Source organism: Chanodichthys erythropterus, chromosome 12, assembly GCF_024489055.1.
Source record: "Chanodichthys erythropterus isolate Z2021 chromosome 12, ASM2448905v1, whole genome shotgun sequence".
Taxonomy (NCBI): Eukaryota; Metazoa; Chordata; class Actinopteri; order Cypriniformes; family Xenocyprididae; genus Chanodichthys; species Chanodichthys erythropterus.
The window spans coordinates 27,332,026-27,588,074 of record NC_090232.1 but is presented as its reverse complement, the minus strand read 5'-3'; the positions used below and the strand labels follow the sequence as shown (position 1 = coordinate 27,588,074).

Genomic DNA, 256,049 nt, shown 5'->3' with positions numbered 1-256,049 from the left:
TATTGTAATTCTGTTATATGTTATATCGGGATTGCGCTGCCTGAGGCGTCTTTGTGCGAGCGCTTTGGATCTGTCAGTCAACGCAAGTACACTCTAAAAAATGCTGGGTTAAAAAAAAAATGCTGGGTTGTTTTAACCCAGCGGTAGGGTTAAATGTTTGCCCAACCTGCTGGGTAGTTTTGTTTAACTCAACTATTGTTTAAAAATTACTGTATTGCTTAATTAAAATTAACCCAAAGTATGTTGGAAATGAACATTTATTAATGTTCAATGAATAATTATTAAACAATAAACATTTATTAAATTGCTTATTAATACATTTATATTAATAAACTATTAAACTATTAAATTTATATTAATAAAATATGAAAGCTTATTAATAAACATTCACCTTGTTGTCTCTAATTGCATCTGGTTTTTAATTTCCCAACTATTTTGGGTTCATTTTAAGCTAGCCATATAGCAATTTTTAAATAATAGTTGGTTTAAATAAAACTACCCAGCAGGTTGGGCAAACATTTAACCCAACCGCTGGGTTAAAACAACCCAATCACTGGGTTAAAACAACCCAATCACTGGGTTTGTCCATTTTCAACCCAACTTGGGTTGTTTTTAACCCAGCATTTTTTAGAGTGTAAGATTGTGTTGTTTACATCAGCATGAGTTTGAAAATCAATTTTTTTTTTATGGTTCAGACTCATGCCATCAAAATTTGCTACGAATATTCACAAAGTTGGAATGCTGCGCTTTAAAATGATAGCAAACTTGGACTAATGAGAAAGTTGTTGAGGGGAAGTGCGAGTGGTGAAGAAGGCAGAGAAAAACAGCATTTTTCATGGACAAAGGAAAGGTACTCCTCTCAGAAAAAAAAATAAGATACTTTCAGATGTTTAACTGCTATTTGAAGCATTTGGATCAGCAGATGAGGGCTTAATGTTAGGCTATTTTTGTTTTGTTTTTTTTGTTTTTTTTTGTGAAAACCTCAAATTCAACCAAAATCAAAATTTTTTTACTTGTTTTGCTTGTAGGCTAGCTTGTAATTAGCGCCTGCGCATTCCGACTCATTTTGTAAAACTCAAAAAACTTAATTACATAAACAATTCACTGCAGTTTTAAGCTGAAATTAATACTAGTGGCAGTAAAAGAGCAACAACTTTTATTCCTTTGCAACACAAATTCTGAATACAGGGCAGATTTGTATGTGGTTCCTTGCTAAATACTATGCTATGACCTCAAAACAAATTTATAATAGTGCAAGATTACATATCAGCTCCATATGAATGGCTTTTCTGATGTAGTAAACTTGCTCGGTAGCTCACCCGGAACAGTGTTGCACTTGCGATGCTCAATGCGAGTACCGTGAAACCAACCCTATTTCATGTATTTTACGGGATGGCTAATTCGTACAAATTCGTATGAAGGACCTACCCCTAACCCCGCCCCTAAACCTACCCGTCACTGGGGTTTAGACAAATCGTATGGATTCGTACGAGTGAGGTCATACGAATTTGTACGAATTAGCCACCACGCAAAATACATGCGAACTGGTCATGAGATACCGTTGCGTGAAACAACAAAGAGCTCAAAAATTTGTAGAAGCAGCTAAAATGGCATGGTTGCTTCAGTAAATGTGTTTTTATCTCATGTTTGCTTTTGTTAACACTGATGGTTAAGTTTAGAGTATGGTTTAGTGTAGGTGGTATGTTATTTTTAAATGAGAGTAGATGTGGGCAACATTGGCCTTCAAGATCCACTTTCCTGCAGAGCTTAGCTCCAACCCTAATCAAACACACCTGAACAAGGTAATCAAAGGTCTTCAGGATTACTAGAAAGCTACAGGTGGATTAGCTTGATCAAGGTTGGAGCTAAACTCTGCAGGAAAGTGGACCTCAAAGGCCAGAGTTGCCCAGCCCTGTGATAGAGCATTGACCTTTGAGCACCACTCACCATACATTTTATTTCTGAACTGCTGCAACCAGCATAATAAACACTGATGTATAATTTAACACATTTTTAGTGCCACTCACTGGACATTTCTCTTTAAGAGTGTTGTGAAATGTGCATGAAGCAACATAATATGATTTTGCAGAAATGTCGCCAAAGGCACGTTTTTTTTTTTTTCCCAATGAGCCTGGGTTGGTGATTAATGTATCACCGGTTGAATATAACAAGACGTTTCCATGGGAACTGCCTTGGGAACATAAATAATTCAAAATGTGAATGAAAACATTCCAGTTAATTTGCTGTGATGAGATAATCCTCAAAGAGATGTAGAGAAACACAAGTGCTAATCTGGTACTTTGTCATAGTGGATCTCTTAAATGACTGTGTAAATTCACTCAGTCAGCTGTATTTTTGCTTCAGGCTATCAAATGGGTAGAACTGTATTGTTAAAAGAATTATGCAGTGCCCTGTTTTGCTGTCAGCTCTACTAGCACTCGTCCAGTCAGCCACCTTTTCAATATCACAAATCAGCTATTTAACTGACATAGACTGCATGCGGTGCCTATAATGCAGGAGACAAAAATATCCTGTTTTGCCGCTATTTTGTTATGGAACTCATCCCCAGTAATCCCAGTGCAGACGACATGCATAATCCATATTAAACAGGATTTGGATGGACGGGAAAAAAGCCTCAAAGGAACCTGACAAACAAAAGCAGCCGCGATGCAGCGCTGTGCTCCACAAAAACAAAGTTTCAAAACACTAATCCACATGGAAAAGAAGAAATCAAGGCCTCCAGATGTCCATATGGGGCTATAATCTTTTTATCTCAGGAGGCTTCCCTTAAACATTGCCTGTAACATCGCCTTTTGTAGGATCTGATTTAATGGAGTGAACATTTCTTCAAAATAAAATCCTCTGTGACTGATATGGGATAGTATCAAATATACAGCGCTGAAGTAATAGCTTCCTGTACTAGGTACTGATGGGAGAAACCAGCATTAGCCATGTGCCATAAAATTTAGAGCAATAACTGCACATCTGCTCACTATTCTCACCGACACAAAACACATGCATTTTTTTGCACACTCAAGTAATCTAAATAGATGCTTACTATAGCGAACATATGCATAGAATGTAGGAAATCCATGTAGGACACTCACTATCTAAGATGTTTTCTCATTTGTCTATGTCCTGCTTTCTCATTGGTCCCCATTACTGGACAAAAACAACATTGCAGTAATGGCAAAAAAAGGTCTCTCCCTAGAGTACAGCAAGACCCACTTTACAATCCAGAGCACATCCTATTAGATTAGACTGGACAATCGCATTACTTTGAATTCATTACCATTCCAGCAATTTTTATTAAATCTTATTTAAAGGTCCTGTTCAAAGGTCCTGTTACTACAAAAGTGTACTGAATGCAGAAGACTCATTTTCATTTCAAATGCAGAGAATACAAGAAGTATTATACTTTGAACCCTGTATTTTAATAATGATTTATTCTGACAGCACTCACCTGTAAGTCTATAATCCTCTGAAACGAAAGGAGTATATTGTGACGTTTGGAGGAACACATTGAACCTTTAAAAATGTGCACTTTGAAATGTTGCCAAAGTGAATCAAAAAAGAAAAACATCAAGCTTTCAAACCGGAATGGAATTCTGTTTCATCTGTGATGATGTGCAGCCACATTTCTCACACATTTAGAGTTTAAACGCTTACGAACGCCAAATTCTCAATGCCCTTGAGGGAAGTCACTCAATTAATCCATGAGCTGTATGTGCCTTCTTTTCAGTGCAATGTGCAAAATAGCTCTTGCTCTGAGAAATGACTGTCATTCAACTCCATGAGCCTTTCTTCTTCTTGTGGGTCCCAGAGATTTTCAGCTCAAATTGTAATAAATATTGAGTAATCAAAGCAGCTCTTTGCAAACAAACAAGCTATAAAATGTCTCCCTCCTCTGCACTGTGAAATGTGTAGATTCGTTTGAGCATAAACTGATTATGAAACATATTGTAGGGATTTTGAAATCAATATAAAGAGGTTGGATTAAATTAAACACCTAATAAATCTGTCATGCCTGAATAAAACAGTATCCGAGAGATCAGGGAGACTCAAAACGGTCTGTGGTATAGAATTGGTGAGAATTTGCTAAATAAAAAAGAATGGAACATTTACGTGACTCTCATACTTGTCAAAAATGTGCAAACAAACATTGAAAACATGTTAAAACAATGTTTAACACTAAATGATAGTTAAAAGGGTATGTAATGTTGTAAGTGAGTACACAGGCCAGAGTACAATCATTTTTGAAAATGTTTCTTATGGGATTGGCTAGTTGTGAGGCAACTCATCTGGGAGGCTCATGGGAAAGTGGGAGGAGGAAATATCATATCTCCCTCTGGCTTAAAAAGTGTGAAGTATTTTGATACATATTTCATCTGCTCACACTTTCAGTCCCTGAAGTCATCTATTCTCTCCTTTCATTGTCCCTCTTTTGCTTCTTCTCCCCTTTGGTTCCTTTGCTTCTCTCCCCTCTAGGTTTCCATCTTCCTGATGCTGCTTCCCTTTTAGTCTCCCTTTCTCTCACAGTCTCTCTGCACCATTCTCCGGCCATTCTCAGGAGCATCATAAATGTGTTGCAAGCGGATCGAGTCTTCCCAAACTCTCCAGCCCCCACCATTCCTTCTCTCTGTTTCTTCTAAATCCCTGTCTCTGGGTCACCAGAGTCCAGGAGCACTCATAAATCCTGAGGCACAGTTCAACACTTCAGCAAGGAAGCAAGAAGACACTTCCAACCAGGCCGTTTCGATCTCTAATGTTCTCTCTGCACTCCAGATGCAACATGCAGAGCTCCATCGATTTATTCAGACAGCCTTTATATCAGTCATACTAACATTAGGCATGGATCCAAACATCTAGCAATATTTTCTACGTAACTGAATCCATTGAGGCATCATTGACAAGAGAATGATTACTTTAAACAACAAGGTTGATACTTATGTGTCTCATTATCAGACAGTGTTACAAAACAACAACTTTTCAGACACTCCTTTAGGGAGTTCAGACAGATAAGATTTTTTTATAATGAACTAAGTCTAACCATAAAACGATCTCAGCTTAAACCAGGCACACACACATACACACGTATGTCATGCAAGGTACTGCATATGGAAGTCATACCCCACCATCCAAACAAGCCACAAGTGATATCCATCACACACTGTGTAAATCCCTGCTGAAAAAATTATCTTAGACCAATATGAATTTCCATGCTGGTCAAGAGTTGGATTATGCTGGTTTTATGGTAAAGCTGGTTTATACCATCTACTTTAATGGTAAACCTGGTTGACCCAGTTAAGAGCCTCACATGTCAGTGACAATCCAAACACATTATAGGCTAAGAACATTTACAGTCGCTCAAATTTGACTGGCTGAGAGACATTCCAAGAGTGATAATACAGAGTATAAACCCATAAGACTTTTAAACATTTGAATCAGTTCTGTTTTTTGTTTTTTTTTGTTTTTTTGTGACTCTTTCTACCAACTGCATCGTTATGTCAGCAGCAACACTGACACAACTAATTCATTAAAGACACGTTTAAATTACACCCAGCTTGAAAGTTTTTGGGACATATCCTAATGACAATGATGAATTAATAATATTAAGAAGAGGATCTATGACTTCTGGAAGCATCTCTTTCAGTAGCTTAGTATAGGGTCTAACATACATATTTGATTTTGACGATTCAACAAGTTCAACAAGTTTAACTATTCTTCCTCTCCTATAGCAAAGAATGAATGGAATTGTTGCTCAGGGGTCTATAGCGCGACGTCTGATGTGATACTGTAGCAGACAGTTACATGGTTATAATTTCCCCTGTGATATTATAAATCTTGCAAGTAAAGAAATTCATAAAGTCATTACTGCTGTGCTGTTTGGAAACATCTGAACTCTTTAAAGCTTTATTTGTTGTTAATTTAGCCTCTGTATCAAATAAATACATTGGGTTGTGTTTGTTCTAAGAAATTGAAAAGTAAACAGATCTAGCAGTTTCTAAGGCCTTTCTATATGCAATGACACCGTCTTTCCACGCAATGCGAAATACCTCTTGTTTTGTTTTCTTCTAGCTGCGCTGCATTTTCCGAACCATTCTCTTGAAGGCATGAGTGTGCTTGTTATACCATTGCATTGGACTTGTTCCTTAATCTTCATTAAGCATAAAGGAGCAAATGAGTCTAAAGTGCTGGAAAAGATTGTTTCTGATTGAGATCTGCTAAATTATCTGATATGCTGAGGAGTTTAAACCAATCAGGAAGATCATTTTTAAAGCAATTTTTAGTGGTAGAAGTTATAGTTCTATCATATTTGTAACAAGGGGCCCTATAAACACCCGGCGCAATGCGACGCAATGGCGTTTTCCCGTTCAGCGCCACGTCCTTAAATTAGTAAATGCAGTTAGTGCGTGCTGGTCTAAAAAAGAGGTGTGTTCAGGCACACTGCCGGCGCATTGCTATTTTAAGGAGCTGAAAATAGACTTCACCATAGACCAACTCAAACCTGGTCTAAAGTCTAAAGTCAATGCCGCAATATTTTTTTGTTACACTCAAAAAAATGATTCTAGCTGCTTGTTCAGTTTATTTAAATAAAATAAGCTGAACCAACACAAATCTTTAGTTTTTTACTTAATTGGCATTCGCACTCAATTGTATTATGTTAAATAAAATTAAATTTGCAAAATGTTAGGTAAACCTAAACCATTTGTGTTGGGACTACATGAATCATTTATGTTGCATTGATTGAACCTGGGCAGTGGATTTCTAGTTCCCAGCATGCTTTGCGTAGGGAAAGATTGGGACAGTAAACGTTGAACTTAAGTGCTGTTTAATGTGTTTTTTAGTAAAGGGAAATACCTTTTAAAGTTTGAAGTTCAGTTATATTTGACATTTAAAAGAGTTTATGTTATGTCGATTTTTTGAGGTTACCATTATGCTGAAGTGTAGACCTTGTGGTTAGGCTCTAGGTGGCTATGTAAAACAAATTTATATTGTTCTCAATGAGCATTAACTGTGTTCAAGCCAGTGATGAGAAGTTCTTTATCTGATCATTACTTGCATGCTATAAATGTTACTTAGCATATGAATAAGTGTTATTTTAGTTTAGTTTTTATAGAAATATAAATAAATTAGTTTGAGGGCCAGCACAAAATTTACACAGTCTACATATGGTCATCAGCTTTTCCCCTCTCAATGGTAATGAAACATGTATGTCTGTGTACAACAGCTACTCAAAACCTAAGCACAAGCGCACATCTTCACCATGATGGTAACAAAAAAAAACAAAAAAAGCACTGGTTGGATCAACAAGAATGAATTATGTTCAGGAAACATACACAGAATACGTCAAATGAAACTGGTGTGATCTCATTCAATTAGGATGAATTTCACTCATTAGTACAATTAACCTAGCTTAAGTTCAAATAAATCAGTTCAACTGTGTGGAAATAGGTGTCATAATTGAATTAAGTTAGACCAACAAGTTATTTTTTTGAGTGTAGAGCGCGTTGGTAGAAACTGCGCCTCTGTGCGCGTCCACAGTGCGCGTTGACTTTGCTTATTACACACAGGGATGCGCATCACACAAACATGCCAAATATTAAAAACAAAAGGTTTACAGTGTAAAAGAATATTATTGTGTAGGCTACATAAATATAAAAATGTAATGATGAATAGTTAATGCGTGTATTAAAATTAGGCTACCTGTTTTCAATTCAGCCTATTACTACTTATAATGATGAACGAAATTGGATAATTAATTCTGATGCCATAAAATGAGGACACAATCACTGCTAATTCATCCCACGCCTTCTGCACCTCGGGAAGCTTTGGTGGATTCCTGGTTGTCCCGTAGATGATCTGCTCGCACCCTTTAACTTCGCGCACAAGCAGATCGGTTTCTTTGCTTGAAAAGCGTTCAGCTTTTCCGCCAACAAATTCCGCCATGTAAATAGCAATCCGCCATGGCGCGAGCGCATCTCGCTCTTAAAGGGAATAAGAGATGACACTCTGATTGGTTTATTGAACGTTATGCCCATTACTCATTAAGAGAATAGGGACAACCCATTTCAAAAATGTGCCCCGGCGCACGGACCGTTTTTCCGTCGTTAAAATAGCAAAAGTGGATTTGGACACGCCCTGAGTGCACCTGCGCCGTGCGCTTTACACTTTGCATTTAGATCGTTAAAATAGGGCCCAAGGAGTTGGTTTTACAACTTGGCTAAGTATACACAAGTATACATGAGACTAGATAATGATATAGAGATTTCAATGCTCTGCTGCAGAATTTCAATGTCATCAACATTGATTTGTCAGTATTAAATCAAAAGTATGATTATGACAAGAGTGGGTCCTGACATGTGTTGTCTAACTAGAGTTCAGAATGTCTTTAAATGCCAATCCCAATGGATCTTTTTAATTATTATATTAAATATTATAAGATATTAAAAACACCAACTATTATGACTTTATCTGTAGTCAGTATGGATTCTGACAAAAAAATCAGCAAATTCTTTAAAAAGTCTTTATGGTACCCTGGTGGCCTGTATACAGTAGCCCCTACAAAATGTCAAATAGAATTAGTTGTTTATACTATGCTATAATGTTATATAAAGCACCATCATTTTAAAATAATTATACTTGAAACCAGACCTCTGAGTAATACTGAAAATATTACTATACTTTGTGCCAACACCTACCCCTTTTCCCTTCAGACGAGGCTCATGTTTATAACAGTAATCTAGGGGGGTTGACTCATTTGTTTCTGTCAAACACAGCACATCTAGGTTATGATCTGTGATAAGTTCTTTTGTAGAAAGGGATATGATATTCAGCAAGTTGATCATTTGTTTATCTGTATTATATCAGTTTTTTTATTATTATTATTTATTTAGTTAGTTTTTGTTTTGTTGAACATCAATTAAATTATTACCCTTAAATAAGTTCTGGAGTTTTTTGTAGTTACTAGACCAGGAAACAGACACACTCTATATTATGATATCTAGGTGAAAGAATCTCTATGTGCTTATATTTATCTGACTTCTGTGACCTGAGGCGGCAAGCAGGCTGTCAGTTTAGCCAGTCTGTCTGCTTCCTGACCTACTGTAGGCCTCAGTTAGTCAAGCTTAAATATATTACTAGTGAGAAGACTGGGGTAGGCACTGAGGCGAGCTCCACAGCCTGAGAGTCAAGCATTACATCACAAATGTGTGGACTTGGAGGAAGTCATAAATGGCTTAACATTGTCATGAAATGGAAGTTGTGATGGTTTATATATATATATATATATATATATATATATATATATATATATATATATATATATATATATATATATATATATATATATATATACACACACATATATATTTAAACTAGCAAAATCAGTCTTGCAGTTGTGCTTTTTGTCTGGGCGACACTTACATAAATAAATAAATAAGTATACAAGTTCATTTTATTAAGTATACTTGATAGAAAGTTGAAGTAAAGCTGAAGTACTTTACAAGTATACTAATATCAATGTGCTAATAATATACTTGTGTATGTGTACTATTTCACATGGGACAAAATTGGCCCACTTTTTAGTGTATAAAAGTATATTTTTACTTTGTGTAACAGTAGTAAACTTTGAGTACACTAGTTTACAACTGTTTTTTCGTTTGTACTGCAACTACACTACAAATGAACCTATAGGTATACGGATAGTTAACTAGTTAAATACTTGTATCACATTTTTTAGTTCATGAAAGTACACTTTGAAGTATACTCTCAGTAAACTACTAGTTTAAAAGATTTATACTGCAAGTATACTTATTAGTTTTATCAAGGACTACATCCGGATCAAATTTTCTTCATGGGTCGACATTTCATTCTTTAACTTTATGCAGTTTTGTGTCCACTTTATGTCATTTTACATGTACATAAGCAATGCTTCTCTCACTTGTTTCTGCTTCTTTTTCACCTGTGTTTTGATCCAGAGATTCTGTATTCTTACAGAAGATGTGTAATAGTGCCCCTACCATATAAAAGTGAGAACATGGATTGCTTGAAAATTCTGTCAATGGCGGGGAAGTGTTGTGTCATAAATTATGGAAAATTCCGTCAAAGTCATGGGAAGTAGATTTGAACTAAATTCTTACATACACTACCAGTGTACTACACAAAAAAGAAAAAAATCTCATACTCAGAATTAGGAACATATCTGACTTTTCTGTCAGTATGGGTATACTTAAATGTAATTTGAAGTTTCTGGGAAGTGCATTAAAAACTAGACTGAAAGCATACTTTCTTTTTTTTTTTAGTGCAAAAGAAGTATACTCATAGCACATTTGAATAAACTTCTTTTTTGTAAGGGAATACAAGGCAATAACAGACCTGTTTGTTTGATACTGTTTGAACATTTGCTGGTGGTGCATTGTATTGTATGACATCTGCAATATGCACAAAGCTAATGAATATTGTTATCTCATGTACACGTTGTCTCCTGTCCTTTTGCTTAGACATTTTCTGAAGGGGTAATGACAACAGGGCACATCAATATTCCATATAACAAACAGGCGTACACACACACGCATGCACGCACACACGCACTTCTGTTGTGACATGAGGGCCAGATGTGGAGTTGAATTCTAATGAAAGTGACTACAGAGCTACAAGGGTAGAGTTGCCTGCATGCATATGTGTATGTTTGAGTAACCACACACTTGTCCCTTGAGCTTAGGGCTTCATGAATGCTTTGTTTGCACACACACACACATTGAACCACAACAGAAATAGAAGCAGAACCCAATAGCTGCATCAACAGAATGTCTCATTACTCTCAATCTGGATGTTTGTTTTTGTTTTTTTCAACATAGTGTGTACATTTGCATCGAAATGAAAAATAAACACAATTATATATGTATACTGTATATTGTTATTGTCAAGGGGTGGAAATGTAATAGTGTTTTAGTAGTAAATTGAGCATTGATGAAATTTATGTGTGAATATTTTTATTGATTTGTGTGTGTGTGTATTTTAAATATACATGATTTGAGTGAATATTGCTTGTGTGGCATTGTTACAGATCACACAACCAGTAAGGTAAAGGGAAAACAAGGGTTTAACATCTTTATTATTCATATAAAATATGTACATTAATATTCATTATCCATGGGAATTTACAAATATATTTATACAAAATCTCCTTGCAAGGGTTTGTCAGTTTGTGAATGATGCTGGGGGAACCCGCACACACACATACACACGTTCATGCACTCACACGCACAGACAGTTACAAATCCACATAACACATTTGTATTGCATACATAAATAAATAAAAACATACAGTATATACAGGAATTACATGACTGCAAACAAATATCTCTACAGCATATTGTGCACACACCACACAAAACCCTCATAAACTTAAATGCCTTTTTTTTTTTTTAAAGAGCTGGGATATTTTTCATTGATTCCTCATTTGTTGCTATTGACACAATGGGGATACAAACAGTAAAATTCCATGTTTAACGAACACATGCAAAACCACAAACAATTGTACTGAGTCAGGCTTATTTACAAGTTAAACCAAATTAGTCATCACATGCAATATTGGATTAAAGAGGCTCCATTTGCAGCGCTTAGGGTCAGTGTAACCAAAGGGTGCAATTCAAAGCATGTCTTTTAGGCATATAACCACAAAGTTACAGTTTAAAATCCTTTTTTGTTGTTGTTGTTTTTTTCATATTTGCACTTGTTTTGTTTTCATCCTATGACTTGTGCTTTTGATGCCCAAGTCTTTGTTGCAAATTCAATACTAATTAGTTTGTGGAAGCCGATCCCCACCCCCACCCCCACAGGAAATTACTGGGTCTTTAAATATCATAACGTCAATCACAATTTGATCTTCAGATTAAAGCAGGTCCCCATGTTGAGTTATGAGGCAGCTGACTGACTCAGGCTGAAACACGATTTGAAACAGTGTTCTTTGGTTCTTCTGATACTCTGTGTTCCTGAGGAGTCAGTTATGGTCCAGGATGATTCATTGCAGTGTGGTCTTCAGTGCCGTTCTATCACCGACCTTAGATGGTGTTTCTTAATCCTGGGTTCTGCGGAGTTAAATATACACTAGAGTCAGGAGAGGAAAAGCAATTCATCTCAATTACATGATTTATTGGTTGACCTCCACATCAAGAGCTGGGGCCACTTGCACAAGACTTTTGACCTCTCATAAACCCCCTGACCTTTTCCTTCCGATGAACAAGAATGTCTTTTCAGCTCTCCTTTATTACGATTTAAGGGTTGGGCTGCAGTATTTTTGCACTAGAGTGCTCAGTGCCAAATAGATACCCCAAAAGATATCCAATAATAAATTGTGAAACAAGTAAGTTTAGCGATTTCACTATTTATTTATTTTTTAAATAGTATGTGACGTGGTACTAAAATGTTGTAAAAGGTCTTGTAAGTTTAAAGAGCTTACTGTAGTGCAGGACTGGCCTGCTGTGAGCTGGTGTCTGGAAGGTTCTGGAGGTTGCTGGGCCTTGTCCTCCTGTAGTGATCACCTGCACCTCAAGCCTGTAGAGAGATGCCAACTGAAGACCAGAAACTACCAGGATATTACGCTCCTGTTTGTGAGGAAAGAAAAGTGTGTTGTTTTTTTAGTTAATTAAGATCATTTGAGTCTGAGAAATAAATAAAATCGGGCCGATACCAACAACAAACATCTAACCAATCAGTATGACTGTTGTGGAGACAGAGCGAGCAAGAGGGAGACTGCAGAATGAGAAATGGGACACAATACAAAACAGCTCAAAAGAATATCACTGGAATAAAGGTTTATGACTGGGCAAGGGCGTTAGGACCCGTGTTTATATTAGCAAAGCTTTCCAACGCTGGAGATAGCTAAGTGGGAAGTCCTGAAAACAGACGCAGAGGCTGCTTTGATTCCTTCTCATGTAAGTAACGCTGGGTTTTGATTCTCTGGAGCTGCTGTGCTGTTGGCGACTAACAACAAAGACTTGTTTGTATTTACTCTTGTGTACTGTACGTTAATTTTTTGTGCTTGCTTGATGTACACTGACTTCCACACTATGGAAAAAAATACTATGGAAGTAAATGGGGCCTGTTTGGTTACCAACATTACATATCATATTTTGTGTTAAAATAACTGTTTTATATATATATATATATATATATATATATATATATATATATATATATATATATATATATATATATATATATATATATATATAAGTATTAATTCTATTCTGATTTGGTGATTTAGCTGCTGGACCTGCACACTAGTGCCCAAAACAAAACATATCCTGGTCGACCAGGTTCCCATGCCAGGGAACAGAGTTCAAAACACAACATACTGTATGCTTGTGACCAGCAATCATTATAAACGTGACTTACTGGAGGCAGGATCTGAGACTGGGATATGAGGCTGTTGGGCAGATTATTTCTGCGGCTCTCTGTGATGACCTCTGCCCATGTGACCTGATACCCTGTGACCTGCTGTGACGGTTGAGGCATGGCCACCACCCATGAGAACAGGCCTGTCACATTCCCCATGTAGACCGAGAACGCTGCCGTCAGGTTCTCTGCCCTGACCAGGATCTTCGGAAGAACCACTGCAGATTTCAGAAAATAGAATCATATAAGAAACATGTAAGAAACATGAAACCATATACAAATACAAGTGATGCTATTTTTGTTCTGTTTTAAAAATTCATTTTGATATAGTTTTGGGTGCATAAAGTGAAATATGTTACAGTGACATAATGTAAGTGACATAACATAAGTAGTTTATGATTTTATGATATAATCTTTTTTTTTTTTTTAGAAAAATAAAATATTTTAACAAAACTGCCTCACTGCTTCTTAATAATAAAATAAAATAATGTAGTCCAACCACCATATGCAGATTAATATATATATATATATATATATATATATATATATATATATATATATATATATATATATATATATATATATATATAACCTTTGTAGATTACACTAATGAAATGTAGCAATACAGTCATAATATTCTTTCATATCTCAGATTCACCTGAGGCTGTGGAGCAGGGAATGGGTTTTGGACTCTTGCTCTGAATGGTAGCACAGGAGGGGGTGTAGAAGGTTGTGCTTTCCGCCTGGGCTCGACCCTTTGTTCCTATAGGCTGGATGATCACCTTATACTTGCAAGAGAACTGAAGACCAGGAAGGCTAGCAAAATTCTCCTGTTCAGTGATATGGGAAAAAAGAAAAAAAAAAAAGTAAGACTTTATTCCAACTCCACTGAAAAGAATTCAAGGAGAAATATGATGACTGATCACCTATCACCACATCCAGCATTGCTGTGGGCCACAATGGGAAAATCTATAGTTCATGTTTTGTATATGTCAAGAAAGATTAATTTTCATGCTGATAAATATATTTCCCCCCTTGTCAATGTGTCATAGATTTTAACACAATCTCTTACTTTGTAAAGAGCATAATTGCATACAGTTTAAAAGATTATTTTGTCTCATATTTCTCTGCAGTTTAGTAAAGAAATCTTTCTGGAATTGGGATGTGCCTCCAAATGGTGAGTTATGTGCCATGAATGATCAATGAACACCACACGAACACTCTCCTTGGAAATTTGTCTTATGTATGAGCTGTCAGAATGTGGCCTTGCACCTGTAGGGAGGATAGAAGATACATTCCTGACTGGTTACCTGGGTGATGAGCTTCTCCTGGGTTCTGGATCCATTGTGACTGCAAAATTCCGGAGACCACTGCACACGGTAACGATTCACAGTGGGATCTGAAAGGGAAAGACAGCTAAATATGAAATGCCAGATTCCAAAATGTGATTATAGAGCACTCTGAATGGGGGACGGGAAGTTTCTGTCGCTTCGCTCAACTCACATATGTTGTTCCAGACAGGCTTCCAGTCAGTACGTTGCTTGGCGATCTTAATTTACTAAAACCTTAATGATTTCCTTTCATTTGGAACTATTTCTATGGGTTGGCTGAGAAGGATTATCTGAAATAACTAGCCAAATTTTGTCTGAAAAAATAAGTTATTTGATATTATTTAGTCGTTTATAGAACTGTTACTGTTATCTCAGCAAATTCACAAAGCCAATTGTTCTGGTGTACTGAATATCAGCGCTCTTTCTTGTATGGTACTGTTGTTCACTCAAAAGTAAAAATTCTGTCATTTACTAATCCCCATGTAATTCCAAAAATGTATGCATTCCTTTCTATTGTTAAGCACAAAAGAAAATGTCTCTCTTTTTTGTTTGTCTGTTGTATTGTCAAAGGTTTTTCGCCCCCCTTAAACCTAACCAAACCACTAAACCTGTCCCTAACCTTAAGTGTTTCTCAATACAACATGAACATAATAACTACATTGTACTTTTTCTTTTTTTTTCTTTTTTGATGTAAGTACATAATAGTTAAATACACCTATAATAACGTGTAACCCAACATAACTGTAAGTAAATAATGACAGAATTTTTGGTATTTTAGTGTCATTGTTACATATGTTACATGTACTGTAGTTTCTACCGTAATAAGATGTTACAAGTAATCAGTGCTCAGTAATTGCATCCAGAAAATATGAAAAACCAAGCAAAATATGCAAAGCAAAGCAATTTTGATAATGTGCCTGACAGATCAGTATTAGATAAATATGTGGGACATCCATTAGAGAGATTAAGGGATTTGACATGTGGCCAGTGTGAGTCTTAAGTTATTGAAATTACGAAGAAAAAAAAAAAAAAACATCCTTGCAGAGGTCAATGAAAAGATTTCAAGCACTATTTTGCATGGCTTGGTATGAATGAAATGTTTTCATTTCCATGACAGTTTTCATTTGTGAGTTTAATGTAGGATTAACTCATCACTCACTGACAAACCGAAACAGTTTAAATATAATTTGCAGCAGGCGAAGTTAGGCTGAGACATGCCTCATCAGCTCATGTTAGCACACAAACAGGTCCACACTTACTTCAATAGTAGTTCTTATCTCTTCTCAAATAAAGAGCTATTGTTCTTCATTTAATTACACATATTCTGATTCTGAACTCTTTAATAAGCACAATGTTTACATAATTACAAAGCATAGCTGTGAGGAAGAAAGACATCCAGCAAAGTAACAGAACAGGACTGTTCCCCACATGAAAGACGTGGTCTATTGCATCTGTCATACCTTTCTTTTTCCAGTAAACCCGGACCTGAAGCTGTCCATCTTGATAGAACGGAGTGCCCACGTCTAATAGATCTGACTGGGGTTTTATAAAGACAGGGCTGACTGTGGGTTCCATATCTGAATGACATGAAATATGGGGGAAAAGTATAAAGTTACAAATTCAAAACATTTACAGCTGTTTTCACTGTATTTCACAACACCCAAATGAGTGCTGTTATATATCAAGCAAAAATGTACAGCAATTAAATAGTTTTGTACCAGATTGTCTTTGGCTTGTAGTAAACTGAAGAATGGCCTTGGAGCTCTTGAGGGGGACCTGACCCCAGTATGAAACTGCCTGCAACTCCACAGTGTAACTCCTGTTCTCTCTCAAGTCATCCAGCTCTGCGTAAGTAGAGTCCTACACACACACACAAAACCCACAGGGATGCATTAGAAAAGTCACAGCAATACAAATCCCAACACCAAAAAATGTACCTAGAAGGTAAACCCCCTGAAGCTTCGAAGCTTTACGAATCTTTTGTTTCAAATCAATGGTTCGGAGAGCGTATCAAACTGCTCAAGTCACGCCCCCCCCCCCCCTCCTCCCCCCCGCCCCCCCCCAGTGGTGAACCACTGAAATTTCGAAACACTTATCACATAATGAAGCCTCATTTACTGAAATCACATGACTTTGGCAGTTTGATACGCACTGATTCGAAACAAAAGTTTCTTAAAGCTTCGAAGCTTCATGAAGCAGTGTTTTAAAATCTAGATATTGTTGAATAAAGTCGTTATTTTGTTGTTTTTGGCACACAAAAATTATTCTTGTTGCTTCATAACATTAAGGTTGAACCACTGTAGTCACATGAACTGTTTTAAATACATCTTTAGTAGCTTTCTGGGCATTGAAAGTGTTAATTGTCTTGTTGGCAATGCAGGCCTCACTGAGCCATCGGATTTTATCAAAAATATCTTAATTTATGTTCAGAGATGAACAAAGGTCTTATGGGTGTAGAACGACATGAGGGTGAGTAATTAATGACAAAAGTTTCATTTTGGGTAAACTAACCCTTTAAAGGTTAGATGTCAATAAAGAACTTTTATTTTGGGCTAATTTCAGTTTACAGGCCTGCAGCGCAGTCTGACAGCATCAAATCAGTAGTACATTACATTTATCGTGTAATTTTTCAGTGGAAACTTTCCTTATATATTGTCCATCTTGTCATTGTTGCTGACAATAAATTGATCAAAAGTGACAGTAAAGACTGGTACATTGATACACAAAATCACAATAATACTGTTAATAATAATGTTTATACTGTTTGCTTTTTTTTTGATAAATAAATGCAGCCTTGGTGAATATCCTCTCCTTGCAGAAAAAAAATGTTTCTATCCCAAAGTGTATAAAATACAACTTGCTGTAGATAATACAATATTATAGAAATATCATACCAATAAAATAAATTAATACAAAATGTTTTCAGTATATTTTAGTTGCAAGTTTTCTCCAAAATATCCCACAGGCCATATTAGAGTCCCCTGCTTTAATTCAATAACATGAGATCTGATACTGTAGCTGAGTCACATGTTAATATTAATACTACTAGTAATCACATAAATCATAGCAATAGAGTACACCAAATGCAATGTTATCAGAGTTTTATGCAGATTGCGTTATAATCTTATAATCATTGTTCACTAAAGTAATCTGTTTAAAATCAATCTGAATTTTTTTCTCCTATCATCTTACAGAGCCCAAAAGTGAAAGAAGTGTTGTTTGCATTGGTCTGCATTCACTCAGCAACCATTTAAAAATGTAGTTTTCTGAGGAAATTGTCCCTCAGCTGACAAAGCCCTCAAAAATATAACATGCAAATATAAATCAAGCAGCGCAACTGCCATCTCTTGGATTCTTAAAGGAGGAAAAAATAAACTCTTCAACATGATCTCATTCAAAGAAAAACAATTCAGCTGTTATTGAGAGATTTCCTTTTCTCAAGAACAACTAGAATTGATATGCTGTTTTTGGCTGTATATCAAATGGCGCCCAGAAATGTTTGCATTTGCCAAGAGCTGTGATGCAATGCTGTACCACCCTAGTTTAGTGTCTGAAGCCCTTGAATTTAGGGCTTGGTGCGATCAAAGGCCCAATCCTGAGTTGTTTATCTTGCACTTATTTGCACTAAGATATCTAATTTGTTGTGGCTTGCTGAAAGAAGGGGCTGGGGAGCTTAACCCTTGAGGGGTTTTGGGAACAATCCAGTATATGAGAAAATGAAATAGTGAAAGGCTGAGAGAAAAAGTGAAAGGGCAGAGGCACGGGCAAGTCATAAGACTTACCCCATTTGCAGTCTGTCTCCTTTTGAGTTTGGGTGGCATTGTGTGGTCAGACAAGCTCCAAGAGAGTTTGTAATGGTTAACAGGAATGTCTAAATCTGCAGACATGCTCCAGCTGAGGCGGACAGACACAGAGCGTTCTGCACCAAAGGTCATTTCGCTGACATGAAGTTCAGATGGAACCGGAGGAGGGGCAGGATCTGAGAGGGGGAGAAATAAAAAAACTTACAGTACAATACTTACGGTACAGTACAGACGTTTCATCTTATTGTTATTCTCCTAAAATGGAGCCTAATAGAATCCCCATTAGATCTACAGTTTCTTGATCTCACCTTTAGAGGATCTGAAGTGTCTGCTGGGGGTTGTGTATCCTCTTGTTCCATGAACATTGACTGCTGCCACTCTGAACTGGTACCAGCGGCCGGGTCGAATGTCTGTCAACCACACACGCTCTTCTGATGTCTACAGTACAGAACCACAGATTAATGAGTGTAGGAGTGAGCATATAAATCACTGAAGGGAGTCAATAAAGAATGACTGACTGAACATATAGTTCAAGGATCCCAAGTGAAGTTAAGCATTTAATTTTATGCCTGGCCAATACCATGTTAATGTATTTACAAACTTTGTTGTGATGTTTACATTTAAAATGATTATATTATATTGTATTATATTATATTACACATACTTTCACACTTACCCGTGCCACCACTTGCCACTCAGTGGCTCCATCCTCACTGGGGTGGATGCCATAGTTCCACCTCCTCTGCAGAACATTTAACACTGGCTCTGCTGACACATTGAACTTGGAGGACCAGCGCACTTCCAGAACACCAGACTCCAGCTCCTGAAAGACCAGCTCCTTCCTGGGCTTCAGAGGAGCACCTGAATATCAAGGTAATAGAATAGAATAGAATAGAATAGAATAGAATAGAATAGAATAGAATAGAATAGAATAGAATAGAATAGAATAGAATAGAATAGAATAGAAATTTAAACTTAAGAGAGAACAATCTGGATATGCCTTTGTTCTATAGTAGTCTATCAGTAATATATAATGTATTCATACACTGTAAAAAATAAATCCGTAAAATAACGGAAAAAGTACTGGCAACTCATTACCTCTATATTATCCAGTAATTTTATGGACATTTCTGTTAACCCTAAAACACAACTCAATGAAGTGCAAAATTCTAATTACTGGTAAAACACCTGTAAAAAATAAAAAATAAATACCGAAAATTACGTTAAATTAATACAGTACATTATCTGCTTTCCAAGGATAAGCCTATATGACACATAAGTATCTATGGAAGCTTATTTCCGCCACTGAATAAAAAATAACTTTTTATCTCACAATTCTGATTTTTTTCTCGCAATTGCGAGTTTATATCTCATAATTCTGAGAAAAAAAGGCATAAGTGTGAGAAATAATCTTGCAAAGTCAGAATTGCGAGTTTATATCTTGCAATTCTGACATTGTAACTCGCTATTGCAAGTTTATATCTCATAATTCTGTGAAAAATGTCAGAATTGTGAGATAAATGAATAATTAACGTCCCACACCTGTAGGTGATAGATAGGTGCGTAGGAAAGAAGACCAGTATAGTCAAAATATGAAAAAACTAAAAAAAATGAATCCCGCACACTATCAACTTGCAAAACAATAAAAAAGACACTTTTTTAGCAACGTTTCGATCGTAAGATCTTCATCAGGCAACATGCACATGCCTGATGAAGATCTTACGATCGAAACGTTGCTAATAAAGTGTCTTTTTATTGTTTTGCAAGTTGATAGTGTACGGGATTCTTTTTTTTTTTTTTTTTTTTTTCAGAATTGTGAGATAAAAAGTATTTGTGCATGCACAGTTTTGAGCATTCTCTCGCCATGAGTTACAACAGATGTAAATATCTTTGTATTCTTTCATGCTAGATGCCATGTCTAGTCTTGGTTTTGTTTCATGTTCATGTTTGATATTTATTTTGAAGATTAGTCATGTCTTATTGTTATGTTTTCATTGCTTTGTTTCCATGTTTGCCATGTGCTCCCTGTTGTCATGTGTTTCCCATGTCCCCATGTGATCATGTCATGTGATTCCCTTGTTCTCATGTGTTATGTTATCATTAGGTGTGTTTGACATCGGCTGAGGCTGGATGCAACCGATCGGCGAGAGTAGCCACTTGAAGGAGCTGAAAACAGAGACGTAATGTCAGACACTTTCTGCTTCCCGGTGTGACACTCACACTGCGTTTGCATACTTTGCCACTGCTGAAGTGAAATAAATGCAATATTTGACTAATACACCAACGTTTCAAAGACATTTTCATTCAATACTTTATGTACTGCTTACAGCGTCTGTCTGTACAAGAGTAAAGTTCAACATAAGCATATACTATACCACTGTAGTGGAGTTTTATTTTGATAAACATGACACAATATAACATCGGGACTACATGAAAAGAGCTTTAAATGTTATAAAAATGGAACTGAAGTGGAACTGAAGGTGGGAACAAACACGTGATCATTGTCATGTGGTGAATTTGGCCAATCGTGAAACAGCCATGTCGTCATCAGATCTCTTGCAGCCACTCTTGAGATGCGGCACAGAATGAACCAGCCGGCTACTCTCGAATCACTCTCCCAGTATTTTGATGCCATACGTCACAGTCACATTGCATTGGTACTGTCTCAAGTCGAACAAAAGTTCTAACCGGCATGCAGTGCTTCAAGTCAGACGCCGATCGGTCTGTGCAGCGCTGCATGAAGTCGAACAAGCCTATTGGTTCATTGGTTTAATCATTGCTTTCAGGTGTGTCTAGTTATATCATGAGTCTGTGTGTATTTAAGCCCTCATGTTTGCCATTGTTCTTTGTTGAGTATTGTCATGTTGAACCGCTGTTTGTGAGTTTTCTGTTTTAGTTCTTGTTTTGCCAAGCCATGCCATGCCAAGTCAAGACAAGTCTTTGTTTTTGTATTTAGTTCACAGTTATGTTAAATGAACTGCACTTGGGTTCTAAGCAACTTGCCTTCAGTGGATCCATTACACTAGAGTTGTACAAATGAGGGCACATTCTAACCTCTTCGCACAATCTAACATCTACGTAGTCCTCCATTGTAGCTGTAGAACACGCGGTTACAAAAATCTGTCAGTGCGTGTATTCTTCTGATGATAAAATTCTAAATTATTCTGGTTCGAAATTAAATTTCAAGTCTAACTTCTAAGATTTTTAACTATTTGAGTTGTTTTTAATTCAGTTAGCCATTCCAGTTGAAAGAGTTAAATGCAAAAAGGTACAGTTATCAGTTATTAGCATCGACCACAGCTGGTTAAAGATAATTTAAAAATAACTGTTAACTGGGTTAAACCAGCTGTTTACCATCAGGTTCAGTAAGGTCTTACCCCTGTAGAGGTTCTTAGGTGACTGGCATGTGTGTCCGCAGCCGTTTGGGCAACATTTCTTCTGGGCTGAGCACTCTCCGTCTTCCTCACATCCTTCCACACAGGCGGCTGCAAACCCGCTGGCTCTTTCTGGCGGCGGACAGTCACCCTGTTTCACCACCATCACTGATCGCAGGAACTCACAGCTTGTCACACACTCCCCGTGACGCTTGAGAAACACATGCTGAGGAGATGCCATAGTGTACAGTTTAACACATGTATCTCAAACCTTATAGATTCTAGCAATTCATTTATGTGACATTAATTTGTCTATGGATTTTTAAAACACACTTTTTTCCTCTAAGTGAGTGTATGCATGTATTTGTACATAATACAATTATAATATAATATAATATAATATGAAACATAATATAATATAATATAATATAATTGTTAAATAAATAATGCAAAAATTATAATTAATATAATATAATATAATATAATATAATATAATATAATATAATATAATATAATATAATATAATATAATATAATATAATATAATATAATATAATATAATATAATATAAAAGTTCATCCATCCATCCAAACCCCTTGCCCTTTGTAGGGCAGAGATTTGTAATTATTCAAAATTATATTACAGAAAATTGAATAATTATGTTACCCTATAATACGTCTTATTTATTTCAGAGAAATAATAGAAAAAATGTATATGTTCATGTGTAGTTTAGGCCTATATGAAATGTGTATATTGTTTTTCAGCTGGCTTAGAGAATGGCTTTTCTTCCTTTTTTTTTTTTTCTTTTTTTGGCACTGTTCAAAACAGGATGATTATAACATTTTACATTTACATGTTGTGAATGAATTTATGCTGCTTGCTCATACAATTCTAAAATGATGGATGAAGGTCCTGATCAATGCTGGCAAATAAAATAACTAATATTCATTGGTTTAAGTCCCCATTTCCCTCAACAGTGCATTTATAGCCAAAGAAACAGGAAAAGCTATAGATGTTACTAGGCCAAAAGTTTTAAAATGTAGAGAAACACCACAATAATAGGATTCGAGACCAAAGGGAAATGTTCAAAGAGATTCTCAGACTGTTTAAAAAGAAGATCAGAGCAGAACATTATCATTTTGAACAATAGGAGACCACTTATATGGTAGCCAAGTCTGTCAAGAAAAACAATGGAGGATTAATATTTGAAAAACCAGAACATCAAGGTCAGCCATTTTGTATCAGATTTTTTTCTTATTGAGAGCACATCCCAGAAACTACTAGATCTGTTAAGAATGCTGCGGTCTGTACCTCACATAAATCTCGACAAGGTCCATCTTTCAACTCCCAGGAGTCTTTGCATGGCTCCAGGCACTGTGAACAGACAGCAGAGGTTTGAGTATCAGGAAGCAGTCTCAAATGACTCTGGTATCATTCTTTTTCATACAATCACAGGCGAATATGTTAAAGTCAGAAGCATTTGTTTTGAGTAGAGATGTTACAGTATACAGATATTAATGATAACCATTGTATTTAAAAAAAAATAATCAAATATTGATATCATGTTAAATGTACACATTGTAATTTTTTAGTTCAAAATTAACAAAATTGAAATAATGAATGAATACATCACAAAAACATCTTACAAACCGTGATTTTGTCTTAACCTACACTCTAATGAAAAATGGTTCTAAACAGTACCAAATTAGGGTTATTTGGCCTGTAACAATGGCAGAACCGTTTTTGTTGCTAAATAGAACCATTTTTATAAGGATTCATAAAGAACCATGCTTTGAAAGTACTAGAACTCAATAGTGTGATAAAAGTGATTGGTAGGAAACCAGTTACAATTTGAAACTTAAAATTTGTAGACATTTTAAGAAAGAAATAATTTACCAGCTGAGAGTGTGTTGACAGTCTATGTAATTGAATGGCTAAGCTCCAGAAAACCAGTACTGATGTGGCTTTGACAGTTACAGATTTGAAAAACAAAAAGGCGGGAAAAAAGAACCCTAAACTCTAACACAAAGAAACATTTCAGCATGTAAATGGTTCTTCAGGGTCTAAATAGAACTGTTACTTCGTGTAAAGAACCTTCAAAGAACCATCTTTTTTTATAGTGTAAATTACTATGGTACTAAAATACTACTACTAAAATACTATGGCTACTTAACTGCTCATAAGACATTTTTTAGATATCCACCATTCGTTACAGGGAGAGTAGTTAGTGATGTAGTTAGTGACGTTCACACTGATAAGGCGAACATCTGTAACCATGGGCACAGCTGTGCGCTTCAAACCATGGGATTCATCTGTGCAGAATAACAAATCACAGCTCACATAATGATCAAAACAATGTTCCTCTGCAAGTAACTTGTAGTTTTTTGCTTCAACCATTAGAGGGCAAAAAGTTACCTAATGTATCTTTAAAACTACGCATACAATATCATTGTAAATAATCCAGCCCTGCTAACTATCTGATTGACAATCCAACATAGTAGGTGAATTGCATCTTAACAGTGGTTGCCACCTGTCATAAAATGGGGAAAAAAGAAAAAGACACAGCATGTAGCTACTACTGAGACTTTGCCCACACTTGAAAAAATGTTAGCCAGAATGGGAAATTTTGGGATTCTTTTGGATTTTGGAAAAGGTGGGGTGTTAGACACCCCATTCTGCAATAAGTGCAGATAAAGAGTATGATCTTTTTGTATACTTTTGTACGTCTTTGAGTATTAAAGTACGTATGTGAAGGACTCTCTCTTCACTTCCCTAAAATCGTAATTAAAGTGATTCAAAAAGTGAAAACTGAAACTAAACAAAGTTAAGCATGTATTTGACATAGCATTTTTTCCACATTTCTATAGCTAGTGTATCTCGATAGTATCGTTATTGTAAATACTTTATGACATAATACTTGTTTAGTGAAAATCTGATGTATTTTGAATAGTTTCTGCTGATGTGAAGAGCTACAATGAATTGTAATCTAGCAGTTTTCTAGTTGTCAAATCGTTCAGACAAAGGCACTTTTGTCATTTTGATCACACATAGGTGTTTGGAGTCTGTCATTAACTTCTCTGCAACTTGGAAGTGTCAGCGGAGAGATCCCTGAATGTATTCTGATCACTGACATTTGCATTCAGCACTTAAATCACATGCCAAAAATCTTTCATTTCAATGTCTACACCTGACTCTCTCCCTGGCTCTTTCTCCTTCTCCTTCACTCGCTCTCTCATCTTCTATTCTCCTTTCCTTAAAATTGACACTTCAATTCCTTGCATGAGTGAGCGTGGCTGCCTCTGGGGAATTCACATTTCCAATTTCATGCCACGGTGAGACACAGCGGTCACTATGGTGCTGGAGCTAAACGCTGCTCTGCAGGAGCATGCTGGGGAGAGATGTGAACATTACACATTATGCTGATCTAGGAGCTGTCTTTACTCCAATGGTCACATTTCAGAACAGCATGAATGGACCTTTACCACCACCTTGGGAAAAACGTACACTTCCTTCCGAGGGAAAGATTCTGCAGACGTCAGTTAGAAAGTTTCGCATTAAAATGCTTGTTAATCCAGGGATTTAGTATCAGGAGGAAACGATAAGGTTGAGGCGCATTTCCGTTAGTGTGTGTGTGTCTGTGCAAATTGTTAATATATGTGTGTTTGTGCTGGGGGAACTGAGGTTTTCCTTGGGGCGATGTTTCTGAGTGAGAATGAGAGTGGGAAACACATTTATCTGGGAGGGCAGTAAAAACGCACACCTTTTAAAGACGGCGCGGGCTTGGGGTGGTGCAGTCGTCGGAAACTATGAATAATGGGAGAGGCACGGGGGCAGTTAGAGGCGGCAGAGGAGGCAGTTTTATGGAATTCAGAGCGGCCAGAGCCCTGCTGAGATTGCCTGAAGCTTGTGTGCTCTAACACACGAAACGTTGTCTCAGAGTCGCCTGTGCAGCTGAGAGAATTCCGCTTTGCTTGCTTCTGTTTCCCATGCATGTAAATATCCACTCATCATGCACACCACATTATGCAACATTAAATAATACAAGCATTGCATAATTGAAGATTCATTTACTTACAATACAATTTGTACAGTACTAATGTTTACTGCATGTTAATCATTTGCACTAGGTGAAATACATACAGAATAAAGAGTATTAAATGACTGGTGAATAAACTGCATTTTTGTGTCCAGGTCTACTCATTTATCTTTTCATGTTCTTTTAATTAATTAATATTCATAAATTGAAACAATTTGGCTGTATACTTTACACTATTGAATGAGATCACAGAATAAGTGAATTGAGTTGACATCAAATAATGACACCATACTGTCTCCTGTTAAGCTGCTTTATTGAAATTAAAGTTTTAATTAAAACCAAATTTGTTGTGTCCTAACTGGAGAAATTTGCAGTATTGACAGTTTTTCCCTGTTGACTGTAAAGCTTCTATGAAACAATATGTATTATATAAAGCGCTATGTAAATACATGTGACTTTTTATTTATTTATTTAATTACTTACCTACTTACTGTACTTATATATTTATGTATTCATTTATTCCTAATATATCATAATGTAGCATATTAAGAAAATGTTATTAAGTAGTATAGCATAATGTTTTATTATTACTGTTTTAGAAGCTTTTGCTGCTTAATATTTGAAAGACTTTTGTCTGCCAAATCAAGGTCATGTGGAGCGACCAACAAAGTCATGGTGCAACCAGTTTGCAAGGGGAAAAAACATAAAATTTTATAATTGATCAGACATTATTCATATCTTATATGACAAGTAGATTCATTGGCCTCTTTTTAAACTACATTTTTATTCGGCCTCACCCTTAAACCTCAACCATTGTAAACAATAGCTTGTTCTGAGGAACGCCGCATTCACAACCATAGTCTCATTTATCAGTCTCTCAAATACAGCACTCAATGGCCCTTTGTGTAACGGCCCTTTATGATGCATTGCATGTTGGTGGAAAAAGAACAGCATAGATCTAAGCTATAAATCACTTAAAGTATTCCAATCCAATCGCTTTCACCTTTCTAAAGCCACCTTTTGGCTTGTGCCAAACCCACTCCACTTTTGTCCGTAAGGCACCTGTAATCTCCACGAAAGCGTTCGCTCCCAGTGTCTTTATTGTACCCCAGCGCCAGTTAGTTTTACGCCCCATTTCAGACTCAAATCAAGCATTCCCTTCCACCATACAAAATGAAGGTTATTTAAGAGCTGCGGACATGGAGATTGAGCTAAGAAGAAGCCTTGGGTGAGTTCCAGTTCAGCTAAGACGCATTGCCGTTGAACAAACAACAAAACCCCCCCAAAAAAGTAATGCAAGTTTTGTACTTTTCAGCATTACATAAAAAAGGCCTGTTTCTTTTGAATAAAATGGTAAAAACTGAGTCGCTCCCTCCACAACACTCTTAAAAAAAAGTTTCTTTAGTAGCATTGATGGTTCCACAGAGAACCTTTAACGTCCATATTTCCATTGCACAGAAGGTTCTTTATAGTGGAAAAGAGTTCTTCGGATTATTAAAATGTTCTTTACACTAAGAAAAATATGGTTCTTGTAAGAAATGAACACGATAAGGTTCTTTGGGGAACCAAAAATGGTTCTTCTATGGCATTGCTGCAAAAAAAAAAAAAAAAAATCTTTTCAAATCTTTATTAGTGTAAGTGAGTCTGAATAATGCTGGCTTTGGGTGTTTAATGCTGGGAGGAATGCAAGAATCCCACCCATGTCTGGACCCAACATTTGGACAAATTGCATTTTCTTTAAGAAGGTTCCAAGCGTTGTTTAATCTACCACTGAGACGCTCACTTTGCCAGTCTCAGCAAATTATGTACAGCAACTGTAATTGAAATCTTGCTCATGCCATGAAAATTGCTGGCACTCTTGGTTTTCCAATTGCATTGGTGCCACAGCAATACTTGAACCAGCAATTAAACTGGAGGCTAAAAGAACTGTCAAGGCACACTAATTATTTTGCTGACATTTGAATATCAAATGCCTAAAAGCCACGTGCTGCAGAAGCATAACAATATTCAAGAGCAGATCTTTGATTTGAGGGCCGACTGTGTACTTTAACATTTGTAGACGTTGTTCAAAAATTGAGGAATTGTTGTATGTAGTTCTAGTACACTAATCGCTTTGAAGAGTACTTCAGTGAAGAGCTTTCCAAGTGCTGTCTGAGTATAGTTATTATGAATCAAAAAGAGCCGATGAGAGGAGGCCATTAGGTTAACAGTCAATTCGAGGCAAGCAGCCTAAACAAGAAGCAACAGACTAAACAGAAAGTTAACAGACTATTTTGGAAGCTACTAGCTTCTGAGCAGGAACACATTTTAAGTTCCAATATGGCATTTTCAATAACAAATCTAGTTTGTAAACACTCTGTTAGGAGTATTAATGGATGTTTGTGTATTCACACTGAATGCAAATGCTAGTTCTGGAATGTAGCGGTAAACAAGGTCAGAAAAACAAAAGCTGCAGTCTGCTTTGTGCATGTACTGTATGCAATGACATGATATGATACAGTTCTTTAATTAGTAGTGAGATTGAAGGATTAATTACGTTTAGAAGCCTGTTCACCTGAATGTGGCATGAAAGCCAACAGGAGTGAACGAAGTCTGTATTTCCAGCGCAAACCACCAATGTTATGCAAGGAACTCCATCTTCTCCTCAGAGATCCAGGACAGAGACTGATAAACAAGTTTAGCTTTATCAAAGCCATGATTCCCATAGGTCATATTACAATGAGAGATTACTGATAACCAAACAATTTTTTAAGTAAACAATTTTTTAATTAGAAACAAAAAGCTTTTTTTTTTTTTTTTAATCAAAGAATCAATAAATTTAGGGACTCATTTTAAGCATAGGTCCCGATAGTCAGCAAGAGACTAGTCAATTAGTGAGGCTAACCTTTTTTTCATGTTTAATATTTTTAGCTGTGATGCTTTCAATGGGATGGATTAAATGTTTTCTTTTTTTGGGAAATGATTTCAGAGTTTTGAAAGTGTGTTGCTCTTGTAATTGAACATGCTATTTAAACATCGCATGCGGCACCTGTGGAGTGTGGAAAGTTACTGGAGCGCGCAGCCACGCTCGTCTCTCACAAGGAACGTCACGGCAGTGATTGACAAGACAGAGGGCCAATTGGCTGATGTTTTTAAGGCCCTACCTCGTGCACAGATGATGTATATTAATATCATTCCTTTCAGTGCACCTAATAAATAGTCTTTTATCAGTTAGTAAAGACAGTTTCAAGTAATATTGCAAAAATGTATAAAACAAAACATCCTCTTTAGCACCTTTAAAGGGTTAGTTCACCAGACTTTTGTTCATCTTCAGAACACAAATTAACATCTTTTTGATGAAATCTGACAGCATTCTGTCCCTCCATAGACAGCCTTCACAATTGGAACTTTGACACTTCAAAAAGTTCATAAAGAGATCGTAAAACTAATCCATATGAATCGAGTAGTTTAGTCCAAATTTTCTGAAGAGACACGATCAGTTTATATGTTGAACAGATTGAATTTAGGCTTATATTTACATGTAAATGTTCCTCAACTGACATATCAGTTGTGGGAAGCGCAAGCATGATTGCTTGATGCATGTGAGAACCAAAGAGGTTCATTCTCACGTGGTACGTAGCACGTCTGTGTTTCTGCACGAACCAATGAGGTTTGTTCTTGTGTGTTACGCAAGAGGTTTGTTGTTGAGCATCTGTTTATGTTCACTGTTCAATGATTATATGTAAGCAAAAGCCTAAATTTAATCTGTTCTAGGGCTGCACGATTTATCGCACGATACAAAAAATAACATTGAACTTAAACGCGATTAACGCTTAAACACGATTCTTAGTGCGATTATGAAATCGCAAAGGCTGCGATTATTTTTTTAAGTGCAGCTTGTCAAGTATGGCTCCAAATGCTAATCCATCTAAAAGCACTGCAAGTTTGAGTCGCTTATAATGTACATTTGAAAAAGCAGCACGCGTCACACATCTTTCCAGACATAAGAAGCATTTATTAACATCTTGTCCAACAAAAGAAAACATTAAATAACATGTTTTTACTCAAAACTCACTACATAGTGACCTTCTGTGAGAGCATTTATACATTTTGAAGCCTAAATAAAGTCGTCAGATATAAAAAGCTAACAGTAGGCTATAAACGGACTACAGCACACCATGGTCGCAGATCAACGTCGTCACCACCAAGCTTCCTCAAACTGTATTTAAAAAACAACTCTATTTAAAAACTGATTATGATCTGCGCTGTGTATGAATACTTATCCACTTTTTCATGAGCAATACTGTCCAAATGTCCTGTTTGTCATGATGACGTCTAAAGTCCCAGCCAAAGGAAGTAGTCCATTTAGCATTTTGTTAGCAACTGCCGCTGACACAATAAAGGTTTAAAAAATCACAAGCGGGTTATAACTGGTGTGTTTTATGTCATAGATCAAAACGTGAAAATATTTAGAGGCTTTGTTAATCACAGACCTTATTTCAGGCGTTTTAGTAAAAACCCATAGACTTTTTACGTTGGAACCGGAAGCCCTAAAATGCTAACTCGCTTCCGGGTTTTGCCTATAAAATGCGTCATCCCTGAGGTACTCTATAAGGCAGTCGTTTGTTTATTAGTCATGTTTAATCAAAGCCTTTCAATCTTCTGTTCTTTCAGCTACAGCAATATGATGCATGTTATCTACTTCTGCGGCAGTGCATATTTAGAGTTTCTGCACAAGAGCGCCCTCTGGCTTTCAGATGGAGAAGCATTTACTACTGATCACAGAGCCATAGTGCATAAAATAATCGCAGCCTTTGCCAAATCGCATGCGCGATAAATCATGCATCCCTAATCTGTTCATCGTATAAACCGATCGTGTCTCTTCAGAAAATTTGGACTATAGCCTGCTAAATTCATATGGATTAGTTCTCTTTATGAAGCGTCAAAGTTCCAGCTGTGAAGGCTGTCTATGGAGGGACTGAATGCTGTCAGATTCTGTCAAAAAAATCTTTATTTGTGTTCCGAATATAAACGAAAGTCTTACAGGTTTGGAACGACAGAATTTTCATTTTTGGGTAAACTAACCCTTTAAAGATTGGTACAAAATATGTGAGTTATCCTACTGAAAACTAAAAGCTGCACATTCAGAAAACCCACACACTAACTGATAATGACAATATGTAATTTTGCACATTCCTGCTACATGATGACAAAACTAAACACATTATTTAGTTACAGTATTCCTAAATGCATTATTACTGACACAGGGTTTCAAAAGCACATTGTCCTGAAGCTTTTGGACTTTAACTGAATGTGGATCCTGTATAATGAGCAGAAAAAGTTTAAAAGGCATTGTCCTCGTTTAAAGCCAATGGAGGAAACTCTCTGGAGAATGCAGTAAAAATCCATGAACCAGTTGGCCAAATGTTTTCATGGATCGTAGAAGGGAGGTCAAAACCCTGGCTGTTCCAGTGAACTTACCCCGAGGGTGATATGAAAACACGTGCTGCACTCTTTCCAACCATATGCACACATACATCAATGCATTAAAGATCTCAAATCCTTAAAGCCGCCCCTCCAGCCATGAAAAGTCTGCTCAGGCGCTTAACTGTAACATGCACAATCATGAACTGTTTTGAAATATTTCAAAACGTCCAGATGTGCATTCAAGAAAGTTTTCTGCGGACTGTCATTGTGAGGACTGCAATAGCTGGTTGATATGTAAAGGAATGCAAGCACAGAGCATTGAAAGGAAAGCAGCCCTCATCTTGAACAATACATCAAAGGGAGCTTTACATAATACCACAGTGAAATGTGTGGAAAATCTGCATTGGCAACATGTCAGCTCTATTCCCCCTGTGCTACCGGCATATTATTGTTATTTAATGACTAGGCTGCTAGAGCATGTTAATGTCCTCATTAAGAAAAGTGGGTTGAGTTCTTTACTGAAATTAGCATTTTGCCTTGAAGTGAAAAGGAAAAATAACACCGGCTGTATAATATAATGTGAATCAAAACACATAGCCTTTCAACTCCATTTGTATCAGTCTCATTACAGATTTGACCTCTAGCTTTGCTAGTGAATCATAATCTCATTTCTGTACGACAACCAGCTAGCGCGGATATAATAGTCCAAGGCGATAGCTGACAAATACAGTAGCTTTTACGATGATGTATGATGTCATTACAGGAGGTGCAGAGGCATACCAATGTTTTACAGTGATAGATCTGTGTTGGCTTTTATGTCAAGCTGCTGTGAAATGCTGTGTAATTTTGACAGAAATTACCTTTGCACACTGTTTATGGCTCTGACACCATCCAAGGGATCCATTACTCTGCGGACAGAAGAGACAGATGGAATTGCGTGTCAGAATGCTGTAATCACCAGTCACATCAGACAGGCTCATTTGAATCGTGTTATTTTTATGTGCCCCTGCTGAGCAGAGAGGCTTTAAAAAGGAAATTTCCTATTATGAACGCATTATTCTTGTTTAAAAACACAGCCCTGACTACGGCGATGTAAAATTGCTCATAAACCAGAACAGTCAGTCTACATTCCCTCCCTTCAAAAAAAAGACTAACCTGAGCACAGAAACACCAGAAATCACTCATCAGCACCTGTTTGCGTTGCAGATCTTGGAATGTTCCGTAGCGTGTCAGGAATCGTCAAAGGGTTTTGTTTATCTGAATAACAACTAGTTGTTTTAAGCTTATGTGCAGCATATTTGATTGGCAGACCACAGGAATAACGCCCTTGGCCAGCCATCAGAATAATGGTTATTGAATAGCACAATAACAAAGAAAGGATAAAATCTTTAAGATGCACTGTATATTTTATTGCACATGGAGGGGACTCTAAAGTAACCACAGTATTATCACTGCCAGATCTTGCGACTACGCCACTATGGGGAATTGAGCTAAACAAATCTATTTTGGCCTGTGGTGGGATCAATGGATCAAGCCGGCAGCATAAGCATGGTTAGTTCACTTAGACGTTATGCATGTGCTCACATCAGAGCTACACAAACCTATTCTCATTACTAAAGGTACTGTATATGGGACATATTTTAACTGTTATTGGGTCAATCACGTATAAGAGCGTACATGATAATCTTAGAAATGTATTACTTTGTGTTCATGTTGGTTTTGTATGTTTTTTTTACTATACATTTATAACATTTTCAAGAAATTTTACATTTAATGACTCTAAAATGTCATGCAGTGTAACCATCAATTAAAAACTAATTGTCACATTGAATATGGACACATTAAAAAAAGTTTTTTTTTTTTTTTCAACTACTATGAATCACTTCATAAATATTACATTTTTGGAAGTTGCATAACACTTCACAACCTTGTCATAAAACAACAAAGACAAATTGACTGATATTTTACGAGACTTTTTTGAAATATTTATGATATAATTTCCAAAGTTTCTTTTTCCTGTGTGTTTCTTCAAATTGGTTGGACCACAAGACTTGGTCGCTCCACATGACTACATGACTTTAACCAAAGTCCCTTTAAGACAAGTCATTTCACTCGGCGGCCATCTTTGAAACGCCTCTCGGACATCCTGGGCATCATGCAGCTCCTATCTCTTTGAATGGGGAAACATCAGATTCTCCAAAACTGTTCGTCAACCTTACGATTAAATTTGATATTTGAAATCACCAATGAAATCTAACAATAACCGACTCATAAATTTAGTTTCTAAACGCTCGAATCATGACAAAAAAACTCTATTTTGTTTCAGGCTGGATCAAGCTACTGCGCATGCGCAGACCTAAATGCGCGTTGGCTCTTGGCTTTAGAAGGCAGGACTTATTCCGCCATATTGCGCGTTACACTTTCTCCCATTCAAAACAATACGAGTGACACGTCTTGTGTTATTCTATAGTCTTTGCTTTAACAAATATTAATGTTTTGTCCTTCTGTTAATTAGTGACATTTTTGATTTTATGCATTTTAAAATGAATTTTAATACAAAAAAAAAATTAAAAATGTATTAATTTATTTGTTTGTATTGTTTATTTGAATAAATTAATGGGACAGAAAAAAGCGTCACATCATTGACCCATTTTTTATGTGTATGAAATAATTGTATGCTATACTTTATAATGAAGTACTAAAACCAGCCCCCCATTATTTTGATATTCTTGATGCTGTTCTGCTGTTATACTCTGTTTGTTATTAGGATGACAGAAAGTTTTAAAAGTTCTATTTTTAGGCTGATCTGCCTCCATGGTCTAACAGAGCTCATCAATGTCAAAATGATTGAGACGGCCAATCAAATCAAATAAGACGTTCACAGAAGATGAGTGCTAATTCAAAGGCGATGCTTTAGTTTTAATGGTGAAAGAGTGTGAGGTAAGATGTCGCTGAACATTTAATATTTGACAACTGTGTTATGATAGAAATATCCAGTGATGCAAAAACACCCCCGCCCCCTCAGAAAAAAATGGTCTCCCCAAAATTCAAGACATGGTTACGGCCTTGACTAAAACTATACTTCTAAATAACTATTGGTTCCTGGAAAAACTTATAATATAGTTAAGCAAAGACTGATGATCAAATAAAACAATGGCAGTCAAACAGGATATTGAGACAGCTGAAAGATCTGCGTATTTCCACGTGCAAAACGCTGACAGATAAGACGTTCTCTGAACCACATCAAATGCTCTCTAATTTCCCATAATCATTAATCATCAGCGATAGCTCCTCATAGCTCGATGTTATGTCTTGCCACAGCATAACTTGACATTCAGCTCAGTCCGTTCAAATTAACCCATGACCCCGGTCTCCATTTGATACTAGAGGAAGGGGGATAATTGCCAAAATGGCCTCCCCCCTCGGGAGACGGCGTAAGTGGGCTTTAGGGATGTGGACACGAAGACAATGATCAGCAGATATGAAAAGCATTCATTCTGGTTTAGTTCCTGCTCGGACAGCAGAATGAAGGCAGCTGTTGAAGTCGGAGAGTTCTGGAACGCTTTGAACGCATTGTGGAATCGGTGCTGAGACAATGAGGAGCTTCTAGACCAGTGTCTAATTTGATAGCATCTCCAGATGGACAGCTTGCTGTAGAATAAAGCATTTGATAAAAGAGACTGATGTGCATAGCTTCCCTCTGCACTGATGTCTGGCTCAGATAACAACAAGGCCGTCACTGTGATGAGCAGACAGGGCATTTGAAGATAGGAGATGATTTAATTAGAATGGATATATAGATTTTTAATGGATATAACACTTTTTAATTGTTTGCATTGGTTGAGCACATGTTTGCTCATGTTGATGTATATAGTAAAAAAAAAAAAAAAAAAAAACCTTTAAGTTATTATTGTGGAATAGAATAGCTTATTCATGAAAGGGAAAAATACTTGTTTGACACTTACTAAATCATCCTTTTTAAATATATTCTAAATTGAACAAAAGAATTTCTCTTTCATTCGTACTAAAGGTTTGCAAAAGAACTGTAAATGAATTTGACTAGCTGTCTATTTCTGGGTCGGATGTGGGTACAAACTCATGATAAAGATCAGGAAGGACATGAGGATGAATATAATCACTGTAACAAGGGAGTTTGTTGACAGCAGACAAAAAGTGCAGACACACGCACAAAGATTCCCCTCCACATGCCTTTGTGCAGATACAAACACACATAAACATATAAGGCATGCACACACACACACACACATATACACAGAGGAAGTCTCACACTCTCCTCTTCTACCCCCACCCCAAATCCTCCCACGGTCTGTCATAACCAACATAAACAAAGAAGCAAGTAACTTTAAACTTCTAATGAAAACCCCAACCGCAGTGTTGAGACTGAGGCTGGCAGAGATTTGTACAGTTGTGTCTCCATTTTTCCAATTCTATGCATCTGTTTGTTTATAGTAGAACTCCTCTGGGTGAATGGTTAGGAATTCAAACGGATGAGCTTCATGAGTGAGCTTGCTTGTGTTCACTGGTTAAGGTATAGCACTAAAAATAACTGTCATTTGACTAACAAAAGTATAGTTCATCTGATAAGGTGCAGAGTGATCGTACATTTCTTTATCAAATTGAAATGCGACAACAAGCCACTGAATGATCTATCTGGAGTTTTAAATATTAAAATGAATCAATTATTATTATTATTAGATCAACCAATAATCAGTTTGATGATATTTTTACAGAAAAACAAAATGTCACCCAACAACAAAGGTTCAGAGGTAAAGTAACTTATTTAATATATGATTTGTATCATTTCTGTACTTTTACAATCATTCGATCTCTACTCTTCCTGGCCATTTAGATGAATTTGAGATTATATAGATCCAAAATCAACTTTATATTGCCTAAATATTATGGCAATTATAATAATGCATATTATGTTTTTATTAAATTTAGTCTGGCTGGTTATTTAGTTAAGTCAAAACAGTAATATCACTACTAACATATGAATAACAGCAATACAAAAGGCTAAACAATCTGTATCTGTTGTGAAAAAAAAACATAAGTTGATCATTAGTAGTAATGAAGTATACTATTTTATAAATAAAGGCAGGGGAAAAGGCACTTATTCATTTCTAAGTGACTGTCTTATTCAGTACATTTGACTCAATAAACATTTACTTGTCAACTCTTTCTTTACTTACCTGGAAATGTTTTGGAGAGAGAGCGATGCGCGTGCTGTGAAGGCTCAGGCACCTGGCGGCGCACCTCGTACGGAAAATACTGCCAAGAGCTGAAGACGAGTCCTGCCTCCTCATTACTACAAACCCGCTGTTTATTAACAGTATAATCCCAATGCACATAACGATGAGAGCGTCACGCATCTTGACGAACAGAAAGTGCTATGTTGGACCGTCTGCCGAAGAGCTTGAAAGTAAAAGTGGATGTGCGGGCGCTTGATGCAAATAATGAAAGTTCAATGAGCGCGTGTGGGCGGGGCCTCCGCAGAGACGCGCGCTGCTATTGGACAGAGATTGCGCCCGTGAGACGCGCGGGATCAGGTGCACCGACCGCACGCAGCAGCTGTTCAGTGAAGATACACAGCTTAATGCTCTCTGTGGATTGCTCACTTCATGGCTGCTCACTTCATGGTTGTGACATTAACGTTTAGAAAACGTTGAGTGTAGCAATAGTGAAATTAGTATGTAATTTTGACAAATAAAACATATCAACCTTGTATCAAACCTGTTTGTTTATGTTGATTTGTCCATCTCAAACTAATAAGCATTATAAGTTCGAGACATTTGGCATTGCTGCCATCTTTTGGTGACAGATTACAAGTAGATCACACTTACACGTTTTACATTGTACTTATACTCAAAATAATACCTACATCTGTAATTAATTTTTGTAATTACAGCTATAATTACACTATTGACCAGTCCCTTACCCTCTAACCCACCCTTAAACCTACCCATACCTCTCCCTAACCTTACCTGTATTATACCTTAGTAGCCGCAAATGTGTTTCACAATACAAAATGAACACAATAAGTACCGATCAATTTTATTATTATTATTAAAACATAGTACAGACACCTTATATGAAGTCTGACCATTTAGGTCATCATGAATGGAAGATTTTTTTCACCCTTGACTTTCTCACCCAAAGCACTAGACTCACTTTTACCAGGGCTTTTAAAATCTCAGCCAACTTGTCATCCAATGCACACATTTTCCACTCAGTCTGTGTTGTTGAAATGCAGCTGTGCACGTGTGTGTCCGATAGAAACCCCACAGCATCATGGGCCAAACCCTGGGCCCATCTGGAGGGGAGCAGGAAGCATCCAGGGAACCCCACAACTATTAAAAGGTTTCACTGGTAGCTGAGAACAACAACATTTTTATATGCGGAGCGTTTAAATCAACCACTAACATATACCACAAGGTATCTCTAAACATTCTGGCACGGGTCCCTCGCCCAAGGAATGGAGAAAATATGACGTGTTGGAAATATTGAACAAAATGATGTGCTTTTTCACTCTGTCATGCGAGTTGCTGTAATGGATTGGGCTTCACAAGGGAGATCCCAGGGTGTTAACGAGACGCCCGTCCTCCTCCCTACTGGGTTTTATGAAGTAGCGAAGCTTCCTGGTGTTGTGGCAGCTGTGCTGTCAGCAATTTGGAGGACGTTTTGTTTTTGTTTTTTTACAGGTGAATCACAATGGCTTCCTTTAGCAGGCTGAGCTGACATCAAGTTTGTGGTAATTATCAACATCTGATTACTAATCTCATGCTGTGTAAGTGTGTGTGTGCGTCACAATCAGCTTACCAGGTCATGAATCAGTACACTGTGTAGATGAATTCGGACCCTGACTCACTACACATTGGGTCTTTCCCAACACCCACACTTTCATTCTTTGAATCTGACAACTTGTCTACTGACATGACGTTTTTCTGTATTTAGCCCAACATGAAGACTGGAAGTGTGCATAGTGTTGTAAAAATTCAAGTAAAGTTTTATTGAGCTTTATTTATACATTTTGATTTTCAGTACTTTGCACTTTTTTTTCCTCTAAATTTTGCAATTTTGGAGTTTCTGAGCAAGATGAATGTTGTCATTTTTTTTAGAATTGGCATTTTTCAGACCTGGGACAGTCTTGCACACTTCCTGTCATATGTAAGACTTTGTTGTATTGGGACAGCTTGCGTTGTAAAACGTCACCATTGTATTTATCCAGAACAGGAAGGACAGATATATTTCTGACCTTATTATTTTTAATTATGCTGTTTGAAGGGTTAGTTCACCGAAAAAAAGAAAATAATGTCATTAATTACTCACCCTCATGCTGTTCCACACCCGTAAGACCTTCATTCATCTTTGGAACACAAATTAAATTATTTTGATTAAATCTGATGGCTCAGTGAGGCCTGCACTGCCAGCAATGACATTTCCTCTCTCAAGATCCATTAATGTACTAAAAACATATTTAAAACAGTTCATGTGAGTACAGTGGTTCTACCTTAATATTTATAAACCGACAAAAAAACAAAATAACGACTTTTCAACAATATAGTGATGAGCCGATTTCAAACACTGCTTCGGAGCTTTACGAATTGAATCAGTGATTCGGATCTCCTATCACATGGCTAAACAGCTGAAATCACGTGACTTTGGCACTCCGAATCACGGATTTTATTCGTAAAGCTCCGAAGTAGTGTTTTGAAATCGGCCCATCACGATATTGTTGAAAAGTCATTATTTTGTTTTTGTTTGTTTTGTTTTTTTGGTGCACAAAAAGTATTCTTGTCCTTTATAATATTAAGGTAGAACCACTGAATTTGCATGAACTGATTTAAATATGTTTTTAGTACGTTTATGGATCTTGAGAGAGGAAGTACCATCGCTGTCTATGCAGGTCTCGCTGAGCCATCGGATTTAATCAAAAATATCTTCATTTGTGTTCTAAAGATGAGCAAAGGTCTTACGGGTGTAGAAAAACATGAGGGTGAGTAATAAATGACAGAATTTAAATTTTTGGGTGAACTAACCCTTTAAAGTACATTATGAAACATACTTTGATTGTTCTGTTACATATTCCTGCAACATAATATAAATACAAAAAATATAACTTTTAAAAATAACTTTTTTTTTTTTCAAATCACATCACATGTTTTGTGCTTCAGAATTTTTGTAAAAGGAACTGATCATTTATACTCTGGTTTTTGTGATGCATTGTGGGATTTTCTGTGGAGCGGACATACCAGTGCACTGGAATAATTTTGTGATTGAGACAACCCATAAAATGCCTGACTTCCTGTTTAGTGCCTTGACTATTGAACTTGGGAGCTGATTGAAAAACACCCTGAGGGGTTCTTCTTTTAAATATGTACTTACTTTGCATCTATTTAAAAATGTGTTCTGTGTGAATGTGTGTATTATTAATGTAATCCGGACATACTTTATTTGTCATGTTGTCATGTTTTCATGTTACCTACTAGTGTCAGTTGTGTCTCTTGACTCTCTTTTGTGGCCTTATAGGATAATAAAGTGTCTACTGGATGTGACCTTCAGAATCCAATCTAAAAAAAGATGGTTCTTTGAAGGTTCTTTACACGTAGAAACAGTTCTATTTAGAACCGCATGACCCTGAACAACCATTTACATGCTGAAAAGGTTCTTTGGTTCTCTTTTCCCGCCCTTTTGTTTTTCAAATCTGTAACTGTCAAAGCCACATCAGTACTGGTTTTTCTGGAGCTTAGCCATTCAATTACTGTCAACACACTCTCAACAGGTAAATGATTTCTTTCTTAAAATGTCTACAAAATTTAACTTTCAAATTGTCACACTATTAATATAGTACTTTCAAAGCATGGTTCTTTATGGAACCTTATAAAAATGGTTCTATTTAGCACCAAAAAGAGTTCTGCTATTGTTACAAGCCAAATAACCCTAATTCGGTACTGTTTAGAACCATTTTTGTAGCCAGAGTGTTTTGCCTACTGATTTATTAATACTGTAATACGCTTTTTTAACACATACTGCTTTTTGCCCACTGTATGTATTTGGATACAGCCGGTGACTCCATACTTACATGCGAGTATTCTCTGAATAGAAGAAACATTTCACTTGGCCAGGTTGGTGTTCCTGGTGGTCGAACCACACACCATAACATTTAGGAGGTGAGGTGTCACTCAGTCCTCCTAAAAATGTCTTTATGCATCAGTCTATTTTACTTACACATAAAAACAGCTGTCTGTGACGTGTTTGTGGTTTCCTTACAGCTGTGATTTTCTATGTAAGCGTCTATACAAGTGTGTGTACTTCAGCAGGATAGTGTGTAGCATTGGTGGTTTGTGTGTGTGTAGGCTACACATGGAAAACATGTTGGTGTGGGGTCCTCTTTTCTCCTGCAGCCTTACTGAATGGTATTTCCCATACCCCCTTCTGCTTCCAGGGAAATGCTTTGGCCGTTGGGGAGCCCAGCTCGTAAATATGCAGTACAGGGAGATCCTCGCAGTTTATTTGGGCTTAGTAGGGGAGCATGAGGTAGGTTGATTTTGTCATTTCCCTCTTTTTCCTCAGCGTTAGGAAACAACCTGCTAATACTTTTTATTGTGTTATTTTGGGGAAACCAAATTAACACATGTTGATGTCAGCCTACAAATGAGTCACATTTACCAAAAAGCAAACAATCTGTGTACAGTTAACCAACACTAATTTTAAGTAGATAATGAAAATGAACTGCTTTTCAAATATGAATGTACAGTTCATAAACTGATCAGAATGATAACCATCTGGGAAGCAAAAACTATGATACAATCAAAATGGAATAAACCAGGGGAGGTAGGGAGAGATTTCATCATAGCCACTTTGATTTATTTATATTCTGATCATGCATAAATGGAATCTTGGCAGTGGCACAAGGAAACTCATTTTTGTTAAAGCGAGACATTTTGAGGTCTGTCAGTTCAGAATGGGTTATTAGGCTTGACAGAGGATCCTGGTCGTCGTTGTTTAATAACTCTGCTGACATCTGGTGGGCATTAATGCCATTACATTGCCAGTACATTTGGAGACCAGTTGCTGTCAGTGAAACAAAATCAGTTAAATGAAAGCAAAACCCTCAACGCACTCTGATACTGTCACAAATGTATGCAGTATTAACCATAATATCTATAGTTTTCATTATCCAAGTCATCACAAATATCTGTAGATCGCTGCGACAATGAAGTCTAGACTTTATTTTAAAACATATTTTCGAAAACATACAACAAAGAATTTAAAATAATTTGAAGGATTGGAAGATCTCCATTTCAAATACATGGAACAACATCTCCTTTGTATAAACTTCCAGCCTATTTTTGACAAATTAACTGAAAGATATGAATGTCATATTGTTGTTCGGACTAGTTTTTTAAAATACAATACAAAAAGAAAATAACTGTATTACATTTTTATTTAAATCAGTTAACATGGCACCATGTTAAATGCCATGTTGTTGTTGTTGTTTTGTTTTTTGTTTTTGTTTTGTTTGTTTGTTTGTTTTTTTGGGGGGGGGGGGGGGGGCTGATGTTGGGAGAAGCTAAAGTAATTCAATAAGAAACAATACATATGTATTGCAAAATGAAATAGCACCATTTGTTATGCTGTGTATATGAAACTGCACTTTCATTCTAGTTTATTAAACCCTCATCTGACTTCAGGGCCACAACCAACATAGATAATGATCTGTGTATTCACATTCTTTGTATATCAAAAGTTGTGGCTGTTTACAAAAATATGTGAGAAAGCTACCTATTTTTATGTGATCCTCTGGGACCGTCATGATTGAGCTCCATGTCCCTCATCTATCCAAAGAGTAATATCTTTATCACAGTCAGGAAGGAGCATTTAATACCTTAACTTTATCACACTGTTTTCAATTCAGTTAATTGTCTGATAATCTATTAATCAATTCACGGAAATGATAATTGATTTAATGGAAACAATTGACTGCAGAGACAGTTCTAAATGAAGGGCTGATATTCAGAACAACAGTACTCTTGTATCTGTGATTATTTCTTGGTATTTATTTACACCTTCAAAATTTCAAATAAGCGCCCTTGGCGCTACGTTTTGCGACATGTAATAGCCCAATACCTATGAAAAAAAGTCACTGGGTGCAAAATCTGTAAACCCAACAGGAAGTGAGATATTTTGAATTTTCTTTGCAAATTTGTTGCAGTTTTTGCCATTTCCAGACGTTGTATTTTAACAAACTCCTCCTAGAGCTTTATTCAGATCAAAATGATATTTGGTCAGTCTAATCTAAAGGCCTTTGCAATGTTAAATTGTGAAGATCTAGAGTTTTCACTGAAGGGTGTGTCTGTGGCAGCCTGACAAAGTCTAATGTTTCTTCATGAAGTTGTTGTTGTAATTTGGGCATACAATGTCTGATCTGCCCCAAACTTCACATGTGTAACACGGTTAGTAGTTGTGGGAAGAAGGAGGCGGGAACCGGCGAACGTTCAACAAAACTTTAATTCAAAATAAACAAAGAACAAAACGAAAGTAATGCCGGCAGACCATAGACTGTAAAAAAAGATGGACGACGCGACGTCGCTTCCTTCCATTGTATTGAACTGAAGCCAAAATGGGCTGATGAATGGGCGCTGACACGTTACGCAATACGTCAAAAAAAAAAAAAAAAAAAGGTTTGGAGCCTGGGCATGCGCAGAAGGAATCGTCATTTGAGGCGGAGTCGCGATATCAAACTTCCGCCCAGACGACTGCGTCATCATTCTAGTATTTTAAATATACTATAAAAATTATACACAATTTAAAAGTCTACCTATAAAATAATAGGCTATTCTGTTTCTAGAGCAATAATATTTTTGAAACAGCAAATTCAGTAGATAAAATCAATATAATATGCCACTAGAAACAACTCTAAATCGTCAGAAACGGTCCTGCCATTTTAAATCAAGTTCAACTAACGTTACAGGAGATCGATTGCTGTAATTAGAGTAAGCTATCATTAGTTTTGTCCTGCTAATTATTATTTTATACCCATAAAAATAATAAGTAACTGCCAGATAACGATCACCTGCTTTTTCCCGACATGGTTAACATTAGGTGTGTTATCTTAACTAATAACATTTATTAATTAGCTTATAACGCCCACATTTGATGTTACAGAAAAAAAGTTCAGTGATCCGATCCTGTAGGTCGGTTAGTACAGTTTACTGCTGAACAACTCATTTTGTTGGTGTTAATGACAAAGAAATCGAAAATTAACAGTTAGTTACATCTTCAATCTCCCCTCGAAGCTCCGACAGTCCTCAGACAAGCTGTCAATCAACTTCGAATCATGACGACACGCCCCGTTTTTATAGCATCAAATTGCTAGCTAAAATCTAAATCATCACAAAAACGAACAATTGAATATATTATATTATATATCAATTATATATCAGTGTGATAACAACTACCTTAAATGACCAAAACCATCTTTCAGAAAGTTTTATTTGAAGCAGAATTTATTTTTAAGTTTTCACTGAAGTCTCATTCGACTGCATTGAGAGGGCGGGGTTTATGACCTGTACTGCATCCAGCCTCCAGGGGGCGATCAAAGAGCCCGTGGCTTCACTTTTCAGAACGTATGAGACACACCCGCGGCAGACCCTCGTGGACGTCTGCCGGCCACACAAACATAATAAAACATAACATAAAGTCCAGGCCTGGTCCTCTCTCATCCTTCACTGTAGTCGCTCCTCCTTTTATGCCTCCGGAGCTCCTCCGTGAGAGACTCGAAGCCGGCACGCCTCGCGCCGTTCCCTCGCGGCTCTCGCCTGCCCTGCTCGTCACAACATGTTTTATTAGAGTCCTGGCCTGAAGACATATACATGCAAATATTCAGTTACAGTCATAGCGCCACCTGCAGGCAACAGGAAATTACATGTTTTACACAGTGATTAACGCCTCATAGAGATTAAACCAGAACAACATCATATTTGGTCAGACTAATCTTAAGACAGCATAAAACAGCGAAATTCCTAATATTACTTCCAATATTTCCGAATTATGTTCATTTTCATAGAGCGGGCCAATATCGTGACGATTATTTAAAATCAATCGAGAGAAGCAGATATCGTTATCGTGATAAAATACGATTAATCGTGCAGCCCTAATTTAATTTAATTTGACTTGACATTTGATATTCAACAGTATCCTTGACATTTATTCAACAGTGCTTTTAATCTGCCTGCATTGACACTATTATTTAAAAGGAAAATATACCAATTATCAATGTAAAGCTGCTTTGACACAATCTGCATTGTAAAAAGTGCTATATAAATGAAGGTGACTTGACTTGACTTAAGGCCTTAACGATGTTAAATTGAGAGGATCTTGAGTTTTCGTTGAAACAGGGAAGTTGTTGTAACTCAGACATACAATGTCCAATATGCTCCAAACTTCACGTTTGATAATAGTTCTGGCCTCAAGACATCTACATGGCAATATTCAGTTACAGTCAAAGCGCCACCTGTTGGCAGCAGGAAGTGTGGCACTGCCATATTTCTCCTGAATTTACTCGCTTACATGCACTATTCACTATTCACTGTTGTTCTAAGGCCACCGGGTGGCGGTGGCCCCGGGAGCAAAGGCCCTTTCATCGCTGCTTGCAGCTTTAATTCACATATGTATTTCTGGACAGTGTTTTTTTATTTATTTATTTGTCTTTATTTGTACTTATTGTACATTGTTCTGCAGGTAGCCTACATTATATGTTTACGTTCAAAACAAACAAAAATAAATAAACTGTTATGACTCTGTGCAAAATTTAAGCAGAACCATATAACCTCCAATCCTATGTTTCTGGATATGGATATGGAAGCTTGCTCTGCAAATTCTTCTGATCAAATGGAGATTTATTTCTAAAAAACAACATTGCTGTCATGTCGGTTCTGGAAGCCTACTCTGTGGATGCTTCTGACTTGGCTGAGAACATATTATGTGCCGTCTCTAGTTCTGAGAAAGTAGATGTGAAGAGAGATTTGAGGCATCCGTCTCCTCTGCAGCCCTGCATATAAGTCTGAGAGACTTTCATTCCTCTCAGATCTCCATACTGAGGTGTCAAGGTAATGGCAGAATCTGTATTCGGCTCACATATCGTCTCCCACACAGTCTAAGTATTTGCGTGTGGAGGGGCTGTGTGAGCAGGGATATGTGAGGATGCCCGGGTTGAAGAGTTCCTTGCTCGTTATCTCTCCCCTGGCGCTGCATACTCTTTTGAAGGCTACCACCTTGCCAATGTGAGCGAGCTCATGAGGGAGCTGAATGAACTCACTGTTATGGACACAGTGAGGGAGCTCTGCTCTCACTTCACACTTTCCTAGAGGGATGAAAATCAAGTGTTCCCTGAAGCTGTGTGGTGGTTTCGATTGAGGGCCTGTCGAGTCCTTCAATGCTTAAACCTGACAAGCTGCTTGGTGACCTTCACAGCGCACATAGGCATTGATCAGCATGGTGTAGTGGATATTAACGTCCCCATAGCATCAGCAACTGACACAGCATTGAGTGCCCTCAAAAGGGAACATATGTGACCTGATCCAGCAAAATGAGTCACAGTGACCCAAATTTCAAAATTGAGATTTTGGTATCAATGGAAATATGAGACAATAAGCTTTAAAATGATATCCTAGTCAAAGTCCTTGAATGGTTTTAAAGATATAACCATTTTAATTATGGTCGTCTGCCCTCTTTTTCAAATTGAAAACCTGAGAAAATCGCTTTTAAAGTTTTTTTGCCCGTTTTTTTGTTGATATCTTTCAAAATCCATTGCATTTAAAGGGATAAACTATTTATTTTACAGCTTAATTTGACCAAAGACATTTTTATATATATATAAATGCTATTAAACCAGGCTGAAGCTCAAATTATTTTAAAGTATTTATTTGAATTAACCCTTTAAGACCTGAAGGCTTTTTTTAGAGTTATTTTTTTTTTTTTTTTTTTTTTCTGAGCGACACACACAAAAGTAAAGACTCATAACTCCAAAACTTTAGCAAGGAGAGTCAAAAGGTAGGTATCAGTTGATAGAAAACATTTTAAATTTTAAGAAAATATAAATTACATTACATTTGGACATTTTCTTGCTGAGAAACAGCTGATAAAAGACAAAAAATATATATAATTTTTTTTAAAATAATTTTTCTTTTTTTATTTGACATGGAATAACCCAGGAACACAATAAGATCGCTAAAAAAATCTTTTTTGGTGATGCTCTCCTATATATGAGCTGCATCTGGTTCAAATTTCGTGGTGATATTATAAAGAATAGTTTGAAAAATTTTTAATTTTTTCCGTTTTTAGCCAAGTATGTTAAATCATTTCGTGAGTAGCCTAATATCTTGTGATCAACGCAATATATTATATTGATTTGAGAATCTGCTTTAAATATTGATGTGCGATTTTTATGATCTGTGCATTTTTCATGAAGTTATGAGCACGTGAAATATACTTGTATTCAGTTAGCGGCTGTGCTGTTTTTGTTGTAAACGCATATTACTCAGACTCATTAGAGGGTGAAAACAATGCAACAGAAGCATGTTGGAGGCTTGATATGAAAGCTTAAAGTCTTTGCTTTTGTATGCAAAAAGAATTTTTGTGCTTCCTATATGGATTACATTTTTATTGGCTTTTAAAGAGAGACACGCAAATGGGAGTTTTATTTTATAAGGCGCGCTAGTCTGACAGGAGGATGGCTGGACCGATCGCGTGCCTGTCAGTCGAAACGGGGCTTCCCATTGTTAAAAATCAGCGTTTAGGTCAGTGTGTTTACATTTCTAAGCTTTTTGATTGGTTCTGTACAACGTGTAACACCATATTTGTAGAGCAGAGATAATGACGTTTCAGGGGATACCGGGAAATGCTCATAAGTGACGAGAGGAGTTGTGAAGTTAATTTCCAGCGAATTTAGTAAAACCATGTCAAATTTAATAGCCATTTAAATACCTTTACTCAACTATCTGGACTACGAAACTTTGGGAGATTATTTTTGAAAGTCTGTACTTTGAATTTAGCTTTAAAAAAAAATCGTTTTTTTCATTGTTTTTCCACATTATTGGCCCATATCTTAAAATAGAACGTTGCGACTTCCGACTCATTTCGCCCGATAGGGTCACATATAGGGTTAAGTATATAACCCGGTTCCTTGAGAAGGGAACGAGACGCTGAATCACGTTGCCAGGCTTCGGACATGCCTATGCGGACATGCCTTTACTCCCTTCAGATAATTCAAATCTGATGACTTGTAATGCAGGCACCCTACACTCGGGCATTCCACGTGCTTCAGGTTCCGCGGGACGCATCCTCATTACCTTGTTAACTTCTCAGGGAACATTTATTACTGTGAAGCTACTTTGAAACAGTCTGTATCATATAAAGCACTACATAAATAAAGGGAATTTCTTAGCCAACATGTCCATGTGGGCTCCACATGGGTTTTATCTGGTTTATAAGGTCGTTGCCAGGCTATGGTTATATGGTTTGGGATAAATATGGTGTTTATATTTCATTTTATATTAAAGGGTTAGTTCACCCAAAAATGAAATTTTTGTCATTAATTATTCACCCTCATGTCGTTCCAAACCCGCAAGACCTTCGTTCATCTTTAGAACACAAGATAAGATTTTTTTTGATGAAATCAGAGAGTTTTTTTTTTTTTTATCTCACATAGAGAGCAACGAAATTACCACATTCAAGGCTTTATTCAACAGTTTCCTCTCTACCCTGTCATTCTCATACGCAGTTTACGTTGAAGACACATTGCAGAGCTTCCGTATTCTATACGTCAGAACGCTGACTCTGTATTGGTCGGCTCCTGTGTCAGCATCACACATGGTCCTCACGTGAACAGCGTCGGGCAATACTGAATCGCGTTCTGACGTAAACACAGAAGCGCTGCACTGCATCAACTGCATAGGAGACTGACAGGGTGGAGACAAAATTGTTGAATAAAGTCGTTATTTTTGTTTTGTTTTTGTGCACAAAATGTATTCTGGAAGCTACATAACTGCTGCAGTCACATCCACTATTTCCAATGACTATTATCAATGTCTTTACTACTTCTCTGGACCTTGAATGTGGTCATTACGTTGCTTCTGGGAGATTAAAAAACCTCTCAGATTTCATCAAAAATATCTTAATTTGTGTTCTGAAGATGAACAAAGGTCTTGCGGGTTTGGAACGACATGAGGGTGAGTAATTAATGACAGAAATTTCATTTTTGGGTGAACTAAGCCATTAACCAAGTTTTGCTGTTCCTTTTATTTAATTGGATCATTTTGAAAGATTTTGGAATTCAGTAACGGCAAACTCAAGAACTAACAAACTTAAGTTAACCGAACTACCACAGCGAAAACAGTTATGTAAAGAATGAAAATGATCATATTGACAGTTAACTAGTAAGGTTTGTATGTCTCCCTTATCTGACACACTAAATTGAGTTCATAGAGCTCTCTTCTAAGAAGCCAATGATCTGAATCAGGTGTGTTAAAGGGATAGTTCACCCAAAAATTATCCCATGATTTAGTCACCCTCAAGCCATCCTAGTGTGTGTGACTATCTTCCATTTGTTCTCTTTAGTGACAACTATTCCTTTAAGTTGACAGTTTTGTCAGCTGGGCAGAAATATGATGCTTTTGTGTGGCCTAATTATAATCATGCATGCCTTTTAAGAGCTGTTCCTGTGAATGTTTTAGTAGAATTGATTAAACTTTGGCAAGTGTGCTTCCATATGGGATGGTAGATCTTGCAAAGCTATCAGGTGCAGTAGAAAATAGGAATGAGTTTCTATTGAGATCACAACCTCTGCTATCACTAGAGCTCTTAACCTAATGCATTGTAAGCTTTTCTGGATAAAGTCAGGTTAGGCGAGAATGGCACATTACAGTATTATTCTAGTTTAACCCAGTCATTTAACCAAAATTAATTAAATTAATTAACATCAGTAACAATTACACAAAAGAACTAAACAAGTAAATTACCACCAAAAAAAAAAAAAAACCTTGATGAGATTGCTTGTTTCTAACTGATCAACAGATGGCGTAGTAGTTCAGTTATTGCAGTTGAATGCTAAGACAAAAATTGTACTGGGCCAATAAAGTGTGTTAAAAAACATTTAATTAAAAAACATTTAATTTTATATGTTATTTATTTTTATTCAATTGTATTATTATCAACCCAGAAATGTAATTGCAAATTGAGTACATATTTGGCAAATGTCAAATTATTATAATTTTTTTCCAATAATATCTACCTAACCTATAGAAAAAAAATCTATAAATGTGACACATACTATATCATTATAGCATTAAGTTATGACAGTATACCAATCCATTTAGAAATAATATTGAGTGCATCAGATGAGTGAATAACGCTTCAGCATTTGGGAAGGTTTATGTAAAAGAGATCATATAGCCAAATGCTTTTGTCATTAAGGCTGAACGTGAATTAAGCAATAAAACTATCATTTTAATTATGTCTCACAGACACAATGATCAGCCCAAATCTGTTATACATGCAATTGCAATTCTTAATTTAAGGATGAGAGCTGCAGCAGAGTTTAATGAGATGATGGGAGAACAGTGAACAGTTAAAGGAGAAAGAGGAGCTGAATGATGAAAGTCATGTATGAGGTGTGTTGTAAAGAGTCACTCACTGGCGGTGCATTACATAATAACTGCAGTGCTGAGTGTGAGGAAGAAAGAGCAGGCAAACGGTGCAGTCTGACATCAGGGTGTGGTCATGCATGGATTTTTACCATGCACATTCAGTGTGTGTGTGTGTGTGTGTTTGTGTGTGTGTGTATGTGGGGGAGGGGGGTGTCAGTACTCTCAACTGTTTCCTTGGGGATGGACATTTCATTGTTTACACCCATATTTATTAAACTTATTATGATATAAGTCCTGATAATATATCCTTAACTATTTCAATAGGATACTATTAAAATGTTAACTTCAAATTTTTATTTTTATTTCTAGTGATTTCAGTCCTTTGGACCCCAGTAGGAGTGCCTGTGCATGGGTTTGAGCTGACCATAGACCTTAGGTTATTGGTTTTAGACCACTTACTGTGTTTTGCTTTTTGATCAATTGCAATCAAAAGAAACAGTCAGCCTATGGCGATCTGCATTCATTACTGCTGCATCTTCCACCTGCCCTTTGTCTATTGCTGACCTGAGATCAGTACAAAATATCTCCCTTGCAATACTTCAAACTGCCCTCTCTAGCTTAATTAATGTGTGTTTTAATCAAATGCTGTGGAAACATGCATTGGAAAGCATTTTATTAAGTACTGAATTATTATTAAGGTTCAGACATAAGCAGAAAGAAAGTGTTGAAAGGAATGATGATGTGAAGAATGCTTTATTTAGCTCTTTACAAACTTGTGGTGCAATACTGTGTACTTGTGTATGTAGGTTGGGAGAGTTTGCATTCTTTGCATTTTGGGACTTGCGTCTAGGTTTTTTGTTTATCCCCTCTCTGGGTTATGATGTTTTCTCTGTAGGTATCAGGGCAAACATCCTCCACTCTCTGTCTTTGTCCTCCTGTGAGCAGAGACCTCCTGCTGAGCTGGCAGGGTGTGGCTCCCAGCAGCTCTGAATAATTTTGCTTGACACCACTGGCACAAGCTTACTCCACAGACAGATCTTCCTGCAGCACAAGCTTCCCTCCCCCCTTTTATTTAAATTATTGCAATTTGATCATATCTAACTAATTTTGAGCACAGCCATTTTTAACTGCAAAGTGTGCAAGGCTTTCAGTTATTTAAGCCGTACAAAAACTGTCAATTGTGCTGCTTGATATTGCAAACTCTATTTGTTAGCATAATATATGTTATTTTAATAATCATGGCGCCTCATTGTGAAGGAAGCCACTCTCCAAAACCTTCAACTGTCTCTGCTCCTCACTGTTGGAATGAGCTGAACCTCCACCTGAACAGCTGAGAATGAAACATTAACATTTATGTATTTATCAGACGCTTTTATCCAAAGTTACAAGAGGAGAACAAAAGCAATTTGTCATGGAGCCAACAATATTCATAATATACAACATCAGGTTTATTTAACAACTCGTTTAGGAAGCAAGCTAGAGAAGAGTAGAAATGCAGAGAAGAATATATATATATATATATATATATATATATATATATATATATATATATATATATATATATATATATATATATATATATATATATATATATATATTTTTTTTTTAATTTATTTATTTATTTATTTTTTGTGTAGTGCATTGGTTTAAAGAGATGTGTCTTTGGTTTTGGCAGTTTGGGTGGAGGTTGGCAGCTCATTCCACCAGAAGGTGAACATTTATTGAGTGACTTTTTGTCTCATTGTGAAGGAACACACAACGCCCATTCATTCAGTGACCTTAACTGCTGGGAGGAAGCATAAGCTTGAGGTAGGGAGGTAGAAGAGAGACTAGTCTGCAGTTTTCAACTGTTGTAGGACTGAGTTTGGGCTTTCTGAGCAGTGGGGTTAAATGGTTAAATGCTTAAATGCGGTGGGACATTTGCTGGTAGTAAGGGATGTGTTGATGATGTGAGTTAGAGCAAGCTGAAGGTCCACATATAGTAAATATAGTGAATAACGGTAAGTCTGAATTGAATCAATGTTCTGTAAGGAAGTACATGAAACTCAGGTTATGTAGTAGCACATTCAATGTCTTTACTTTAAAGGGATGCTCCAACTCTCTTTATTTCCAAACGTGTGTGCATTTCATTCTTCTGTGGAACACAAAATATTTTGATATTTTGTGTTGGAAATCAACTGTGCACACTGACTTCCATATCTTTTCATGTTCCATTAAAGAAAGAAAATCACACAGTTTTGAAACGACATGAGAGTGATAAAATGAAGACAGGATTTTCATTTTTGGGTGGAGCATCCCTTTAAACATTAGCTAACTTAATCTTTGTCAACATTAATGTAGTGGAGTTGTCAAGTCAGATGGACTGGCTGATGATAACATTTTCGATGAAAAGCATTTTAAATCTAACAACGTTAAAGCTGCTCTTAATCCTGTTCCTGCAGTTTCATTATCAGGAAGTGTTATGGCTTCATTCCATGCAGTGATCTGACATGTGCCGGGACATTTTATGACTCTGTATGTGCTAAAACTGTTATGGTGGCAGTTTTATTTGTGAAAATAAATTGGACTGCTGGTGGAAGCTAGGGGTTTTGGTGTGTGTGTGTGTGTGTGTATGTGTGTGTGTGTGTGTGTGTGCTTTTGTTTATATTACATTGTGGGGACCAAATGTCCCCATGATGTAATATAAACCTGAGTTCACCTACATCGTGGGGACCAGCCAGCGGTCCCCACAATGTAAATGGGTTTATAAATCATATAGAATGAGTTTTTGTGAAAAAGTAAAAGTTTGCACAGTTTCCTGTGAGGGTTAGGTTTAGGGGTAGGGGCAGGGTAGGGGGATAGAATGTACAGTTTGTTCAGTGTAAAATGCATTGAAGTCTATGGAAAGTCCCCACAATTCACAAAAACAAACATGTGTGTGTGTGTGTGTGTGTGTGTGTGTGTGTGTGTGTGTGTGTGTGTGTGTGTGTGTGTGTGTGTGTGTGTGTGTGTGTGTGTGTGTGTGTGTGTGTGTGTGTGTGTGTGAGTTTGTTTATATTACATTGTGGGGACCAAATGTCCCCAAGATGTAATATAAACCTGAGTTCACCTACATCGTGGGGACCAGCCACCGGACCCCACAATGTAAATTATTTAATAAAAATACTAAATGATGTTTTTGTGAGAAAATAAAGGTGTGCACAGTTTCCTGTGATGGTTAGGTTTAGGGTTAGGGTAGGGGGATAGAAAGTACGGTTTGTACAGTATAAAATGCATTGCGGCCTATGGAAAGTCCCCACAATTGACAAAAACAAACGTGTGTGTGTGTGTGTGTGTGTGTGTGTGTATGTACTTTTCAGTAACTAGAATGTGTTTGTATGCATGTTCTCGTCTAGTAATGAAGGCAACAGCAGAGCTGACAGAGTTTAATTACTGTCAGTCTGAACATCCATTAATCTTTTGTCAGATCAATAGTGCTTCCTCTACCAATCAAATATAGCCCCTTTAGCACAATTCACTAGTTTTTTTTTGTTGTTGTTGCCATGTGCACTCTAAGAAAAGTCTAGAGCCAAAAAAAAAATAAAAAAAATTGAGCCAAATATACTGTAATTATGAATAAATTTTGCATATTGATTTTTCACAGGGGTTTTAGCTGTATTTCAAATTATGCATTGCATTGTGTTGTGTCTTTTTAAGGTAAGACAAGCCTTTTTAGGGTAACACATAGTGTCCTGTAAATGATCAGTACCTTTTTCATTTTGTTTGTTTGAGAGATTTGTGTTCTATAGAATGACAAAATCAAATTAAAAGTGTAAGAATTTCTTATAAAAAAAAAGACATACAGTTATGTCTAAACTGAATTATGAGTGAGTTGTGGTTTGGGTGTTTTCAATTACCCTGACACATTAAGATAACAAATAGATCCTACTTCTAACATGGATGCATAATTCATTACCTCTATATAAAGGTCTTATGCTGACCTGCCTCAAGCTGTATTGGACCACAAGTAAAGCCATGCAGATATCATCAAAATATAACCAAAGAAATCGTTTAAATGTGTTACTTTTCTGATGCTAGTATATTCAGAACAGTTTTCACAAATAGGGCAACATCATGCTTCATCTGAGGTTTCTTGGAATATATGTGCAGTTCACTTCAAAAGCCTTGAGCTTTAATGTTTCCCCTCCAGAATCATTTCTGCAACATCTATATTTTGCAACAAACAATTTTAGAATGTTTGGAAATTTGAACAACAATAAAAAAAACATCTCTCACTGGAGGTGTTTTCAGCTTCATCTGCATGTTCTACCCAGCAACTTTATCATTCAGATTTGCATAACTACAAAGTGAAACAGTCAAGTACTGTTCCACCAGTGTGAGAAAAGAGAGAGAGAGATAATGTGGCACTTGAGAAAGATTTTACGTGGCAATAACCAGTCTAATAAACAAAGTGATATGAAATAATGAATAAATAAAAAAAGTATGTGAAAACAGGCCTTGAGGGAAATTGAGGTACACAATCCTATTTCATCCAATGTTAAGTACCAGACAAAAATAATTTTTTGATTTCACTGGTTCCCACTCTCTAATGAGGCACATTAATCTGACAGATTCAACACTGTATAAAATGAAACAATATAGAGGCACAATTTTGGTTCCCACAGGTTCTTTATTGGCATGTGTGGTCTATAAAGATCTTTAACATTAATGGAGCCTTTCCATTGTACAAAATGCTCTTTTTTTACTGGAAAGAGGTTCTTTAGATGATTATTATGTTCTTCACACAAAGAAAAAAAAAAGTTATTTTACAAATGTTCACTAAAAGGTTCTTTGGGAAACCCAAAATAGTTCTTTTAGAACCCTTGAGCTATACCCTGAGCAGTTATTTGAAGAACTTGTTAAAAATTGAATTTATAATTTCTTGCAAGAACTCTAAACACTGTCAATGGTTCATTTGAGGCTGTCTGAAGAACCCCAAAAGGTGCCTCAAGTGTCTTTTCATTCTAACAGTCAATACTGAACCTTGTGTACTTGTAATGTTGTGTTATTAATAATTTATTACATTGGTATTACATAGGTTTTGACTGAAATCATTGTACTGCATCAATTTCTGGGTTGAAGTAACTTTTGAGATAAACATTTCTGTTTCCTGTTGACACATGATTATTTTCTGACTTTATTATTTATCAATACAGTAGCAAAGATCATCAAAATAAGCAGAATCATGAGGACTAATAATATTGACAGCATATTTCTGATGTTTCCATGTTTAGGCAATGCTTACCCAATTGTATATTTTGCTTTTCATGTTATAATTACATATCTTTATACAGTATGTAATTATGTGGGATTATTAGTTTGGTTATGATTTTTTGCACATGTAATCATTGCTGAGGAAATATGTATAAGACAGGGTGGGGTGCGTTTTAATACACTGTGAAAGGCCTGAGTGCCAAAATGTCTGTTTTATAACATATATATGATATTACTGACATTATGATTATAAAAAACAACCTTAAACACTCAAATGGGCCTCATTCTTTTCTGCTACACTCCCACATCCACTTCAAACATACAGCTGAAGTTTTCAGTTGAGGGGGTGGTGGATTTTCAGCAATGATGGGAGTCATTCTCTCTCTATTTCCCTCACTCTTTCTCTCTAGTGAGTTGGGGGGTTGGATGCTTGTTACCTTTAGTCCAGCGAGGCGTAATAATGGCAAGCTGATGCTTGCTGGTGCACTGGGATCCTGAATCACCGTGCTCTGAAGAAATGTTAGTCTGAATTATTGAACAAGGCCTTGCCGAAATTACAGAGAAGAGCATCACGCAAGCTCAGTATAACAACTTTCTTTCCCGGAATGAAGAGGGAGACAGCATGACTGTGTAAAAATGAATCAAAGCACCTACAAAAAGCTTCAAAGTGTGACACTATGGTCACAATTTATCAACTAGCCAATAGAGTTCAGTTAAATCAATTGCATTTGTTATTTTTATTTATACCATTTATTTATACAAACCATTAGTGAGCCTGCAGTTTAAGTTGATAATGTTTATGTATATTCTTCAAACCCTACTGACTGTGTATATTCTTCAAACCCTATGGACCGTTTCACTGCACGTTTGTAAGTGTTACTGAGTTAGAAGGATAATCATGTGCTCGTAATCTGCTGGCATATCGTACACAAAAAAATCGGAGATGTTCAATGTCTTTAGTACATTTCTGGACCTTGACAGTGGTTTTTAAATTGCTGTCTAATGATGAGTCATTGTGCTCTAGGATTTCATCAACAATATCTTAATTTGTGTTCCAAAGATGAACGAAGGTCTTACGGGTGTGGAATGACATGAGGGGGAGTAAATAATGACTTTTCATTTTTGGGTGAACTAACCCTTTAAGAATCCCAATGTGAACATGTCCACCGGTCTATACAATCCACAGTCCAATAAAGTGTGATGTGGTTTTCTGGAAAGGTAAGTGCACTACTCCACAGTCCAGCCAGTGGGTTATGACGAGTTGGTAGTTTTGTTTGTGACCCCCGTTTGACTGCCATCTTACATCCTTTATGCAGTCTACTTCCTGTTTCCTGTCATGTGATCACTCACATGGTAGGCAGACTCAGTATAATTTAAAGACAAACATTAAAACAGATAAAAGGAATAAATAGACTAAGACAACATGTACACCGATTAAAACTGCAATATACATAAAACTATTTAAATATATTGAACAGGGTAAAACGTGTTATATGTGTCAGTGACATTACGGACTATTGGATTTTATTGCTTTTTTTATTTATTATTATTATTTTTTTTTTTTACTAATATATGAAATATGTCACATTACTGGAGTGGCTTGCGAACAGCAGTTCACATTGATTTAAAATTTTAAATATATTCCTAAATGAATATATTGGAGAAGAGTGGTGAGGCCAAATAAATAATATGAGAAAAAAGTAAGTTTTGTAGTGTTATTCTGATTGAATGATCATGAAAACCTGTTCATAAAAAAATCACATTAGTCAGCTTCTGTCAGCTGCAGAAGTAATGTGGGTCATGCGGACACGGTCACTGCGTAATTGATGGGCGGGAGGGATCTGACAGAGATTGATTGATGTATAATGGATGGTTAAGACTAAACACAGGCTACATTAACACCAGTGACCTGTGATGGACAAGTCTTTTCTCACTAAAGGATCTGTGGATGTTTATATAGCCAATATATTTTATTTTTATATATATATAATACAATTTATATTTTTTATTTAATTTATGCACCCGATTCTTCATTAGAATAAAAGAAAAAAGAAAAGATATATAAAAATCACTTTTAATTTATCCCAAAACATCTCAATTACAGACTGTAGGTGTTGATTTATGTTGTGAAAGGCAGCAGCTGAACTCTTTGGAGTATCATTTTACTTGTATGTCAGCAAAGACCTACTGCAGGGAGTGTTTTCCAGGGACGCCTGCCAGACCTCAACTTTATGGGTCTGGCATTGATCCACTATGGTTCATTTGGTGCAGAACCAACTAGGGTATCCCGAAGTATATTATAAAAACGTCATTCTCTATATATCCAATACACTTAAAGGTTTAGATGAATCTGTAGTAACCTCATTTGATCCTTTATTGTAAATTTAATTGAATTCATTTATCTGTTTAGTTGAATTCATTTAACATTTCATTGAATACATTTAGCCATTTCATCTGATTTGTCATGACTGTGAGGGTAAAGCTCAGCTGTGGACTCAGGTGTATTGGATAAAAGAGCTCTGGGGTATATGACAGGGAAGTCCACCCCTGAGACTGTTTGTCAAAGACAGCTCTGAGCACCCTCTGCTTTCTAGACTACTAATGATCACCAGCTTCCTGTAGGACACAATAGCATAGAAATGGCTTCATTTTAGAAAAACATGAGCGCAGAAAGTGAGTACAATTGCTTGTTATATTAATAGTTGAGGTAATTTGGGAATAAAGGAACAGATCTGTCAAATTCTATCATTATTTACTCACACTCATGTTGTTCCAAACCTGTATGCAATGTTTTTCATAGCAACACAAAATAAGTGCTTAGGCAGAAATCATTTGACAGATTTGTATGAAACAGAGAAACAGATTGAAAAACATTATTGCCTGCACTGTAAGAAAACAATTGCTATCAGGACCGCCACGCCATAACCTCCAGCCATTCAAAAAATGCAGAGAGTTTTCTGTGATGGGTAGGTTTAGGGGTAGGGGTAGTTTAGGGGGATAGAATATACAGTTTGTACAGTATATAAACAATTACGTCTATGGAGAGTCCCCGTAAACCACATATACAAGTGTGTGTGTGTGTGTGTGTGTGTGTGTGTGTGTGTGTGTGTGTGTGTGTGTGTGTGTGTGTGTGTGTGTGTGTGTGTGTGTGTGTGTGTGTGTGTGCTTGTGGACTGAATTGGCAATTTAATCATAGCAGTCCTTGACATGTCATTAAGAAAACAGGGCAGGTGGCCCAGACTAGAGACAGGCTTCTAAAAAGCTATGTGTGTGTGTGTGTGTGTTTGAAGATAGCTTTACAAATCACACCCCCACCATTAAGCTCCAGAGGTCTGGCTTTAAGCCAGACCATCTGACCTATGTACACTTATTAAAACAGGGGTCAGCTTAAACAATGAAAAGATCACCAGTATAGAGAAAACATCAGTACACCCAGGAAAGAATTGATTAATGTATTTGCTGAACCAACATTTTTAGTCTTTGCATTTATGTTGTGTTTTTATCTTTGGGGAAATATTGAATGTTATAATATATTTAACAGAATAAAATGCATTGCATTAACAAACATATGCATCATCATTATGTTGGGTTTGCCATATATTTTCATGTAAACTAAATAACACTTTATAATAAGTTTCCATGTGTTAACATTAGTTATCAAACTAACTATGAAAAATACGCCTAAAGCATTTATTAATTTTAGTTAGTATATGTTGAAATCAACATTAACTAATACTGTTAATGTTTTACTTAATAAATACTGTAACAAAAGTAGTGCTCATTGTTAGTTAATGCTAATTCATGTATTAACTAATGTTACCTTGAACTTCACTGTAAAGTGTATCCTAAGTGTATTTTAACTAAATAGCTTTAAAGGGGACCTATTATGCAAATTCACGTTTGCATGGTGGGTTGGTTATAAATGTGTGTTGGCAGTGTGTATACACAACCACCCTATAATGATAAAAATCCAACCATAAATCCCCATAAATCATAAGATCATATGATGGGGAGTATAGTACTGACAAAAAACACCGTACTTCGGATGAGACGTTAAACCGAGGTCCTGACTCTCTGTGGTCATTAAAAATTCCAGGATGTCCTTTGAAAAGAGTAGGGGTGTAACCCCGACATCCTGGCCAAACTTGCCCATTGGCCTCTGTCCATCATGGCCTCCTAATCATCCCTATACACTGATTGGCTTCCTCACTCTGTCTCCTCTCTACCAATAAGCTGGTGTGTGGTGGGCGTACTGGCGCAATATGGCTGCCGTCGCATCATCCAGGTGGATGCTGCACATTGGTGGTGGTTGAGGAGATTCCCCCTTCAATATGTAAAGCGCTTTGAGTGCCCAGAAAAGCGCTATATAAATGTAAGGATTATTATTATTATTATTATTATTATAAGCAATGTCTCAGAACAAGCCATTTGCAGGTTCCTGGCAGTGTGACGTCACTTTAGCCACAGGCCCCGCCCACGAATGTTGACAGACACTGCCGTTTTAACATAGAACCGCTCTGAGCATGTTCACAGCGAGTTGTACACAGTCCGCCACTACTGCACTGACGAGAATGTCTCCCCAGCATTTTATGTGTTCTGTAGCTGGATGGATTAATCCACATAGCTCTCTCCATTTAATCTGAGCCGCTGAAGATGAGGTGGATTAATTTTGTTTTCGAAGAAAATGCTCCCTCAATTCTAACGAAATTCGTTTATGTCTGCGCGAATCATTTCACACCGGACTGCTTTGTGAACGAATGTCAATACAAAGGGACAATACAAAACAGAGGTTGTGTTAATCAGTACTGTTTGTGATCCAGCTTACAAACTCTAGAGTGATACGGGATACGGCAGTACACTTTATTACAGTTCATCGGAGTTGATTTACGGGTATAAAGTTTACCAGTTTAGGTCTTCTTTATATATTTGTTTACTGTTAGTTGAAATAAGTGTTTCTGTGTAGACTACTTCGCTGTGTATGTTGATGATAATGCAAGGGAGAGAGAGAGAGAGAGTTTATGGATAATATTTTAATGCACACTTGCACTGTGTTTTATTAAGCTCTTACAGAGATTTTCTAGAGTGAATACAGACGCTTCATATTTTGTGTGAAGTACAATAAACGTTATAAATCTCATCAGTAAACTGCCTCGTACTGATATAGTGGATAAAATCAAGATGGCAATTTAAGTTATAACTGTAATTAAACTAAACTATACCTGTTCTATCTCCATGCAACATATATTCGCAGTTTCTGACATTATAGTGCGTCCTGACTCCTGACTGAATCCTGACACCGGAGAATCAGCTCTTGAAGCTCCGCCCTCTTAAGCAGAGTGCAGCAGCTCATTTGCATTTAAAGAGCTCACACTGAAAAAGCGCGTTTTTGCTCACCCCCAAAAAGTGGCAATTATAACACGCTATATAAAAAATTATCTGTGGGGTATTTTGAGCTAAAACTTCACATACACACTCTGGGGACATCAGAGACTTATTTTACATATTGTAAAAGGGGGGCATAATAGGTCCCCTTTAAATCGTGCCATAATTTCATGTAAATACGTCACAATGAAACATAACATAAATATTTATGAAAATCTCCTTAAATGTCATCTTATAGACTTTAGAAGCATCATTTACATAGTGTCAGAGATATTTGATTTGTTAAATGCCATGAAATCTCTTTTTCCTTTCTCTGTGAAAATTTCAAATTGAGATAATGTGTCAATTTTATATGTGCTTTTTGAAATAAATTCTATAAGCCTTGAAAAGGATAAAATCTTCTTTTAGATCTCAATGATGAATATGATGAATACACTCAATTTCACCAAAAGAATGCAGATCCTATCTGAAAATGAGAAATGTGTGGTTAGAACTTAAATATAAAATTAACATCTGTTTGAAAATCTGAATATTCAAGAAAATGTATTTAAGTAATGGATTGTTTGATATCTGGGTTTCGCTCTAAATGTTCCTAGTCGCTGTCAATATCATGTAATTTGCATTAACCAATCAAGTCAGAGGTGGAAATGTAATGTCTCTATGGAAACAATCAAAGAGAGTTTAGTGAAAATTCTGCCCACCACTTTAAAGACTCCTTCTGTGAAGAACTGGATGTGGTCTCTGATTTCATTGGAATTTTCTTAAGTTCTTAGAAAAGGTTATAAGCAGACACATAACCTCACTTATACAAATGAGATGATTAACATGCAATTAAAATGCACTGTACTGATGAAGTGAAAGCATTCCTTTTATGGCAGAGAAACGTTTGCATTTGAATAGGCAAGTCAATTAGCTAATATGGAACAAAGTTCCACTGACCTGTAATTGACAATGCCATTATAGGTGCAGGTCCACCATCTAATCTGGTTACGGACCGGATACGGCTGACTATAACCTCAGGATAAACAGAGAGACTAATGTCAGTATGGACATCATTCTTGGTATGTAAGGGTGTTATGGGAAGTGTCCCCTGTTCTGGTTTAACATAATGTGAAATATAGAAATGTGAGAGTGTTATGTGTATGCCAGTTTAAAGAGAGTGTTTCTACTTCCAGAGCAAAGCTAGGAAGACTGTTCCAGTGTTTAGGTGCTAAACAGGAAAATGGTCTTCCACTTGCAGTTGATTTGGATATTCTAGGTATTATCAGCTGGCCAGAATTTAGAGATTGCAATAGACATGAAGGACTGTAATGTGTTAAGAACTTGCTCAAGTACTGAAGAGCTAAATCATTTAGTGCTTTTTAAATAATTAGCAAGATTTTAAAATGTATGCAATGTTTAATATGGAGCCAATGTAGTGTTGACAGAATCGGGCTAATATGGTCATACTTCCTGGAGTAAGAACTCTAGCTGCTGCATTTTGGACCAGCTGGAGTTTATTAAGCATACAGGGAAACCACTGAGTAAAGCTTTACAATAATCTTGCCTTAAGGCCATGAATGCATTAACTAATTTTTCAGCATTTGTTCATATGTCGTAATTTAGCTATATTTTTAAGATGGAGAAATGTGATTTTACAGATACTATAATTTTTTTTTTTTTTTTTTTTTTTTTTTTTTGATAGGGACAGTGCTTATCAATCAATAGGCAGACACTGTAAATACACCAGAGTTAGCCCAACAGGCTAATTTTCATCTGTTGCATCTTGACAGATTTTAAAATGGCAACCTAAAATAATAATAATAATAATAATAATAATAATAATAAAAACATGGTAAATTATCACAAATAAAAATCATTATCCAATAATGATAAAACATGTGTCAGTAAACATAGCAAAAGTCAAACAAAACATCTCCATCATTAAGTAATGTTTAAAAAAAAAAAAAAAAAAAAAAGCATGACATTTTTTTTAAAAATAAACCCTGATTCCTACACTCAAAAAAATGATTCTAGCTGCTTGTTCAGTTTATTTAAATAAAATAAGCTGAACCAACACAAATCTTTAGTTTTTTACTTAATTGGCATTCGCACTCAATTGTATTATGTTAAATGAAATTAAATTTGCAAAATGTTACGTCAACCTAAACCATTTGTGTTGGGACTACATGAATCATTTATGTTGCATTGATTGAACCTGGGCAGTGGATTTCTAGTTCCCAGCATGCTTTGCGTAGGGAAAGATTGGGACAGTAAACGTTGAACTTAAGTGCTGTTTAATGTGTTTTTTAGTAAAGGGAAATACCTTTTAAAGTTTGAAGTTCAGTTATATTTGACATTTAAAAGAGTTTATGTTATGTCGATTTTTTGAGGTTACCATTATGCTGAAGTGTAGACCTTGTGGTTAGGCTCTAGGTGGCTACTTAAAACAAATTTATATTGTTCTCAACGAGCATTAACTGTGCTCAAGCCAGTAATGAGAAGTTCTTTATCTGATCATTGCTTGCATGCTATAAATGTTACTTAGCATATGAATAAGTGTTATTTTAGTTTAGTTTTTATAGAAATATAAATAAATTAGTTTAAGGCCAGCACAAAATTTACACAGTCTACATATGGTTATCAGCTTTTCCCCTCTCAATGGTAATGAAACATGTATGTCTGTGTACAACAGCTACTCAAAACCTAAGCACAAGCGCACATCTTCACCATGATGGTAACAAAAAAAAAACAAAAAAAGCACTGGTTGGATCAACAAGAATGAATTATGTTCAGGAAACATACACAGAATACGTCAAATGAAACTGGTGTGATCTCATTCAATTAGGATGAATTTCACTCATTAGTACAATTAACCTAGCTTAAGTTCAAATAAATCAGTTCAACTGTGTGGAAATAGGTGTCATAATTGAATTAAGTTAGACCAACAAGTTATTTTTTTGAGTGTAACTGACGATGAAGACCTAACAGAGCAGGGGTGCGTTTCTCAAAGCGAACTATGGTCGCAAGTTCTGTAGTTACCAATAGAGTTCAATGGGACTTACGACCTTAGTTGGCTAACGATGCTTTCGGGAAACTCACCCCAGTTAGTGTTAGAGTTAGTGTTAACTAGCTCTCTAGGATCCAGTTGTGGTTTTTCCACAAGAGGTTTTAGCTTAATGTGAGGTTTCCAGCTTAAAGGTTTTCGGTATGTATCCTAATGACAATGATTAATTGTTAATATTAAGAAGAGGATCTATGACTTCTGGAAGCATCTCTTTCAGTAGCTTAGTCAGTATAGGGTCTATCATACATGTTGTTGATTTTGATGATTTAACAAGTTTAGACAATTCTTCCTCTCCTATAACAAAGAATGAATGGAATTGTTCCTCAGGAGTTATGTAGCACGACATCTGTGATACTGTAGTAAATGGTTGCATGGTTATAATTTTGTCTCTAATAGTATCAATCTTGCAAGTAAAGAAATTCATAAAGTCATTATTACTGTGATGTTTATAAACTTCTGAAGTTAAAGCTTTATTTCTCGTTAATTTAGCCACTGTATCAAATAAATATCCAGGGTTGTGTTTGTTCTATTCCAAGAGAGTCGAAATTTAAGCAGATCTAGCAGATTTAAGGCCTTTCTGTATGCAATAACATTGTCCTTCCACAAAATGCAAAATACCTCTAGTTCCCTTTCGTGGGAACTGTCGACGCTGCGTGGTAACACATTGGGAACCTTCTGCGTGATGTCGTCACTGAAGCACTCATGTATCTAACCAATCGCGTAGCGAGACGTCAGAGACAGGTGACGTCACGGACCAGGAAACTATAAAGCATACCCGGATGCAGAGCACGCTAGCTTCTGTGTCTTCAACAAAGCGCTCTATGTTATCTTGTCTGTCTTATTTGGTGTTGTTTGTCCCGTATTTATTGACAAAATATCTCTTCGTCTGAGGACAAGAGTTGCACTAACACCACATTCAGGAAGTGTGTGCATCCCTGTCCCAGATATATTCTTGATGGGGACACACACGATATGTGTGTCGTTTGTCTGGGGGTTGAGCATGCCCAGGCAGCTCTCGAGGGAGCTGTCTGCGTGCATTGCGAGAGACCCGCCATCCTCTTCCCCAGCATGTGAGGAGCTCCTGGAGGTAGTGACCAGGGCTGTTGCTAAGTCAAAAATCGATTGGCCAGCAGAGCCAGCGTCGGGGTTTGCCGTTTTTCACGGACCTCCACACTGAGGTGTCGAGGTCGTGGAAAAGGCCCGTGCAACACCGCGTATTCAGCCCCCAAACATCTGTATATAGCAATATAGTGGGGTTGAAACGGCACGGTTATGCGGCGATGCCCCGGGTTGAAGAGACGCTCGGGCTCGGACATAAGGGAGCGAGACAAAGCTGCCCTTATGGACGCGCCGCTGTCCCCTGCGGGCCTCTGTAAATACAGTCATCGAGAGGTTCCAGGAGGCGAAAAAACAGTCAGCGGCGTTCTAGAGGTTCATCCCCCGCCGCTCTATTCCCCCCGAGGCTGCTGAGCGGGAGCAGCCTCGGCCGTCCACGAGCTCCTCAGCGCACCACAGAGCGCAACAGAAAGTGAGCGTGGCCACCCGAGCTCCCCTGCAAACAGCTTGGGGATCGGGTCGGTCCGCTCACAAGAAGCCTTCCAAGGGCAAAACGGACCTGCGGGCCGTTATTATCGCCAGGAAGGCTTCGAAGCGGTCCTGACATCTGTGGGTCAGGACCCAATGAGGGTGGTCCCCTCCGGAGGAAGCTGGGAAAAAATACATCTAATCCCCGTTCCCCTTCGGCACCCTCAGGGGATCAGTCCGTCAACCCTGCCACCCAGTGTGTGTCAGGGCACAGCGGTCCCCGCCGGTCCTTCGAGGAGGGCCGGCCACTTGATTCGGTTGTCATCTGCCGGCGCGCCGCGTCAGAGCACCGAGCCAAGTGCTCAAAAAACACCAGAGACCAGTCTCGAGAGACTGGTTCCCTTAGTAGATTTTTTGGCAGAGTGGAAACTACTTCCAAATATATCAAATTGGGTGCTGCTCATGATAGAAAAGGGTTACAGAATACAGTTCGGGTCTCGCCCGCCCATATTCAACGGGGTCCTTCCCACAGTGGTGACCCCCGAGCAGTCTCTGGTGATGGAACAAGAGGTTATGACACTCTTGCAAAAAGGAGCTATAGAAAGGGTCCCTCCTCCCAGCAAGCTGTCAGGCTTCTACAGCCGTTACTTCATTGTTCCGAAGAAGGATGGAGGACTACGTCTTATCATAGATTTACGCGTGTTAAATCGCTCAATCCAGAAGCTCAAGTTCAAGATGCTTACACTCAAACAGATTATCCCACAGATCAGGTCCGAGGACTGGTTTGTGGCGATAGACCTGAAAGATGCATACTTTCATGTGTCCATCCATCCTTCTCACAGGAAGTTCCTCAGGTTTGCTTTCGGGGGCGAAGCTTACCAGTACAAGGTTCTTCCGTTTGGCCTATCGTTATCACCCCGCACATTCACGAAGTGCGTGGATGCGGCTCTGGCCCCGCTGAGGCTTCAGGGCATCCGCGTACTGAATTACATAGACGATTGGTTGATTTTAGCTCAGTCAGAGCAACTGGCAGTCCAGCATCGAGATGTTGTTCTGCGTCACATGGAGAGGCTTGGGTTGAGGCTCAACGCCAAAAAGAGTGTGCTAGTTCCGGTTCAAACTATCACTTATCTGGGTGTAGTTTGGGACTCCACCACGATGCGGGCACATCTGTCTCCCGCTCGTGTGAGTGCCATTTCAGCAGCCGTGAAAAGGGTGAAACTAGGTCAGTCACTCACTGTAAAACAGTTCCAGAGACTGTTGGGTCTGATGGCAGCTGCGTCCAACGTGATACCTTTTGGCCTTCTGCTCATGAGACCCTTACAGTGGTGGCTCAGGACTAGGGGATTCTCCCCGAGGGGAAATCCTTTTCGCATGATCAAAGTCTCACGACGATGCCTTCGTGCTCTGGTCATGTGGAAAGATCCCTGGTTCCTGTCCCAGGGACCCGTGCTGGGGACTTCTGGTCGTCGCGTAATGCTTACGACAGATGCTTCCCTCACGGGCTGGGGGGCGATCATGAGTGGCCGTCCAGCTCAGGGCTCATGGGAGGTCCATCAGCTCTCCTGGCACATAAATCGGCTGGAGATGATGGCGGTGTTTCTGGCATTAAAACACTTTCTCCCAGACCTGAGAGGCCATCATGTGTTGGTCCGCACGGACAACACTGCTGTGGTCGCCTATATAAATCATCAGGGGGGTTTGCGGTCTCGCCAACTTTATTACTTGGCCCGTCAGATCCTCCTGTGGGCCCAAGGGAAGCTGCTCTCCCTGAGAGCAGCTTACATCCCGGGGCGCCAAAATATGGGAGCGGATGCCCTGTCGAGGCAGGGCCCGAGGCCCGGGGAGTGGAGACTTCACCCAGAAGTGGTGGATCTCCTATGGAAAAATTTCGGTCGTGCAGAAGTCGACCTCTTTGCCTCGGGGGAGTCAACCCAGTGTCCACTCTGGTACTCCCTCACCCATCCAGCACCTCTGGGGCTGGATGCCATGGTACAGACGTGGCCGAGGCGGCGTCTGTACGCATTTCCCTGATCGCCTTGCTCCCGGGAGTTCTGGAGAAAGTACGCCGGGAGGGGGTCAGCCTAATATTGGTGGCCCCCTTTTGGCCAACCAGAATATGGTTCTCGGACCTAATGTCCCTATTAGACGGCTCCCCAATGGAGCTTCCTCTCAGACAGGACCTCCTGTCACAAGCGGGCGGTCGGATAATACATCCCCGCCCAGAATTATGGAAACTATGGGCCTGGCCTCTGAGGGGGCCAGGTTCGTAGATGCTGGTCTCCCAACCGTGGTTGTGGAAACCATATTAAACTCCAGAGCTCCCGCCATGAGGAAGCTTTATTCATACAAGTGGAATCTGTTTTCTGCCTGGTGCAGACGCATTAATGTGGACCCTGTCCACGCCTCTGTTAGCCACGTGCTTACATTTCTCCAAGAAAAGTTCTCGGAGGGCTTATCCCCTTCAACGTTGAAGGTTTACGTTGCGGCTATATCTGCCTTTCATATTCCCCTTGTAGGTGGCCTCTCGGTGGGGTTGAGGCCTCCAGTGCGCACAAGGGTTCCAGCCTGGGACCTGGCCATGGTTTTACAAGGGTTGGCTGAGGCGCCCTTTGAACCACTGGAGGAGGTCCCTGAGAGGTTCCTCACTCTAAAGACTATCTTTTTACTTGCTATCACTTCTTTGAAAAGGATAGGAGATTTACAAGCACTGTCAGTTGATCCTTCATACCTCGAATTTGCTCCAGGAATGATGAAAGCATTCCTGCATCCTAGACCCACGTTCCAGGTCCCATTGTGCTCCAGGCTTTCTATCCTCCTCCCTTTAAATCCTTGGATCAGGAAAGACTGAATCTGCTCTGCCCTGTAAGGTCTTTGGATACTTACGTCTACAGAGCTGCCCTGTGGCGTAAGTCTGATCAGCTTTTTGTCTGTTATGGGTCCCCTAAGAAAGGGGACCCTGCTTCTAAGCAGAGGATGAGCAAGTGGGTGATCGAGGCCATCACACTTGCATATGATGTGGCCGGACAGCCTTCTCCCTTAAATGTTTGTGCCCATTCTACGCGGGGTATGGAGGCATCAAAAGCTTTGATGTCAGGTGTCTCCATCAGTGACATCTGTGACGCGGCTGGCTGGTCATGCCAGCACATGTTTGTAAGGTTTTATAACCTTGATGTCGGCTCCACTCCGGGGTCATCAGTTCTGTCAAGATAACTTGGCAAGTATTTGCCGCTACGGCACAGTTGGGATAGCGTTCCCAATGCGTTACCACGCAGCGTCGACAGTTCCCACGAAAGGGAACGTCTCAGGTTACAGATGTAACCCTGGTTCCCTGAGTAGGGAACGAGACGCTGCGTCTCCTGCCGTACCCCTTGCATACTTGCGAGCATGTGTCTCAGACTTATCCAGAAGCTAGCGTGCTCTGCATCCGGGTATGCTTTATAGTTTCCTGGTCCGTGACGTCACCCGTCTCTGACGTCTCGCTACGCGATTGGTTAGATACATGAGTGCTTCAGTGACGACATCACGCAGAAGGTTCCCAATGCGTTACCACGCAGCATCTCGTTCCCTACTCAGGGAACCAGGGTTACATCTGTAACCTGAGACGTTTTGTTTTCTTTAAGCTGCGCTTGTTTTTCAGGCTGCTGTCTTGATGACACAGGTGGATGTAATCACACAACAATGTGTCTAGGCAAAGGTTTATGGGAAATATAGTTTGTGATGGAATGTCCTGAAAAGGCTCAGTGTGGCTGGTACAGCAGGAATGTTGCGTTCCTCCTCTGCGACCTTCACAGTAAAAATGTAGAGTCGCTCAGTCACAGTGTCAAGTCAATGTAAAATTCTAAAGTCCAATGAGTGTTGTGCAGTGGCTTGACTGAACTGAATGGCTCAGATAGCCCCCCTCTAAAAAAAATATCATGAGACATACCATGTCCAACGTGGTGAGATGAGCCAGTTCAATAAAGTATTGAACATAGTCCTCGATCGGGAGGTCTTTCTGACGGAGACGTGGTATTTGTGCTGCTGGATTCATGGTTGGTCAGTCTTTCTGTAAGACGAGCAGGCATAAGACAGGGCGAGAATCCAAATGCAAGCACACAAGTTTAAAAAAAAAAAAACACTATCACACATAATCCAATTCAAGAACAAAAGTACAATAAACATAAGGGAATCAGGAACATAATCCACACAGAGAAGGCATGAGAGCATCATCTAGGAACACACACACACAGGAACAATGACTGACAAACAACACCTGAAGTACAGACCTAATATACACAGACATTAACAAATTAATGACACACAGGTGGATGTAATCACACAACAATGAGTCCAGGCAAAGGTTTAAGGAACAAGTGAGGAGTGACCTCTGGTGTAGATCGAGCTGGTGGATGTGACAATACCGTGGCGTCAGACTACTTTCCTTAATCTTTTTTAAGTGTAAAGAAGCAACCATATCTAAAGTGCTGGAAAAGAGAGAGTCAATAGTTTCTGTTGCAACATCAAGCTATATCATATGCTGAAGAGTTGAAACTGATCAGTAAGATTATTTTTAAAGCAATTTTTAGTGGTAGAAGTGTTTGTTCTACCTTATTTGTAACAGGGAGTTGGTTTTGCTAAATGGAGTATATACAAGTTGAGGCCAAAATTATTAGCCCCCCAGGAATTTTGGAACTTTTTTCTAAAGATCTTTCCAATGTTTGCAGCATTGATAAAACTTGATATAATCAAACATTCATCAGTGCTATTTAGTAGCTTTTTTTTGGAATATAAAATACATTTTTAGGCTTGCAGCTTGCTATATATCAAATATAGTGAAAATGAGGTGGTCAGAAATATTAGCCCCCATGAGAATTTTTGCTTTCAAAACACACCTAATTAATCAAACAGCTTTCAAACCACACCTGTGCAGTTAACTGTCTTCCTAACAACACCTGAGCATTCAATCAGCATAAAAGGACTCCAAGGAACAGGGCACTTCAACACATTATTGGGAGGGACCACTTTTACTCACCATGCCAAAGACAAAGGAAATCAGTCTTCAGCTCAGAAAGAAGATAGTGGAGGCTCATGATAAGGGGGAAGGCTATACTGCCATTTCCAAGCATTTCAGAGTGTCTAGAACCGCTGTACGTTGCCAAGTACAAGAAGACAAATTCTGTAAGAAACAAACCTGGGCGTGGTCGTAAGCGCAAGATTTCAAGAACTCTGGAGAGGAAAATAGTCAGAGATGTCAGCAAGATGCCCCGGACATCTGCCAAGATGATTGCTGCTGACCTGGCCTCTTCTGGAGTTGATGTTTCAAGGAACACAGTTGTGAGGGCTCTTCATTGTGGTGGGCTTCGTCCCAGAAGAACCCCTTCACTCAAACAGCGGCACATCACAACCAGACAGAGGTTTGCCCGCGAACATTTGAAAGGTAAAGACATGTTTTGGGAGTCTTTGCTTTGGTCTGATGAGACTAAACTGGAACTGTTTGGGCACATGGATGTTGCTTATGTTTGGCGAAGAAAGGGTGAGGCCTTCAACCCTAAGAACACAGTTCCCACAGTTAAACATGGTGGTGGGAGCATCATGCTGTGGGGCTGTTTTGCAGCCTCAGGCACAGGGAGCCTTGTTCGGGTGTATGGCATCATGAAAAAGGAAAATTATGTTGACATTTTGAGGGATAATATACAGAAATTTGCTCGTAGTCTAGCCTTAGGTCGTCGCTGGGTCTTCTAACAAGACAATGACCCAAAGCATACATCAAAATTGGTCCAACAGTTCCTGAAGGATACCAAAACCAAGGTCCTGGAGTGGCCCGCACAGAGCCCAGACCTCAATCCTATTGAGAATCTGTGGCGAGTGCTCAAAGTGAATGTCCATGCTTGGAAACCACGTAATTTGGACCAGCTGGAGCAATTTGCAATGGAAAAATGGGTCAAAATCCCTCAGGACACCTGTGCCAACCTAGTAAAGAACTACTCAAAAAGGTTGTTGTCAGTTGTGGCTCAGAAAGGGTACACTATTGACTATTAATGACCAGGGGGCTAATAATTTTGGACGTTTCATTTTTGCCCTTTCTTGTTTCAACTCACTATTTTATTTAAATATCCTAATCAAACTTAGTGGACATTTTGTCTTTGTTATTTTGGAAACAAATACACTATAAAACACTTGTTGTTAATGGTCATTTCCATGGAGAAATCAAGAGTTTTATCTCATTTCATAAGGGGGGCTAATAATTTTGGCCTCAACTGTAGATAATGATCTGAGATTTCAATGCTCTGCTGTAGAATTTCAGCCCCATCAACATGGATTCCATGTGGTAATATTAGATCTAAAGTATGATTACGACAATGAGTGGGTCCTAACATGTGTTGTGTAACTCCAAATCCCAATGCGTCTTTTTTATTATCTACATGGATATTAAAATAATCAACAATTAAGACTTTATCTGCAGCCAGTACTAACTCTGCACAGACTTTTATAAAGTCTGTATGGTGCCCTGTTGGCCTGTATGCAGTAGCCAGTACAAATGTCAAAACGGAATTTATCACTTACACTAGATAGTATTACATAAAGCACCCTCACTTCAAAGGAACTATACTTGAAACCAGTGCTCTGAGTAATACTATAATTTATACTATAAATTGCAGCAACACCTCTTCCTTTGCCTTTCAGATGAGGCTCAAGACAGCAAATGTCAAATATTTATAACATCTGACAGCTGTAAGATGCAAAAATATATCATAATATATTATTATTCATCATATCTCATAAAAAAATCACAAGTCAGTGTGCATCACATTTATGATCTTTAATTACCAATGTTGTGTTGTTTTATAAAAGTAGTTACTGTGCAACTATATAGCCATTAGTAAAACAAACTCATTTGCTATGTGTTTAAGCATTATGGGATGTGTCTGTATGCTTCCACAGTGCACCACAGAGAATGTTCAAGAGGGAATGTTTTTACTATGCAAATTAAAAAATTCATATTGTGACATGACTGATATTGAATAATTAAAATGCACAGTGTCATACATGATACTGTAACAATAAACATTTATCAGATTTTTCCCTATTAGTTTAAATATGGTATGATGGGTCTGTCTCATATCAACATAATATACTGCCCACATGTCCACTGCAGCAAATAATGTGTGTCCACACACCTGCGATGAAGGGCAGTGCAGCATTAGCCCTCTCCCCTCCTCCTCTGCAGTATGACATGTATGCAACATGGGTGGGATGTGCCTGTGTGTGCTAACAACCCTGCACCCTTCACGCATCACATCCCCCCATCACACACACACACACACACACACACACATACACTTACATTTCACAGGGTGTGACACTCTGACACTTTTATCTCCCCATTACCATCTTAATCCTGTTCCTTGGTTTTCCCAACCTTATCTTTTTCTCTGTTATTCTTTTCTCACCCTCTCAACATCCAGAAATAGCCCTCACATCAAAAAAAAAAAATAATAATATATATATATATATATATATATATATATATATATATATATATATATATATATATATATATATATATATATATATATATATATATATATTAATGCATACAATGTATACAAATGGTCCTCTCCTTCATTTGTATGTCTCCATAGTTTTATACACTGCTCAAAAAAATTTAAAGGAACACTTTTTAATCAGAGAATAGCATCAAGTCAGTTAAACTCCTGGGATAATGATCTGGTCAGTTAAGTAGCAGAGGGGGTTATTAATCAGTTTCAGCTGCTTTAGTGTTAATGAAATTAACAACAGGTGCACTAGATGGGCGACAATGAGACGACCCCCAAAACAGAAATAGTTTTACAGGTGGAGGCCACTGACATTTTTTCCGCTACTCACCTTTTCTGAGTGTTTTTCACTAGTTTTGCATTTGGCTAGGGTCAGTGTCACTACTGGTAGCATGAGGTGAAACCTGGACCCTACAGAGGTTGCACAGGCAGTCCAACTCCTCTAGGATGGCACATCAATACGTGCCATTACCAGTAGGTTTGCGGTGTCTCCCAGCACAGTCTCAAGAGCATGGAGGAGATTCCAGGAGACAGGTAGTTACTCTGGGAGAGCTGGACAGGGCCGTACAAGGTCCTTAACCCATCAGCAGGACTGGTATCTGCTCCTCTGTGTAAGGAGGAACAGGATGAGCACTGCCAGAGCCCTACAAAATGACCTCCAGCAGGCCACTGGTGTGAATGTCTCTGACCAAACAATCAGAAACAGACTTCATGAGGGTGGCCTGAGGGCCTGACGTCCTCTAGTGGGCCCTGTGCTCACTGCCCGGCACAGTGGAGCTTGATTGGTATTTGCCATTGAACACCAGAACTGGCAGGTCCGCCATTGGCACCCTGTGCTTTTCAGATGAGAGCAGGTTCACTCTGAGCACATGTGACAGACATGAAAGGGTCTGGAGAAGCCATGGAACCAGCTGCGTGGTGGGTCAGTGATGGTCTGGGGAGGCATATCCATGGAAGGACACACAGACCTCTACAGGCTAGACAATGGCACCCTGACTGCCATTAGGTATCAGGATGAAATCCTTGGACCCACTGTCAGACCCTACGCTGGTGCAGTGGGTCCTGAGTTCCTGGAGGATGAGGGAATCACACATTGTCAGAAAAAAAAGATACGGTGCTTGTCACTGGGGCAGTACCCTAAGGTACAAAGGTAAAAAGGTACTAATATGTACTTTTACAGTACTAATATGTACCTTTAAGGTACAAATATGCACTTTTAAAGTACTAATATGCACCATTTAGGGGTAAGTAAGGTACAAAGATGTACCTTTTTACTTTTGTACCTTAGGGTACTGCCCCAGTGACAGCGCCATACCTTTTTTTCTTACAGTGCACCATCTGTCGTCTCATTAGGAGCATGCCCCGACGTTGTCAGGCATGCATACAAGCATGCGGGGGCCATACAAACTACTGAGTACCATTTTGAGTTGCTACAATGAAATTTCAGCCTGTTGCATCATTTATTCAAGGGGTGTCTTTGAATTCAGTCCTCTGTAGTTGATAATTTTCATTTCCATCAAACGATGTGGCATCCTTTCGTTCCTAACACATTACCCAGTCCATATCAGTATAGATATCCAGTATGATTTTCCCCAATGAGATCTGATGTGTTTTCAAATTTAATTTTTTTTAGCAGTGTATAAATATTAGGCAGTTTGCTAAATAGTTAACACTTCATAATAACAATAACAATTATTTATTTAAAAAAATACGGTTACACTTTATTTTAGTTGGCCTTAATTACTATGTACGAACATTAATTACCAACAAGACTATGTATTTACTGTGTAACTACATGTTTGTCTTGAAAATTCCCACATTCATTGCTAATGAGCTGTATGGTTATTGGGTTAAGGGTAAGGGAAGGGCTAGGGTTAGGGGTTAGATTTAGAGTTAGATTTCTGGGGTAAGGATTTGGTTTGTAACAAATGTTAACTAAATCCAAGTACATACAATGCACTGATACATATTTATAAAGTATATAAAGTATAAGGATGGTATATGGTTAAGACACAAGGCCACCTGATATAAAGTGTGACCAACAATAACACAATATTTTTTATTTCAGTTTTAGTATTCGTTTAGTTTTAGTTTTTATTGTTTCCAGTTAGTAATTGTAATGCTTATATATATATATATAATTTTAGTTTAAGTTGCATTGGAAGTCTGTCTGAAACCAGTTTCCTTTAGCAGAGCTTTTTTAGACTATAGTCTCATTTACTGACTGGGCAGTGAGTGAGTGCATTAGGTTTTGGACACAGTCTTTGAGGACAACACAAAATGACTTTTGCAGTGTGACATGTCAGATTGAATTAGTGTCGGTGTTTTTACTGCACTATATTTACTCTACATTTCTGATGTTACTATTGTTTTCTCTGGATCAGTTGTGCCCACCAAGTCATGTTTTGTCACCTACTTGTAAGATCTTGTTAGAAGAAGTAAATGTGAAAACTCTCTTATATAGCTTAAAATATATGCAGCCTGAGGAAATGGAGGCCATCTGTTGTGAACAAATTTTCTGTAGAATGTTCACACTAAAGGAAACACCCATCAACCAGAGTGCATTTGAGGAAATGTCTCAAAGGGAAGGGTTGTTGTCTGTTGCCACTGCAGCCAAAATAATGAGCCTCCTCTGAATAGAAACATACCTTTTGAAAGCCATTATCTAAAAGGCTTGTTTCAACACAACACAACACAACACAAAGCTGGGATATTTTGGAGAGAGAGGAGAAAACTTGTTGTGGAGAGAGAGAAGAAAACTTGTTGTAAATCTCTCTAAAATTGCAGTTGGATGTAAAATACAATTTCTTTTGGATGAAAATATTGTTTTCCTCAGGGAATGTGTAAGGAGGATTTAGGCCAAGTGGATTCCATAAGCGGGTCTTTATTAAAGGATCTGAGCAGAAAATCCAAACAATAGTCACAACAACTCAGGTCACAGGCTTTGGTCGAAACACAGGCAAAACAATCCAATGACAGACAAATCCAAAAACAGTAATTCAAAAAAAAGAGCAAAAGCAATGGTCATAACAATAATCAATAACAGAGGCATGGAAGAACGTTTAGTAATGCAATGAACTGGCAATACTTCGCAATGTGGCAGTGGAAACACATGGCGTAGGTCATGAGTGGAAAGCCACACCTTTTGACCTGGCTGATACTCAGGATGAGGACGTCTGCATTGATCAGCTTGGATCTTTTGAGATCGAATAGCCCATTGGCGATGGACATGAGCATTGTCCCAGACCTGTTCACTTCTTCTAATCCAATCATCCACAGCAGGTACTTCAAATGGCTCCCCAGACCAGAGGAACAGAGGAGGCTGATAGCCTAGGACACATTGGAAGGGGTAAGACCAGTTGAAGAGTGTGTGAGGGAGTTTTGGGCATACTCTGCCCATGGGAGGAATATTCTCCATTTTTCTTGTTCCTGGCTACAGTGTCATCTCAAGTATCTACCAATTTACTGATTACGGTTCTCCATTTTTCCATTAGCTTGAGGATGATAGCCAGATGTGAGACTGACATTGATGTTTAAATGTTTGCAAAAGGCTCTCTAAACTCGTGATGTGAACTGTGGCCATTGATCAGTAAAAATATCATCGGGTAGTCCATAAATCTTAAATACCTGATTGAACAAAACTTGGGCAGTTTCCATGGTAGTAGGTATACCTTTCAATGGAATGAGTTGACAAGACTTAGAGAAGCAGTCGATGGAGACCATGATGGTTGTGAATCCTTGAGAGTTAGGCAGATCAGTGACAAAATCAATGGACAGGTGTGACCAGGATCGTTGGGGAATTGGTGGTGGTTCTGCAGGCAATTGTCGAGGTGTTCATGACTGAGCACAGATCTGACAAGCAGTTACATATTTATGCAGATAATGTCTGCTACCCAAATGAATTTCTGACAAAAGCGGAAAATTAAATCCAGGCTGTCCAGAAGCAGGGGTTGTGTGGACCCACTGAATTATTCTGTTGCGAAGACCGGATGAAACGTAGATTTTTCCAGCTGGGTACTCTGAAGGGGATGGCTCTTTGTGTTGGATGTGTTGAATTTCTTCCATAATATACCACTGGGTGGGTGTGATGATGATGGAGGGTAGTAAGAGGGTAGATGGAGAGTGGTCTCATCTGTGAATCACCAGAGTCATGGATACGTGACAATGCATCTGCCTTACTATTTTTGCTCCCTGGATGGTATGTGACTGCGAAATTGAAACGAGTAAAAAAAAAGTGAAAGTGCCCATCTTGCCTGGCAAGGATTCAAACGCTTGGCATCCTTGATATACTCTAGGTTTTTGTGGTCTGTAATGACTTGAAAGGGATGAAGGACACCTTCTAGCCAGTGTCTCCATTCTTCAAGAGCGGCCTTGATAGATAATTCCTTGTTACCAATATCGTAATTGCTTTCTGCTGGAGTTAACTTTCATGAGAAGAATGCACAAGGGTGTAACTTGCCTGGTGTTCCATGACACTGAGAGAGGACAGCACCAGTTCCACATTTGGAGGCATCAACCTCTCAGATGAAGGTTTTGGATCTGGATGCTTAAGAATTGGAACTGGGGTGAAACTGGACTTGAGCCTGTTGAATGCTGATGTAGCTGCCTCCGTCCATACTAACCTTTTGGGTTTTGTGACAGGTTCAGCTATTGTACTGAAGTCACAGATTAATCTACGGTAGAAGTTAGCAAAGCCTAGAAATCATTGTAACTCCTTGACAGTGCTGGGTATAGGCCGGTCCGTGACAGCTTTTACTTTTGTGTCATCCATCTCAACTCCTGAATGGCTAATATTGTAATCCAGGAATTTGGTTGATGTAACATGAAACTCACACTTTTCGGCCTTGACAAAAACATTGTTCTGGAGCAGGCGTGACAAGACAGTTCTTACATGAGAGATATGTTCTTCTATGGAGCATGAGTAGATCAGGATATTGTCGATGTAGACAATCACATACTGGTTCAAGAGGTCTTTGAAAACTTCATTAACGAAGGACTGGAAAACTGAAGGTGCATTGGCCAACCCATATGGCATAACCAAATACCCGTAGTGCCTCCTGCTGGTGAGAAAAGCCGTCTTCCATTCATCACTCTGATGAGACTGTAGGCAGATTTGAGGTCCAATTTAGTGAGATAGCGGGCCTCTTGTAATTGCTCCAGAGAAAAAGGAATAAGAGACAAGGGATGGCGTTTCTTAACAATGATTGCTTTTAGTGCTCAATAGTCAATACAAGGTCTTAAACCACCATCTTTCTTGTCAACAAAAAGTAACCCAGATGCTGCAGGAGAGGTGGATAGTCTAATAAAATCCCTAAGATAAGGCTCCTTAAATGTATTCTTCCATGGCCTTGGTTTCAGGAATGGACAGTGGGTAAACACGGCTCTTAGGTGGAGAGGTGTTAGGAAGGAAGTCGATGGCACAGTCCCAGGCTCGATGAGGTGGCAACTTGGTGGCCTTGTCTTTATTAAATACCTCGGCTAAGTCAACATACTCATTGGGGTCATTATTTGGTAATGAAAAGGGATTCTTGGCTAGATGGATAGTGCAGACTGTAAGTTTGGTGGGCAGTTCCAGACAGTGAGTGTGACAATGAGGTGACCAATTCATTTTCCCTCAATGAAAACTGTGGGTCATGTGTAGACAACCAAGTATACCCTAGGATAACTAGGTTTTGTGGTGATGATATAACATAGAGAGTGATTTTTTTTCAATGTGAAGAAGGCCAACTCTGAGTTTTATGGGGAGTGTTTGATGAGTGATATAACCTTTACCGATGGGACCATCAGGGGTTGGCAGCAGGTTTAGCAGGACAGTTGCAACAGCGATGACCAGATTCACCACAGTAGAAGCTGATTGAGTAATCTTCTCCCTTCATCAGGCAGTAATTGAGTTTGTCCTATTTGCATGGCTTCAATAGGACTAGACTGACATGGTATTTGAGCAGTAGTAATAAGCACATGATAAGCTAAGTTAGACTTGGGTCTTGGTTGTGTTCATAAGAAATTGTCAATTTTGATAGCAAGGGTAACAAACTGGGAGAAGTCAAGTGAGTCACCTTTGCATAGTAATTCTGCTTGTAACTTACAGTAGCAGAGAGACTTGAATGAAAAATGTGCTTCAACGCAACGTCATTAAACTTTGTGCTGCAAGAGTGCGAAACTGGAAAGCATAGTCAGAAGCAGATCTGTTGCCTTGACGTAACTGAGTTAATTGAGTTGCCTCCAGCAGGATATCGAAAGACATCATAAAACAACTGAGTGAAGTAACTGTATGACTGCTGGATATGTGTGTTGTGATCCCAAACAGCTGTAGCCCACTCTAATGCCTTCCCAGTATAGCAAAGTTATGATAAAAGAACACTTTTTATGGTCTTGGCGAAAAATTTCAGGTTGGTTTAAAAAAAATAGAACACTGTCGTAGGAAACCGATGCAGTTGTCAGGAGAGCCATCAAACTTAACAGGTAAAACGAATCTTACCGGATCAGGACATGGGGCAAGGAAAGACTGAATGTACTGTGTCAAATGCTCGTTGGTGGCTTGCAGCATCAAAAACTGGTGTTGAAAACCATTCAGCAGATCCTTTTGATACTCAATTGTAGAGAGGAGTTGAGAGACTTCCGCTGGATCCGCGCCAGGCAAAGTATTTTGTAAAGAGGATTTAGGCCAAGTGGATTCCAAAAGCGGGTCTTTATTAGTGATGGGACGGTTGATACTGGGGCTCCGATGCTCTGATGCAGTTTTCAAAGCACAATTGTACCGATGCTTATATCGAAATGACAATACCACGTGATTGATGACGTTTGAAGCTTTGAATGTCATGTAGTATCGGAAAGTCAAGACAGCTGGTTTGCAAAAATTGCCGCTTCAGCTGATACATAAAGGAAAATGCATTTAATCATGTTTTATTTCTGGGGTCTCAGAGACCCTGAACAGAACATAAGGGTTAAAGAGCTCACCCAAAATATTTTTTTAATTGCTCACGTCAGTTATGATCACATCATATATTTTATATTATTGATCAATAGCTATGTGAATCCTTTGACCACGTTACAAATGACACAAGTGGTGGTCTCATTGTCACAAATTAATTTAGATGAGATTAAATTAGATTAGATAGAACTGATTTAAGACAAGAGTGATTCTGTCACGGACTTCCGAAGCTATGGTCACATGCTTTTTCAAACCGTAGATCTGCTCCGCGATGATTTAGCTATGGTGGAGAAGTCTGACTACCAGATGTCGCTAATGTGCACTGTGTTAAAAGCTTTGAGTAATGAACCGTTTTTCGGCACAATTTGATGAAAGCCTCAAATGCTTCAGAAAGCCTCAGTTTCACATCACTAGTCTTTATTAAAGGATCTGAGCATAAAACCCAAACAATAGTCACAACGCTTAGTCAGGTCACAGGCTTTGGTTGAAACACAGGAAAAACAATCCAATCGCAGACAAATCCAAAACAGTAATGTGGCAGTAACAGGAAGTGGCAGAGTTCAATATTCAGGTGAGGGATCCCCCTGGTGGACTGGAGCCTGATCAAACGTTACAGATTATATATATTATTTCGAGGTTGATCATAATCAGGATTATCAGGTTTATATGGTATATGAGATCAATTAATATGTTTTTCAGATTAATTAATTGATTAATGTGGTAGTCAAATTTTGTTTGTTTTCTTTTTCTTCAATGAACATCAATTGCTCCAATAGGAATATTCCTTGTTACAGAATTTGTGTACGGGTTAGGGGTATAGTTAATTATTATTATTACAAACCTGATTCCAAAAAAGTTGGGACACTGTACAAATTGTGAATAAAAAAGGAATGCAATAATTTACAAATCTCATAAACTTATATTTTATTCACAATAGAATATAGATAACATATCAAATGTTGAATGTGAGACATTTTGAAATGTCATGCCAAAGATTGGCTCATTTTGGATTTCATGAGAGCTACACATTCCAAAAAAGTTGGGACAGGTAGCAATAAGAGGCCGGAAAAGTTAAATGTACATATAAGGAACAGCTGGAGGACCAATTTGCAACTTATTAGGTCAATTGGCAACATGATTGAGTATAAAAAGAGCCTTTCAGAGTGTCAGTGTCTCTCAGAAGTCAAGATGGGCAGAGGATCACCAATTCTCCCAATGCTGCGGCGAAAAATAGTGGAGCAATATCAGAAAGGAGTTTCTCAGAGAAAAATTGCAAAGAGTTTGAAGTTATCATCATCTACAGTGCATAATATCTTCCAAAGATTCAGAGAATCTGGAACAATCTCTGTGCATAAGGGTCAAGGCCGGAAAACCATACTGGATGCCCGTGATCTTCGGGCCCTTAGACGGCACTGCATCACATACAGGAATGCTACTGTAATGGAAATCACAACATGGGTTCAGGAATACTTCCAGAAAACATTGTTGGTGAACACAATCCACCGTGCCATTCGCCGTTGCCGGCTAAAACTCTATAGGTCAAAAAAGAAGCCATATCTAAACATGATCCAGAAGCGCAGGCATTTTCTCTGGGCCAATGGACTGGCTCATTTAAAATGGACTGTGGCAAAGTGGAAAACTGTTTTGTGGTCAGACAAAATTTGAAGTTCTTTTCACCATCCGGACTAAAGAGGACAAGGACAACCCAAGTTGTTATCAGCGCTCAGTTCAGAAGCCTGCATCTCTGATGGTATGGGGTTGCATGAGTGCTTGTGGCATGGACAGCTTACACATCTGGAAAGGCACCATCAATGCTCCCATCCAGACATCGTCTCTTTCAGGGAAGACCTTGCATTTTCCAACATGACAATGCCAGACCACATACTGCATCAATTACAACATCATGGCTGCGTAGAAGAAGGATCCGGGTACTGAAATGGCCAGCCTGCAGTCCAGATCTTTCATCCACGGAAAACATTTGGCGCATCATAAAGAGGAAGATGCGACAAAGAAGACTTAAGACATTTGAGCAACTAGAAGCCTTTATTAGACAAGAATGGGACAACATTCCTATTCCTAAACTTGAGCAACTTGTCTCCTCAGTCCCCAGATGTTTGCAGACTGTTATAAAAAGAAGAGCGGATGCCACACAGTGGTAAACATGACCTTGTCCCAACTTTTTTGAGATGTGTTGATGCCATGAAATTTAAAATCAACTTATTTTTCCCCTTAAAGGTGCTAAAGAGGATATTTTGTTTTATACATTTTTGAGATATTACTTGAAACTGTCTTTACTAACTGATAAAAGACTATTTATTAGGTGCACTGAAAGGAATAATTTTAATATACATCATCTGTGCACGAAGTAGGGCATTAAAAACATCAGCCAATCGTTTACATGATCATCGCGTAAACGATTGGCCCTCTGGCTTGTCAATCACTGCCATGACGTTCCTTATGAGAGACGAGCGCGGCTGCGCGCTCCAGTAACTTTTCACACTCTACAAGTGCCGCATGCAATGTTTTTGTCAGGAGACAGGAGTAACAACTGCAGATTATGAGTTACCTGCGGTGAGTCCGACATAATGAATCCACTAACATGACACAGCGAATGCCGGGGTTAAACACTCATGTTCCAATACTCGTGCACAAGTTTTGGGAGGCGTTCCCTCGAAATTATCTGTGAAGGAGGGGGGTTGTTCTTACGCATGCGCTCATTTCAAAAACTCACTAACAGTCTTTGGTTTCTTAGTCAAGGAAAAGATCCTCTTTAGCGCCTTTAAAATAATACATTTTCTCAGTTTAAACATTTGATATGTCATCTATGTTGTATTCTGAATAAAATATTGAAAATTGAAACTTCCACATCATTGCATTCTGTTTTTATTCACAATTTGTACAGTGTCCCAACTTTTTTGGAATCAGGTTTGTAATAACCATTGGTTAGGATTTTTCTTTTAGTTTAGATTTTTCTTTTAGTTTTCATAATTAATGCAAATGACCCTAATCATAATATATATTTAAATGCTGTATTATAAAATGACCTACTTTTAAAATACCTACTGTATGATGAAACATGATTAAAGTAATGAATAAAATCCCATAGACATTAACACTCACATAATAAAGGTTAACATCTATTGTGAGCATTCTTTTGTATTTGGATATATGTGTGTTTAAGGGTGGTGTACAGTAGATTGTGAGGCATCAAGTAGAATTGTGACAGTGTCTCTCTGTATACAGAGCTTAATCACAATGTCTGTCTCGCTCTGTTGTGTCTGTTTGTGCTATTTTTAGCTTTCTCTCTCACACTCACACACACATACGGACATTACAGAAAAAAAGAGAGCATCCTCATGTGCATTCTTGAGAAACACACAACAGATAGGATCACATTGCCAACACATTTCTTTTGTCAGTCCCAGTATCAATGAACTATAGCTTTGCTTCTTAATTTCCTCTGCGTTTTAGCATACATCAGATATATCTGTTCAAGAACTCTTTCTCATTCACTCTCTCCCCAGGATACCCATAAACTGATGACTCATGGTTGACTCTATACAGTCTCATCATTACACAGTATCTAGTGATTTCCCTCAGGAAAGCCCTGCAGGTTACTAATGTGGATGGGAACTCAATTCAGCTGCATCATGGGGGCTGTATTATTTACCATGTGCATGGAAGTACCGTCTAATCTATACTCCAAAAAAAGATGGTTTTTAAAGGTTCTTTATATGTAGTAACAGTTCTATTTAGAACCGTATCATCCTGAAGAACACTTTATGTGCTGAAATGGTTCTTTGAGTTAGAGTTTTGGGTTTGCCTTTTTGTTTTTCAAATCTTTAACTGTCAAAGTCACCTCATTACTGATTTTGTGGAGGTCAGCCATTCAATTACACAGACTGTCAGCACACTCTCAACAGGTAAATGATTTATTTCTTAAAGGGTTAGTTCTCTTAAAAATCACAAAACTCTGGACTTCTGGTTGTACCTAGGATAGTTAAGTCCCAGTGGCGGCTGGTGCAAAAAAAATTTGGTGGGGCACAATTAAGAAATAGAATTAATAGAAATGCAGGAATTAATAGGCTAATTGTTAAATAATCATTTAACAAGTGATATAATAATGTATCATTACTAATCTAAAACATGGAAAATTCTGTATTTAAGGCATGCATAGGAATGGGATCTAAAAAAAAAAAAAATCTGTATTTAATCAAAAAAAAAAATGTATTTCATATCCTGCCCAATATTGTCCTAGAAACAATGTTCATATTGGAGGCTATAAAAACAAACATGAACTGTGTAGTATGGATCGAATAACATTTGGCCTAGGCTATATTCTAAAATTGTAACTTTACAATGTAAAATCAAAATGTTTTTTAAAGCAGAAGTTAAATACACTCAACTAAAAAATGAAAATAAATAAAAACAAAAGAACAGACCAATTATTATTATTTTGAATACCCTACAACAGTCACTTTACACAGTTACTGCTATAGTACAAATACACTTAGTTGTATTTTCGAAATTGTACATATGGCATAATTATGTTCGCCAATAAAAACAAATTTTCAACTACAAATATTTTTAGCAAAATGTATTTTACTCAGATTGAACTCCGTCTGTTTGGCGCGCATGCGCGCGGCCGCGCTCGTTCACGGAAGTTTGTGCTTGCTGAAGACTCGTCCACGCCTGACTGCAAAATGGAAATATTTTCTCGACTTTCTAACATTTGCAGATGGAGAATATATCTGTGAAATGTAAATAATGGACTGAGAAAATTATTGGATGTCACTTCATCTTAAAGAAAAATATTAATGGAGGTATGTTTGTTTTCACCAATCGATACACAAGTTAAGGTTACGTATGATGACGAAAGCACGTTAGTGCGAGCCCTCCCGGTTCGAAAAAAAAGTTCTTTGAATGGAAGTCTATGGGAGTAGTCGGGGTAAATCTGAGATGGTCCTCACTGCAGAACATGAGATCCAGGAGGCGGAGTTGGATCTAGATCCAACTCCTCCCACTTTATATAGCGCGCTACTCCAGAAGAATCGGCATATTTGTGAAGTTGCTGGGAGTGGTCGCCGGCGCCAACGTTTACGCTAATCAATGTAAGTTCACATTTGATTATTAATATAGTCGAGATAGATTCATGATTTAGTTTACGACTGTAAGTAATTATCATGATTAAATATATGTTAAAGTTTTGAAAGTGTCCATACTTTTTGATTGTGCCAAGATGTGTTTATATAGTTAGTTATTCATTAACGGTAGGCCGTTTAATAGCGCTAATCACAGCTAGCATGTACGTGTATAACTCTGCAGAGGTGATCTATCTAATTATCTAGCTCTTTATCTTTCTTTATCGACCGAAGAAAGACGGACATTTACATCTTGGATGACATGGGGGTGAGTAAATTATCAGACTAAGCCATGGTGGTTTATTTAGAAATATGACAATTTTCAAATTCCATTTTGAAATTCCATCTAACGTTACTATGCCCAAATCTGTTGAAATTCAGTAGTTAGCACTAGGCAGGTTATATAATAATTTGGTTTAGGCCTAGTAAACCAATGAAAGAATGACATGTTCTTTGACATCTTCTTTTAAGAATGACCATAGCTTTTTTATTTATGATTTTAAAAATATATATTGTGTTTACTTTCTGCATGTATATGTTTTCCCTCTGTAACAACAGACAGCTCAAAGTACATATCAAACCTAATTACCAGGTGGTTAGAATCTGACCTAGAAGTGGATCATAATTTTATAACTGTTTTCAACTTTTAAGAAGTTTTAACTGTTTATCTGTTCTCTTTTAAAGGTAAGAAACAGATTTGCAAAACAATGCTGTCTTTCCAAACTTTTTTTGTTTTATTTCTGACACCATTTACTGTGGTATAGGGACGCCTCAAGCCTCCAGATCAACATGCAAATTTTACCTCACAGCATACTGGTGTTTATATTTCTTGTACAGGGAGTATGTGGTTTTTATACGACCCTGACTTCACCTGTGTACCAATCACCATGTTAGATTTTACTTCACAATAAAAACAGGCAGGCCGTTATCCCTTACATTTTACCCACTACATTTATACAGTATCTCACAGAAATGAGTACACCCCTCACATTTTTGTCAATATTTTATTATATCTTTTCATGTGACAACACTGAAGAAATGATGACCAGCTTCATGGAGCAGTGGAAGAGGACTCCAGTGGTAACCTGTGAAGCTCTGGTGAACTCATGCCCAAGAGGGTTAAGGCAGTGCTGGAAAATAATGGTGGCCACACAAAATATTGAAACTTTGGGCTCAATTTGTGCATTTTCACTTAGGGGTGTGCTCACTTTTGTGGCCAGCGGTTTAGACATTAATGGCTGTGTGTTAAGTTATTTTGAGGGGACAGCAAATTTACACTGTTATACAAGCTGTACACTCACTACTTTACATTGTAGCTAGCAAAGTGTAATTTCTTCAGTGTTGTCACATGAAAAGACAGAATAAAATATTTACAAAAATGTGAGGGGTGTACTCACTTTTGTGAGATACTGTTATACCAAGAACAAAGACAAATACATAATTTCAAGAACTGGGCATTGGGGCCATTATCTTTTCTTTCATATTTCTCATTTTTGTTAATTTGCTTACAGTTGCCATCATCTGTTCTGGAGGACATTTTCATTGATGTGGTTCTCCAGGAAGGCGACAAGGCAATTCTGACGCTGGCCCTTGTGTGCACTTGCTTCAGAGACCTTGTGACACAGGAAGCCTTCAGGAGACAAGCCTATATTCTTTGGCTTGACAGTAAGTGTTAATTGCATTTCAATGCACACAACCATGCATGCAATATACTACTGAATGGTAACTATTTCAGTAGGGGTTCAATTTTAAGCTGGCTGGCAGGAGCAGCCACTTACAGCTTCCCTATCACTCTTGCTGCATGGAAATACATAATTTTATTATTATGCATATAATATTATGACTATATTCTTTTGTATGATTGATGTTTTATGTGAGTTTATCTCAATTAAAGCAGTCAAATGACCGTGATCTCAACTGGTTGAAACTGACATTCAGCCCATCCAGCCGTGGTCAATCTGCGAGTATAAAATATCTCTATCACACTCGCTGCATGGAAATACAGTATTTTATTGTTATAAACATGCTATGACCCTAATCTTTTGTATAATTGATGTTTTAATTTTCAATTAAAGCAGTCAAATACTGGTGGCTTACTGACGGTCAGTCCAGCCAGCCACGGTGAAGCTGCGAGTATAACATGTTCTCTATCGCTATTGCTGCATGGAAATACATTATTTTATTATTAAAAATATATTCTTATGACTCTATTCTTTTGATGAAATTGTCTAGCTTTAATGATAATTAAAATAATTTTATGATTACATAGGCTATGATTTACAGTACAGTCCAAAAGTTTGGAACCACTAAGATTTTTAATGTTTTTAAAGGAAGTTTCGTCTGCTCACCAAGGCTACATTTATTTAATTAAAAATACAGTAAAAACAGTAATATTGTGAAATATTATTACTATTTAAAATAACTGTTTTCTATTTGAATATATTTCACAAAGTAATTTATTCCTGTGATCAAAGCTGAATTTTCAGCATCATTACTCCAGTCTTCAGTGTCACATGGTCCTTCAGAAATCATTCTAATATGCTGATCTGCTGCTCAAGAAACATTTAATGTGTACAACTGTACAAAATATTTGTGTACAATATTTTTTTTTCAGGATTATTTGATGAATAGAAAGTTCAAAAGAACAGTGTTTATCTGAAATCTAATCTTTTGTAACATTATAAATGTCTTTACTGCCACTTTTGATTGATTTAATGCATCCTTGCTGAATAAAAGTATCAATTTCTTTCATTTCTTTTCAAAAAAATAAAAATAAAAATTCTTACTGACCCCAAACTTTTGAACGGTAGTGTATAATGCTACAGAAGCTTTTGTATTTCAGATAAATGCTGTTCTTTTGAACTTTCTATTCATCAAGGAATCCAGAAAAAAAAGTACACAACTGTTTTCAACATTGAAAATAATCATAAATGTTTATTGAGCAGCAAATCAGCATATTAGAATGATTTCTGAAGGATCATGTGACACTGAAGACTGGAGTAACGATGCTGAAAATTCAGCTTTACATCACAGGAATAAATCACTTTGTCAAATATATTTAAACAGTACACAGTTATTTTAAATTGTAATAATATTTCACATTACTGTTTTTACTGTATGTTTAATTAAATAAATGTAGCCATGGTGAGCAGACGAAACTTCTTTTAAAAACATTAAAAATCTTAGTGGTTCCAAACTTTTGGACTGTACTGTATATACAGTCAAACCAAAAGTTATTCAGCAGTGGCTGACTGGTTAAGGTCCAGAAAAGCATCAGTAAGCAACCAGTTGAGATCACAGTCATTTGACTGCTTTAATTGAGATAAACCCACCTAAAACGTCCATCATACAAAAGAATAGAGTCATAATATTCATAATAATAAAATTGTATATTTACATGCAGAGAGAGTGATGGGGAACACGTTATACTGGCATCTCAGGAGTGACTGGCTGGACTGAGCATCAATAGCAACCAGTGAGATCACAGTCATGTGACTGCTTTAATTGCGATTAACCCATCTAAAACGTCAATCATATAAAATAATAGAGTCTTAATATTATATTCATAATAATAAAATTATGTATTTCTGTGCAGCAAGAGTAATGGGGAATGCGTTACACTCTGCCAGCCACCAGCCCACCACCTACAGACCTGCCAGAATCAGACTGGCAGCTGCCACCAGGTCATGTGACCTGCCAGCCAGTTGAAGATTGAACCCCCACTCAATTATTTTCCACTCTGTCCAGATCACCAGTTCACTTTTGTAAATAAACTTCTTGGAAAATGCTCTACTTGTCCCCCCTTTTTTTTCTGTTGGCAGCAAGGCCAAACATACTTCCTTGTATAGCAACTCTGACTGCATCTAATTGCTCCCCCTTAAGCTCATAAGATCTTGATTCAGGCAATTGTGTGAACTATTCATCAGTTTCTGATAACTGTTCCCTTATTTTATTTATTTTTTTTATTTTTTTATTTTGCTTGAATGGCTGGTTAATGAATTCCAGCATTGTGTATTTTTTAATCTGTGTGATTTTACATGTGTACAGGTGTCACAAATTGGACTGTGTTCTCCACATCCTACAAGGCAGAGTACTATAAAATGTACAGACAGGCAATGTGGAGACATTTTCAAAAACTGCACTCCAGGTATGCATTCATTGTTGGTTGTTTCCATGGGGTGTTTTGCTTTCAATGATGAATTAAAACACAACAAAAACAATGAACATTGAAATATTTCCTTTCTTTGTTTGCTTTCTTTGTTTCCTTTCTTTGCTAACCTGTAGGTTATGTAGGTAGAGGAAGAAGGGGAGAACTTCTGGGAATTTTTAGTGAGGACACCCACCCATATTCTGCCAAATCTGTGCTGACCTGATTTGAGTGTTTTGATTGTGTTGTGAGCATGATGTAATGCAGTGCAGTGTAAAAAAAAAAATAATAATAAAAAAAGAATGCATGATTGATCATTTAATTCTGTGTGGAAGTTTTAATTTTGAGTCTCCTGTTGTTTATTTTGTTAGCGATTAGTCAGTGTGCTTACGATATGCTCCCAATTTGGTTTTCCTTATGTTTCGTGTTCAAAGTTTCCCTACTTTATTCAGTGTCTGTTTTACCTTGTGTTAATAAATGTTTTTTTTTTTTTTTTTCATTGTGCTGGTAATGCATTTTGCCTGCATTTAAGTGATATGTTCTTATTATGTTATGTAAATGTTATGTGAAGTCATATGTCCTTGTGAAGTAATATACAAGTATAAAATTACAAAGACAACCTGACAGTGAGTGCTGCTATACTTTAGTCACACAGTTTTATTGTAATATGCATACTAAGTGGTGGGAAAAGCACACATTTTCTACTTCAAGCATAGAGAACTTGATTTAATATTCCTACTAAAAGTAGATTGGTCTACTTATTAATTTACTTAAATATTTGAAGTCAAAGTGCATGTGTGGACTACTGAGAGAGGAAAAGGATCATTGGCCAAAGAATACACTTTTAACGAAATAGTTATTCTTATGTGTAACAATGAACTACAGGCTTTTCAGGGAAGGTGAAATATTCTCTTTCATATACAGTATGTAATATATGGAAAAAATTAAGAGACCACTTAACATTGATTTCTGAACTTGGAGTGGTCTCTGAATTTTTTCCATAGCTGTATATATATATATATGAGAAAGAACATTTCGCCTTTCCTGAAAAGTCTAGTTCCTTGTTACATGTAAGAATAACTATTTCGTAAAAAGTGTTATCTATCTATCTATCATAAACTAATGGAGTAAAAGCAAACGTTTCTCCAAATATTCTAATAAAATACTTGGTTGTTGCCCACCACAGTACAGGATTATAGGTACACATTCAGACAATAAAGTGTTATACAATGTATACAGTGTACCATTTAAAACGTATATAAAGTTTGTTTTCAGCAAGTTTGTTTTTCCATTAAAAGAATAACTTGTTACGACTCCATGCGGAAACGGTAGCGCAACACAACAGGTATGACGTGACACACTGCCATAGGAATCTTGACCAATCAGAATCCAGCTAATCTCGACCAATCAAAATTCAGCTCCGCCCCCTGGATCTAGATCCGACTCCGCCCTCTGGATCTCGTGTTCTGCAATGAGGGGCTACTGCAAAAAGAGGCGGTACTCCACAGAGCGTGACTCGATGCTGATTGGACTATATCCTGAAGCAGAACAAACAGCCTAGCAGTGACAGCTAGCGTAACTTTGGTTGATGTGATTGAAAAATTCGTCCCTTTCTCACTTTGGTGGTGCGTTGCCCTATTGCCCTAATGAAGAAACCGCCCCTGTTAAGTCCACTAAAGGAGGGAGAGCATTTTCACATTTGGCTCCTAAACTCTGGGATAGCCTTCCTGATAATGTTCGGTGCTCAGACTCTCTCACCCAGTTTAAATCTAGATTAAAGATGCATCTCTTTAGCCAAGCATTCACAATAATGCATTTCATGTCAGATCAATTGCACGTATCTTTGCTTAATGTTATGAACAGCAGCTACACTAATTATTCTCTTTTTGCTTTTCTGTCCCGAGGTGACTAGAGAGGACATCAGCTTCAGTTTGGATCCAGCCTCTTAAGAAGACCTCAGATGACCAACACCTGTGAAGAGACAGCATCAACTCCTGCGAGGACCTCAGAAGATGCAACATGCACATTCCCAAATTTCTATATATCCTAATTATTGTTGATATGTAATTCATTGAATAATGCTAACAGTGATTTTAAATTAATTGCCCAAATTATTACATTATTTGCTAACTGCATTCTTCTTAAATTGTAATTTTGACATGCATTCTCTGTAAAGCTGCTTTGAAACGATATGTATTGTGAAAAGTGCTATATATAAGCAAATAAATGTGAATTGAATTGAAGTTCACCCAAAAATGAAAATTCTGTCATTAATTACTCAACCTCTTGCCGTTCCACACCCGTAAGTCCTTTGTTAATCTTTGGAACACAAATTAACCCTCTACCGCATGCATTATGATAAATCTATAGAAAAAATATATATATATTTGACTCTTTTTCTTTTCTTAGAATGGCTTAACTCAAAGCGCTGTAAAAATAATTTTAGGAAAAAAATATTATTTTAAGGTACTTTATGATATGTTGCCATATGGCAACAACGTACAATAGTGGAAATAACTTAAAATAAGTGTAAAATAATAAGTGTAAGTGTATATAGTTGATATTTTTCCTCAGAAATGTTGTTTGTATTGAATCAATTGGTGCTATTATAAGCTTTAGCAGTAATTATAAACAATACCTTATACTTATTTTCCAACATCTTGTGCTTTTATTTATTCCATTCTCTTTTGCTGAATAATGCTTTATATTCTTTAAATTTCATTATATTTTTCGTGAATATTATTTAAATTGCAAATGTTACAGTTAAAAACAAATCTAATACTGTTCATCATGTATCATAAAACATTGACATAAAACCAAAAACATTGCAGTTCATGAAAATTCAACATTACGCAATCTTATGAGAGGAAGGTTATGAACATGAACCCCCCCATAATCCTTGAAAGTTCACCTTTTTTTCTGTACAAAACTTCAAAAAGCACTTTTTTTCAGAGGTGAGACACATGTACACATTACATTTGGTGCACTTCACCCTAACAATACACTTACATTCACTTGCATCTGCCTTTTTGAGACACCATGGTAGGCCAGTGGTTGGTCTGGGCAGTAGTACTGGCTGTGATGGCAGATCTCTGATGTTGATTTAATCCATAATATAAATGTCATGGCAGTCCTTAACATATGACTAATCAACATTATATCACTAGCATTAATGTTTTTATTGTTATAGCTTAACAGACTGCAGCTAACTTTTGCTAGCTAGCTAACCTATTATAATAATGTCATTCCATTACTGCGCAGTATTGCCATATGGCAACACAGACATTTTCTCGATTTACCAAAAAACTAATTTCATAAAAACTTTTTTGACTGGTGAATATGTCATCATACCTTACCAGAGGTGATGTTAACATTTTTTTTTGTGAATATGACATGGGCGGGTCCTTGTTTGTTTGCTTTCAGCAACTACCGACAAGAGACAGCAGTCTGTCAGAAATCGCGTCGCAGAAAAAAATTGCATGTGATGTGACTTAACCAAAGCACATCATTGGCTAAACTAAGGTTTTCTCTTACCAACAAAAAAAAACTAGAATGTTCTCTCAAAGAGACGGTGGCAAGGAAATGAACACAAAAAGTATGTTGCCATATGGCAACACTATGCGGTAGAGGGTTAAGATATTTTTTGTTGAAATCCGATGGCTCAGTGAGGCCTCCATAGCCAGCAATGACATTTCCTCTCTCAAGATCCATTAATATACAAAAAAAATATATTTAAATCAGTTCATGTGAGTACAGTGGTTCAATATTAATATTATAAAGCAACGAGAATATTTTTGGTGCACCAAAGAAAAAAAAAAAAAAAAAACTTATATAGTGATGGCCAATTTCAAAACACTGCTTCAGGAAGCTTCGGAGCGTAATGAATCAGCATATCGAATCATGATTCGGATCGCGTGTCAAACCGCCAAACTGCTGAAATCATCCACTCTGTTGGTCTATACAGATTGGATTCAAGTGGCTTGAGAAACAAGTAAATTTCTCTCGTCCTATTTTTAACATCTGGAAAAACATTTCCAACCACATTTGAAACAGTTTTTGATGGGGTGACGTTGTGAAACACATAGAAAGAAGCACAATACATGAGACTATGATGTACTTATTGAGGACTTTCAAATTCTTTTTTTTTTTTTTTCTGCAGAACTTCAGGCTGTTCTTTCATCTGTCTTTTTATAAATCCATTTTCTCTTGATTACTCACCGTCTGGAGGGTGAAGTGTGCGTGCAGCTTCCCACAAGCATCTCTCAGTGCTGCAAGGGCACAGCGGGTTGGGGCTTGGCAACAGTATCCACGGCAACAGTTGCTGCAGCAGGCCGGTTAACACTTTGCTGACAGGTAACTCAACAGCCCTGTGCTCTTAATGACTTTCAGTTTCAAATTGATTGGCTCATTGTGCCTGGGGCATGACTGAAGAACTGATAAAGTCAGCGTTTGTTAATGACTGATGTTTTAGATTGTGTCTTATATTGATAGTTTATATTAAATGACATCAGCTGAATTAGCAGTATTACAACCCTTTTAAAAAGGTTGCCATTTTGTGCATAAATGTACAGTAATAATAAAATATCTTTTGTTTTTAGAAAATGACTGTCATCATCCCCCCGCACCTCTTCTATCCATGTGCAAATTGACCGCTGTCTGAGAGGAGAAGGTCAGGGTGAGGACACTTTGAGGTGAGATTTTCCCTCTGTTGCCTCATCCAGTCATTGTCCTTCGACCAGCTCAAACACACCAGGAGAAAAACATGAATAATTCAGCGTAGCTTCTGTGTGCATATGCATGTTTGATTGTGTTAAAGGGGTAGTTCACCCAAAAATGAACTATATATAACTATATCATATTTCTTCTGCAGAACACAAAAGATATGTTGAATAATGTTGATAACTAAACTGCTTAATTTCCCATTGACTTCAGCTGTATTTTTGTCCACACAATGGAAGTCAATGGGAACTGAAACTCCATGTCATTCCAAACCTGCTTTTTATTTTCTGTGGAACATAAACATTTTTAGGGCCTGAGCACCAATGGTGTGAGGACCCTATTGTAATTGCTCAGTCAATTCTTCTTCTTCACTACAATGAATTGCATTTTTGAGGTCCTCATGAAACTTTGCGTCAGAAGTGGTAAAAATGTACGTCTGATATGAGGTTCAGAATTAGGTGTGGAAAAATGTCTCGATAGCACCTCCTACAAAATTTCAATTAAGCGTCCTTCACGCTACATTTCACATAGAGGTATGAAATGCGGTAGACAAATGTAACAGCCCAGTACCTACAAAAAAGGACATGGGTGCAAAATCTGTTAACCCAACAGGAAGTGAGATATTTAGTTTTCTCTGCAAAATTTTTGCAGTTTTTGCCATTTCCAGATGTTGTACTTTAACAAACTCCTCCTAGAGCTTTAATCATATTGACATCATATTTGGTCAGTCTAATCTAAAGGCCCTTTGCGACATTTAAGGTGCCCTAGAACTTTTTTTTAAAAAAGATATAAGTCTATAAGTCTAAGGTGTCCCCTGAATGTGTCTGGGACGTTTCAGCTCAAAATACCACATAGATTTTTTTTAATTCATTTTTTAACTGCCTATTTTGCGGCATAATTAGAAATGAGCCGATTCAGGGTGTGTGGCCTTTTAAGTCTCGTGCTCCACGCCCAAGAGCTCGCACTTGCCTTAAACAATATAAAAAAAAAGTTCAAACAGCTAATATAACCCTCAAAATGGATCTTTACAAAGTGTTCGTCATGCAGCATGTCTAATTGCGTAAGTACAGTGTTTATTTGGATGTTTACATTTGATTCTGAATGAGTTTGATAGTGCTCCATGGCTAACGGCTAATGCTACACTGTTGGAGAGATTTATAAAGAATGAAGTTGTGTTTATGAATTATACAGACTGCAAGTGTTTAAAAATGAAAATAGCGACGGCTCGTCTCCGTGAATACAGTAATAAACAATGGTAACTTTAACCACATTTAACAGTACATTAGCAACATGCTAACGAAACATTTAGAAAGACAATTTACAAATATCACTAAAAATATCATGTAATCATGTATCATGTCAGTTATTATTGCTCCATCTGCCATTTTTTGCTATTGTTCTTGCTTACCTAGTCTGATGATTCAGCTGTGCACATCCAGATGTTCTGCCCTTGTCTAATGCTTTTTATAATGTTGGGAACATGGGCTGGCATATGCAAATATTGGGGGCGTACACCCCGACTGTTATGTAACAGTCAGTGTTATGTTGAGATTCGCCTGTTCTTCGGAGCTCTTTTAAACAAATGAGATTTATATAAGAAGGAGGAAACAATGGCGTTTGAGACTCACTGTGTCTTTTCCATGTACTGAACTCTTGTTCAACTATGCAAAGGTAAATTCAATTTTTGAATCTAGGGCACCTTTAAATTGTGATGATCTTGAGTTTTCGCTGAAGGGCGTGTCCGTGGTGGCCTGACAAAATTCGATGTTTCGCCATGAAGCAGGAAGTTGTTGTAACTCGGGCATTAAATGTACGATCTGCCCCAAACTTCACATGTTTTATTAGATTCCTGGCCCGAAGACATCTACATGTCAATATTCAGTTACAATCATAGCACCAGCTGCGGGCAACAGGAAATTACATTTTACACTGTGATTTACTCCTCATAGAGATTAAACCAGATAAGCACCATATTTGGTCAGTCTAATTTTAAGGTCTTAGCGATGTTAAATTGCAAAGATCTTGAGTTTTTATTGAACGGCGTGTCCGTGATGGACTAACAAAGTCTGATGTTTCGCCATGAAACAGGAAGCTGGTCTAACTCAGGCATACAGTGTGCAATCTGCCCCAAACTTCACATGTGATAAGAGTCCTGACCTAAAGACATCTATATGCCAATATTCAGTTAGTCATAACGCCACCTGCTGGCAACAGGAAATGTCATACACTGTAATTCACTCCCAGAAACACATTTAAACATGCCATGAAGTACCAAACATGTAAGAAACATGTAAAATCATGCAACACTTGGCTAAGTGCTAATGTATGCGATTAACGCCACGAAACAGGAAGTTGTTGTAACTCAGGCATACAATGTCCGATCTGCCCAAAACTTCACATGTTTGATAGTCCTGGCCTAAAGACATCTACATGGCAATATGCAGTAATAGTCAAAGCACCACCTGTTGGCAGCAGGAAGTGTGGCACGTCGAAATTACTTTGCCATATTTCGCCTGTATTTACTCGCTAACATGCATGTCACCCACTGTTCACTGTTTTCCTAAGGCCACCAGGTGGTGATGGCCTCAGATGCGAGGGCCCTTTCATTGCTGCTTGCAGCTTTAATTATTTTTATATTGCATGCTCAGTAGTGAAAATTAGTTCTTCGCTTTGTTGGTTTGCAGTAGCGTTTTTTTTTTGTTTTGTTTTGTTTTTTTTAAATAGTGTCTTATTAATTTTCCTGGGTGGGATTTTAGCTAGGATAAATGCAGTTTGTTTGTTGAGTTAATTAAACCTGATCTAAAGCTACGCTGTAAAAATAAATAAATAAATAAATAAAATTTACAGTAAAAAAACAGCAGCTGTGGTTGCCAGAACTTTACCGTAAAAAATATGGTAGCAACATTTTAGGTTTCACAGGACAGCACAAAGGTCAGGCCTAAGTTTAATTTAAAGATTTATATTGTAATAACTACAGTTCATAACTGTTTATTTTACACACTGTAAAAAAAAAAAAAATAAATACATTAGATTTACATATAAAAACCTGGCAGCTGTGGCTGCCAGAAATTTACTGTAAAAAATATGGTAGCAACATTTTACAGTAAATTATTTTTTTAAATTACAGTAAAAAACGTGTTTCATTAACTGATATAATGCTAATTTATCAACCTATTGAAGTACTAATGTCTGTTTTGTACCTTTGTAATACACTGACAACCACCAAACACAGTGGTGATGAGAGTCACATGATGAATCAAATTTCATCATAAGCAGCTTTTCCAAAAGCTCAGAAGGACAATACTAATATATAAAAGCTGCACACAGAGTTATTCACAAACACTAAACACGGTCATGGTAACACACATGATATTTTTAAAAAATGCAACAAACATTCATTTAACAACATTAGATGGAACATACCTAGATGTAATAAAGTACATAAAAGTACATAAAATGTGAAGTGTCACGCAGGAAATTGTGGGAATGTCAATTTAAGTTTTCCACAGTAAATTTATACAATTACTTGTTTTTTTCCATTTCCAAAAACTGTACATTTAACAGTACTTTACTGTAAAATTACATTAAATGTATGGTTAGATCGATTACAGTTATATATAATTATTATTATTATTATTTTTTTTCCATTAAAGTCACAATCTTTTTTTTTTTTTTTACAGTGCGTTTAAAGGGTTAGTTCACCCCAAAATGAAAATTCTCTACTCACCCTCATGTCATTCCAAACCAGTAAGACCTTCATTCATCTTTGATAGACAGTAACGGTCGGCCCTATTTTTTTTAGTTTATATGAATTAAAAATGGGGTCAGATTAAACTGTGTGAGGGCTTGGAGTGTTTAAAAGATGAGACATACAACGGAAATAAAGTGAATAAATAAAGTATATTTACAACTTTCACATGGAACACAATAAAACATAGGTTGTTAAAAACTTAGGCTGTTAAAAGCATATAGTCCATTGGTTCCATACCATAAAACAGTCCATAAGAGTCCTACAGTGCTGCAAGTCCCAATGCAAGTGTCCCAAAGTGTATATACAATCCAAGTGAAAGTCCAAATGCTTTAGTCTGGAAAGGTAAGTCAAAGTGAAACTCACTGATGCATTTGTAGTGAGAGATTGTTTGATTGCCATGCTGCCTCCTTTGTACTGGTGTACTTCCTGATTCCTGTCATGTGACTGATCACATGATCCATATACATTTAAAGACATACACACATTAAAACAATTAAGAGGAATAAAATGGCTAAGACAACAAAACCAATTAAAACTCAAATATACATAAAACCATCATGTTATATATATTAAGCGGTAACACGTGTCTTGTGTGACAGTGTCACAAGACAAATTAAGATTTTTTGATGACTGAATGCTGTCAGATTTCCTTCCATAGATTACCTTTTGCAACTTCCACTTTGATGCTTCAAAAACTTCATAAAGAAAAATAATCAAGAGGTTTAGTCAAATTTTTCTGAAGAGAATCAATTGCTTGTTATGATGAACAGATTTAATTTAGGCTTTTACCTGCATGTGAACAATGATCAGCGAACATAAGCAGAACCTCAACCGAACGTAAATACATTAAACAACAACAAACCTCTTCCGGAAGCTGAAACGTGCTGCATAACCAATGAGGTTCATTCTCGTGTGTTACGCAGCACGTTTCAGCTTCCGGAAGAGGTTTATTCTTGTGTGTTATTAGGTAAAAAAAAAAAAAAAATCAGTTTTCATTCTGGGGTGAATTAACCCTTTAACACATTCTTGTGCATTTACGCAATGTCTATCATTCTGATTTTAGGGTACATCTCTAAACTCTCATTTCTCTTGAAATGCCTGGCTGCTCATATCAGACTGGTCTCTAAAGAGCTGAAGAGGTCATTTAGAGTCTAGGTGCACTGAGGTGCGGATAACACATCCAAGTAAGTCAATTTCTACACTGTCACAGGAAGGGGAAAAGATACAGAGAGAGAGAAAGATCTGTGTACAAGATAAACAAATATACATTGTATGTGTATGTCTGTCCATACTACAGAGAAATGCTGACACTGTACAGTAGGAAATTAGTCATCAATGTACAAATTACACAGTCTTTGATTGGAAACAGATGTACCATATGATACAGAGAATGGCAATGGAAAATGAGTAAAATAAGGCGTCTGTTTAGGCCTGGGGTGTGCGAGGTGGGTGTCAGTGAGCATTTGTCACAATGGGACATTCATAGCTTGTTGGCAGCATTGCAGGGATATAAATCTTTGAAGAACTGCAGCGTATGTTAGAGCCCACACAGCTCTCTACGTCAGCTAACAGTGCAGAGGTGCATTCATGAGTGTGTTACCACACCATATGTGGGATTGATAAAGGTAAAGGTTGTGTTTGCTGTGTATGTGTTCACATATAGAGATGTAGCTTGAGTCCTTTGTACAATAAATGTTTAATAATGTATTTCATACAACATTTCCATTGCTATTTACTGAGAGAAAAAAACCTACAATGGATTTGTCCTTATCCCCTTCACTCCTGATCTCTAAAGAGTAGACTCACATAAACTAGAACATGATGGATTATGGGGTCGCTGGATCACAACAGGCACAAAGGTGAAGGTGGGTTTCTTATGAGTTCTTACGCTCCATCCAATCAACATTATTGGTGGAAAAAGGCACATTTTTTAGATATTTAATTCAATTGCATTTGTTTAGTAATGAACAATTTTGAGATTTTTAATTGCTTTCACATAGATTGGCAATTTTACATATACAGTAGGCATGTATATGTCAGGGTTATTACAGTTAACTAAAACTAAAACCATTACATTTTCGTTACTTGAAATAAAATAAACTTTAACTTTAAAAAATAAACTGCTTAGTTTGCCTTTAACAATGCCAAATCTTTAAATATGATCAACATTGACATTTAATTCCCAGAGTTCTACTGCACAGCAAAATCTCCAAAGTTAAATCAGCTCTGCTCAGAGTACATATGGTCCCTCTCTAAATAGTGCTAAAATAACACTGAAGCAGAGATGAGATAATTAAACAATTAATTAAGTGGTGATTGTGCATAAGTGATGAACACCTGCTGTTAACAAGCAGAATCACTGAAGAAAAGAGAAACACAAGAACTACAACTGACTTCAGCCACAGCCTTATTAATTGTTTAATTATCTCATTAACTTTAACTCTGCTTCATAATAATAATAATAATAATAATAATAATAATAATAATAATAATAATAATAATGTAATTAATAATTACAATGCTTGATACAAAATAAAACAACTGTATTTGCAGTAGGATGTAACAGTTTATAGTATTATCAGAGCTTTCAGAAATCACATTAAATTAACAACAACCGACACACTATGGGCTTTATAATGTCAAGTCTTTATTGGTCATGTGCCATACAGCAGTAGATAATGATTAAATAGAGACATCAACTACATTCAGCTCCTAAAGTTTTCAGTCATCCAGTACACAGTGGGCCCCTACACACTAAATAGCAAACAAGGTCACATTCTTAGCAGAAAGAAAATATTAATGCACACTCTGCCAGATTCAGAAAGCTGCTGGTGGCTTAAGGCATTTTTATAACCTAGAGCATTCATACATAAACAGTAGCATTTTAGATGGATTGTTATGTATTGGTGTAAAAGTGGGTTGCCTTTATGGAGGAATGTTGATCGCACATGCATTACAAAAGTTTGGCAGTGCAGGTTTGAAATTCTCCTTCTTCAAACTGCATTGTCGCTATGCTTTCTGCAATCACCTTTGGCCCTCCCAAAAGTAATGGAGCAATTCCCAAAACGTTCAGATTGGATGCAGATTTTTTAGTTGAGCATCTGTAAGAATGGGAAGACAAATTTCCAGATTTGCCTGACATTCCCTCGCAGCTAAGCATGCCAATGTCACAGTGTTTATCGAAAAAATGAATTCCCGACAGAGAAAGAAATCCATTTACTTGCTTCCTATAATACAGTTCTTAAAGTAAGTTAAGTCCAACTATATCAATCCGTTCAAACTAAACTTTGAAAGAGTGCAGCAAGTCAGGCTTCATAAAGCCATGACATAGAGGCAAGAGGCAAGTGGTATCAAAACCTGGCAGTGTAGCAGACGTTTTATGAGGATATTTCACTAGCATTTACATCTAATTTATGTTTACCAAAGGGATTCATTGCTGACCCATGGTTTATAGAGGTTCACTATGACAGTGGCTTCTTTGCATGAGAGTACACTGAGTGTATACAACTGGATTCAAGTATGAAGTTTAGGTGTTTGAGACACATTGTGATAAGTTGTGTTAGTGACTGCGTTTCCACACTGTCAATGTGCTTCAGGCATCCATAAGTATACAAGGAGAATGTTGAGATGTTTATGTATATTCGAACTTCTAGTTTTCTTAACAGTTTCAAAACACGTGTTTTATCCGCCCAAACACAGCCAATTCTAGACAAACTCAGAAGCGGCAGGGTACACTGAACTTAAAACTGTCTCAAAAACTCCATTTCTTGTTTCTCGTTCAAACTCACACTTTATTTTTAAAATACACATCTCCCTATTTCCCCAATCATTCTAACCTTTCCCTTATGTTCTGACAGTTGATATGGATGAAATGCTGTTTACATACATTTAAGTGCCCTGGCTTGATACAGTATTTGTCAAAATTTGTATTGATCACAGGCATTTAGCAGCATGTGAAAGGCTTCAGCAGTATTGTGTAACATTCTCATTCCCAGGCTTGCAATTGGCTGGTGAATTAATGCAGCCTTTAAGTACTGAGAGGGATGGCAGGCACGCTGCTATGAAAGTATTGGACCTACATACAGTCACCATGCAAACTGCACACACACCTCATGCAGTGAGGACTTGCTATTAGGCTCAAATCCTGGGTGGGTGGGTGGGTGGTGGGTGGGTGGGTATTGGAAGAAGATGCTTAAAGAGCAGTCTTGGAGAGGAATTTGGCTGAGTTGAGTTTTTTGAAGCTATGTATATCTAGTTCTGAGTTGTTTTTTTCAGGAATGTATGAGCATGCCATAAAGGTTAACTGGAGTCAAGAAACAGATGCAGACGTTACAAAGGCTGGCAACAATAATTGCTTTGTCATTGCATTCAGCTTACTTTATAAGACAGGAAACATTATTGCAAGTCAAGTTTTGTGCTGGCTTTTGGAAAAACTACCTTCACCAAAGCTAAACACTTAAACATTACCTTAACGAATGTGCCAAGAGAAGCTTATTATAGTGCAGTTAACGGGCGACATGACTCTGGAAATATATGCATCGATCAATGTGACACCTCGGGTGTCTTGAGTAGTAAGTGGTTTGCTACAGAAGGACTGCTGCCCTGTGACTGAGTGGGAGGTTAATTAGTGGAGAATAAGTTGAAATACATTAAATTCCTCTCTGAGACCCCCTTTGTGGAAGGGAATTTAATTGGGAAAAGGAAAGAGAGTAATGGAGAAGGCAGAGGGAGGAGAGGGTGAAAGTAAGAGGGCTGAGACATTTAGTTTTTCTGGTTGGTGGGATTCACGTCTCCAGAGTCGATCTTGTCACCCTTCTTGGAGTCGTCAGACTGGGAGGAGCCTTTGACGGATTTGCTGCTCTGCTGATGTTTGTCATCATCATCCTTGCTTTCTTTCTTTCCACTCACGCTAGAGCTGCTGTACATACGGGACTGGTAGCTGTAGCTGGACATCGAGCTAGGGGTGGGGTAGTTGATCCCAGTGCTAATACGTGTCTCCTCCCCTTCCAACAATTTCCTGAGATGGACAATAAAGGAGAAGGTGAACAAAGAGAAGGTGGTGAGGCAGGGTGTGGTGGAAAAGGTGGGATGACAGACAGTGCAATACATTTCTGTATGAAAATCACATCACAGATTGCATAAGGGTAATTCTCACATTTTAGGAATGTTGAATGGACATTTGACTAGCATTACACATGTCAATAGCAAACGTTGTTTTTACCTGTAAGCAGCAATTTCTATGTCAAGCGCCATCTTGACATTCAGCAAGTCTTGATACTCCCTAAGGTGACGGGCCATCTCGTTCTTAGTGGTCCTCAGCTCATTCTCCAGCTGCCCAATTGTATCCTAGGTGATGTTACATGATAATGTTACAAAAAAATTCTGCACTTAAACTTCATTTGATTTTGATTTGATGATATTTACACATTAAAAAAGAGGTTTCGCAGTGATTCCATTGAAGAACAAATTTTGAGTTCCTCAAAGAACCTTTCAGTGAACATCTCTTGAAAAAAAAAAAACTTAAAAAAAAAAAGAAAAAAAAATGTGAAGAGTATTTTAATAATCTAAAGAATCCTTTGTCCTTTTGAATGTTTTGTGCAATGGAAAGTTTCCATGAATTTCAAAGGATCTTTGCGGAACCTTCAATTTGAAAGAAAGAAAGAAAGAAAGAAAGAAAGAAAGAAAGAAAGAAAGAAAGAAAGAAAGAAAGAAAGAAAGAAAGAAAGAAAGAAAGAAAGAAAGAAAGAAAGATTTTACAGGCTACTTTTACCTACATGCAGATTTGATGCTTGTGGAAAAGTTTTTATATTTTGTCATGTTCTTAAGCACTTACATTCATTATTTAATGGCACTTTGTTATCATTATTTTATGATAACTGTTATATTAAAAGGTTTGGAGAACCTTATAAATAAATATTTAATGCAGACTGTTTATTTAGCTTTGTCTGGTAAGTAACTGAAGTTATTTTAGCACCATGGACAGAGCAGTAACATTAACAGTCAGTTGCTGGTCACGCCCATTTCACAAGGATCTTTTGTCTGCTGTTTGGTTAACAGAAGCACACGTTTCAAATGCTAATATTTTAATTTTAACAAAAATATTTGTGTGGTTATTTGTTTTTGTTGTTTTAAGAAAACGCCAATATCCTCGGTACTATTTTAATTATTAAAAAAAAAAAGTAAAACTCTTTACCGTCTAATCAAAACTGAGGAAACCAACCTGGTAACCCATGATCTCAGCGTTGTTCCTTTCCTCCATCTCATGAAGCTGCCTTTCCAAGGATTCGTTGGTTCCCTTTAAACTCTCGATTTCAATGGTCTTGGACTGCAGCTGCCTCCTGAACTCGTTGAGCTCTTCCCTACTGGCGCGAATGACCTCCTGGCTCTTGTTGGCCTGATCGCTGAGATCGGCGAACTTGGACTTGTACCACTCTTCAGCGGACTGCAAGTTCTTACTCGCAATCACCTCGTACTGACCGCGAATCTCCTTGAGAGCTGAGGTAAGGTCGGGTTTAGCCACTTCCATCTCAACGGACACCTGGGCAGCCTGGATCATGCTCATGAGTTCAGCCACCTCCTCCTCGTGCAACTTTCTCGTGAAGTTGATCTCATCCAGAAGGGATTCGACCTTTTTCTCCAGGTCTAGGCGCACCATGGTGGCGTTGTCCACGTCCTTCTTGAAAGCTCTTAGCGTTTGCTCAGCTTCCTCGCGCATTCTCATCTCCTCCTCGAACTTCTCCTGGAGTTTCTGAAACTCATCCTCAATGTTGTCGCGCTCGAACATTATCTGATTCTTCTCCGCGTTGAGTTCCTCGAGTTGGGAGCGCAGTTCCCGGATCTCCTGCTGGTAGAGTTCAGCCAAACGGGACGGTTCTGTCTGGCGCTGGCGCAGGGTCACGAGTTCGGCTTCCAACACTTTGTTGTGCTGCTCCAAATTGCGAACTTTCTCAATGAACATCGCGAAACGGTCATTGAGCCCTTGCATCTGCTCCTTCTCGTTGGTACGGATGATTTTGAACTCATTATTAACTGCTGTGCTCTGGGTGAAGTCGAAGCTTTCCAGAGACAAAGATGGAAAGGCAGATCGGGTGGAGCGCTTGTAGGAGCTTGGGATGTTGGTGCGGGTCACGGACTGGGATTTAAAACCGCTCCGGGAGCTGCCCAGCCGGGATGGAGAGGCTGAGAAGCGGGTGGAGTCCCCGAAGATCTTCCGGTAGGAAGAAGCAGAGTAGATGTCGGATCCGTAGCTCATCTTGGCGTTTGAAGACAAGAGCAGAACCCAGGCGGCGTCTCCTTTTATAGCAGGACCGTCCCAATCAATAATTTACCCGTGCTGCTCTTTGCATTCAACCTTCCTCACTGCAGATGTTTCTGATGGACACACCCCGAAGAAATACGACAAATTAGCTGATTTATACGTTATTTTTGACTTTTAAAGGTGCAAAGAGTGCTTTTTTCCCCCCGTGTTCCGCTCAGTCCTTCACTGAAACTCAGTTCGGCAGCAGCGAGCGGATGGAACTGTCCGTTTTGGCGCAGTGCTGATGTCAGCAAAACATTTGATCGTTTATTTACTCACACACCATCACGACACATCTGTGAAAAATACATACTGCCACCCCATCTCTAAAAATAAGACACATGTCAAGAACACACACCATATGTCACATCATTGTGGTAAATCAGAGCACTAACTTTATTATTATTATTATTATTATTTATCAAGTAAAAAAAAAATAGAAAAAAAATTACGAACAGCTGTTAAGAACTGTATGTAAAATCTGTTTGTATGGAAGCTCAAATACGTCTAATGATGACGAGTTCATTGAGTTCAACTTCTCCTATCCTACTGCCATGGTTAGTCCAGAGACTTCTGCGAATCCCATCTCTAGCCTATATAGTTGAAGTATAAAACAATGTTTTATTTCCTATGAAAACCATTATTTTTGAATGGCCATTGATCTTTCTCTATAAATTTGTAGGTAAGCTTAGCTAATATTGTAGCCTATTTTTTATTTATTTATTTTTTACTGTGGAATTTTTATTTTTAAATTAATTTAACAAAATTATTAACATTTGTACAGTGCAATTATGTTAAAAAAATTCAATTAATTTATAAAAATATTAATGCAACAGGAACTTCTATCTTCTACACATGTGACTGTGATTTATTGGTTGATAGGCTATGTGAGGAACCTAGTTCCTCCAATAAATCACGGATAGCCTGTCACAGATTTAACCTGTCTATAGTTTGTGAATGTAATACAGCCATAATAATATGTTAAACTCGACACGACTGTAAGCGTAAGCTAGGGCTACAAAGCCACCTCATAGCAGTTAGGCCTATACTCTGCTGCCATCTGTTGGCTGCTTCGAGATCTCAACAGATTGAAGGCAAACGAACAAACTTGCATGTCTTAGGCCTATTTTGCTTTCATATTCAGATGCTATTTGTGATTTTTTTTTTTTTTTTTGCGTAAAAAACGCACCACATGAACAAATGAACAGTATCCACAGTAAGAGTATGATGGGGCATAGGGCTCTACAATAAAATAAAATGTATTAAATAACACCATATGAGATACATTTTAGGTTATTTAAGTTAAAGATGATAAGAAAGTTAACTCAATTAACCACCAAGACACTAATTATATAGTGATAACCCTGGCTGCTCCATGGGGTTATCACTATATAATTGTCTTTGGATAAAATAGTCAGCTAAACATTATACAGTGCTATTAATTAGATACATAGATAGATAGTTAGATGTAGGGCCTCCTTTATTGATCCCTGAAGGGAAGTTGCCTAACAACAACAACAATGAACAGCCAGCGACATCACAGTATAATTCAATTCAATTTTATTTTGCCAGACTCATGTCCAAAAGCCACACAAGACAGGACAGATAAAAACAAACAAAACAAACAAACAACAGTAAGAAAAAAGCAAATAAAATAATTAAAATACATACAGACATTTCAGCCAATGCACTTTCAGTCTGGATGTGTACCTCTAGCAACTCACTAAGGGATTTGAGAGTGCCACCATGATAAACATACAATGTCATCATATACAATACACAGGAGACCGTGTGGGAAAACATCTGTCAGGTGCTGTGTGAGGATAATAATATATATATATATATATATATATATATATATATATAATGGACAGGGCAGATGGCAAACTGTGGCATTCTGTGAATGTTTTATGATCAGAGGAAGAGACATTGCAGCAGCAGGCAGAAATGAAAAGATGAACCTCTTGGAAACACCTTAAACTGATCGTTAGAGATACTGGAAAGTGTGGGGAGGGGATCGAGTTTTTATTACATTCCTTTGTTGAAATAAAATAAACATGATCTGAAATAAAGTAAAATACAAATAAATAAACAAACCTAAAGGATCCTTAATGTTTCCCATTTCGCCAGCGCAGGTGGCCAGGGCTGAGATGCTGAAGTCCACCACAGCAGAGCAGATGACCACCACAGTAGGGAAAATGGGACTGAAGAACCCCATGGAACCCCACAAAGATCTCCATGGCAGAGCAGAAGACCACCACAGCTGGCAGGAAGTTCAGGGGCGACCTCTGTGGTCAAGTCAGGGCAGGCAACCAGTTCAAGGACGACATCCATGATTGCGTCAGAATAGACAGGCAACGCTGGGATGGCCTCCATGGCTGCATCTGAGAGAACAGGCTGCTCTGGGACAGCCTCCATGACCACACACAAAACAGCCATAGTCATGATGATCTGCACTGTATTTTCTGGGTTGAGTTCTGGGGCTGGTGCAGACTCAGGGGCTGGAGCCGACCCTGGAGCGGACTCAAAAAAGAAAAACATTTCGGCGACAGGTCCTCCTCCATTTCGCCCACAGTGAAGGGGGACTCAAATGAAGGCCATAGTCCAAAAACTCAAAAAGTGATCCTCGAGGACAACTTAAAGAGTTGTGTTTTTTTAGTGGTTCATTAAAGGTGGCATCAAACGTTTTTTTTACAATGTAATATAAGTCTAAGGTGTCCCCTGAATGTGTCTGTGAAGTTTCAGCTCAAAATACCCCATAGATTTTTTTTTTATTAATATTTTTAACTGCCTGTTTTGGGGCATAATTAGAAATGTGCCGATTCAGGCTGCTGCCCCTTTAATTGCTTGCGCTCTCCGCCCCCTCCCGAGCTCTAAACTCTATCATTGTATAAACAAAGTTCACACAGCTAACATAACCATCAAAATGGATCTTTACAAAGTGTTCGTCATGCATGCATACATCGGATTATGTGAGTATTGTATTTATTTGGATGCTTACATTTGATTCTGAATGAGTTTGATGGTGCTCTGTGGCTAATGGGCTAACAATACACACTGTTGGAGAGATTTATAAAGAATGAAGTTGTGTTTATGAATTATACAGACTGCCAGTGTTTAATAATGAAAATAACATGTTATCATGGATCATGTCAGTTATTATCGCTCCATCTGCCATTTTTCGCTATTGTTCTTGCTTGCTTACCTAGTCTGTTGATTCAGCTCTGCACAGATCCAGACGTTAATACTGGCTGCCCTTGTGTAATGCCTTGAACATGGGCTGGCATATGCAAATATTGGGGCGTACATATTAATGGTCCCGACTGTTACGTAACAGTGTGTTATGTTGAGATTCGCCTGTTCTTTGGAGGTCTTTTAAACAAATGAGATTTACATAAGAAGGATGAAACGATGGTGTTTGATACTCACTGTATGTCTTTTCCATGTACTGAACTCCTGTTATTTAACTATGCCAAGGTAAATTCAATTTCCTAAAAATTCAATTTTAAATTAAATTCACCTTTAATTCCAGAGCAAAAGAAAGAAATCAAGTTATGCTCCGGGAAGTGAGTGTGGTATGCAAGGTCCTAAAACTTGCGAATATAGTCCTAGAGGGAATACTGGCCCTGGTGGAGGAGGAGAAGACGTATTCCTGCATGACCCATTAGTTTGTCAGTTGATCTGTCACATTAGGAGTGAGCAGGCAAATGTGAGGATCTAAGTGCAGTAGAGTATGTTTAATAAAGAAACTGAAACAAGTTCGAAACAGGGAAAACACAAGGAATACCAAACACAGGAACGTCCAAGCACACGAAACCCCAAACATCGACTGACCAATTACAAGAGAAACACAAGGGCTATATATACACAGGGGGAAACAAGCTTAACAAATGAAATGGTCCTCACTGCAGAACACGAGATCTAGGGGCCGAGACTGGACCCTGATCCAACTCCTCCCACTTTACAAATCCCTAAACCTACCCATCTCCACCCCCTGGATCCAGATCCAACTCCTCCCACTTTATATATCGCTAAACCTACCCATCTCCGCCCCTTGGATCTCATGTTCTGCTGTCAGTGAGGGGCTACTGTAACAAGGGAGACTAATCAACATGAAAAACTACAATGAACTACAAACATGGCACTAGCACAGGAAACACAACTAAAGTCAAGACATGGGGAACATTGCTGCATTCACGCCACCTCGTATTTACCGGAATCTTGAGATGACAACACGTGAAGTCATATTCTGAGCTATTCATGTCCTTGGACTGGGAATTATGTGTTTATATGGCACCACTATCAACGCCTAAATGAATCTACAGCGGTCAGGTGGTATAGGCTGTAATTACGAGCTCTAAGAGGACGTGAACGCTTTTTACAAGCTAGAATCTTGTAATTACAGGAATTACGAGGTGGTGTAAACGCACCTTATATGACACAAAAACAAAAATGTAAAATATTTTTAAAAGTATTAAAATTAATAAAAACTATAATAGTATCTTTATTATAATTAAAATAGCATTTACAAACACTTTACAGTAATGTCACATTTGTTAGCATTAGTTAAGATTAGATTACAGGAACTAACAATGAACAATTCTGCAAGCAGTATTTATTAGTCTAAGTTAATCGCCACCTTGAAATGTACGTTTTTGCATTCCACACTCCTTTGTAAATAGAACTTTTTTGTTTTCTAAAAAAGAAAGGAGGGGGTCAAATTGAAACTGAGGTGGCACAAATCAGATCTGATGGGTCCCCCTCAGTTGAAATCGCGTTCAGGGGTGGAGGTATGGGTCCTTCAGAGCAAGAGGGAGACTTCAAGAAAGACTGTAGAAAGAGAGATGGCTGAGAGACATTACAAAAAAGAAAAAGGTCAAAGGAATATCACTGGGAAAAGAAGGGTTATGATCAGGCAAGAGGTTTAGGACCCACTTTAAAATTAGAAAATCTTTCCAGCACTGGAGAGACCTAAGTAGGAAGGCCTGAAAACAGGTGCTGAGGTTGTGTTCTTTCTGCTCCATATGTGAGTAACAATGGTTTTGCTATGTTTCCCAGAACCACAAAAGATGTTGATATAATGCTAGCTAAAGTAACAGGACAGTTTTGAGTGTCATTGTTTGTCTGGTGCTGGCAACTAACAACAAACTCCATGCTTGTATAGGCCTACTCTTGTGTACTGTGTTTTGTGCTTCCTTGTTGTTCGTTTGTCATATTCGCTTTATTTTTCACGAAGCATTTTGCTTCACTTCAGCTATGATAAAGAGACATCACACAGCATTGTGTGTTTGTGCATTTTGGGGGCGACCCAATGAGGCGTTTGTTTGGGTTGATTTTAAATATCAACATTGTTCAACAAAGATTCTCAGAAATCACATGCACTTTTACTTCTAAGAATAGTTGTGTTAGTGCATTAACAATGAACAATACAATTTATTAATCTTAGTTAATGAAAATGATAAATTCATTGTTAGTTCATAATAGTTCATGCTAACATTTAATATAAAATAATTAATGTTACACTGGGTCTTTAAGATGCGGAAGATGCTTTTTAGATAAAATATGATAATCCTGTTGCATGGGTCCTCCATCCTAAAATTTAAAAGACTGCTTTACATTTTCATGTAAAAATGCCCATTATTGCAATGTGAAAATGATAGTTTCAGTTTGAATTATTATTATTGAAAGTGGTAAATTATGTTTTTTGTGCAAACAAAGCACTCACGTCACTTCATAAAACTGAGTTTAAGCCTCTGTAGTCACATGCAGGGTCGGCCAAAAATACATCAAAATGTATTTTAAAATAAAATACCAAATACCTTAATTTTAAGTGTATCAAAATAAACTACAAAATACAGCAGCCATAAAATGTATCAAAATAAACTACTGTATTTTTGTATTTTAAATATACTACAAAATACTTTTACAAGGTAGCATGAAATTTCTTTGCAAACCTTCCATCAGCTGGCCTATTTGATCGATTTCTTCACCATTACACTGACTCAGTTGATTAAGTAAATAATGTTTGATAGCACCAGCTTTTCTCTGCCCGAGTCAATCAATAAATCTGACATATGCAACCAGTTAAAGGCACAATATGTAGGATTTTTTGATTAAAATATCAAAAAAACACTAGAACAATGTTATATATTTTGTTGACTTGTGTACTTACATTATCCCAAATGTTTCCAAGAATGTTTAAATCCAGAGAAATAAGCAATTTTAACCAGGACATGGACAGTGTCTGTGTGTCACCTATCAATAACATAGTAACCTCTGAGTGAACGCACAGAGTTGCACTATAACAACTTTCAACACATAAATATGTCTAACATGATAAACTGTGCTACTTTACCCCAAGTACGAATGACCAGAAGAAGCGGAAGCAGTGACTGTGGCATAATTAAAGTTCAAAGCTGCTGTTGAGACGTGTGTCGTGCTCGTCTCTAGCAATCAGCGATTAGCAACCGTTCCAGCGGCCTCGTTAATGCTCTCACAGCACTCGGCCATGCTTTGCTTACAGTAACGTTAATAATCTCATAAATGAACATGACTTCTGCCTGAGTCCCCGTCCCAATTCTTTTCCACCAGCTGTAGACGTGAAAACAACACCTCCCATTAACTCCCATTAAATCAAGGTGTCATCAATCTGCGCATTTGTTTTGAATAAGCAACCTCTAACATACAAAAATGTACATATTGTGGCTTTAACTGATCAAATATTCACAAATCCCTGTGATGAAAGTTAGTTTTAAAGTAACCAACAGTTTAATGTTTGCGAATGACTCATAATTGTATCCTAATTTAGTTACTTGGTGTTGGGTAATGAAGGGCCTACTTTGCATCAGCAACACTAACACTAACTCAATGACAGACAAGTAATTCATAAGAAGACAACTGATGGCACCTGTATTCATAGCAACTACTGTAGTTAATCATTTGATTGTTAATCCTAAATATAGGGGGCTGCTGTTCATTATAATAGTTTTCAAGAACATTATGTAAATTGGTCAACTAATTAGACTAGGCTACCAAAACTAACACTAAAACTTAACATGAACCATTAAAAATTATAGCAATTTATGCTAAAAATTGATTGAAAGCTGGCAGCCTGCATGTTTCTTACCTTCACCACCTTCTTCCATATGGATCAGTTTTCTGTTCTCATCTCAACAAGTCTCAGAGGCCGCAATTTTATGATGTCATCATGTAGACTTTTTACAAAGTATTTTACAGTATTTTAAAAATACAAAAAAATACAAAACACTAAAGTATATTGATACAGAATACAAAGCCATTTTCATCAACCCTATCAAATACAAATTATAAAATACTATTTTGTATTTGAAATATGTGTTTGAAATACATGTACTGTATCATAAATACTGCCCATCCCTGGTCACATGGAGTACTTTAATGATGTCTTTTTCCTACCTTTCTGGACCTTGGAGTGGTATTAGTTGCATTGGATCTTTATGGAGGGACAGAAACCTCTCAGATTTCATCAAAAAGATCTTAATTTGTGTTCCGAAGATGAACGAAGGTCTTACAGATCTGGAACAACATGAAGGCGAGTAATAAATGACTGAATTTTCATTTTTGGGTGAACTAACTCCTTAATATTATATACGTGTAAAATATTATTTGGGAATTATTTCATTTCTACTATAGTAGAAACTAAATATTTTAAAAAATATATTTAATTATATGTAACATTTTATAATTAAATAAGAATGTTTTTTTTTTCTACTCAATAGTAGCCTAGTATAGTACTGTTAGATTAATATTTAGGCTATTTAAATCCATAAATGTAATCATTTTTGTATTTTTAAAATTATTTATTTAGTTAGTTCAATCTTACTTATGTGTATGTATTATTTATTTATTTATTTTTACACGGTTTTTCTCTTGACTAGCTATTATCTGGGAATTATTTAGTTTCTAGTAGAAACTAAATATTTTATAATTATATTTAATTATGTAATATTTTATAAGAATGTGTTTTTTTTCTACTCAGTAGTAGCCTAGTATAGTACTGTTAAATTATTATTTATTTAAATCCATAAATGTAATCTTTTTTTGTATTTATTTTCAAATGATTTATTTAGTCAGTTACTTGTGCAATATTTATTTATTTATTTTTTTAAAGTGGTTTTCTCTTAACTTTTACACTTACCCCCAGCACTCCTTTTTGTGGCCTCCTCTGAAAACACCTTATATTTACTACATATACCAAGAAAATGAGTTATCTCATTTAAACTATTGCGTTAACACCTTACTGTAAAGTACTGGCGTAAAGCAATCATGCTAAAAATCCTGTAAACAATGATCAGACTGTAGACCAACCATCTTCAAGAGTCTGACGGTACCGCCTTCACATTTCACCGTCTCTGATGTGTTGACAGGTTTTGCTCCTCCTCTTCTGGATGTAGCACAGCGCAAGCACCGCCTCGTCCTGCCTCTCAACAACTGCTTACAACACGGTTATGAAAAGACGAGCTTTTGATTCACATTAACAGTAGACTTCCAGCTTCACTCGAGTAGCTACTGCAGCGATTTTCTGTCTTACTGATATTTCCTGAAGCGATCGCGGTTTCCAGCGCTGCCTGTGCACTTGAGCTTTTGTGCGTTGACGGAAGGTGAGTGAGCGGATCGGGTTGAACTTACAGTTGTTCGTGTCAACGGTTTGCGTGGTCTGCGTGAATGTCTCTTCGCTTGTGTTCTGCTCGCATGAAAAGATCGGTGATGTTTGATGTTCTGCGCGAAGCTCAAAATGCTGTTTATCAGTGCGCTGTGCTGAACTCCATTGAACTCCATTCAAGATGTGTTCTACCAGAGCGTAAATAAACAATATACCTGACGCTATACCGACTATTATGAATGCTTAACGTTAATACATCCTTTACTTATCAAAACTGGGAGATTGTCAAGCTCTGTTTCAGCCATTTTCGTGGGAAATTCTATAGCTGCTTAGCCTTAGCCAGCCCTAATGTCCTCGGGGGCTTTGTCCTTGTTTTTCAGCTGCTAAATGTAACTTGTTGTGGTTATGACTTGCAAAAAAGCATCTAAATAGTGCAAGCAACAAATTGGTTCAGGTTAGTTGTCTGTATGAGTAAGCTTTCATCCCCAGTGTCTAACTGCTACTGTTTTGTACGGAGGTAATGATTTGGCATAACATTTCGAAGCTAAATTTGGGTCAAACTGTTAGTTATTTGTGAATACCTAACCTACTATTTGTGAAATAGATAGAGTTAAATATTGCGAAATAAAGAGCTACCCGATATAAGGTTACCAAAACCCATCAACCTTCAAATACTCCCATGACAGCTGAACATCCTGCCAATATAAACAACTCTCAGAAAAGAAAGGTTTTTCTTTTTTGTGCATCTATTTGGTGTTCAAGGACCAAAGGCACTCAAAAGAAGAAAAACCTTCTTTCTTTTTCAGGTTTTCCCAAAAATTTAGATGCAAATCCGCCTGATAGACCACAGTGAGCCATTATAGCTACCCGCTTGGGGTAAATTTTTGCTTATTAAATGAAAGAGTTTTAACCTACTTTTTTTGGAAGGAGGCCTGTTTTCTGTTGTATGTCCTAAAGGAGCATGTCTAAATATTTGAAAAAAAGAGAAAGAATGATAAAATGCTTTTCTAAGAAGCAAGCTATTCTATTACAGAAGGAGAAAAATGATGTCAGCACCGCCTGAAGTTCTTTTTAAACCCTACTCTCTCACATCCCCCTTCCCCTCAACATTACGATTATAAAATAGACGCGACTGGTGGGAAAATCTCCTTTCTTTGCCCTTAAGGTCTCCAGCTTGTTTGTGCAAGTCAGCCTTTGTGAAGGCCACTGGCCCCAGAATGCTGACTCTAGCTTCTATGCTGCATGTCATTCATCTTGCGTCAATAGTTTGGATGGTGCTTACATTTTTTATGAGGTGTAATTTAACTTCTTTCAAGAGAAAGAGAGTAGAAAATATCAGGTTGTCTAGTTGCTTTCTTGCATTTTGCTCATTTACTTGGAACTCTTTCCATACCAAAAATGAATTGTTCAGACACAGAGGTTGTTTATGTTGACAAACTAATTTTGGAAGCATAGTATATTTACTAGAAGTTGTGAAAATGCAATACAAGATGTAATGCATGTCAAACATTTCTGTCAGCAGTGAGAAATGGATTTCACAATGACTCCCTTGGGACTCTCTTGTGTGAAACAACCAGACAAAGTGTTTCAAGGCTTAATGCTTTCTATTTAAATGACTCAGAAAATCAAATCAGTCCCTTGTTATTCTTGACTTTCTTGATTCTGATGCAATTAGATTAGAAGTTGGCACATAAACAGGCCAAGGAGTTGTGTATTGGCTTGCTTAGGTGATAAAATCTATAGATAAAAACTAATCCAATCTAATAAATCTAAGTGCATTCATTCTTTAATGGGATCTTTTGAAGCCTAAGATAGATAAGAAGGAAGAATCACCTAAAATGCATTGCTTGAGGTTTTTTCTCTCTCTCTTTTTTTCTCTTAAAGTATTTAATAGGTCATTTAAATCTTTTTACAGACCCAGAACCGACACATTTAATGATGACTACATCATGGAGTGATCGACTTCAGGACTATGCAGATCTCCCAGCAAACATGGATGGCCTGGCAATGAAGAAATACAGGAGAGAGGCCTACCATAGGTATATCAGAAGAATAGACTGACTATATAATGACTGTCTAAAATTGGGTCGCTAGGCTTAGAACACAGAGACATCATCTCCTCAGAAGGAAATAGCATTTTGAATATTTAAACATATTTCAATTCTTTCTATTTAGATAAAGTGTCACTTGTTTGCAATCCACTCATTTTAGAAGAGCCTATTGAGTCTCAGAGTGTGTAATACTTTTCACTGAGCATTCCATTAGCACATACTCCATGATTTTTGCATTTTATGTGCTACATTAAGAATGTAAGCAACTCTGTCAAGAAAGGATACTAGTGGTTAGACAGCAGCTGCTCTGGTAAATTGGGATTGTCGGCTCACGATGGAACGTTTGCAGTAAAGTCAAAAAATAGGTTGAATGTCATTTTTTGGTCAAAATTGGGTTTTCTTTAAATTATTATTCTATGACATCTTGTCTATCATCTCTGAAAATATATTGGCAAAATTGTCCTGTTAAGTGCAGAAAAATAGCGATTCATAGTGGCAAACCGAAAAGACGGTCTTTCTCTAACGTTACTGTTTAAGAATACACCCGGCGGAGGTGAAAAAAATCGACCATAGCTTTCCCTCACTTAACACTACAAAGACAGTTCACCTATAAAAATAAACCACATAACATGTAGAATGAAGGTGTATTAATGCAAATTTCCCACCAGTCCTGTGTAAACTACGGCATGCAAAGATTTTTTTTTCTAATACAACGTATAGTGAGAAGGCAGAGCACAAGAGAACAACTGAGCTATAATGCACATACTTGTTCTAATTATGTGTTCATTAGAGGTTGAATTCAAATCAAATACTGCCAAACTGCTCAAACTACTTCTGAAGAGGATGTCTACTTCATAAAATGTATGAAAATATTGAAATGTATGGATCAGATCACTCAAATAAATGGAGGCGCCCTTAAATGGTCAGATATGGAGCTTGGGTGTCATCTAGTGGAAAAAGGTTGCTACTGTGCCTAAACAAAATCTTACTGAAAGCTAATTTTTTAAATATATCAACCTAAAATGTGGAATGTGGACATTTTTTTGTTTTGATTTTCTTGCAGTTTAAGAGTAAAACATGTTTTGTAATATATTATTATAAAATATAAACAATTATATGTATAATTGTTTTATAAAAAAAGGGGGTGACAGTTATTTAAACCTGTTTTTACAAAGTGATAGGTAAAAATTCCTCATGTGATGGGTTTTCGCAGATCACAAATATAGATTGAAGTTACCTAATTAAAGGCAAAACCCTGCAGCTATGGTTCAAACTACATACTGGAAACGGGCATGGCGGAACACGTGACTGAGAAGCAAAGAGGAGCTTGTGCAACCCCACAAATATGGAGTTTGTGTGGTGAACTATCATGCAGTGGAGTTATGCAATCTGCAATAGATAAAAGGAGTGCCATTCGGTTCTTCGCAAAAATCTGTCCCTTTTAATACACAGCGTCACATTTGTGGCATTAATCCAACCAAAGGTGATGTCTGTAAAGGTAGTTTTCTCTCTCTACTTTATATGAACTTTGACTTTAGATTTCTCTGAGCTAAAGCCAAAAGTTCACTGTCTTTTTCCATTACCCAGATAAGTGGGTTGAGATAAGGAAAAGTAAATGTGAGTGTCAAGGCAAGGATTCCACTGTCCGTACAGTCTATTTGAGGTACAAAGGCAGCAGTGTTATCTGGTGTGTGTGATGTGCAGTGAAAATTGTGTCAACTCTGTGGAACTTAGTTGTGGAGCTGTAGAATATACAAAATAGAAACAAGATTACAGTCCATGTATATTAATGACTAAAACTGTAATCCTTAGTACAGTTAAATCTTTTTAAGGTAAGTCAGTTTGTGTGGCGACCGTCTTTGTAACACCCCCTATTTATATAGGTAATAAACATACAATAACCTGAAACCAAACCAGGGCGGATTAAGGTCTACACAGGCCTAGATTTCTAGAAAGGTTGCTGAAATTTTGGTGTATCACTAGTGATAGAGATATTAGGGGCTTTCGCACCGAATAGTTCTAGGAACTCTGTTATAGGAATTAGCCACTAGGATAGTTCCCCAGTAACTAATTTCTCCCCCAGGCCATGTTCCTGGTGCATTCGCATCAGGAATAGGAACTCTGAAGCGGCTTCTTTAAGTGCAGCATTTACAAATGCTAAAAAACGGTGGATGAAAGAAGCCGTGATCAGAGCTGTGTTTGTTGTTTGTCGATAACAATGATAACCGAGATGGAATGTGAAAACGCATAATCTATGCGACTGAAAGAGCAAAAAGTGGGGCTAAGAGACAAAATCTCCTACAACTTTTAGTATTACATATCATCGGGGTGGAGGAAAGAACACAACCCTGCAGACAACAAGTAAATGCCGTTATCACTGTTTTCCATGTTCGTGAAGTAAATATGTTTACACGGTATTTTAAAAATGCCAGGTACCAGTGTTTGACATGCGTTTGACGTATCAGCATACACTTACGTCGCTGATAGTTTCTATAGTGCTGGTTAATGCTGCCTTCACATGCTCTCGGAATTATCGTAAATATGAGTTTCCTAGGTCAAAATTACACATGAACACCCTCACATTTCTCATAATCACGACTCCAGAAGTGGGAATTATCAAATTTCCGATAGCATGTGAAGGCAGCATTACCTTACTCTGAGGTAGGAGCTAATTTAGTTCCCCCAAAATGAGTTCCTAGAACTAAAATCAAAATCGGGGTACTTCAGCCAATGGTTCTAGGAACTATGAAAAGGTTCCTCTGGTGCCAAAGCCCCTATTAGTATTGGAGGGCCCAAATCATTGACCAAAACTGTTTGTTTCTCCAGTAACGCATTTTTGCATTTTCAGTGTCTGTTTCATGCACACAACATGGATAAGCTATAAATATGTCCAAAAATGATGCTAAAGCAGCAATATGTAAAATTTGTTCAGCTGAAATATCAAGAGACAACTTGTTTCTAAAGAACTTAACTACGACTGGTTTAGTTTATCGCCTGAAAACACCCTGAAAAGCATACCAAGTTCAATTACTCAATTTCCTAATTATCCAAATTTTAATTTTGGTTTTGTAAACTTGAATTTTGGTTTTTGTAAAAACAATGGTTATGTTGCATCACTAATTATAACAAAATATTACTAAACAGAAAAACAAAAATCTGCCAACAATGCTCAAATCACTCTAAAAGCTATAATTTTCACATTCACATTGGCGAGTAAACAAACTCAAAAAGGCGAAAAGGTGGGACTTCCCTTTTTACAAGTGCCATATTTCTTCCATTCATTTTTATACAAGTAATCCCCCCCCCTTCGTTAAAATGTCTGTGGTACAGTATAAGTAGCCTATTACAGAACAGGGCAACAATGAGGATCCATTTGAGATACAAGAGTAATCTGTTTACCAGCTGTCTGTAAACAGTGATGCACACTCTGTTGACTGAGCCGCTGCGCCCGCCTGGTTCTTCATGCTGTTGTTGATTGTTCTAGATGTCTTTGAAGGGAAGCAAACAACCCCTAACTCAACAATTGGCACAACAACAGAGAATGCTATAGAACTGGCACAAACATTTTTGCAACAAGTCAGAAATTCAATGACAAGAAAGCAGAGAGAGGGGGCTATTGTTTGAACTGTGGGGGTAACAGGGTGAACAGGGAAATGGGCTTGACAGACCAGATAGAGCAGTGACATCCACTCAGAATGCAGCACACAGGTCCTACTTGGAAAAGAGAATCATGGGATGTAGTCCAATGTTGTGCCACCACAAGGTAGGTTTGATCAAAGTAATTTTTTTTTTTTTGGTAGTAATGATTCTTTTTTTTTTTTTTGTAGAATTTCTCCTTTTTTTTTAATTGGGTACATTTTTATCAGGTCGAAAAAGTGCTTGGCACGAGTCTGTTTTTTGTTGTTGTTTTTTTAAAAATATACTACTTAACACATATTTAGCTGCTGTGACAATTTTGAATTTGTTATTTCATGTCATTGAAATGGTTTCTTAATGCAATATATAACTTTAAAGTGTTTGTAAAATTATGGCAGTGCATACACAAATATCCATCTGTTGTTTTCTGTGATTTATCTGTGTCACTATCAGATTATATGCATGCACAGAGAGTGATTCAGACTTTCATTTGTGTTCATATCTTGGCATTAAATATCAAGGCTTATGGACTAAAGCATAGAGCTGTCAGTGTGCAAAATAAATGCAGATCACTCTTAGCATGTTGGCCCTGTCACAGGGAACGGGAGTTTATTTATTGCCTAGAATGCCATACTGTAGTGATTTTTGATATTATTTTCTGAAAGGTATCCCTTTGAAAGTATCTTTAGATATCTTTAGAAATGATCCCTGTTTTTTATTTTTTTATTACGAAATTGAGAAATGATTTAGCATCTGACTGGAGTTTGCAGAGTTTGATAGATTGATAAAATTCCTTCACTTCAAGAATGTTTGAATAAGCTCCTTAGGTGCTAAATCGTTTGTTTTATAGACCTGAATTATTATGAAAATCTATGAAATGACATTTTGTTTGTAGACTATTTTAACTGATTCCTAATTCTGGCACAATATTGCAAAAGACACACCTCTGACTGTTTCACCTTCTTCTCCAGAGTGTTTGTGAACAGAAGTCTGGCCATGGAAAAGATTAAATGCTTCGGCTTCGACATGGACTACACTTTAGCAGGTGAGGTGTTTCCTACTTTACTTGATGATTACACTTAATTGTTTACAGTCAAACATCTCTTTTCCATCTACAACATTAGGAATGCACCGATTTATAAAAACCTCAATAGATCTGTCCCTGTGTTTATGTCTCTCAAATGGAGCCAGTAACACTCTTGCTTAGAATCTCTGGGTAAACATACAGTAGGATTCTTGGGTATATTTAGCTGTTACTCGTCTGTTTTTGGAATCTGAAAAAACTGAGGTGATGTCTCTTAAACACAGAGTGCTCTATTTTATGTGATCTGATCCCTGGAGTTTGTCTTGTTGGCTAGGGGCTTAGTTTGTTGAACTGACCATCAACATAAACAAGCAACCTTATTTACAGCTTAATATATTTTGTCGTTTAGGTCAGCCAAGTACCTGAAATAAGAGAGGGTTTGGTTCTTATGCTTTAACAGTTTAACATGGATCAGATGCATTGGGTTTCTGAAATCCCTTTGCTTTCGGCTATTGGTCCCAGGGACTCAGCTGCTGGTGGAGGATAAAGTCCTCTCTAAATCCGGGCTGTGGGCCATGAGAGAGGAGATCAGTTCTTTGACAGTTTGAATTGATGGCTCTTAAGAGGTGGATAGTGTGTATCGTAGCCAGCCGGCTAATGTGGCCTAAGCTAAAGGCTGCTCAGCTGTTGACATCCTCCACATTACAGCTGGCTGTAACCAAAAGCAAATGTTTGCAAGTACAAACCCTATATTGTTTCTTATCCTCTGATCAGGTTGCAACCACAGTTCAGAGGTCCTCAAAAATCAATATCCATCAATAAAATAAAAGGACACAGACACAAATTCTTTGACAAACATACTGTTGTCTTTAGCCAACTAACTTATAATACATCACTCTTGATAGGTAACAAAAAAAAGAGAATTCTTTCATCATTTACTCACCCTGATGTCATTCAAAACTTGTATGACTAGATTTATTCTGCAGAACATAAAAGAAGATATTTAAAAGAATGTTTTAATGGTTTTGTCCATACAGTGAAAGTGCTTGGGTTCAAAACAACAATGGGCCACGTTGACTGTTTGTATGGACATAAAAAAAATAAATAAAAAAACACATTGAGACATTTTTCGAAATATATTCATGTTAAACAGAATGATGATGACAGAATTTTCAATTTTTTGGGTCATCTTTAACTTATAATAAATTCAATAAAATGCTTGAACTACCAATCTATCTTTTATTTATTCAGTGAATATGTTGTACTCTCTCAAAGAAATAAAAATCCTTTTCACTCTTGGTGGTGACAAATTTTCTTTTGGCACTACGATGGAATATTAGTAGATGTTAGTATTCATTGTTGATCTCAAATCCAGGCTACAAAGAAGCATTAAACCAAGCCATACAGGGGTTTAGGACCACTTTCCAACACAATGCTAGATTCAAGCCCTGATTAATATTTCCTGTTGCTTATTGAGTCCATTGCCCGACCAAATCCCCTTTGTGATTGGGACCAGCGTGCAAGATAATACCCTGCACGTGTACAGAGCTGTGGAACAAACTCTCCATCTAAGCTTGGTGTTGACAGCTCTTCAACCTGACAGTCCATGAAATCATAGAGGAAACCTGCCACCTTTGCATTCTTTGTATAGACTAAGTGCTTTTTCACAGGACAGAGAACTAAAGCCCTGATTAAATAACAGGATCATTTTTACTTAAGAATGTTTTTTAATCAATTTAGTAAATGAAAGACACATTCAGTACAGCATATATGCTGTTGTTTAAAAAACTGACAGCAGTCCAAAGTCAGCCAGAGGTTTAATGCAGCTAGAACATGTTAGTCAGGGAGAGCTTGATGGACAGACTGAGGGGTTGGTGGAGTTTGTTTACCCTGTACAGCGAAAATAAATTACATTTTCTTACTGAAGGTAACATGAGCTATGAACTTCGGCCTGACATCATACCTTCATGCTGATCACGTATGCATGTGTAATAATCTCTCCAGGAGTGTATTCGGTGTACAGAAGAAGAAACATGAATCTTAATGGCCTGAGTGGCCCTGTAACATAGGTCATTGCAAACAAGTTTGGAAAATACAAAAAATATTTTGAATTTCTTGTTTACTGTCAACTGCAGTGCTAATAATCAATTTAAAAGTAATAGAGTGGACTTATGTGTCATAGTACAGAAGTCTAAAGCATAATTTAGCTGGAATCATCTTACTGCCGTCAGTAATGGAGGTGAAAGCTCTCTGGCGTCAGCTTAAATTAGTTATGATGAAGATTTGATCTTGCCCATTAAAACTCACATCCCCACTGAAGAGGGGGCTTACTGGTCTTTACTGGGTTTGCTGACCAGTAATCTAACTCCATCTCTGCAAGCGCTGTGAGTTTAACATCATTTGGGAATGCATTGTGCACTAGGTTCACTTTATTTGCATTCACATTTGCTTAACTGCCAACATTTATGTAGACAGAAGTTTACAGCATTACCAATATTCCTCCAAAATAAAAGCTTGAGGATTTGACATGTTAAAGGGTTAGTTCACACAAAAATGAAAATTCTGTCATTAATTACTCACCCTCATGTCGTTCCAAACCCGTAAGACCTACTTTCATCTTCAGAACACAAATTAATATACTTTTGATTAAATCCAAGAGCTCTCTTACTCCACCATTTCAAGCTTTCTATAGACCTATTTCTCATGTCTGTGAGGCAAGTAGATTATACGCTGGGTTCGGGGAGACCAAGACAGCAGAAAGTGCATCCTGTTTTTTATTTATTTTTATTATTTTTTTTTACAAAGGCACAAAGTTTTCTTGTTATTGTGAGTTTACATGCATAAAAGTAAACCCTTTACAGTTTCTAACAATGTATTACTCCAAAAATGAATTTTTTTTAAAGTTGTTTTCGCTGTTATCAGTTAGGGGTGGGAATCGGAGGGTACCTCACGATACGATACGATCACGATAATATCGCGAGTCAGCGATTCTGCGATAATCGATATATCGCTAGACAATCCTATAATGATACATCGCGATATTGGTCTTAACATGAAAACAAAATGCACGTGAAAAGGTTAAGTGCAGGTTAACGGATAAATCCGATCTTATATGTATATTTAATAGAGTTCACGTCACCAAAAGCAAGAAATATGAGGTGCATTTTATTGACCATCAGTTAATTTCAAAATCAAAGACTGCAATAGGAGAGAGCGGCAACAGCACTGGTATAAGGTATCATTACTTTTAATGAAGATAATTGTGTGTTATGCGTCTGCGACTTACTTTCACTTTCATATGCGGCAGTTTGCGCGTCAGCTTGCTGAAGAGATCTGCGGCGATTAGTGATGCAGTAGCGTTGTCATATCTGACTCTCACATGTTTCAGTTTTAGTATTTTTGGGAGAAGTAAAATTTACATATGTAGTTTCAACAACCAGATGCATTTAGACTGAGCATAGACAGTTTTGACTGGAATGCGTCCCAGACCATCTCCTGAAGTGGTTTGAGCGATCGGATTTAAATCCGTCTCAAATGCGTTTATAGGCATTTAGGCATTTAGACCTGGTCTTTTCACGATCAGATAGCTATCCGATCAGAGAAAATGCATGAAGTCACCAGGTGCAAACAGACCCTTTGACGTTCTTCAAGCGCTTAGATATACACGGGAGCGTTCGAAAGCAGGCGTCTATCAGAGGATCCCTAATATATGCTTTCGAATGCTCCCGTGTATATCTAAGCACTCGGTGAAGAACGTCAAAGATGTCTACGACTGTCACATCAATAGTATAAAAGTGCGTCAAGACTTTGAACTTAAACGTGGCTGGGGCATCTATTTTACTCACACTGCTGTCCGCCATCCTGTTAATAACCTCTTTTTCTTAGGCTAGTTAACTTAAGTTCACGTTTCCCTCATTCATGTGTCGAGCGCCGCCTTGAAGTAGGACGTTTTGAGCAAAGAAATCTATATATAGCGCTTTATTTTTTTAAATTAAAATATCGATATTTGGCGCAGCGATACGAATCGCATCGCACAGAGAAGGATGACGATATATCGCCATATCGATATTTTGTCCCACCCCTATTATCAGTAAAAATGCAAGTGATCGCGCTGGCGCCTCCATGTCTTGCAGTAAGTGTGCTATACTTTAGCTTACACTCACCACACAAACACTTGGATATGCACCTAATAATAGCGCACATTTGTATAGGTTAATGTTAAAGGGAGTGGCCATCTAAAGTTGCTATTACTTACATGTTTCAAATGATGCCATATTTGAGGTTGATGGATGATTTCCTACCCAACATACTGTTGTTACCACAAGGAACCGCCATTAACAATCTGTCCCTCACGAACTGCGTGACTTCGCCACAAGATTTTTTTTTCGTTTCTGCGCCAATTTTGGTCAACTAAGCCTCTTCTAGTCGACTAGAAGCCATCATCTCAGCTCAAATCTCAAGTTGCAGTGCACACACACCAAGCAAGTGAAGTCAAGTCAGTGGCTCACTTGAAGCAAGTCAAGTCAAGTTTTATAGTAACTGATTGAATACTTTATTGAACACCAACAATCAACACGAAGTGTTCAAAAGGATAAAAACACAAAAAGCCCATAGGCTTATTTCCATTGTGGTCCTTAAGAAGGAAGATGAGTAACATTACATGTACTAACAACATTGAGGACAATGAATTCATATGTTTATCTTATATATTTATATATTTTTTATGATTTATCACCTATAGACAGTGACAGGAAGTTACTTTCCCATTAAAGGCCAATATTTGCCCCTTAAATTGATTTCCAACCTATTAAAATGTATGTATCATCGAGTTCCTGCGAAAAAGTGATCTCGTAAGTTTAGGTGAGAGCAGACGCATATCGCGGCTGGGCAACTAACTCAAGCTCCTCTTTTATCGAAATCCTCCAACATTTCTCTTTAAAAATTCTCGTTTTAGACTTATAATTCACGACCAGTGTTTTGTTTTGCTCTATCCTCTGCGCTTCCGCGTTTGTCAGTACGTCATGCGTCGGGTCAGAGGTCACTCTTCCACTGGAACTCGATGATGCATACATATTAAAACACATGTACGGCCATTGCAAGAAGCCAGTGATTATAGTTTATCAAGTTTTAAATATGGATATTTTTCTTACAAACCCCATCAATTACCTTCAGAAGGCATTTATTAACCCACTTGGGTTGTATAGATTACTTTGATGGATAGATTCGCTTTTTGGATCTTCAAAAACTCGGGCACCATTCAATCCCATTACAAAGCTGGGAAGAGCCAGAGTAATATAACTCAGATTGTGTTCGGCTGAAAGAAGAAAGTCATATATACCTATGGCTTGAGGGTGAGTAAATTATAGGATAATTTTCATTTTTGGGTGAACTATTACCTTTATGTAGGCCACATTTAATGAGGTATAGATATTCTGTCTGCAGGCCTCAGTAAACCTGTCAAAAATGTTTGACTTTCACCCTAGCAGTAGTATGCTAGCTCAGGGACAAAATTGTCCAAGGTCAACACTGGTATGCAGTTAAGCAAGGAGTGATGATGGGAATGGTGACTGAGGAAAAAAAAAGAGGCTCAAAATAGGTTTCGCTGTAGCTTCGTGGAACATAGTGAAGAGGAGAGAGAAAAACAGAAAGGGAAGGGGCAGTTGGGTTTATGTACAGCTGCTATCTGGGTGGAAGAATCTGGCCTGAGTTAGTGACTCTGTTGGGGTTTGATTGCCTATGTGCGCCAGTACTTCTGCTGTGGCTCTGTGGGGGATTCAGTTCTATCCACCTCCCCCTCAATAGCCTGTCTGTCATACATCTGTAAAGATACAATGCCTGGAACAGACCTGAATCTCACCAGATGTAATTCTACAAATATCTCATTGAACTCACAGGTTGGTAAATTGTGGTTGGTTAAGTCAGTTTGGCAGAACTGGGGGAAAAAAATAAAATAAATATATATATATAACAGTATGACAGTATGTATAGTTTAGGAAAATTACAAAGTAATTAGTAGCTATGGAAAAAAATTAGAAAATGTCAATTAGATCGCCATAGCTTGTTAATAGCATAGTAAATCTTTTTAAACAACACAGTGTTTCTGTCAGAGCTCAACAAAGGTCCACGGCAGTGTATAGAACCTTTTCAGTCTATGTCTGTCTAAGTTGAATGTATGTATTTGTTTGTTGAGAATAATAGCTTTGAAGGAAAAAAATGCACATAAAAGAACAGCTGCATAAATAAAGGTGTTCTCAGGTAGAATAAGGCTTCATCTCCAGACATGCACAAACATAAGCCTATTGTAGAAAAAAAGAATTCTGTCAAAAAACAAGCAGGTTGTTGTGGTCAAACGTCTTCATTATCAATAGACCTAGGAATTCACCCTGAGGCACTCTACCCTTTGACCTGCCGCCTCGTCAATAACAAGCCTAACACATTTCCAGCTCTTCCATGACAACATGTAACACGAACTGTCTGTGTACAGTACAGTAACCCACAGATTTGCTGAAGCTGTTGTTGTACACGTCTTTTTTATTTTAATTTCTCCTTCATTTGGGTGTGAGGGTGGAACAACAAATATAGGAATTAGTCACGCAAAATGCCTTCTGTTGCTGAAATACCACCCAAATCCCTCTGCACAGGCTTTGGGTCTAATTGGGTTTAAAACGTTTAGGGTAAGTGGGTCCGGTTTCATACTGGATTAGATCACAGAGCATACATGGCCCTGCTAAGCCTTTGTAATGTGAATGTTCTGGTACCCTTCTCTTGCTCTGCGGAAGGACAAGGTTAGGGTCGACACGTATCACAGGTGCTGTTCTAAAGAGCGCTCCCAGAGAGCGTCTTTAAATACAACACTTGCGCTGCCATGCATGCATCTTTCTGTTTTATTTTTGGTCAGTGGTTATTGAGCACCTTGCCTTCCCTTTAGCGTCGAGGGAATTTACAGAAATTTCAGCCAAAAATCTTCAAAAATGTTAATTTGGTGAAGTGACGGTGGTTGTAAGGCATCATATTAAAAGGCATAGTTCCCCTAAAAGTGAAAATTCTGTCATCATTTACTCACTATGTCAATGAAAAATTGTATGACATTCTTTCTACCGTGGAACACACACACACAAAAAAAAAAAAAACGTGTTCGACAGCAAAAAGAAAGTTATGCAAGTTTTGAACAACATGAGGGTGAGTAAATAAAGAATTTTCATTTTTGAATGAACTATTCTTCACTGGTTATTACATATTACAGGACTGTACTGAATGTAACAGATGGACTTATATATTAGCCTGTTAATTTTATTGATGCTGTCCAATGTGTCTCACTGAACACCTCTCTATCTGTAGTATATAAATCACCTGAATATGAATCTTTGGGCTTTGATCTGACTGTGGAGCGGCTGGTCTCCATTGGCTACCCACAGGAACTGCTCGGTTTTGTTTACGACCCCACTTTCCCTACAAGGTAAAGAACTCTCATTGGCAGATCATATTTGAGAAAGTTATCAGTACCAAGATTATCTTGTGCTAATTTTCCTATAAATATAAAATCACATCTAACCCTTTATTGTACTTTCTTACAGAGGTCTTGTGTTTGACACCATGTATGGCAACCTCCTGAAGGTGGATGCTTATGGAAACATCCTGGTCTGTGTCCATGGCTTTAACTTCCTGCGAGGGTGAGTAATCCCGGCCCCCGATGGATGGGCTTGGTTACTGATCTCTGATAAAACCAGTGGAGTATGTGCTCAATGTTCCTGTGTTCCCTGCCAGCCCTGACATCCGAGAGCTCTATCCCAACAAGTTTATCCAGCGTGATGACACAGAACGCTTTTACATCCTCAACACACTTTTTAACCTTCCAGGTAGGCACTTCATCACTGTCCTACATATCCCTGTCACTGGCTGCCATTCAGAGATACATTAACAGTGGATTTTTTTTTTTTTTAACTCTTTTAATACTTGTCTTTGTGAGGAGTGTGTATATGAAATTTCCTTAATTGCAAAGTGTTTGAACAATCTGATCTTTGTTCTGACTGACTAACTGCTGCCATATTTGGATAAAATAATAAGGTGCAGTTTTTTTCTCTGGAATTTCGTTGTATAGTAGTACAGAGTGAGTAATGAATTGAATTTTTATCAAAATGCAAGCTTGTTTTTTTATTTTAAAGTCACAATTGTATTTCCAATTACATTTAAAGCAGGTAATTGTTGTTATGGACTAGTATAATTAATTTTTTACAGCTTCTTTTTAAATAAACCAAGCAAAGTTGCTACTGAACTTAAAGGGTTAGTTCACCCAATAATGAAAATTATATCATTTATTGCTCACCCTCATGTCGTTCCACACCTGTAAGACCTTCGTTCATCTTCGGAATGCAAAATAAGATATTTTTGATAAAATCCGATGGCTCAGTGAGGCCTGCATCGCCAGCAATAACACTCTCTTTTTCAATGCCCAGAAAACTACTAAAAACATATTTAAAACAGTTCATGTGACTACAGTGGTTCAACCTTAATATTATAAAGCGACGAGAATACTTTTTGTGTACCAAAAATAACAAAATAGCGACTTTATTCAACAGTATCTAGTGATGGAGTGAAGCAGTGTCAAAACACTGCTTCATGAAGCTCCAAAGCTTTACGAATTATTTGTTTCGAATCAGTGGTTTGGAGCGTGTATCAAACTGCCAAAGTCACGTGAACTATTGAAATTTCAAAACACGACGTAACAAAGCCTTGTTTACTGAAATCAAGTGATTTTTGGCACTTTGAACCACTGGCTTTGAAGCTTCATGAAGCAATGTTTTGAAATCACCCATCACTCGATATTGTGGAATAAAGTTGCTATTTTGTTACTTTCGGATTTCCTTGTACTTAGGCACATTCAAAATTTAATTCGTAGGACAAAATATAGAACCTTTTCTATGCACTGTTGATAAATGAGGGCCCTGGTACCAGTGAGGTGAAACTGCGGGTGGACATCTAACTCTGTAACAGTGTTTCCGACCAGAAATTAAATTTATTAGTGATGGATGAGATTGCAATGTTTGCTGGCTAAATATGCCATTTCATTCCACACTAAAAATGAGTACCCGTGTCAGGAAGACTGTGGTGTCACAGGATGCGTCCTAATTAGTTGCTGATGCATTTAAGCTTGACAAAATTTTGCTTGGTAACCTTCATTAGTCAGCATGGCGTAGAGGGTATTAACGTCCCCATAGTGTCAGCAACTGACGCAGCGTTCCCTATGAAAGAGAACATTTCTGGTTATGTTTGTAACCCTGGTTCCCTACACATACAGTTTAATGGCTGATAAAAATTATTTATGGCTGGTAAATTTTCTCAAGTCACCAGCCATTGGCAGGTGTGGCAAAATGTTATTTTTACGCTCACTGCCATTCAAAAGTTTGGGGTCAGTAAGAGTTTTTAATATTAAAGTCTCCTATTCTCATCAAGGCTACATTTATTTGATCAAATATACAGTACAAACAGTAATATTGTGAAATATTATTGCATTTTAATATATTTTTAAAATGTAATTTATTCCTTTGATGGAAAAGCTGTAATTTCAGCAGCCATTACTCCAGTCTTCAGTGTCACATGATCCTTCAGTGTTGAAAACGGTTACGCTGCTTAATATTTCTATGGGAACTGTTCAATATATATTTTTTTATTTGTTTGTAACATTATAAATGTCTTAACTGTAACCTTTGATCAATTTAATGCATTCTCACTGAATAAAAGTAAATTCTTAAAAAAAAAAATCTTACTGACTCCAAACGTTTAAAGGGGGAATCAGTAGTATTTCAGAAACACTGTTTGGAAGTTAGTTGGGCCGATACCAACAAAAAACGTCTAACCAATCAGCATTAGGGGCGTATGATGGTCGAGGAGAGAGAACAAGCAAGAGTGAGATTTGAAAATAATAATAAAAAAAAAACTGCAGAACGAGAGATGTGACACAATACAAAAGAGCTCAAAAGAATATCACTGGAATGAAGGTTTATGACTGGGCAAGCGCTTTAGGACCCGTGTTTGTATTAGAAAAGCTTTCCAGTGCTGGAGAGAGGGAAGACCTGAAAACAGATGCGGAGGCTGCTTTGATCCTGCTACTCATGTAAGTAACGCTGGGTTTTGATTCTCTGGAGCTGCTATACTGTTGGCGACTAACAACGAACACTTTGTATTTACTCTTGTGTACTGTACGTTCATTTTTTGTGCTTTCTTGTCATTCGTTCATCAACTGCGCTTTATTTTTCATGAAGTATTTTGTTGTGTTGTCAGCTGTGATAAACAGACATGCATTCTCACATTGCGTAACAGTGACCAGATAGTGAGAGTTGTACGGTTAAACTACTGCACACCGATGACCTCTAGAGAATGAGGTTTGAATAGAGAATTGATAGTGCACTCGCCTCGCATGCCAGCAGCAATCGGGCCGGGGTTCGAGACCGACTCGAAACAGGGTGGTTAGGATTGGAGTGTGAGTTTTGGTGGCGGAGCAATGAAGAGAGGGGTGGGTTTGTTTGGGTTGATTTCAAATATCAACAATGTCCAACAGCATTGGTCAAATAATACTTACAGCACCTTTAAACGGTAGTGTATAATTTAAATGATGTGCAAAAAATTTTAGAACTTTGAGAACAACTTTCACATTCTCTGTCTTTCTATATCTGTTTTTCTCTCTCCGCACAGAAACATACCTCTTAGCCTGCCTGGTTGACTTCTTCTCAAACTGTGACCGATATTCCAGGTAAGAGTTCCAGTGACTATGATTCTATTACTCTGTTGCCTTGGACACTGCATACAGCCATACCAGTGATTGATAATCAGTATCATTTACTGTGGGTGAGGACTATTTGATATTCTATATCAGTCCACCAGAAAGCACGTTACGACTTGATAAGAAAATCTTAATACAGCATAAACATTTTACAACTATGCTATAAAACAGGATGACACAAGCAGATTGTTGTCTGTGATTCAACTATGGTTCATGCATGACATAATTTATCATCAGTTTACTGTAACTTGCTAATGACTAATCACAGTGCATGTAAATAGACAGTTTAAAAATATAACTTTTTAAACAGCATGGAAAAAACTTTATTCATGCTCTGGAAAAAAAAAAAAAAGCAGCCAGACCTATTTAGTGTAGATAAAGTCTTGTTAAAACGTAATAGTCTGTGATTTGTGTTTTGGTATGGATGCATGTCCTCTGAAACACCTGTTGGTCCTTTTAGGGGGAGAGAGCTTTCCTGTTTGGCTCGGACAACCTCAAACAAGGGAAGACTGTCCCATTTAAACATGTCTGACTGTGGATAAAATGTGTCATAGCTGGCGCTCGGCCTCTTACTCTGCTGTCCCTTTGTTCTTCTAAACCTTTAGCTGTGAAACAGGCTTTAAGGATGGAGATCTCTTCATGTCCTTCAAGAGCATGTTCCAAGATGTCCGAGATGCTGTAGACTGGGTACATTTTAAGGTAACAAGATTCTCTGTTTGTCTTTCTTTCTTTCTTTCTGAAGTCAAGCCACCTTTATTCATATAGCACTTAGAAAAATACACAGATAAAAAAAATAAGGATCAGTGATGCACACGGATAGGGCTGTCAAACTATTAATCACAATTAATCGCATACAAAATAAAGGTTTGAGTTTGCCTAATATATGTGAGTGTACTGTGTGTAATTATTATGTATATTTAAATACAAACACATTCATGTATATATTTGAGAAATATTTACAAGTATATGTATTTATTTATATTTTTATATAATTTATATTATATATAAATAAAAATATTTTGCACATAAATAACAGTTCTCTTAAATATACAGTACAGTCCAAAAGTTTGGAACTACTAAGATTTTTAATGTTTTTAAAAGAAGTTTCATCTGCTCACCAAGGCTACATTTATTTAATTAAAAATACAGTAAAAAACAGTAATATTGTGAAATATTATTACAATTTAAAATAACTGTGTACTATTTAAATATATTTGACAAAGTAATTTATTCCTGTGATGCAAAGCTGAATTTTCAGCATCGTTACTCCAGTCTTCAGTGTCACATGATCCTTCAGAAATCATTCTAATATGCTGATTTTCTGCTCAATAAACATTTATGATTATTTTCAATGTTGAAAACAGTTGTGTACTTTTTTTTTTTTTTAGGATTCCTTGATGAATAGAAAGTTCAAAAGAACAGCATTTATCTGAAATACAAAGCTTCTGTAGCATTATACACTACCGTTCAAAATTTTGGGGTCAGTAAGAATTTTTATTTTTATTTTTTTTTAAAGAAATTAAAGAAATTAATAATTTTATTCAGCAAGGATGCATTAAATCAATCAAAAGTGGCAGTAAAGACATTTATAATGTTACAAAAGCTTAGATTTCAGATAAACACTGTTCTTTTGAACTTTCTATTCATCAAATAATCCTGAAAAAAATATTGTACACAAATATTTTGTACAATTGTACACATTAAATGTTTCTTGAGCAGCAGATCAGCATATTAGAATGATTTCTGAAGGATCATGTGACACTGAAGACTGGAGTAACGATGATGAAAATTCAGCTTTGCATCACAGGAATAAATTACTTTGTCAAATATATTTAAATGGTACACAGTTATTTTAAATTGTAATAATATTTCACAATATTAATGTTTTTTTACTGTATTTTTAATTAAATAAATGTAGCCTTGGTGAGCAGACGAAACTTCTTTTAAAAACATTAAAAATCTTAGTGGTTCCAAACTTTTGGACTGTACTGTATATACATTAATTTGTGTGTATTTCTATATACATAATAATTACACACAGTACACCCACATATATTATGCAAACTCAAACTTTTATTTTGTATGTGATTAATCACGATTAATCGTTTGACAGCCCTACACACAGAGTTCAATTCTGCTGTAAAGCAGCTCTAAAAAGACAATAGTGTTATTCAGCTGAAGTCAATTCAGTTTAAGAACTGTGTAAAGTTCATAAATTATGAAATGAGTTCAATTCAGCTATAAGCAGCTCTACAGAAAACAGTGATGTCATTATTCAGCTAAGCTGAGTTCTCATCCAGTAGTGTGTGTGCAGTCAAATCAGTAATATTGTTCATTTTAAGTTGTCACAGTAAGTCAGAGTAATCTGCCAAAGTAACATTAATGTGGTCATTAATATCAAGCATCTATGATTAATAGTAAAATGGACAGTAGCTGTTTATTGGATTCATAAACAAGTGTTTTAGATGCATGTCATAAACTTGCTCCGTTGCTGATTTACTCAGGGAACACTGAAGGAGAAAACAGTGGAAAACCTGGAGAAATATGTTGTGAAAGATGTAAGTTTGTCTTTTTTTTTTTTTTTAAGTTACTAATTTGCCTTTTCATGTTAGTTTTTGCAAGGGAAATATAATATATATATATTTTTTTTTCATCTAAAGGCAAAGTTGCCATTGCTGCTGAGCCGCATGACTGAAGTCGCCAAAGTTTTCTTAGCCACCAACAGTGACTACAAATACACAGAAGTGAGTTTACTGATGCTAACACATTCATAAGCTCTCTTTCAGAATCTAGTGAGCTGCCTAGCTGCATACGCGCAACACAGCCACCTACTGTATGGCAGCATGCTTACTATAAGGACAGATTTGGAATGCTTTAGATTGGCAGCTTTATGTAAGCTAACAGCTCAATACTCCAATAACATAGCGCGCACAAATGTTGGCTAAAAAAAAAATCCATTTTAAAAGACCTTCGTCAGGGTAGATGCCATATTGAATTTTACTTGTATAAAAGTCCTACATCACATGTCATTTTCACAACTCGCAACTTTCAGAACTGTTTAAAAGAGTTTTTGTGTACTGAAAGGCTTTTGGAAAGATTTCATTAACTGAACAATTGTTATGTTGTTAAACAACAGTACAGGCCATTGAACACACTGTATTTTAGCCTATACCTCACAGCCACGTTTTCATTCCTCTTAAAAAGTAAATATGGCATTGCTGCTACCCTCACTAAAGTCTATTACATTTAACCATTTTTTCAGTACTTTTTAGTATTATCAACACTATCACTATCAGTATTATTACTCTTTGTTTTTCTGAACGTTTCTGCCTTAGATCTGCCTATTTTTTTATGCATGAATAATCTTTCAGCAGGGACCCTCTCAAAAATTAGATGTTTCATCTCAAGGGCCTATCCTTTCAATAAATTCAAAATTAAATATTTTAGAGCTTTACATAACTAGAAAAAAAAAATATATTAAACAATTTCATTACTTAAAAAATAAAAAATCCATGACTTTCTGGTCTAATAAAGACACTTTCCCTCATATTTGAGACCATGAGAACCCTGGTTGATTAAAAAAAAAAAAAAAAGAAAAAAAAAAAAAAGCTTTTCAAACAGCTTTTCGTCAGAACTGTACCTATGATTCCTTAAAAATTCCTCTGTATGCAGCTCTTTAGGTTTTGGATCAGAGCAACAGACAACCACACATGCAACTGGTTTGTTTCATACTATCTATGAAGCTATTTGTTCAAGCCATCATCATCTTTTAACAAATCCAGCTTTTGTTTCGATTTGTTTTACAGAAAATTATGACATACTTGTTTGACTTCCCACATGGCCCAAAGGTATTAATATTTTTTCAACCTCTATTCAGCCTCTTGAGTTTCCTGCCATATATTGTTGCTCATAGTAATGTTTTTTCTGTTGTAGCATGGCACTCCACACCGTCCGTGGCAGTCGTACTTTGACCTCATCCTAGTGGATGCTCGAAAGCCTTTATTTTTTGGAGAGGGAACAGTTCTGAGACAGGTGGATACAGTGAGTATATCACACCAAAACCCCTACAAAAACAGAAGCCAACTCTCCAAGTCAGCAGGTGTAGTATTGCACATCCTGGAACATTTTATCCTGCTGAATGCAGTCACAAAGAGGGTTAGTCAGCAATGAGTACGTTTATACTTGAAGTCTGCTGAGAGGAAAATTCCCTGTCCTGTCTTCCCTTTGCAATATTAAGGGGCTAAACAGTTCACAGCACGAATAGCTTGCTGGCAAGAGCCAATCTGAGCAGTGCAAAATGCTAAATTGATTTCAGTTCTTATTTTGTGGGTGTATTTACATCATTACCTGATTTACATAATTTGAGTTTGTCGCTAAAACAGCGCAGACGGTGTGTGCACATAAAAACAGTGCTTTTAGCAGGAGCAATTGATTCTTTGTTAGTATCTGTGCTGAGAAAATGTAACATTAAAAAAAGGTAAAAAAAAAAAAATGAACGGTAATAAAGTTCATCAGTGGTTCAAAACCATTTTGACTCCAAGACCCCTAATCTTCCAAGACGATATTCAAAGGCCTATATTCTGATGTAATGGCAAAGCTGCTTGTTTTTTTCATGTTTCTGCATTAACTAATAGTGACAATATTTTCAAATTTCCAGATTTTCCAAGATTATGAACACTGGTTCATAAAAAATTACATGAAAATGAAATTAGGAAATACAATAGCTACGTTTACATGGACACTTTTTGTTTCAATTCAAATTGATGAATCCGAACATAGTGTTTCCATGAACACTAAATAAAGTGATCGGGTTGATGTGCACGTTTATATGTCACAAGCTTCAAATCGGATTTGATCTTTTTTTGACATGCGCACGCTGCATGAATTTTCCGCTGTTGCCGCATACTAACCATCATTCTGCCATTGCTTCGTTTCTTTGTTTTAAAAAGCAGACTTAATATTTATCTATTTGGGGTCCTGATTAGGAGACAACGGGCACATGAATCCCACGCCCAAAACAAGGCGTCTGTGGATGAGAGTCTGAAGCAAGGACTGGTGAGACAACGCTGTCCTGCAGCACTTCACAGACGATAAGTGAAATGAGAATTTTAGAATGGCACGACAGTTACTTATTACACTATATTCACCAACAACAGCTCGTTCCGTATGTCATAAGTCATTAGGTCGTTTCTACGTCTTAGCACACCGTGCAGAGCTTTCCAGTTTTTGTTTTAAACCGATCAAGTGTTTACTTGTCATATCGAATGTGTTAGAAAAGGTTTAACCCTCCCCTTACAATCCAAATTAAATTTTGATTGTATTTTGCCAATTCATTCCTATTGGCGTTTTTTATTCCAACTGTGCTAGTAATCTGATTATTAGGGTCCATGTAAACACAGCTACCTGTATGTGTCGTAGCTTATTTTAAAGCTTGTTTGTCTTATTTTAAGTCATCTCGCCACATTCTCTGTTCTTTATCCCAGACCACAGGGCGACTGAAAATAGGAACATACACTGGACCTTTACAACATGGCATTGTTTACTCTGGAGGTACTGGAAATACTTGGATAAAGATGCAAATGACACACACACAGATGTATCTCCTCAAGGCCCTGAAACATATTCTGTGGATGACTAACATTGAGATCACAAGTCTATTACAGATTTATCACATGATTTTTCACTGCATGTGTAGTCGGTTAATATTTTACAATATGGTTCTATGTGTTGACATTTTTTAAAAATACTTCTAAAGCATTTATTAATCTTAGGTAATGTTAATTTCAACATTTACTAATACATTATTAAATTTAAAAGTTTTATTTGTAAATGCTGTACAAATATATATTGCTCATTGTCAGTTAATGTTAGTTAAGGCATTAAGTAATGTTAACTAATAGGAGCTTGGTGTAAAGTGTTAGTTCTGATTCACTAAAGGCAAAAGCTGTGAGATTATTTGAGATTATTTTGACAAATATAGTGATTGTAACCATTGAATATGCCATAGAAATTATATGAAAATCATTACTTTAAAAATGTGTGTTGTCATCTCTGCCCAGGTTCCTCTGACACTGTGTGTGATTTGCTCGGAGCAAAAGGGAAGGATATTGTGTACATTGGGGATCATATTTTTGGAGACATTCTTAAGTCCAAGAAGCGACAAGGATGGCGGACATTCCTGGTGATTCCTGAATTGGCTCAGGAGCTGCATGTTTGGACAGACAAAAGCTGTGAGTGTCGCCATATTTCAGTAAAATAAGCCTTTAACTTGTTTCTCACAGCACACATGTTAACAGATTACAGCATTGTTGGCATAAGCACATTGGTGATGTATAGCTGCAAGTAGAGATTTGGTGCTGAACTTTTCAGAAAATATAGCGAATATCCGCTGTAAACCTATTGTGATCTTTTTCAATATGAGCTTTTATAGCAGTTTATAGCTATATTTTGGGATTTGGGTTCCAAACCATGTAGATTTATTACCATTTTGATGTAAATATAACCCCTCTTCTATTAAATTTAGATTTGTTGACTATCAATTCTGTAATTCTGTAATAATAATTTTTTTATATATTATGACCATTACTAAAGGGATTACTAAAGGGAACCTAGAAATTATTTTTTTTCTGTTACAAAGCTGTCATTGTGAAAAGCACAACACAAGCAGTTATGCTGCTAAGTTCGGATTACTTGATAAAGAAAGGAATGTTCACAAAGAGAAAGAGGAAAAGAGAGTGAGATAACTCTTGAAAGGCTAAGGAAAAGAGATGTGAAACCCAATCATGATAGGGTTCTGCCCTCTCATTTACAGCTCTATTCGAGGAACTGCAGGGTTTGGACATTTTCTTGGCAGAACTATACAAGTGAGTAAAGTTGCCTCTATCCCTCGGCACCTGTGTCTGTCTGTGTACACCTGGTAAACCCTACCTACATCATGAGGACCAAATCCCCACAAGGACAGGGCATTTTTAGGTCCCCATGTAAAAAAAAAAAAAAACTGCTTATAAAATCAGATTTTTTTTTTCTGTGATGGTAAGGGGACAGAATATACAGTTCTTACAGTATAAAAATCGATATACCTATGGAATTTCCTAATAATGATAGGAATACCTATGTGTGTGTGTATGTGCACGTGATCGGGTATATATGGGATGTGCAAAATTCTGAATTTAAAATGGGATCCTTTTTTCATGAGGTGAAATTTGATTTGAATTGGCCACACTCCGCAAGGATGCCGACAGGAATTGGAAATGACTGAAGTGCAATTTAAAAAAAATAAACACAGTCAAGACAAGAGAGGACTTACATTAGCCCAACAGCGATTTTAATTGTACTTTTCAGCATCACAAAATATCCATCACATTGTTTTAACTTTTATAAAAGTAAATGTCGACATTTGAATCTATTGAATGTGTCCATGCCATTTCTGAATTACCGTAATTATGAGATTCCTACTTGTAGAAAGCACTTTTAACTACAAATTACAAGCTTTGAATTTGAGCTCCAACTTGTACTGCTTCATCAGTAAAATGTAGTTAAATAGTTATCTCATGATATTTCTGTTTAATAATTCCTCTAATTGGCTATTGTTGATATTTTACTAATGCAGAGACACACAATACAGTTTAATGTAGCTAACAGAGTTTGATAAGTAATGACTAATGTCCTGCTAAATGAACTAATAAAAAGTTTATTAATAAGGCATTCGCGTTAAAAATGTTCCGTGTTGTATTGTGGTATTGACTGTTGATTACTCAAATTTATGCAGATTAATTTTACCATTTTGGCCATAGAAATGCAAAATTACAAGCCTGAGTAGCCTATGTGAACAGGTTGAAATTATGGTAATTACACACTATAATTTTTTCTCGCTATCCTTATACGACCTTCTAGACTCATAGGGCTGGAGCCTATCCCAGTTTCTTAGGCCAGAGGCAGAGGAAAGCACCCTAGCTAAACTTTTCTCTTGCTCACATTCTTTCTTTCTGTAGGCATTTGGACAGCAGCAGCAATGAGAGGCCAGATATCAGTGCCATCCAGAGAAGAATGAAGGTACACAAAGATGCATACTAAATCACAAGCTAATTTTACTAGATGTGAAAGGGCTGAAATTGTATCTTAGTTTACAGTATGTACAGTATCTCACACAAGTGAGTACACCCCTCACTTTTATTTTATTATATCTTTTCATGTGACAACACTGAAGAAATGACATTTTGCTACAATGTAAAGTAGTGAGTGTACAGCTTGTATAACAGTGTAAGTTTGCTGTCCCCTCAAAATAACACACAGCCATTAATGTCTAAACAACTGGCCACAAAAGTGAGTACACCCCTAAGTGAAAATGTCCTAATTGCTTTTGCTGATAATTTACTCACCCCCATGTCACCCTTATTCACCCTCATTCGTCTGGTATCATTTAAAGCCCTTTGAAGCTGCACTGAAACTGTCTTTTGGACCTTGAACCGTTTGGTGCCCATCAAAGTCCATTAGTCTGTCATTGCTCAGACCATATGCCGCACACTGCATCAAATTGGTCTGAATGGCTGTCGTCCCAAAAGGAAGCCTCTTCTAAAGATGATGCACAAGAAAGCCCGCAAACAGTTTGCTGAAGACAAGCAGACTAAGGACATGAATTAATGGAACCATGTCCTGTGGTTTGATGAGACCAAGATAAACTTATTTGGTTCAGATGGTGTCAAGCGTGTGTGGCGACAGCCAGGTGAGGAGTGCAAAGACAAGTGTGTCTTGCCTACAGTCAAGCATGGTGGTGGGAGTGTCATGGTCTGGGGCTGCATGAGTGCTGCCGGCACTGGGGAGCTACAGTTCATTGAGGGAACCATGAATGAGCAGAGCATGATCCCCTCCCTTCGGAGACTGGGCCGCAGGCCAACATGACAACGACCCCAAACACATCTCCAAGATGACCACTGCCTTCTAAAGAAGCTGAGGGTAAAGGTGGCCAAGCATGTCTCCAGACCTAAACCCTATTGAGCATCCGTGGGGCATCCTCAAACGGAAGGTGGAGGAGCGCAAGGTCTCTAACATCCACCAGCTCCGTGATGTCATCATGGAGGAGTGGAAGAGGACTCCAGAGGCAACCTGTGAAGCTCTGGTGAACTCCATGCCTGAAAGGGGTTAAGTCAGTGCTGGAAAATAATGGTGGCCACAAAAAATATTGACATTTTCACTAAGGGGTGTACTCACTTTAGTGGACAGCGGTTTAGACATTAATGGCTGTGTGCTGAGTTATTTTGAGGGGACAGCAAATTTACACTGTTATACAAGCTGTACACTCACTACTTTACATTGTAGCAAAGTATCATTTCTTCAGTTTTATCACATTAAAAGGTATATTAAAATATTTACAAAAATGTGAGGGGTGTACTCACTTATGTGAGATACTGTATCTATCAGTCTCATTTATTAACAAGTGTCTTTAACTACAATGTACTAGCATTTCAATTAATCATTTGATACAATGCACATATTGTGTACATATGTTTTTAAATTGTACTAATGTTTTAAATACTGTAACCCTGCATGTAATTACAGCTGTAATTAATTTCTGTAATTAATCAGTATTAATTACACTGTTGACCTTTCCCTTACACCTTAACACACCCTTAAACCTAACCAAACCTGTCCTAGCCTTACCCTTATCACACCTCAATAGCAGTGTTTTGCAATACAACATGAACACAATAATCACATTGTACCCAAGAATTTTTTTTTCATGTAAGTACATAGTAGTTAAAGACACCTAATATAAAGTGACTTATCTATCTATACCAGTGTTTCTCAAACTTTTTCTGCCATTCCCCACTTTGGAGATAGGGAAGGGTTCCGAGCCCCACCTGTCCCCAGTTGCCCCAACAAAATGTTAATAAACTAGGCTTTAAGTTTAACTGTTAAAATGTATTCATTTATTTTATTAACATCACATTTTAAAAACAAAACATCAAAAAACAGATTTAAAAACTTTGAAATAGAGAAAATAAAAGTGCATATAAAGACTTTGTTCAAAAGTAAATAATAATAATAACCTTTCATGTGTGAGTTAAAATTAAAATATTCTAAGTTTTTGTTAACGTGACCGTTATTTTAGAACGTGTTTTCATGGCGACCTATCATGCCATTGTCACGTCACACACCGCAGCCACAAAAACACTGTATGACAGATGTAACGCTTTTATTTTGTTTTTCCTTTTTTATTCAAAATATTCACAAACTTGCTTACCATGTCATCAACTATCTGATATTCTGATTCTCAAATATGTGTAAGTGAGTGTGTTTTGTCGTTTAAAAACCTAAATAAATAATCTTGATCTATAATGCGAGATGGGCGCCGCCATGTTTGTTTTGCGCAGCTGTTCAGAGAGTCCTGTCAGCACGTGAATTCATCAATTTCTCCCGAAATCCATGTAAGTATATGGCCAGTGATCTGGGAGAAAAATAGAGTAAACTTTATAGTTACTTACACTATGTGTATCTGATATGAATAAAACACTTCTGCAAATTATATTTGAATTGATTGTTATTGCTGCTTGTGTATTTTACAAACTCTAAATGTATTGTTTTACTAGTACTTACGTATATTTAAATGTCTGAAACCTAAAATAAACATTATGTTGTTGAAAACACTGCATAGTTGTGATATATGACAAGCTCTGAGCGCGTACGTCTCTGGGTCAGCGCCAGCCAAAGCGCGAAAGCAGTATTTGAATCTGGCAGATAAGTGACGTCTCTGAACATTCTAAATCCCTATATGGGACCATACCGCTGATAAATGTTAAAAGAGATGGGCACAAAAACAACCAAATTTCCTCCCGTTTGTCACGCCCCAGTTGTCAGGTCTCTATTCCCTACCAGTGGGGCGCGCCCCACACTTTGAGAAACGCTGATCTATACCCACACCCATAAACATTGGCTTGAGTTAATCATACAAACACATTCGTTCATTTCAATACACCAGTAAAAAAAAAAAAAAAAAAAAAAAACATCTCAGTTCACAGTATATACAGTATTATGGGTTATTTTCATGAAAAGTATCCATGGAATGCTTTTGAGACAATAATTTACACTCATCCCTCAGTTTTCATAAACGAACAGGGACATCAAGTATGCTTGTAATAGCAGATTATAAGTCTTACACGTTTAATTAAAATATTTGGATGAAATTAATTAGCTACAACATGTGATGTTGTATATTATATGTTGATTTAGTAATTCTCTCTGTGTCTTGGTTCATCAGAGAGTGACCCATGACATGGACATGTGCTACGGGATGATGGGAAGCCTGTTTCGCAGTGGCTCTCGGCAGACTCTGTTTGCATCTCAGGTGATGCGTTACGCTGATCTGTATGCTGCCTCTTTCATCAACCTGCTCTACTACCCCTTCAGCTACCTGTTCAGAGCCGCCCATGTGCTGGTGAGAACACACACCCATAAACACACACCCATAAACATAGGTTTGGATTAGTAATCTAAATACCAATAGTTGATACCAAGTTCTATGCCCCAGACTAATAACTTTAAGTTAAATGCTAATATCAATTTATTTATTTCACTCTGCAGCGATGCATTAAATTGATCAACAATGACAGAAGAGACTTTTCAGTTGTTACAAAAAAGTGCTCTTTTGAACTTTCTGTTCTTCACAGAATTCTGTTTCCACAAAAAATAAGCAGCACAACTGTTTTAAACATTGATAACAATAATAAATGTCCCTTGAGCACCAAATCAGCATATTAGAAGGATTTCTGAAGGATCATGTGACACTGAAGACGAAGATAATGGTTGCTTTGCTCTCCAGAAATAAATTACATTTTTAAATATATTTAAATAGAAAAGAGGTACTTTAAATTGTAATAATATTTCACAATATTTCTGTTTTTATTGTATTTGTGATCAAATGAACGCAGGCTTGATGAGCATAAAAGACTCAAAAATATTTTTAAAAACCTTATTTGAACGGTAGTTCTAGGTGTAGGCGTAAGAGTAAGTTCCAAATAAAGTCGGTCAGTACTAAAAATAGAAAAGCCTGGAATGGAAAGATATTGTTACACTTTTCTAAATCGAGTACCAACTGGTTCTGAAATACCAGCTCTGCCTACACAAACACTTCCTTTCAAGCCTACCGACACACACCCACATTTCTCCTGTTCGCTTGGTTCTCTCTTCTATGCCTAGTGACCTATTTAACGTACCTGTTAAACATGTTGTTGTTTTTTTAACTTTTGCAGTCTTCTCTTTTTCCCAGATGCCCCATGAGTCCACAGTGGAGCACGCCCACGTAGACACAGAGACAGAGTCTCCTCTTGCCACACGCAACCGCCACTGTGTGGACTGCAAGGACATCGACTGCAAAAGAAACCAGCTCACACGCTCCATTAGCGAAATCAAACCGCCCCACCTGTTCGCTCAGCCGCCACAGGAAATCACACACTGCCACGATGAAGATGATGATGAAGAGGAGGAAGAGGAGGAGGAAGAGTAGATGTTTTTGGCCTATTCTAGGGTAAAGATTCATAGGATGATGATGATAGAGTGATGATGATGATGATGATGATGATATCGAGTGAGGTAGAAAAGGAGGAGTGGAAGTATGAAGTAGACTATAATTGCCAAACCAAGCTCAAAAAGCTGTTCATAGTACCAGAGTTCAGTTCACCCTCCAGTAAAGATGACTAAAAAGAATGAACGAAAGTTTGTTCAAAAGAACATCGGATGGTATCTGGAATCGTTTATCAGTCACTATATATAAGCACATGTGATAAACATCCAATGGAAACGCAGCAGAAGGACACTCATGAGTTTACACGAGAATGTCATGTATGTATCATACATGTAGCATGTTGGCTAACTCTTGCATTAACTTTCATACAAAGACTCGAACTTTGTTAGGACGAGTGTTCATGTCAGTTATTGGATCCTTACAGATACACAACTTAGTTTTTAGGTATGTTCTAGTCAGATTTTACTGTTATTTTATAGTTTTTATCAGTTTAGACACAACTTTTGAGTAGCCAGTCCATCCAGTCAGATTAGCTTGGTTACTACCTCCAGCAAAGGCTGTATCCAATAATTGTCCCTTTGAAAAAAGTGTGTGTCTGTGTGTGTGTATGTTGGCAGAGTGTCTGTGTTGAAGTTCTGCATGTGTTGGGAATCTGAATGAAGCACAGAAAAACCAAAGCATGGTTCATTGTGACGTGCGTGAGGAAATGCGGCCAACACAAGAACCCTGTTACTTGGCAACAGCATGTAGCTGCTTTTTTTATTTTTTTTTTAGAGGTTTGTTGTTAACCTCTTGTTTTTTTTTCAGCTTTTTTCATGCAGACATTTTGGCTAGTGCTACAGAGTAGTGAACAGATTCCTCTCGTGTTAGGGTTCACATAGACGCAAAATGAGTCCGAACACACAGACACATCATTTCACTACCTGCTCTAAACGGTTATGATGTCACAAAAAAGATATACTGTATTTTTATACTATATAAGCTAAACAGAACGGTCTAGTTTTGTCTCAGTCGTTATGTGCCATTAATATCTGCCTGACAGAAGACAGATGCAAACTATTCAAACATCATATATACAGTAAGTGACCTTGATATGCAAAAAAAAAAAAAAAAAAACTTATAAAAAACTGTGTTTTATGGCCTGAGGAGCTTGTCGAGATGTATCGGTCATTGAGAGAATACTAGTAAAATGAAGTTAACAGCTGGACATTCTGAAACTGAGAAAGAGAGTGCTGTTGCTCTGGTGACTGTTTCTATGGAAATTAATGTAGTCCTGGCTAATGTTTGAACTCTGTTGATGGTTTACTCCCATGTGGACCAAAACGGTGTTGAGAAATTGTGTTTTGATTTAGCTTCAAGGATCCCATTAGACACTGTTAGGTGTCCCCACAGTAAGTATGTGGAGTTTTTAAGAAATGAATGTCTTGAGTGTTACGGTGGTACACGGTTTAGGAAGCGGGTTTAGCTCTGGGAAGTATTCCAAGTGCATGAAACAGATAGATTAGGATGGTTAGTGTGACTTTTATATACATTATTCTAATATAATAGTATGTAGGATCTGATTGAATGAAGCTACCCAATCCATAGTGCAACATGTATTACTTGTATGCATATTGTAACTGTATGTTATTTTTATTTTAGAGAATGTAGTTTTTCATGAGTCTGACTGTCAGTTTTCAAAAGGGAAGACCAAGTAGGTCTTGTAGTATAAAGGTTTGTGGTGAGGCACAAAAATAGTTTTCTAGGTTTTCAAATGTCTCTTTCAAAGAACCAGTTAAACAAGTTTAGAGATATTTTTAAACGTACAAATTCATTTTATCTGTGTCGATTTCAGTTTCAATATAGTTTAAAAACAACTGGACATCCTAAAATGGGGCAGCTCTTTCAAAATATACCTTGTTCTTGGTCCCAGTCTTTAGAGACCACAGTTTAGAGAAAGTGTTTGTGTCCTGGTAAAAAAGAAAAAAATTCAGCATTTCTCTTTCGTCTGTTTTCATTAGCTTTTTATACAAACTCAGTATTGTATCTTATATGGCTGGCTCCCTGGACATGGATTAAAACTAGTCCTGGGCTAATTTGCACTGGTGTTGGCCGTTGTCCTTTTTAGTTGTCTATGCAAGGGAAACTGGCTTAGATTATATAATATATAATTATATAGGTTAAATAGTATAATAGAAAAGGCATTGAGTTTAAACAGTATTCATCCAATTATCCCAGTAGTCGTTATCTTTGATACCTCCTTAACGGGTGAAGATCTCATCGGTTTAGTTATAGATAGCATTGTATACATCTGTTTCAACCAGTGTTTTCATATTATATTTTGGCATAGTTTACAGTATAGTTGTGTGTTAAACATGCCAATAACTTACTAATATACTGAGTTTTGCTCCTTTCTATTTTTTACTTTTTCCTAATTTCTGAAATCTTTTTTTTTTAGTTCATGATGAAGGCAAACAATATTTTTTTTTTTCTGATTTTTATTAGCTTTCAGATTCAAAGATGCAAAACTGTTGTGTCTGTAAAAGAGATCGAGCAAAATAGCCATGGCATTTATTAATCCGATTTCTTTTGTTGTCGATTTTTTGTTTAGGGCATGTAATTACATGTCTCCAAATTTCAGTTTTGCTTCATGAATTATGATTTATAGAGTTCTAAACTTATACAAATGGGAAATTGCATTGCAATGTAAAATAAAGATAATTTTCCTTAAAAAAATTCACCATTGGTCTCCTGTCATGTTTACTTCTAAGAGCATATGACTACACGTATTCCATAACAGGTTTTCTCCACTCTAACATGGCCTGAGCAACAGGACAATACGTCAGCCACTTGGATTTCTATAATTTGTCCAAAATACCGCTCCATGTCTATATGTACTGCATATTTAACATTAAACATGGTATAAAACATTCCATAAAAAAAAGTCATTTGTCTATTCATACTGAAAGTAAAAATCAACAATCACAGTCAATCAGAATATATTATGTTTAATATGCAAAACAAGTGCAGAAAGAACACAGTACCATAGTGAAACTGATGAATGTTTAATAGCACTTTTCTCTAGAACCATTTACCTCCCTAGGGTTTACATTTTAGTTACAAAGTCGCTACAATTCATTAACAAAGCAAATTAGAAAAAAATGTAAAAAGCCAGAACCTGTATTTAACCCCACAAGAGCATCTTTCTAAGAAAAACAAAAACAAAAATCAAAGTTGGCTTTAATTTACTAAATAAAGCCCAACAATCTCTGATCTCACCTCTTATGTAAAATCTTTGGTATAAAGAGCATCAGTTTTAAGATTAAAACCTTTTAGGTTTAGTTTGGCTAAATTGTTAAGACTGTAGTGCCAAGCAGTGGCTGTCTGTGGTACTGACCCATGTATAAATAATAGAATAAATCAAGAAATGCATTCCTGTTATTTATCTTTTGTGGTTCAAATAACCATTGGAACACATGAAAACATCTAGGGTGAAATCTTAAAAGCTGCCTGAATCAGATTTACCACAAAGTCTGACATTGTAGAAACAGGGTCATGCAGCTGCCACCTATAACATATAGGAATAGTTATTGTAATGAGTTATATGCTGTTTGGGGCTCTGAAGAAATGGGATTGCTCAAAAAACATTTCTGCAAAACCATACTGCCGCTATTGGTCACTAGGAGTATGGCAAGGGCTCACTTTTGTGATGTTTTAAAGAGAAAACGTAAATGGTTTATCGTTAAAACAAATTTGTGTTCATTTCTAAATACAACTATGCATAGCAGGAGTTTCCAGTGTTCATATAAATAAGTCAACATACAGACGTAAAGGTAATACAAGTAGAGCCATTTAAACTGAGCGGGGGAGCCACCTCTCTAACAGACGTGATGGGTAGAACAATTTAATGTAGTAGTTGTTTTAATGACATCGTAAAAACTCATTTTGTTACGTGCTGGATTCAGTTAGGAATCGCACGGATTCTTATGGATTCTCCCTTGCATAAAGTCCTAACAGGTCTTTCGTTTAATTGTGCCTCTGATAGAATTAAACTTTTAAAGCAGACAAATAGGACCTGCTCATCCTTGAAAGTGAATCCAAAATATCAAATATACAAACATGATACAATATATGCAAATAATCTAAAATTTACAATACAGTAATCATGATAAATCATATTTTAAATAAAATGTGTTTCATTGCACTTGTTAAAAAAATTAATATGATTTTTTAAAGGCAATATAATGATTCATTAAAAAAAAAAAAAAGGTACTGTGGAATATTTCTGAAATATACATGTAAAAGACCCTCACCAGTACATATACAATCAGGGCTTGACATTAACACCCGCCAACCTGCCAAATGTGGGTAGATTTCAGCAGTGGCTTGTAACGCAGTCACTCCTGCTAGCCACTTTGGCAGGTTGAATTTTATATAAAATATATATTTTTCAATTGTAGTCTTTTAAAAATGCATCTGAAATAATAAACTAAGTGCAATGTAGTGTTGTCAAAAATGTTGATTTTTTTGATACATATCGATACTGAATTATCTGAAATGCTTCCAAAACTCATTTTCTGCAAAACAGATACACGATACCAGCTGCGCTTTCTCGCTCTCTCATCTCTCCGACAGCGAGTTGACACACAAACCCGCCTCCCCTCACTCACTTGTTTCATTTGCTCTGGAATCTTGTTAGTGTTACAAGGCTTGAATTTCGGTGTGGGATTATGCATCATTTTACTGATTCCAGATCCAGATTTTGTGCTCACATCCAAAGTGCACACACATAAAGCCACTCCTCAGTACTATATTGAGTTCCTTTTCACTGCTTATTGAGCTTAAACAGTCAAATGCACACAAAATAATGTCAAAATGGCATTTTGAGAGAAAACTGAGTGAAAATTGTAGCCAGTGAAAATGCAGAGTGGCTAGTAACTTTGAAAAACCACTAGCCACAGTGGCTGGTGAGCAAAAAAAATTAATGTCAAGCCCTGTATACAATGATGTCTTTGAAACTATGTATATATAGCATGTGCATGATATCAGTGACACTCATAGAGGCACACACATACACATGCACAATGTACAGAGAGGTGTTTGCATGTGCTGACAATTATATCCTCAGACATGCATGTATATACAAAGGCATACAAAATAAATAAATATGTGAGTATAATGCTCTTGGTTCACGGTTTCCTTCAAAGCAGTATTTGGAACAGTCTTTGATTTACCCTATAACAGCATCTGCCTGGAGTATTTCTTTTGTGTTTGTGAACATCACGGGGCAGTCTGAGTGTAGCTGGAGGGGCTTGTCAGAACACAAGACTGTCCATCCTCCAAACTCTTTGGCTGGGGGACATAAACACTGTGGTTTATCTGAAATCTTAATGAGACCGAAGCATGTCACTGGACTATCCCATTTTGCCTTGGGTCAACGCAAGCTCTGGCCCCAGTAGTACTGCACTACCAGATTAGAGTCGTTTGGGGTGGTGAGGCAGCTCTAGGGTTCTGCTATTGGCTTCGCTCCACCACCCCACTGAGGGCTAGATGGCCCCCTCACTGTGTCCTGTGTGGTTCGACTTGTTGTGGGCGACGCAGTTCTGTGTCTGGTTGAACAGAGCGGTGGTTTCATCGGTCACTCTGTCATGGAGCTCTGTCAAAGTCATTTCAATTTTGGTGTACTCGCTCTCTGAGGACTGTGGCGTCTTGTCAATACGTGATGCCATGACGGCGTTCTGATACTGCTGCCGTGTTACCTGACAAAACACACAGAAAAGGGGGTTACATAAAAAAACAACTAAATCATGTATTTTTACAACATGTATTTTTCCATGTTAATCAGAGATTTGTCTTAACCAGCTCTGACAATACGCGAAAGCATTTTTTACTTTAGAAGCAGTTTCTATTTCTGCAACGTTGCAGCTGGAACAACAACATACAATGTTTGAAAATGACAATCTCAGGTACTGATTACGTGCTTTATTTAAAAGGGTCTATTGTGAGTTTAAATATAATCTTACATGACCGTTACAGCCATACTGAAGCAACAATGGATAGTTTACTTCTGATCTTGCAAATAAATTAAAGGATACAAAGATTTATTCAGACAAAGATTATATCATATTTGATACACACATTTCTAAGGCCTCTAAATTGTCAACATGATCAAAACTTTGTTAAACAACCTGTTGCACACAGTCTTCTACATGCCTTCTGTTGTCTAATTGATAGTTTATAGTTTTTAGCAAGTAAAAGGGCTGTTAGTATAATCGTAAAATGTCTCAGGTCACGCATATAACCATGGTTCCCTGAGAAGTGGAACAAGACACTGCGTTCTCTAGAGGACACTTTGGGGAATGCCTCCAGAGTGACCGATGTCTGAAGCACGTTTAAACGCGACAATGTAATTGGCCGACAACAGTCTGTGATGGCACTACTGGTACAACTGTAAGTATAAATGGGCACCTGTATTAAACTTAATCAATTTTTCTGTCTGAAGGAGTTGTAGACAGGCAGGCCTGGTGCATGGCTGACCCTGTGAGTATGCTGGAGTTTGTATCCTAGGGAAATTGCCTATTAAAAACCCCACAAGGGTGGTAGTTCCCTCTGGATTCTGGATAATTGAAGGAGCCTCACACTTAAGGGACCACACCTCTGGGGGAGGTAGCTAGGACTTCATTACCACAAGGGAGCTGCCTACTTTTAAGACCCCGATAAGGAGAGGCAGCTGTAACCTTGAACTTTAGCATAATAGAAAAAGGGAGCCGCCTGCTAAAAACTTGGAGACGGCTGCCCAAGATAATTATAAGGGGGCAGCTACTTTCTCATACATAAGCTCCCCTTACCTTGGAGATTGCGAGCGCCCATAAGCTTTGTCAAGGACCTTGCTTAGAACCCATAATGGGGAAGGTGCATTCATTCTACCAGCCTCAAGGTGGGCTTCCTGAAGCTTACACAAATTTAGGGAAGCCCATGCCATGGCAATAACTAAGGGAGCCTCCTACTTAAATCCAACACTAGGGGGAGGAGGCTACCACCTGTTGGTATTAAAAAACATCCTTAAAAGGAACCCCCTCAGGGGTGAGGATACTCCATGAAAACCCATGAAAGATCTGCCTGCTTAAAAACTCCAACTTTGGGGGAGGCAGCTACCACTTCAAGACCTAAGAGAGCTGCCTGCTTAAGGGTCCCGCTATTAGAGGGAGGCAGCTTCCCCTTAGTACATTGCAATGATTTGTGAAGGGGCCGCCTGCTTAAAATCTGGGGAGGCCTCTAACAGAACTACTCTCTATAACAAGAGGAGGCCTAGCAAAGCTCTAGCTGAGCCCAAGGGATGGAGGCCTCAGCACTCTGTCCTGCGCCTGTCAAGGAGGCTACATAGAGCCAGCAGCTTGACACAATATTGGATGAAGCTCAGAAGAGTGCAGGCCTCTAACAGAACAACTCTCTATAGCGAGAGGCGGCCTAATAATTCTTCAGTTTAAGTATAGTACAGTAGCCAAGGAGGCTCACAGAGAGCCTGATAACTTGGCACCACAACTAGCCTTCCTCGGAGGGGATAGGGGGCATATATCCTGCCCCCTATCTCAACTCTTATCCCTTAAGAGAGAGTCAAGCCTGGGTGGAACCAATTACAGTGAATGCATCACAAAAAGAATTTAACCTCGAGCACACTTTGTCAAACATCAGATTCTCTGAAAAAAATCATACGAACTGGATCAACATGCACATTCCAAAATTTCTATATATCCTAATTATTGTTAATATGTAAGTCATTATTTCCAGGAGCTCATGGCGTCTACCTTTAATTAAACTGCTAACAGTGACTGTAAATTAAATTGCCAAAATGATTACATTCTTAGCTAACTGCATTCTCTAAATTGTAATGTTGACATGCATTCTCTGTAAAGCTGCTTTGAAACGATATTGTGAAAAGCGCTATACAGATAAATGTGAATTGAATTGAATACGAGAACAGACACAGATACATCGCTATGAGTGGCTTAAATTCCCTCTAGGGTCGAACATGCTCATACAAACAACTCTTGTAGTCAGTCTCGTGAATGCGTGTCCTACATCTCTCAAGAATAGGGGCAGCGCAAAAGATGCTTTCCATTGAGAAATCCTCACAAAACGCTTGGCATATTTTCTTCATGATATTCACATTCACACGTACACAAACAATAATATATGTGCCTGTTTATACTCATGGTCATAGTGACGACAGTAGTGATGACATCACGGACTGTCGTCAGTCAATGACATTGTCGCATTTAAACACGTGCTTCAGAAACTGGTCACGCTGGAGGCATTCCCCAAAGTGTCCTACAGAGGACGCAGTGCGAGTTCCCATTCAAAAGGGAACTGTCCATCTTCAGGTCGTGGTACGCATGTCTTTGCTGATTTTCATAATGTAAATGTGAGAATACATTTTATATTATCAGTAATATTTAAACAGGGCTTAAAAACGAAAAAAAAAAAAAAATCCTTCTGTATTATTAACATTCAGAAAACAGTTTGATTAGAAAAAATAGCGGTTAATAACGTTATTTAAAAAAAAAAAAAAAAAAAATTCCATGTAGCCTACTACCACTAACAATAATAATAATAATAATACGTACAGCAATTTATTTAAAGAAACAAAAACAAAGAGAAACTTGTATTTGCCGTCTTAGCCAATAGGGTCTACAATTATCTTTTAAAACAAGTTTCTGTCCAAATGTAAACCCAATAAACCAAAGTAAAAACTATCAACGGTTTATAAATTATAAAAGATATTGCTTGCTGCATGGTTAAATATACCGACGCTATTTCGGAGATGAAAAAAGATAAGTTGCATATACGTCACATTTTATTATTACATAATAATGTAATAATAATGTTAATAATGTAAATTACCGGTAAATAAAGTAAAATGTTTACAAATAGCCTTTGTAAACATAAATTATCAACAAAACTGCCCTGTACAAATCCAACTGTTTTCATTTTCACAACATATTTCGCAACAGTATTTTATTTTAATATTTAACAGGCTGCGAGTGATAAATAAGCAATGCAAGATATAAATAAGCAATGCAAGAATTTGTGTGTGCGCACAAGGTGTTTTTTTCCTTCTAAAAAAAAGTCAACTGTATTCTGGAATTTATGGTCATACATGTAAACGCATGACATCATTCATACATTTACAAAAGACACTCAAATAACGAAAACAAGCAGAATGTTTCAGTTTTCTTTCCTAGATCTTTGGAGTACACCATAATGAAGCAAAACTCATTTTCTTTTGTTTTGTTAATCTGTAGACCTAATTATTTAAATTAAATATATTTTGCGTAGCCTATATGCCTAAACATTCCTTTTTGTTTTTATATATGTTATGTAGCCTATAGTTTTATTGTTTTATCCGTTCACAGAAGCGCTGCAGGTGCATGATGTGACGTTGTGTTAACTCATGTTCTACTATCCTGCAATTTTTACTGGTTTCAAAACACACAACAAGCTGCATATTACTTTTCACTTAAATGTAGGCATAATGCTTGACAGTTGGTGACATATATCATCAGAAAAACTAATGCCAGTGCATTGCCATTGTGACTTACCTAACCGATGGTGACCTGACAGCTGAGCCTGAGCGTGTCATAATATTATTATCCAGTTAATGGCCATTTCAAATTAGCGTTTGCGTTCAGAACGATTTCTGGTTATGTTCTGGACAAAGTTTCATTCTTTTCTGGTTCAGAGCCCTGTATTTAAAGATGAACACTTGATGGGCTGAAGCAACCTACAGTAGGTTTACTTGATTTTTTTTTTTCCTCATTAATGTACACACAGCACCCCATATTGACAGAAAAACACAGAATTGTTGACATTTTTGCAGATTTATTAAAAAAGAAAAACTGAAATATCACATGGTCTTAAGTATTCAGACCCTTTGCTGTGACACTCATATATTTAACTCAGGTGCTGTCCATTTCTTCTGATCATCCTTGAAATGGTTCTACACCTTCATATGAGTCCAGCTGTGTTTGATTATACTGATTGGACTTGATTAGGAAAGCCACAAACCTGTCTATATAAGACCTTACAGCTCACAGTGCATGTCAGAGCAAATGAGAATCATGAGGTCAAAGGAACTGCCTGAAGAGCTCAGAAACAGAATTGTGGCAAGGCACAGATCTGGCCAAGGTTACAAAAAACCTGCAGTCGGGAGATGGGAGAAAGTTGTAGAAAGTCAACCATCACTGCAGCCCTCGACCAGTCAGGGCTTTATGACAACGTGGCCTGACGGAAGCCTCTCCTCAGTGCAAGACACATGAAAGCCCGCATGGAGTTTGCCAAGATGGTGAGAAATAAGATTCTCTGGTCTGATGAGACCAAGATAGAACTTTTTGGCCTTAATTCTAAGCGGTATGTGTGGAGAAAACCAGGCACTGCTCATCACCTGTCCAATACAGTCCCAACAGTGAAGCATGGTGGTGGCAGCATCATGCTGTGGGGGTGTTTTTCAGCTGCAGGGACAGGATTGGTTGCAATCGAGGGAAAGATGAATGCGGCCAAGTACAGGGATATCCTGGATGAAAACCTTCTCCAGAGTGCTCAGGACCTCAGACTGGGCCGAAGGTTTACCTTCCAACAAGACAATGACCCTAAGCACACAGCTAAAATAACGAAGGAGTGGCTTCACAACAACTCTGTGACTGGGTTTAAGTCAGGGCTCTGGCTGGGCCATTCAAGAACAATTGAGCATCTCTGGAGAGACCTAAAAATGGCTGTCCACCAACGTTTACCATCCAACCTGACAGAACTGGAGAGGATCTGCAAGGAGGAATGGCAGAGAATCCCCAAATCCAGGTGTGAAAAACTTGTTGCATCTTTCCCAAAAAGACTCATGGCTGTATTAGATCAAAAGGGTGCTTCTACTAAATACTGAGCAAAGGGTCTGAATACTTATGACCATGTGATATTTCTTTTTTAATAAATCTGCAAAAATGTCAACAATTCTGTGTTTTTCTGTCAATATGGGGTGCTGTGTGTACATTGATGAGGGAAAAAAATGAACTTTAATGATTTTAGCCAATTGCTGCAATATAACAAAGAGTAAAAAATGGAAGGGGGTCTGAATACTTTCCGTACCCACTGTATATTTATATATTTATTTTATGTACTGTAAGTAGTCTGCTATACTGTTATAAAGATCTCATCAATTTACATTTAAAGCTATCTGAATCTTCCTTTTTTTAATAAATATGCAACATATTGGCATCTTAATTAAGATTTTGGTGTTTTTTTCCACCTCGAGTACATACACCTATATCATACTTTGAGCCATAAAACTTGATGTATCAAATACGATACTCAAAAAATAAATATGTAATAATATGTTTTCTCTGATTTTGAAAGTTTAAAGGAACAATTCCATTTTTCAGACACAGATTTATATTATTTCAGGTTCCATGAAGAGTAGGTGTGAAACCGATTGTAGTTGATCCGTGATATGTACGAACCATGCCCCACAGTTCGGAACACGTGATTTGCGGATTTATTGCATTTAACCATTGTATAGTAAAAGTTTTTCATGTGCACTTATTTCTAAGTCTTGCCAATTTAAAACACTCAAGCGTTTTTAAAACATTCAAGTGTAAGAAGAGGCAAAAGAGATCTCGATTCTCAATCAGGCGTTGTACACATGTACACACTCAAAGCATGCATGCACATAGAGGCGCCTTTCAGATGGCACGTGAACACATAACCGAGCTCGGACACATACAGACACAAAATGATCTCAAAAACCCATCTCAACAAGTATTCTTGTATACAGAAATCAGATGCGTTTCATCATATTCGTTCCATGCATTCGTACATTGTTTCTGTGCATTTAGTGACAGCAGCCTGTGGTATCATAGTACTTAAAGTGTTCTTTAAGTAATAAATTGGAAGCAAAGTTTAATTTGTCTCAAAACCCCCATTTTTATTTGTATTTCATTATTTTAAAGACAGCTCATTTCATCAGAGCTCATGTTAATGACCACCAAGTCAGAGCTCATGTCTCCATCTGCCACAGACACTAAACCAGTGCCCACACATGTCACAGACCCCTACTTAGTGCCCAAGTTCACATCTGTCCCAGAGCCAACACCTAAATCCACATCTGCCATTAAGCCACAGCCAAAGTTTGTAATTGAGCAACAGTCTATGTTAGCCACCGATCCATGGCCACAGTCTACCACTGAACTACAGCCATTAGGCCACAGTTTAGACCACAGTCTGAACCCCAAGCTCCGCAATGGGCACCACAATTGCACCAAAAATGTACAATGATTGTCTTCTGAAGAATTTTATTGATTCTGATTGTTTTGGGCATGTTGGTTATGTAAACTGCAAGTGAGTTGGTGTATTTGTGCAATTCTGTTTACCTTAATGTACTGGATGTCTGACACAGCTCTGACAGAATAGTCTGGCACATAGATCTGCAGGAAGGCATTGAGCTGGTTGTTACTGCTGCCCAGTGATGGTGTGATGGCTTCAATCCGCTCACTACGATTTAACGAGTCAGAATGGTTCAGTCCAAATGACCGAGGTGGGGATTTGTTTTCTGCAGAGGAAAAAGGAAAGCATTGTGACTTCAGTAATCAGGGAAAAAAAAAACATAAACACATAAAATCAAGGGCATGATAGGGAGGGGAACACAATGTAAAACTTGTCAGCCTTGCTCATGAATATGAATTATCTGACATAATGTTTGAATAGCAACAATGGCTCAACCAATGACATGAGTTAGGGGCTTTTTTATTCTGAATTACACACTTAACAATTCAATTAACACTTAATTACAAAAGTATTTTTTAAATAATTGATATGAATGAGTGAAAAATTGAATAAAAGAATACTCTTACTCAGCAAGCATGCATTATTGATCAAAAGCGACTAAGGATTTTGAAGATTTTTTTTTTTTGTGTGTGTGCACCAAATCATCATATTAGAATTTCTAAAGTATCATGTGACACTAAAAAAACTGGAGTAATGGCTGCTGAAAATTCAGCTTTGACATCACATGGGGAAAAAAAAAACAATTATTTCATAATATTAAAATTTTTACTGTATATTTGATAAAATAAATGCAGCCCTGGTGAGCATAAGAAAGTTCTTTCAAAAACCTCACTAACCCAAAGTTTTGAACAGTAGTGTATGTTTGTAGATGTTTATGGCTTTTAGTACACTGAACCCTTTTAGTGACTAGACCCACAAATCCAACTTTATAGAGATAACAAGTAACAATAAGTTACAGCTTGTAACAGCTTTTTAGAACTCAATAATTGCATTGCTAGTTATGAAGGGAGTGTTTCATGTATGTATAAGGGTTGCCGCTGGCAAGAGTATATAAAAAGCCTAAGAGCTTTCAAAGTGAAGACTGGCTTATTTTTAATTAAACACAGCTTATGTTTTCCACTTCATAAAGAGAGGGAATTTACAAGTGCACACACACAAACATTCACTTTACTCACACACAAAATACTTGCTAACAGACACTCAAATATGCACACTTCCACACTCCAGCACATACATTTATCCTTTTTTTTTCTTCACTCCTACACAAACACACATACAAACGTATATACACACACACACACACACAAACACCGGTTTCCACAGTGGGGTGTGTTAATGCCACAATTTGGTTGGAATGTATGTAATCCGTGTTTGGATGTGTGAGTGGAGTGGGGGAGCCACCAAGTCTTTAGTTCAAGGCTCCAATGCTGGCCTGAAGGGGCCCAACTCTGAACCCTACATGCTGGTAGTCAGCATGAGGTATGTGAGAACCGGGAACAGTATGTGTGTGCATGTGTGTGTGGGTGACTATGTACAGAGGTGTCTGTGTGTGTGCGTATGGCCCTGCTGTCACCCTTTACTCCAGGAGGCCTGTGAAATAGAAATGTGTGGGAGGGATTCTGTGGGTTTCCTGTAACATACGGTATGATTTACACTGAGTAACAGACAGACTAATGTCTGACCTTTCCATTGTTTGATTAGTCATTTTGGTTTAACTATACCTGGAGATCCAGCAACAGACTCAGCCCTACTGACCACAAGGGTACGAGGAACTGCAGAGAAGTATAAAGAATAGGAGGAAGAGAAAAGCATCTGAAGAGGGTGAGAATCTATAAGGTGACTGAAAGGTAGAAATGAAGAGCGCTAGGAGTAAAGAAATCACTAAATACCACTTGTTTTATTCCACATTACAAAATATTCTCTGTTACCCCCATAACAAAGCTCTTTTGGTATTACTGTAGGCCCATGTTCTCACCACCAGAGGTCACCTATGTTCTGTGATTGTCCCCTAACTAGTGGCACATGTGACTCTTGGTTCAAATTTGGCAGAATATTCAATTTCTGATGGATCTAAATATGATCAACATGATTTGAAAATACCCTACAGTTAGTCAGTGGATGCTTCCCCCCAAAGATTTTTATATACTTTTATGTTCAGTTTGATCAATAAAATGTGTAATCTGTGAAGTGGAAGAATTATTTATGATTAGTAGTAAGAAAAATAATAACAACAATAATTCCATTCATCCATCCATTTTCCAAACCGCTTGTCTTACGCAGGACTGTGGTAATAACAATAATAATAATAAATGTTATTATTTTTGAACATTAGTGTCTTTTATCATTTGTATTTATATATTAATCAACCCTGAACACTGATACCTGCACAAATACTGTGTACCTATTGTGGAATAAACAATATAGCAAAATCTCAATTGTTTCACCGATTTCTTCTGAGTACAAAACAAATGACAGTCTTAAAATATCTTGCCATTCTTTTTGTCACGTGACCTCTGGAATGAAAGCTTCTGTGATACTGTGTTATTATTTTCTGATAGTGTCTGAAGCACTTTCTGCATACAATAATGCCTAACTGGTATTAGTGCATCATAGTACCAAATCATAGTATATTGAAAACAGTATGTCAAAAGTGCCAGAATGAGGCTCCGCTTCCTGTGGATCTTCAAAGTATGTATCCGTGCATACTTTTTGAGCTAATACTGCCCACAACTGCTTGCACTATTGCAGGGTATGTGGGTGTATCATGTGTTATAGGTGGAATTTTGCATTGCAGTATTATTTTTGTAAAACCACCATAAAACCTCTAATGTAAAGTATGTAATTTTCTAAAATATTTAGGTCTACATTTAAGATTTATGTATTTAAATTGCATATAAAATATCCATCTCTTTGGATTACACAGTTTTACCATTATGTAATTTAACATTAATGTGATGTATATTTGTCAGTCATTCTTGAATGAAACAGGCAAGAAAAAAGAATCATGGTATAGTTTATTATTAGCTATTTGAATCTATTTGATTTTATATGAATGATCACATTTTTCAAAAAGCATTTATTAAAATTGCTTAGAATAAGCTCAAATCTGTTCATTGTGGGAAAAAAAGTATAAATATGTTTAAAATATGTCTAGCTGTGGAACAAGTAATATTCAATTAGTTAAATGAATGATTTAAAACGAATTGGACTTGATGATTGATGACAAATATATAAACTTGGTTATTGTGTATTTAAAACGCATTCAGTTTATCAGCACTATTACAGTACAATAGTACTATTACTATTTTATGTATGACTAACAAATATGCATCTGTTTAAAGTTTATTAGTTTATGTTAAAACTATGTAATACAAACATGGAAATGTTATATTCAATTAAAATACATACAACGTAAATACCAATAAGTACCAGCGTACATAGTATATATGCTACTTTTAGTACTTATGAATTACTTTTATTTATTTGTAATTACCTGGAGAAGCGGTGAGAGCCATGATCCCATACGAGGAGAAAGCTCCAGCTTCAAACTTCATTCCCTCCTTCCCTGCCTCCACTTCCACCTTCCCCTTAGAGAACAGATCACATTGAAGGCCAGACTTTTAAATGCAGCTAAGAACTGTTTTTAAACAACTTTAAGTAGATACTTTTACTACTAATGGAGTTTTTTGCAAAAGAAGGCTTTCAGTAATTCCTTCAGAAGCACGGCTGTCTTTCACAATATTCACTAAACTAAAGGTACCTTAGTTCTTTCATACTGGGCGTGTTAAATACTTGCGAAAATCCCAGCTTGTTCTAGGCTAATAACCTCAATCCTTACTCTCTATGCCCTCTACGGCCCTGGACCAAGCAACCAAGCTGACCTGCAGAATGAGGATGAAATAGTCCACGGGCTTGTTGCGGTGGAAAAGGTAATGCTCAATGGCCTTCTTATTCTTCTCATTATATTTGACCTCCTGGATGACGTTGGGGTGCTTGAGGAGGCGCAGAAGGATCTTCTCAGACATCTGGCTGGGACTGAATGGCTCAACTTCTGTAAAACAAAAGAAGACATGACATCATCTTCCTGTTCTTATGGGGTTTTTTTCGCAATTGAAATCGTTACCTCAGAGCCATTCTAAACCAAGGTTAAAGGTAATATTGCATTTTCAGGTTTCAAAACTTCACAAGGTATATTAGTAAACCCTGGGTTAACAATGCTCTAACATTTTTTTTAGACAAATACAGCTTGTGGCAGGTAAACACTCTGTTTTAATAACTGCTTATTCATCTTATTCACATCTGTTCTGACTGTTTTAAGTCTTCTAAAACATACAGAAGCAAAAATAAATTTTCATTTCTGGTAACACTGTCAGCTATCAACATTTGTATTGTTCTCTCAAAAGCTGATACTAAACACAGAGCATGATAAGCACTGTTGTGTCTACTGTGATGGTTGTCTGTTGCTAAATACTCACTGTAACATTGTTCTGTTTACAGTATCTGTGTCACCTGGCAGCTGGTCGCTCCTTGACCAGGGAACGCTAATAGTATTGTATTTGTTAATCAATGATTAGCGTAAGCCACAAGGGGAAGTTCTTACCAAATCCTGGAATTAGGTTTAAAGGGGAATACCACTCAGAATGTTTGGCAAGCCCTTTTTGTCTCTATTATACACAAACACCCATGGGACTATTTAACAGCAGCTTGATGGATAGTAATGCAAGGGGAAATGACTTGCTGGAGGTTAAGCCAAATGCCTGAAGAGTTTTGCAAAAATGCAAGAATCAGCAATTATACATCAAGGCTGCATTTATTTGATCAAATATGACAGCAAAACTTTTTTAAATAATGTTTTCTAATTTAAATGTTTTCTAATTTAATATATTTTAAAAAGTAATTTATTCCTGTAATGGCAATGCAAAGAAAAGAATAGCATTTATTTGAAATGGAAGTCTGATACATAAGAAATGTCTTTAACGTCATTTTTTACATCAATTAAATGCATCTTTGCTGAACAAAACTAAAATTTTCTTACAAAAAAAAAAAAAAAAAGATTACATCATGAAACAAAATGTGGTAGTTAGAGTGTCAGAGATGTGTAAAAAAAAAAAAAAAACAACAAAAAAAAAAAAAAACATCTTTCAACTGTTTGTTGGCTTTTTCCAGGGCTTGGAGATAAAAAATTTTATACACTAATCAAGCAGGCCACCACTCTCTAAACATTGCCCAAACCTTAGTATACAAACAACATCAACTTCATGACTTCCACCAAAAACTGCTGAGATTTACTTGTACAAGAATGTTGCTTTAGATGTTGGTTACGGTAAAAGTGACAAAAAAACTTTTTAGATGTTTCAAAATATTGTAATATATTTATATGTTCTTTTAAAAGAATCCTGAAAAAAATTTACCATGGTTTCCACATAAATATTAAGCAGAACAATTATATTCAACATTAATAAGAAGAAATATTTCTTAAACACCAAATCAGCATATTAGAATGATTTCTGAAGCATTGTGTAACACTGAAGACTGGAGAGGAATAAATTACATTTTAAAATTATAAAAATATGTGAAAAGTTTAAGTTATTTTAAATTGTAATGATATTTCAAAATATTGCTGTTTTACTGTATATTTGGTCAAATAAATGCAGCTTTGGTGAGCCTAAGAGACTTCTTACCGACTCCAAACTTTTTGAACAGCACTGTATGTTAAACAGAATCAATTGCATCCGTAGTGACTCCTGCAGTTCCTGCTTGTGGCAAAGAATCGCTGATGTTTATCTCACCTTATTTATCTAATATTATATTTCATGTTTAATTAAATTACAGCCTGGCTATAAAATATATATCTGTCAATTCAGTATAGCAATAAAAACGTTAACAATAGCAAAGATCCTTTCTCTGGCTTCTACACCAAATCTTTCTTCTTGGAGAAACACTTTATAAAACAAAAAAGTAAGAAACAAAAAGCAAATAAGAAAGAGTGAGAAAAGATGTGCTATCTGCAAGGATTTTGCAGTGCTTAAAGTCATACAACCCAAACAAGTTGCTTCTTTTTAAATACAAACCTTAGAACGCAAACCCCTACAAAAACATCAACATCATGGCACTACTTTCCCCAAAAACCAGAGGCAAAGCTCCTCCTCTGTGTGAGTGCCCTAACCATACTACAGTCACAGGACACACTGGGGTAAATCAAGCAGCAATGCAGTACACTTGCCTGTTGCTAGGAAACGCAGAGTAGCCAGTAGAAGCTGAGGTGATATTTTAACCTTCATTTCATTGTCCATGTGCTTGAAAGCCGAGAAATCCTGCTTCCTCTCTCGATGGGTGATTTTCTTTTTTGTTTTGTTGTCAGCTGTTGGAAAAATGGGATGACAGTGGAAGAAAGTTTTTTAAATTAAATTCCTGAATGAAATTCCTGTAAAACACCTTGCTTCATATGCTTGTAAAAAGATTTACAATGGCACCTAAAAAGGTTTTTGGGTAACACTTTACAACAAGGTTCCATTTGTTAACATTAGTTAACCACAATGGTTGACATGAACTAACAAAAAACAAACAAACAAACAAACAAACAAAAAAAAATTCTAAAGCATTTAATCATATTTAATGTTCATTTCAACATTTACTAATTGTGTAAGCGTGCTTCCAGCACTGCCTGTGTTAAGGCGGAAATTAAGTGATGTGCAGAAAGGCCCAGTCTGCTGCCGCACACGCATCTTTCATAGATATTCCTTTAAATTAGGCCCACGAAACAGCCATTCCCCCCTGTAGAATGAGCTCTCAGGTTTCCTGCTAATAGCTGACCCTTTACTGAATATGCCAACTTGATAGCCTCTACTATCCAATAAGAGAGTCGTTGTTTTTGCAGTGCTTGCCTCTTCTTTGGGGTTTGCAAACACAAAGAGATTGTCTAAGAATGTCTAATTGTCTAAAACTTTGTATACTATCCAGATATATCCACAATCCCCTCAATGGACATAAGTGCTACAGAGTTTCCTCCCCTGGGGATTCTGATAGAGGAGGGTGAAATGCTTCAACCTCTACTTCCATAAATGAATAGGCTTGATCAACTTGGGTATAAATGCTGGATTTGGTTGCGAGATGAACTTGCATGTAATTCTCCAATCCGCTTTATAGAGGTCAGCGCAAGCAAAGCTGTCTTGTATGAGACAATTTTCATATCTGCTTCCTCCAACGGTTCAAACAGGGTTTCCCTGAGTGCATCCAGGACCAAGGACAGATCCCCTGCTGGTAACATAGTTCTGAGAACTAGTCTCAGGTGGTGCACACCCTTCATAAATCTAATTATAATAGGATACTGTTTCACCATTAAATCTCATGTGACATGATGAAATGGCCGCCAGGTACACTTTGATTATAGAGAATGCCTTCCCTTTATCTAGTATCTCCTGAAGGAAGGTAAGAATGCCAGGTACTGAGGAAAGGAATGGTATATTTTGTCTTTCCTAAAACCATGTCTCAAATTTTCTTGTGGATTGCACTCTAGCATCCTGGATGGTAAAAATCACATTCTGGGGTAGGCCAGGAGCATTCAGGTTAGACATCTCGCAGGCCAGACCCCGAGATTCCACCTCCCTCTATGGATGTGGATGAAAATCCTCCATCCTGCTAGAGAGAGGAAGTCTCTGGGCTGAGGAAGGTACCAAGGACCTGAATACAGCAGTTGAACTATCTCCGCTGTCCATGGCCTCCCATTCACCTCCAAAGCAAACAAATCCACATCTGCCTGGCCATATTTGTCCAATATCCCCTGAACCACCTTTGGGTGGAGCCTCCATTCCCCTAGGTGATGATTCCCCTGATATTTACTAGGCCTGGAACATGTGTCGTGAGGGACAGCAAGTGTTTCCTGTTCCATAGCAGCACTCTCCTTGCCAGGGCATGCAGATTTTTCTCGACCGGATGCCTCCCTGCCTATTTATTCCCTGTCTTGCCAAATGAGCAGAGCCCTGTGACAGTGGCCTAAGACCTCATTGTGCAGATATCTGGAGGGATATAATTTCAGAGAAGTGGTCCATCTCTGAAAATCTCTCATGAACAACAGCCCCAAAGGCACTACTGCTATGACTGAAGCCATGAGTCCTAGTCATCTCAGACACAGTCAAAAAGAGACTGTAGTCCCCAGGCAAAACTGATTCACACAGTTCCATAAACTCCCCCTTTTCTACTCTGAGAGGGTTGCCCAGTAAGTTATTGAGTTCAGATTCAAACCCAGAAATACCACTGATTGTGTTGGGGTTACAAGCTCTTCTTCTGGATCACTACAAACCCCAGAGATTTTAAATGTATTAATACTGCCCTTGTATGCAACTCCGCCATCTCCCTTGATCTGGCACAGATTAACCGTTGAGATATACTAATATCCTTATGCCCTACTGGCTCTATGGTGTCAATGCCACTTTCACACATTTTGTGAAAATGCGGGGTGCTAGAGAAAGGCCAAACGGTAGAACCCTGAACCCATATGTCGTTCCTTTGAACGCAAACCTCTGTGCTGGGGTTGGATCTGGATGTGAAATTATGCAACCTTTAGATTGATTAAGGTGAACCAGTCTGCCCTCTGAAATGTTTTTTTTTTTTTTTTTTTTTTTTTATGCATAAGCATTCTGATCTTGTAATTCCTCAGGTATCTGTTTAAAACTCTGAGGTCCAAAATAAGGCGTATGCCTCCCACTTTCTTTAGAACAAGAAAATACTGACTGAAGAACCCCTTCTTTGATTCCTCTGCTGGTATCACCTGAATTTCTTTATTGCTCAATTTATTTCCTGTCTCAAAATGTTTGCATTCTCTCCCTGTACTTTTGACTGTCTTATCCCTAAGAAACAAGTTTTTCTTTTTCTTTTTTCTTGTGTATGGTTGCTTTGCATGAGATAATTGTCTGAATTTAGAGAGGGAAAAAACAAGAGGCCACGCTGTGGAGAACACAGGAGAAATGAGTGACAGTGCTTCTTGACATGAACCCGGGGAGTGTGCAGTGGTTGGGGAGTACTTTTGTTTCACATCACTGTTTCACAGACAACGTAAGAAAAAGATTGGGGTTTGCTAAACCGCCTGTTTCTTCCTTCTGCCCCTCGCAGTCTGGGGGCCTTGCCACTTGAGCGAAGGACTTTCATTGCCAGGAGGGAGGTTGTTTATCCTGGTCATATATAATTCCCCCCACGAGGATGTATTTTCCCTCCTCAGGCCCTGCCAAAATGCTTGTCCTCCTGCTGCTCCCACATGTGAGATTTGTCACAGTGTGGATCTCCATCCACACCTCAGTCATGTCTTTTCCCTAAGACAAGGCCCCTGACATCTCCTTTTCTACCTCAGCGCTGTAAACCAAAAGAAAAGTGATTGCATTGATAGAGTGCTCCCTGAGCAAAAGATTTAGAAATCTTCTCAAAAATCAATGATAGGAATCAATCAGATCTTTGAGGCAGCTTAAGGGCGATGGTGGATAAGCTGAACATCGTCTCTGGATGACCGTCATATTCATAGTTCCCTGAATTTCATTAGATCATCTATGCAATTCTGGAAAGGTGGAAGTGTCTGATGAACTGTCGAGGTGGTAGGAAGTAGGAATTTCCCATCTAGTCTTGAGTATTTTGCAGTATCTACTCCTGTAAGGTAGTCTGGGGACTCTGTTTGGGGAACAAACGGATCTTCCTCATCCTCCTCCTTGCCCTCATCTGACAGATATTCCGAGGCAGCAATGGAAGCGGAATCGTTGTGAAGTGAAGTGACGTGAAGGCCAAGTATGGTAACCCATATTCGGTATGCACTCACATTAGGGGCAGTGAGTAGTGAACACACACACACTGCAAGTTGTGGACACACACCTGGAGCAGTGGGCAGCAATTTGCTTAAGTGCCCGGGGAGTGATTGGGGGTTAGGTCCCTCACTCTGAACTTGTTAGACTCCATAAAAGAAGCCATGTTCAACTGGTAAGTTAACTTTTTGTCTATTATAAATGCTTGGTTAAACGTTTCACTACACTTCTTGTTTTATTTGGCCTGACGCCCTATGCCAAGTGATAGCTTGTCTTTTGGACAGTTTAATCTAGCCAAACTAACACTAAGGGTTCGTAGCTTGGATGCAGCGAGAGAAAAGATGTGGGATGCCATTTTGGGCCAGCGCTGCTGTTTATATAGGATGGGGTGGGGCTTCCCGGGAGCACTGGCCTGATAAGCATGATTGCATAGGGCTTCACGGATGGCCAGGCAAGAGGCGTTTCCCATAGTGAGATGTTGAACGAGTTAACTGAAAGAGAATTAATGTTAACTAATGAAACCTTATTGTAAAGGTAAACAGTTTTTGTAATATCAAGCTATTGAAATTGAACTACATAAAACTGTTCTAAACTAAAAGTACTAAATGGGGAAAATGCAACATTTTAACAAGCTAGTATTAACAAGCTAGTTATATATAACTATTTCATAACACATAAGATACAGGACAAAATCCAGATTTCTTTATGACACTGTCATTTTACAATGTACTATTTAAACTGCTCTTTGTAAAAACACATGCAAAAGTACATGACATTCTTGGCACATACTATATAAGTCTGTCTCATCCAGGATTTCAGACTTGATGATTTCTTCAATGACATCCTCCAGGGTGATAATGCCAAGAACTTCGTAGAATGGGTCACCTTCACCTTCGTTGTTAACACGCTGGACTATTGCCAGGTGAGATTTACCTAGAATATAATAGGTTGATTAAGATGCATATTTTAAAACAGTTTAGGCTGTTTGCATATAAAAGAATATTCAAAGTGATTTCAAACTGTATCAAAATGTAATCAAGCTTAAAGTTATAATTCACTCAAAAATGAAAATTCTGCCATAATTTACTCTTACCCACATACACTCGTCTTTTCAAAACTATATGACTATTTTCTTTTTAGAATACAAAATAAGATATTATTATATATATATATATATATTATATATATTATATCTATATATATATATATATATATATATATATATATATATATATATTATATATATTATATCTATATATAGAATTTTCCAACAGTTTTGTCCTTTGAAAGTCAATGGGGTCCAAAAAACACTGATTTTTATTGCCTTTCAAAATTCCGAAGAACGTCAAACAGGTTTGAAATGACATGAGAGTGTTTAAGTAATGTCATAATTTTCATTCCTGACCACACGCACATATCCTACAATGTGTAACTGCTTTTGGCAGCCTGATAATGGTATTAGCATCAAAATGTTTTAGCATTAGCAACATTTTTTTGTGTGTGTGTGTGATTTATACACCAAATCTTAACAAATTATTAAACATATGTTCTGTACCTTTACAACCAACACTCTAGAGTATCACAAGAGTGTCTCTGGCATGAAGCCACACACACTCTTTCTCTGCTAAGTTCAAAAGTCTGACCCTGTTTCCCAAAACACTGAAGTGTTTTGTCTTTGATATTGAAGGTCTAGAGGTCTAGAGTAACTAGGTTCATTCTCAAAATATTGTGTATTGTGTCTTTGAACAAAAGTAGTCCAGTCTTGGTAAGATATCTCCACTAGAATGGACACACTTGTCATAAACATTGTGCTCTATTAAAAAAAAAAAGAAAAAAAAAAACTTTTAAAGAAAGATTGAATGAGCTCCTGCTTCTGATAATTGGTGTTTATTTCAACTTAATAAAACTGAAACCCCGTAAAAAGGACAAGGGTGAACCTTTCAAGTTTCTCATGAAGCTTTAATACATATCCCAAAGACAAAAGAGAAAACCTATTTTTGTGTATACTGTCAAGAAAAACACCAAACAAATTCTTTGCCTTTTCTCAGCTTGTGAACTTTTAGAAGGAATTTTCCAGAGGGCCAGGCTAATATTAGCCCTGAAATGAAGTTTCCATTCCACTTGGGCAATATTCTCACCAAAGCGACTGCTGGGTGATCTGATCTGTCTCAGAGCTGGTCGTTTATATGCAGATGGCCATTTGCTAAAATACTAGGAAGCCTGGGACGCACTTGTGGCAAACCCCATGACAACACACAAACAATGATTGGCTATAAATCTCTGCTTAAGGAGTGTGGCCTTAACTTGATTGTGTGTACCTTCTTTTCCTTATTTTGCCACTGCAATGACTTCAATGAACCTACAGCATGTAGCTTGATTCACTAAACATCCAGGAATATGTTGGAACAAGTGCACTTTATGTTTGCAATCGTATGTTTTATTTTTTATATCACCAAATTTCATGAAAATATTAAAAATAACTGAACTGTCTTATTATCTCATTATTTTAATTATAAAATTTAAGTAATTTCATTCTAATTGTATTAATACTCAAAGGCCAGGTTATACTGATGACCTGATCTGGAATTCTTGTCCAACCCCATCTGCATAACTAAATCTCATTTATGGTCAGATAAACCTAGTCAGTTAAATGGCTAAATATCAAAAGGAACACTTACTAGGAAACAAGAGTTAAACTAGTTCTAATGGGTGATTATGTGATATGTGACAATGAAGTAACTTGATGGCAAAGGTTACCAGTGTTACCACAGCAAACAACTCCACAAGATAGTATTTTAGTAATCAGTCAATCCTTTTATGCAAGTGGAAATGAATCACCCTTAAAGAGAGGACGTAAGGGCAAGGGTCAAGGGGTAGTAGAAGTCACAAGACTAAATAAATAAGTGCTCAAGCATTAAATCTCAGCACAAAAAGAATGGTTTATTCAGGCCACAGTGGAAAAAAAAACATGTTTACTTTATGTATTTTCCTTCATAGTTTCCCTGGAGTACACCATATCTCACCCCTTCAAGGAAACAAGGATATTAGCTTCTCCTCTGTTCTCTGTGGGGATTATTTCTATCCCAAGGTAGAGAAAAAAAAAGAGAAAAGATTACAATTATGTTTCATTATTTGTGGAGTCACAGCTTGAAAAAAAGAAAACTCACTGGATTGAAGCTATACGGCTGTAAAAAAGAAAAAGAAAAAAAGTGTGTTGTATAATTCCAAGGAAAAATATGCTTTTATTAATAAAATCACTGCAATTGCAAAGTTTATAAATAAGTGCAGAGCTAACAGACATAGCCTCAGCTAAGTCCATAGCATCAAACCCATCAGCCGAACCAGGCAAAGATGATATATGGAGTTGCTCGCAGCAAATCTACATATGTTTCCAGACCTGAGCACAAGCCTAGGAGAGCAGCGTACTGAAGGGAGCAAGCAAACAAAGAATTCCCAACTTTCAGACTAATGGTCTGGGGAGGGAACAGAAAATGGGTAGCTGACCGTGATTCAAACCATTCCAACTGTCAAGGCCTGCTCCAACCTTCATGTAGTCTGTTAGGATGGGGGCCAATCTGTATATAAGGAGCATAATCCTGCTACACTACCAATGATTGACAGCTTGGGAGGATGACAAACGAGAGAGTGGAAGTCCCACTCTATCTAAACTGCTGAGCTCTACTCAAGCCAGTCTCTGCCAGTTGATAAAAACCGATTTTACCTGTCAAGCTCAACCTAAAGCAGATATCTCTTGCTATTCCTTGCTTAACCAGGCAGAAAGGATTGGGAAGGTGAGAAAAACTGAACCACCAGGAATCTCTGCCCTACTTGAACACCCAGTTTATGAACTGTGGAGGGTGACAGATTCCATCTATCAAGCTCAACATAGGGAGGATCAGCCTTAACCAAGTATAATGGTAAGAAATTGGGCCACCCGGGAGCACAATTATATTTCAACTTCTAGAGAATAAAAAAAAAGCAACCTAGGAAGGGCAACAAGTCCATCTGCCCAGCTCAACCTCATAGCCAAATTCTGGAATGCAGCCTTGATTAAAAACCTAAGTCGAAAAAATGGTGAAGGCGGCATATGAAAAATAGTTTTTGGTTTATCCTAGTTTCAACTGTCAACTCTACCACCCATTCTACTGAAGAGTCTGCCAGACTGTACCTTACAGATCTAAAAAGGAGCACAACCTTACTTTAATTGGAGAAGGCAACAGATTAGGGAGTGGGTCACTTCACAACTCAACTACATCAGCATTCATCCATACAGCTTTACTTTTAAAAAAAAATAATAATAATAATTGTAATATATTGCTCTACCCATTAGGAAGGGAGCATAAGTTGTAACGGAGGGCAACCGATGAGGGAGCTGGACACATTTTTTCAGAAGTAATACTTAATACTTATCATAAAGTAAGCTCCTGATATGCATAAAAGTGAAGAATGAAGCAACCAGGATGGAAAAGAGGGACGAGAGCCCGAATTTTATCAAGCTCAGGTCTGATTTCGACTTCCTCCCAGAGCAGCAACTCTTCTCCCTACTCTTCTGAGGAGGGGCTCGAAAAGCCAAGCTCGCCTTCTGCATCTCACTCATTCAAGAAGGAACAGAAGACTTTGGAAGAGCCTGGACCCGGTGAGGGATACATTTTTTGAAGGCAGCCACTCTCGCCTCCCTAAACTTCTTTACCACCATATCAACAGCAGTGCTGAAAAGCATGGAAGGTGAGACTGGGGCATCAAGTAGGAGGCTCTTTTCACTCTCCTTAATCTAAGCTACAAATGCCTCTACGTCACCACCATTGCTGCCATGGAAAGGCCAATGGAGAGGGCCATCTGTTTAGTGGTGCAGAGGGCCAGGTCTGTGGCTATGTGCAATTCAGTGACTGCCTTAGGGGATAGACCCTCACCCTGAGTAGGTCAGCCAGGTATGTCTGTAGCACCACCATGATGGGCAGGCACCACAAGCCTGACCTGTCACCGCATATGACCTGCAAACCAGACTAGATGTTATCTGGCATGGCTTGGATGGCAGAATGGGAGCATTCAGTGACAAAGATGTCCCCAGGCAAAGAATTCTCTTCTGCCAAATTCTCTTCAACCAGAGGCATTCATCCATAACCCTGCTCACACATGCCTTTGATATGTTCGTAACTCAAACTCAAAGGAAAGTAACAAAAACAAGCAGAGGAAAGTAACAAGCAGAGTAACGCTGCTTACACAAACCCTCCACCTCAGTGTGCAGGTCCGGAATAAAGGGAAGGCTCACTGGGGCTGGAGACTTATGACCTGTGTCTTAGCAGACACAGACAATCTTGCCAATTCAAACTCAGTCGGAACGTGGCGTGAGTCAAAAGCTCCAATAGGTCATTGTATGGAGGACTTTGATAGGAGAGGAGAGTATCAGACTTAGATATAATGTTTTTTACTGACTCCATATCTAGTTCCTTGGAACCAGAAGTGAGCAAAATGCTACACAGGCTTCCGGGACAGATATGAGAGCCACGGAGCCTGCTAGAGAAGCTAGACCCCTTCAAGCTCCTCTGCTAGCTCCATCAAAGATCCCCACAATTGCAGCTGCACCTGCCTCAGCAGACACACGGCCAGAACTGCAAGGTGCAGAGGCTTGACTCTCATCACTCATGAAGAGAGCCAAGCAGGAGTGGAGCTGAATGCATGTGCTCCACTCCTACACACCTGACACACAACTTTTGTGAATTGTCCAATGTAATATAACATTGCCACTTAAGGATAATGTAGGTAAAATAGCACAAATTAATGCCCATGCATCTTCCCCACTGCTCTAGCAGTTTCAAATTATATAAAACTGGTATGTGTGCATAGAGTTCCTCTTTATATGTTATTGTGATGTCTGTACATGTCAATTTTTATACTATCTGTTGCCACATATTTACAGAAATTTTGTTTTTCCTCATTTTTTAAAATACTGGTATATTATTTCTGTAACACTTTAGTATAGGGAACACATATTTACTATTAACTACAACTTTTCCCTCAATAAACTCCTAATTTACTGCTTATTAATAGTTAGTAAGTTTGTTGTTAAGTTTAGGTATTGGGTAGGATTAAGAATGTAGAATATGGTCATACAGAATAAGACATTAATATGGGCTTAATAAGTACTAATACTAATAAACAGCCAATATCCTAGTAATATGCATGATAATAAGCAACTAGCTAAATGACCCTAGAATAACATGTTACCATTATTTCACTTGTTTGAACACTTGAATTAATATTAACTGATATTTTAGTATGTCAATGTTCAATGTTTGATTGTGTTAAATGAGTTTTAGCAGTGAAATAAAACATTTGCTTATTTGTAGTTCAATACATATTAAACGTCTGTAGAAATCTTTCTTATTAGTGCTGACTAATGACTAGTGCTGGCTAAAATAATGAACATGGTTCATCAAAAGTATTATTTTTGTTTAGGGTATTTGTACTTTGTACTTTAACTCAAGTACCTGATACTTTTTCCACCACTGTGTGTGTGTGTGTGTGTGTGTGTGTGTGTGTGTGTGTGTGTGTGTGTGTGTGTGTGTGTGTGTGTGTGTGTGTGTGTGTGTGTGTGTGTGTGTGTGTGCTTTTGTTTATATTACATTGTGGGGACCAAATGTCCCCATGATGTAATATAAACCTGAGTTCACCTACATTGTGGGGACCAGCCAGCGGTCCCCACAATGTAAATGGGTTTATAAATCATATAGAATGAGTTTTTGTGAAAAAGTAAAAGTTTGCACAGTTTCCTGTGAGGGTTAGGTTTAGGGGTAGGGGCAGGGTAGGGGGATAGAATGTACAGTTTGTTCAGTGTAAAATGCATTGAAGTCTATGGAAAGTCCCCACAATTCACAAAAACAAACATGTGTGTGTGTGTGTGTGTGTGTGTGTGTGTGTGTGTGTGTGTGTGTGTGTGTGTGTGTGTGTGTGTGTGTGTGTGTGTGTGTGTGTGTGTGTGTGTGTGTGTGTGTGTGTGTGTGTGTGTGTGTGCTTTTGTTTATATTACATTGTGGGGACCAAATGTCCCCATGATGTAATATAAACCTGAGTTCACCTACATCGTGGGGACCAGCCAGCGGTCCCCACAATGTAAATGGGTTTATAAATCATATAGAATGAGTTTTTGTGAAAAAGTAAAAGTTTGCACAGTTTCCTGTGAGGGTTAGGTTTAGGGGTAGGGGCAGGGTAGGGGGATAGAATGTACAGTTTGTTCAGTGTAAAATGCATTGAAGTCTATGGAAAGTCCCCACAATTCACAAAAACAAACATGTGTGTGTGTGTGTGTGTGTAAACTATGCATGTGTGTAACCAGTTGCGTCTGCAACAAGCTACATTGATTGATTGATTGATTGATTGATTGATTGATTGATTGATCCAATCTTTCTGTCATATCCCATTGGGAGGCCACATGCACAAACCCACTGTAAAATCTCACAGGCCCAAATTAACACTCCTCATAACCGTACATTATGCATCAAATAAACTAATTAAAAAAGAATATTATTGCATCAATATAAATCATTACAGGTAAAAAGATAAATGCAATGTAATGCTAAAATCACTTTCATTTGGTCACATTTGTTTAAATTCATCACAATCACAATCTTCAGCACTATCACAGGCAACGTCATCTTCATTCTTAAGACATTGTATATCATTTAGTAGGGATAATAGCTAAGCAGTAATTGTGAGATGGCCCCACAACACTGCATGAGAACGTCTATTGCTCCCCCTCAGCTCTTCTGAGACTCATTGTGTGCTCTTTTCCACCATTTCCAGCTTAAGTCTTGGAATGCAGTTTGTCATATTTTTCCATAGCGTAATTCCCACCATAAATAGTCACGTAAGGCAACAAGGCCACTGTCTCAGACAGACAGTGATCAGACTTCTCAGAAAATATTTTAGTTCTGACAACTACTGGGACACTGGATATGAGCGGTTGGATATCACAGATTAAGTGATGTATTTCATAAGAGGACTTTCTGAGAAAATCATTACATTGTTATCCAAATGCTTGACCCTAAATTTCATTTGTACCCTTGTAACCCTAACCTATAAATAGCTTTAATTTCTTAAAAAGATTGTTATCAAATAAAGGACCAAAAAAAACAAAAAAAAACAAAAAAAAAACATAGACTGTATGTCAAAATCAGTAAATAATATTAGATAAATATCTTAATATATCCACAAATTTGACCTTTTTTATGACATGGCAAGTTTAGTTCAGATTGTAAAATAAAATAATATATGGTGCAGCTCCCCAAAAACTTACAGTACTTACCTTAAAATAATGAAAATACATTATAAAAAATATATTATGAAGCTTTAAAAAAAAAAAAAAAAAAAAGAATTAAGATGTATACACACATGTATTCAATGTATATATATTATTATTATATTAGATTATTATTTTTATGGTGACGGGTAGTCATTAAAAAGAACGAAAATAGTATGTTTTCAAAATATGAAACTAGCATGAATATAAAAAAGCATTCTATGAACATGCAACGAACATGGTACATGTGTTTTAAACTATATTTTTTTAAATATTATTTCTTTATTATATACATTCTTCTTTCCCCACAATATGCACAATATAAATTACACGCAGGGTGAATTAGGTTGCAGGACTACAATGAGCGATAAATGAAAAACAACACATTAAATGCTGATTCATAAGAAAAGTTGAACATGGTATCAGCAGTAGTAGAGCAATGGTTAAGCATCTGCACGTTCAGAAAAACAACAGTTAGCAAAGAACTAAATTTACTCTGTTATTAATGCCCTGGAGCAAGACTCATGACCCCAGGCTATTCCAATCGGGACTGTCCAGCAACTGATATACTGCTGTTCTCAATGAACTTATTACGAAATAGTAAAACTAATGTGCTTGTTGAATCCTAATCAAATATGAATGCTACAAAATATACTAAGCTGTAATTAAAATAAAAAACATAGAAGTGAGGAAATTAAAAAAAAAAAAAAAAAAAATTAAGTAATTTTAAAGTCCCAGTACAAACCCCCACAGTGATTATGAACTCCAGCCAAAACAACCTCCAGATAACAATGCTGCTGCAAATCAGCCCGTTTTCTAAATATAATCTTCTCAGAGCATGTCACTAAACGTGTTCCTTTTTTCCTGACAAATATAAATGGACTTCAAATAAGACTGATATCATCTGAAGAAAACCAATTTAGCATTTTCATCTCATCGCTTCGTTTATGAGTGCAAAACTCAGTTTACTCACTGACCTCCAAGGACCCTTGTTAAAAATGATTCATTTCTTTACTCTGTAACTAAACCAACCAACATCTTTGTTTCCTCAGTGAAGGTTCACAATGAATAACAGTGATCTGTCTGTGAGCATTGTGTTACAGCAGCCTGAGCTCTGGGTTAATGCTGCTTACAGATTCAGCATCATTAAGGGGCCGTTTAAGCACAGACAGACACAGTCACAAGACCTCTCCACTATTTTAAACACTAAAATGGTATTGTTAACAAGCAGCAGAGCACTATGCAACAAGTAAGTTTCTTTCAGCAAATATTTTAGAGAACACTTGATTCATTTTATTTCTACTCAACAGTTACTGGCTTGATCAACAAAAAAATACTTGTTTATTGGAAAGGACTCGTGGGTCAAAAGAGGAGTTGTATTGTTATTTACTAGTAGTCATACAATAAATGTAATACAATACTAGTAATACAATAAATAAATTACAGTATAGATAACACTAACAATAAAAAATAAATTCTACAGGTTCATTTCATGGCACAGAAAAAAAAAAAATAATAATAATAATAATTACTCCCTTAACTTTTTATCACCATGGGTTTGACTCCCTCGTGCCATTCCCAGGATTTGCAGGGCTTTGGTTAGGCTAATTCGGGAAGCATCATCTTCATAGGTGTCCTTGGTGTACTTATCTAACAGCGGTTTCATTGTGACATCCAGTCTGTTGGAATGATGAACTAAAAGGAGTTATACAGTAGATAAGACTGGCAAAGTGAATGAAGTAGAAACAAATTTGCTACAAATGGCATTTTTATGCTGTGACTACAGTGCTCTACTGTGCTCCAACTGAACAGCGAGTTTTATATTTTTTTTACAGTGGTGCATTTACAGAGGGAAGAAATGTAGAAAATAAATAATTAAATGAGAGAGGAAAATGTATCAAAGTTTTTTTTTTTTTCATCAGAGGGTTAGTTCACCCAAAAATGAAAATTACTCACCCTCATGTAAGCCCACCTGTAAGATCTCTGTTAATCTTCAGAACACAAAAAGATATTTTTGATGAAATCCAATGGCTCAGTGAGGCCTCTATTGCCAACAATGTCACTGAACCTCTCAAGATCCAGAAAGGTACTTAAAACATATTTAAAACAGTTCATGTGACTACATTGGTTCAACCTTAATATTATAGTGACGCAAATACTTTTTGTGCGCCAAACACGATTTTTCAACAATATCTAGTGATGGCCGATTTCAAAACACTGCTTCAAAGCATTACGAACCTTTTATTCGAATCAGTTGTTCGGAATGCATATCAAACTGCTGAAATCATGCGGCTCCAAACCACTGATTCGAAACAAAAGATTCGCAAAGCTTCGAAGCAGTGTTTTGAAATCGGACATCACTAAATATTGTTGAAAAGTCGTATTTTTTGTTTTTTGGTGCGCAAAAAGTATTCTCATCGCTTTATAATATTAAAGTAGAACCACTGAACTCACATGAACTGTTTTAAATATGTTTTGAGTACCTTTCTGGATCTTGAGAGGTTCGGTGACATTGCTCTCATTAGAGGCCTCACTGAGCCATTGGATTTCCTCAAAAATATCTTAATTTGTGTTCCAAAGATTAATGAAGGTCTCATGGATGTGGAACGACATGAGGGTGAGTAATAAATGACATCATTTTTATTTTTGGGTGAACTAACCCTTTAACATACTGATAGCATGTTTGAAAAAGTTACATTTCTTAAATGGATAATCCACCCAAAGATGCAAATTCTGTCATCATTTATTCACTCTCAAGTGGTTCTAAAGGTGAATGCATTTCTTTCTTCTGTTGAACACAAAAGGAGATATTTTGAAGAACTTTTGGAACCAACAAACATTAAAGCCCATTGACTTCCATCCAAAAAAAAAAAAAAAAAACCTAGCTGAGACATTTCTCAAAATGTCTTCTTTAAGATTCATTTTTGTGGCACCCCTTTTGTAACAACATGAGGGTGAGTACATGATGAGTCATTCTGGGGTTAGGAGAGCAATTCCCTTGAATTGCTCTCTTAAAAACAGGGGCACAGCCACTGAACTGTGGAGCAGAATATATACTGTCATAGTTACTGTTCTGTCTGCATTAGTGAAAGAACTTTGACATTTGATTGTTAACAAAACCAAACATTATGAATATAATTCGGTTTCAGTATTTAAAATTGGAGTCAGTTCTGACCAAGGAGCAGTTCTCAGCCCCGCTGTACTCACTTTGAACAAAAATTTAAACACAATCAGGCCAAAACTAAGTTTGTTTTGGGAGTATGAAACAGCTTGCCAAAGTGAACTTTCTGGAAATGTTTGCTCCAGCTGGTAAACACCTTCAAACTGGAATTGGTCAGTGGCATTGACATTTCTTTTGTTCATTCGTTCGAGGTCAAACGTTGGCGACTAAACACATGAACCCACTTCAATAGTACATTGAGTTGCAATATTTGCATGTTCTTATTAATAAGTGATTTGAAGAAACAATCATTCTTCCTGACCAATTCACTCAAATGAAATGCATCTTTTGATTGAAATGGGCAAATGAGTAGACGAAGACAGTATTTTATTTCTAGGCAAATAATCCCTTAAAAATATGTGAATGTGTATCTATTAGCTATGGTAATGAAACACTGTTTGGTACATGCAAATGTGCATGTTTTCAATCCAAGCCAAATAAGCTGCAAATTATAACTGATACTACAATGAAAACAATACAGAGTGGCTGGACTCCATTAGGATAAAAGCAAAATAAGAAAAGAAAGGTTTTTAACTGTCATGCCTACATGCAGAGGTTAATTAATTAAAATGAAATTATATGTTAAATTAAATTAAAGTTTTAACATACTGTATTGTCTTTCAACTTCAAATTACAAAACTTTGGCATTCTAAGTAAAAGGTGAACATAAAACAAGTATTATACACTTTGTGCAACTGATGGTGAAATATAATAGATGCAAGTAAAAGCCAGCATACTACAACCATGCATTTTTGGGCCTCACATGATAAGCTGCTTAACGTGAGTTAAGTTTAGTCATGTCTTTATCTGACACTAGCACTGTATTTTATAAACCTCCATGGAAGTACCCGTTTGACATGGCTGTTTTTCCTCTCACTAAGAGAGGAAGAGAGAACTGCTTACCGCAATCAATGATGCCAGCCAGAGCTCTTCTGGTTGGAAGGCTTCCATGCCAGAGCATTAGGCAAGGGTTTGTGTCGCTTGTAATTTACGACATTGAGGGAAACGGGCAAAAGGACAATATGGGAGGGGGGTCGGGGGGAGGGGGCATGGCACGGAAGCCTTGGGAATGCCAGGGGGCAGTTTTGAAACCCAAGTGGGTTCTGCAGCTTTGAATGTTTTGTGAAGTAGATGGCAGAGAGAAAGAGTGAGAAAGGCAGAGGAAGGAGAGTTAAGAAGAGAAGTGTTATGTTGAATTTGCTTGATCTTTAATTACAGTAAAGCAGAGAACTGGATCCAAATTTTCTTTCCAAGAATTGAAGTACAGTAGCAGACCTTAATTTGAGCTTAAAGGGAGTCTCAAAACACAGCATTAGTGACATAATATTCCTCTGATATTCACAAAGTATAATGATGTATGAAAACTAAAAAAAAGGAAAAGAATAAAAACTAAAAATAGCTACATAAAACCCTTTTTAACTTAAAACCTTATAACTCTGAACATGAACAATCTGTCCTCCCAAAAATATTACAAACTGTAAATAATAACATCCAAAAAGTATTTTTGGAAAGCACATGTTTCCGTTTGTATTTTTCTGGAAGGTTTCCAGTTTCCAAGCGGAGACAGATTAATGAGTGAGGATACGAGCAGACGTCTGAATCAGAGAACAATCCGATTGCATAATATTCAGGAAAAATAAAAGGCCATTACTCAGCACTCAATCTTTCATTTGACCAAGACTCACTCAACCTAATTCTATTAGAAGTGATTCTGCCAAACAACTTCTAAATCGCTGTTTCGAAACACTCAAACATTGAGTACAACATCAATATGTTTGTTATCTTGTTAAAATGAACAAGACACAACAAAAGCTAGTAATGCTAGATCAGACGGACTTTGTTGAGGTACTGGCACTACTAAGTTGTTTTACTAATCGGTTTTAAGGCCATTTCATGTTCATGTACCAGAATTTGAGGAATGTAGGCCATTTGAAAAGCCACGTCTTAGCATAGGCTTGAGCTGCACACATGGAATGACAATAGAGAGCATGCTCACTAACATTTAACCCTCCTGACAGAACTGACTACTACTACTACTACAAGCTGACAGCTTGACAAAATCAAAATAACACATCACAACAACAGCACTTTAATTCTGAGTATATGAATACAGCAGCCAAAACATTTAAAGTTGGCATGAAACTGAAGTTGCATTCATTTTTTCTTCCCTATTGCCACAAACATCTAAGTGAAACGGCATCTTGAATGAGGAAAAATGTAGGATGGGACTTGATTTTGTCCATCGGGAATTGATTGGATTATTGTGGTTTGCTATTGCTCTGATCTCATGCGAGTGACAGTTTGTCCCTTCCTTGCACCAGTAAACACGTCATTAAAGAAGAGACAGGATGTCGTTGTGGGGGGAAGGGAAGTTATTTTAATGGGAGTTATGCGCAACAAACGTCCGTATTCTGTAAAACAGGTTGCATCGTTGCCCATTCAGGTCTTTTGTACTTGCTGCATTAAATATAGAGCTGTTACTCAAGATGCCTTCAAAAGAGTGAGCAAAGACAAGCATAACCGATGGCCATCGCATATGTATATTGATGCATTTTTTTCTTCTCACTAACATGCAGATATTAAGGCAACGATAAATATAACAAGCTAGGTTAGCTGATTACCTTAAAAGTCCATCTTGTCGTCAGTTCTCACTGCTGCTCACACTTTCTCCAATAAGCGGATGCGATAAGACTTGTTTTCCCATTTGATCATGTGAAGTTCAACATAAAGTCTATTAAAATTACAAGGGCACATGAATTAAAGACTTTGAGACAATTAAAGTCACAGTTCCAATAACTTAAAAGAGAGCCCTTTCTAAAAGAGTCATTTCTGCTGACTCTGAAAATCACCAGGAGAAAGATGCCCAAAGTTCCTGATCACCTGGTGTGAACATGCCATAGATCTGCTGCAGGGAGGCCTGAGGACTGCAGATGTGGTCAGAGCAATAAACTGCAATATAATATGTGTAACGTGTCCATAATGTAAGACGCCTGAGACAGTGCTACAGGGAGACAAAAAGGACAGCTGATCATCCTTACAGTGCCAAACCACATGTAATCATACGTCATACGTCCCCCCAGACGCTCAGCGCTGCACTCGTTGTGTTCTGTCTACCGGTATGTATTTCTACAGCATGAAGCTTAGATCTTACGGATTTATAAACTGACATTTGTTATGATATCTGCTTCAAACATTGCAGTGCTCATGTCATGATAACTTTCGTTAACTCTACAATTAGCAAATCCACTTCACCAGCCAATTACTCTTTGACAGCAATGCCATAGAAATAAACATAGCTACCGCAAAAAGAGACGCTCAAATATTAGATGGCTGTGCGCTTGTTTCTCTGCATCATAAGGTCTATACACAGAGTATGCGTGATTGCGAATTAGAAAGTGAAAGTAAATAGCGAGCGTGCATTTCCAGAATGATTTCAATACCCCGCATATTGATAGCGGCTCCCTGATGCCAGCAAATTATGTGCAATATAATTACGCAACTATATAATTACGAGAACACAAAAGCATTGAAATATATTTTTTACTCCCATCACATTTTCTTTTCCATTACTGTGAGGAGCAGGGTGGGTGAGGGAATGGCGCGAGGCCTCGAGTCTCTCACGGAGGAGCTCCGGAAGCATAAAAGGAGGAGCGACGACAGTGAAGGAAGAGAGAGGACCAGGCCTGGACTTTATTTTGTGTTTTATGTTTGTGTGGCCGGCAGATGTCTGCGAGGGCCTGCCGGCATTACTTTCATTTTGTATTAGTTTATTTTGGAATTAAAGTTTTGTTAAACGTTCGCCGGTTCCCGCCTCCTTCTTCCCGTACATACGAACAATGTTACATTGGTGCCGAAACCCGGGAGGAAGGAGGGACATGCTGTCGAAGAACCCGCGCTGCTGAGGGGGATCGCGGTGCTGTGAGGCAGTGGTGCTGGTGCCTAGTGACAGGTGGGAGGGCGAGCTCGCTGTCGTGCTCCTGGGACGAGGTGGGGTGGCTGCCGTCCAAGAGGGAGCGGAGGAGTTGCCGCCATTTGCCGTGGGCCGGAGCCTGCTGCCGTTCGCCATGAAGGGGAGGAGCAGGGAACGGCAGACTCGCTGCCGGCTGCCCTCAGTCGGAGGAGCCATCGCGGATTGAGCCGTCCACCGAGCGTCCAGTACCATCGCATGGCACCGCAAGGAAGAGCCTCCCGGCTGGCTGAGGACCGAGCGGCAGGGTGTCTGGGAACCAGACCAAGAATTTTTTTTCTCTTTTTCCTCTCTCCCCTCTCTCGTTCTGTTGCTCCCCTTGCTTCCGTCCCCTTTCTCTCGTCTCGTCTGTCCTTACCCCCAGGTGCTGTGGCTGCCGAGACAGGCCCCAGGGGGGGGGGAGTAGAGCGCAGTCTCAGGAGTACCCCCCGGCCTGCGAGGGGTGATGGGGGTATGTGACGAGCAGAGCGGGCGAGAGCCGTGATCATAAAAGGAGGAGCGACGACAGTGAAGGACGAGAGAGGACCAGGCCTGGACTTTATTTTATGTTTTATTATGTTTGTGCGGAGGTCTGCCGGCATTACTTTTGTTTTGTATTCGTTTATTTTGGAATTCGCTGGTTCCCGTACATACGAACTACGTTACAATTACCATGTCCCTTTAGGGGCTCCACAGAATGTGTCATTTCTCTTGTGTATACTTTTTTGGCCAATATGAGTCTAAGTGTTCAAAGGGGATCCCACACACTGCATCGAGCAGAGTTCCTGCCAATTTTACGCCACATAATTCCCACCAGCTAAAGCAAGTGTTACCAAGTACTGTATACGCTCCAACATCTCAGCAGAAATCACTACACTGGTCGATTGCTTATCAGGTGAACAATGTCAAAATTGAAATCAAAAATGAATCTGATTTCATTGAAAAGGATGTTATTTTGAGCATAAAAGTAAAAGAAGGAGGGATGTCATCTATTATGAGACATAATGCAGCCATAACTAGGCCAAGTGAAGTGAAAAAGAATTCCCACGTTAAAACAAGAGGGAAAGGAGGTTGCTGAATCTGAATTAAGCATAGATTGGCCTACATTAGCAGGCGGGTGGATTGGTTCAATACGTGCAAGAACTCATGTGGAGGCCAACCACCTTTAGTGGCCCTGCGTTACAATAATACAGCAAGTGCTGTACTGTAAATGAACTACTGTGGTTTATGACATCTATAGATGTCCCTACTGATAACATGCCAGGTGCAAACTAATATGCAGGCTTTATTGAACATTTGTGATATATTTTGAAGGTATAACAACATGAATATGAGATAAGATGACGTAAGTCTCTTAATTACAGATTCCTATAACCATAATGACAAAAACATGATCACACAATACAAATTTTGGAGATACATATGAGTGTGGAGTCACTCTTTAAGAAAGAACCGAAGGGCCAAGAGTTCATCTGCATGATTTAAAATGATAACAGATCTTCCTATCTTGTATAAATTAACAGATTGATCCCCTCAAGTGTGTGATAGCAATGCTAGCACTGAACCAAGTCATATTGGAGGGTTAGTGAGTTCAAAAGAGTTAGGCTAAAATGTACTTTGTCTTTACGTACTTTGTTCTATCGGTTTTCAGGGAATGTTTTCTACATCCTTCTGCAGCTAAATGAGTTTTATGAAGCAAGTACTACAAAGAAGACAGTAACCTCTTTCTGTACTAGATAAAACACTAAATTAATTGACAAGATGTTTGTTGAGATTTGATGAAGCACGATGAAAGCATCTAAAGTGCTGGTCAGGATCCGTTTTTGCTTCCATCTGCACAGTTTTATTTTTGTTTTTAAATGTAAGCATGGACTAGACGGACGTCTTTGCCTGCTGCAACAAATCTTTTTTTCTTTTTTTCAACAATCTTGTTTAGCAAGCCACTTTTATAATTAGAGAAATACTAAAATGTGTCCTTATATGATGAAGGGAAAGCCAAAAATGTTGATCCAAACGTGGCGGAAAGATGTTTAAACACACATACTTTGTATACATCACTTATGGTAAACACGTTATCACGTGTGCTCTAGAACAAACCTTGTTGGATCTTGTGCATGACACACACGTTAGAGCATGTTATGTGCTCTGTGTATGTGTCAATCATTGTTTAGATGTAAATAAAAGCTTAAATTAAATCTGTTCATATAAAGCGATCATATCTCTTCACAAGACTTGGATTAAACTGCTTGATTCATATTGATTCGTTTTATGATGCCTTTGAGACCTTTTCTGACCTGGACATAAAAAATATTTTAATTTGTGTTTTGAAGATTTTCTTTTTTTTTTTTTTTCTTCTCTTTTTTTTTTTTTGTGTGTTCGGAGAGCAAAGGAAGCTTCGGAGAGCAAAGTCAAATGATTGCAGCAGTTTGACACGAGATCCGAATCATGATTCAACACGCTGATTCATAACGCTCCGAAGCTTGAAATCGGCCATCACTAAATAAGTCGTTATTTTGTTTTTTGGCCAGACCAAAAATATTCTCGTCGCGTTATAATATTAATATTGAACCACTGTACTCACATTAACTGTTTTAAATATGTTTTTAGAACATTCATGGATCTTGAAAGAGGAAATATCATTGCTGGCTATGGAGGCCTCACTGAGCCATCGGATTTCAACAAAAATATCTTAATTTGTGTTCTGAAGATGAACGACGGTCTTACGGGTGTGGAACGGCATGAGGGAAAGTAATAAATGACATTATTTTTATTTTTGGGTGAACTAACCCTTTAAGTTATTTAAATATTTAATCACTAAATATTTAATTCCCCACAAATAAGAAAAAGCATAGGAACTCTGTTTAGCATAGGAAATATTTTTACAAATAAACTAACACATAGCCACATACTAAGAGAGAAAAACAAAATACACACTCAACACATAAGAATCTTTGCAGCAGCAAATGCCTTCTGAACTGCACAGCTTTGGGTTAAGCCCAGATGATGAACAATGGCATTCTCATTAAACACAAAACTGCTGTTTGGCAGGGGTTCCTCTATGACACACTAATTATTTCAATCATAAAGAAACTAGTCTGTAGCTCTAGGAATTTTGGGGCTGACCTTCAAGGTCATGATTGCAGTCAGAAGCTCTTCTCATTCTGACCCTAATTAGTTGACTATTATAAGACATCCGAGTCCATTTTCCTCTGTCAGAATCGAGCATCATCTACCTCACGTTCAAATGCTATCATCTAAGTCGGCTGCAGAAATAATAAAAAAGCAATTTTGCCACTCAAAAAGCAACATCAAAGAGAAACAAATTACACTTTGAAGGTGTGCTTGGCAGGAGTGATGTATTTTGTTCCTACTTTGGATGGCTGAGCAGCTCCACAAGAGGCATTAGATTAATTAACACTGACTTACAATACAAAGCACTGAGAGAGTGCTCGAACCACAGCCAGATTGACGTGAAACTTTGTGCCCACTCCCCTAATCAGTCATTAGAATACCAACAGCCAATCGTGAGTTTCCTCTGGAGAGAAGCCAAGAACAAAAGAGTCACAATCATAGCCAAGGTTGCTCAAATTCTTATAATGGCTTTGTATTCTTGTAGTCGCTAAGTCATGTCAACTTTTTAATGCCTTTTCCCATAAAAATTGAAAATGTATAAATGTATTAATACAATATGATAAACTAGTTAATTCTGATATGTAAGGTGGTTTGGCTTTAAAATAAAACATCAGGTTTGCAGAGGTACGTATGCTGTCTAAAATCTTATGAGGCTTTGTCTAATGGAAATTGATAATGTAATTGGTTATTAATGTTTAGTCTGTATTTTAAGAGTTTGATTCACACAATTAAACTTTAAATCTACTCTGTCTTTTTAAAATCTATAGGAGGGATATGCTGTTAAATACTTTTCTCTTACATTTTATTTTCTATACACCACAGTAATGACTGTATTAGAACTGTTTTTAGAAATATAAAGACATTTTTGACTACTTAAAAAATTCCCATCAAAACTCTCAACATTTATCCATATAACACAAAATACAGATTGAACTGGCATGTTATTTCATGCATTATGAAGTATTACACCTAATAACCCCCCTGAGTCATCCTTTAGCAACTGTGAGTACACCTGCAGTGTATTTCCATTGCATCACTACATTCTCACCACTGCTGCAAGCATTAACCCTTAGCTATGTGAGGGCACATCGAGATACCGCACTTCCCTGCACTCAAGCACATTGTAATACGTTTGTAGGGTCCTGAGGGCAGCAAGTGAGGTCAAACAGGCTAAATCCGACAACTCAAAATAGTTTTAAATAGTGCAGGAACACTCAAGAAAGAGCAAGCAATGGGTATGGAGAGGAAGTATTTAGCAAATTCTGAAATGAACTAGACCTTGAAATCGCTATTCACACTGTGAAAAAGTTCACATTATAACAATTACATTATTATAACACTAAATATATATATATATTCAGTCAAACCAAAATTTATTCACCATGAACCTTTCATTCATTATTACAGTTTATTCACTATAGATTATAAAAATGCTAATAAAATATGACAAAATCTCAGAGTTAAACTGTCTGAAAAAAATGTGTATCTTAATTATATCAGATAACACTTAAGCAAAACATGGTCAGGTCAAAGTGTCTGAATAATTTTAGCTGAATTTTTTTTATAAATTTTACTGGTAGTCCACTGTATGAAGAATTTTTGGGTATAATATGTCACAGTTTACTTTATTTTGCTATCCTCACTTACATAAATGAGCTATAGTGTCCTGCACCCACTAGTAAAAATATATCTAGTGTCTGAATAATTTTTGGTTTGACTGTATATTACATATATAGAGAGAGAGAGTTGATAAGTAGGCTAATCCAAATTAAAAATTATCCAAAAAGGTGCAATATGTATTACTGCAAGTTGCCAGTTTTACTTAAAAAATTTAAGGGAGCATTTAAAGTTATATCTCAATTTTAGTGAGTTTAAATCATTATAGGTGATGAAAAGTTGGAGGACTTTGCAGGATAACATGGGATGAAATGATGATGGGGGACATACCATATACAATATTGTATTACATTATTATAATAATCAATTAAAACTAAATATCTAAGTACCATCCTATAAAAAACTGAATGAATTAACTATGTAGGTTGCCTGCCAGGTCAATGTTTGAATACCTGAATAGACGTGGACAAAAGAGCAAAAATGTACTTTTTTGAAGAAAAAGGAATCTGTAAATGAAATCTAGTCGTGCGTAATACAGCCGGTGCGTAAAAGGCACGCGACCCGCCTTGATATAGCTATGACATGATGATGCATAATAGACTAGCTTTCATGTAACAATAAAACTTTTATGCAGCGAAGAATAAAATAGTAGGAAAACACTCAATGTTCAAAGACACGTGTTCAACATCAGCGCGAGCGCTTTCTCACCTTTCTTGAACTCCTCCAGCATAGCGTCGAGTTTAGTGTCGTTGAAGACGAAATGCAAGGGATGGCTGTAGAACTTCGTTATCGTCTTGAGCGGGGTGCAGTCGTCGGGATCCACAAACGCAAGGTCCTTGACGAACAGCAAGTCCACGATGTTGGACCTGTCGCCTTCGAATACCGGAATGCGCGTGTAGCCGCTCTCCATGATCTCACTCATGGTGTTGAAGTCGAGCGTGGCGTCGCCGCCGATCATGAAGCAATCGCGCAGAGGGGTCATCACATCTTCCACGGTTTTAGTCCTGAGCTCCAGTGCGCCCTGAATGATGTTTAACTCCTCTTTCACCAAGTCATTATAGGGATCCGTGACCCTCAACATCTCCAAGAGCTTCTCTCGGTTGTACACGGTGCCAATCTCCTGTCCGAGGAGATAATCGAGCAGTTTACTTACCGGATAGGACGCAGGGAAAGTGAGCAGCATGAAGAATTTGGTCAAGAAGATTGTATTCGCACCCACAGCGAGACCGTGTCGTGAACATATAGCCTGAGGCACAATCTCCCCGAATATCACAATGCCGATGGTTGACATCACTACAGCTATCAATCCAGAACCGGCGATATCATCCAACAAAATGGTCAAGGTCGTGTTGACCAGAACATTCCCCAAGAGAAGCGAGCAAAGCAGGTAGTTTCCTTGACTCCTGACGGGTTCTATCTTCCTGGCGTAGTTCTTCTCCTTCTCCGTCCCGCAGTTCTGGACGATCTGGAGCTCCATGGGATCCAGCGCCATCAGACCCAAGTTCAAGCCGCTGAACATGCCCGAGAGGCAGAGCAGCATGGAAATGAAGATGACCTGAAGCCAGAAAGGGAGCAGGAACTTTTTCTCTTCCACCACGATCACTTTGGTGTCCTCTCCATCGTGATAGATCCACGTGGTCTCCGTCCACGGGTCGTGCATGCCAGCCACAGCAGGTGTGGAAGTGGCGATGCACAGGTAGTACGCTTTGCTCCTCTCAGTCTTTCGCAGAGGTTTGACCTCGATTTCAACGATACCAGACGACTTGCGATTTACAATGATGTTGGGCAAGATGAGAATATCTGAAGTCCTGATGCCACAGGGGTGCAAGCCCGACGTGTCCTCCTGACTCTTGTTGTCTCCTGAGGAGCTGTCGATGTTGCCAATCACTCGACTCCTCTCGTGTTCCGTAAAGGCGATTTTGGACCACGTCTCGTTGTTAATGTTTTGCCCGTACACCCTCAATCTCACCCGAGACCTCTCACTGACCCGCAAATATCCCCTGTCCATGAAAGAAATGTCGTCCGTGTCCTCCAGTCTCAGCCCGATGATGACAGTCTCCTCTCCCCCTCCTTCCTTGCCACTTGTGGGAGTAATTAAATAACTGCTTGCAGTTAAGAAAATCAAAGCAAAGGCTCGGACCCGGCTAAGTGACGCCATTTTTTGAGGGGGTTCTGGAACCGACGGTTCTGCCATGTTGATAATGGACAGCCTCTTGAATGAAAGGGCTTTTAAAAATCAGAGCCAATCCGGCTTCATCTCCGCTGCGCGTCGCCTTGACTTGTGCATCAGGTCTAGCTGAGTCCCACTACGCGGCTGAAACTGATCACACTTCAGTCAGAGCAGCGCGAACTCGTGCCTCTACTGATGTCTCGGTGACAGGCGACCGGGGCAGCCAATCCGGTGGCGCAGCTGGGAGGGAGGCGGGGCCTTCGCTGCCGGAACGGCCAATGAGCTGCGTAAACAGTCGCACTTAATGCAAATGAGCGCATACAGAAGTTTCCTCGTGACTGTTTTTGGTGTTTTGAGAAGGGTCTTTGGTGACAGCATCTTTGAATAGTGCCAAGATACACTCAGGGAATGTAATAAATAACGAAACGAGTTTATAGAAAGTTTCTTCAGCAGTAAAGAGTTTATGGACAGCCTCTAGAGACAACCTGAGGACTTTCAGAAAATACATTTGTTTATTTTTCTCCATTTACAATGTCCAACAGTAGGCATTACAGGAGAATTCTATCATTTTCCCCAAATTAAATTGTATCTGATAGCATTCTGTGGTGGAAATTCATTTTAAATGTTTTTGAGAAACAAATGAATGTACTCTAAATTAAATTGCCTGAAATGATACACACAATAAAACAATCTACAAATAAGAGATATTTGTCTTGGTTTTTCTTTGATCATCTCAAAAATCCTCTTCACTGTTTCCTCCTTAGTAAACAGCACACTTAAAAAAATGTACAGGGGAAAAATTGGCTGTGCTGGAAATTATGCCACACAGAGGAACAGTATAATGATGTTTACATTTATCTCCTAAATATTTGCAGGGGCTTTTTTTCTAAAATAAGAGAAAAGGAAAAGAAGAGTGGAAATTAGATCACATGTCCCTGGTCGGGCTCTCGGGGACCCATATGTCCAGAGCATGTGCACAGCCAGTTCTCCACAGATCTTGCAATAATTCATATCTTTATGTTGGATTGAAAGTTTGGATGGGACAAGGGCGAAACAATAAAATATACGCATAACAAGCATTTAAAAAGTAGCCAAAAGATGTGACGGGGGAAAAAAAGTTTAAAAATATTAGTTATCAACCCTGAGACACAAACGTTCCCAGTTGAAGAAACGCTAATTCAGATATATTGAACAATATGATTTAGTCCTCTTAACAGAAATTAGCAAAGATATACATTTATTGTGATTACTCAAAGACTTATAATAGGTAACTATTTACCTTATAGAGATAAGAAAGGGATTAGAGGGATCTTGAGAAATGCAAGGGGTGCAAAACCTATGAAAGGATGTAAAAATAGTCATGGAGTCAGATCGCATAGAGTGAACATTTCATCATCATCAGGGCCAGAGATCAATCCAGACAAGGGAAGATGATTGATTATAAACTATTTCACAATCTTATATCTTCACATGTGGTTTGACATATGAAGTAAATCAGAGAGAATATTTAAATCTATGTTGAAAAGCTTTTTACTCTACAACGGAATTCTGTACAAGATTCCTTAAGTTTATATAACCTTGAAATATGTCCTCTTTCAGAAAAGAGAATTTGGTCCTAGAATCGCAGCAAAGGGTTGATGTTTTTTCCCTTCTCACCTGAAAGTCCTGTTGTGAAATTAAAGAATGGGCTAAATTACATTTAATAAAAAGGTGATTTGCATTTTAGTATTATTAAATTATACTGTATATCACAGAGCTCAAAAATAACCTCCAGCTGATAGTAAATAGCCAGGCAGTCAGCACAAACATTTTTTTATTACAGCAGCAGAAAAAGTGATTTGATTACAAAAGTTCAATAAACCATATGAGTGTTCAGTTAGATTATATCTGTCAATACAATAAAGATACAATAAAGATTAAATCTGGCAGATGAATGCTTAAGATTATGCAACTATATAGACCTGTGTGATGCACTAGATATTGATAATCAATATGATTAAAATGTATGCAAAACAATCACACTATGATGATCAACGTCCTCATGGTTTTTTTGTTACCTTTCACAAATTATAAATAATGTTATATGTACATATTATTGATTTAAAAATATATATATATATAAAATCAATAATTTGCTCTTTTCAAACGAGCCAAGATTCACTTGCAGCATGATTCCTGGTCTGCACAGCACCCCCCAGTGGAAGGAGTTACACTTGCACTACCCAATTGCTGGACCAGCTCAAAGGGATTCATTGACACTGCCTGAAGAGAGAGGAATATACTCAGTGTTTGGAAGTAAAGTAATTTACATTCATCATAATTTATAGTTATTTGGTTCCACAGTACTCAATGACACATTTAGATGGATTCATTATGCAACTGCAGCCCATATACCAGGGATGGACAACTGCAGAGTTTATCTCCATCCCTGATAAAAACTCACTTGCCTATAACTTTCTACTAATCCTAAAGACCTTGATTAGCTGGTTCAGGTGTGTTTGATTAGGGTTGGAGCTAAACTCAGCTGGACACTGGCCCTCCAGGACCGGAGTTGTCCATCCCTGCCATATACCATCTGTATGTTAAAGTTTCTTGCATTCAGGGACCGAATAAGATGATGGAATGTTCTAAAATGAATGCAAAGCAATATATATATTATATATATATATATATATATATATATATATATATATAGCCTTTAACAAGGTCCCTTACAAGGGGACCATCACATGTGGGGTGCTGGGGCATCAAGAAGTTTGAAAACCTGGGTCTAAAACAACAGAAACAGCATCAATCTGGGTGCAACACTTCCTTATTACACTTTCAAATCAGAAAACACTAACACTTAAACATATTAGAGATAATAGGGCAAATAACGTGCCCATTCCTTATTTACTATGTAAACGTAGCCTTGTTTTGGTTTACAATATTTTAAAAAGATTTGATTAATACAGAACTAAGTAAGGAAGAGGATTAGGGCCAAGAAATAATAAAAAAATAAAACCATATCGAGATTAAAGTTGTTAAATTTTGAGAAAAAATTAGAGAAAAAAAAAAAAAAAAAAAAATGTTGAGAATAAAGTCATTAAATTTCGAGAAAAAAAAAAATCGAGGAAAAATTTGATATTTAATTGAATAATTTTGAGATAAAAAGTTGAGAATAAACTCATTAAATTAATAGAAATATTAAATTTAACGACTTTTTTCTGAGTTTATTCTCATAATTTAATGAGTTTATTCTCAACATTTTATCTCGACTTTTTTCTCGAAATTTAACAACATTTTTCTCATAATTTAACAACTTTAATCTCGAGATGGTTTTATTTTTTTATTATTGCTTGACCCTAATCCTCTTCCGTACCACATATGTCTCTGATATATGGCAATGAGATTATATTTATAGGCTGTCTGTGTGAAAGTAAAAATCCGCTGAAGCATTGAAGGAACCTGTTTAGCTCTTTAGAAGTTTAAGAATCTTTTAGATATTTTTAGAACAATAAAAATTAAACCAAAACAATGGTCAAAACAAAAGTACATTTAGCTAAATCTTTAGATCAGAATTTCTAAAAATGGAATAAATCCGATCCAGCCATCAACAGTGATCGTTAAACTGCCTGAAAAATGAACAGCCTGAATGATGTTGCAAGTCAATTCTAATAGTCTTTTCTTGTGTTTGCAGACAGAGACTGAATCACCACCAGCACTGATAAGATGGCATTCTTTGTTTGGAAGGGCAGACAATCTTCTGTGGTCAAGGCATTGTGGTACAGCTGGGTGACCTTGTGTGACTGTGTAGAGAAATCGAAGGCCCAGATATACCCATGGCGAAGTTCTTTTTCAGCAGTATACTGTTAGTAAAAATTCTGACACTGCCCACACTGCTGAGAGCATCATTTAGATGAATATGGTAATATGTGCTGCTCACTTTCCTCTCAATAACAAAATGCAACAAAAATGACAACAGTGAGAAAAACGCAGTTAACAAATTATAGTGATGTGGATATGTCTACACCAGCTCTGCAATTTGGCACTTTATACAAAAGACTGCTTTAAAACAAGAAAAAAAAAAAAAAAAAACAGTGCCAGTTTCACTTTCAGTTTCAGACTGAACAGAAGAAATGAACCCAAGCAGTTTTTCATGTCAAAGAAGGAAAAGCCCCAGAGCACACCCTGTAATCGCCACGGACCGATGACAGTTTGAAGGCGTTTGATTTAGCAAGCTGTTGCGAACTCCTGAAACAAACTCAAAACAAACTTTGTTTTGGCCTGATTTTGTTCGAAATGACGTCACACCAGATCATTCTTTGATTTCGCTTCAAGTATATCAAGATGACCAACACCTTTGAAGAGACGGCGCTAACTCCTGCGAGGACTTCAGATGACAATCATCTGGATCAACATGCACATTCCCAAATTTCTATATATATTCCAGGAGCTCATTGCTTCTACCTTCAATTAAACTGCTAACAGTGATTGTAAATTAAATTGCCTAAATTATTACATTGTTAGCTAACTGCATTCTCTAAATTGTAACGTTGACATGCATTCTCTGTAAAGCTGCTTTCAAATGATATGTATTGTGAAAAGCGTTAAACAAATAAATGTGAATTTAATTAAATATAATCGGGCCTTTAGTGGCCAGTAAGAATTATTTTTAATGCTAAATGACAGTTTGATGATAAACACAGTTGTTATTTTGAAAGATGAATCTAAAATTATAACAAAAAGTGATTTTACAACTGAAACTCAAATGGTACATTAAAATACTGTATGCACAGGTGTGATATGCTATATGTGCATTACTGATAGAGGCTAAGAAAATAAGGCATGATAGGAAATGAGTCACTTACCTTGGGTTTGGCCCAGCATCCCCCAGAAGCGGAAGTGTTCACCCCCTGAGGCTGAAATGTGAATTCTTCAGCAAATCTGGAGTTACTCAAGATGTTGGCCACATCATCATCTACCTCCGTCACTTTATCAGCCTAGACAAAGACCCAAAATTGCTTTTTTACAAAGTCTTTAAAAAGTTTGTGATCAGTTTAAAGAAGCCACTTAATGCTTTAAAATTCCAGTACTATTTAAAATAACTGTTTTCTATTTTAAAATGTAACTAACGTATTACAATTGTCTTTATTGACACCTTTGATCAATTTAATTCATCCTTGCTGAATAAGAATTTATTTCTTTGAAAAAAAAATAAAAAATCCTACTCTATTGAAACTTTTGAATGGCAATATATGCCAGTGTCTTTATGTAACACATTTAACTTAATAATTGCATGTACATAATTGCATGTGACAAATGTAGTATTTATTGCACATCATTTTCATATATTATTTATCACCATATGATCACCAATCTAGGAATATAGGAAGTAGATTAAGATATATTTAAGCTCACATTTACATGACACGTATTATCCAAACAACATAATAGTGACATATTGTCAATATTCAAATAATGCTGAGCCATGGATCATGTTACTAAAACATTACTGTTCATTTATTCAAAAATATTAACCATTACTAATGGGACCAAGCAGAGAAAGAATGTGCAGGATATGATATGCTTTATGAGCTCTGGTGAATAAATAGTTCAGTTCTGATGTACTGGATGTAGCTACATACCTTAAAGGTAAACTGGACATCAAACTCGAAGCTTTCCTCCACACCTGTAATGTCTCCATTGTACATGACCAGACAGGACCTCTTCTCTGAAACTTTTGGTAACTTGAAGAGCCGGTATGTGGCAGATACAAATTTGTAGTCACCTAAACAAATTTTACAATTCAAAATGAAACAATAAGTACAGTATCTTTACATATAATCAATATGACAAAGATGACAAAGGTTTAAGTTTATGCAAATACAGAATGACGTGATGTAATGACTACCAATGGGAGACAACCGATCAGATGATCAGTCTCCTGTCTGCTACTGTAGACAGTATCAAGTGTCAGCAAGATGGAAAGTTTCATCTTTGCAAAGTATCTTGAGCATGCACAGGGACAACAGAAACAAATTGATGCTCAAAATATATTTGTCTGAAATCGTGTATGTTTGACAATTAATGTGTGTGTGTGAGTGTGTGTGTGCCCACATAAAACTGTCATTTGTGCTTTCTGAGCAGATAGATGGGTGTAAAGGCAAAGAGAAGAAGTTTATTTTCTTTCATCTTTGTTAGGATGCATTATGCACTGGTGTAATTTTTATTTATTTTTTTCATCCAAAATGATGAATAAATACATAATTTAAAGGTGCCATCGAACGTTTTTTTTTTTTTTTTACAAGATGTAATATAAGTCTAAGGTGTCCCATGAATGTGTCTGAGAAGTTTCAGCTCAAAATACCCCATAGTTTTTTTTTTATTTATTAATTTTTTTAACTGCCTATTTTAGGGCATCATTAAATACTAGCCGATTCATGCTGTGCGGCCCCTTTAAATGCTCACGCTCCCCGCCCACGGAGCTCGTGCTTGCCTTTAACAGCATAAACAAAGTTCACACCGCTAATATAACCCTCAAAATGGATCTTTACAAAGTGTTCGTCATGCAGCATGTCTAATCGCATTTATTTGGATGTTTACATGTTTACTTCTGAATGAGTTTGAAGCTATATGCTCCGTGGCTAATGGGCTAATGCTACACTGTTGGAGAGATTTACAAAGAATGAAGTTGTGTTTATAAATTATACAGACTGCAAGTGTTTAAAAATGAAAATAGCGACGGCTCTTGTCTCCGTGAATACAGTAAGAAACGATGGTAACTTTAACCACATTTAACAGTACATTAACAACATGCTAACAAAACATTTAGAAAGACAATTTACAAATATCACTAAAAATATCATGATATCATGGATCATGTCAGTTATTATCGCTCCATCTGCCATTTTTTCGCTATTGTCCTAGCTTGCTTACCTGCATAAAGTCTGATGATTCAGCTGTGCACAGCTACAGACGTTAATACTGCCTTGTCTAATGTCTTGATTCTTGATCATGGGTTGGCATATGCAAATATTGGGGGCGTACACCCCGACTGTTACGTAACAGTCGGTGTTATGTTGAGATTCGCCTGTTCTTCGGAGGTCTTTTAAACAAATGAGATTTATATAAGAAGGAGGAAACAATGGAGTCTGAGACTCATTGTATGTCATTTCCATGTACTGAATCCTTGTTATTCAACTATGTCGAGGTACATTCAATTTTTGAATCTAGGGCACCTTTAAGTCTGGTAAAGAAAGTGATATCTGCATTTGCAGATATAAGAAGACACTTCTTAATGTTTTTTTTTCCCCAAATGAGTAAAATTAGCATTGGAGGCTTGGGCTTTTTCTTACTAAAATACTTCAATGGTGACAGAAATATAATAGTTCTACACACAAGAATGTCATATAGGTTTCATTTTTGTATAAACCATCACTTATTGTATTAATAACATTGTTAATACTGGCAGTAGTTCAGACATAATTTGGCTAGAAAATCTGTTCATTTTTGAGCCACTAACAACAAGTGTTCCAGAAGAAACCAAAGCAGAATCAAACTTTTTTGCAGCAGCAGCAAATGCAGAGTAAGTGCAACAGTCTGGAGCCAATTAATTTTTGATTACCATTACAAGGTGGCACATTTCACCATTTTAATGTCTCACCAAGAAGTTTCTCTAGTTCCTTGTTGCCCACAGTGATGACACTAGCAGTAACCAGTCTGGGTTTGCAGAACCCGACCTCTTCAGCCAGTCGTATCAGGTCTTCCCACCACAATGCTCCACTGAGGCACTCACCTGATCGACATATGCAGATAAGCCTATATCATTGTCACTTTCAATTTGTTACATTTAACACAGTGGCACAACTGAAGTTAAATTATACCTTGTAACAATTAGAAAGAAAATAGGCTAATTAGGATAAATGTCTTTTCTTACCCCATAACACTTTGTTGGCCTTGAGGTCTTCTGGGATTCTAGCATCACTATAAACATCGCTAAAGTACAATTCTCCTCCATCCTAAACACAAAGAAAATCAGAATCCTTTTTGTTTGTTAATGAGCTAAATGTACAAAAAAAAAAAAAAAATGTCCAGTCTCATTTTACATATAATAAGTAATGCTTAACAAGTTCTATTTTGATAGTATCTAAGTGTCAGGGATGGGGGGGAAAAAATACAACTGAAAAATTAAATAGCTGAATTCTGAATGACTCAAAACAATGGTGTGAGTATGAAATAGAATTACCTTCAGTACACGGTAAGCCTCCTTCAGGACACTGGTTTTATCTGGTGACAGGTTCACCACACAGTTTGATCTTTTGAAATAAAAGAACCAAAACCACCCATTAATTGGCTGTTTATGCTAGCTAGTAGTAGAAACTGAACAGACTGCAACTTACATGCTAGTCTTATGAGAATAGTCTCATGACAGATAAGAATTTAGAAAATGGACAAATCTTGTGTTTTTTAATGGAATATTGCAGTATTTATTATGAATTCTTTATCCATGTATATCATTATTTTTTTAATTAATGTGCTCAGGTAATATTTAATCAAATTAACATCCCTTCTCGCTTGTAGCAACATCTCTTCACTGATGACGTCTTTACAGCACGAGGGCGGGACAAACTGTCATTCTCATGAGATCACAGCAATAGCAAACGATCCAATCAATTACTGATGGACAGTAACTCTGATATATGCCACAATAGGGAAGAAATTACAATCACATTCACAACTTTAATTTTATGGCAACTTTGAGGCTACAATTTTGAAACTGTGAAAACTTACATGATGATATCATAGGATTTCTCCTCTAGACCTGCTTCTGCCAAGGCCTCAATGTAACCATGAACAAAGTTCACATTTGGCTTTTTGTAACCAAATCTTTGCATGTGGTAGTCAATGTACATCTGGGCCACCTTAAGCTAAAATAAAACACAAACAAACAAACAAAAAACATTTATGTAGTTCGCCATTACATCTAGGTGACTAGATGTGGTGAATATATATATATTTTTTAAGGGTGTGTTTACACGACAACGATATGGCTAAAACGGATACGTTTTTCCTTTGAGTTTTCCGCATACGGACAACACCACTGCCAAAACAATCCTTCTTACGAATCCATGAAAATGACTAAAAACGCTGTATTCTGCTGGCAAGCCATTAGATGGCGATGAAACACTATAGACCAGGGGTTCCCAAACACATTCCTGGAGCCTCCTTTTCCTGAAACACACCCATTTTAGGTCTCGGAGTCTCGACTAATGAGCTGATGATCTGAATCAGGTGTGTTTGATTAAGGGGACATGGAAAACATGCAGTGTTGGGAGGCTCCAGTATTGTGTTTGGGAACCCCTGCTATAGACTGAACATGTAATGCGCATGTGCATGACGCCATTGTTTTCACAGATTCGTGTTTTTGTTGTTTACTTTGTTACGTGCACTTTGACACCCGTTCAAAAATGTGCATTTTCAGGCCACCAAAACGCCATTGTGTAAATGAACACATAAACATATAAAATCATTTCCGTTTTTAGCTGAAAACAGTCGTGTGAACGGACCCTAAGACTGTCAATATTTAATCACTATTAAGGCCCATTCACACAAATAATGATAACTATAAATATAATGTTATCTACATTAGTGTTCACAACAACTCAATATTGTTCTATTTATTATAAGCACCCACTACAGTTTTGTTGTCTGCTGCTTTAAATTCTCAAGCTCTTTAAATTAAAGCAGTATGAATTCTAACTGAATGTCAATGATTTTCTCATTATCAGTTGAAAAAAAATCATTGCGAAGGTGATTCCAATGATATCGTTCCTCTGTGCCATTATCGTTGTATTTGTGGTGTGGACTCTGCAAAGATTTTACATTTAGAATGATTTTTAAAACTATATCATTATTGTCCTTGGTGTGAACAGGCCTGTAATCTCATAATTTGTTTGGACAAAACTAAACAGGTTTTGCCTTTTGAATCGAAAGGAACTGAAATATAAAACAAGCACAAAATTACTCATTCACTGTGTACATTATTATCTAAAACCATGTAACCCTAGTCTGAACTTCAAAGGGATATACCTGATCTTCAGTCATGTCGATGCCTGTGATGTGTCCTTTCTCTCCCACAAGCTGGCTGAGCATGTAGCAATCCCGTCCACTTCCACAGCCGAGATCAAGCACCTTGCAGCCCTCCAGACACTCAGGGATCACCAGACCACAGCCATAGTACCTGAGAGGATGGAAACTATTTATAATTCCACCAAGGGCTCAGCATTGAAACATGGTGAAAGGATAGATGTAAAAATGCAACAAAAAAAAAGAAAAAGAAAAAAAAAAGGTCAGAAGTATCATCAGATTAAAGTTATAATAAACTGTTATAAGACAAGGTCTAAGCAGTTAATTTAAAATGAAAATCTAAAAGTTGGCTTTTCATTCAATTATTTTACATACAATTATATTCATTATATCAAGTGACCCTATTAAGCACACTCAAATCAAGTTTCATAGGCTACATACATACATACATACATTATACATACATTATACATACATTATATTTATATATATATATATATATATATATATATATATATATATATATATATATATATATATATATATATATATATATACATATTATTTGTGCTCAAAATTATTCATACCCTTGGTAAATATGACCAAAGAAGGCTGTGAAAATAAATCTGCATCGTTAATACTTTTGATTTTTTTATTTAAAAAATCTACAAAAATCCAACCTTTCATTGGAGAATAATCATTTTAAATGGGGGGGAAAATCTCATTATGAAATAAATGTTTTTCTCTAATACAAATTGCTCACAATTAATCATACCCTTTTATTCAATACTTTTTGCAACCTCCTTTTGCCAAGATAACAGCTCTGAGTCTTTTTCTATAATGCCTGATGAGTTTGGAGAACACCTGACAAGAGATCAGAGACCATTCCTTCATGCAGAATCTCTCCAGATCCTTCAGATTCCCAGCTCTATGTTGGTGCTTCTTCTCTTCAGTTCACTCCACTCATTTTCTTTAGGGTTCAGGTCAGAGGACTGGGATGGCCATGGCAGAAGATTGGTTTTGTGCTCAGTGACCCATTTTTGTGTTGATTTTGATGTTTATTTTGGATCATTGTCCTGATGGAAGATCCAACCACGGCCCATTATATGACTTCTAACAGGGACAGTCAGGTTTTGATTTTTTATCTGTTGGTATTTGATAGAATCCATGATACGATATATCTGAACAAGATGTCCAAGACCTCCAGCAGAAAAATAAGCCCACAACATTAAAGATCCAGCAGTATATTTCATTGTACACATGGGGTACCCTTGATAAATATGATCAAAGATGACTGTAAAAATGTATCTGCATTGTTTATCCTTTTGATCTTTAATTCATAAAATTAGCAAAAATCTAACCTTTCATTGAAAGAAAATATATATATATTTTTTTCTCAAAACATGTTGTCTAGCCAGAACTTCCTGTTCCACAGGAGTATAAACATGAGGAAACACAAAGGCCAAATTCCCATAATCATTCATCATAATGAGTAAAACCAAAGAATATAGTTCTGATGTGCAGCAAAAGATTGTTGAGCTTCACAAAATAGAAAGTGGCTGTAAGAAAATAGCTAAAGCATTGAAAATCCCCATTTCCACTATCAGGGCAATAATTAAGAATTTCCAATCAACTAAAGATGTTAAAAATCTGCCTGGAAGAGGATATCCATCTATATTGTCTTAATGCACAGTGAGGAGGAGAGTTTGAGTGGCCAAAGACTATCCAAGGATCACAGCTGGAGAATTGCAGAGATTAGTTGAGTCTTGAGGTCAGAAAGCCTAAAAAAAGTATTAAATAAAAGGGTGCCAATAATTGTTGCCAATGTGTTTTGGAGAAAAACATTTATTTCATAATGTGATTTTCCCCCCATGTATTATGAAAACAACCCTCCTTCTAAAGTATAGGTATTAATTAAAAATAAATTAAAATGCTTTATTTATTAGCAAACTTTCAAAATCAGGAATAAGCTTCTAATGTACAATTACCATTACAGTTCATCAATATAGGTATAATAAAAGTTTTGCATTTCTTTTTTTTAATAAAAATTATATTATGAATACATTAAATTAAATCAAACGTGACAGTAAAGACTTAAATGATGTTACAAAAGATTTGTATTTCAAATAAATGTTCTTCTTTTGAATCTTCTATTCAACAGGGGAAAAAAATGAATAGAACCTCACTTTGCAACGACATCTGGATGGATCTCAGCGATCACTCTCCTCACGTATGCAGGGACAGCCTTGGCTGACGGAACACAGGCATTGCTTTTCAGGTCAGATGTCTGCTTCAGTGTCTTACCATAGTACTCCTGTATTAATGGCGCGAAGAAAATTCAAATCTTATCATAATGTATTTATTTATTTGTTTGTTTAATAGCCCAATAAAGTCAACAAAAGTGTTTTGTTTTTTTTAAATTACATACCTTCACGTCATTGTAGACACTTGTAACAGCCTTGTTACTGTGAACAATTATTACAAACAGTACTGAGACAAGTTGAATTTGTTACAGAATATCTCACTACAGCAAAACTGGACGACTCGCGAATACCTTTTTTGTCGCTATGTAATATCTATTTTGTAATTGTTATTACAAAATAAAAGCTCAGTTACTTTGCTAGCTTGTATGATGCTGCAAATCACATTGTAAAATATTCGAGTAGCCTACTGAACAACATTAAAAAATAAGTTTTACCTGGCTGCTGAAGGTGCGTCTGCCATGATTATATGCGGAAAATGTGTTTTGGCCTATCTCGGATTCGGTAGTTTGACAGGTTCAGTTCAGCCAATCAGTGAGTAGTATGCTGCAGCCCCTTCATGCAGCAGAGGAGTGATGACGACAGAGTGCACTGTCATGATGATGATGCATGCAGTGCCGGAGTAAATGATTAATATAGAGTAATTATGAGGACTGCTATGGGTTTACTTTCACTAGTCGAGATCAGACTTGACATTAATATGTTAACAAAATACTACAGTGTGGTTATTTAAAATAAAGTATAAAATAGTTCCTTGTTAATGTAGTTCTGATTGTTGATGTGATTATTCAACATGGTACTAATGCCCGCTTTTGAGTTGCTACTTTCAAATATATATTTTATTATTATTATTATTATTATTATTACACTATCATATTAGGCTCTATGTTCGTGATAAATTATGATTAACATAACAGGTATTTATTCGACATGTTCTCGAAGAGCGCTCTCTACAGGTCATGCACATGATTATTTCATGATAGACCAACAATAATGCAAACTTCCCCAATTTTGATAGGATGAGCTATACTCATATTTTAAACAATATGATATAATTAGGTAAAAAAATAAATTAACACAAATGATTCGAGAACCGAGATACTGTTTATGTGGGACTTTTATTTTGGCACGTTGGATTTTCTGCATGTCTGCATTTCCAGTAGATGGAGTGGGTACACAACTCAATGATGTTTAGAGATATTATAAAGATTCCAAGAAGTATCAAAGGTCATTTTAATCAGGAATTCTAAGATAACGGTGTGAGAAAAAAAAAAAAAGCTTATCATCTAATTTCATTCTAATAAAATAGGTTCACATTTTGTTGTATACACTCTAAAAATGCTGGCTTCAACCTGTTGGGTAAATATACTATCTTAAAATGGCTAATTAACTTAGGGATGTCTAAACCCACTGTCCTGCAGAGTTTAGCTACAACTTACCACAACAGTACAGGAGTACAGTTTCCTGTATGCCTAAAAACCATGATTAGCTGGTTCAGGTGTGTTTAATTGGGGTTTTAGCTAAACTCTGCAGGGCAGTGGCACTCCAGAAGGAGGATTGGACACCCCTGACTTGGGCTGTTTATATAAAGTTAATATATGAAGACTTCAGATGCAAAAGCCTCTAAGTGCCATCTGAAATTTTCTTCTAAAATGAGCATTTTTATCAAGCTCGCATGTTTATGTTCAGTTATTTCATAATGGCAATGAAAATGACCTAATTACCATTAAAGTGAAATTACTGAAACTAAACATACAAGCTTGATAAAATGCTCATTTTAGAAGAAAATTTCAGATGGTACTTAGAGGCTTTTGCATCTGAAATCTTCATATCGAGCTTCTATTTTCAGTGAAATCGATTATATTTAAAAATGGCAGAATGATTGTGATGTGCAAAGTCACATTCAAATTACATTACAATCATTTCATTGACTCATCACTGGTTCTGTATGTCTGTATCAACGTGATCGCATGAGAATATGTGTGTATTTTTACGTAAAGTGTGGTTTTGTGTCTTTGAAAGTTATGTATTAATACCTACGTATTAATGAGACCAGGCTGGTTCACACATAAGCACAAAGGTGGAAGTTTCTGTACAGCCCCTGTGCCTTTCTGTCTACAGGGGTGCTGTGTAGTTTCACGTCTCTCCACATGGGGCCCCTCAGTCCCAGGACCAGATACTGCAAAACAACAGTCTGGCTCTGGGGATCCTTTCCGTGCAGTAATCCTTTTCCCAATAATGCATTTAGCTTCAGTTTTTGAAGAACTATGCAGTATGGTTCAAGAATAAATGCTGTGTGACTGAGCTAGACATACACTATATTGCCAAAAGTATTGGGAGACCCTTTCAAATCATTGAATTCAGGTTTTCCAATCACTTCCACAGGCGTATAAAATCAAGCACCTAGGCATGCAGACTGCTTCTACAAACATTTTGAAAGATTGGGTGGCTCTCAGGAGATCAGTGAATTCAAGCATGGTACCGTGATATGTTACCACCCGTGCATTAAGTCCATTCGTGAAATTTCCTCACTACTAAATATTCCACGGTCAACTGTTAGTGGTATCATAACAAAGTGGAAGCATTGGGAACAACAGCAACTCAGCCACAAAGTGGTAGGCCACGTGAAATCACAGAGCGGGGTCAGCACATGCTGAGGCGTACAGTGCGCAGAAGTCGCCATCTTTCTGCAGAGTCAATAGCTACAAACCTCCAAACTTTGTGTGGTTTTCAGATTAGCTCAAGAACAGTGTGTATAGAGCATGGAATGGGTTTCCATGGCCGAGCAGCTGCATCCAAGCCTTACATCACCAGTGGAGCAGTGGAGACGTGTTCTCTGGAGTGACCAATCACGCTTCTCTGTCTGGCAATCCAATGGACGAGTCTGGGTTTGGCGGTTGTCAGAAGAATGGTACTTGCCTGACAGAATTATGCCCAGTGTAAAGTTTGGTGGAGGGGGATTATGGTGTGGAGTTGTTTTTCAGGGGTTGGGCTTGGCCCCCCAGTGAAAGGAACTCTTAAAGTTGATAAAGAGGATCTTTTTGTTGACTGAGAAACCAAAGACTGTTACTGAGTTTTTGAAATGAGCGCATGCGTAAGAACAACTCCCCCTCCTTTCGAGGGAACGCCTCCCAAAACTCGAGTGTTTACCACCGGCATTCGCTGTGTCGTGTTAGTGGATTCATTATGTCGGACTCACCGCAGGTAACTCATAATCTGCAGTTGTTTTTCCTGTCTCCGGACAAAAACATTGCATGCAGTGCCTGTGGAGTGTGGAAAGTTACTGGAGCGCGCAGCCGCGCTCATCTCTCACAAGGAACGTCATGGCAGTGATTGACAAGCCAGAGGGCCAATTGGCTGATGTTTTTAAGGCCCTACCTCATGCACAGATGATGTATATCAATATTATTCATTTCAGTGCACCTAATAAATAGTATTTTATCAGTTAGTAAAGACAGTTTCAAGTAATATTGCAAAAATGTATAAAACAAAACATCCTCTTTAGCACCTTTAATGGTTCAGCATACCAAAACATTTTGGACAATTTCATGCTCCCAACTTTGTGGGAATAGTTTGGGGATGGCCCCTTCCTGTTCCAACATGACTGCGCACCAGTGCACAAAGCAAGGTCCATAAAGACATGGATGAGTGAGTTTGGTGTGGAGGAACTTGACTGGCCCGCACAGAGTCCTGACCTCAACCCGACAAAACACCTTTGGGATGAATTAAAGCGGAGACTGTGAGCCAGGCCTTCTTGTCCAACATCAGTGCCTGACCTCACAAATGCGCTTCTAGAGGAATGGTCAAAAATTCCCATAAACACACTCCTGAACCTTGTGGAAAGCCTTCCCAGAAGAGTTGAGACTGTTATAGCTGCAAAGGGTGCGCCAACTTCATATTAAACCCTACGGATTAAGAATGGGATGCCATTAAAGTTCATGTGTATGTAAAGGCAGGTGTCCCAAAACTTTTGGCAATATAGTGTATGATCTTGAATACTAATGCTAATGTCTGCTCATACTCAAAATAATACTTACATTAATCTAGTTTTGTTTAAAGATGAATTATCAGTTTATAGCCATCTGAACACTATTGCAGCTTTGATTATTGTACATTGTCATATTTTGCAATGAAACATGCACACAACTGTGCCTTTATTCCTCATATTTTGTCATAATGTCTTTTTATTCGGATATAACAGTTGCAGCAAGTTCAAACGAGGCTGGCGCTTTAAGACATTGCAAAACCATAATTCATAGTTGCTAATGTCAGGGGTTTGCAATCTTTAGATGCCATGGACCCCCAAATATGACCATCCTCATGTAAGGAAACTCCATCCTAAAATTTAAAAGGCATTTTATATGTATAAAGCCCAATTTATACAGGTATTTATTTAATCACTTTACTTTAATAAAATGTATTTTTATTATTATTTAAAAATGCCACAATTGTTCTCGAAGAGTGCTCTCTACAGGTCATGCACATCATTATTTCATGATAGGTATCTGGTCCTGGAACTGAGGGGCCCCACTGTTTTTCTCCCTACAGCTAATATCAACAGGACATAATGTAAAACACTGACACATGTTGTGTTGATTTGTGTTTAATGGACAGTGTCACGATTAGGTTTTTTGCATAACAAAAGATAAACAGATACAAAAAGAACTGCGCCCAAACTCATATCATTAGATGATTGCAATGTTAGACAAAAGAACTGTAGGCTGTATTTGACATCATATTGGAAGTCTAACGTGAGATGTGCACGATGCATCAGAGCGAGCATCTGTAACTTTCTGAAAATCAGCAGCTTGTTAATATATCAGCGAAAGAGAATGATTGATTTGTATTCATCTCCAAGCATAGCTTTAACATTAGATTGTCATCACAGAGACACAGTAAGAGCAGCACATCTCTTTACTTAAAACATTCATTAGGGCAGTGAAATAAATTAATTTTTACCATAGAGAGTTTTAAGAGAGTGCTTCAGTGGTCATGGAAAAACGTGAAACTGAAGCTATGGTGCAGAAATATAAAAATAAATCATTTTATAATCACATATGTATGGCTCATTAGTTTGCATATAAACAGAAAAATCAAGGCACTTTGAATTGTTACCAAAGTACATGATGTGAAAGGCACAGATTTTGAGCATTCATGAGGAAAAGTATTTACATAAAAATATATATTTCTATTATTAATGTCCAAGATGATATTGGACATTTGGCACATGAATGCATTTATGAGTGGTTGTAACAGAGTGCAAAATCAAAGAGGCAATTCATGTTACACCATACAGCCTTATCATATCTGTACCTATACGTGTCATTTAGCATCTCATCAAGACACATTTTACAATTAGAATTATCTATATTATTATTTTAAAAAATATCAAAATGTTTCTGTCTTTGGAGTTCACTTAAATATGTTTCAGTGAGAAAATGTTTTTTTTTTGTTGTTGTTTTTTTTACTTTGCATCTTACATCAATGGATTAAGCACCTATAAGAACTGACTTCCAGCAAGACAACTCCCTTTGGCAAGGCTTTTATCCCTACAGATTCAAAGGAACATACATTGTGTAGTGTTTGTATGCAATCAGTAAATGATGGTTAGTAATAATCCAACACTTTCAAGCTCCAAGTTAATGCTAACATGTGTCTCATGTCATCTGTATAGCCTATGTTGGCTATGAAAACTTATATTTATGAATCAAACTTGTTCTGAATACACATTAATCAGAGCTTACAGCAGCAAAAACAAAAGAAAGACAATATAAACAGACGAAATTTGAATTAAGACTGTAGATATGTAAATACTCTGTATTTAAAATTAATTACCATGAATATGATTCATTCAGAAGAATGTGATTGTGCAAAACAAAAACGGAATAAACACCATTAAGATTTGTCCCATTACATTAGGGAAAGTCGACAGGGATCTTTTTTTGTTTGTTTGTTTTTTGTTCAGTCAGTTTTTACATTTCTCTCTGACTGTCCTGAAACACTGACAGTTCATCACACCAGTGTTTACAGATTTAGCGTCTCAATCTTAAGACTGCACAGGTGGTCACATTAGCAAAATTTCAGCGAAAGTTCATTTCAGCTCCATTGTCAATAATGTAGCGATGTACAAAACACAGCAAACACAGAAAGAACTTTAAAACCAAGCAACTCTCTGCTGAAGACCACAGCAAATTCACACGACCAACATGAATAAAAGCAGAATCTGTTGTGGTGAACTTTTCCACCCTTACCCAAAACTTCTGATGACACAGATTGCTATTGAAATGAAATTTCACAGAGCAACTGTAAATGTGAACGCATCTTTACATGATGGATGTGTCTTATTGTGCCTACAAGTCATGTCTGAAAGATCATATTTACAATCATGAAGTTTTAAACACATTGCCATAGTCATTACGACTTCTCAGTTTATAAATATGAATCTCACAGGAGGACTTAAATGCACCATTAAAGCGGCACATAGGGTACATCGTCCCATGGAGGTGTAGAGCCCATCCTTGTACTCATTTGGGCTTTCAACTGCATAAGTAAATGCTCTCTACATAAAACAAAGATGTGAAGAACATCTAAATGTTTCAATCACACACTTCCATCAGTATGCTCCTCCACTGCATACTGCAGCTTCCCTATATATCAGTTATCCTCGCACTTTTTCTTTCACCTTCTCACTCTTTTATTACTAGTCAGGTTATGTACTTAGCTTTAAGATTCTGTGCTGCTATGGTGTGGACCCTCTTGCTCATTAATAGTATGCAAGTAGAGGCAAACCGGATGAGGTTGAGATTGGGCCAGTGGCGATGCTCCACACTCCACTCTGCTTTCTGGGGATAGCAGTCCCTGATTTTCCTCTCCAAAGGAATTGAGGCCACATTCCTCACAGAAATCTTCAGAGTCCTCTTGGTCCTCCTCACTCAAAAGCCCCTCGAATTCTTTGGGTTCATGGCTTTTCAAGCCTCGCCCACAAACACACACCTCAATCCCGGAGTCCCCTGTGAATCTGCGGTGCCTTCCCAGGATCCTGTCTTTCTCGTCAGGCAATGCCACATTCCTGAGCATCTCCTTCCTGCACTCGTTCTGTTTGTCCACACTGGGAGGCTGCTCTAAGGGCAGGGAACTCTCTGTGGACCTGCTTCGCTCTAACTCCATCTCGCTCTTGCTGTCGTCTTTCTGGTGGTACCCGTTGGAGGTATGGATCTCTTCTAGACTGGGTCTGGAACAGAGCGTGTCAGATACAGGGGGCACTGGAGTGATCTGTCTGGGTGGGCAGTGCGCATCCTGCTGGTCAGTGGTTAAGGGGCAGGTGTAGGCTGGAGGTCCGGTGGTTAAGGCACTATATGGGGGAGGGGGCGTAGCAGGCCGATGCACTACCTCCTCATATTCTGGAAGGAGATAGTTGGGTAGGAATCCTGAAAGAGAATGAATGGCAAGAAAATGTCCCAGAACAACGGTGAGAATTGAAGCATTCAAAATTGAAGAACTAGTTTTGTCCATTTTAAAGGGATACTTCAACTCAAAAACAGTCATCATTTTCTCATACTCATCTAGTTCCAAACCTGTATGACTTTCTAATGAAAGGATATTTCTGCCACACATGAAAAAAAAAAAAAAATTTAAAAACAAAACACTTTATCATTATAACTTAGTATGTCATACTTTTGACTTTTTATAAAACTATAAGTTGAACTTGTTGATTTTGTCTATAAACTATAAAGTCACTACATAAGTGTGTGAAGTGAATGAGTGTAAACTTTAAGAATAAAATGTGCAGAGCAACTGCAAATCTAATTATATTTAACACTGAGTATTTTTAATTAGAAGATAATTCATTAAATGGTATAATAAAAAAAAAATTAGTTATCCAAGGAATATTTGTTAAATTAAAAATATGAAGGGAACAGAATTACATTTAAAATGGGCACCTCATGTAATTTCACTTCCGGATTTATCAGAATACAGATAATTTTGAGATTGTTACCTACTGATACAGATATTGGCTCCGTTGCACACCCCTAGTTTTGACTGCCAGAATTTCAACTTTGTATGTTATGATCTGATTTTTTTTTTTTTATGTGGCAGAAATGGGCTTCCGAGCATTTTGGATTATTTCTGACATGAAGAACAAATCGATTTGCAATGGTGATTATGTCATGTCCATTGTAGACAGCCTTAAATTGTTATGATGTGATGTGATAACAGTGGTGTCTGGTGTAGACATGGTGTTAGTAACTCATTTTTCGACTTGTCATGAATTTGCCTCTTTTTGTTTTGTTGTTGTTGTCATAATTCTGATTTACCAAAGCATGATTTTTTTTTTTTTTTTTTTTGGTGGCAGAAATGATCTTCCATACATTCTACCTTATGCAGAACACAGAAGAGACAAAAAATGTTTTCTTTTGAAAATTAATTATTTTTTGTGCGAATTGTCCTTTTAACAAGACGATGTATAGCACATAATGTTTTTGAACATGTACTATTTTTAACAGGCAGTGCTAATCCATAATGATCATACACAAAATAGCAAGTCTATCAGCTTATTACATCAACAATCAGCATGATTTTTCAGACTGTCCTTGATTCATGATCAATGGCCACGTACACACTGTAAGTTTCAGTGACAACCGCATTTAAATGCGGGAGTGAATCCCCTAAATTATTATTACATGTGTGTACGGAACACGACTCACTCTTGAAAATGCAATGATTGACAGCTTGGAAACTATAGCGACGTTCTAGCGTCGTGTTTGGTTTCCGTTATCGTGACCAAAGTAATATTAAAGGGACAAAACACTTGTTATTTTCAGCACTTAACTAAACACACTAACACAGTCGACGAAAACGTTGTGTTCCCTTTCGATACTTCACTCGTACTGCGTATGGGGAAAGGTCTCCCTTTTTCCCCGCTGCTGAAGCCTTTTTCAATAACGCAGTGTAACTGCATCGTCATTGGTTCACTCATAGACAAGTTGTTGAACCAATGACGACACGGCACAGCTGCGCGGCCTATGGCGACAAAGCGCGCGAATATTCCCGGGTCGCCTTCTTCACAGAGGGCGATCTCGCCGCTTGCGCCCTCCCGTCTTCTTCCTCCTGCGAACCGGCCAGGAAGAGACAGCGGGGTAGAGCGACTCAGCGCCCGGAGTTAGACGAGCTCACGCCGGCCCAGCCCCGCGTGCCTCGTTTTCTCCTCCGATGGAACCCTCTCCCATCCTGTTCTCTCGCCCCGCAGCTTCCGAAGCGAAAGGATGGGCTGGCGAGCCGGAAGACCCCGCTCCCCTGCCTCCCTTGTAGCCCACTGAGCACGGCCAGGGCATGGATGCCGAGCTTTTCCGCATCCTGTCCAGAGCCGTGGAAGAGCTGGACCTCGAATGGGCCCCTCCAGAGGAGCAGTCTCGCAGCCGCCTGGACGAGTGGTTCCTGCCAGGCCGCCGCCAAGCACCTCGCCAGCGCTCAGCGCCCTTTTTTCCCGAGGTCCACGAGGAGCTCACATAGTCGTGGCGTGCTCCGTATTCAGCCCGCCTTCACACGACGCACCGCTCCGCCCTCACCGCCGCCGACGGCGCCGAAGAGAAGAGATACGAGCACCTGCCACCCCTAGACGAAGCGGTGGCTGCTCACCTCTGCCCTCCCGCGGCTGTGGGATGGAAGACTAAGAGGGCTCTTCCTTCCAAGCCCTGTCGGACCACCTCTACCTTTGCTGGACGGGCTTACACCTCGGCGGGCCAGGCTGCCTCCGCGCTCCATACAATGGCCATATTCCAGGTCTTCTAGGCCAAACTCCTCCGCTCGCTGGACGAGTCTGGAATTGACGCGCCGGCTTTCAAGGACCTTCGCAGCGCCACCGACCTTGCCTTGCGAGCCACGAAGGCCACGGCCCAGGCCATCGGGCGTTCCATGGCCAGCCTGGTAGTGTTGGAGCGCCACCTGTGGCTCAACTTAACGGAGATCAAGGACCTGGACAAGACGGCCTTCTTAGACGCCCCGGTCTCTCCCTCTGGTCTCTTCGGGCCTGCAGTGGCAACTTCACTGAGCGCTTTATTGCTGCGCAGAAATCGTCTCAGGCTATGAGGCATTTCTTGCCGAAGCGCTCCAGCTCTGCTTCTGCGTCCAGCCGCCCCTGGACTGCGCCGGCTCAGCAAAACAAGCCAGCCCCACCCGCAACACAGGCGGTGCCACCCCAGGAGCATCGCCAGCGCTCACGCCCTGCGAAGCGCCCTCCCTTCCCGAGATGCCAGGGACCCCGGCCCAAGAATGCGCTGGACCCGGTGCCTCCTAAGTCGTCCTGATTCGTCAGGAAGGAAGAGGATGGGGGATCGTCCCGTTGCGACCGGACAACCCCAAAAGCTCCCATGAGTAATTTCCCCTCCGCCTCGTTTAATTCCGGGCGTGGGAAACATGCTCCAAGTGACAAATGGGCCCACACCTGTTGCGCCCACTCCAAACGCCGTTTTCACGGCAAACAATATTTTACCTCATCTCAAAAAGAGCAAATTTCCTCTTCCACCCCTCTCGGTTTACGACCCCCTCAACAGCGGTCTGTCACCCGATATCATTCAACCCCTTGCCACTCGGGCCGAGGCCTGGCAGGCTATCGCCGATGTGTCAGAATGGATTATGGGGATCGTAACCCAGGGCTACTCGCTCCAGTTTGCACGGCAGCCCCCTCGCTTCGGCGGAGTGGTTCAAACCTCTGTCAATCCGGACGACGCGTATGTCCTCCGGGCCGAAGTTATGACGTTGCTAAAGAAGGGAGCTGTGGAAATAGTTCCCCCGACAGAGAGCGAGTCGGGCTTTTACAGCCGCTACTTTCTGGTCCCCAAGAAGGATGGTGGTCTCAGACCCATTCTAGACCACAGACTTTTGAATCACTCCCTCATGAGATGGAATTCAAAATGCTGACGCTGAAACATATCCTCGTGCACATTTGCCCCGAGGACTGGTTCTGCTCGCTGGACCTGAAGGATGCGTACTTTCACATCCAGATAGCCCCCCGTCATGATGCTAGCAGTGATGAAGGCCCTTCAGTCTTTTCAGACTCACTTGACAGGACGTCATGTTCTAGTCTGATCGGACAGCATGACAGTGGTGTCGTATTTAAACCACCAGGGCGGTCTCTCGTCCAGCCGCTTATGCGCTCTGGCGAAACTTCGTCTGGAATGGGCTCTTCCAGGGGTTCAGACGCTCAGAGTGACTCATGTTCCTGGCAGGAACAATCTGGGTGCAGACATGTTGTCACGGAGCAACATCCCCTCCGACGAGTGGATGCTCGTCCTCAAGATTTGGGAGTTCTTCGGGAGGGCAGAGATAGACCTCTTCGCCTCAGAAGACAACTCTCATTGCCCAACATTTTTCTCGAAGGAAGTCGATGCTCTGGCCCATACATGGCCCAGCACGCTCCTTTACGCCTTTCCTCCGATCGCACTGATCCCTCAGGTTATCAGGCGCATCAGAAAAGACCAACACAGAGACCTTCTGGTAGCCCCGCTCTGGAGGAACCAGGTGTGGTCCTCGGAGCTGTTCAAGCTCTCCCTGAGAGCCCCGTGGCCTATTCCCCTGAGACGGGACCTCCTCTCTCAGCAAATAGAACGATCTGGCACCCACAGCCGGAGCTTTGGGCTCTGCACCTCTGGTCCCTCGATGGGAGCCGACCAGCCTCCCCGGGGATGTCCTAAATACCATTTCTCAGGCTAGAGCTCCGTCCACGAGACGCCTCTATGACCAGAAATGGGCTGTTTTTGTTGATTGGTGTTCCTCACGCAACATAGACCCTGTGGAGAGTGACATATCCTTCATACTGTCTTTCCTCCAAGAACGCTTGGAAATGGGGCGCACCCTTTCTACTCTTAAGGTTTACGTAGCAGCCATTGCGGCTTTCCATGCTCCCATTGCTGGCCAATCAGTGGGACGTAACCGCCTTGTAATCCGTTTCCTGAGGGGTGCTAGGTGTTTGAATCCTCCTCGCCCCCTCACTGTTCCCACTTGGGACCTCTCATTGGTCCTCAGGGCCTTAAAGGGAACCCCCTTTGAGCCAATGGGTTCAGCCGATCTCAGGCCCTTAATGCTAAAGACCGCTCTGCTGTTAGCACTGGCATCGGTTAAGCGCGTTGGCGATTTGCAGGCCCTCTCTGTGAGCCCTGCATGCCTTGAATTTGGGCCTGGAGACTCGAAGGTTGTTCTCAAACCTAGGCATGGCTACGTTCCTAAGGTGCTCTCAACCCCGTTTAGAGCTCAGGTCATCTCGCTTTCTGCTCTTCCTCCCTCGGCGGACGAACGAGAGCTGGAGCTACTCTGCCCAGTTAGGGCATTGAGGACCTATGTGGAGCGATCGCAGCCTTTCAGGCAGTCAGATCTGCTCTATGTTTGTTTTGGTGGCCGCACCAAGGGGTCTCCGGTCTCAAAACAGCACCTTTCCCGTTGGATAGTGGACGCTATTAACCTGTGCTACTCCTCACTGTGTGCAGACTGCCCCATAGGAGTCAGGGCCCACTCCACTAGAGGAATGGCTTCCTCGTGGGCTTGGTCCAACAGAGTTTCCATTAAAGACATCTGTGAGGCGGCCGACTGGTCTTCGCCGTCCACTTTTGTCAGATTCTATCATCTCGATGTCCTGACCTTGCAAGCTCGGGTTCTTTCAGTGTGATTTAGCGGCCTCTGGTGAGTTCCGCCTCATGCAACCCCAGGAATTATTTCCTTAAGTGTAATTAGGGTTCGATTAAGGCTTTGCCTTCTCGCTTGTCTTTTGGACCCCCTCCAATGTGTCCAAATTCAGGCTGTATCGTTCCCAGACGTGGCACGGCGTGGTTGAATTCGTTCCCCATACATAGTACGAGTGAAGTATCGAAAGGGAACGTACTCGGTTACTAACGTAACCTCGGTTCCCTGAGATACAGAATGAGTACTGCGTCACTTACCGTGCACAGAACGCGATTAAGCACTAAAAGGTTAACTGACAACCGAATTTAGCTGCAGTGTGTACGTGGCCAATGAAAATAGACTGCACCATATTACAGAATATTTCACTTTGTGCTTATAACATGAAATCAAGTATTAGAGGAGACCAGGGAAATTGTTACATTAAACATATCAGTTCTATCTCTCAGTTTTGGTTAAAGGTTAACATAAATGGTTGATTCAAGATTTCATCATGACTGTCAAAATTACCTTTCACGCAGTGTGTAATGTAGCTGTATGTGAATGTAAACAGACCGCAAAGTTGTAAAGCTGAAAGTGCATCATAAATAAAGTTATTGTCTCTCAAAAGAAAGAGTCGACTCTGCGAAATGGAATTCGAACTTAAAACGACTCGTTTAAGCTTTTCAAAGTTCACAGGTCACAAGTAAATACATTTGCATAATGCCTGCCTAGGTTCTGCGTGAACATCCCGCAAAAAACTTTAGAATTTGTTGTTAATCCTTTCACACGTAAATTTCAAATATTCTGTCTGAGTCCCCAGCGTGAGTTTTTCCAAGGCAATCGTTATTTAGAACATATCACTTTATTTGGAAAAGAGAGCAGCTGTATTTGCATGCCTATTGCCTACATAGAAATTAATTGCACGGGGCATGCCCGACACGTGAACAAACATGCTGTAAAAAGGGACTTTGATCAAACTTTGCATGTCATTGTGTGAAAAAAAAGCTCAAACTAAATGTTTGATAAAACTGTCTTTCACATGTGCTCTTACTGAGGGTAAACAAACAAAAGGCAGCAGGTGCTGAGTAGATGGTGTAGGTGTATGCGAATCTTCTCATCTTTCAGAAAATCCAATTCAAGAGTCAAGACCAATGAAATCTATTTGAGAAAATCTTTTACTGTCAATCCAAACACATTTTAGCTGCTATTTTTATAAGACCTTTTTGAAAACATAGTCATGAATACAATATATAGGCCTATTGTCTTTATATACATACAAATCTATATATTGTTATGGGGACGGGGGCATGGCACTATGGAAGCCCGTTTCCGCCACTAAAAAAAAAAAAAAAAAAAGCCACTAAAAAAAAAAAAAAAAAAAAGATTAATTGCGACTTTTTATCTCAGAATTGCGAGTTATAAAGTCAGAATTCTGAGATATAAAGTCGCAATTGCGAGTTATAAAGTCAGAATTCTGAGATATAAAGTCGCAATTGCGAGTTATAAAGTCAGAATTCTGAGATATAAAGTCGCAATTGCGAGTTATAAAGTCAGAATTCTGAGATATAAAGTCGCAATTGCGTGATAAAAAGTCAGAATTCTGAGATATAAAGTCGCAATTGCGTGATAAAAAGTCAGAATTCTGAGATATAAAGTCGCAATTGCGTGATAAAAAGTCAGAATTCTGAGATATAAAGTCGCAATTGCGTGATAAAAAGTCAGAATTCTGACTTTTTTTCTCGCAATTAACTGATGGTCAGTATCTCTGTCTGTAACAGCGCATCCAACGATAGCTGTGCTGCCGTGAAGTCTGAAGCTGTTGGATGTATTAAAATGTTCCACTTCAGCTTTGTCTGATTTATTGCGCCTCCGCCACAGCTGATTCTTCTTCTTCTTATGATTATTATGATATTGTTATTATCGTGTAAAATTCATTAGTGTATCCATTCTGTTAAAAACAACTTTTATTGTCCAAATACCTCGACTGTAATTTGCAGAATTGCATGATTCTATTTCTACCCTTGAGTTGCAAAGTTAATGAAACATGATGGTATTGGTTGTTTTAGTATTAAGCCCACTAGATGGCAGTAAAAGCTGTTTTTTCTCCTTGAAACGCTGTGTACAAGGTTACCGTGGAAACATTCTATATGCATATTCCTGCGTAATGCATATGTCCGGAGACTAATCTATATGTGTCTCCTCCAGTAAATTCAATATTTCTTTATTGGTAAATCGGCGCTAGAAATAATCCTTTATGATGTCCTCTATTTAATGTATAATAATAACAAAGCAGTAATACTGATGGTCAGTCGCAATGAAAGGAAACGCAAGCAAAGTAAGAACTGTGAGAAATAACGTTTCACAGTAGTGAGAAAAAGTCAGAATTCTGAGATATAAAGTCGCAATTGCGAGAAATAAAGTCAGAATTCTGACTTTATATCACGCAATTGCGACTTTATATCTCAGAATTCTGACTTTATAACTCGCAATTGCGACTTTATATCTCAGAATTCTGACTTTATAACTCGCAATTGCGACTTTATATCTCAGAATTCTGACTTTATAACTCGCAATTGCGACTTTATATCTCAGAATTCTGACTTTATAACTCGCAATTGCGACTTTATATCTCAGAATTCTGACTTTATAACTCGCAATTGCGACTTTATATCTCAGAATTCTGACTTTATAACTCGCAATTGCGACTTTATATCTCAGAATTCTGACTTTATAACTCGCAATTGCGACTTTATATCTCAGAATTCTGACTTTATAACTCGCAATTGCGACTTTATATCTCAGAATTCTGACTTTATAACTCGCAATTGCGACTTTATATCTCAGAATTCTGACTTTATAACTCGCAATTGCGACTTTATATCTCAGAATTCTGACTTTATAACTCGCAATTGCGACTTTATATCTCAGAATTCTGACTTTATATCACGCAATTGCGACTTTATATCTCAGAATTCTGACTTTATATCACGCAATTGCGACTTTATATCTCAGAATTCTGACTTTATAACTCGCAATTCTGAGATAAAAAGTCGCAATTAATCTTTTTTTTTTTTTTAGTGGCTTTTTTTTTTTTTTTTTTTAAGTGGCGTTTTTTTTTTTTTTTTTTTAGTGGCGGAAACGGGCTTCCATATGGCACAGCAGTTAAAGGGTTAGTTCACCCAAAAATGAAAATTCTAGGGATGAACCGAAATGAAAATTCTGGCTGAAACTGAAATAAAAAATTGTGGCACTTGGCTGAAAACCAAAGCTAAAAATGCTTTTTATTTATTTTTGTATTTATTTATTTAATTTATTTATTTATTTATTTATTTATTTATTTTATTTATTTATTTAGTATAACTGTATAAGACGTTTTAATGAAATTGAATAATGTTAATGATACTGAATTTTAAAAAATCCAAGAAAGTATATATTGAAAGTAACACTAAAATTGGACAGAAAACAAAAATTTAAAATTAAATATCAATACTTCAGATTTATTTTTTGATCAGTTATCCAAATAATGTATACAGTAGTCCTACAAAGCTAATATTATCAGAGCATGTGAGCAGAGAAGCAGGGAGAGGATCAGTGAATGAGACGGTAACATCATTTTACCAGCACGGCTATACCACACCATGTCACAGCACAGTAGGGCTATTGCAAACAGAAACTACTATATTACTACATAGAAATGTCATGTTGGCGCATTATTTAACAGACATTTGAGCTTTTCTGATGAGCATGAGCAGAGCGTGAGCATCTGAGTGGAGTGCACATGCATAGAGCGGAATATTGAGCGGAGCATAAAGAGAGTGAAACCTGTGTTGAACAGAGGGGCGCCACATATTTGTCATTTTTCTCTTTCGGCCAAAAAACGAAAATGCCATTTTCGTCCAATAATTTTCGTCAGCTGAAATTTCAGTGTCCCTAGAAAAATCATTAATTACTCACTTTCATGTCATTCCAAACCCATAGGACATTTGTTCATCTTTAGAACACAAATTAAGAAAATCTGAGAGCTTTCTGTCCCTCCAATGACAGCCTACGCAACTAACACTTTCAAGTCCCAGAAAGTTAGTAAAGACATTAAAATAATCCAGTGACTCCAGTGGTTTAATCTCAATTTTATGAAGTGACGTTTGCGCAAAAAAAAAAAAAAAAAAAAAACAATTTACCACTTTATTTACAAAATATAAATTTTTGGAAATTAATATTTTTTGACGGCCCAGAATTTTGATTGCCAACAAATTCTAATCTACACAAGCAAAATCTAGCAAATTAAATTAAATTGTTATTTATTTATTTAGTACAGAGTATTAACATAATATGCATATTAAAGTCCCCCTGAAAACTTTGAAAGTTTTTTTAGCTTTTAGTGTGAATATGTTAGCCTTAATGTTATGAATAAGCCAGTGTGTTCCAAAACAATGACAAAATTTGCATTTAGGAGATATAAGCATTCAAAACTTACAGTTTCTCACTTCCGCTAAAATGGATCATGGATTTTCATGACATCACATCGCACTTCAGCTTCTCATCAAATCTTCTGTCCAATCAAATGCTCTCTAAAATCTGAAGTCCCACCCCCTCCTGTACCATCAACAGATACTGAAGCTTCGGCTGAAATCGGTCATTTGTTTGTCAAAAGGGAACGATTCAGACAGTGTAAATATGCTTTCCATTAACGCGAATGAAGTCTGTTTTCGCGTTAGTATAATGTGAACGGCTGCAGCGTGAGCACAGTCTGCTCTGGCCCAGGGACAGGAGAGCACAGAGCGGATCATATCCGCGAGTCGGCTCAGAACACGAAAGGTATCGGACCCATTTTAATTCTGCACAGAATTCTGTATTTTAAAGTGATGTGGAGGAGATTAGGAGGACAAACGGTTAGATAGTAAAAGGAAACAGAGGTTTTACTGAGTTTAACGACTGTGGCTGAGCTGTTCGATACAAACGAAACACTATTGGTTATTTTAAAAAAGGGGCGGGGCTGTACGATATATTGCCCTGTTTTCCTGTTTCAGTTTAAATTACGTCAACACACTGAATAATGCTGTGCGTTCCAAGACACTTCAGCGGGCCTTAAAGATGCAATAGGTGATTCTCTACGGAAACATTTTTTGTTATACTGGTTGAAAGTCTCCTCATATCCTGATAGAAATCACTATGTTAAATGGTCTAAATGTATTTTTATAAATATATATCGTCTCTGGAAGGCGAAGGGACATAAAATGTCCATCCAATTTTTATATTCGGTCCGAATAAAAAAATACAATGTCCTGCCTGCCTGTCAAGTGTCAACGTATGTTTTTACATACCCACAAACACCGTTCACGCAGACATCATACGTCATCAACGCTTTTAATGCTATGCAGAGATTATACAGACAGACCTCAGTCACAGAACACTGCAAACAAACAGCAGCCACCTTTTATAGTTCCTCCAAAACAACGAGCTTATGCTGCATTCACGCCATAACTACCATAATTAAGAGATGACATCCTGTAACGTTCTAACCGAAGCTGTCTGTGTCCTCAGACTCGGAATTATGCATTTCCATGTCAACCGTATCAACACATTTACAATTATTCTCCATAAGTCAGGTACAAGCTCTCTAAGTTGTTTATGTTCATTATTATTGTAATGTTATGTGCTTTGAGATATGAGGTAGTTTAATGCCATCTCGTGACGCTCTGCAGAGAGCAGCTGTGCGTGCGTGTGTGTGCGTGTGAGAGAGGCGTGGCTTTGGACAGCGATTTGAAGGGAGGCTGGGATCGTATGTTTTCAATGCTAGCAGGCTAACGTTAGCATTTCCAAGATCACTTACAGCACCTTTAACAACAGAATTTTTTTCAATCCCAGAATATGTCTTATTATTAAACAATCGCCTCGGGTTTCACAGACTAGGCTTAAGATAGTCCTAAAATGCATGTTTGAGCTGTGTTAACTGAAAGCAACTTGCACTGACATATCTTAAAATATTTCAGTGTCATTGTTTTGTCTCAAGATGCACACCATTAATGTTTTTTCTATGGTATGTTTATAAAAGCTACTTAAATACCCTAATTGAAAAAAGGCTTAATCCTGGCTTAGCCTAAGCCCTGTCTGTGAAACCGGGCCTTGATGTTTAAGCTTTAAAAGTAAGAAGTATTATTACTTTCATTTCTACATTCCCTTATTTTTCTAGATTCTCTATAAACAGTATGTATATAAGAGAGATGATATTACTGAAGTAGAAGGGGAGAGAGGTGTTGTTGTGAACCTCTCTGTAGGCAATGAGGTTGATCTCGTGCTGTCGTTGTTGCTGTTGCAGTCTGTGTTTTGTGCGACGGTGATGACACACACAGCAGCAGCTCAGGATGAAGATGATGGCCCACACCAGCCAGAACCCTGAAAAAATAAAATAAAAATAATGTTATAAAAAAAAAAAATAATAATAATAATACATGGAATAATCCCAAACAGAAACAAAATAAAACATTTAAAGTCTACCTTTGTACTCTATACTGCTACTTAAAACCTGACTAATTCCTCTTAGACTAAAACCACAGCTCATGCATAAATGGTCACACAAGGATTTGTTTGACTCATGTCATTCTTACTCCACAGTTTGCAGAAGGTCGAGCATCTTAAGCATCTGAATTCACTTCCTGTACAACAGCCTTTTCTCCTTATTTCAGCATATATTTTGTTTAGCTCTTTTAAACCTCTTAAGGCTTGGTCACATTTAGTCTTGCACAGCAAAATTACACAATCAAAATACATTCATCTTAATGGGAATTGGCAGGATCAGGAATTTAAAGGGTTAGTTCACCCAAAAATGAAAATTCTTTTTTTTTTTTTTTTTTCACCCTCATGCCGTTCCACACCTGTAAGACCTTCGTTCATCTTCAGAACACAAATTAAGATATTTTTGTTGAAATCCGATCCTCATTAATGCCTGCATAACCAGCAATGACATTTCCTCTCTCAAGATCCATTAATGTAATAAAAACATATTTAAATCAGTTCATGTGAGTACAGTGGTTCAATATTAATATTATAAAGCGATGAGAATATTTTTGGTGCGCCAAAAAAAACTAATTAACGACTTACATAGTGATGGCCGATTTCAAAACACTGCTTCAGGAAACTTCGGAGCATATATGAAACAGCGTGTCGAATCAGCTGTTCGGAGCGCCAAAGTCACATGATTTCAGCAGTTTGACGGTTTGACACACGATCTGAATCATGATTCGATACACTGATTAATTTATGCTCTGAAGCTTCCTGAAGCAGTGTTTTGAAATTGGCCATCACTAAATAAGTCGTTACTGTTTTTTTTTTTTTGGCGCACCAAAAATATTCTCATCGCTTTATAATATTGATATTGAGCCACTGTACTCACATGAACTGATTTAAATATGTTTTTATTACATTAATGGATCTTGAGAGGAAATGTCATTGCTCCCTATGGAGGCCTCACGGAGCCATCGGATTTTTTCAAAAATATCTTAATTTGTGTTCTGAAGATTAACAAAGGTCTTACGGGTGTGGAACGGCATGAGGATGTGTAATAAATGACAGAATTTTCATTTTTGGGTGAACTAACCCTTTAACATGATGGTGGAGAAATATCCATGAATTTCATGCAGAGTTGAAGTTTAGTGAATGTTTGGAAGTTTTATTTCATCATCATGCTTGTATCACGTAGCCCCTTCTTCACTAGGGCTGCACAATGTATTGTTTGAGCTTTGACATCGTGATGCACATATCCGTGATAGTCACATCGCTATCCTAGTTCTTAATTGAACAAACAATTGAGAAAGAAAACAGATGCGTATAGATCAATGCATTAGGTCTTAAAGTAACAGCAGCCTATAATCCTGCTGCCGTTTGTCATTAATGTTAATGTCAAACAAAAGAAAAAAAGACAAAATTACTTTTGTAGCTTTAACAACGATTAATTAATTATATTTAATTTATACAGTGCATACTTTGCAGTGTTATTTTACATAATTCAATTTCTGTTAGACTTAACCTTAAAAACAAAGCACTGTTTGTTCTATTGTATTTAATCACCCGAATCATTCTGGAATAATTCTTTCCAAATAGAGCTATTCAAGTCATCGGTTGAAATATGGTGAATTGTTTTGATATCGCAGAAAAATAAAATATCGCAATGTCAGTTTTTTCCAACATCATACAGCCCTATTCTTTACCATTCAAGGGTGAATATGATCAAGACTTTATGAATTCCTATGAAACATTGTGACCCCTGATATTAAACATGAAGATGTACTTACACCATAGTTCATAGTAGTAGCTACAGCACTGGGACTCTCCACAACAGTGTCCAGTCTCACACACGTAGCTTTTATTATTCACACCCTCACAGTGAAGTACCTCCTGAAAAAAAGTTGGTAAAAGATAAATGACTCTTTGATTCAGCATTTCTTGACAGCAAATCTTGACAAAAAAAAAATAAAAAAATAATAATTCTCTACGAAATGAAAAGTTTTGGATATGGTATAAAAATAGAAACATTTTGGATATTGTATGGTAACTTTGTGATTTTTGGACAGAAGTCATGGTACTAACCTTATACCCATTGTCATCATTAAGCACCGTGTCTACATGTGCCATGTTATAGAATTATACAATGTACCGTAATTATTCATTACTATTATTTTCCATCTTATACCATCACTGTACTATTTTACCAAAATAATTTAAATTTAATCTGTGAAATAAAACAATAAACATTAACTATTGCATTAACTGCATTAACTAATGTTAACACGATTTTAATAATCTATTAGTAAAGGTGGAAATTAACATTAACAAAGATTAATAAACGCAGTATAAGTGCAGTTCATTATTAGTTCATGTTAACTAATGAACCTTTATTGTAAAGTGTTACCAACATATCATTACTTTGTAAATATAATTACTTTTTACCGCATTAAAATGTACAACCTACAATAACTCAAATCACTGATCAAAGCACTGGCTGCACAATTCTTGATTCATGTCAACTACTAGACATAAAATAACAAAAGCTGCCTGGACACTTCAAATATGTTATAGCGTCGAACTGCCAATGTACAGAAAATCTAACATTTACGTAATTTTTTGAACCAATGGACTTTCTTTGTCCAGTTACACATTAAGAACCAGACACCATGTTACCCTCAAGAAAACAAAGACTACATGTACTGTAGATCAGAACAAAATAACCAGAAACCTTCAAAAGGTAGGCATAATAGGCATGTTTGTTCCATTTCATGAATCAGTTAATGATTAAATAAGAAAGTTAAGTGATCAGGTTCTCTACCATTCTTGTCTCCTGGTGTGGTACAGACATGCTACTCCAGAGCCCTTCAGCCTTGTGAAAGTTCTTTCAGTACAATATTACTGATACACAGGAGAGGAACAGGGGAGCACGCACACACACACACACACACACACACACACTTCACTCAAACAGGGGACAGGGATTGGTCTACAGAAAATTCCAAGCAGCAGAGGAGTGTAAGGAGGTCTGCATTATAATGAGATGCTCCCTCAATATTTTGGGAGTAGACAGTACAAAATAAAATGAAGAGGTAACCAAAAGGATTGCCTGCAACAGTAAAACATCTGTTGATGTTGGATAAAATTACATTACCAAATAGAGTTAAAAATTCTATTTGATTTAATAAAAAAAAAAAAGTTAAAATGACTGTAAAACCCTAAACATGTTTTTTATAGATATGAATTCCATATAATTTATTGTGAAACTACATTTAAATAATTCAAAATGATATTCAACATGTACTTACATTTACATTAAAATCTTATTTCATTATAACCTATAAAAGTATTTATAGTTAAAGTATTTTGCCTTTGTGTGGGTAACAATGGTTGATACACATTGTTTGGGTCATTGACGGATAAGGTTAAAAAAAAACAATGGAGATATAATTAATTTTAAAGTTTTATTAAGTGTTATCAATGAGATTATGTGGTTTTTATAATCAATTAACACTCCTTTTGTCATTTATTACAAGATGGATAAAATTTGTCACCAAAAAAGTCATTAACCAAAATTTTGGTTTTGCTGAATGACACTTGATTATACCGAATAATTATATTTTCAAACAATGCTAACAGGCTGATATCTAGCTAGCTAGCCGGCAAAAGGCCAATCAAACATGTAATATTTTAAAAATTTGTACTAAATATAAAAACATTTTTAATGTTTTATAGTGGTTGTACCGAATGACCTGATAGTTTGGGACATGCATATGAGAAAGTGAAAACATGAATTTTTAAAATAGTTAAAAGGTGCACTATGTAATATTCAAAACAAAGGCGTAGCTTGATGACGCCGAGTTTAAGCACGGAATCTTGGGACATGTGGTCTTCATCTCAATGGTCGGTGGAAAAGAATTGGAATAGGACTTGGGAATAAATCATGTTCATGGATGCAATTATTAACTTTACTGTTGTATGAAGCAGAGCAGGACCGAATGTTATGGGAGTTGAACGAGGCCACTGGAGCGATTGCGCAATACACGCCGTGAGCAGCGAAACTTTTATTATGCCACAGTTGTCAGCGCCGCTTCCGCTTTTCCGGTCATGAGTATGAAGTAACGCAGCTCTGTTTTTCATATTAGATACATTTGAGAGTGTTGAAAATGTTATAACGTTACTCTGTGTGTTCACTTGTCGGCTGCTGTGAGACACTTGTTGCACACTGCAGTAAGCTAGATCAAATTTTAGAATATCATATTAAATGCAGGATGGCTTGTGTTGATAAATGGCACGCAATTAATTTGAAAACGTACTGTATGATGGAGAAAATGCTGTATTACTGTTACTAAAAAAGCTGCATCTGATTATGCTATGTTAGCTACTTGACAAAATAGTGTTTTTCTCTGAGGTAAAAGCATGGTACTCAAAAAAAAAAAATTAGATTTAAACAATAAGACTATACATGTTGAGCTATATAACAATAATTACTTTTCTGTCTATAAGTATATCAAAACAGTTGTTCCCTTGTCTATTAAAAAATCTAATATATTAAAGCGTCTTTGGTGTTTCCATGGTTTCTACAAAATAAAACCGGAAACCGAGGGTAATGTGGGTATGACGCAATTGACAGGCGACTCCTCACACGTCCTGGAGCCTTGGTTAAAATTGCAATTTTCTCATGATTAAAAAATAGTTGCAAACATTTGGGATTTTGTAAATACTCAACTGAACAAAATATATAACACTGGCCTAGTGGTTTTTGTGTATTTTACTGAAATTCTTACATATTGCACCCGGGCGTGTCTCATACGTTCTGAAAAGTGAAGCCACGGGCTCTTTGATCGCCCCCTGGAGGCTGGATGCAGTACAGGTCATAAACCCCGTCCTCTCAATGCAGTCGAATGAGACTTCAGTGAAAACTTAAAAATAAATTCTGCTTCAAATAAAACTTTCTGAAAGATGGTTTTGGTAATTTAAGGTAGTTGTTATCACACTGATATATATTCAATTGTTCGTTTTTGTGATGATTTAGATTTTAGCTAGCTAAAAGGGCATGTCGTCATGATTCGAAGTTGATTGACAGCTTGTCTGAGGACTGTCAGAGCTTCGAGGGGAGATTGAAGATTTATTAACTAACTGTTAAATAACAAAGAAATCGAAAATTAACACCAACAAAATGAGTTGTTCAGCAGTAAACTGTACTAACCGACCTACAGGATCTGACGGATCACTGAACTTTTTTTCTGTAACATCAAATGTGGGCGTTATAAGCTAATTAATAAATGTTATTAGTTAAGATAACACACCTAATGTTAACCATGTCGGGAAAAAGCAGGTGATCGTTATCTGGCAGTTACTCATTATTTTTATGGGTATAAAATAATAATTAGCAGGACAAAACTAATGATAGCTTACTCTAACGTTACAGGAGATCGATTGCTGTAATTAGTTGAACTTGATTTAAAATGGCAGGACCGTTTCTGACGATTTAGAGTTGTTTCTAGTGGCATATTATATTGATTTTATCTACTGAATTTGCTGTTTCAAAAATATTATTGCTCTAGAAACAGAATAGCCTATTATTTTAAAGGTAGACTTTTAAATTGTGTATAATTTTTATAGTCTATTATAGTCTAACACATGAATGATGACACAGTCGTCTGGGCGGAAGTTTGATATCGCGACTCCGCCTCCGGCTCCACTGACGATTCCTTCTGCGCATGCCCAGGCTCCAAACTTTTTTTTTTTTGACGTATTGCGTAACGTGTCAGCGCCCATTCATCAGCCCATTTTGGCTTCAGTTCAATACAATGGAAGGAAGCGGCAGCGCGTCATCCATCTTTTTTTTACAGTCTATGATTGCACTTTTAAGAGAGAGTTACTTTGCGTCAAGATCATGTGGTCCTTTGCAGGTGTCTGAATGATGTCACATCCTGTCACATGATATTGACCTGAATGACTTTATCCAAAATGGTCCTTTTATATTGGTTACTCTGTTATGAGAAAGAACGTCCAGAAAAATTAATTTCATTGATTCATTCAAAGCAACTTTTTGCAACTTCTTGACTTCTATGCATAATTTTAATACCATTTTGCACTATTGATTTATGATGAAATCATGCCAGAACAAAAATACATATACATTAATTTCATTTTAAGATATTTTAATCACAAATGAAATGGCTGTATTGGCCATTGGACGGTTAAACCGAATGACCTTTTGACACTTCAAAATCTTTAATATATATATGTATCAAAATATAATGAACGCCTTTTGGATTCAATAAAAGAGATCTAATTGTACTACCTTACTTTGGATATCATATCTTTGTTTTGGACAAAAAAAAAAATAAAAAATGACCCGTCATGTCATTGACCAGATTATCGAAATCACAATTTTGATAAGCTTTCACAGCATGTGCATGTGACCTATTTTTACATTTTCATCTTGTATTATTATGCTGTATCAGTATAATCAGTACTTTAGTAGATTTAAGCAGTTCATGTACGCTGTACAGAAACAAAATGTCTTCCCATATTGTCACAAATTGTTTTAACCACAGTTGCCGGTTTTACCTCGCCGTTTACAAAACACACACAGCCATTACCAAGCATAATGACTGTCCACAATAAAAGCAAGAGCAGATTAAAGACCAAAATCGACATAGAATTCCAGAAATGTCCTCATTCTGCTGAGCAGGTCAAGTATAGCCCCATGACCCTGTGCCTTTCCCTTGAGAACATTCTTTACAAGGACTGTCACAGCACTTTGAGTGCATCATTTATCACCAACCACAAATATCAGCAATTTACCAATGCTGACTTTGCAACATGAGACTGGACATACCGTTTCTGGATATTATTAAACACACAGTGACCCAAAAAAAAGTATTTGGACACTTAAACCATGCAAAATGTATGAATCACATGTGACACATTCACTGTGACTGAATACTAAATATCAAGCCATGTGGAATCTGCAAACAAATGACGCAAGACATTTTCTCAGAACTAATTCTGCTTTTCTGACCCATTTTTGGATTTATACTCTCAACCAAATGGTGTCAAGGTCATTTTTTTCACTTTTCACTTTATTTATGAAGCACTTACAACTGCACCTGCAGCAGACCAAAGTGCTGTACAATCAGCATAGAGAAAAATGCAATACATAAAACCAGCACACAACCTTCTAAAACCACAGATACTAGCCCTACCTCCCAAAAGCTAAAGACAAGAAGTCATTTTTGACACCAGCTTTAAATGCATTTAAACATGTGACCTCTCTAATTTCATGGGGCAGACTATTCCAGAGTCTCGGACCCACAACAGCAAAGTCCTGATCCCCTTTTAGCTTTAAATGAGTTCAAGGGACGGCAAGCAATATCTTATTAGATGATTTTAAAAACCTAGTCAACGCATGATATTAGTTTTCCTCAAGTTTCCTAGCAGAGTAACCACAAGTGTTGTTCATCACAAGTTTGACTTCAAGAAAGTACATCTATTGTTTAACTTTTTTTTTCATTGCATTGCTTGAAAAAGTGCTGCCTTTCAAATAAATTGCACTACATGTATTTATGTATTTTTAAATGTTCTAAATGTGTCCAAAAGTATGTTGGCAACATGACAGATGTATGAATTGAACACCTTGGCACACCTTGTGGAGACTGTCCGTATCCGGTTTCGGTGCCAGAAAACATTACATTAGAAAACTAATTAAGTTTTATAGGTTATAATGAGAAGTTGCTGAAAGCAGAAGATAATGTTGGCCAGTCTATTAAGGATACTTGACTAGCTAACATTGTTTTCCACAGTCTTAGTGAGAAGTGGAGTATCAGCAACAACATATGATACTAACACTGAGTCAGCTAAAACTCAAGAGACTTTTAGGCAAGCATGAGGTTTTAATTCTTATTGGGAGGGGGGAACTGTCCACAAACGCACTCCATATTACACAATATACCCCTAAGTAATCTGTTTAACTCATAACTGGTTAGTGTGGTTTATCTTTAGTCCATGTGGTCATCTGATGGAACAACAGGACCTACTTCAGTACTTTGAGAGTGATTTACAGGTTTTGAGCCACTTTTTATGGTGATTAAATGTCAATAGCCCGTCAAGTTTCAAGGAAACCAATAGCATAGCTTAACAAAAGCAATTCTATATGCTGACTAGGCCTATACAGTTATAAAAGGAATCATATACTGAATGTCCCCAATGGTCAATTTTGTTCTATCACTCAAAATAGCTTGTGTCAGAATGTGTGTAATATAGAGGAAACATCTTCAGCTATAGAGAAAGAGGTTTTTTTTTTTTGTTGTTGTTGTTGGTGTATATTACAATGTGCAATTTTCTCTCCCGCACAGCACATACAGCAGCCAATCCATCACCTGCAATCTATTCCAGTGAAATCCCAAAACAAATGCAAACAAATATTTCCCTACTGCTGACATACAGATGCAACTTCGGTCTAGTAAAATAAATAGAAAATAAAAAAGGTAAAAGCTTTACCATTCAGGGTTCTAGACCCTGTTCACACTTGTAGTTCGGTTCTCTTTGTTCTTTTGGTCCGAACCAAAAAAGAGAATTATAGATTTAGTCCTGGTGGTTCACTTAAAGGGATAGTTCACCCAAAAATGAAAACTATACCATGATTTACTCACCCTCAAGTAGGGCTGGGCGATGTATCGAATGCTTTTGTCACGCGCATTTCGTCAGTAAAGCCGGTTCCCTGATTACCGCTAAATCGCCATCACCTGCTTTCAAATGAAGCGGCATTTAATAGACAGAGCCGTAGTTCACTGATAAGACACGCAATATCGCGTTCAATATCGATATGTATCGCCGCCGATATTGAACGCGATATTGCGTGTCTTATCAGTGAACTACGGCTCTGTCTATTAAATGCCGCTTCATTTGAAAGCAGGTGATGGCGATTTAGCGGCAATCAGGGAACCGGCTTTACTGAAGAAATGCGCGTGACAAAAGCATTCGATACATCGCCCAGCCCTACCCTCAAGCCATACTAGGTGTATATGACTATCTTCATTCAGAGGAACACAATCATATTTAAATATCCTTAGTCCTTAGTTCCAAGGTTTATAATAGTTGTAAAAAGTAAAAGTAAAAGTAGCTTCACTGACGAAATGCGCGTGACAATCGCATTCGATATATCGCCCAGCCCTAATTTTTATAAGACAAATATCCATATTTAAACCTTAATAAATTCAAATAACTAGCTTCCGGTGGACAACCGTACACAGAATGCACAAGTCGACTTGCACCAAATGAGTAACCCACTGACACGATGTATGACGCAGGATGTCGTAAGCTTAGACGCCTCTCACGGTTAAAACAAATAGGGCTGTGCACCAAACTCAAGCACCTCTTTTCTTTTATCAAAATCCTCCATTTTTCTTTAAAATTTCTCATTTTAGACTTCTAATTCATGACCGGTGTTTTGTTTTGCTCTCTCCTCTGCGTTCGTCATTGTGTCGAAGGTTGCTCTTCCACCCAAATTGACTTGTGCAGTATGTGTATGGTCATCTGCCGGAAGCTAGTTATTTGAATTTATAAAGTTTTAAATATGGATATTCTTCCTTACAAAAACGCATCCCTTCACTTTAATAGGCTTTTATTAACCCTCTGGAGCTGTATGGATTGTTTTGATTATGGATGGATGCATTTTTTTTTTCACAACCATTACAAACCTTGGAGGAACAAAGGATAATTTTAAATATATCTCCAATTGTGTCCGTCTGAAAGAAAATAGTCATATACACCTAGGATGGCTTGAGGGTGAGTAAATAAAACATGGGATATTTTTCATTTTAGGTGATCAATCCCTTTAACGTTCACACTGTCATTTTTATGACCGAACTTAAAAATACAAAACAAAACAAAAACAGCTTTTATTATGTATATTTTGCAACAAACTTCCAAAACAATGCTATGTACTGTGCTAAACACGCTCATTGTATGCGCGTACATATAATGATGATATTTAGCAGAGAGATCGTGAAGAGCTTCTAAAATGTGTAAAAGAGTCAAAACAGTGTCAGGAATTCCTCCGTTGCACACAAATGAAAATCTGTTGCAAGGAGACAGCGTTTCCACTGTACTGTTTCAAAGTTCATCTTCGGAACACAAATTAAGATATTTTTGTTGAAATCCGATGGTTCTTCCTTAATATTATAAAGTGATAAGAATATTTTTTGTTCGCCAAAAAAAAAAAAATAACGACTTTAACGATATCTAGTGATGGCTGATTTCAAAACACTGCTTCATGAAGCTTCGGAGCTTTACGAATCGAATCAGTGAGTGCATCGGAGTGCCAAAGTCAACTGATTTCAGCAGTTTGGCGATTTGATATGCAATCTGAATCACTGATTTGACTCAAAAGATATTGTTAAGTCATTTTTGGGGTTTTCTGCCGCACAAAAAATATTCTCATCGCTTTATAATATTAAGGTAGAACCACTGAACTCACATGAACTGATTTAAATATGTTTTTAGTACCTTTATGGATCTGTCTATGCAGGCCTCACTGAGCCATTGGATTTAATCAAAAATATCTTAATTTGTGTTCCGAAGATGAACGAAGGTCCTACGGGTGTAGAACGACATGAGGATGAGTAATTAATGACAGATGTGAATCACATCACAACATGCAGAAAATTGCTTAAATGTAATCATCATGAAAAAGTGCACTGTTCAAACATATTCTATTATTTTGTGGAATTTAGCACATTTGCAAGTTATTTTATATTATGTATCCAGATCAGACTCAGGATCCTTTTTAGTAACTGGACAATATATATATATATATATATATATATATATATATATATATATATATATATATATATATATATATATATATATTATTTTATTTATATTTATATTTATTTATTTATTTTTTTTTTTTTTTTGAACAATACTTAAGTCATTTGGGGAAGTTTTACACTAATTGTCTTTTGTATGCTGTAGATAACAGTTTACTGTCCGTAAATTAATGTAGGAATTTGTTTGCACCTTTCAGCACTTCTTTACTGGATAAAAAGCCATTTGATGAGCCTGACGTGTATTTGAATAAAGTACTATGCAAACAGTTTGCTGTCACAGAAAACAGAAAAAAACTAACCTTCATTGTGCCAAGTTGTACTCTGATCAAAAAGATGTCGCCTACAGAGAGATCCCTCAAAGGCCAATCAGAACATTTCACTCAGCAGCACATTTTAGTGATAAACTCACTTCTTTGAACTACAGACAAGAAGACTAGCACTATCAACAGTGATGATAACAAAATCCATAGACCGTTGTAAAGGAGAAAGACATGATACGTGTGCTAGACGTTGGTAGATTAATTAATGACTTTTTCAATCAAGTTACATTGTTCATACTGATTCATCTATATTGTCAACACAACTGGTCATTGACAGCAAGTGTATTCTAGTTCAAATCAGCTCCTTTTTTTCTTAACGCCACTAGAAAAACTAGAAATCTGTGACAGTTGTTAGCCACTGCTAACACTGTAGACATTTGTTTACTAAACTTAGTCTAAGGTCGTGTCTCCAAAACATAGAAAAGTGTCTACCTAGACAGCATTTTGGCCATCATGTTGTCTTAAATGGTGTCAAGTAAGCAGCCAACTAGGATTTGAGACACACTTCCGTGACTTGACGCAAGACTATTGGTTAGCACGCAAGACTTGTAATAAACAGATGTATCAGATTGCAAAAGAAATAAAACGACGGTTGAGCGCTAAGAACATAAACTTCTTAACATGCGCTACAAACTGAGGATTAAAATACGCAAGTATGAGTCAACAAGTGGCAGAGCCTGCAGCGTGCATTCAGATCCCAACAGTATACATAACACAAACACAAACAACCGGCAAAGTTCAACAAGACTCTTAAGATTTGTTCTCACCTCATAGACAGTGGCCTCCGTGGGGTTGGCAGATCCAGCGATATATAAAAACAAGCCCATTTTCAACAGGCTGATAGAACATTACAATGTATCAGTGTTGACTTTGGTCACAGCGCAAGAGTTGCAAATGTGTGCGAACGTGTTGTTCTCGCTCATGCACCGCTGCCTTCTGCTGTTATTTGGACATGAGGGGAGGCACAGCAGTGGAGCAGCAGAGGCATGAGCTCCGTGCCACTGGTTGCCCCCAACTATTACACAAGAGACTCCCTGCGAACTGCAGTTCAGGCACAACTGGGTGTGGCGCTTGCCATATCCTACGCCATGTGCGCAACGTGATGATGGGACAAATTGTGCTTCGCTCCGCCCACCGAGGGAGAGTCCAAAGTAGTACTGGAGATTTGATTCTTCACAGTCACTCGAATCATTGACTCACTGAGTCGCTTATTGACCCTTAAAGGGTTAGTTCACCCAAAAATGAAAATTCTGTAATTTATTACTTACCCTCATGCCGTTTCACACCCGTAAGACCTTGATTAATCTTTGGAACACAAATTAAGGTATTTTTGTTGAAATCTGATGGCTCCGTGAGGCCTGCATAGAGAGCAATGACATTTCCTCTCTCAAGATCCATTACTACTAACATTACATGTACTAAAAACATATTTAAATCAGTTCATGTGAGTACAGTGGTTCAATATTAATATTATAAAGCGACAAGAATATTTTTGGTGAGCCAAAAAAACAAAATAACGACTTATTTAGTGATGGCCAATTTCAAAACACTGCTTCAGGAAGCTTCAGAGCATAATGAATCAGCGTATCGAATCAGCTGTTTGGAGCGCCAAAGTCACCTGATTTCAGCAGTTTGACAAGCGATCCAAATCATGATTTGAGTCGCTTTATAATATAAATATTGAGCCACTGTACTCACATGAATTGATTTAAATTTGTTTTAGTACATTAATGGATCTTGAGAGAGGAAATGTCATTGCTCTCTATGCAGGCCTCACGGAGCCATCGGATTTCAACTAAAATATCTTAATTTGTGTTCCGAAGATCAATTAAGGTCTTACGGGTGTGGAACAGCATGAGGGTAAGTAATAAATTATAGAATTTTCATTTTTGGGTGAAATAACCCTTTAAGGTTACATCAAAACGCCAATAGGGGGCGACACACGAGCAGGGGCGCTATGAGCAGATTTAAAGGGGGTATTTAAGACAATTATCCTTCCTGTGGATTTCACAGTGGAAATAACCTTATTGACAAATTAACACGACTGAACAACAGTAATCAAGGTCTACAGGATTACTGGAAAATTACTGGCAGTTGTGTTTGAATTACAAACTGCATGTGGCCCTTTATGAATAGGGTTAGCTGTATTCATTTCATTTGTCTAAGATTTAGCAGTTGTGGCCTAATGGTTAGAGTCAGACGACCCGAAGGTCTCGGGCAGGAAATGTAGGTGGGGTGAGTGAACATCGCTCTCTTGTCTCTTCCACTCACATTACCCACAACTGAGGTGCCCTTGAACAAAATACCGAACCCCCAATCTCTCCCCGAGCTATGCAGCAAAAAAATAGCTGCCCACTGCTCCAGGTGTGTGTTCACAATGTGTGTGTGTGCACTTGGATGGGTGAAATGCAAAGCAAAAATTCCAAGTATGGGACACACACACACACACAATTTGTTCAAAAATAAATTGCAGGATGATTTAAAGTTGTTTTTTTTTTGTTTTTTTAAATCATGTAACATTTTTTCAGTAAAGTATCCAAAAACCACTAGGCCAGTGTTATATATTTTGTTCAGTTGAGTACTTACAATATCCCAAATGTTTCCTACTATCTGTAAATTGTGAGAAAACCGCAATTTTAACCAAGGATACGGGACTTGGCCAGGAGTCATCTGCTAATACAGCATTTTCTCCATCATGCAATATGTTTTAAAATCAATTTCATGCCATTTTCGACACAAGCCACCCAGCATTTATTAATGATATTCTAAAAATCGATCTAGCTTACTTCGGTGTGCAAGTGTCTCACAGCAGCCACCGAGCGAACGTACAGAGTAACGTTATAACATAATTTTCAACACACTCAAATGTCTCTAATATGATAAACAGCGCTGTGTTACCTCATACACTTAACCGGAAGAAGCTACGCCTTTGTTTTGAATAGGCGACCTCTAAAATATACATATTGTAGCTTTAATAGTAAATGTAAATCTTAAGCAAGTACTCTATAATCAGGTTTAAATATTTTAAAGGTGCTAAAGAGGTTTTAAAGGTAAACCAAAGACTGTTACAGAATTTTTGAAATGAGCAAGAAATGAGTAAAAACAACCCCCCATTTCAAGGGAACGCCTCCCAAAACTCATGCACGAGTTTTGGAACACGAGTTTTTGTTTACCACTGGCATTTGCTGTGTCGTGTTAGTGGATTTATTATGTCAGACACACTGCAGGTAACTCATAATCTGCAGTTGTTACTCCTGTCTCCTGACAAAAACATTGCATGCGGCGCCTGTGGAGTGTGGAAAGTTACTGGAGCACGCAGCTGCGCTCGTCTCTCACAAGGAACGTCACGGCAGTGATTGACAAGCCAGAGGGCCAATCGTTTACGTGATCTGATGTTTACCTTGTGCACAGATGATGTATATTAATATTATTCCTTTCAGTGCACCTAATAAATAATCTTTTATCAGTTAGTAAAGACAGTATTAAGTAATATTACAAAAATGTATAAAACAAAACATCCTCTTTAGCACCTTTAAATATCAAATGTGAATGTAGTATTTACCCATCAAACAAACCATTTTTGAGACATTTATCTCCCTATTGCTAGAAATGTCACAGTGGAAATAACCGTACTGACAAATTTTGACAATCTGGCAAAACACAGGAAATAAAAATGCTAAACTTTTAAGCCAAAATGTTTAGTGTAAGAACAAAGCAATATGAGTGTTTTTTGTGTTGAGTGAGTCATTTAGGAATTCACTCAACTGATTCCTAAAAACAGTCATTCAGGATGACCAAATCAACAAATGTGTCGACACAACCTACTAATAGACTATAAAGAATGTTTGACAACAAAAAATAAGTACTAGTAGTAAAAGTAGTTTTTCTTCCTTTTGCCAACTACAGGACTTGGAAAAAAAAGGCAATTGAAAATTCCCCTCTTGTTCACCAATGAGATGGTTTGCTCATCCAATTTATTCATGAACATCACAAGTTCACACTTTTTGAGGCGTTTTAATAATTTATAATTTACATTTTTTAGTAGCATAAATCAAAAGATAATTCTCTCACTAAAAATACATCCAATAAAAAGTTCTTGAAGATCTCTGATGCCATTTGATACAAGGATAAAAACTCAAATTCATCACTACAGAACAATCCTTCATGCACTCCAACATTAAAAATGTGATTTCATCATCATGATTCCATAAAATCATAAGGAGGTTCCCAAGTAAAATAATATGAATCTAGCCATGTCACCAGTCTCGCTCATGTGGTTCTCTGTAAGGTATGCCCAGGTGTTCAAAGACATCCTTCTCCGTCGGTGTGTGTAAAGGAGTCCCCGCCACCAATTTCACGCCACGCTGCCGCACGACAGAACAGTTCAGCGAGTGCTCTGATAGGCTCATGTGTTTGGTCTTAGCCAATGCCCTCATTGATCGGTTAAAGTGGGCGGAGCCAGTGAAGTACAGAAGAGCACATGCAAATTCAGCATAGGGCACTACAATGATGTCTAGGCGTCTGTGGCGCTGTGAAGGGCCTGGAAGCCGGCAGATGCCCATGTACTTCTTCTGCTCACCGTTCTCCTCGTGGCTAACAAGGTCTTCTGTCAGGAAACCTAGATGGTAAAAAATAAATAAATAAATAAATAAATATGAATTGTGGGTTTATTGAATCAAGCTAAATTATTCTAAATTTCTCTAATATCACAGCATACCACTCTGATGGAGGAAGTGCAACACTTTGCTGAAAACACCCTTGTGCGATTCTCCATCAGGGTGAGTGATGAGAACGTCCACATCTCCACATGTGGTCTTGCCCCTGCGGTATGAGCCACATGCCATAACCACCAGCTGTGTGTCCACACTGTGAGCTGCCTCCTTCACCTGTCAATCACATAATATTCATGTTTGTTAGTTGTATAATTTATTTTGTTCTTATGTAACCACTATTATATAATTTATATACACTACTATTTAAAGGTTTGGGGTGTTTTTTTTTTTTATTACTGCTTTTATTCAGCAAGCATACATTAATCAAAATTCAAAGAAAAGTCTTTTACTTTATTACAAAAAACTATTTAAAAAACGATTTACTATTCTTTTGAACTTTCTATTCATCACAGAATTAAAAGAGTATCATGGTTTCCACAAAAATATTAAGCAACACAGCTGTTTAACATTAATATTATTATTATTATTATTATTATTATTATTATTATATTATTATTAATAGTAGCAAATGAGCACCAAATCAGCATTTATTAGAATGATTTCTGAAGGATCATGTGACACTGATGAGTGGAGTAACATACATTTTAAAATATATTATAATAGGAAACGGTTATTTTTAAATTGTAAAAATATTTCACAATATTACTGTTTTTACTATATTTTTGATCAAATAAATGCACCTTTGGTGAGCAGAAGAGACATCTTTCAAGAACCTTACCGACTGCAAACTTTTAAATGGTAGTGTATATGATTTCTATAACTCTCTCTCTCTGCCATAATATGTCACCCTTTTCATTTGGAAAGAAAAACTTGCATTTAAAGACTACAGAAAAAATGAAAATAATTAACATCATGTTTGTCAGGTTTACGCAATGTTTTAAGGACATGATGGTTAAAAATTATTTGTACCTAGCATTCTGGCAATTTGGAGCTGAAACACTGAGAGCACATAAGTTTACCTGCTCTACATATCATTCTGTCAAGATAGGAGAGCACATGCTGCACTCATCTGCCCTTTTTATCTATCAGGTCCTGTTAAGAGGAAAACTGGGGGCAATTCCAAGTAATAGTAAGAAAACAACTGGCTTGGGCCAAAGACTCCGTAAGGGAGCTCAGGAGCTTCTGACTTATGAAGCGCCAGCTTTCAAGGACTCCCACTTTTCCTATGGGACAACAGACACTAACAATCTCTGTTATGTCCATCAGCCAACTGAGAAAGATTGACAGTCTTGCTGCTGCCAACACAATTTTTTTTGTGTGCTTTAAAAATTCAGTTCTATTATTTACTGCTTTGAAAATCAAGTAGATACATTCTTGTTCTTCACAACCGGATGATGTTGTTATGGATGGTAAGAACAAAGGAAATCCCTCTGTTTAATTGCTTGGTTATATTTTTTTTTTCTCTCTTCTTTCACTGCAGGCCATTTAAAATAAGGTTCGTACCAACCTTTTTCTCGATCGCATTTGCTTCACTTCTCGGCATCCGCTCAAGGAGATCATCATAGTGTTTTAGTCCGATCCTTAGAGTGTGATTCAAAACCGCCTTAGTGCGAATATCCTCCAGTGTGCGAAATCCCTTTGATAGTAAAAGAAATCAAATCATCCATTTAAACGCAAGCGTAAAATATTATGGTTGTTGCTTAATATTATGGAATATTGTACATTCCACTGAGTAAAAAAGCTGCTGTAAATGTTCTGTACTACTAGTAAGACCAAACATTCTCCATCTTGGCTTGAAAATATGGCATTAAAGTGTGTTTCGAACGACTGTTATTTATTTTCGACCGCTACAGCAGTCACTGAGGAGGGTGAAGGCATTGGAGGGAACCTGGTATAGGCTTGCTTACTTCTGAATGGAATGTACTGACAGTTTACAGATGACTTTAATGTCTGAAAAGTGTCCATTGTTTGGACAATCAGTTAATCCGGCTCTAAATTCACATTAATGATTGAAGTTGGCAGAGAGCTACCTCGATGTTTTTCCTGATTAGTTAAAGGTGCCCTCGAATGAAAAATTGAATTTATCTTGGCATAGTTGAATAACAAGAGTTCAGTACATGGAAATGACATACAGTGAGTCTCAAACTCCATTGTTTCCTCCTTCTTATGTAAATCTCATTTGTTTGAAAGACCTCCAAAGAACAGGCGAATCTCAACATAACACTGACTGTTACGTAACAGTCGGGGTGTACGCCCCAATATTTGCATAATGCCAGCCCATGTTCCCAACATTATGAAAGGCTTTAGACAAGGGCAACCAGTAACATCTGGATGTGCACAGCTGAATCATCAGACTAGGTAAGCAAGCAAGAACAATAGCGAAAAATGGCAGATGGAGCAATAATAACTGACATGTCTTTCTAAATGTTTCATTAGCATGCTGCTAATGTACTGTTAAATGTGGTTAAAGTTACCATCGTTTATTACTGTATTCACGGAGACAAGAGCTGTCGCTATTTTCATTTTTAAACACTTGCAGTCTGTATAATTCATAAACACAACTTCATTCTTTATATATCTCTCCAACAGTGTAGCAATAGCCGTTAGCCACGGATCCCAGCCAATTTAATATTTTTTTCCCTCGTTTTAGCTCAATTCCTAAAACTTGACCACAATTTAAATAAAATGAGGAAACAAATTACATTTCAATTGTGGGGAAGATTTCTTAATTCAATATCTTGCCATGTCATGTGTGGGGCTCTATATAATTTTGAATAATAATGTTGCATTACAGTGGCACCTGACACATACAAATGCACATTTTTTACATAATTAATATAAAACTTTCAAATTAAACGTTGAACTAGAGTTTCCTTGTATGATAGTCTTACCTGTTGATACCACATCTGTGCAGTCTTGGCCCCAGCACCCCAGATGTTAGTGAACATCTCAAGAACAGGCACTTCCTCCCCAATGTGATCCAGTTTACGCAAGTGCCCACTTTCCATGATTTCCATGATCTTGTCTGCCATGCGTTTACCAATGCCTGGAATTTTACATGCTTCCTATAAATTGAAATGTTAAAAAAATGTCCAAGTTATTGTTTTTTTTTGTTTTGTTTTTTTTTTGTATTTTTTTTTTTTAATGAATAAAAACTGGTAATGTTTATTAAAGAAGCCATATTATGCCCTTTAAAAAGTGTTCATTTTGTTTTTGGGGTCTACTAGAATAGGTTTTCATTCTTTAATGTTCAAAAACACGTTTGTCTGTCACATATTTTACATTGTAGCAGCACCTCTGTTCCCAGTCTGTCAGTAACACTTTGTTTAGTTCTGGTCTGAAAAGCGCAATGTGTTCTGATTAGTCGGCTGGACCAGTGTGTTGTGATTGGTCAACCGCTTCATGTGTGTTCTGGAAATGTCAGTCAAGGCTCTTACCATAACAGTGAGTTTCAACACTACTAATGCAACTCAACAAGGCATCATCGACCGTTTTTGCATATGCCTTGTGCTGGAATTATTTAAATGAGAATTATTGTAGCAAACTCAAGTCTACAGTTGAATCGTTTAAAGGAGCTCTGAAACGGTGCTTACTGATATAGACAATAACACCCTTTGGAGTGGACTTTGTGTTTAGTAACTTAGCTGAACTTTTTCATGCTCAAACTGCATTATACATCAAATAAAGTTGAAAATGTAAAAAAGCATAATAATATTATTTTATTATTATATCATTTTAAATTACTAAATTAATCACTGTTGCATGCTTGGAGCTAGTCTTAAAGGGTTAGTTCACCCAAAAATGAAAATTATGTCATTAATGACTCACCCTCATGTCGTTCCAAACCCACAAGACCTCCTTTCATCTTCGGAACACAGTTTAAGATATTTTAGATTTAGTCCGAGAGCTTTCTGTCCCTCCATTGAAAGTGTATTTATGGTATACTGTCCATGTCCAGAAAGGTAATAAAAACATCAAAGTAGTCCATGTGACATCAGTGGGTTAGTTAGAAGTTTTTGAAGCATCTAAAATACATTTTGGTCCAAAAATAACAAAAACAACGACTTTATTCAGCATTGTATTCTCTTCCGGGTCTTTTGTATATATTCGCTTTCACTCCACAGCGACGCTGCTTCTTTCTTGTTTTACGGCGGTTGGCATCCAGCTTAATGGTGCATTACCGCCCCCTTCTGCTCCGGACAGTGACGCGATTAGGACATCCGCGACATGAACACCTACGCACCATTTTAAAAAATATAACAATACTAAAATACAAACAATGTAGAATAGCTTGAATACAGCGTGCGTCTCCCTCAGACTGTAAACGAAGCTCGGGCTCACCGGATAACACGTCATCAGCATCACTGTCCGGAGCAGAAGGGGGCGGTAATGCACCAATAAGCTGGATGCCAACCACCGTAAAACAGGAAAGAAGAACAAAAAGAAGCAGCGTCACTCTGGAGTGAAAGCGGATATATACAACAGACCCGGAGGAGAAGACAATGCTGAATGAAGTCGTAGCTTTTGTTATTTTTGGACCAAAAAATGTATTTTAGATGCTTCAAAAACTTCTAACTAACCCACTGATGTCACATGGACTACTTTGATGATGTTTTTATTACCTTTCTGGACACGGACAGTCTACCATAAATACATTTTCAATGGAGGGACAGAAAGCTCTCGGACTAAATCTAAAATATCTTAAAGGGATAGTTCACCCAAAAATGAAAATTTTATGTTTATCTGCTTACCCCCAGCGCATCCAAGATGTAGGTGACTTTGTTTCTTCAGTAGAACACAAATGATGATTTTTAACTCAAACCGTTACCGTCTGACAGTCAAATAATGCGTGTCAATGGGAACTTCTACTATAAGAGTAAATAAAACTTGCATAGACAAGTCCAAATTAAACTCTGCAGCCTGTGACGACACATTGATGTCCTAAGACACGAAACGATCGGTTTATGAGAGAAACCGAACAGTATTTATATCATTTTTTTAACCTTCGTTTGGTCTGATCGCGCTCTGACAGCGGCAGTGATGTCTCGCGCATATACTTCAATGAGAGCGAGACATCACTGCCGCTGTCAGAGCGCGATCAGACATTACTAACGAGTGCAGCACGCGGTTGGACATAGTGGTGTATTAGAGTTAAAAAATTATATAAATACTGTTCGGTTTCTCGCACAAACCGATCATTTTGTGTCTTAGGACATCAATGTGTCGTCACGAGCCGCAGGGTTTCATTTGGATTTTTCTATGCAAGTTTTATTTACTGTTATAGTAGAAGTTCCCATCCACTAGCATTATTTGACTGTCAGACGGCAACGGTTTGAGTTAAAAATCATCATTTGTGTTCTACTGAAGAAACAAAGTCACCTACATCTTGGATGCGCTGGGGGTAAGCAGATAAACATCAAATTTTCATTTTTGGGTGAACTATCCCTTTAAACTGTGAACGGAGATGAACGGAGGTCTTACGGGTTTGGAACGACATGAGGGTGAGTCATTAATGACATAATTTTCATATTTGGGTGAACTAACCCTTTAATATGCAAACTACCTTTGCAACAGCAACCATATGTGTTCTTAACACAAACAAGCACCTCCATGAACCCTAAAACCTCTAAGGCTCATATGCGTATCAGAACTGACCTCATATGAAGTGATGGGCTTGTGGTAGCTTTTAAGGGCATTGATTGCTTTTGAGTAGCCCAGAGCTCTCCATTTATCGCCCGTGTGCGTATAGGCTTTTGCCAGCGGCTCCAGTTTGTCAGTAATGTGCTTGTTATGGTTCTCCCCTTTAGTTGTGGACGGTTGGGAACAGACCCACTTCCCAGACAAAACTGGATTCTCTGCCAAACTCTGGCACTGGTCTTGGTTGCTCTCAGATGGGTGAACACCACTGATCAAAGCCTCCAGATCATTCTGAGATACACCATCTTCCTCATGGTGCTCCTCCTGAATCTCTGTCACCTGTGAAATTAGTCATATTAAATGCACTGCATGAGGGGAAAAACAAATGATGGATCTTACAGGTGGAGACAATAACCTGCCATCCTTCCCTTTCTTACCGTCTCGGTGAGATTTGCTTGAGGATCCTGGTTTTCAAGGATTTTCAAAGAATCCTGTGATACTGCTACTGCTACTTCTGGAACTGGGCCGACTGTCGTCTCATTTAAATTCTCAGCAGGGGCAACTGTGGGGCTGAAGACATGTTCATTAAGTATTTATTTCTACACAATTTCCTGCAGAATAAACATTTATAAATGTATTGAAACATCAAACAACAAGTGTCTAAATATCATATAGTATGGTTTTAAATAAAACCGCAGGCAATGCCATTACAATTGAGTCTAGACTCCAGTGCCTTACCTCTCAGGAGGAAGGAGGCTGTAGTCTTCAGGGTCTAGTAATCTTTTCTCACTAATGCAGGAGCTCAACCAAGTACATTTGAGCAGCTGAACAGCAGAGGGCAGTCTTTCCACTTTCAGAAGTCTCAGAGCTCTATTACAATTGACTGAATCATCCACCACAATGTGTGTGCAGCTGGGAGAGAATGTGGACACTACCTGTCCTCCATTCTGGGTGATCTGTCGATGAAATATATCACACCTGGCTTTCCCTATACCAGCTGGAACTATGTATATTGTGACTCCTTGGAAAACTGTACCTAAGAAAAAGAAGCAAACACATTTAAAATACAACCACTACTACTACTCATACCTGAATGGGCTGCACGAAACATGTTGTGAAGGAGGAGATAAACATACAATTAATTATAATATTCTTCTAAAAATATACTGGAATCAACGGTTGAAACTGTTTCAGAAAAATCTGATAATAGAATAGAAATCAAGCCTAGCATCAGTTCTGGCAGGTCACGTTTGTCAAGCTTGTATCAGCTGACTCTCATCTGATCCATGTCTACTTATAGGAATATGATGCCTATCACAGCATCCCTAATTACCCTCTTCCATCCCCAGATCCCCCTCTCGTCTACAGTCAAGACAAATATTACTCTTTGAATCAGACAGTCATTATCTTGATTTAAGGTGTTACATGAATGACGTTATTGATAATACATTAAAAGGTTAGTTCACCCAAAAATAAAAATTGTCATTTATTACTCACCCTCATGCCGTTCCACACCCGTAAGACCTTCGTTCATCTTCGGAACACAAATTAAGATATTTGATTAAATCCGATGGCTCAGTGAGGCCTGCATAGGGTGCAATGACATTTCCTCTCTCAAGATCCATTAATGTACTAAAAACATTTAAATCAGTTCATGTGAGTACACTGGTTTAATATTAATATTATAAAGCGCTGAGAATATTCTTGGTGCGGCAAAAAAAAAAGACTTATTTAGTGATGGCCGATTTCAAAACACTGCTTCAGGAAGCTTTGGAGCATTATGAATCTTTTGTGTCAAATTATGATTCAGATCGCGTGTCAAACCGTCAAACTGCTGAAATCATGTGACTCTGGCGCTCCGAACAGCTGATTCGACACGCTGATTCATTTATGCTCCGAAGCAGTGTTTTGAAGTCAGCCATCACTATACATGTTGTTATTTTGTTTTTTTGGCGCACCAAAGATATTCTCTTCGCTTTATAATATTAATTTTGAACCACTGTACTCACATAAACTGATTTAATTATGTTTTAAGTACATTAATGGATCTTGAGAGAGGAAATGTCATTGCTGGCTATGCAGGCCTCAGTGAGCCATCGGATTTCAACAAAAATATCTTAATTTGTGTTATGAAGATGAACAAAGGTCTTACGGGTGGAGAACGACATGAGGGTGAGTAATTAATGACAGAATTTTCATTTTTGGGTGAACTAACCCTTTAATGACGTATAGAATGTTACTGATATCATTAATACTTTTATGTTGGTTCTTTTCAATTTATCATATAAGGGTGTCAATCACTGCGCTCCCTGCTCTTATACATGCTAGGCTGAATGGATGGATTGTTGTTGCCCAGAACAAAAACATATACTGTCAAAACTGTATGCTAAGTGTCAATCATCTTTGCCAGTAGTGGTCCTGACAGAACTACTTGTTCAAGTTGTTCGGTAGGTCGGCTGGTTTCAAAACAAATGGATATAGGGCAATTAATTATATATACCATTATATTTGGCATAATGGTGATTATTATTAAAACTAATTCAAGGTAACATCCTAAACTATAAAAATGACCGTCAATTTAAAAGGAACAGCTTCACCACTCATCCAAACATACATAATTCAGTGGAAGAAAAAGGAAGGTAAGCAGTAAAATATGGTGCTTCAATCTCTCAAACAGTCCTTGTTGCTCTACTTAAGTGTACTTTGGAAGGAGAATTATGAACCTGTTATTGGTTCAGCAGGCGCCCGCTTCTGGGGAGGCTCGTCCTTCTGATCATTAGGCCTGGGTCTCTTTACTTTAGGGAAGGCTTTCAGTATACCATGACACTCCATTCCGGCCAGGGAAAGGAAAGGAGCTTTAAAAACAAAATGATTGGGATCAGTAGGCTTCACATAGCTATAGAAATACACAAATCGAACCTACAGAAGAGTGGCATGGCCGTTATAGCTGAAATACAATCCGATAAGACTGACTAATGTCCTTATATAGTCAACTAGAGCAGCAAGAGAATAAACGGATTGCTGTATTACAACATTATATTAAACGTTATAAATCTTTTAAGGCACAATAATTTATAATAACAGCTTAGATTACTTAAAAACACTCCATACCAACCCCTTCCAGCTCCTTTTCCTAGGAACAACACACGAGCTTTTTAAACGGATCAACTTCCGGGTCATAGTCAAAACTTTGCGTTTTTTTTTTCATTTTAAAAAATGAAACAAATTAAATTATACATTGATTTTGTACTTAATTCTAATACCTTTCATAGTTGTAATTAAATATTTTATTGCATATACATTTTGTAAATGCATTAAAGATACGACATATCTCGTTTGAGAAATAGCGGTTGCCTTGGCAACCTCAGGCGTGGGATTGTTTGAGGAAATGAAAGCGCAAGAAGCATGGCTGTGCAACACTGGGCAGATGCGCTGAGGAAAGCCAAGAAAACTGCTTTAATATCTGATGGTGCGCATATATCTTCTGTAATATTTTTAGATGAGCTATTTTGTATGTGTGTTTATGCTGGCAGTATTGCTAATAGTCTTGCTAATAAGTGTTTTAAGTCGAATACATTTGCTACTGGCTAATATAGCATCGAAACCTAGACAAAATATCATAAAAATACCTGTCAAAAGAATTGCTTATTTATTTTAAAGCGTGAACATTGTTCGATGTAAAATGAGTATGAATTGAGAGATGCCTTCATATGCCTTTCTCATTAGGGAAAAGGAAAGTTCATTATCTGTTTGAGGATGGCAATGAGATGACTGAGGAGTACGACCTGAAAACAGATGAACTTGTTTGTAAGGGATTTGTTTTTCTGGTTTTGTTATTGAATCCCATACTAATCCAGATATGTATTTTGTAATAATTCCATCTTTCTTTAGTGCGAAAGTGGCGACATAAAACCACCTTTGGAGGGCAGGGGCAGTGGACATGGGAAGTTGGTGAAACAACCCCAAATGGCATTACCTCTGATTTAATAAAAGAGAACAGTTCAAATGTAAGCTTTCATTTCATTTTCTTGATGTTTTAATGACAATGTTTTAATATTGATGTGTGCTAGGCCACCTGTTTTTGTTATCTGAGTTTTTTTTTATGCCCTCAGCCATTGTTCATGCGCAAGGACACAAAGACCAGTTTCCAATGGAGGATCCGTAATATTTCATATCCTATAGAAGTCTACAGTGTTTCAGCAGAGCCGATGGAAAGATGTTGTGTCATTCGAACCTCAAACAAAAAGTGAGTTCTTTAAAACTGATGCAAGTAGGAGGGTTTAGATTGATAGTGACTTTTAGTATTTATTTGACTGTTATAATTTGTGTTCATGTTGTCTGCTTGAATTGGACAAAGTGCCACATTTTGTTTTAAAGTGGGAAGTTTATGCAACAGCTATATATAATGCTATAAAATGCTTGTCGTTGTTAGTCATGTTCATTTATGCATTCATATTAAAATTAGAGAAATACAAAAATCATATTAAATCAAATTTGTCTAAAGGCAACTTCTGCTTATAAATTTGGGATTACCTAGTGAAAAGCAATGTTATTTTCATATTATTGAGGTACTATTATAGTTCTTACTAATATTTTAAATCTTTTTTTCTTTTTAATATTTTTTTTATGTAAGTTTTAGTTATTAATAAAAATTTGATATTCCCTTGGCAAGTAGCTGAAATAGGTTTTTATAGTTTATTTTGTTTAAGTTAAAGTTTGTTGCATTTCAAGTTTTGAAATGTTTTTATGGTTGTTTAGTTTCAGTTTTAACTAAAATAAAACTGGTGAAAGGTGTGTTGTTGAACATAATGTATAGTTGCAAAAGAGTACAGCAGTGCTTGCTCACTTTTTCAGCGGAGTTGGTACTGGAAGGATTTTTTTCTATTCATTTTTCCCATAGGGATGTTAAAATAGTCTTTGTTAAAGCGTTGCAAGCCACGAACCAAGCCAACCAACTATGTGGTGAATCGTAGTCCTACAAACTTTGATTTGAAGCAAAAAGTATTTGAAAATCAGACAAATAGTTCAAAAAGACTGTATACTTAATGGCTTTACTGAAGGAAAGAACAGTATATAAGTATATACTATATACAAGTATATAATTTACCTCATATAATATTATATATAGTTTATTGCAAACTCGATTACATTATTTGCAGTGCTTGATGGGAGTGGGTGGGACTAAAGAGATCTTTTGGCACAATTTGCTTGTTTCGACTTCTCTGATTTTCTGTACTGCGTCATGGGTAATATAGTTTTTCACCATGAATTCCGCTGTTAAAATAACATAAAATAATGTGGCTGACGGCTTAAACAGAAGCAAATACTATCAATTAACAACCTTGTAGCTCACAGTAAGGCTGTCTTTAAAGGTTTCTAGGTATTGTTAAATTTATTGTTTTCCCATGGAGAAATGGGGTTTTTGCTTCTGAAACCCGACTATTGCACTCTTATAGCCCTACAGTAACCCTATAGGTGGCACTGTTGATCTATATGGAAGATGGATGGCCGGCCATGAGAAACATTCTCTTGTTCATCTCCTCATTTCCCAGGTACTATAAGAAGTTCAGTATTCCAGATCTCGACCGTTGCCAGCTGCCTTTGGAGAGCGCAGCCTTGAGTTTTACCCACGCCAACAACACTTTAATCATCAGCGTGAGTGAACTCTCACCGCTTGTCTCACTTAATCACTTTCTCTAAGCTCTTTCTGTATTGTAAGGTATGTGTTCAGTTTTTTCCGCATCACGTAGAGGAACTTTCCCTTTTGCGTGGATCTGGGACCAGGTTGCCAAAACCCTAATCCCCACTAAGAGAGCACACAATTCTGGTCTCAGATCATCAAAAGGGCAACTATGCCGTCACTTTTTATTGGTTCACCTAAGTAGAGAAGGTTGAATTGAACTGCTCTCACCTCTGTTGACTGCTCAAGAGCTCAGCTATTCCATCCAGCAATGGATTTTATATGGAGTTTCTCTCGCTTTTGTTGTAGTACAAGAAGCCCAAAGAGATTTTAACACTGGAACAGGAGCTGCTTGGGGAACTGAAGAAACTGAAGGGGACAAGTGAAGGAGATATTGACTGTAAAACTCAGTGAACTGCTGTGGATCCAGAGCCTTTGCTTTATTGTATTTGTCTGTCAGCGGTTCTGCATGTTCACTTCAGCTCTGTGTTTCACCTTGGCATGTTTCTGTCAGCCTTGTGCATCCAAGCAACTCTTTTTCAATGTGTTATTATTATTATTATTTTTTTTCTATGTAAAATTTAAAATGTTCTGACTGATGTTCCTACAATTGTTCTTTGTTAAATAATGCTAATTCACTGACTGAAATAAAATACAATACTTATAAGTAGTTTGTTTTATTCCAGCTATTTCCACACTATAGCTTAAAAAATATTAGACAGCAATTTGTTGTCTTAGTGGACACTGTTTGTGCATTTAGGCAAGGTAAGTTTGTTTAAATATTACATTTCATAAACAATAGTAATTCAAATTCGGCTTTACATAAAAGACTTAAAACAATCATAAAATAACTATAGCAGATGCATAAGAATTAAATTACATTTAATTTAAAATTATGTAATGTTTTTGATGTTCCTGGTCATTTAAAAATTGCTTGTAAATATCTGGTTATGCTATATTATCATTCAATCTTTTTATCAACTTGTTTTCTTTCAATTTAGACAAGTTTAGTATTTATTTTTGGAACTGTTTGATTGTAGGCCTCATTGGCCTGAGCTTATGCACCTTAGTTTTTGATTGAAAAAAGCATTACGTGTGCATAATTTTGTAAATATTCAACAAAATATGGAAAAAAATGCACTGTTTTTCACACTAGTGCTTTTAATTTTAAACCAGGAAGTTTGTTTCGAAATTATTTTACAAAATGGAACAAAGTCACTTGTGGTAAATGCAGAGCTAAACAGATGTGTTTACTTGAAGAAAATTCATAAACTGACAAATTACGCATCTAGCATTTGTCCAGTTGCATTATTATTCGAAATTTATCATCATATTTCTATTACATCTATTACATGAAGGTGATTGAACTTCAGCTTTCATGTACTCTCATTACTGCCATCTCCACTCTTCAGTTTCCATGATGTGCATCGTGGGAAAATTAAACATTTCATTTATCTTGGCTCCTTTATTTTATCTGTATTCCTCTCGCGTTCATGGATGATGTTTGGCATGCACTACAGTGCTGTTGTTTGTGTTTATACTGTAAATAGAATACTACAAACACAAACTCTTTGTTGGTTTAAGGGAAAGACAACAATACCATGTGAATATACTGTTTCTGACTCTGGTGACTCTTTGCTTTTAGTTCCCAGTCCACAGCTTTTGTGCCAAACCAAGAGACTGTATGCATAAAACAGGCACTAACCCACAAGTCATTCTCACTATTGTGTATAATGGCCTCCGAGGAGGATGTTTTCTACACTGGAATTCACCATCCAGCATTAGCAGCTGACACTGCAGTCTCTTTTTTGGGGGTTTTAACATGGAAACAATGTAATATTTTACAATGACGAAAGTGGAGGTTTAAAGGATTAGTTCACTTTAAATTAAAATTACCCCAGCTTTACTCACCCTCAAGCCATCCTAGGTGTATATGGCTTTCTTCTTTCTGATGAACACAATCAGTTATATTAATAAATTTTCTGACGCATCGAAGCTTAATAATGGCAGTGAATTTTTTTATTCACAATAGAACATAGATAACATAACAAATGTTTAAATGGAGAAATTTTACACTTTTATCCACTAAATGAGCTCATTTCAAATTTGATGCCTGCTACAGCTCTCAAAAAAGTTGGCACAGGGGCAACAAATGGCTGAAAAAGCAAGACATTTTGAAAAGATTCAGTTGGGAGAACATCTAGCAACTAATTAAGTTAATTGATATCAGGTCCTGTAACATGATTAGCTTTAAAAGGGATGTCTTAGAGAGGCAGAGTCTCTCAGAAGTAAAGATGGGCAGAGCTGTGAAAGAGTGCATAAAAAGATTATGGAATACTTTAAAAACAATGTTCCTCAATGTCAAATTGCAAAGGACAAGGCTGAAGACCTTTAGTGGATGCCCATGGTCTCCGGGCCCTCAGACAACACTGCATCACTTATTGGAATGATTGTGTCAATGACATTACTAAATGGGCCCAGGAATACTTCCAGAAACCACTGTCGGTAAACACAAGCCGCCGTTCCATCTGCAGATGCCAACTAAATCTCTATCATGCAAAAAGGAAGCCATATGTGAACATGGTCCAGAAGCGCAGTCATGACCTGTGGGCCAAGGCTCATTTAAAATTGACTGTTTCAAAATGGAAAAGTGTTCTATGGTCAGACAGTGTTTTCAGCATTCAGTTCAAAAGCCAGCATCTCTGATGGTATGGGGGGTGCATATGTGCATACGGTATGGGCAGCTTGCATGTTTTGGAAGGCACTATGAATACTGAAAGGTATATAAAGGTTTTAGAGCAACATATGCTCCCCTCCAGACGATGTCTATTTCAGGGAAGGCCTTGTGCATTTCAGCAGGACAATGCAAAAGCACATACTGAAGCTATTACAACAGCATGGCTTCGTCGTAGAAGAGTCCGGGTGCTGAATTGGCCTGTCTGCAGTCCAGATCTTTCACCTATAGAGAAAAATATGTCAAAGACAACCACAAAATCTTCAGCAGCTGGAAACCTATATCAGGCAAGAATGGGACCAAATTCCAACACCAAAACTCCAGAAACGTATAACTTTGATGCCCAGACGTCTTCAAACTGTTTTGAAAAGAAGAGGAGATGCTATACCATAGTAAACATGCCCCCGTCCCAGCTATTTTGAGACCTGTAGCAGGAATCAGATTTTAAATGAGCTCATTTTGTGCATAAAATTGTAAAATTTCTCAGTTTAAACATTTATGTTATCTACGTTCTATTGAGAATAAAATAATGGCTCATGTGATTTGAAAGTCTTTTAGTTTTCATTTTATTCAAATAAAAAAAAAAATGTCCCAACATATCCAGAATTCGGGTTGTAGTTACAGAAAAAAACTGGACATCATGCACTAAACAACTGAGGACACACTCTACTAGAATGTTACGTCCTTCTGAACACAACAAGCTCGTACAGAAACATAAACGTGATCTAAAGCATGTTGGAAATCTTCCAGACTGGATAGAATCACAGTCTAAAGCTAAGCCCATCACACACTATGCAATTTTCTGTGAAATCTCTGACTGCCCAAAATTTGCAGACTGGCTCTGACTTTTGGCAGCTAGCATCAACTCCAAAAAATCCGGGCAAAAGTTGTGTAGTTAAATCCAGTCACATTTAGCCACTTGTTAGAAAACTTTTTCAAGACATGTAAAAGCTTAAACAACTTTACTGATGTATTTCACATCATAGAATAAAACGTGAAAATCACAGAGAGGCACAAAATCACTCTCCAGGACATTCTCATTCTGTAAAATACCTTGAGCTTATTTCAGGCATTTAACTAAAAACCATTTCAAAACAAATATTGGACAATGGAACCAGAAATTCAAAAATGCTAATTGATTGCTTTACATCTCAGTCAAGCTTCTATAAGTATGCCTTTCTTTACAAGAATATCCAGTCAAAGCATGCAAATGTTGACCACCACCCAATTTTAAAGAAAAAAAACTGCATTTCTAAAGTATCAGTAATCAATAACTCACTCCAAAATGCTAACGGCATTAGCAATTGATCGCTCCTGTAGGACCCATTCTATCCACTCTGACTTACAGATAACAGTCAACAACTTTCAAAAGTCCAGTCCACTGGTCACCAGTCTGTCAGAAAAGCCGGTACCTCTAAGAAAACAGGACTGGAGGAACTATAAGAACCTCTCTCGGTAGCAGTTAACCCATAGACATCTGATTCTTTCCATGTAAGACATTTCTAAATAATTTTTCACAGACCTCAGGCCAACAGTCTCTCCCGGACATTAGGTATTGGTTGAATCTGGAATCTCATATTGCTGTGAACTGGAGCGTACCATCTTTGGGCAGTGCGAGAAGGGGTGAAGACAGCGCCAGGACTCTTGCTCTGCTCCTAGAAGGTTTCAATGATGTGTGCAGATGTTTGGCTCACAGCACTGCTTGTCAACACATGAGTGTAATGATGCACAATGGTTTCCGTCTCTATGTGGTCAATATGAGGCTGTTACCGTGAGAGGTTAGCACACTGCAAAAGCTGCAGATTCTGGTGAACGGTCAGTATGTTTTTAATCATTTTGACAACTCATATCAATGGCATGTCCCCACAGTTGCTACCATCACCAGAGGCAGAAGAGTGATGCCAGAAATTAGGCTGGACAAGGTGTGTCATGAGATGTTGAATAAATCAAGCAGGTCACAGTTTACTGCTTTAAAAACCTTGAATCTTCACGTGTTACTTTACAGTGAATGCTTATGCAATATTCTTTAATAAAAACACTGACCTTGATCAGTATGTATGGCAAAATGATGCACAGATACATGCTAAACCTAGACTTATAGGCTAAATCAGTATGACAAAGAAATGGAAAAAACGAAGTGATGCATTTGTGTAAGAAAAATATCCATATTTAACAAGTTATGAAGTAAAATTTTTAGCTTCCACCAGACCGCCTTCTGTATTCAACTTACGAGAAAAGCGTAACTGACGTCACGCCAGTTAAGCTTTTTTTATAAGTTGAATACAGAAGGCATAGGAAGTTGCATAAGTGTTTTGAACTGCCTGAGGCGTTACACTTTTCTCGTAAGTTGAATACAGAAGGCAGAAGCTAGTTATTTTGCAACCCGAATTCTGGAAATGTTAGGATGTTTTTTAAATTTGAATAAAATAAAAACTAAAAGACTTTCAAATCACATGAGCCAATATTTTATTCTCAATAGAACATAGATAACATAACAAATGTTTAAACTGATTATCCACAAAATGAGCTCATTGCAAATCTGATTCCTGCTACAGGTCTCAAAATAGTTGGGACGGGGGCATGTTTACCATGGTATAGCATCTCCTCTTCTTTTCAAAACAGTTTGAAGACGTCTGGGAATCGAGGTTATAAGTTTCTTGAGTTTTGGTGTTGAAATTTGGTCCCATTCTTGCCTGATATAGGTTTCCAGCTGCTGAAGAGTTTGTGGTTGTCTTTAACGTATTTTTCTCTATAGGTGAAAGATCTGGACTGAAGCCAGGCCAATTCAGCACCCGGACTCTTCTACGACGAAGCCATGCTGTTGTAATAGCTGCAGTATGTGGTTTTGCATTGTCCTGCTGAAATACACATCATCTAGAGGGGAGCATATGTTGCTCTAAAACCTTTATATACCTTTCAGTATTCATAGTGCCTTCCAAAACATCCAAGCTGCCCATACCGTATGCACATATGCACCCCCATACCATCAGAGATGCTGGCTTTTGAAGTGAACGCTGATGACACGCTGGAAGGTCTCCGGCCTCTTTAGCCTGGAGGACACGGCATCCGTGATTTCCACCAAGAATGTCAAATTTGGACTCGTCTGACCATAGAACACTTTTCCACAGTCCATTTTAAATGAGCCTTGGCCCACAGGACACGACTGCGCTTCTGAACCATGTTCACATATGGCTTTTGCATGATAGAGCTTTAGTTGGCATCTACAGATGGCATGACGGATTGTGTTTACCGACAGTGGTTTCTGGAAGTATTCCTGGGCCCATTTAGTAATGTCATTGACACAATCATTCCAATAAGTGATGCAGTGTCGTCTGAGGCCCGAAGACCACGGGCATCCAATAAAGGTCTTAGGCCTTGTTCCTTACGCACAGAGATTTCTCAAGTTTCTCTGAATCTTTTGATGATGTTATCCACTGTAGATGATGAAATTTGCAAAGCCTTTGCAATTTGACATTGAGGAACATTGTTTTTAAAGTATTCCACAATCTTTTTATGCACTCTTTCACAGCTCTGCCCATCTTTACTTCTGAGAGACTCTGCCTCTGTAAGACATCCCTTTTATAGCTAATCATGTTACAGGACCTGATATCAATTACATTAATTAGTTGCTAGATGTTTTCCCAGCTGAATCTTTTCAAAATGACTTGCTTTTTCAGCCATTTGTTGCCCCGTGCCAACTTTTTTGAGAGCTGTAGCAGGCATCAAATTTGAAATGAGCTCATTTAGTGGATAAAAGTGTAAAATCTATGTTCCATTGTGAATAAAATATTGGCTTGTGTGATTTGAAAGTCTTTTAGTTTTCATTTTATTCAAATTTAAAAAACGTCCCAACATTTCCGGAATTCGGGTTGTAAAAGTCGTGCAATGTACCCCAGTCTTTAGTGAACAGACTGCAGCATGATGCCTGACGCCAAGACAACAATTTATCAGGCATAAAAGATCAATTTGAATTATCTAAATACAAACATTGATTGTTTTATATGTATAATACCTTTTATAATATATTGCATGATAATTCTTAGGAAATTTGTGGTCAATAAGTAGACACAATAACATTTCCCCTTTAAAATACCAAAATGAAGTCTAATTGTTTTAATGATGCAGCATAGCGTTAGCCAGGCGGTCTTTTGACGCGAACAGAACAAAGCACCAATTTAAATAGTTTTAGTAGGTCAATAAAATGCTTTTCTACCAAAACATGGCTCTGCACATGGAAGCAGTCCAAAGGCCAACTGACAAATCAGAAGTCCTGGGAAAAAGGCGACAGGGCGAAGAGCTCAGCGCTCTGATTTTTGTTCACTGTCTCTTCTTCCCTTTCTCCCTCCCCATCCTGAGGCCTCAATGGTCATGCTCAACTGCCTCAACAGAGAGACACTCTTTTTTGGCCCTTTTCATTCGTCTGTGCCCCTCTTTGCCTCTTCCCAGCCATTTGCCCTCTTTCAGCCCCTCTCGCCCACATCTCAACCCATAACACCCCCGAACATTTTCTCTCCCCCCGAGTCGCTCTTGGTTTCTCTCTCTCGCCCGCCCTCACCCCCTCTGTGTGACTGGGCTTCCTTTTTTGATAGCTGACCCCTCCTTGTGTTATTATTCAGGTCCACCATTGTATAACATGTTTCTTTTCTACGGCGCCTACAAAGGGAGCATTTGATCAGAGGGTTACGGTGCGCGGGTCGCAGAAATGCAACTACACGGTGGTAACCTTTGTTTGGGACAGCAATGGTGGGTTGACCTCATCTCTTCTAAAGCAAAAGGCCCAAGCTATTCAAAGGCCCAGTCTCACTTGCTGAGCACATTCAATCGAGACCGGCCTGTCACAGATATTGCTTCACAGTTATCTGAGGCTCAGGCCTCTTTTTCTGGGAGTTCGACTGCTGGGCCAAAAACATAACAACAGCTATACGGTCCTGGAGGTATACCTCCTGAATAGACCCGAGCATGCCCTTGAGGTTTCTCTCAGGCTGCTGTTGTTGTCAACTGAATAAGCCTGACTCTGAAAGAAACTGGCTCCCAATTTGGCCGACTTGTGTTCCTGGAGGCCTTCAACTTTAACCCACACTTGTCGTGTTCGTGTTCTTGATGCGCCCACACACATACAGTGTGATCTATGAGAGAGCGAGAATTCAACCTGTCAGCTAATGATCGCCGACTCCTTCAAAGCAAATTCAGCGTAGAAGCGCATCTCAAAGGAGTCGAATCAATCACGGTCCGAATTTACAGTTCCCACAAAAGACGTTTAGGGAGTCAATGAATCACACACACCCTATAACCTTGTTAAATCAATACTTTTACATGAATTTAATACACGCTCTAAAATAAATATTTCCATTTTTTTAAGTATCTTACAATCTTCCAATAAAAATATATAGTCATGTACAAACAATAAAGACGTTTTTTTTGATAATATCACTACACGTCATGAAACCTGTGTGTATCTGCGTACGTTTGGGATTATCAGTAGGTAGCTGCCATGTTCACTGTCAGAAAAAAAAGGGCAAAGATTTTACCTTTAGGGGTTCAGCAGCTTGCCCTTAAAGGGTTAGTTCACCCAAAAATAAAAATTCTGGCATTAATTACTCACCCTTATGTCGTTCCACACCTGTAAGACCTTCGTTCATCTTCAGAACACAATTTAAGATATTTTTTGATAAAATCAGATGGCTCAGTGAGGCCTGCTTTGCCAGCAAGATAATTAACATTTTCAGATGTCCAGAAAGCTACTAAAGACATATTTAAAACAGTTCATGTGACTACAGTGGGTCAACCTTAATTTTATGAAGCGACAAGAATACTTTTTGTGCGCCAAAAAAACTATGACTTTATTCAGAAACATCTAGTGATGGGTGATTTCAAAACACTGCTTCATGAAGGTTCGAAGCTTTACGAATCTTTTGTTTCAAATCAGTGGTTCAGAGCGTGTATCAAACTGACAGAGTCACGTGATTTCAGTAAAAGAGGGCTTCCTTACGTCATAAGTGTTTCGAAATTTCAATGGTTCACCACTGGGGGGTTTGACTTTGGCAGTTTGATACGCGCTCTGAACCACTGATTCGAAACTAAAGATTCGTAAAGCTCCGAAACTTCATGAAGCAGTGTTTTGAAATCGCCCATCACTAGATATTGTTGAATAAAGTTTTTTTTTTTTTTTTTGCTGCACAAAAAATTATTCTCGTTACTTCATAACATTAAGGTTGAACCACTGCAATCACATGAACTGTTTTAATTACGTCTTTAGTAGCTCTCTGGGCATTGAAAGTGTTAATTATCTTGCTGGCAATGCAGGCCTTACTGAGCCATCAGATTTTGTCAAAAATATCTTAATTTGTGTTCCAAAGATGAACGAAGTTCTTACGGGTGTAGAACGACATGAGGGCGAGTAATTAATGACAGAATTTCATTTTTGGCTGAACTAACCCTTTAACATGTAAGCTTACCTTAGAGTAGTAATATGTACCCTTTTAGGGGTAAATAAGGTCCAAAGTTGTCTCTTTAAGGCTACTGCCCCAGTGACAAGCTGTTGTACCCCTAAAGGTACAATTTTTGGAAATTTTTCTGAGAGTGTTTTTGTGTCGTGTTCTGCTGTCTTGTTTCATTCCCAGAGATGCATTGCTCATTATTACAAGGCTTACGGTGTCCTCTGTTCACTCAACAGTTCAGTCATTGTCCCAGAACAAACTGTTCATAGTACAGTCGTTCATCTGTACAGGCTCCTTTTTTTCTTTTTTCTTTTTTTTCTTTTTTTTACACAGCAACAGTTCGTCATGATGTCCAGAACTATGGATGCGCATACATTAGATAAACTCAAATTAAGATAGAGCTCC

At 37.6% G+C, this 256,049-nt stretch overlaps 8 protein-coding genes across 22 annotated transcripts; 2 read left to right on the top strand and 6 right to left on the bottom strand.

Moving 5' to 3' along the window:
* Nucleotides 1-11,108: 11,108 nt before the first annotated feature.
* On the bottom strand, nt 11,109-36,811 carry anos1a (anosmin 1a). Of its 3 annotated transcripts, none has more exons than XM_067403827.1 (14): nt 36,564-36,811; nt 32,211-32,258; nt 23,220-23,282; nt 21,913-22,135; nt 19,200-19,396; nt 18,844-18,973; nt 18,515-18,711; nt 16,451-16,592; nt 16,193-16,309; nt 14,712-14,800; nt 14,060-14,231; nt 13,402-13,619; nt 12,464-12,608; nt 11,109-12,092 (listed from the first exon to the last, which is right to left on the bottom strand). In XM_067403827.1, the coding sequence occupies exons 1-14, from the start codon at nt 36,741-36,743 to the stop codon at nt 12,043-12,045; spliced, it is 1,971 nt and encodes a 656-aa protein (XP_067259928.1). In that variant the 5' UTR covers nt 36,744-36,811; the 3' UTR covers nt 11,109-12,042. The 3 variants fall into 3 exon arrangements, with proteins under 3 accessions (XP_067259928.1, XP_067259929.1, XP_067259930.1); XM_067403828.1 differs by having other exon boundaries at nt 19,212-19,396; XM_067403829.1 differs by lacking the exon at nt 32,211-32,258.
* A 65,233-nt stretch (nt 36,812-102,044) lies between these two features.
* inab (internexin neuronal intermediate filament protein, alpha b) lies at nt 102,045-113,025 on the bottom strand. The gene is made up of 5 exons (XM_067404603.1): nt 112,903-113,025; nt 112,161-112,280; nt 103,650-104,800; nt 102,651-102,775; nt 102,045-102,446 (listed from the first exon to the last, which is right to left on the bottom strand). The coding sequence occupies exons 3-5, from the start codon at nt 104,679-104,681 to the stop codon at nt 102,191-102,193; spliced, it is 1,413 nt and encodes a 470-aa protein (XP_067260704.1). The 5' UTR covers nt 104,682-104,800; nt 112,161-112,280; nt 112,903-113,025; the 3' UTR covers nt 102,045-102,190.
* Nucleotides 113,026-113,164: 139 nt separating this feature from the next.
* nt5c2b (5'-nucleotidase, cytosolic IIb) lies at nt 113,165-146,096 on the top strand. Of its 5 annotated transcripts, XM_067404954.1 has the most exons (19): nt 113,165-113,365; nt 115,283-115,406; nt 120,026-120,099; nt 127,417-127,534; nt 127,653-127,748; nt 127,843-127,934; nt 130,768-130,825; nt 131,316-131,366; nt 131,461-131,554; nt 133,360-133,413; nt 133,516-133,599; nt 134,662-134,703; nt 134,789-134,896; nt 136,339-136,405; nt 136,915-137,085; nt 137,667-137,718; nt 138,847-138,907; nt 142,110-142,286; nt 143,118-146,095. In XM_067404954.1, the coding sequence occupies exons 2-19, from the start codon at nt 115,303-115,305 to the stop codon at nt 143,352-143,354; spliced, it is 1,740 nt and encodes a 579-aa protein (XP_067261055.1). In that variant the 5' UTR covers nt 113,165-113,365; nt 115,283-115,302; the 3' UTR covers nt 143,355-146,095. The 5 variants fall into 5 exon arrangements, with proteins under 5 accessions (XP_067261055.1, XP_067261050.1, XP_067261051.1 ...); XM_067404949.1 differs by lacking the exon at nt 131,316-131,366; XM_067404950.1 differs by lacking the exons at nt 113,165-113,365; nt 115,283-115,406; nt 131,316-131,366 and adding an exon at nt 119,084-119,181 and having other exon boundaries at nt 143,118-146,096.
* A 224-nt stretch (nt 146,097-146,320) lies between these two features.
* On the bottom strand, nt 146,321-188,317 carry cnnm2b (cyclin and CBS domain divalent metal cation transport mediator 2b). 5 transcript variants are annotated; one of them, XM_067403564.1, is made up of 8 exons: nt 186,380-188,317; nt 166,250-166,393; nt 161,902-162,039; nt 159,560-159,729; nt 159,172-159,265; nt 157,400-157,450; nt 155,765-155,943; nt 146,321-149,110 (listed from the first exon to the last, which is right to left on the bottom strand). In XM_067403564.1, exons 1-8 carry the CDS (start codon nt 187,863-187,865, stop codon nt 148,898-148,900), a joined length of 2,475 nt encoding a protein of 824 aa, XP_067259665.1. In that variant the 5' UTR covers nt 187,866-188,317; the 3' UTR covers nt 146,321-148,897. The 5 variants fall into 5 exon arrangements, 4 of the variants coding, with proteins under 4 accessions (XP_067259665.1, XP_067259666.1, XP_067259667.1 ...); XM_067403565.1 differs by lacking the exon at nt 157,400-157,450; XM_067403566.1 differs by lacking the exons at nt 146,321-149,110; nt 155,765-155,943; nt 157,400-157,450; ... (1 more) ...; nt 159,560-159,729; nt 161,902-162,039 and adding an exon at nt 165,006-165,023.
* A 1,305-nt stretch (nt 188,318-189,622) lies between these two features.
* as3mt (arsenite methyltransferase) lies at nt 189,623-201,733 on the bottom strand. The gene is made up of 11 exons (XM_067404886.1): nt 200,608-201,733; nt 200,338-200,374; nt 200,096-200,223; nt 197,913-198,063; nt 196,614-196,750; nt 196,069-196,138; nt 195,760-195,841; nt 195,487-195,618; nt 193,469-193,611; nt 192,692-192,823; nt 189,623-190,103 (listed from the first exon to the last, which is right to left on the bottom strand). The coding sequence occupies exons 1-11, from the start codon at nt 200,631-200,633 to the stop codon at nt 189,999-190,001; spliced, it is 1,143 nt and encodes a 380-aa protein (XP_067260987.1). The 5' UTR covers nt 200,634-201,733; the 3' UTR covers nt 189,623-189,998.
* A 442-nt stretch (nt 201,734-202,175) lies between these two features.
* Nucleotides 202,176-231,562, bottom strand: wbp1lb (WW domain binding protein 1-like b). 3 transcript variants are annotated; one of them, XM_067403176.1, is made up of 4 exons: nt 230,463-230,900; nt 221,110-221,212; nt 219,053-219,214; nt 202,176-207,597 (listed from the first exon to the last, which is right to left on the bottom strand). In XM_067403176.1, the coding sequence occupies exons 1-4, from the start codon at nt 230,466-230,468 to the stop codon at nt 206,894-206,896; spliced, it is 975 nt and encodes a 324-aa protein (XP_067259277.1). In that variant the 5' UTR covers nt 230,469-230,900; the 3' UTR covers nt 202,176-206,893. The 3 variants fall into 3 exon arrangements, with proteins under 3 accessions (XP_067259277.1, XP_067259276.1, XP_067259275.1); XM_067403175.1 differs by lacking the exon at nt 230,463-230,900 and adding an exon at nt 222,141-222,185; XM_067403174.1 differs by lacking the exon at nt 230,463-230,900 and adding an exon at nt 231,251-231,562 and having other exon boundaries at nt 202,177-207,597.
* Nucleotides 231,563-234,431: 2,869 nt separating this feature from the next.
* On the bottom strand, nt 234,432-243,957 carry poll (polymerase (DNA directed), lambda). 2 transcript variants are annotated; one of them, XM_067404045.1, is made up of 9 exons: nt 243,905-243,957; nt 243,517-243,648; nt 241,532-241,829; nt 241,231-241,363; nt 240,812-241,132; nt 238,048-238,221; nt 236,664-236,792; nt 235,201-235,369; nt 234,432-235,101 (listed from the first exon to the last, which is right to left on the bottom strand). In XM_067404045.1, the coding sequence occupies exons 2-9, from the start codon at nt 243,623-243,625 to the stop codon at nt 234,740-234,742; spliced, it is 1,695 nt and encodes a 564-aa protein (XP_067260146.1). In that variant the 5' UTR covers nt 243,626-243,648; nt 243,905-243,957; the 3' UTR covers nt 234,432-234,739. The 2 variants fall into 2 exon arrangements, with proteins under 2 accessions (XP_067260146.1, XP_067260147.1); XM_067404046.1 differs by having other exon boundaries at nt 243,909-243,931.
* A 193-nt stretch (nt 243,958-244,150) lies between these two features.
* On the top strand, nt 244,151-247,121 carry dpcd (deleted in primary ciliary dyskinesia homolog (mouse)). 2 transcript variants are annotated; one of them, XM_067404641.1, is made up of 6 exons: nt 244,151-244,262; nt 244,520-244,600; nt 244,685-244,800; nt 244,906-245,039; nt 246,346-246,448; nt 246,783-247,121. In XM_067404641.1, the coding sequence occupies exons 1-6, from the start codon at nt 244,199-244,201 to the stop codon at nt 246,885-246,887; spliced, it is 603 nt and encodes a 200-aa protein (XP_067260742.1). In that variant the 5' UTR covers nt 244,151-244,198; the 3' UTR covers nt 246,888-247,121. The 2 variants fall into 2 exon arrangements, with proteins under 2 accessions (XP_067260742.1, XP_067260744.1); XM_067404643.1 differs by lacking the exon at nt 244,520-244,600 and having other exon boundaries at nt 244,189-244,262.
* The last annotated feature ends 8,928 nt before the right edge of the window (nt 247,122-256,049 follow it).

Excerpts from the sequence above, each read along its gene's own strand:
- inab (XM_067404603.1), bottom strand. The coding sequence starts at position 104,681 with ATGAGCTACGGATCCGACATCTACTCTGCTTCTTCCTACCGGAAGATC. Across the intron at positions 102,776-103,649 it reads CTGAGATCATGGGTTACCAG|GATACAATTGGGCAGCTGGA; the intron begins GTTGGTTTCCTC and ends AACATCACCTAG. Across the intron at positions 102,447-102,650 it reads ATAGAAATTGCTGCTTACAG|GAAATTGTTGGAAGGGGAGG; the intron begins GTAAAAACAACG and ends TGTCCATCTCAG.
- anos1a (XM_067403827.1), bottom strand. The coding sequence starts at position 36,743 with ATGCGTGACGCTCTCATCGTTATGTGCATTGGGATTATACTGTTAATA. Across the intron at positions 23,283-32,210 it reads GCCATAAACAGTGTGCAAAG|TGCCTGGAGCCATGCAAAGA; the intron begins GTAATTTCTGTC and ends GTCTGTTCACAG. Across the intron at positions 18,712-18,843 it reads ACACTTCAGATCCTCTAAAG|ATCCTGCCCCTCCTCCGGTT; the intron begins GTGAGATCAAGA and ends TCCCCCTCTCAG.
- wbp1lb (XM_067403174.1), bottom strand. The coding sequence starts at position 231,310 with ATGGGCTTGTTTTTATATATCGCTGGATCTGCCAACCCCACGGAGGCC. Across the intron at positions 221,213-231,250 it reads CGGAGGCCACTGTCTATGAG|GAGGTACTTCACTGTGAGGG; the intron begins GTGAGAACAAAT and ends ACTTTTTTTCAG. Across the intron at positions 207,598-219,052 it reads CTCTCTCCCCTTCTACTTCA|GATTCCTACCCAACTATCTC; the intron begins GTAATATCATCT and ends ATTCTCTTTCAG.
- cnnm2b (XM_067403564.1), bottom strand. The coding sequence starts at position 187,865 with ATGGCAGAACCGTCGGTTCCAGAACCCCCTCAAAAAATGGCGTCACTT. Across the intron at positions 166,394-186,379 it reads GCTGGAGGAGTTCAAGAAAG|GTAAATCTCACCTGGCAATA; the intron begins GTGAGAAAGCGC and ends ATTATATTCTAG. Across the intron at positions 157,451-159,171 it reads GGCTCTCACCGCTTCTCCAG|TTCCTCGTACCCTTGTGGTC; the intron begins GTAATTACAAAT and ends ACTTCTCTGCAG.
- as3mt (XM_067404886.1), bottom strand. The coding sequence starts at position 200,633 with ATGGCAGACGCACCTTCAGCAGCCAG. Across the intron at positions 200,375-200,607 it reads GACGCACCTTCAGCAGCCAG|TAACAAGGCTGTTACAAGTG; the intron begins GTAAAACTTATT and ends AATTGTTCACAG. Across the intron at positions 193,612-195,486 it reads GGAACTAGAGAAACTTCTTG|GTGACTACAAATTTGTATCT; the intron begins GTGAGACATTAA and ends AAATTTGTTTAG.
- poll (XM_067404045.1), bottom strand. The coding sequence starts at position 243,625 with ATGGAGTGTCATGGTATACTGAAAGCCTTCCCTAAAGTAAAGAGACCC. Across the intron at positions 238,222-240,811 it reads AGCCCATCACTTCATATGAG|GAAGCATGTAAAATTCCAGG; the intron begins GTCAGTTCTGAT and ends TTCAATTTATAG. Across the intron at positions 235,370-236,663 it reads CAAATGCGATCGAGAAAAAG|GTGAAGGAGGCAGCTCACAG; the intron begins GTTGGTACGAAC and ends TGTGATTGACAG.
- nt5c2b (XM_067404954.1), top strand. The coding sequence starts at position 115,303 with ATGATGACTACATCATGGAGTGATCGACTTCAGGACTATGCAGATCTC. Across the intron at positions 130,826-131,315 it reads AACTGTGACCGATATTCCAG|GGGGAGAGAGCTTTCCTGTT; the intron begins GTAAGAGTTCCA and ends TGGTCCTTTTAG. Across the intron at positions 138,908-142,109 it reads CCATCCAGAGAAGAATGAAG|AGAGTGACCCATGACATGGA; the intron begins GTACACAAAGAT and ends TTGGTTCATCAG.
- dpcd (XM_067404641.1), top strand. The coding sequence starts at position 244,199 with ATGGCTGTGCAACACTGGGCAGATGCGCTGAGGAAAGCCAAGAAAACT. Across the intron at positions 244,263-244,519 it reads AACTGCTTTAATATCTGATG|GGAAAAGGAAAGTTCATTAT; the intron begins GTGCGCATATAT and ends CTTTCTCATTAG. Across the intron at positions 245,040-246,345 it reads ATTCGAACCTCAAACAAAAA|GTACTATAAGAAGTTCAGTA; the intron begins GTGAGTTCTTTA and ends CTCATTTCCCAG.